Here is a 276,864-nt window from a genome sequence, read left to right on the forward strand (position 1 = left end):
AGTGCAACAAAAAAAGACAGACATTATTTTAATAAGTGTGCTTGTAAATCCAGGGACCGTAATTTCGCGCACAGACACACGCCCTCTCTGAAATCTCGACAGCATGTAAACAATGAGCCCACATGACAGTAGGCTGCACACACCCGACCTGCGCACAAGGGGACTCTTCTAAGGAGTCACGATCTGGACCTGCATGTCTTAAACAACTACAGCAACATTACAGTGTTTATTTTAAAAACACATCAAACCTCTGGGCACAGATCTCTCTACGGCCCCACCGTTAATTCCAGCAGAATATCTCTTGTCTTTAATGTTAAGACTGCCATCTGTCATCAGCCACTAAATCCAATCCGCCTTCTACCCTGCAACTCCAGTATAAGCCCACACGCCCACAAAGACTTGAGAGTACGTCTGGCTTTGATCAGGTATAAAATGATCGATAAGTGCGCGTGATTTGTGTCACTTTCACAATGGATGGCGTTGTTTATTTCAGAGTGTAACCAACGACGACATCTGGTGACGAGCTGCAACCACAAATGATGCCAGTGGCGCTGTGAACTGACTTTAACTGGAGACTTGCATGTGTTTTCGTGCTTTACAGTGGTGGACGAAGCATTCAAATCCTTCGCTTAAGTAAAAGTAATAATACAACAATGTAGGCTACAAATACTGCATTACAAGTAAAAGTCATGCATTTGAAAAACATACAGAAGTATAGATGTATTTTCAGCATCATTTACTTAAAATATCAAAAGTAAAAGTAATGTTGAATGACCTTCATAGTGCATTATGAAGATTATTTTCTACACTGGTGTATTCATGTGTAACTAGCATTTTACTGTTGCAACTGGTTGAGGTGCAGCTAATTTTAACTACACCATTGTTCAATCTCTAGCAGTGCAGGTCTGACTTTGCCTGGGTCCTAAAAACATAATTTTCTTAAAACAGGTGAATAAATCTGTTAGTGCAGAACAGTATTTCAACCTGTATCTTTAAACACAAAGGTAAAAGGCGCTTCTGCACTAGATTTATGAACAATGAAACTTATTAATTAATTAATTTGCATTAACAAAACATTTACAGTTATAGACTAAGATTTTTTCAAAGAAACAAATTCACTATGATTTAAAAGGTGGTCATATGTTTTCTGTATGAAAAATCTTAATGAGGAAAGAAGCAACAGCTTTTAAATAAATGTAGTTGAATAAAAAGTGCAAATTTTCCTTAGAAAGTACAATTATAAAGTAGCCTGAAATGGAAATAACAAGTATGTCAAAATGTTACTTAAACAATACTTGTACTATATAATGTACTATTATATTCCACCACTGGCTTAAATTAAAGACAGACATGTTTGCTGGAGCAGTAAAATACTCCACAAACAGCCTGATCCCTAATGGGAGTCAGAATGTTTCACCCGCTTTGTCTTCTGTAGTGAAATCAATATATCTCCAAATTTAGTGATTTTGATATTTCTTGATATTTCATGAAATGCTGAAAGAGAGAAAGTTCCCTTATTACCTAAAATTAAAAAAAACATCCTAACATTTAGGAGATGTTTTGACAGTTGCAGATTGCATTTGCAGTTGCATTTACAGATGCACATGACTATCTGTAACATATTGCAAATAAATAAGTACACAACACAACCAGGTTTTATTTTGACATGATCAATAATTCTTTATTTCACAAAAACATGCATTTAATGGACCTTGTTTCATATTGGAGGTGTTTGTGTGTGTGGTTGGGGGGTGGGGGGTGTAATTGTGTGTATGAGTGGGAGACATCGACAAAGATATAGAGTACAGCGATATAATAATAAAAAAGTACTCAATAATCCTGGCTGTACTTACTCACATGGGCCTCTCTGTACAGCCTTCCTGCTCCCATTTGATTCATCCCAAACACTGAACACACAGAGAAAGAGAGAGAACATTTAATTTTTATTTTCTCCAACCCTGTATTGATTGCTTTGATTTCCTGAGGCTGTCACTCAGTCTCTGATGTATTAGACTGGAGGCTTACCCGACTGCTGCGGTGCACAGCAGTCACGTCAGACCATGAAGAGCCATCACTGGGAGCGGTGCAAGACTCAAAGAAGAGAGCCACCACAGCATCACCGCTCCCCCTCCCTCTTCTTCAGGTTCCAGTTAACATGTGGAAAAAGGTTCCCCATCACATCGGAAACATCAAAGCGAGGCTCCGGATCCCTGAGGAGGAAAACAGGAGGAGGGAGGGGATGAAACAGAAAATAGGTTAAAAATCAAGGGAAAGAAGGTTTGTGCAACATTCAAGAAAGTAAACATTATTTCTCGGGCAGGATAAATGAATACAGAAAATATATTGGTTATTATGACGCACGCCAGTACTACTAGCGCAATAAACGACATCAACAATCTCCCTGGCAAAACGTGCAGAATCTGAAGGTCGACACAAATTTTTTTGTGCGCGCTCTATGGCTGCTCCTCGTCTCACAAAGCAGACTAATAAAGTCAAAGTGATCCTGGAAAGATCTACTGACATCTGGCGACGGTTGGCTCACCTGAGCTCACTGCACTATTTATTTCAGGAACGTTTATTATCCGTCTGATTGCCTCTTTCTGCCTCGTAATAATCATTTATTTCGCATAAAAACGTCGAATAAACTAAAAATGTGTTGAATGAACTTTTAGCTTCTCTTTTTCTTTTTCATTATTTCGTCTAAAATCGGATTTTGCTTAGTGGCAGGAGTGAAGCCAGGTCTAAATCGATACTCGTTTCCCTAAACAAAGGCTGTAATAATTGTCTTAATTACGGCCAATCTAACCCGAATGGATTAATCAGTTAGAATCTGATCCAGATGCACATTTCTTCTGAAGTAATTAAAGCTGAAATGTGAATGGAAAACACAAATCCCTGCGGCTGGTTTAAAGAGTTAAGGTTTATTATTGTTTTATTATGTTTTTTCACTACTCTCACAAAATCCAGATACATTAAAAGATTCACTTATAATTGGGTTACTGTGATCTAGTTAATTTAGTCTAACAAGAAACATCTATTTGTCTTTAAAGCATAACATAAAAAAATCATCGACTTTAAATCCAACAAGGGTCAAAATGGAGCAAAAGTCTAATAATAATTTTATTTTTCGCAAATAATTTAATCAAGTAAGGATTTTAACACGTTTTATAACTGCCTAATCAATCTTACTTTGTCTTTCAAACTTGTTCTCAGGTTGAAGCTCTGAGTGAAGACAGTTTGGCCTCAAATTAGGTGTCCCTCACATTCCCCTGTCAGAGCCTTCTACTGTGCCATGATGGAAACAAACATCTGTTTTCCAAAGGGAACTGGAAATGGAAACGTGTTACATCACCTGCACAGCAAACAACAGTGCCCTGGATGTGTGGAAGGATTTTAAATTGAACCAAATGGATAGTTTTAATGATCAACGTTTGCAGAGGCATTAGGCTTAAAGCCTTAAATACAAATATTTGGTGGATATGTAACAGCTTGCAAGAAAGGCTGATGGTAAACTACAATACATTTCAAAATACTACAGGTTCAAAAAGAACAGACTAATCTAAGGAATGCGTTACCTATGTATCAGTGGAGAATAAGTTCAGCTTAATAGACTCCACTGAAAATACCAGTCTAAGACAAACATCAATATCATGCTCAATTATTATTATTTTCTTAGGCCAAATTGAAACATATGCCAAACTGTTCGATAGTGCTACTAATAGCAAACCAAACCAAGCACATACTAAGATTGCCACACGAAACTCCTCTCTTCTACAGTTGACTTCACCAAGTAACCTATAGGGACATTTAGGGTCAGTTCAGTTAACCGTGAGCTGAGAAAGCACATGAAAACTTTGAAGATTTTATAAAATGACCAATTAAACAAACACAGATATTAAACAACAGGGACATCCACACAGTTTGAAGGAAGCGACCTTGGCATGGACATTCCTATTTTGTTTAATCTAATGTCTATAGCTAAAAAAAATAAATATCCAGAGCACAGACAATTTTCTTTTTAATGTGACCTTTAGAAACGGCTGCATCTTCTTTGGTGGAACAGCAAGTTCTCAAATGGTAGAAAGACATAATGGATGTTTTTTTAACTACTTCATATTTAAATACCATAAATGTACCTAAATTAGAGGAGCTTGGCCTGTTTTCTCCGATGTTGCATAGAAAACTTTGGTGGACCAACCTTTTTCGAGTATTATTTAAAAGCATAATGTAACCCGTATTCACTTAAATGAACTTCATAGAAAAATTAGGTATGCTAATTTCTCTGGTGATGGACAGAAGATAATGTTTTAGTTTAGGCACACTCAAATGTTATGTATAGATGATGACTAATAGTTTAGGGCAGTGGTGCAACAGTCAGAGGAAAGAAAAAGAAACCAACACACTTTTTTCAAACTCAGATTTTTATTAGTCAGTACAAGTAAAACGAAACTGAAGAAGAGTATCTTCATCCTCGCCCAAAATGCCCTTCTTCTGCGTCGGTGTTGGAGGCTGAAAAAAATAACTCACACCTCCTTCTCCCTTTAAATAGACTTGTGCCGCTCTCCTTGAAAGGAACTTAACGAGACGTAAAACTATCGCCGAGGGGATATTACGCACTACTGGAGAAAGCATCGCTTCACAAATATAACATTCGGAGTAGGAACAATGAAAAATCACTTGCCCAATTATTCTAACGAGATTTGTGGAAGGAACATAAATTCTATAACATTCACTCTGTTTTCATACCCAATGTGAAATTTAAATTGATGTTTTACCGAAAGCTACTAAGATACTGCTGATATGGAAGAGAAGCAGTCAAAACTGCTCGCTGAAAAACTAAATCACAGCAGAAACATTGCATCAACTACATTCTTTTGTTACTCTCTTAGCAAAAATAACTATCTTCCGATTCAACGTCTATGACCAGTAGACTGACACTTGACCGCATGCACACACGCATACCATGCACACACCCTGACCTATATTAAACTGATGCTAAATTACATATTTAATGCAATGCTTCATACTGGAGCAAATAACACAAAAAGTGAATTATATATATCCACCTCTTATTTTCTTTAATCTTCTGTCTTCACTGTTCAGCTCAGCAGCCCTCTCAGAGCCTCCGATTTCTTTTACATCTCCCAGTGGTGTCTCTTGTTCTCCTCAACCTTCTGAACATCCTTTATTCTTCTCCATTTACATTTTTCTTCTGGTAGCTGCTGAATTAATCTTTCAGCATAACCTTGTCTCCTGATGCACACCCTCAGTATCTGCACTTTTATCTTTCCACATTTTCCATTTCAGAAGCTTCTCATGGCAGGGTGTGGACCTCAACACTGAGGGACTAGCAAGTTACTGACCAGTCTTTAAAGTCCCGCCTCGTGCCTTCATGACTTCCACAGTGATTTAAAGAGCTCAAAGCTACATATCCAGTCAATACCGTGGGGGTGGGAAGGGTCTTTTGGGGGGGAACATTGGACCAGCATTTCCCCCTCCTCTTGGACTTGGACGTTTGCCTCTTAACCTTGGGTCGGGGCCGTGGAACCGAGGAAATGGTGCACGTGGGGGTCCCCTGGGGTGTGGGTGGTGTGCCAGGTGTGGAGGCCGATGTGGAGGCCGATGTGGAGGCCGTAGACCAGGATGACGGATTTCAAGATGAGGTGGGGGTCTCCTTGGAGTGTACTGTGGAGGCGGGGGGCTGTGCCGCTGGAAGCCATGGGCGTAGAAAGGGTCCTCTGAGGGTGAGAGAGGTGGAGTGGGCCGCCCTCGTCCTCTGGGGTAGTGGTGTGGCGGGCTGCCTGGCCGGTAATATGGATCATCTGGGTGGCCGTACGGGTTGTCTTGAAAGAAAGGATCATCACTGTGGCGGAGCTCATTGTGGTAACGCTCGGGGTCCTCCTGGTAACGCAGGTCATCTGGGAAAGGGTGCAAATCCTCAGGGTGAGGAGGGCGAGGTCGATCGAGGTCATACTGCGGATCATCGGGATGAAACATGGATTTGTGTTGATGGTCGTGGACCACCATCCCACTGATGACACTGTCAACTCTGGCCCCAATCACCTCCCCTCTGTCTGCACGGGGCTCTGTCTGATGCTCTGGAGGCATCATTGTACTGCTTGGCGTGGAAGGAGGGGCGTCAAACCTAAGAGGAGGAGGAGGAGGGAAGTTTGGGATGGGAGGGAGGGTGCTTCTGAAGAAACCAGGGGATGTGGTGGTGCCCTGCTGAGAGGCCAACTCTTGAGGTTGCTCTGCTTGGTATGGATAAAGTCCTGCCATCTTGGTTTCTCCAGCCCCTTCAGGCGCTGTCACATTGTAGCCTCTGGGTTGCTGAGAGTTCCCCTCTGGGTAAGTAACACCATACCATCCCCTTTCACTCACCCCCTGAAGGCCTTCAACTGTCTGTGTGATACTGGCACTGCCTGGGGCTCTTTCTCCAGGCACTGGACCTCCTGTTTGCGCAGAGATCTTTTGATAATGTGCAACAGGTGCCGTACACCCATGCTCTGACATCTCGTGTTGACCATATGGGTACGGCTGGTACACCTTCCCATTCTGAGCCACACCTGGCTGCAAGTGAGGTTGCTGTTGGGGATGGTTGGGGTTCTGCTGACTGCTGTTCTGGTATGCAGTTTCAACCATAGATGACTGATTTGTGTTGGTAATGAACGGGGCCACAACAGGTTTGTCCATGATCTCATCTTGAGTTGGGGTGCCTCCGCCCTCATCCCGCACCGGAGTCCCACCCTGGTTGTCTGTTCCAGCTACTGGGCTGAGGTTATCCCCTTCCAGCACTGGGGTTGTAGAAAAGCCCAGATCAAATGCACTGAAAGCAGAATTCCCCTGCAGGAAACGGTGGATTTTAGATTCTAAACTCTTTGAAGACAAGGACGGTTCTGGCTCAGTTGTCAAATCCATGTCTCTATGGATAGCCTGGACCAGGGCAGAAGCTGTGTTGGAAGTCTGAGGGGCTTGGGAGCTTGTGCTCTGCCTTACAGTGGAGCTGGGTGAAAAAGGCACAGGTGCGACAGAGGAGACAGACGGGCTCTGAGAGGGTATTGCTGATGCAGATGTGGATGAGGGAGAGGGAGGAATCTTGCCTGTACTGGAGAAGTCTGAGGAGATATTTGCAGCTGGGCTGCTCAGAAGAGAAGTGATGCCTACGTGAAGAAAGGGAGAATGCAGAAATGTATTTTAAGTGAGCTTGCAGCTTTTAACAGAATATCAAAGTTTGTAAGAAAAACAAAAACTAAGCAAAGGATTCCTTATTCTCACCCTCAAGGTTGCCTTGGCCCTGGACTTTAGAGAGAGCACCAAGGAGGTCTTCAGGACTCATGTCCACCTTGGAGAGGAGGTTCACCAGTGAACTGGCATCCTGAGAGGCCACAGCCACAGAGGCAGCAGGTGTGGTCTTCAATGAGGAGGCAGCAGGGGCAACCGCAGGAGGACTCTCCACAAACGGTCCTGTGAGACAAGAGAGGGAATCTCACTTTAACTGTAAACCACCATGACTTATCAGTTGTTGGGAGAACAAAACACTTGAATATTGTGTGAAATGATGTGTGATAACAAAGTTAGATTTGAATTCAAACATATTCAATTCTGTGTTGCAAAGATATTAGGGTTCCCACCACACACAAAGAAAGTTCTTTCATAGCAGACATCAAGAAACACCATTCAAACATCAGTGTTAAGATTTTTTTATCTTTGTAAATGACTTAATAAATACTCCCATTATATTCATACACCTGTATTCAGTGGGATGTTACAACATCAGAAGTGCATATCTATCATAGAAGCATTGTGTGTTTAAGATATCGCATTGATGCATGGCTGTGACGTTAAGACACCAACCAGCACTCACCTGTGTTCTTTATGACTGAGTTTAAACTGTTGAGGATGGAGCCAATTTTACCCAGGTCAACACTTTCCACAGCTGCTGCAGGAACAGCTACAGGAGTTGCTACAGTTACAGCTGCTATAGGGGTCGGGCTCTGTGTGACAGGCTGCTCTGTTGCCACTGATGGCTTCCTTTTTGCAGGGACTTGAGTGGACACCTCTGGGTGGGCAGGGCATTCGATCTGCTCCTCAACTGAGGGACAAATGGGGCAGTGAGAGAGTTTGGATGCAATTAGACATGCACTGTAAGGAAACAAGTCAAGTACATTTATTTCATATTTGTTGTTAAGCAGCACAATTCATTTTGTCATTGTTTTTCTACAAGTACAGATCATTTATGGGGCCAGAAAAGCTACTGCTAATAAACTAATGGAGGGGAATATGCTGCCAAAAACACAGAAATATAACTCCTGTGGAAAACACCATCATAATACACAGGTTACCCCCAGGGGCGTTTACAGAAACATTGGGGGCCAAGCCCAGCCCAGAAATCTTTCATGTTTTCATATATAAAGCACATCTACAAAGCAACACATCTAAAGTGCATCTATAAAGCAACAGTAAATGACCTCTACACAGTAACTATAAGCTGTTTCATTTTCATGTTGCTACCATGTTGCCATTTGTTAAACGGAACCTTATACCTACTTTAATAGCTACATCTTAATTATTAAATATCATAGGCCATAAATACATCCATCCACCCATCATCAACCGCTGAAGCCAATCCCAGCTGACACGGTACACCGTGGACAGGTTGCCAGTCATATCAATACATTTATAATTACTAGTGATATTTATTAACACTGATAATAGTAATTAGGGGGTCTGGGGGTCACACACACACACACACACACACACACACACACCTGAAGTAGCCTAAAGTCTTTTTAAATGTGCATTTGGCACCTTTTCACCTCAATGATGATGAAATTACCTTAATTAATTTGAGTTCAGTTAGAAATTCCTGGATTTTTGTAACTCCTGTGTTTCAGCAGGCTTTCTGCTCATGTTCAAAACTTTCTGCAAATTAACAGTCTCTCCCATATATCTATTCTCAGTGTTTCCCTTAAGATGGGAGTTGTAGCAGCAGAGGTGAAGCGGAAAAAAAATTGTGCGTGTAGTGCGTAATATGTCTGAATATAAACCCCCAACACAATCCACATTAGCTTAAAATTACAGTGTTTTCCCATAGTTTTATGTGAGCTTAGATGAATGTTTTGGTGGTAGTCATCATCAGAGGGGTGGGGGGGTTTGGGGCTCCTCCCCCAAGAAAATTTTACATTTTCCAATGAAAAAAATGTAATTCCACATCACATTAGGCCATTATTTTCACCATATCTCTGAACAAATAGATGGAAAAGCTAGAGCAGATAATAAATAAACAACGGCCAAAGATCAGTCTACTGGGGAGGAACTACAACCTTTAGATTTGGGGAAAGTAACTTGGTTGGTTATGATGCTCTCCACAGTGATTTTACATTTATGGCACAGGATGACATCACCCCCTAAAACCCTGTTAATATGACCTCAGAAGCATTATAGATACAACTGTTCATATTTGCCTTTTGTGTCTACATTTTAAAGCTTTTGACATTTATTTGTAGACATTAATATAAAAAATAGGCAACACGAGAAACCACCTCCCTTCTGAGGTGCATTTTATTTACACATTAAAATCAAAAATAGAAACATCTCCTCATTAGCTTAAAAGGACTAGTTTAATCACTAATTTGAGTTAAGTTACTAACATCAGCTCCTCCAGTCATTACCATCCTTTCTTTTCCTAACAATCACTTTTTCAGACTCACCTGAAAACTGAAAAATAATTTAGGTATTTACTTTTATGTACCTGTCTGTAGGCTACAGGACAGAGCTTATAGGCTACACCAGTTTATTAAGTTTGTAGCTGATGATCTCAAAATAGGACTAGTAGGTAGTGATAAAATACAGTTACTCTCTATAAATTGAGCTAATGTTCAGTTACAAATTTTAAATCGCATCGCCTCTCCTGAATGCATACAGGGGAAACACTGGTTCTCTGACATTTGCAGAATAATATTTTGAGACAAAAGTCGGAATATTATGAGAATTAAATCGTTATCTGATGAGAATGAAGTCATAACATTTTAACAAAATCGACCTGCCCCTCTGCTGTGCATTACTCTGTGTTATTGCTCTGCTGATATGGTAGCAGGCTACCACCTTCAGACTGTCTGACAGGGACTGTACTTCGCGCACTGCTCTTCATCAGAGGTAGAAAACCAAAACTGAAAACTAGGGCCGTCAAATGATTACTTTTTTCTTAATCGTGATTACTCGCTGAATTTTAATAGTTAATCGCGATTAATCGCGTGTTTTATCACATAATTAAAATTCTATTATTATTATTATTATTATTATCATCATTATATATCTTAACTGTTTTAAGTCTGTATTAACAATGATAATTCTTGCCAGTGTATCTTGATTGGAAATCAAATGAATGCAAAGAAAGTTAGTTTTTGAACTTGACTTTAAGATTTATTTGATTATTTCAAATCAAAAGATATGCAACGAGACTGAGGTAAAACAATCAATGTAAATGAAATATAATCTTCCTTAGGCTTCCTTTAAAAGATTCTACAGCAAAAGTGCATGTACAAAATGTACACACATTATTATAAAGTACTACAAAATACTCCATAGCTACATTATTTTTGAATTCGGTTGAAACCTATGAGACAGCACTTACTTTAAGTAGGAGTTTCAGTTTGACTGATTTCTCCATTTCATACAGGCTATGTATGCTTGCAACAATTGTCCCCTGCGACAAAAATGTATATAACTTGCACTCTCCAAAATAGTGCTTTGCCTCAGTCCGCTAGCATCAACCTGATTAGCTGTACTAGCTGTATGCTTAGCTCGTTGATGGTAACGTTAGCTTAAGCTCTTAAGTGCTTTGATGATATTTTAATTCCATTTCGCACAAGGTGCATACTGCTTTTGACTTGTCAACGGAGCCGTCTGGGACTGTGTTGTTGTTCATCTCCATGGCTGCAGCAGGAGGTAGGAAGTGTCTGTGGCAGCATGACAACAAGTAAGGGTGCATCGAAGGGTCAAAATAATAGCAGCCAAAGATCTTTTTAGCAAAGATTCTTTGGTAACAGCACCAGTGACGGTGTAAAATAAGAATATTTGTTTGCGCGATTAACACAATTAAAACGCATTATGATCAGTCATCGAGATTAACGCGTTAATGCTGACAGCCCTACACTTGTGATCAGGCAGAAATATCACCACAAATCCACACAAATGTTCACTTCAGCACCTCTGATAAAGTGCAGTTCACAGCCGCTTCAGAGGGAATTAAGCATCCTGGAGCAGAGAGACAGTAAAACAGTGCAAATGTGTCTCTGAGCTAGCGGGGACAGAGACAGCAGGACACAGTGCAACAGGTGTCCGGTGCGCTCCGATATGTCATGTTATTCTCTCGCTACTTCGCGGCGACTGTTAACCGTTTGTGTAGCAAATACATTGACTAGACGATGACTAACTTTAAATGTTTTGATTACGATTTTGCTAGGGATGATTCAGTAGTCACGGACAAGCCCTGAAGCTGTAAGCAATGCTCGCTCGCTCTCTCTCTAAATGCAGGCTGGCTGAGTAAAATGCAATATTATTTCAATAATCTTTATGACTATGTCATAAACACAGATTGCATATTAATATGGAGAATATTTTACGAGCTGTTGTTGAATTACATTCAGGGCTACAGTCAAAACTACCTGGCTACGCCGACGGTTACCCATCTATTAAATTAAGTCAGTTTGGTTTTTTTACAGCACCGTTTTAAAACAAGTACAAAACTTCATCAAATGCTGACGTTATAATGACAAATAATATTATACTGGTTATAAGCTATTTTGCTTGATGCTGAAATAATGTAGGGCTGAAACTATCAACTAATCTGCTGATTATTTTTGTTTTTATCTTTAAAATGTCAGAAAATGGAAAACAAAATGTCCAGTTTTAGTTCTACAATGTCCACAATAGAGCAGCAAAATAACTTGGTAAATCAAACATAAAAAACTTCACTTGCCTATTTTTATTATTTTAACACATTTTCTGTCTAATGCTGCCACAGAAAATCAGTAGGAATAATCACAAAAGTTAGATCAGAAAAGTTAGACATTAAGTCCGTAAACACTACACTCCTTACCTATAATACCACCGCTGTCCATTTCTTCCTCAGAGAGGTCCATGTCTTCCACTTCACGATTGTCATTCACCCCAAGAGTCTCCGTGGGCTTGGGGGATCCTCCTGGTGAGGACAAGGGGCTCGGGGCAGGTGGCTCTGCCTCATCATCCATAGCAGAGCCATCAAGATCTGGATCAGGGTGGGCTAATTCCAGACCATGAAAAGGGGACTCCGAGCCCGTTGGAGATGGCGCATCTGCAGAGGGTGAGGGGATGGGTGACTCGTCCAGGTCTGGTAAGGTGGCCTTCAGGGTGTCCAGCTTACGCTTTAGGTGGGACACCCGGTTAGCAAACGTCTGGTAGGCCTTGAGAGAAGAGGTAACGGAGTATCAGTAAATGAAAAGTAAAACAAAACATGGTCTACCGTCTCGCTTTTAGGACCAGCTTACAATTCACCCTGGCACTGGGTACTTTCCTGTGATTTCACAGGTAATATGAAGTTTAATCTATTGTACATATAGTACATGGTTTAAAGTGATTCTCTGCACGTTATGGGCAAGTAGAGTGACTAACAAAGAAGGACTTCAACTAAATACAGGTCGGGCTAAGAAACAATACCAGCTTAAGTTTACTAGGATCCATGTTTATAAATTACAACAATGTTAGCATTTTCAGGATGTGATTGTGTATTCATATTGAAGCTCTACAAAGCTACAGATAACTTGTGTTTCTTATGATTGACAACTAAAACTTATTCAGAAACAACTATGTGACTACAAATACATCTGCCACTCACATTAGCAACGATCTTGACCTCATTATACTGCGTCTCGTAGAAGATATCTGCGTTGCTGAGGGCCTCCATGACAGAAGGCCCCATTTTGCTTTGTTTGTCAAGGAACTTGACAAACTCCTGTAGTTGTGCACTTCCTTCCTCAAAGTCCTTGGAGAACTTCTTCCCTCCAGCTTTATCTGTAAGAATCCAGCATGTAAGGATGATTTTTGAAGCAATGTGAGAAAGACAAAAAGCACTGCTGATCTTGAAGTGTTTAGTAGAAGAGACAGTAGAAGACGACTAAAGCAAGCACCTTTGAGTTTCTTGAGGGCCTCAGTACTGCAGATGTCAACCCTCATAGCTGTCAGCTGCTTTTCTCTCAGGTCAATCTCCTCCACAGATCTCTTGTATTTGGTCAGTTCATCTATCAGTGCCTGGGGCTAAAGCAGAGGTAGCAGTCAGCCACAATGTCAGAGCAACACGATATTTGACTAGAGCATAACTACTCAGTCCTCCAGGATTTCGTGGGTATTTTTTGTGATTGTTGCGGCCTAAAATGCCTGATTTTGCGGTAGCTTTTCAAAATTTACGATGAAAGTTGCAATGTTCTTAGGCGCTTCTTTGCGATGAAATTGTGGGAATAAATGAAAACTGCAAAGGTAGATGTGATTTTTTTTAAACTTTAGAATTATAGTTGAATCATTACAACAGTCCCTCCAGGAATTCATGGGCCTAACTCTAACCATGCATTTTTAAACCAACTTGCCTCGATTTATTCAGCACTTGCAATTCATAGTTTTCAGTCACCAGTGACTTGGAGGGACAACAGACCAACACCGCGAGTCCCCCATAGCGACGCCACAAAAGCAGTCAAATTATATTTGGATCACCCTTCAACTTAAGAAAAAGAAAGATATGAACACAAACTGCAAGTGTTGGGCATAACCGATCCATATAACGTTACAGCATCCGCTGCCACACTTTTACCGTTAAAAACCGCCAGGTCCCTGCCGCCGCTCGATTGCGGTAATGTCTACTTTTACCTTCTGGGGAATCCCTCACCTAACACAGCCCAGGCTTGTCTCCTCCTCAATAAGTAAATCCGAAAGCACAACAACCATCCAAACTCAAAGTAACAATGTATCTCTTGCATATTGGTTGGTAGGCAGCGGAAAATAACGTCCTTTTTGCCCTTTCAAGGGAGCATTTTCCTTGGAATGCGACGTCATGTGAAAACTAGGAATTGACCCTTCGCTAAGCCACGCCCCCTTAGTTACTGTCGCTAAGTCCGACAAACTGTCAGAGTTGTCGGACTTTTATCACAGTGCTGCCATTGTCTATTACTGCACTCTCCGGAGAAATATTGTCAAATTTTTTGAAAAAGGAGCAGACAGTTCTGTAGTTGCATTGTGCATTTAAAGGTTTTATTCAAGCTGTCAAACTGATGTGAAGAAATAAAGACAGAAGCTAAAGCCTCACAGTTACCAATCACAGAGTAAAAGTGAACCACCTGACTATTGAGAAAGAGGACAAAGACATTAAGAATCAGCACTGTTCCTGTACAGCTGGATAACATTAGGTTCACTTTTACAATCATTAAAAAGCAGAACAGTAGGGCTATAACATTACATTCAGAAGTAAGTTAGCTAGTGTTAACTAACTAACATTACATTAGGAACAATCCACAGCCTATGTTTTGGAAAGAGAATAAATCGTACTGCTTCTTTCAACCTCTCTGGGTAGCTACTGTAACTATTACAAGTGCCCCAGGAACAGCATTTGACCATATCTTGACAGAAAAATACAGCAAAGGAATGCTAGAAAATGACGCTTTTTGCATTAGAGTCAATAGAGCGCAGCCATTAAAGTGTCAGAACTCAGTTAGAGAGAGTCTTAGACTGCACTGTGATTGGCCAGCTGTGTATTTGGGGCATGGCTTAGCGAAGGGTCAATTGACTGGGATGCAGAAGCCTCTGTCACAGTGATTTAACTTTAATGCGTTTCTTCCATTCTCCGCGTATGTTTTGTGGTGGTAAAGTTTTTGTCAATAGACGATTTCCTTTTATGTTCAACCTAAACACTGCTCATTTTGCATTTTACCCCTGCTTTCATAAAGAAGATCTGGATACTGTTTTTCACTGTGCTTTGCTGGGATTTTTGTAGGAAAATGTGAGACACTGGTATCACACATGGAAATGGATGCGATAGGTCAAATCAGAAAAGTTGCGGAGATTAGTCAAAATTGCGAGCAACATCGAGAAATCCCAGAGGGACTGATTACTTTTATTAGCTTCATTTGTAAAATAACGATGTTGCAGTTTAGTTAGAGTTTAGTTGAGCTTAACACTTTAATTTTGTGCTTACCACAAACTCAGCAACAACCTTGGACCGTAGATCTGCTTTAGACTCTACTGGAGCTTTAAAAAAAAAAGAGAGATAAGAATAAAACTTAGAATAGAGCAAAAATAATGACCATCCCCAACATTCAGTACTTGGATAACAAAATAGAACAAAATTTTTAAAAATTGTCAGACAAATGTATTTCCAGAAATTATTAACATTTGGTGTAGAGATTAGATATTATAGAAATGTCAAAAGAAAGTAATAGGAAACAAAATACGCCAACAAACTTACTTTTTGGCTCTTGTGGTACCTCAGGAGGGGACTCCTCTTTGACTAAGCTACTCCTAAGCTCAGTAATGAGTGTCCCTGAGTACACACCCCTGTCCTCCCAGATGGACAGTATCCTCTCCACTGATTTAATTACCTTAGGGTCACCTTCAAAGCTGGAGGAAGGAGAGGAAATGACAGAATAAGGCCAAGGGAGACAAGAGATTTATGTTTTCTGAAATGTGTTTTATTGATGTGTGAGGATGTTCTTAAATAAAAGACTAGGACAGAGAGGAGACAGTGAACGTGACTAACAAAAGCAAAAGACAAAGGCTGAGCTTGAAATGTAGGAGAGGAAATATAAGGCACCCAACAATAAACATGTTGTTGCAATCAGTGCATTCCAATATACTGTACATTATTTGACTAACTACTTACTTGACCAGCAAAAGGGCGTCACGGAGCACCTCAGCAAATGCCGTACGGTAGACAATGGCATTTTTCCTTTTACAGTTCTGAATGACATCGTTGGCCAGGTAAAAAAGGTTGAGCCTGTGTAGGGCATCAGCTGTTAAAGGAAAGAGAGACAGTAGCGTTAGTTTGACTGGAAGGCAGATTATCTACCGAGGAAGGAGTTGAGCCAAAACAATCTGAATAGAGGCTCAGTTTCGTCGGCAGTGCTGCAATGTACTGATAATTTTCATGATTAATAATTTAAGTACAATTTTGAGGTACCTGTTCTTTACTTGAGTATTTATATTGTTTAATGCTACATTCTGCTTCTACTCTACTATATTTACTTGATAACTTTAGTTACTAGTTAGGCTACGTTGCAGATTTAGATAAATAATAATATTATAACAAAATAGAAATCAACTACAATAATACATTATCATGTATTATTATAGGTAAAGCTGTCAGGTATTTAAAGACTTTAAAGTTAGCTGCATTAGTGATGTACACATTAATGTATACAAATTATAATCTAGAAATACAATAAATAATATTTAATAATTATTCTGAAATGCGCCCATTCTGCATAATACATATTTTACATTTGATACTTTAAGCATATTTTGATGCTAGTATTTCCGTACTTTTTCTTAAGTAAGATTTTTTGAATGTAGGCCTTTTACTTACAGAGTAACAGAGTATTAGTATACAGTAGTTTTGCTACTTTTACTCAAGTAAAAGATAGTAGTACTTCATCCACTACTGCACATTACAAATTTGCAAAGTATATATACATTTTGTAATTACAAGAAATGGAAAATGCAAACAAATCTTAGTATTTTTTGAGCCGTAAATCTAAAATGTTTGGTAATTTCACTTAATAAATAACAATAGCAATTCATTAAACTCTTTTATTAACTTAAAGACAGACACATATATGACAATGTAATAGCGGAGAGATTATTCAAAAAAGGAATGAAATAACAGCCTACTTAATTTTCACACACACAGGAATGAGTATAATTTTTTTATACCGGTGCCAACATGAGGCCCAAATTCTGGTACAGACACCAAATCAATATTTTTATTTATGCTTTACTGACTGAGTACACCTTTTCCTATAAAAACCTTTCTTTATTTCAACAAAAGAACCAAACTTCCCAGCGAGCAAAACTAAGAGTGAGACCAAGCACTCTGTGCCAACTTCAGGTTACTTGACACTTTTAGAAAAGTTTCTACGGGCCGAATTTAATCAGTACTTTTAAAATACTAAGGTTCAATAACCAGCCATACAAATGCAATGCACAAACACTGCAATGCAAAAAAAATGACACAGGAAACAGATGATCTTAAGCTAATTTAAACAGTTGTGCTGAAATGAGGGTTTGCTTAAATTCTCAAAGTGACAGAAAAAAGAAATTACAACCAAAACAACTTCATCAGAAAAGAGTTCACTTTCAAGTTACTGGAAGGCAAACTGACGGTTACATTTATGTATTACATTGACATTTGAAAGCTTAAATGTGTGATCTGTCCAGCAGAACAATGACAGAATTGTACTCCATACAAATACCTACTATAAACTGCATTTGAGCTAACTGAAACACAACTTGCAACACATTACTTTAAACACAAACAGCAAGCGGAGAGAAACACAGACAATAGTGAGCCAAGACCATCTCTTTGTTTGGGAGTAAAACCAAAGTCTACCAGCACAACCTTTGCATAAAATATCAATAATAACATTCTTCCAGCCATTAAAAAACAAAACATGGTTTTGAAACATCAAAAACACATAATTAATTTAACATATAAAAGAAAGTTTCCTGCATTAATGACAATAAATGCAAGTCTTCAGACTGTAATGGAAGAAAATGTAATTACACTAACAATGAGTTAATCAGTTGTTTATTTTAGTTTCTATGACAGAAACCACACAAATGTCCATAATTCAAAAACCAAGACCTCCTCAGGTAAGCATTACTGCATACGCAATAATCCCTTCTAAACAAAACTGAATGTAATTGTCTGTTAAGTATATTTTGGCTGCTATTGTAAGCAGCCATAGGTTAAATAAAAATAAATAAAACATTACAACTGGAACCATGAGCTGACAGTGTTTTGCCTGCTGATTAACTTAATTTTCCATCAATTAGGAAACGAGAGAGCAGCATAAAACAATGTTATAGCTAAAGGTTATCACTGAAATTTTGATATCTGTAAGATATATAAGCACTGAGCAAGGCCCTGAACCTCTAACTGCTCCCTGGGTGCTGCACAATGGCTGCCCACTGCTGATCGCTTTGGCTCCTAGTACGACAATGGTGACGTCTTTAAATGTGTTTGTCCAACCAATCCAAAGATATTTCATTTACAATGATATAAAACAAAGAAAAGCAGCATTGCCATATTTTTTAAAGAGCAGGAAACAACATATGTTCAGCATTTTTCCATAATAAATAACCTAAACAGAAATATTATTGAAATTGCAATATGGCCAAGTGCAATATTCAAATCTCTGAAGCTGCCATTTTTTGATGAAGATGAAATGTGTGACAAAAACAGCATTGTAATGAAGTACTGTAGTTCTGCGGCAATGCCACCGCCTACAAATGTTGTTCTCCAGAAGTAAGAAAACATGTTTGTTTGGTAAAGACCCCAACAAATGTCACATCATCAAGATTTTAATAGTTTTTTTCAGTGAAAATAAAAAAATTGAAAAATTCAGTGAAAAAAAAAAAATCATTCACACTTAATCATATCATATCTGTTAAAATAATGAATATGAATATATTCATTATTTTAGGCAATAAAGGCAATATGTTTTTTTTTTTACCATATTGTGCAGTCCTGTATTCAAGTGTTATCACTTGAATAAAGACCAGTGACAAATTTTACAATCAGCCTTTAGGACTGTATCTTGCTCTTTGCCCAGTTACAATAAGAAGCACACAAAGCTAAAATTACACAAAGTAAAAGTCGAGACCTCAACCCAACAGGGACAGCTCATGTGAAATGTCACACAATGTACAAAGCTGGGAAACGCTGTATATTGGTATTCTGCTATGAAACGCGTGGGATTTTTATAAAAAATTAATTTTACAGTAAGTTTTTTGAACAATATTCATAATGTCTTAGAAGAAGAAAAACAGCCTTTGGTAAATTTAAACCAGACACTTTGGCTGCTCTGCATGTGATACTCCTTTACATTCTGAAAATATTAAAAAACAATGTTCTAGTTTTCGTCCCAGATATGCAGTCATTCTTATGCATCTGTAATAGAAACATGCTAATATTTATAACTTTGCAACTAACTTTGTGACGAATTTATCAATCAATAGACTACAAAGAAAACACTGTTTTAAATGATGAGATTACCATGAGTAGGCTCAGAACAATACACTGGATAGAGCAGCACCATGAACAGGTCGAAGTGACCTGTTGGGGCCCTGGGAAACAAATTTGCGGTCAGGCCCCTGCTGCCTTCAAGTTTACTTCACAAAGTACAGTGCAGACATCATGTATAGTTGGCAGCTTTCATATATTATGCACAAAGACATATATATTTGAATTACCTCATTTAAAGGTGCATAATGTATGATGGGAGCACAATCTAAACTCAAATAATCAAAGGTGTTACATCAGACACACAAGACAATGTAATAATGTATGTCCCTGTTGATGCTATACTGTAGTGGTGCAAATTCCCAAAGAATTTTGCAAGTAGTCAAATTGCCAAAAGGTAACTGATCCACAATGAACCTGGGACTCTTAGGGGGCCTAGGAACTCATTCCCTAGCTGGTAATCCAGCTTTGAGTATCACTTGACAACTGCAATCAACAACACAAAATCAAATATCTCCTTAACTAGACTTTAGTAGCTACGTTAAGTTTGTCTGTCTATGGCGTTAAATTGTGGAACAAGCTAAACAATAATTTTAAAAAGATGTACAAAGAAATTATATTCAAGAAGTACAGAGATGAAGTGCAGTTCTAATAATCACCTGAGGGTCTATTAAATTATATGAAGTATGTGTTCAAATATTGTTGTGTATATAATAATACAGCTATTCTTGATTATTATTGTTGTAGATTTTTTACCTTGTAATGTATTATTGTTCATGGCATTTAGGGTATAAAGGGGTACGAGTAGAGAAGTTTTACTTCTTCCTACACCTTTTCACACATAAACAGAGTGGTTAAGTACAGGAAATTATGTTTTGTTGTTCATCTTTTACCACTATTGTATTTTTGTTTGGCTTTTCTTTTCTTTTTTACATGTACTAAATAATTATATCAATCAATCAATCCTGTCAGCACATGAGGCAGCATAATATTTTAAAATATAAAATTTAAAAATATCTTCTCAAGATTGACATAATCCCTCTTGAAAGCACCTCCATTTGTCGTTTTTTAGCATCCCAGCATCAGGTGCCGGAGGTACGCACGTTTTAACTAGTTTCCCGGTTTGTTAGTAACGTTAAGTTAGAAACATAAACTATATTATTTCATAGAAACCTGGGACACTAGGACTGTAGTCGCCTCTAACAGCTGAAGCACCAACTGTCAGTTTAACGGTCAACGTCAGGAAAGCTAACGTTACTTACATTTCTTCAAACACTTGATCCACTGCCGCACAATCAGGCTGTGGTACTTCTTGTTGTCGATGCACCACGTTGACAATCCTTGAATTGAATCCATCGTGTTCGTGACACTTTGAAACTTCTTGACCAAAGTGGACTCCAGGGAGCCGCCAGAAGCGGCCCCTGCTCCCGCTGCCATTACCGGAGGAGCTCGCGCTGTGCTCTACCATTCCAAGTTAGCCGTGGCTAGCACTTAGCTTAGCATGATAGCTTAACGCAGCACAGATATAATCGCCTTCAGCAGCCTCTCAGCTCCCACTGTTTTTACAAAATATTAAATGCTCGGTATGCTGCTTCAAATCACTATCTGCGTCTCCGTGTACTTCGGTATCACAGCTAAATTTATAGTTTATGTCATTTAACGTTTAAGGCGAAAACTTAGCGCCTTGCGACATCCAGGAGGTCTGTTTACTCGTCGCTGGCGGAAGATGAAGGACACTTCCGCAAACACGACGTAGTTATGGCGCCACCAAGTGCCACGGAAGATAATGTCTGTTAGCGACACATGCTGCGTGTTACTGGTAATGTAGGAAAGGTATTTATGGTATAGCTTCAGGACAGTGGTGGAATGATAATTCAGATCTTTTGCTTAAGTGGCAATACAACAATGTTAAATACAAAATACTCTCTTATTCAAACAGGCTTTTAGTTAGACGAGGGTTTTATGGCTTTCTAATGTATGTTTTTCCTATGTATTTCTATGTTTTTATTTATTATATCTCACTTTGTTGTATTGTATTGCACTTTATTGTGAAGCACTTCGCGACTTTTATCTGGTGCTATATAAATGAACGTTACTTAACTTACTTACTTACATACTGTATACATAATGTTCATAATTTTTATTGTTGTTTTTATTCTTATTATTATTTTTATTGTATATTATTTTTAATATAGGCTACCGCTATTATTTTTAATATACCGTCAACCCGCGTTGACCATCCATCCATCCATCGTCATGGATGGATGGATGGATTATTTGTAGCCTATATAGTGTTTATACAGTGTGTATATATTTTTAATCCTACCTAGAATGTAAATTGTATATTGATTGAATTTAGTGTGAATACAGTGTGTATATTATGTATACATGTATACTAATGCTAACTGATTCTACTTTTGTTGTATTTTGTTCTTTACATTCCTCTATATTAATAAAGATATAGCTTATCTTATACAAATACAAGTTTACCCAGGTAAAAGCACAGCAAAAAGTAAAAAAGTATCAAAAGTAAAAGCACATATCCTGCAGGATGGCCCCTTCTGAAGTGTTATATATCATAATATACAGATTACATTTTGTTTATGAATAGTGATGCATTAACAAGCTGTCAATTTTGACTATTTAAATACTAATACTAACGTTTATTTGTAGTAATGCATGTAAACTCTTTATCAGCAAAGTAACTATAACTGTCAAATAAATAAATAAATGTAGCTAATATTCCCCACTGAAATGTAGTGGAGTAGAAATAGAAGGTTTTTCCTAGAATGTTTCACCATAGTATATAGTTGTAGTAGTTTTACCCTTATAGTTATACCCTTTTAGTGTTTAATTGTGATTAATCAATTAAATGATCAGTTTATAGAAATCTATTATAAAGTGACTGATTAAATTTGCAATTAATTATTGCAGTCTAAAAATATTTGATCGTTTAAAATCTAAACTCCTGACAAAGCAGAAATCCAGCTGCTGCTCTGTGGGTTGGATTTCATTAAATGTTTATGTGGTATACTGCAAACACACCTTTTAAATTAAAGAAAATGGAATATGGAAGCTTAAAATGTTAAAGCAGGAAAAATGGTATTAATCTGACCGACTACAGACAAGCTTGTACTGTCGACTGTGTGTTTTATTCCAGAAATCAACAAATATACTGTGTTTTGACGAACCACATCATTCATTTAATATATAAAAATATGTGCATTTATCAATCAATCCTCAGCAATGACAGTTTCATTATAAGAAACAAAGAAATAGCCTTAAACAAAGGAAACTAAAATCAAGGAAGATACAACTGGGAAATCAAATTTTTCCTCTACTTTCAGCTTTTCACCTATTTCACAAATGAAAGACACTGTACTGTTATTTTAAAACAACCCTATACTACACTATTGTTCTCCACCACGTGGTTAGTTTCCATTTTAAATAACAAAACTCAGGGCCAATGCAGCAGCACACTTGGTTTACAATGACATATGCAAGTTTAGGGTTACCTTTATGTCTTATATATATGTAAGGCTGACTGGTGACAAACCACCAGAGATGAAACACCATTCAACATGAATGATATCTGATTTAAAAAGGGTGGTACAATGTGCAAATGCCATCAAAAATAACTGATGTGTTAGGGAACAGAAATGTTTGTTTCTCATATCTCCATGATATTCCCTCATTACATAATCAATAGTAAAGCACTTTGAGTGATTTTGTAACAGCAAGTCAGTGACACAAATCAATTTTAAATGGGATACAGAAGCTGCTCCCTCATAATGACATGTTACATTTGGGCATTCAAATAAAACACAATCAAATTATAAGCATAGTTGTAAAGGCTCAAGTACCTGTAAATCACCCATCTTGGCTCTATCAGTCTGCTGATGGAGTAAGGGTTTCCAAGTACTGATTCTCTTAAACACATCTTTAATAAATAATTACTATATAAATAACTTTTTAATGTTAACAAAGGTGAAAGGTAACAAACAGTTCCTCATCATCATCCAAAGTGCAGTTACATCTTTTGAACACTGGATCAAATATATTAGGCCTGATCTATAAGGTATAAAAAAATGTCTTTCTACACAAAACAAATTTATTCATTGGCAAGCAAAAACAGTAAATGGCATTAACATCCAGACACTAATTTTATAGTTCCTTAACTACCTCAATAATTATTGATCAATCAGGTTGTGGTATTTCCTGTGCAGTGTATTGTTCTTTTTACTTTTTTTTGTAAGTGCAACTACACCTTTCTTATTTACATAAAAACAAAGATGTTGTGTGTCTTAAATGCAAATAAATTAAGAAGTAGTGACTGTGAAGTAAGGTATTTGATAAGATAATGCAAAATGGTTTTGTTTGGCACATGTTGGCACTACCTACATGCCTTTTTTCCACCATATGTTACAATCAGCAGGCAAAATACAAATATAATCTTTTTAAATGCCATTTTAATCTGTGTTCATGATTGAAATGTTTTTTGTAACTGTGCCAGGGCTGCAACTAATTATTTTCATCACAAATGAAGTTGCTAGTTATTTTCTCGATTCATTGTTTAATTAAAAAATAAATAAATAAATAAAAATGACCATCACAAGTTGCAGGAGCACAAGGTAAAACCAAAAGGTAGTCAGTTTACTTTCATATGTGACAAAGAAAAGCAAAAATCCTCATATGTAAGAAGCTGGAACCAGAAGATTTACGGAATTGTTGTTTGAATGATTATTTAATGGACAAACAACAAATTGTTTCAGCTTTAAACTATAGCGGCAATGATCCTCAGTGTGTTTTCTCACCTTCTCAAAAGTGATATGTTATTTCTGTTTCTCACCAATGACGTGAAATCCAACACTGTTACTGTTGGGGTTTTGTTCAGTAATATGAAAAGATACAAAACAAAGCACAGACTGCTTAAGCGCATAACACATGTAAAGTTATTTTCAACAGTTTTTAACTTAGTAAATGTCAATGTATACAAAAGTGATACTCTCACATATATATAATGTAATATAGTGCAATAAGTCCGGTGTAATCAAAAACCACACTGGACAGTTAGGAGTTAACGAGAGTCTTCCTGCATTTCTCCTCCTCCTCCTCCTCTTCTGGTTTTACATGCCTCACAGCCATCACAGATTGGCTCTGCGTCTAACTTTATGCTTATGTAATCGGGTCCGCCCTCTGTCTTCACTCTCGCTGGCATGCTGTGGCACTTCCATGTGGTAGCAAAGTCAGCTAAGGCCAGCTAAGGTGAGTCAGTTGTAGTAATGGTGTCACTTGAGGACACTGAGCTGTCCTGTGCAGCTGGGCTGCAACAAGGGGAAGTGGAGGGCAAAGAAAGCTCAGGCTGCTTCCGATACTCATTTTCTCTCTTGCTACATAAATATAACGGCCTATCAGTGTCTGTAAATTTGTGTCCAGCTGTGCACCTGCCCCCAGTTGGCTCAGCTGTTTCTTCCGCTTGAGTTTTCTGTCTTTTCTGTGATCCAGGTAGACATGTGGAAATGATGTCAAGTGAATCAGCAGCCTGGCAGCTCCCATGTTTTCCATGTAGATGGTGCTTCTGCTCGATTGGGACTTTGCCAGAGTATTCAGGGTCTGACCAGCTCAGTTTTCTCTTCTGGAATGGGAAGGAAAAACCAAAAATAACAACCATGACAAACCAAGGTCTTAAAGGAAAGCTACATTTCATTACAACTTGAGTTCAGCTGAGTTCATTAAAAAATCAAACCGAAGATGTAATAAACCACAGTTTTCTCTTAACCAGAATATTGACAGCTATCAAATGTACAAGTCTGGGGAGTTTAAGCACAAAGACGCAGTATCATCTAGTGAATATCTTTAACTCTCCTTTAAACATGTTTTATATACTGTGGCTACTTCTTTACAGTAGTAATGTGTTAATATATTTCAGATGATGCTAGATAGATGCTTGGCTGTTAAAGAAATTGCTATTTTAATAAGCTTAGTAACACCTCTCAGTCATGAAGCACACAGTTTGATTAGCACACACTTAAAGCACTGTCATGCGGTAATAAAGGTAACATCCAGTATAAAGCTCACCTTAACTGGCATGTGGAGCTGATTTTGGCGCCAGTGTGGTGGTTGTCTGAGAGTGGTGGTCTGACTTGGTGCATCTGTGGACTGAAATGCCACCTGAGGGAACCACATTTTGAGCAACATCTCTATCTGCAGCAGGTTTTGGAGGTATTTCTCACTGCAAAAAGAAAAAAGAGTTAAGGCATCGATGACAATGGCACTGTCTCCATTTTCACTATTGTCATAATGTTACGTACGCTACGTGTGATGGTCTTACCCCATTTCAGGCCTCTGTAGTATTCCAAGAATCCTCTGCAATCTGTCTATGGCAACACTCTGCTGGAAGCTGGATAAACCTGCCGCAAATAAAATATACCATCCAAATGTCAGGGCAAATAGACACTTAGGGATTTAATTACAGGACAGAATGCAGTAAAACTTAAGATGAGATGATAACCATGTTTGATATTGCTCAACCACATACCTTTCTCAAATCGCCCCATCTTTAACCCCTGTAGAAGCTCAAGCAGAGGACGGATAAACCTGCACAAATCTGTACACTGAGAGAATAAGGAGAAAGACTAGTGTTATTACTATAACTGATCTAATATTTTGTTGACAAAAATACTGAAACAAAGGGATCAGTTTAATGGAGCTCACCTTCTGAGCGAAAGCCAGGTCCCCTGGTGTGGCTGAAGATGACCCTAGTGTGGCAGCTCCAGGAGAAGAGGCTGAGTCGCGATGCTTAGTTTCCCCCATGCAGTGTTCAGGCTGGTCGCCCTTAGACCTCAAGTGCAGCTGATCTGAATGAGCTGGGAAATCAAGGTAATTTCTAGAAAGTGTGATTCCTTCATCAACTGAGAGGGGATTCCTTATTCCACTGTCCCCGTCTCCCTCTGAGAAGACGTCTGCTTCATCCTCCGTCTGCTCACTCTCACTGAGGAGAAAGCTTGAGGTGGAGGGTAGTGAGTCATAAGATGGCCATTTGGAAGAACTGCCCAATGAATTCATCTGTGGAGACAGGGAGATAATAATGTCAACAGAACGTCAATGAGAACAACTTTTTGGGCACTGGGCGAAATCAAACACATAGGGTTGCAGTATTCAAATAGAAAGAAGTTGCACATACAGTTTCAGTATACTACATACTAAAGAAAATCTATTTGTGTCTTCCAATTGCACATATTAAAGCATTTATATAAAATTTCCTAAGTGACTTTCTGTGAAACAAGTAAATTTAATAAAATGTGATACTGGCTGAATAAAAGGTCAGAATACTTTTGAAGAAATATTTCAGTATGACTGCTTCTTAGAAGATACTTACACATAAGAAATGTAAAGATTATTAGTATTAGTAATTAGACATTAATTTATCATATCACTCAGTTACAAGTGTCTAATAAGTTTAGAAATTTTTTAATGCGGTCTTTTAAGGTCAATACAAGCTATTTCAAACACATTTTATCTGTTCTCATACAGTATAAAGATACTGACAGTACATCAACATGTCAATCAAGCCATATAACACATTCATTGGTGTGTTATATGGTGTGTTAAAACCTTTAGTTATTCATATAATAATCTAAATATTCAGCAAAATAACCCAAACACAATCCTTTAGTAAGAATCATGAAGTGCAAATTAGAATTGTACTAGTGGCCAAAAGCTGTGAGTAACCTTCTCAGCAAGAGCAATCGAGATGATCAACGTGGATACATTATCACATCGGAAGCCAGCACACAAAGGACCTGCTCTTCCTATACGACTATACGAGTCAACCATAGACTGCATATAAAGTCAACGCATGCAGTACCAGAAGGTATGTGTGGTGTGCATAAGTGGTGGGTGTGTGTACATGCGCTCTGTGCTCCAGCAGAAATTAGTTTGGTAATTTGAAGACAGATTTGTACATCTATTGTTGACAATGAGTACCTTGTATAACCAAAACATCAATATAAACCTTTAACCTGCAATCTGATTTGACATTAAACAAATCATGTTTTCAACATGTTTGACGTGACTGGCACGATTTCTACAGCCACGGCTACATTTTGCACATTTATTATGTGAAGACTGCTCTACATTGCTAGATTAATATAGTTGTTTAAAACGACACAAGCAAGACACATGCATAAAAGCAGAACGTGTGGCCGGTTGGTCCTGTAACGTTAGTAATGAAGTCTGGTGGTGCGAAATGTATATTGGAAGTTATGAACAACCATTGCTACCTATTCTATTTAATGTACAACTGTTTATAAGTCTGAAAAACAGCCAGCTTTCCCTGAAAAACAGAAAAAAGTCAGAGGAGAGAGTTCTTACCTTACAGTCGGAGCAGAAGCGTATTCACAAAAACGGTCAAACAAAAACAGAAATTCTTGAGAAAGCACGTTCACGCTACTTTACCACGTTTCACAAATTTATAATATTAGAGAACTAACTTCGACAAAGCTATCGGCTGTCTTTGTCAGTGCAGATGTGTACACGCCGCGGTTCCGTGTGTTACCCAGTACACGTTCAGTCCCACCCAGTCTCTTCAATCCCTGCTCGTGTTTCGTTTACTTAAGTCAGACGTACGACCTGTTCAAAAAGTACCCACATAGCGCAACGGACACTACACGTGCTGAACAGCTTCGGAGCAGCGATTGGCTGCAGACGTGTTCGATCTTTTCTCATTGGCTCAGAGGCTTGACCAATCAGCAGCATCCGTAGCACCGGTTGGCTGGTAAATGCGTAGATCCCACCTCACCTGCCATGGCAGCACGTGCGGGTGGTGTGGCTGGAGAACGAGAACAACAGCACGCGGCAGTTGGCATGTGCCTAAAATGTTGGTATGGAAATTAGGTTACATAGACAATACTTTTATGGAAAATAACAAGGCAGGCTGCTGTTTTTCAGTGTGTATATGTTTTTTATTTTATTTATTTACTTGCTTGTTTATGTTCAACTTTATATAACGTTGTCCTCCATTTCTGTAAAAAAAAAAAAAGACCCACATGAAGAGGCTATCTGAATATAAAAACACGTGCACAAAAGATTAAAGAGGATGAGATCTAGGTTTGTCACAAAATACAAAACAAAATATCACACACCATACCATTTAACAACACTTATATGGCAACATATTAAACATATGACCATCCATCTTCCAAATGATCTTAAGTCAAATAATCTTCATGTAAAAATTGCTATGCTTAAATGCAATGACCCCAGCAGAAAATCACTGCATGGCAGCACTTTTAAGGAACAGCAAATTTAGACAGATGATACTTTTTGTTGTGCAATTAACATCGGCTCCAGTTTCTTCATTGTTGATGTTGAAGTGAATGTAGATAAGACAAGCGAGATTATGAGCTATGGCATCATAGGCTTATTAGAGCTTTGAACACAGTCTTACATACCAGTAGTTACATAATATGATTACTATATGCTGAGGAGTCAATCAGTACTTTCGTTGCATGCAAAATTAAGAAATGTTAGATGCAGGAGGATGGGGCGAGCCATGCGATCAAACATCTTTGGAGACTGGTTTGACACTTAATTATAGTTCAAACAATAGTGATGAGTTGCCATTGTCATAATCATGAAATGACTTATTAAAGTTTGATAGATCTTCCTAAGGCTTATTTAGTTTACAAACAGTCTGTACTGTGTCTTTTTGCAAATCAAAAGATCAGAGATGTTCTTTTTATGGAAGATTGTTTGTGTCTTTCTTGTCAAGGGCTTTTCTGTATCTGTGAAAAGAGCATTGATGCATACTCCTGAAGTCTGCATAGCGACATTTAGTTCCAGTATTTTTTATTGCAACATAGATACAGTCACTATGCAAAATAGCATCGTCAAAAATTATCAGCTGATACTTTGTGCAGTGGTCAATGGGGAAAAGAAAAATCACAGGCAAACTAAAAGTATTCTCAAATATGCTGGAATACGGTTAGACTGGAGGGGAGCTTGTAATTGGTCTAAATCTGTTCTTCACACATTTTGAGAACAAGTAAGGATTAAAAAAATTGTGTGTCATGGCTTTATGTCTTCTACTGACGCTTTGTCTCAGTCCACCATGACCTCTGACCTCCGTGGTAATGAAGTCCTTCGAACGCCTGGTGTTGTCCCACCTTAAATCCATCACAGACCCACTCCTGGACCCCCTGCAGTTCACTACATCCTCCAGCACCTGGACTCCCCAGGAACCTACGCCAGGATCCTGTTTGTGGTTTTCAGCTCTGCTTTCAACACCATCATCCCGGCCCTGCTGTAAGACAAGCTCTCTCAGCTGAACGTGCCTGACTCCACCGGCAGGTGTTCCTGACAGACAGGAAGCAGCACGTGAAGCTAGGTTAACATGTCTCTGATTCCAGGATCATCAGCACCAGTTCCCCTCAAGGCTGCGTTCTTTCCCCCCCTTCTCTTCTCCCTGTACACCAACAGCTGTACCTCCAGTCACCAGTCCGTCAAGCTCCCCCCTTTCAAACAATATAAATGTCTCTGCAGATGTAAATACTATTTCATTTCATATCATGCACAAACCTGGCACATTGCACATATTTGTTGTTAATTGTTAATCTTTGTTGTTGTATATTTTTATATTGTGAATTTATATATTTCGTTGCAGTACGTCTGCACAACACAAACCCAGAATAATGCACACAAAAAAAAACTGAGCATGAGCAGCAGCCAAATTATTGTACTGTTGCGTGAGTTAAAGCTGAAGGATATGTTTATTAGAAGAAAGAGAACTGCTGTTCATTTACATTTATCTAGCACTTTTATCCAAAGAGACTTACAATTGCTATATATGTCAGAGGTCACACACCTCTGGAGCAACTGTGTGTCTTGCTCCGGGACACATTGGTGAATATGTCACAGTGGGGAGTTCAACCTGGGTCTTTCACACCGAAGGCATACATCTTATCTAGTGCACCACCACGTTTCTAGCCGGCCCTGCCCAGGTTTTTGATATGACCTATGACCCAATAAATTAATATCTAAGTAGTGACATGTTTGTAATTTTGCGCACCATGTGGTTGATGTTTGTCAGTGATAAGGGAGTGGCAGTGTGTGTGTTTGTCGAGTAGGAGCCAACAAAAACATTTGCACATTTCACAATCATATTACTGTGCACTGATGCTGACTGCACAACCTATGTATGTTACATAGACACTGCAAGTGAACAAGACTTAAAACCTCACCACCACACTAAAATCAACACAGCTTAAACTGTCCAATTACCTTTTTCCATTTTCCATATATGAAAAGCTGTTAAAAAATAGCCATTTTTGAGATATTTGTCTCTGCCACCACAATACGGGTGGGGGTGAAAGAAAATTCAGTTGTGGAGCTCACAGCATGGAAAATTACATAAAGAAATCAACAGCAACATCCATGTTACTCTGAATAATATGCAGAACACAGTCAACAGCTTTCATGGGGACTATTTCTTCATCAAAAAGTTCCAATGAAAACTGCTCACAGTGAGGTCTATGGATCATCAACAGTAACAAGCATGCTTTTTCAAAAATTTACTGTTTACGGTAATTCTTTTATGCTGTTCACAGACTAATTAAATACTATCCACCTCTATTATATTTGGGGTGGAGGCAGACACCTAAGGAGAAGCTTGAATCTGAGAAAAGTCAAAAACTTTCAGTGTAAAATATAGGTCATCTATCATACTGTTCCATTCAGTCCTCTCACCCACTGACAGAAACCACAGGACATGATATAAATGTGACCTGGTAACCTCGGACAAGTGAGCCTGGTGCGAGCGCTTAACATTCCCTGTGTGCGGGAACTGAGAGCAAGTTCACACTTTAAAGCCCCCTGTGGTGAAAGATGTCTGACAGGTGTGTCTCTCTTTTAGGAGTTTGCGGGAGGTGGTCGACATCGTCAGTGGACATTGACATCACATTGTGCAGTAGTGACCTTGAAGTCATTAACATCAAGCTGCTGCTGAGCTGAGACCCTGTTTCTAATCGAAATCGCAGTATGGCCAACTGCAAGATTGAAATTGCAGGGGCTGCAGTTTTTTTGATAAAGTAAAAAAGTAAAGCAAAAATTACCTTCTAAAATCCTAACTCAAATATCTATCAATAAATAAATTGCAATATGATTTTTTTCAGCACTCAGATTGTCCTATATACTATATTTGTGTGTTTACAGTAGTTATCAGTTTGTTTTTGTTGTTAAATAGAAGTTCACCAACTTACAACTTTCAGAAATTGTCACGCATTTATTAGGTTTTCATTAGTAAGGTTGTGTGGGAAGCGTCAAAACACAAAATGTCATCAACCAAGTATTCATTAACCGGCTCATTACAACCAAGAATGATGAATAGGTTTCCCTCTCAGTACAAGCACCACACTTTTCATGCCAAATTCTGTGCAGAAAAGGGAAAAAATGTCCAAAGTTGATTTGACAATGAATGTACTTCTACAAATGTTTTCTTCCTTTTACTGTGGTGACACAATGTGACAAGATGAAAGCTACTTTTCTCAGTAATTCCCAAAGTTCATTTAGATGTGACAGTGACATTGTAATGATTGCTTCTTCCACTTTGCTGGGCCCATCTCAACCAGTCCATTGATAACGTCCTGTTCCATCACACTCTATTTCACTAGCAGCCGAGCCAGGGATCCTCTCTATTTGTCCTGGAGATGAAGGCAATTTTTCTGGCCATTTCCGTGTGGTAGATCCGCCTGCAGTTCTCAAAGTTCTTCCGCTGTCGCTCTCGGCAGGGCTTCTCGAAGTAGCGCTTTTGCTTCACCGTTTCAATAATCCCATCCTGAGTAAGGACCCTGGAGTTTGTAGAGAAAATATGTAAACAGCGGGGACTTGGGTTGCATTCAAGGCACTCTATTCAACAGATTAGACACATTATAATAAAAGACAAGAAAGCAGTGAAACTACATACATCGACCTATGCTTAAATTACAATCCTTTCCAACCTAAAAAAAATGTTAATTATACATTTTCAAACTGTACCTAATATCCATTATGATAGACAATCACTGGACACAGAACATGTACCAGATTTGTTTTACATTATGGATAATGGAGTAGGTCACAAAAATTTCACAAAAATGTTGTCCTATATTGTAACTCATTTTATAAATTCCTGGTTCGGCAGAGAAAAACCAATAATTTTTCATGATTCATGAAATCTGTTCAGACTTTTTTGAGATGTCTTCTGACTAACAGGTCAGCAAAGAAACCCGAAAATGAATTTATGAGACTACATTTATTTCAAAATGCATCTTTTCAAAAGTCTGCTTTTATTACAGAATGACATTTTTCCCCCAGTGATGTCGCTTTTCATGACAGTGGCGTAGTCACTGCCTTCTCACTTTTCAGCCAATCACATGCTCCTTGCCTTATAAGCTAGCAAGCTCAACAGCTGCTAACAGAAATGGCAGATAAGGTTGCAAAGAGGGCCACAAAAATAATTACACTGATGTGTCAAGTTAGATTCAGTAAGACAGATATCAAGAGCATTATTAAACTGATATTGAAAGAAATGTGGCAAAAGCAATAGGAGGAAGAGAGGAAAGGAGAAACTTTTAGTAGTATAAAGGAGTATAAAGGATAGTGGGAGAAATTAGGTGTGCCAGACGGAACAGGAGAAATGAGACAACAATATCAAGACTTAGATTTGGACACCCTGGACTAACCAGTACAATATTTATAATAGGTAAACATAAAACAGGCAAATGCTACTACTGTGCGCAAGAAGAAACAGAGCATGTTATGTTACACTTTCAGAAATATGAGGAAGGAAGAAGGCATCTGAGTCAAAATCTCAGAAAGATAAATGGCCACTTTGATCTAACAAGATATTCTACAAAAGAAGTCAAGAAATGAGTGTTATTGCACCCTCTTTCGGTATCTTGGACTAACTCATTTGATTGGCAAGATGTTTTTTTTTTAATAATGCAAATTCTTGGCAGTCTGATCCATACTCCATACCAGTTGGTGGCAGTAACGCACCAATTCGCTGTTTGCTAACCACCTTTAAACCTCAAAGAAGACAAACTGCTACCAAAATTAGCCAGTAAGCACCTGTTAGCTAGAGCAACAACAATGTCAAAGTAATTTTGAATCGACTATCTAGTTGCTGCTGTAAATAAACACTGTACAGAGACAGAAACAAACATCAGGATTGTGAACTTGTTTTATTACTCAGCATCAAAGTGAAGAGACAGTGGCAGCAGCTAGCTCTTTAGTTAATTTGGTTTTCTCTGCAGCATCAACAAGATCAAAAAGACTTTCCGTGTGGTTGCTCAATCCAACAGGAGTCTGCTAACAATGCTAACAGAGACTCTTCACTTTGATGCTGAGTAATACCGGTAAGATCACAAGCTGGCATAGCTTAAGGAGACCAGATTCCTGAAATGAAATTCGGTGACATTTTTGGTTTGGTGGTCAGTATGTCCTGAAATATAACGTTATTGTATGAAATCTGTCAAATATAATTCTTCTGAATGAAATCAAGTAGTTCTGAAGCAAATACTACATTGTAGTCATTACATAGAGGCTGCAATCACTTTCTGGCAAGTAGAATACTGCATTTTATGTGTTGTTTTGGCCATTATAAAAAGGTACATGAAGAGGTTAAAAGTACTAGGTCAATTATAATCTGTCACATATAACCCTCATGAATATAAAATCTGATTTCAGGTCTGTTAACACCTTATACAGTCTATGATTAACACACAGTTAAACAGGCCACCAAAACCGGTGACTGTCTGGTCACCCTAGCATAGCTAGCTATGTAGCATCAACAGTCTTGTTAAGCTAAGCCCTAAAAGCTAAAGAGGTTAGGTAACTGTGTCAGTGTACAGTGTTTATTCACAGCAGCAGCGTGGAGTTGGCTGATTCACATTAATGTTGGCATTGTTGCTGCTGTAGCTAGCAAAATAGAACTGGCTAAATGTGGTAGCAGCTTGCTAGCTTAAGAGGCACGGCATGTGATTGGCTGAAGAGATAAGAGGGCAGTGGCAACACCACTGTCATGAAACCTGACATTATGAAATAAAACCAGACATGAAATGTGTTACTGGAAGAAAAGTCCATAATTATATATATAAACATGCATTTGAAAGTAATGTGTCAATAATGAAATAAAAATGATTCAACAAAATTCAGTTTTTATAAAAATTAATCATGAAATAACATCTCAGAACAATGAGCTGTGTTTTAATAATTTCTTCAGTTATTTCACTATTCCATTAGTTACTAGTAACTATTCCCTTCTTACTAGTTAGAATTAAAATGTTACTATCAACTAGACATTTTATGTCTACTAACCCGAAAGAAATGTACTAGTAAGAATTACATTTTACTAGTAACTATTTGAATAGTTACTAGTAACTAATAGGTACTAGTATCTAAACAATAGATACTAGTACAATGGAAATAGTTACAAGTAACTATTTCAGTAGTTACTAGTGACTATTGACTAGGTACTAGAATCTAAACAATAGATAGGCCCACCAGTAAAATGTTAATTGTTACTAGTAACTTCACGAATAGTTACTAGTAACTAATGAACAGATGATATCTGAACTGCAGAGCCCCATAGATTTCAATGGCAAAATGTGCAATTAGTTACTTTTAATTAAACAATAGTTACTAGTAACTAATGAAAATGCTACTAGTAACTCAAAATAATGTTCTAGTTTCTAATCAGTAAAACGGGAATATTTACTGGTAACAAATGGAAAAATACCATTAACTAATAAATTAGTACTAGTGGCTTTTAAATAGCGAGGAAATGTTGGGCTTGCCGTAGGTTGCCAGACTTAATAACCATAGACTGTGCTGACAAATAGTTTACTGCTAAATTATAGTGAATATGTTGCTGCAGACTTTAAACCTTGTGACGCTGACGTTCTGACCCCTGTATGTTTTTAACGGAGTCAGCTTCTAGCAGTGATACCACTGCGCAGCCGCAGCTCTGTGACATTGAGCGGAAGGCTAACGTTAACTTAGCCACCGTTAACTTATCATCCCCTGGAAAACAGAAACTATTAATGTTATATTTTATATTAAATACTTAGAATTTACCTGTTTAAAGTCTTGTACGCCGCATCAACGTTGCCGTCCTGAACCATCACTGTCCGCGCAATGAAGCGAAGGTGTCTCGCCATGATGAGACCGGTGCTTGCTCAATTGTCAACCGGCTGGAAACACAAAACTATTAAATTTTCCGGATACAAGAAAACCCATGAATCAACGCTAGGTGACGCTTTGCTCAACCATTCTCCTAAACGAATTTTGTCATGTGTTGGAGTTGACCCCACGCTACATTTCTTGTAATGTTTATGTTAATTTTTCAAAGCTACTTAAAATGGGGTGTTTGGTTTTTGTGATCTCTGCAACTCACATCAACATTTTAGTTATGGCAAAATCAAAAATGGATTACAGTAGCCCACGTCCAACCCATTTAGCACCCCTTGAAGACTAATTTTGTTTTATAATATAATCCTCTGAACTGCTAAAGCTTTTTGTTTTGTTTTATTTATTTAGTCATGCTTTGCTGATGTTCCTGTGTGTAAGTGTACTGTATATCCTATGCATATTAGGCCTATTACATATCACACTTTTTATTTAGTTAAATTAAGGGTAAACAAATTTAACTAGGGTAAACTTATTGTGCAAACCTTTCTCAAAGCCTTTTCATTTGTTATTTAACATTAAGTAATTTACAGACTCCTAACAGTGGGAACTCTCTCTAGTTTCTACATGTTTGAACCTCGTGGCCAGTACCCCATGGCCTCTAAATGAACAACTGTATGAATAAGCGAATAAACAGACATTACAAACAAACATCCAGGTCTCTACAGTCAAGGGTGTCACTTTGTGTTGAAAAGTGCTGGGGACATAAGGGCGCAGGTTAGGGGTGTGACAATACACTTAGCTGAGAAGATGACACACAATTTTGATTTCACAAGAACAAGATGAGACAATATTTTAACACTATTTTGAAGAGATCTGCAAAGCTGAAATATATGACATGTTTCTGGGGGAAACTTTTGAGCATCAAACACTTAAATTCCTGTATTCTGATGAAATTTCTGCATCATTTTATGGTGGAAATGTTTTTATTTATGTAAAGGAAAACACAAAATTCAGGTGGCAGGTGACAATTCAAAATCTAAAAATAAAACAGAATATTATGCAATAAGGCTCTCAGGCATTCTGTGTTCATGTGTGTATCATCCCTACTGAGTCAGCACACATGCAGGCATGATGTAGTCTTCCCTCCTCTTTTGTCATGTTCACAGAGAATGGAAAAGAAGAAGTTGTTAAAGTTACTGTTCGGTGTATGCACGGTTTTGGATCATTTTATCATCAGTAGCAAGATTTTTTTAAATCTTAAGTTACTTTTTTTGGACAATGCACATTTGTTTCTTCTATATATAAATTGCACTGCATTTTTGTTTTACTCATTTGGTAGACGCTTTTATACAAAGCGATTTACATTTGAGGAACAACATACAGGCATCAATAAAGCATCCATACCTTAAGAGATCTACAAGTGACAACAGATACTAAGAACAGCAATAAATACTAGTAAGAGCTATTAGCGTGTACAGCATCAATGGGATAAATACCTTGAGGAAGAACTAAGAGTTAACTAATAGTACCAGAGAATTGTAAGGAGATAGAAGAAGAAGAGCACAGGAAATGCATGTTAGAGGTTAGAGGTGTTATAAGAGGAAGTGTTCTCAGAAGAGATGAGTTTTCAAGAACTTCTTGAAGAAGAAAGTTACAGAGGGACGCCCCTGCTCTGATGGCATGAATAGCTAATATTTACTTATTGTGCAAACCTTTCTCAAAGCCTTTTCATTTGTTATTTAACATTTCTTCTTGCAAGCTATTTTTCAGAACATTTTTAACAAATGCTTTCATAAAGTGATGGGGACAAAATCAGCCATTTCAGAAAGTGTGCCCAGTGTAAATGACACGTAGGCTACAGCACAGGGAACCAAACACGAATTATTATAGTTGACATAAAGGGAGATAGCTTTCAGGGCAATCACAGATTTATGAAACTACATCCGTTGTCATAGCAGCGAGGACAGCAGTGTCCAGTGTTATCCTTTCATCAGGGCCATTCTCTTCTTCTTCTCATCCCTGAGTTGCTGTTGTCCTCTGGGTGCCTCAGTCTGAGGTCAGCTAGCGGTGAATGCTGGCCTAGAGTGCATGTCTAATTTGCATTTAAAGGTGTTTTTAAAGCTCCTTTCTCTGTATAAAACACCACTCGGGGTAAATTCCCATGTTGCTGTAACTCTATAGGGTACAGAAGCTTCATGGTGCCACGGGGAGGAATGCTGAGACAACCTGCACAGATAACATCGTGACTCCTTTTGTTGGTGAATGCACTGCATCATGTTTCCAGAGGCATCCATTCTGATCCAGACCTGATGAAGTATTCTTGTCAGTGTTTGTGTGTGTGTGTGTGTGTGTTTGTGTGAGAGAGAGAGAGGGAGAGAGAGGGAGAAAGAAAGAACAGAAAGAGAGTCTGTAACCTAAAGAAAATTAAGTTTGTACTTTCAGGATGCAAATACGTTTTATTCCACTTGGGGTGATGTTATCAAATACATCTCCCTGACAGTTTTTGAGTGGATTTTATTTTCAATTATTCTAACTTCCTTTATTTTAATCAATTTATTAGGGTTCCCAGCCCCAGTGGGCTGTTGTAATCGTTCTTGTTTTACTGCGGCCTAGACCGTAAGTGCTAGGGACACAAAACTCATAGGGTAGGTCCAACTCATGTTAATGACCTCAGGCGAAAAAATTCTACCTCTAGGGGGCGCTATAAGCAAGGTCAATGTGTTTGGAACTCCCGCCTACGAAGGCGCATATCAAAAACCTTATATCCACACGTTCGGGAGATCGAGCTGAATCTCATGGTACAGGCCACACCGATTTACTTTTTACTTTTTTTTTGCTAAATCACGAAAACTGTAAAACCTACTTTAATTTACTCCTCTGAAGCCGCAAGTCCGATCGACACCAAACTTGGCACGGATAATCTCTGGACCAAGCGGATCAAAATTTCTTGCGAAAAATGCTACAAATAGGAAATTATATCATATCTTTGCTTGCAGTTCTAGCTTAGATTTTTATCTTTGGTCCTCTACTCTGGTCAACATTGCATTGAATCTTTGCTTTGGAATGGCTGATCGACACCAAATTTGGAGAATTAATGTTGGACGCCCTCCTGAGGGCCAGGTCGAAATTTGGTGCAACTCGCCCCTAGGTGGTGCTATTTCATTCAAAGAAATTGTTCCTCTATAACCACAAGTCACATTGACATGAAACCAAAGTTCACCCAAATATGCCCATAGGTGGTGCACGGGCACGGCAGTGGTTAGCACTGTTGCCTCACAGCAAGAAGATTGTGGGTTCAAACCCCGGTTGCCCCGGCCTTTCTGTGTGGAGTTTGCATCTCCCTGTGTCTGCGTGGGTTCTCTCCGGGTGCTCTGGCTTCTTCCCACCATCCAAAGACACGTGGCCTAGGTTGATTGGTGACCCTAAATTGTCCTTAGGTATGAGTGTGAGTGTAGGTTCGTCTATATGTGGCCCTGCAATGGATTGGGTGTACCCTGCCTTTCTTTCGATGCCAGCTGGGATCGGCTCCAGCCCCACGACCCTGTACGCAAGATAAGCGATTGTCAATGGATGGGACATTTTGCCTCATAACTACGGCCCACTACATCGCACATTCATAAACCTTAAATCTATGCCTCTGTACAATGACGTTTTCACATCGATATATCGCGAAAACTGAAAACCCTATTTTAATTCACTCCTCCGAAAAAAGCCGCAAGTCCAATCGGAGAATTGGCACGGACCATCCATGTAACATCCGCCATTTTGTCAGTTGTGACCATGCAAATAAAGATCTTTGAATGAATCTTTATCCACCTACTAATTTATACTAATTGCCGTTGTTGTAATTATTATCTGTAGGCTCATCACTTCTTATAGCCATTTACATTACATTTATTCATTTTATCCAAAGTGACTTACTCTTGAGCAACTAGGGGTTAAGTGTCTTGCTCAGGGACACATTGGTGGATGGGTCACAGTATTGAACCTGGGTCTCTCACACCAAAGTCATGTGCCTTATCCGTTACCCCACCAACCCCCATTTTGTGACTGTTATTTGTAATTCGAGATATTACTTTTTTCTGCTATCTAGTACTTTGACGCTAACCAAGCTAGCCAATCTACAACTACGACTAACTTGTCTGCTATGTAGCAGAAGGGAGTTATAAAACTCAATTTCACTCTATAACTTCATATTATATTGTGACAACAAACCTACCTACCTACCAGCTGCTGGAAGCTAATGTGTTGCTAACATAACATTCTGTTTACTGTTGGATTAACAGCTATCTTACTTTTTTTACTGTTATTTTGTGGACTCAAAATAACAGTGATACTTTGTTTTTTCCTGGCATGAGGTAGCTTACAATGTACCCTAACTGATTTGACAGCAAGTCTATCGCCTAGTTATAGGCAACAAGTTATTTATTTAATTTATTATTATTATTATTATTATTTTTATTTTATTTTTTTTTACAATGGGCTGCCTCTGGTCTAACTTTTGTCTCTGCTCAATCTTTTTGTAATCACATTGTTGGTGCTACAGTAGGCTATATATTTCATATTAAGAAAGAAATATACTAAATATAATTTATTTGGGTAACTTGTGCCCGAATTGAATGATTTCAGCATCTATTCTTCAACATTTACCTCAGGATGTAAACAGTGTCTTATGTCTCTGTTACAAAAATAACATGTGGTGGTCTAAAGCTTTCCAAATTAGATAAAGACAAGGCAACATGAGTCAGTGTTGGGTAAATGAAACTGATGACCTACAGTATGTGCTATTTGATCATAATGAATGAGACTCTGTGTCCCCTCTCTCTTAAATTTTAATTGTAGAGTGAACATGGGGATGAAACTTGCCTCCAGCTGTATGTCTTATCTTTTGCTCTTTCATTAACAGCTTTACAGCCCCCCACTCTGGAGCAACATTAACCCTATATTTCACATTCCAGATCTTGGTAAACTTAACACGTCTTCAGGTTGGATTTTTTTTGGGGGGGGGGGGTTTAATGAAAAGTTTCATCCAATTTTCAGGCTATTTGTGTAGGCCTATCACTTATTGTCTGGACTTCTTGTCAAATAATTTGGACTAATATGACACCAACCTAAGAAATGAGTTAACACTTTCCCTTAATATCCGAGTGCAACATCAAAGGACTTACTGGAAGTGCATTTTCCAGCTCGTATCCAAATCTTTCACCATGCTGAAAGAGGTGGAGGCTACAGCCAGAATAAGGGGGAAAGTCCCTCCCAGCCACCAGCCCCTGTATTGGCTGGACCAGCATCACATCCAGACGAGCTGTCAGCCAATCAATGCAGCAGCCGATGCAGGCGGAGAAGACGGTTTTACAAATCGGTAAACGAGGGGGACAGACAAGAACCGGAGAATCTGCAGTCAGAGTCGCCGTCTAATCTGCAAAAGTAATCTCTGCAACTGCATCAAAATGGAGAAGAAAATCACAGATTTCGCAGGAAAATGGACAATGAAGTCTTCGGACAATTTCGAGGAACTTTTGAAAGCGCTGGGTAAGTAATGTTTTTGGGGCACTTAATGTAGGCCTACACGCATTAACATATTTAATTTGTTTACGGAAAATGGCAATAAAGCTGTTCAAAAATATAAAACGTTTTCCAAAGCAATACAGGGTTGCAGGTCGTTTTCCCTACCTTTAGATCAAAGTGCTTTTCATGCAAAAACTCCTCAAACTTTGATGCAAATTAAGAGTCAAGCAGCATATTGTTATCTGGTTGATCATCTACCATTTGGCTCCATTGTTAAAATGCAAAGAATAAGGAAGGGAAAAGGAAGCATCTCCTGCACAAAGACCTGTCAATCATGTTGTCAGTAGCATTATCAACTGGAAATCCACTTGGTTAGAGGTCAACTAGAGAACCAAAGTGGTTTGAAGTGGGCCACTGTGATTAAATTGGTGTGCCCCATTCCTGCCAACCCATGTTCCTGGGAACATTGGTCTTGTTAAACTATATGAGGCTGTATGGACTCCAGTTAAAAGAGAGAGCAGGAGAGAGGTCAGGTGAGGGCCAGCCAGTGGCATCCATTAAAAATCTGAAGACAAATAGCCTGTGGAGGAATGTTAGATTAGACTCATCTGAGGCAGGGTCCTCCTCATGCGGTTGTAATTAGAGCCAGTGTAAACGGAACTAAGCCTTGACATGGGCCCCAGCAGCCAGCCGGCTCTGAGACTGACTTTCCTTCACTTCCCTGGGCCTCTCAGACCTGATCTATGTCTGTCTGTGTGTGTGTGTGTGTGTGTGTGTGTGTGTGTGTTGCCTCCGTTAGTACCACTCAATGAGCAAACATGGTCTGACCTGAATCAAAGTGGGGTTGTCTTGATCTCTCTGAAGCCAGTCCAGCTCACATGAATAATGGCAAAAACTGAAGGGTCAAATGTTTACATTTATTAAACATCACATCACATCACATCTCTACTGACCCAGCACATAGATCCTGATATATTTATTCTGAGAATCAACCGGTAGTTGTACTGTGCACAACAGTAATGAGGCCATTTTCCCCTGCAGTTTATACTGTACGTCTCTGTTGAAAGTCCTGATATAAATGAATGCAAAACAACCACAAAGAGATCAAAAGACACTCAAAACACAACACAAACACAAAGAGATGTAAAACGCAGACAAAGGGATGCAAATCAACCACAAACACACAAAACTTAAAATTGACTACACAAAGAGACGCAAAGACACACAAAACACACCACAACAACCACAAACACACAAAACATCCACAAAGAGACTCCAAAACTGACTAAGCGACGCAAAACAACTACAAAGAAATTCAAAATAGCTAAAATTTCTTCTTATTTCTCTTTCAATCTACCAGTCTTGGTCCTATAGGAGTTGAGTGGATAGTGACTAAATATTACTTTGAGGGTGAAGTCTTTAACAGTGCCACAGTAATAATGGACCTACCAGGGGTTTTGCATGTTGTAACCAATTAAGCAACCATTTTCTGTAGCATACCATACAGAAAGTTCTTAGGTTGATTTCCTTGGTGTTCATTCAGTACAACAAAAAAACTAATCAGCCTGTTTTGAAAACTTTAGGCAACCAAAAAGCATAGCATTTATGTAGCTAACATTTGATGTAGGGAAATCAAACTCAGAAGACAAATAATAAACAGATATGGACATTGTGAAAAGGATGACATGGATTTGGATGTTACTTGTCTTGCTGTATGGCTGCTCAAATATCAGATGACATAGTTTCATTTAATGCCAAGCAAGGAAACATTCCCTGCTCGCAGCCGCTTTACCACGCTGTGATAATGTAACGCTGTCAAAAAACGAAAGGTGCTGGATGGTTAACTTTGATGGATTACCTAAAGCAAACACAATATCTCACATTTTCATGCCGTACTGAATGAACTCAAACCAACAAACTCAAACTTTTAATATGCTCTAGATGAAATAAGGTTATTTGGGCTATGAACATCCAAAACCACCGGTATGCTGCTTTTGTTGCAACCAACACAAGTGATGCTTTCACCACAGCTCTCAGTTTGATATTAGATCTGTTTGTCTTTGGTCAGGTGTGAATGTGTTCCTGAGGAAGATTGCAGTGGCGGCGGCCTCCAGCCCAGCAGTGGAAATCACCCAGCAGGGAGAGAGTCTGTCCATCAAGACATCCACAAGCGTCCGCACCACCCATATCTCCTTCACTGTGGGTCAGTCCTTCAATGAGACGACGGTGGATGGCCGCCCCTGCACGGTACACATCCATAAACTTCCCTTATAACATTCCTGTATAATGTCAATACATGCATACCAGCATTTGGCCAAGGACAGCCTAACCAGAGCTCTGCACAGAAGAAACATGTGGAAATAATTTCAGTGCAACTCTAGGGCCAGCCCCAGTGATAATACATGGATCTGTTCTTCATTTCTTCATGCCGAGTGAGTGGTGAAGGACATAGATCCTGACAGGCCATAAAAATATGCAGTGATCAGCACGCTGAGCTCCAGTTATGAAGCCCAAACTTTGCAGTTAAATGATGTCAGTTATTAATTTTCTTCTTATATGAATCCCTACAGAGCTTTCCTAAGTGGGAAACAGACAGCAAGATCAGCTGCGAACAGACTTTACAGAAAGGTGATGGGCCCAAGACATCGTGGACCCGAGAGCTGACCAACGATGGAGAACTTGTACTGGTAATTATTTTGTGCACAGCGCCAATACACAACTTTACAGAGAGTATCAGATTAAAAGACACTAAAAGTAAGATGACTGTCTAGTGTGAGAGCTTTACAGTATTAAAACCACCCTTTGTGAAGTGGTTGACTCAGAAACATTTACTATTGCTTTATATCAATCATTTATAAGCCATAATTAAGAACAACCTTTAGGTTGCCAGGTAGTAAAACAAGAGTCTATCATCATTTTAGCAGCTCTGTGAAGCTAAATCCTAAATGCTCACATTGACAATACTAACATGCTGATGTTTAGCAGATAAAATGTTTACCATGGTCACCATTGTAGTTTAGTGCATTAGCATGCTAATTTCTGAAAATTAGCACAACATACAAAGGACAGCCATCATTAGTTTTGCAGGTAATTGGTGATATGGTCACCTGATAACAGCTCTACATAAAAGGTTAAGGGGTCACAAGATAAATGCTGTGTTCACATCATATTTGTAGACCATAATTACAAACACAGCCATGTTGGGGAAAAACAGCCTAATTGAAATTTTGAGTTGGAGATATCTGGAAATTTTGACAGCAATTTGGTGAAAAGAACTACAGAAGTGTCTCCAAATCACTGGCAAGATGGCTGAAAAGCTACTATTGTTGGCAGTTACATCTAAATGAAAACCAATATCAACTCTAATACAATCAATTAACCTAATGTAAAAGAGATGTACACAGTTTCACTAATATATATTTGTGACACTGCAAAATAGCAAACTGGGCTACGGAAATGATACTGTAAGTTGGGGTAAACATCTTGGAATAATGCAGGGACACTGCCACGTCAGAACAATGGGAGGTTTACCTTTTTCCCCATTTCACAAATTTAGCATTATTACATTTTACTAAAAAAAACACAACAAGCTTCTTGCTTGTACACATTCTCATGGTGCTGGAGGAAAAGTCCAGGATCACTTAAGTCATTAGGATTCATCTTCTGGGCACCATGAATATCTGCACCAACATTAGTTAGAACTTAAACCCTTTATAATGGTTGCCTTATTAGGAAGTGGTTTAACTCTGTCCTTTTGTTGCTGTTTTCTTTCAGACTATGACTGCTGGGGATGTTGTCTGCACCAGAGTTTATGAGAGAGAGTGAGGAAGTTTTTTTTTAAGACTGTCATACAATACTCATGTTTTGTGCCTCATGCATGGTTTACATTTACTCGCCTTGTTTTCTTCTTTGTCCTCCTCGCAGCCAGTCACATGTTGATAAGATCTCGCTCAAACAGTGCACTGTGTAGAAAAGGCTTCGGTTTACATGAACGTATGTTGGAAAAGTTGCTTTTATAACACAAAAGCTGAAATTATTCTTTATGTATCAAATATAAATGTCACACATTCCTTTTTTTTAAAATCTGTATTGCAGTGTATAAATCACTTTTCAAGATGTTAATAAACTGTTTTATATGAATTTACTGTTTGATGATTCCTTTTGGATTCTTTATGTTGCCTCCTCCCTGCTCCTCCCACTCCCTTGTCGACCGTTTGCATATCACTTTACATCACAATCTGCCACTCATATTCTCCTGATTATTCATTCCCCTGCCATCTTTCCATTTGCAATCCAGTACTGTGTCCTCAGTGTGCTCTTTGTCATCATAGCTCACTCTAATATGGAGCCAATTAGTTTAAAAACTCCCAAAGACAATTCCTATTATCTGAACTCTGCTTTGAGAGACATTTGGCAAAAACAACAGGGAAGCAGGGAGTGGAAAGGAAAACGAGTGAGGGAAAGAGAGAGGGTGACCATGAGAAAAGTATTTCATAGCATCAGAAGAGGTTATACTTCATGTGCTCCCCTTTCCAGCTGTACCTACTTACAGAATGAGCTCAGTAAAAATTCCCCCACCCCTTTGCTCTGGCTTTGCACCCAGGTACAAACTGTTTAGTGGCTTCCTCTTATACTGTGCAGGGAGGCTTCCAGCTGTTGCCTCTCAAAACCCACTTTTTTAACATAATGAATGCAAAAAAAATATACAAACAGACTTAAAATGCAGAGAGAAAGCACCATTAGCTGATAATGATAGATTTAACAGTATTCAGATTCCCTAAAGTCTATCTTTGTACTCAGCTAAAACTCAACTGCGTGGTTCAGTCTGAGGCTGGCTTCACCTTGCTGTTAAAAAACGGACATTTGGGGTCGCTCCGGCACTTCCTGAGGAGAGTACTGCAGGCAGTGATGGTTTTTCCAGGTTTTCAAACAGTGTGCAGACAAGCACCCCTCTGAAGTTCTTCCCAGTTTATACACACAGTGCTGAGCAAGCAGAGGGAGGACTGGGCCTCCTCCCAGATGAATTTTCTCACTAACCTCTGTGTCTCTTTGCAACAGCGATGGAGGAAGTACTCAATACGATGTAAAAATACTTTTCGTTTCTGCTACCTGTAAGCCTTGTATATTGCTGTTGTTTGGATTAAAGTCCCTGAACTGCATCTCTGCTCTGGTGTCTTGCGTCTGGGCTCACACTCCTGCTCTGCGCTCACCGCAATCGTGACACTTCATGTGTTTTGATAATGGAAAATCTTAATCTGTAAAGTAACGAGTAACAGCTGTAAAAGAAATGCAATCTAATGTAATACTGTAAAAGGGCAAAACCTGCCCCTGAAATTTTGTGGAATAGAAGTATAAAGTAGCATAAAATGGATGTACTCAAGTAAAGTACCTTAAAATTATACCTAAGTACAGTATTTGGTTAAATGTATTTAGGTACGTTCCACTACTAATCTGAATGTTCTGAAACATCGTGCTTGCTTGAAAGAAGGAGAGTGACGAGATCATGTGTTACCAAGTATGCGTGTCTTACACAACTTCCCTCATTATGTGGGTGCTCTTATGTCTCACGGGCAGAAAGTATGTTTTCAGTGGCCTCAGTGAAACCCATGTTATTGTGTAAGTGCTCATCAATGACCGCAGCGCTTTAACTGAACTCTGTAGGGGATGGAAAGTTCCCTGCTATTTGCTCAATCAGAAAATTGCCATTTGCACACACACATCCAAATACACTAGATGCCAGATTAAATGGCCCCTTTGACTGATGGTCGTTAGCCTCACAGGAGCAGTCTAAACCAAACCCAGACCCTCCTTGTTAGCCGGGTCACTTTCCACACTCAACTGTTATGCCAGTTCATTCCTCAGGCTGTGATGTCATGGAGCATTGCATTGCTCAACTGGCTGAGGAATGCTGTGGTTTTAAGACCGGGAAGCACCCAAGTCCAGCGTCTGAATCGGGGCCATCTGGAGCAAACATGACAGGGCAATTAGAGGAAATGATGAGTCACAGGAGTCAACTGACAAGCACAGATGCTGCTGGAAGAGGGCATAGAGACAAACAAAGCCAAGCCTGTGAGCAGGTCCAGACAGTTAAGCTAAAGAGGCTTTCATCACTTCATCAATTTTTAATCACTAATCTATTTAGGCTGTAATAATGAGTGCTCATTATTTTCTATACATGCCACATCCATTTCCACCCTAGCATCGACATGTGAGCTCTGTTTCATCATGGTTCTCCATAAAGAATCATATTAAACTCAATGGTTGATAAGTGATTGCTTTGAGTCTTAACTCCAAAACAGAAGACTTTGACCTCCAATTACCTATAGAACTGTTATTATGGACATTAACTGGGCTTTAACTAAGGATTGTTTTCATCATCAATGAATTTGCTGATTATTTACTCAATTCACTAATTGTTTTGCTTCTAACATTTCAGAAATTAACAAAACTGCCCATTACAGTTTCCGTTAGCCCATGGTGTCCCTGGCCACAGGTGTGAGATCTCAGCAGTTTAACTTTAAGATTTATGCAGCACAAACATATTCTTCCCATATTATCTTCTTTCCTATCACATTAAATCATCCACAATTCCTGCTCAAGTTTATCATGTTCAGTCTCACTGTCCCACTTGTGGACAGTCGTTACAAATTCATGCTGTGCAGTCATACATGGTTAACACCCGGATAGCTATATTTTAAATTCCAGAGGAGAACCCAGTGTTTCCAGAGATACCAAATTTGTCAGGTTGAATTTTGGAGAAATGGATTTAAAATGATGCAGAAGCCATCTAAAATATTTCCATTTGATGAAATGGTGCAGCTATAAAACAATATATGGAGCCCTGGTTTGAATATTTCATTCAGTGTAAACATCACTCAGCTTTAATGAAGAGCTGGAACAAGCTGATAAAGAGCATATATGCGATACTGACAGTAAAGCCACTTTAGGAGAAATTAAAGAATTCTGCATACTATAGCCATTACCTCGTGTCTCCTTAAGGGGTCCTGACTCCCACTGAAATATTATATTTCCAGAACGCCCAACCCCAATTCACATATATATTTATTGTTATTGAATATGTGCCTTTTCATGCATAAATCACCAATTCATATGTGTGAACAACTAAGTGATATGGGTGAATATTAACAGGGAATATACAGTGTATATATAAACAGCACTGTGTGTGTACTGTATGTGTGCATGTGAGACAGTCTGACCTATGTGATGAAATCATATGACTGCCATCACCCATGTGACCGCATGTGATGTGTAGGGAGAAGAGAACAGAAAGAAGTCAGGCTGGATTGTCCAAGGGCATTACACCATGACAAAACTTGTAACCTTCTTGCTTGCAGTGTTAGGTATGGAAAGTACATAGAAAAACCTAGAAAGAGGTCCTTTAAGGATACACCCTTCATACAACCAAACAAACAAATCAGAGCTGAGCGTATCACAGTGCCACAATATGAACTATCAAATAACTCTTGTGGGTAAAGCAACAACTTCCATGAAAATGACATTTCTGGAGCAACAATGATTTTAAGATGAATTTTGATTTTAAAAAGCTAATTGTTTATTTTGCCTTACCTGAGTTGCTGTACCCTACCAGTTACCTGAGGTTCAAATGCCACATTTCTCCTGACAATCCATCACCTGAGGGAATTATTCCTTCAAGGCACAAGAGTGACATCTACTGGAAGAGAAGGATATAATGTGTCTTTATTCTACAGCAAAAGGTTGCTTGGTTTTGTTATCATTTAGAGTTTGGCGTCCAAATTAAGATTTATGGATTTAGTATTAACCTAAATGATTCGATTTATTCTTTTATTATTACATAATTATATTATTATGCAGGGCAAAAATGTTGTTGTCATTGTATGCTTGAAGCAAACGATTAATTTGTGTCAATGACAAATCGGTGCACCTTTTGCCAGTAAATTAATCAACTGCTATATCTAATATCAACTACTAATTTTTAATTTAGCAATACAATGTTTTGGAGGGTAATTTTGTTTGTAAAAAGGGCTCACTTACTACGTGTTTAAAGGAAAAAACAAATATTACAACATTTTTATAAAAAGGGACAGTTATGATATCTATCACAGTCTTTCCGAACTTGAGTCGTAGCCTCTGTTTTGTAGACCGTATCTCTTATCACCTCTAAAATAATTTCCCTGTTTTACATCTAATTTGTGTTTGCAGGTTTAAAAAGGAAAAAATCAGTGTTTTTATGACAGATTAAGCTCAGTAGTGTGGGCCTAAACCTGAAAAGAGGAACTAACTGACATGTGTAACGTCTGTTCATTTGTTAGTTGGTGAAGTACGTGATTATATTGGCTAATGATTAACCTTCTGATTGGCTGAGATACAGAGGGCAGTCAAACGTCTGATAAAGACACACCTGCCCCCACCTGACATGTAATGCTTTACAAAACATGTTTATTTTATTTAGATGTACTTGTACCATATATAATTAGCCATCAGTTACCAATGATTTCCAATGATGATTTCTCATCTCATAGAGATGACACATAATGTAGCAACCTATTTATCTGTCTTATGGGTAACACAATAATTTAATTCAGAAGGTCTTTTAATGACTTCTGCTGAATATTACAACAACACTGTCACCCCAAACAAATTTGCTATTGTAATGAGTGCCATTCTCAATGGTGTAATAATGGTATTTAACACTGAACCACCTCGTCTTTATTGCTCTTTGTCTGATGATGACACCATGGTAGGAAAGATGTGTGTTTTTTATTTAGTCCATCAACCTGGAACAGAAGAATCACATCTCTCTTTCAGAGACATTGTACCACTCCACATGTAATGGACCTTGCATTCAAGATACTGATTACAAACAAACCCAGAAATGTATTTTGGAAATTACATATATGTTGTCCATCAAAACATCATTTGCAAAAATTATTGCTCTTTCTGGGACTTGATAGTGATACAAATCCACATATTATATAGAGCTATACATTTAACTTCCAGAAAGTTTTGTCCAGTCATATTCTTTGTAACATTTTTGTTCATTTGAACTATTTAATACTGTATAGATGCAATATATACCGATTTGTTTTTATGATGTCTGCAATTTAGAATAGAAACAGTGTTAGGCCTATATCATACATTATGGGTGAAAAAACGTTTATCGGGTAAATAAAAAACTTTATTTATTTTCTATTTGACTATTTTTTTTAAATGTCTTTTTATATTTCCCTATTTAGCTTTTTTAGTGTTTTATGTAAAGCACTTTTAATTGCCTCGTTGCTGCAATGTGTTGTACAAATAAACTTGCCTTGACTTATCATCTTAGCAAAAATTTCACATCCACAAAAGTAAATTTTATAACAAAAAAATAAATGAATGTGAAAAATGTTAATTGTCTAAACTTTTTTCTTCTTTTATATTTTTTAACCCTTCTACCCCTGGCGCTATTATTGTTTTTTATAAATCTGTAATCGTAAAAAAACAATATAATATTCTTTACTATTAAAGTATTATACCTTATAATTATACCTTATTTTAAATAATTCTAAATATTATTATCCATTTTATTTTACACTTTTTTTGGCATGACCATAGGACAGGACAGGACACCTGCTCGGCCACGCCCACTCGTGTTCCCACGTGCTTCTCTGCCGCAGCAGTAGTCACATGACCGAGTCTTCGGCTGGTTACTTCCTGTTCCAAGGTTGTTTTCTCTGCGGGAGAAAATAGCGGTTCTGTGAACCAACGTAGTTGTAATCCAGATCCTGGCAGTCAGACCTGGAGGGGAGAAACACCGGGCAATACAACCATCGACCGGTGCGTCACGTCAAACCGTGTTCACCTGTTAGCTAACGTTACCTAACGTTAAACTGCGGTGAGATGAACATCAGAGGGGCGGGTAGCTAGTTGACTGGATAAAGCGACTAAACAGCCCGCCCTTTCGAGTTAGAAAGTAAAACAAACGCAGCAGTTTGTTTGCCAGAAGCTCCTGCTTTTTTCTCCCCGTGACTAACATTAGCAGGAAGTGGTGGCCACTTGACGTTAGCTAGCTCTGTGCTCCCAAACAACCAGCCGTCATTATGTCAAAATACACCAGCTTTCCAGAGGCGGTGGACGACCACAACCCTTTCCAGGTGGGTGATAATATGTAACATGAAGCCAATATTAGCCTGTGTCAGTGCAGTCTGCCATGGTGTGTTTGATGGATCAAAGCCATTCATGTTGGCTCTGTGAGGGTGTTGCTCATGTGACATGTGGCCTCTCCTCCCTCTCTGCACACTTGTAGTTCTTACAATGGATACTAATTAATAAAAGCCTCTCAGTTTTGTTAAAGCAGGATTAATGTTCCAGCAGACTATGTCAAACGTGTTACTGTTCTGATTAAATAACCCTTTGTTTTGTCTGCTAGGACCCTGCAGTGACTCAACACAGCAGCAACACAGGATACGCCACTCTGGACCTTTATAACCCATTTGATAACACGACTGGGGTGAGCAATATGTCTTCACCTCCTGAGATAAAAGGGGTGTATTGTTGATAATGTACTGTATAGATAATATAATACACAAGTCATTCCTGGGATTGGCTTGTCTTATTTTCTTCTGCGAGCGACACAATAGGGATTTGCTGCTCTGCTTCTATAAACCCTCTCTTACCCCCACTGCCTATATATTTAGTACAGTTTTAATAAGATGGAATAGCACCTGGCTTAGTGTGTTGTGTTGTAATTTGAATTAATTCAAGTTAATTTATTATGGAGTAAATTATTGATCCGATAAATTATTGGTGAAAAATAAAAAGTGATGTCAGTTAGATTTGGTTAGATCAGAGCTATGGAATATCTAATTATAAATCTTACTGTACATGACATCTTAACCTCTCTTACCATCAGGTGTGTAAAAATTAGGGCTGCAGCTAATGGTGATTTTAGTATTTGAAGCTTCTATAGGTTATTTCAACGATTCATTGATGCGTCGTTTAAGAAGTAGGCTACTTTTGCTTGGTGGCGGCAGCGGTGCCCCCCCAGTAACAGGATCAACTGCACGGTTATAGGTGATAGATATTTATTGGTCCTTTTGGAAATTTATGGTGTGTCATACAGAAAACATCAGACTAACAACCAGACAACTGCTTTACAAACACAAACATCACCTGAGTGCTATATAAGTTATACTAAAGGCGGGTGCAGACTAAACGACTTTCAGCGTCGCATGGCCGTGCCGTTCACAATACACAACTGTGACGGGAGTCTTGAAGTCGCTGTGGCGTTCACTCTATGTGACTGATCGGTGACATGGGGTCACACACTACATGAGCTGAAAGCGGCTCTGTCACTCGACGCTGGTCTCTAAACCACAGTTTGTCAGGAAAAGACACGTGAAATGTAAAACAGGAAATGAGCGATCCTGCACACGAAACAGCTATTTGTTATTATAAAGATAGCAATTATAAAGACAAAGAATATGGATGATAGGATGAATTAGTACATGCAGGTAGCAGGGGTTGTTTGAGCTACAGAGAGAGCTGGAGGGGAGTTAAAAGGTGCAGCTTCTTTGTCCCTCGCTATTTTCTCTCTCTCTTCTTCCACTTTGCAAACAGCGCCATGATACACAGCTATAAATGTCCATGCGAAACAATGTGCTATATAGTTATATAGATTAAACGAAGCAAAGAATTTGCGTCGATGCATTTTAGTAATCGATTTAATCAGTGAATCATTTCAGTCCTAGTAAAAAATTGCAGGTTATTAACTTTGTTTTAATTTACAGAAATGTAAATCAGTATCATTTATAATTATGCAACATGCCGCAGAAATGTAGCCAGATGTTGTTCTTCTATTCCATATTTATATATTTCTACATTTATTTATGTCCACTGTATGTTTGTCTACGTGTAGCACCTAATCACCACAGCAAATTCCTCGTATGTGTAAAACACTACTTGGCAATAAAGCTCCTTCTGATTCTGATGATCAGACTGAATTGCCATTAAGTTTGATGTTTAATCCAAAAATTGGTAGCTTTTCTGTTCTGTTCTATTTAGATGTCTATTTTGTTTAGTTTCCATCAACCTGCATTCAGAGATGGCTGCACAATAAGGGAGATTATCTGTTGTAACAAAGAATAAATAAACACGCGGTTTAAAAGGGCGATAAAAAATTAATTAACAAATTTTAATAAGAAACTGACTGTGTTTAAATTCTTAACTATATTGTATTGGAATGGATGAATAAATGACAGATGATGGTGGCAATTCAGTTGTCTGGAAACAGGCTAGACAATTTTCTTCACTGCCGTTAAAATTGGATAACAAAGCTGCAGCGGCCTTAACGCCCGTATTATATCAGATCTTATGCTCAAGCGGTGCAAAAGACTTCTAGGGCCCTGAGCCGGTTGCCTGCTTCCCCTGTTTGTTATCCAGCCTTGAGAATGAGGACTGGATTATACACAAATTGTATCTTGTCATGAAAGCTACAATTTGTGTACAAATATATGCATTTCTATGTTCATACACCTCTGTTGCATGCCATAGAGATATTTGTTGCTTGGAAACAGCTTGGGTCTACATGCACTTCCCCTCCACTGTTGGTATTAGCAAATACTGCAGCAACATGAACTAAACTTAGACTTTTTTAGGATGTTTGAAACTGAACTAGACTCTGTAGATCTCTGTGATTGTGAAACTGAGTGCATGAGCACACGCCTCATTCCCACTCCCACACTTTTTCACAGTTAATTTGGGGACACACCTTTGTGAAACACTTTTTTGACATAATACAGACTCACTCTACTGGTACTGTCCTTTAATAGCTACAGTATAATGTTTTTTTATGTGAAGCTGCTCATATCGTCAGTGGATTTAAAAAAATGAAAACCAGTTACAGTGTCATACTGATTTATGATGTTTTTTACTAAATATGTTCCAGCCTCCACCACCATATGAAGCCACCTCTCCCTCAGCTCCATCTGCACCTGCGCAGACCCCACCCAGCAGGACAACACCTACCGAGCCTCGTAACTATGGCTCCTATAGCTCCCAGGTATACGTGCTGCAGAGTAAAGACACTTGTTGAAGTTTGATGCACAAAGTAGGCTACTACTGTACTTGCACAGTTATTGGATCTTAGTATTTTAGAGTAGAAAGTCTGTCCATCTGTGTCATAGAAAGTGTTTAATGGATATGAGAATGAATTAACCCATTCAGTTTATCAGTAATTAAATGGGTGATGAATCCTCAAAAACAAATCCCTCAAATCACTAACAGGACAACAATCTGTTTAAATGATTTATTGATGCAAGCAGTTTTATGGGCAACCTTAGTGATTGACTCATTCAAACGAAAACCATACCTAAACTTAACCATTGTTCTTACTAGAGCCCGACCAATAAATTGTCATGATGATATTATCAGCCAATATGAGCTTATTGTTGATAAATCAACATCTATGTTTATAACAGCCGATAAATGACAATTGTTAAAGAAATGAAGAGATGGATGACAGATCCTTCAGTCATGTTATGAGTGTTGTCTTTGCATAGTTTCTCCACCAGAGGGCACTCTAAAACTCCCCTGTTGGCAACTCAAGTTTGGAGCCACAAATCCAAAAAGGCAGCAGTCAGCTGACATAATCAGCTGTACATTCCTTCAAAGTACTAGTCATCACAATGAAAAAAGGTTATTTTTAAGCTGCTTTATGTCATGTTGTCTTGGTGAGGTCTCAAAACTACACATAACAAATGTTAGGGATAATCTTTGTTTGTGTTATGATTTTCTGAAAAGAAGAAAAAAAAGAATATCGACCAAGATATCAAATTTTAAAATCCTTACATTTTACAATCAGTATATGCCTTTTAAGATCCCATATTGGTCTGGCTCTAGTTCCTTCATTCTGACCTATAACTACTCATCACTTAAAACATCACCTAGATGTCAGTTCTGATTAAAATTAAATTAAATTATTAAATTCTCCCCTTGAAAGTATCTCCTCTGTGAATCTCTTATTATACCAGGTCGTTTACATATTCTTTTATATTATTCATGACGTAAACACAAGCAATCTCTTTTGACGTGCAGTTCTGATGCATCATTTAACTTGTGTCTTACTGTGTTAGACTGCAGTGAATGCTACCACAGCAGAGCTCCTGAAGAAGCAGGAGGAGCTGGAGAAGAAAGCCCGTGAGCTGGAGAGGAGAGAGAGGGAGCTGGAGTCACACAGCCTGGGACCTGGAGCCAGTAAGAGAGGGAGGATAAGAGGGGAGGGAGGAAGTAGATACCTAAATGTATTATTGATTTAATAAACTATTGATGACATTTTCCCACTGCTTTCTGCCTCAGCCCGTCAAAATAACTGGCCGCCGCTGCCTTCATTCTGCCCTGTGGGCCCCTGTTTCTACCAGGACATCAATGTGGAGATCACTCAGCGCTTCCAGCGCACCGTCACCATCATGTACTACTTCTGGATGTGTAAGTTCCTGTGACTCCTACTACTGTAGGTGCTGTTATGTGAAATCCCAGGATCTAGGTCATAATCAACCAGCAACCTCCGAGGTTGAAAAATTAAGCCAACACGAAAGTGCCAAAAACTGTAGTTCATCACAGTGGTACGGGAGGTGAATTATATTACAATTATATTAACGCTTAAAGTTATGCATAATTAAAGACATGGCTGCTTTGAGTGACAGGCGGGAGCCCTCTAAGGTGGCTAGCCGCTAGGTGGTTCCACAGCCAGGCTTCATTCGGCCCGCCTCAGCTCCACCACTTTGCCCATCTTTGGATTAGCCAGAGTCAGACACTGCCAAGATGGCGACGGCTGAAGCCGCCGGGAGCCACACATGTCACAGACACGTATGTCCGTGTTTTATACAGTCTATGGTCATAATGTAACATAATTAATAAGGGGTTTGGTTGGTGTGGCGGCAGGGGACAGTGGTACTGTATATGTGATTGGGGTTAAACTACAGTGACTCTAAAATCTCTACCACTCAAGGTTTGTCAGTGGAAGGCAGTGATATTGTAACTGAGAGAATCCCTTAAGAAACTGAACCTAGAGCTAAATCATGCCTGTGTGACTTATGCTGTACTGTCTGGAGTACAAGCTGGAATGTTTGTACAGAGATTCTGACACTTTACTGCTAGATAGAGGACTTTGTCAGGAACCAACACAAACCAGTTGAAGGTTCAGCTGTCTTCACAAGAGCTTGTTCAAATGGATGAAAATTACCAAGTTGTTTTTATTGACCCAAAGGACATGCACTGGAACAGTGTGTTTGTTTTTGAGTTCACATGCATGTTCGCAAATTTGCGAACATGCATGATATAAAATGAACCTTGATACAGATTTTGAAAATGACAGACAAAGAGGGAGAGAGACGGAAAGAGGAAGAGAATCTTACGCAGACTATGAGACAGAAAGTACTAAGAGAAGAGCCGGCGAGCTTAACAAATTAAACTAAACAGAAATCATACAACATTTTCTGCTATGGTATATGTTTAAGTTCTATATTATTATTAATATTTTACTTCTGTCTTGACAACGAATATAGTTACCATTTAATTTTAATATATTTGCTTCACATAATGCCAAATCTGTCATAAAGCAAAGTGGCAGAGAGGTCACTTGCCTCTGTGTCCAAAGTAAAGTCATAATTACAGATTTGAGCATCAAATTGCATCAGCCAGAGGCCTTTTATTTAAAGTGGGGAAGGGTGGCTTGGATTTGTGTTTGAGTCCACAGCTCTGGAACGGACTCGGACTGCAGTGCTTTCCTCTTGTACAACCACTCCCATTCATCCTTCTGTGCCGTATCTCCCTTTTCTCCTATTTTATCAATGTTCAGTCTGCACTTGCACGCTGCTCTTCAACCTGATCTCGTCCCTGGCCATGTTCTGTGTGGACAGCACCGGTGGTGTTGGGCTGGGCCTCGCCATCCTCTGGGCACTCCTCTTCACCCCCTGCTCCTTCATCTGTTGGTACCGGCCTGTGTACAAAGCCTTCAGGTGTGCGCCACCGTCTTGATGGAAAAGACCAAAATATGTGTTGACTAAAATGTGTAAATTTTGTCCATGCTCCATTTGCTCTTTTGGTTTTGAGGCCTTTAAAGATGTTGTATGTATTTGCAGTAGGAAAACATTTTCACGTATTTTAACATTTATCTGACACTTTTATCCAAAGCGACTTACAATTGCTATATATGTCAGAGTTCACACGCCTCTGGAGCAATGAGGGGTTAAGTGTCTCGCTCAGGGACACAATGGTGGATCGAATGGTGGAATTGAGCTGTTGCTTTGTTTTGCTCAGTAGAAATGTTTTTCTCTCTTCTCTAGGAGTGACAGCTCCTTCAATTTCTTTGTCTTCTTCTTCGTTTTCTTTGCCCAAGTGGTCACCAACGTCATCATGACCATTGGTATCCCTGGATGGGGTTTCAGGTATGACTATTAAACAAACGCACATGCCTCCTTCCCATTCATGCATTCATGGTCATTTTTCATGTTAAAAACTATGTAACTGTGTATGGTTATTGCTATTTCAGTCACATACCTAATTTCAGTGGTGGAAGTAATTATTCTAAGTCAACGTCTGTGCGTAAGTAAAAATTTGTTGTACTTCACATGATGATTTCGATTCTGTGCAACTTTCTACTCCACTACATTTGTCGGACTGCTTAAGTTACTTTACAGATTACAATTTTTCATACCCCTCCTGCCCTTGCTACGTGGTTCTCACCGAACTGCGATGCTCATAGTATATGATGTATTGTTGAAGATTAAATTACCGGCAGTAGGTGAAATAGTTAAATTAGCATATTTCTAAACATCTACAGCAGTCAAATTCAACATACACTTTCAGGGATGTGATTGTTCCGGATTAATCCGGAATTCTGCATTTTGAACTGAAAATGTGATGCACGTGAATCATGCAGATCTGTAAAAAAAAAAGAAAAAAAGAAAGAGGGTACAGGACCTGGCCTAGTGAAATGGAAAGGATCTAGGTTGACATGTGTAAAGTTTTCTTCCTTTCTTAGTATCAAGGATGTTTGTTTATGCTCAGCTGCCAATTCCACACCTGCCAGTGTGTACCACAGGCGCTCTCGCGCATCAGTGGTATGTAACGTGTTGGGCAGTAATAGGCCTTCTGCAAAATTACTTTTCCCAGTAAAGAGTAATGTAACGGATTACTATTACCAAAACAGTTGTATTATTACAGTTACTAATCCAAGTAACGGTGCGCTACTGAACGCACCATCCCTGACGTGAATGCGCGATCGCGCTGCAGCTCAGCGGCACCGGACCTTATGTTGTTAAAGTCAGCTATTAGAAGCCAAGAAGCTAAAGGACAACTGGAGAACAGGGAGAGAGATATTTTCGACAGCTGTAAGTAACGTCATTGCCATTACTGTGTCACAGTCTAAGATGCAAAGAATATTGTCGTTCGTTGTGATCTTTGTGCGACCAGCAAAAAGTTTTCAACCGCGAAGAGTTTTACATTTATACTTAGGCTAATTGAAGCATCAGCTAAAGCAACACAGCAACGTGAAACTCAGAGAAACTCCGTCCGCTGCTGCCAGTGATGCTTGGACTCATCGGGAGAGAGTGGCGTTATGATAGGCTATCACCCAGCAGTGGGCCTAAGTAGAGTAGCTAATATTACTTTTTTAAGGAGTAGGTCTATAGCCTATGCTAAGTAACTAGTAGGTAATATTATTTCTGAGTAACTTGCCCAACACTGAGTTGACAATAAGGAACAGATAAATTGGGAATGTTTTGATAATTGCTTGTTAGAGGCTAATGTTTTCTTTGACTTTGTTGTCTTTTGATCACTCATGTAGCCTATACACTTTACTGTGTGAATGGTTGCTCTTTAAGTCTTCCTTATATTAAAGGTTTTGGCACGCTATTAATTAATTTCTTGTGAATGGTTGTGACAAGGTTTAGGCTATATAAGGCCTTTTCACAGGGGTCGCTCTGCGCTCCTCGTCAACAGACAGGCAAACAAGCGCTCCGAGGTAACCATGGCAACGGCTTCTGTGTGACTGGCGCGATCCCGTTAAACTGTCGCGGTCGTTCTCGCTGCCAGAGTTGAAATGCCAAACTTTTTCCTACAGTTTCCAACAGATAGAGACTGATCAGCTGTTTGAGTTTCCTGAAGAATATAAGTGTTTCTTTAACAGTCAGGCCACCAGGTCTTAAACAGGCAACAACCTTTGCTGCTGTCTCTTATTCATTAAAAATCATCTATTAAGTTCAACTGAACTAATTTGAAAGTTAGTAGTTACATTATTTAGTTGTAGACTCAATTATTTCATGTTGCAAATTTAGCTGTTGAAGTTTAGTAAAAATGAATACAAATTAATAATTATTATAGAGAGGTTGCAATGGCACAGTGGATTAGGCCCTTGTCTTTGATTCCCACTGCAACACATCCATTAAATAACTTAGTGTCATGGGTCCTGCTTTACCTTCCATGTTAGAGCCGCCGCCAGTTTAATCAGGGTGTCGGGTGGTGTCAGTATATTTTCCTGCTTTTTTGCCCTTTGCCAATCACATGTCTGACACATGAATATGGATCCAGACACATCATATGTAGTAAGGCCATAATTACTCATGATTACCTTTACTTTTGATACTTTAATATAAGTTGCTGATAATACAAAAAAATAATTATAAACCAATAAATTACAACTTTTACTTATGGAAGGTTCTGAATGCAAGACTTGTTCTTGTAGTGGATTATTTTCCTTGTGTGGTAATGAGTATTTTTACTTAAGTAAAGGATCTGAATACTTATTTCACAATTTCCTTATTTGAATGCAGACTTTCTCACTGACAATGTTTGTCATGAAAAAAAGCTCTTTGCACTCCGGATGAAATTTTCCAGGCTACACTTTGCAAATGCTATACAACTTGCTTACTATCTGAATATGGCAGTGGACTTTTTCTTGCATCAGATGGCTAATTTTGTTAATTCTGCTTAACTAAGTGTGCATTGTGTTTATTTGAGTACAATGCTGACAGAACAAAGATAAGTGCATAATTAATAACAGGTGTACATGTCATTGTTTGGATAACATATTCACGCACAGATTGCGTTTTATGTCTAGGTGACATTTTTCCCCCTTGCGTTTATTTGTCTCTTTCCCTCAGCGGGTGGATTGTGAGCTTGGCTGCTCTGAAGTCCAGTGTCCCCGTTGGTGCGATCATGATGATGAATGCTGTCCTCTTTACTGCCCAAACCGCCATGGGGGTTGTCATGTTGAAGAAGGTGACAACTGAATATATTTGTTTACATACAGGAAAGATTTAACAGTAGTGACTCAAATTAAGGCTGTTTTTTTTTTGACAAGGTGTCAGTCACACTTTCCATGTATGGACTAATTAACTGCGTACTCAAGAGTATTATCAGGAAAACAGAAACCCCATAGAGTAGAAGCACAAGTAGGGCTTGGCAATAAAACAATAACAATAATTATCTTGTTATAATTTTCCACAATAACAATATAACAAATGTTCAATAAAGGTTTGATTTTATTCATTTGAATCACAAATGAATTAGCACTTAGTTTTTCTATTAAGATATTTATTTTGTTGAGAAAAAGGGATTGAATTTTTTTAAATTTCGTTTTACTCATGCATATTTGTTGAAAAAAGATTTTTATCATAATTGAGTTTTTTTTAAACTCGAAAGAAATAGTGATTTCACATTTATTGTGATAATTATCGAGAATGATCAGAAACCTGAATAAGGTGTTTACTTGCCAAATTATCCTATATATAGCTGGATTACTCCAGCTATCAGATCCAGGTGTCTTACAGCTGACATGAACTTGTAATTAAGTGCGTCCTACGTCAATATGTGACGTACATCTACTCATGTTCACAGTGCAGCAGTAAAGATGAACTTAACCTTTTGAAAGAACAGTGTTTTAGTCTGGCAGGTTAACTGAAGCACTGGTTAAGACTGACAACTAACCTGGATCAGGCTAGACTGGACGAATGAGTTTTCATCGCAACTTTGGTCAGACCTATTTAAACTTCCTTCATGAAACACAAAATCCGGAAAATGAGCCTGACTTACTGAAATAAGCCTGGTTTAACTGGTAATCTGGCTTTATGAAACACCCCTAGGTGAGACTAGGATATGATGTTGAACACGCATTGTTAACACAAAGTCCCTTTATGGTTCTCGACAATCTAGAAGAAATTAAAATTAATTGAATAAATTATGTATTTGAAATGCAGACATTTGCACAAAAAGGCAGAAAAATAATCATAGTTTTTTGTCAATATAAAGTTCTCCATTTAAATCCACTCAATAAGTGAAGGACTAGAATATTCAAGTCAAATAATACTTGAATGTTAATGTGCACTGTGCTTGTAAATAAATGAATTGAGGTTACAAATTAATGGTAGACAATTGAGAGACACTGTGACACGATCTAATAGCTAAATAACCCTGAAATATGTCAAAGGAAAAGAGAAGAATCAAAAATGTCGAGCTGTATTTGCACTTTCTACCTGGTCTGTGCAAGTCCTTGCACCTGCTTGTGCCCAGGCGGTGCACCTGCCATGGAGCAGTCAGTAGATAACAAACAGTCCGAAGAATGGCCAGGATATCAGGTTCTACGTATCATTTTCACCCTTACAATGTGCATGATATTATGATGTATCAGGTGTCAGCGCGCTCTGCTCTTCCCCGTCTTACAGGTCCACAGTCTGTACAGGCAGACCGATGCCAGCTTTCAGAAGGCCCAGGCCGAGTTCGCCACCGGAGTCATGTCCAATCAGGCCGTACGCCAGGCCGCTACCAGCGCTGCCACCAGTGCTGCCACCAGCGCTGCCCAGGGGGCCTTCACTGCACCTCGATAGAGAGGGACGAGAGGGGTTGGGAGGTTAAGAAGTGGAGCAGGATGAGGATGAGGGCCCATTCAGCTTAATAGAGGATCTGTCAGTATTTATTTCCCCACAGGTGATTAGAATTTGACTGGGGGTTGAAACTGAGTCTGTGTAATTACTGCTGAGCAACTGAACTTCAGGCCATGTGCATGAGACCGAGGTGGGGTTTAATTTCTGAAGGTGTATAGGACAAGTTAGCTACATTGCCAAACCAGGACCTAACAAACCACCAAATTTTGAGTAAAGAAGCAGAAACATGGTGTGCGATGTGAAAAAGAATAAGATAATGAAGCTGTATCAAATTTAGCGCAGTTGTACCAAGTGTCAGTGGATGCAGGGTTGTTGTTTTTTTTATGAAAAGACAAGCTGTGTGCCAAGCAGTTGTAGCCTCGATATTTTTACCTGGATGTACATTGTGTTTATGAGGAGCCATGTTTGAGACAAAGCGTAGGAGCTGAACACTTCAATGTTGCCATTCTAACATTTGATCCATAACTGAGTGGCTCAACTTTTGGTCAATGCTATTTTTTGTTTTTGTTGCTTAAGTGTAAACTAACAAGTTGTTTTGTTATTATTTTCAAATGAGAATGCCTATTTACCGTATTGCCAAAAGATTATGAACATGTGTTGTTTGGGTTACACTATATCTGTCACTGTTCTGTTGGTATTGCTTGTTGTTCTTAATGATTATTACAGGTCACTGTCTTGGTTTTAATAAAAATGTATTGTCATGCAATAGGACTACTGCAGTTATTATTGCCTTAATTTAGTGACAAGATAATAGGTTGCAGGAACAGAAAACCTACTTTTTTGATCTGAGATTAGATAAGATTGTAATATTGTGTGTATATATTTTAATTGAGTCAGTACTTTCACTTTAAGCATGTTTAATATCTTTACATACAGACTGTTTAATAGCGCTTTATGGTTACTGGTATTGCGTTACCAGAAACCACTTTGGTCGAGTTCTGCACTGAAACTAGAGACGCATTTGCGTTTTTGTAAAAAGAGAAGATCCCCCTTAAACATTTTTTTATTCTCTGGCGACACCCACCATACTTGAAGGAAACTGCATCCGTGATGTCACCCTGACGAGTTGTTGCTTTTCGAGCTTTGGAGTTTCTTTTAGCAACTTGATTTTTGCAGCGGTGACCAGAAGCGAGTCAGATCTTGATGCCGCAGGTCAACTTGATTACAGGCTCTCATTTATTTATTTAACAGTTTTTGTCGATCTCGTCTAAAAACCTTTACTGTATAAAGTTTATTTATAAAAATGACAACGTGCCTGCTCATTAATGATTGTAATGTGCCATCTGCAGCCGGTATTCTGACAGGTCCTGGGCACCAAACCCTCCTTCACTGCTTTGACCCGCCGGACAAACGTCTGAGACTTTTATGGGCTGCCACACAGACGTCAGGCGCTGCGCTTCACCGTGAAGATGGCGGAGGCTGCGGAGACACCACAACACCGTTTTTTCTGTCACTGCTGTAAACGTGAAACTAACCCCAAACTCCCGGTGAGTCAGTTTGAAGCGTGTTTATTATTCCACACGTGCCGGTCTGGAAATCATCCACGCGGCCAGGAGGAAGGAATTAAGACCTTTAGACTATTTGTTTATTTTTTTTATAAAGTTAACTCTAATTAGTTACTAAAATTATAATCACTGGGACAACTAATGCTCACACATAAGAGTCTGTTGGTGGTGGTTTATGTGCGTACAGCATGCACCAAGATCTTACATTAGAGAGAGAGAGAGTGAGAGAAATCTGGCGATTCACGATGCCATATTTAGAAGCACCACTGTTAGCGACTTTGTGTCCAGTTGTCTTCTGTCAACTGTGTGTGAGAGACGTGAGAGACGTAAGAGGGGCTGGCTGGGTGTCACCACATGCGCCAGCAGCATATGGTTTCCTAAACTGTTCCATGCCACAAAGCCGCAAACAGGTGCCTTTAACCCCCTGCAGCCCGATTTGTTTTGTCCCCTTTCTGTCTTAGTGAAGTCCATCTGAAAGGAATAACCGTTTAACTTTTATTGGAAATTAATTTCACCCGGTAATTTCGGAGCGCTTTTTTTGGCACGATTACGCACCGATATTGTTGGAGCAAAAGCGCACCTGTGTAGGTCTATGTGAAAAAGAGAGATATTGTATTAATCTGGACTATATTTATAAGAAAAAAAACTTGATGTAGAGAGACAGGAAGCATTGGATCAAAGGGATTATATGTGACAAGTCCCCAGCCAGAATCTAACCGGGGACATTTTATGAATAATGTGCCTAACCTCTAAGCCACAAGGATGCCCCAATTTTGTGTACTTTTGTTCATGGGGATGCGATTTGGTTTGGGCCAGAACAGCAGAATGCAATAATATTTTCGACTATAGAGTGCTTCAAACTTTGTGGCAAGGGTTTGGGAAAGGTAACTGTGGTCACTGGTCATGACAGTGACCTGGGGCATCCTTGTGCTGTAGTGGTTAAGATGCATACAATATAACCACTATACCTGGTTTGAGCATTTGTTGCGAGTCATACCCATCTCTAACTCCCCTCTTTTCTTTCTGTATTTACACTATCTAGTCACTATCTAATGAAATAAATCAAAACATCCTAACATGACATTGACCACATTCACAAAGCCAGAAAGACATTTTTTCATGTGAGACAGCTTGAATGGCCTGCACAGAGCAATGACCTCAGCCCCATCCAACAACCTTTGGGGTGAACTGGAACATCGACTGTGGGCCGGGTGGCAACCTCACTAACATGATTGTGGCTGAATGAGAGCAAATCTCTGCAGCCAGGTCCAAAAAGTCTTGTCAAAAGCCTTCCTAGAAGAACGGAGGTGACAGGTGTGTAAAATGGATATAATTAGAAGTTCAAAGATGTATTGCACCGTTCAAGAAGTTACATTGTCATTTTAATAGTAAGTCCAGTAAGACCTCAGCAGCCTCCCAGTCCAGCAGATTAATGGCCAAAGTTTTGAAATGAGATAAGAATTTTCTCTGTCCACGTTCTTTTGGTCGAGTAGTGTATTTTATTTTTCTGTTCAAGGATTTCGTCTGCCCCAGATGTGACTCTGGCTTCATTGAGGAGGTGACAGAAGACTCCAGGTACAGCTCAGTTTTGGTGTTTGAATGTACTGTTCTTTATACTGTAAATTGAGAGTATTACCTCTCTGTTTTATACAATTTTAAAACATGTATTAAAATGTATGATGGTTGCTGTTGGCAAGTCTGAAAATGTTAATTATTTGAAAAGTCAACATTTTGTAAATACAAACTTTTCATTAGACAATTATCAAGAGTGTCAGGCTCTGTGTTTTTCATTTTTCACCACTGATATTAAATCTGTTTTTTATGTTACTGTCTAGTCTCCTCCAGGACAGCACATCAGTGGCCAGTGAAGATTCAGACTTGTTATTCTCAGAAGTATGTCCTTGCAAATGGCATTTTAATTAGAACACTCCTCTTTCTCTGAGGCTCTGTTTGACACGTTGCTCCTCTGGTCTCTCTCCAAGTTATGGCAGCTGTTGTTTATGGAGCGCTCCGCTCTGCTGTCGCATCCACCCTCCTCAGAGTCCGACCCGGATGACAGTGACCAGGTATCTGCAGGTCAGAGCCAACCTTCTCCGGAGCCGCTAGTTGCTGCTGAGGGCAGAGATCCAGACTCTCCTTCCCACCCTGAACAAGAGAGTTCATCCAGGCCTGAACAAAGGCCTGCAGTGGAAGGGTGTGTGGACATGGTACACAGAAACATCACCAGTGTGTGCTGAATAAAATATTTCTTTCAATTTATGTCTTAAGATGTACAGTACAAGGAACTAAAAGGCAGACATAAAACCAACAACCACAAACGTGCAGTTTAATACATAAACAGCTGTGTTTTTGCACAGAGCCTCATTTATAATTTTGTTTTGAACAGAAACAACAAAAAATCATTTACATAGTACCTACAGGTTTATGAGTTTCTACAAGTTTGAAACTTTTTTATAATGTAAACACACAATTACATGGGATTAATTAGCTTCAAAGGCTGATTAAACTTGGTAAAGCTTTAGATTACAGTCCACAAATTAAAGTATATAAAGTAGATGCAGGCTATCAATAAAAAATGTAGTTACCTACTTGTAACAGGGCAATATAAGGGGAGAGGACAAGAGGTTAGGGAGTAAGGCCATAACAACTTTGTGGTTAAGAGGGACTTTAAAAAAATTTGTGTAAGAAAAGACACTAAGAATTACCTACATATTTAATATTTACTAGGTATAGTAATATTATTACTGGATAACAAGACAAGATAAAATGGTTAAAATAGGGAAACCATAATTATTTTAACGTAAGTTATGACACTTAACACAAGTTAATTTTAATAAATTTTAGAATATAAAGTACATTATAAATGTAGTGTACGTTATTGTTGCTGCTGGAGAACTAAACATTAAGCTAAGCCTGGGGAAGAGTCATGTTATTACAGAATCACCAGTGTTCACGTCCTGTTATATCATCAGATTAGAAACAGTTAAGGAGCCAAAATATTTTCACTCACAAACAATCTTTTTTGCGGGTTTATTTGATAACAAACAGTATTAAAAATTAGTGTGGCGTGCTATTCATTTATAAAAAATTACATGTCATTTTGATCTTTTACTCAAGCATGTTGCTGTGGTAAAGGCTGTTAGTCTTTTAACAATAGTACTCCACTATCAGGACAAAGCATGTGGGATAAAGCTCCCGCACTACAGAAAGTCTGTATGTAGAGTATATGGGTTGTAACCTAAAGCGTATCCTTAACCTGTATTACAAATATCTATATATATCTATATATATCTATAAAGATTACCAATCAATATTTACCCACAGTGTGTGGAAGGATTCAAATTTATACATTTCTGGTTGTAAGAACATGTTTCTGTTTGAACAGGATGGCTTTCCCCCGTACTTTAGAAGTGTTGTTACTTGATACTGATGTGGTTATACAGTTATTACATTATATATTCCTCAAGCTTCCATACTTAAGGATCCCTATGAAATAATTTGATACAAACCATTATTCGTCATCTTGCTTACAAGTGCAGTCATGGGAATCTCAGTATCAAACTTACTAGTGTGCTGTAACACTTCTAATCTGTTGTGCGCCTAGAAAACAGCTGCATGCATCACAAAGGAAATCATAAAGGCATGGCATGAAGTGAAACTGTTGAATATACAGTATAAGTATGTGTTTTGAAAGCACACTAAAGCAGACATCTTTGCTGTCTGTTTCTGCCTTCTTAAGGATCGTGCAGCAGTTCTTGGCCGGCCTGTTTGCCAACAACGGAAACCCGGGCTCTGCACCAGCTGCACTGTAAAGCTTTTTAATTTTTGATTTGCATCATTTACTTTTGATTTAATTTCATCTTGTGTGACAGCCTCCCTCTCTCTCTGTTCCTGTCTCTCTCCTGCTCACTTTCTGTTTGTCTCACAGATCAAGCATGCTACAGTTGTATGCAAACCCTGGAGATTATGCGTGGGGTCAGGGAGGTCTGGACACTGTCATCACAGAGGTCAGTGATATCAGAGGGAGTGATTTCTAAGCATTGTTGTCTCATTATTAGTTTTAGCATTGTTTCCCCTCTCTTTTGACCTTTTATGATGAAACACAAATGAATAAACACCTTTTACATCTCCTATTCCATTCTTCTTCCTTGTCCACACCCACAAAATCTGTTACCATCATACGTTTTTTATGCTTTTATCTGTTTGTTAGAACTCCCTTGTTTTACTGCCTCTGTCTCCCTCTCTTCCCCACATTTCTCCACCTCTCCATACTCTTTGTTTCTTCTTCACCTAGTTGTTAGGACAGTTGGAGAACACAGGTCCCCCTCCTGCAGAAAAGGACATGATCTCATCTCTGCCAACAGTATGCATCTCTCAAGAACAAACAGGTAGCAATCCCAGCATGGCAGACTGCACAACACGTCTCATATTAGGCGATTGGTTTGAAACGGGAATCTTCTTTCCTTTTCCCTCAGTGTTTCCATTCCTCTTTATATCCTCCTCTATCTTCCCTTTCCTCCTATTAGTTGAGTTGATCTCTCTTTCCCTCCATTTATTTTTCATTCCCTTCTCCTCTTTACTTCCATCTTTCCTTTCCTTCTCCAATCATTTACCCCCCCAATATCTTTCTTTCACTCCTTTTCCTCCTTCAATCGTTCATTTCTCCTTCTTTTCTCTCCTTTCTTTCTTTTCCTCTTATTTGTCCTTCCCACGTCCTATGTTTTTCTTTTCCTATGTTTCTTTTTCTTCTCTTATCCTTCCTTTTATTTGCCTCCTTCTCTTTCCTTTCCTCCTCCATCTTTCCTTCCCTTGTCCTATCTCCCTTTACCTGCCCTCCTCCTATCTTTTGTTTCCTTCTATTATCCTTCACTTCATCCCTGTACTTTTCCTTTCCTCCACCGTTCTTTCCTTCTCTCTTCCTATCTCCCTTCACCTGCCCTCCTCCTATCTTTTGTTTCCTTCTATTATGCATCCGTTCATGTGCCCACTTTTCCTTTCCTCCTGCCTTTTTCCCCTTCTCTTTCTATTTCCTTTTACCTGCCATCCTCTTTCTTTTTCTTCTATTATCCTTCCTTCCCTCCTCCTCTCTTTGCTTCCCTTTCCTCCCTCAGCCTTTCCTTAACACCCCATAACTTTATTTCTGTCTTGCTATCTTTTCTTTCCTCCTCCTGTCACTCATCTCTCTTAACTTTCCCAACCCTTTCTTTCCTCTTGCTATCACTCCTTCCCTCCTCCTATCTTTGCTTTCCTCCTCCTTATTATAAAGAGGAGCTTTTATCCATGAATGCCATATTTATGAGTATTAAATCATTAAAAAATGTTTTTTGGCATGAATGTAGACACTTCTAGAAAGTAATGTCTCACACAGTTCATGAACGTGGTGCTCCTGATTAATAAAGGTCTGCTAAACAACAAAGCAAGCTATATTGACCAAGGATATACACCAGAGAAAGGTGTCAATCACAGCATGATGTATTGACCATTTATAAAAATCTATGGTAAAAGTGTTATGTAAGCTGCTAGATCTTTATTCACACATCATTAAAGTGGGTTAGCTACATGAAATGACAGAAAAATGTATCACTGTGTTACACTGGAATGGCCTATAGACCTGTCTTACACATTTAAGGTGTAATGAATCATCAAAAATAGAATGACTGGGTTTTCTGAATCTACTTCTCTGTGTGTCTCTTTCTCACACACACTCATACCTTCTGTTTCTGTTTTCTCTCCCAGATTGCAGACTGGAGTGTACAGTTTGTCGGGAGGAGTATTCATTAGGCGAGTCTGTCAGGAAGCTCCCCTGCCTCCATTACTTCCACAGTGAATGTATAGTGCCTTGGCTGGAGCTGGTAAGAATGAGGATTGGATGTGGTCAGTGGGCTGAGGGGTTGGAAGGGATGTTAGATTTGTCATGAAGTTTTTTAACAGTGTGTCACACATCCTGAGTTGAGGGGCTGTGACGACAACACAGAAACTTTTTTGTTACCAAAAAGTTAACTCATGTTTTTCTGCTGTAGTCCACTGACTTTTTACGTGCAGCTTAATACGTCTTTCTCTCCCTCTCACAGCACGATACCTGCCCAGTATGCCGAAAAAGCCTTGCTGGCGTCGACAACAGCCTCCCGCCCACGTCAGAACCCCCAGAAGCCCGCTCCATCAGGACCGAGCAACAGGAGAGGCAGGCGATCTGAGAAGCAACTCGACCTTCTTTACTGTTTTCATGAGACACGCTTCTCTCCTCAGACCACCACACTGACTGCTTTTAAATAAAATATACATTACTCTCACTTGATTCACGCATTTCTGCTAAGGAACTTGATGTTTTTTTACTTCAACATCTTTAAGCTACCCTACAAACAAAAAAGGACGCTGCAGTTTGCTGAAAAGATGTGGAGGTGATGTGTCCTTCTTGCTACACCGCCCTCTGAGGTGGATTTCTGTATGACTGACTTTGATGTCATGAACTAATCATCACTGAGCTGCCAGTGCGTCAAAATGATGGGGAGTTGTGAAGTAACACTTTTGCATTAGGGCTCTTAGTAATGATGCAGTATATTTTGTGGACCTTTTTCCACCTAATCGGATTCATCATTGATCTCCTCTATATTTAAACCTGTTATTAAAGTTTAACCCCTGATACTCAACCTGTGCACCTTCTTTCATTTCTGAGGCAGATATTTATTCACAGCCATACTACAGACTTTTTATTGGTCTACCAATCAGTTAACATGGCAGCTTTGTTTTACTGAGTTGAGTGCCTATTTTCTGTTCACCTTTTGTGGTGAGCGCTGTTGTAACTGCTTAGTAGATGACAGGTATTTTTTGTCAGATCTTAGACATCAGTATAGTACAACAGAAAAGTGTACTTGAATATGGCAGTATATGTAGAATACAGTCGAATATACCCCATTCCAATAAAATATAGTCTGATTAAACAGGATAGTGCAGTATATCATTGAATCGACAGGAATATAAAATACACCTCTGTTTCAATACAGTACACAGTAGGTAGCCTTTACAGTACTATATAATTGTTGGCTATGGAGCAGTGGCATAGAACAATACACACAGTGGTCAAACAAGTCAGTTAATCAGGCTAGTAGATGACAGAAAATGAATCGCCACCAATTTTGGTAATTAATTAACAGTAAGTCATTTATTAAGCAAAAGTGCCTTTGTGCTTTTTATCATTGTAAATTAAACATTTTTGGACTGTTGGTCAGACAAAACAAGCAAGCTGAAGACATGACATCACCTTGCACCTTGGTACTTGGATGTATTTACTATTTCTGACACTTTATAGACTAATTAATTAATCTGGGGGGAAGAAATCATCAACAGGTTAATCAGTGATGAAAATAAGCAGTTGCAGCCCTAGTAGAATAGAACAGGTGACTCTACTATAATACAGCACAACCTATAGAATATATTTTACAGCTAACAAAAGCCAAGGATTAGATAAAAGACAAGATATACCTTTATTAATCCCCTGTAGGGGAAATTCAGGTTGACATAGCAGCACAGATGAATGTATGTAAATGCAACAACAGAGTAGAGTAGAATTTTTTTTGTTTTCAGACTCATCAATGAATCATTTAGTTATGGCCTATAATTTGGTTAAATAAAGTATAGCCTAGTGGAAAATGCCCATCTCTATTTCCCAATGTTTAATTAAATTTTTATTACTAACAGTCTAAAACCCAAACATATTTGATTTACAACCATAAAAACAAACAGAGAAAAGCAGCAAATCCACTCATTTAAGAAGCTGGAACCAGAAATGGTTGGTATTTTTGCCAAATAAACTACTCATTAAAATGATGTCCGATTAATTTAACATCAATGAACTGATGGATTAGTCGACTAATCATTTCGGCTGGAACAGAAAAGTTAAGCTAACATCTTTATGGAGCATACTTATTTACTTATAGGCCGAAACGGCTCCCGTTGCCTGCTGCAGTGTGTACTGTTTCTATAATGTAACGTTATGTTGACACTCTCTCTGTAGCAGACCAGGCACCGCCAGTTTGACAGTTGACGGTTTCATACAGTAAACACACTCTGAACCAGCCCGAAAACACGGCAACCGAAAGTAGTTAAATAATGAAACACAGACATTTTTGTCAATGACCAGGGACCGCAGGAACCGCTTACGACCGACATTTGCTCTCCTCTGCTCTCCTTTTCTCCCCTCTCTCCCTTCCGCCCTCCTCTGCCCGTCCTCCCTCCCTCCCTCCCTCCCTGGGACCGAGAATGCCCGTGTTGTACTGACACAGTAGCGATACGGGCTGATCAGACATGGAGGCCCGATTAATGAGAGAGGCCCGTGCTGACACATCCAGGCCTAGCTAACGGCGTGGCGGAGTGGATTTCGGAGCATCTCGGGAGATATTACGGATACCAGTTGCTGTAAGGAAAAAGGATTTTAGCACCGAGGAAGAAGAAATAGAGGGAGATCCATTTCGGGTCTCTGTTGATTCAACGCAGCCGCCATTTTGTTGACAGTTAGTGTTTTTTTAATAACCTACACGGAGCTGCGTCTGTTATTTCATGCCGCTGGAATATAATTCGCCACATTTTTTGCGTCTGAATTTCAGTCGATTTAATTATGCGTTTGTCTTTGGATCAGCGTGAGAATTTTTTTTTTTCTGGTTTAGCTGAGTTGCTAGTGCATCGTTAGCCGTCGTAGCTGAGATGTAGTAACACGAGTGCCTACGAGAATGTGACGGAGATGTAAGATTATGTACATCACTTGTCCAGGGTTGTGTCATTTTCACTCGGTATACACAAATTGCTTAAATGCTTTAGGCGTTTTCTACTCATGTGCAGCCTACACACAGTTAAAAGTTAAAGCTGTGCATGGCGAAATTAGCCTAAATCGCCTCAAACAGCCTGCTGATATATGGCTAGTTAGCCAGTGCCATTGATACAAAATGTAGCGCAGGCTGTCTATTATTGGAGGACTGGTAAGTTAGCTCCTAGCTTGTTAGAAAATAAACACAAACCTTTCACAATGCATTGGCTAAATTAAGCTCCAGGTGACAACGCTATTACTTTACCGCCCTGCCTGTTATTATCCTAAATATTATAGAAATACATTTCTTTTTGGAAAGGGGGGATGCTGTGCATGCTGGCAGTCGGCTTACACCATGGCAACTTTGTGCTTTGGAGGAGGCAAGGTTAACAATCAATTTTTTGTAGGTGGTCAAGAGCTGTGTGCATTGATTTATAAATTGAGATATATGGCTGCGCTCAAGATAATTACCTTGTCATAACCTATTTGACACATCTGAAAACCGCACAAACATTCGTTATGCAATTGTATCTTGAATACAAATACTCATTTCAGATTGACGTACATGCCATAGAGCTATATCTTAAAAACATCATAGTAACCCAAAGCTGACATTTTTCATGTTTTTGGTTTTGGCAATTCAGCACTCGGAAGATACAATATGTGACCATCATGTTGATACACACGAAGGGAGGACACAGAGCCAAATAATGTGAACACCGTTTCTGGACAATTACAGTGGTGAGTGAATAATAAATATATGTGTTGATTTGTTGTTGCTGTTGACATAACAGTGTAGATTCACTGGATCAGATTGCTCATTGTTATTGTCAGTGCCATCAGCGGATTTTAAAAGTACAGTGTTTAACGTTACGCACGAGCAGATGTTTGCAAAATTATTTCTCGACTGCGTGCATTGCAGTGTCACCCTAACGGCTTTGAGAAACTGCAAGAGCATGTCTTTGAGGCCGGATTTCCTTTCGATCGAGACAGTAATGACGAGTATGACTAAACAGGGATGTGTTTACTGAGAGAATCAGAGTACTTGCAGGTAAAATTAAGGCTCAGGAGTTACCCCGTTGAGGGGCAGTGTTGACTGTACAGAAACTGAAAGCAGAGAACGTTATTTGGTTTGTTCAGCCCTCCGCAGGTCAACCTCGTTTTTTGCATAGCACGAGGCAAAGTGTAACTTGAAAAATCGTCGACACACATTTTATGCACTGAATTGTTAGGCAGTTATGAACTGGAATGAACTTCCCTGGGTTGTTACAGACTGAGGATGCTTGCATGGTACTGGCCTGACCGACACCTGTCATTGCCGCCTCAGCTGCAGTTCGTTTAAGTCTTCGGGGTTTAAACATTATCATCCGCTTACTTTTAAGGCCATGGTGTGTTACAAGTATGTTTGAGCACTTCCACCGTTAGATGACACAAAGTAATGGTAGTACTAAAGGAATTTGGCTGCTTTACCCCCCCCCCCCGAGCTCTGTACTAATGCCGATGAAGTAAAAGTCCTGGAAATGACACACCGCTCTGAGGGCAGACGGCAGCCCTTGTGTGAATGATGTTGGGGGTGGGTGGGTTGGATACTACTGCTATGGCCAAAGGGAAATCAGCAGTTATGAACAACGTGTGCAAAAGTGAGGAGGGAGTGAAAGGAGGGAGGGAGGGAGTAAAGGGAAAGAAGAGGAGGGGGCGCGGGAAGTTGTTTACTACGTTCCTGCCTGCGCTGCCATTTCTTAGGCCTGATATTGATTATTGATTCTCTGTTTTTCATTTTAATTTCTTGCATTTTTAAGTGTATTTATTGGTCTTTCTACCTTAACCCCTAGTTATTACTCTGAAAGTAAAAGAGTAAAACAGACAGGCATGACTGATATCTGTCTTTAAAACCAGTAGTGCTTTTATTCTGTTGTTTTGCATTATGACTGTAAAAAAACGAAAATGACTGTAGTGTACCTCAATGCTAAATATGAAAATGATATGCTTTAGTGTTAAAGCTTATCAAGCACGAATTAGAAAGCGATTCGGCCCAGTATCAGATCGTTTACATGAGACAAAGTGCCAGTAAATGACCTGGCTTAGCTTGTTAGAGGTGAGAGGAATGTTTTGACTCTCCAGGAGTCTTTTCTCTAGACTTTTGTCAGTAGTCTCTCACAGAGTTGGGTACTATAGGGGCTTATTTGTGGCATAGCTGCTGTCAAGCAGCGGAAGCAGCTAGTATCTGTGTGAGCATTTAGTATAAAAGAATGAGGAGAACATTTGTCACTGAGAGAGGACACAGGGAACAGAGTTGGGGGGGTGGTGGTGGGTGAAATGTGTTTTTGATTAAAGTAAGGAACACAGTAACTTTAGTTTGTGTGCTGTTAATACTGCTTTCCAAGTTTGCGAAATAAGATTCAGGAAGAGGATGGGAAAGCTTAAAGAAAACAACGAAAGAACACAGAGATTGATGGAGTGTTAAAGAAAAGAGGGAGGTGTGATTTGAGAGTGGTATGTGTAGCGAGGGGGAGTCTGAACTTTTTAGGCGAAATGGAGTGAGTAATTGAAGTAAACACAGAAAAGAGGGCGTGGGGGAACTACAGGCCAGACTCCAAAAATCGGGCTGTGTGGTTCAACACAAAAATCTCTACTACTGTTTTCCACAGTCATAACCTAAAACAAACATAGTCTAAGACTCGGTGTAGGGTAGATGCCTTTTTTTCTCTTGCTGTGACAGATGTGATGACTTGTATGACTTTCCTGAGGCTCCATTAAGTGGCTCCTTTAGTGCTCTCCACTAATGTAGGGTGCAGAGAAACCGCCGGCAGGTTGACGCTCTATCACTCACTCTCAGTTGCTGCTGGCGAAGGCTGGGAAAGGCGGCCGGATCTTCTGTCTAGTCCCAGAGGGCCCAATGTGCTGAGGTCACAGTTCTGAATTGCCTCCAAATGACTTCACCCAGAGAAAGCACCTGCTTGGGGGCGAATCCGCATTAAATCACTCAGTGGCCACGGGGAGCTTTAGACAACTTCATTGAATTGGGCTGTCCTCTAAGGAGCACAATTAAGAAACATGCTGCTCTCTGCTGCTGCTGTGCTAACACAGGGTTTGAGCAGTATGCCATTATCACAGGCACACGTTTTCAATGTGGCTAATAAGGGAACTTAAGGGATTGCTCATTTGGCATCTTATCCTGTAACACCTAGGAAGGCTGTGGCAGCACTGTGGGATTAACCGTTCATTCTGGACTTTGTAGTTATCAGGTGGACAATTCAAAGTCCTTGAGCTTAAGGTTACATTTCTCAGGTAGAAGAGCCTTGGCTGTGTAAATGGGTCACAGATTGTTATAGGCTGTGAGGACGGACACACCATAAAAAGTCACCCAGACAGGATGAAGGACAGCCTCTAACCAAATAGATGATAAAAATTGTTGCCCTCCGTCTGCTTTCCAGCATCATTCATCAAAAGACATTTTTATACTTCTCAGTTGCAGGGCACTGTTTAAAAGTGTCAATGTTTGCTTGATGTCCTGTGTTGCTGTGACTAATGTTGAATTTGTTTCTTCCCCCTCCAACCTCCCTTTCCTTCTCTCTCCCTGCTATACCTTTCTTTACTGCTACAGTTGAAGGACGGAGAAAGAGGGCTGGACAGCTGAGGAAGGGAGAGAAGCCACCTAAAACCAAGGAGAGCTTCACCCTCACCGTTATCCCCCTCCCCCTTTTCCCCCTTCACCCCCATCCCACCCCCTTACAAAAACTCTACCTGGTATCCACAATATCCCCTCCCTAGTAAACCTGCACGCCCCCTAAAGTTCTGATGGATCTGAAGATTCAGGGGGGAACCGCAACTCCACCCCCTCTTCTCTCAGGTGCCCCCACAGGGGAGCGAGAGAAGGAGGGAGGGGGTGGAAAGAAAGAAGAGGAGGAGGAGAAGAAGAGAGACAGAGAGAAGGAGGGAGCTGCCGCTGTCTCGTCTGGTACAGGAGGTGCAGGGCCAAGTGGCCCAGGAGGTGCCAGCGGTGACCAGTCTCATTTCTCCATCAAGGAGAGCAGCCTGTCCGAGGGCAATGTCAAACTTAAGATTGGACTTCAAGCAAAACGAACAAAGAAGCCCCCTAAGATCTTGGAGAATTATGTGTGCCGACCAGCCTTCAGGGCCACTGTGAGGCATACAGGGCGTGGAGGAGGCAGTGCTCGTGGAAACCGTGCAGGGGCTACAGGTGATGGGCCAGGCAGTCAGACCCAGAGTCCTTCACATGGTAGGGAAAAAGAGAAGGAGAAGGGTCCCAGTGTCAACAGACCAGCCCCATCATCTTCAGCAACCACCTCTGCTAAAGCTCCTACACCACCTCCTCCTGCTCCTTCTACCGCCAGCACTATCATCCTGTCACCCTCCCAAGTGAATGGGAGTGCTCCAGCAAAAAGGGTAAGGAGGGAAAACATTGTCAGTTTATGTATTTTGATTCATAAATGGATTCACACTCTGCCAAAAGTGAACATTCAGCATTGACAGTGTTCAACATCAGGGCTGGAAGATTTCACAATCACGATTAATTGAACATTTGATCTCGATTACGATTATTGAACGATTATTTTGTTTTTGAATGTTTTTTGTTGTGGTTTTTAACAAGGTTTGTGCTGTAAATATGCTCAGCTATTAAAGCTGGGTTTATTTATTCACAGATTTCACAAATCCGTTATCTAAATGTTAAGTAATATGGTAATGATGACATGCAATTACAGACATAGTTCCCATATATTCGGTACATCGCCGCTGCTGAATTATGACTGCTGCTACTAAACTTTCACTCAATTATTTAATACAATGCGGATCAAATGTTTTTCACCCGCACACTGTGAGAGCATGTTAAATCACGCTTTGCTAGCTTCCTCTCCTCATTCATCAAAGGACATCTGTGAGACTGGTGCTTTTATAAGGGCAGCAGAGTTAAAGTTAGCGTGCCTATGTGTTTGCGTAGCGAGTGAGTAAACAAGCAAATGAGAGAGAGTGAGCGGCAGAAAGTGACGCTAAAAGCGAGTGAGTAATAAGTTGTCAGTCTGGCAGTAACTGCACAGTATAGGTCACAGTGTGTCCTTCATTAAAAGTCTGTCTGTTGTTTCCACAACTGCTGGAAAGTGAAGGCGGTTAGCGCAAATAACCAAAATTACTGACATGGGGAAATTACGTCTGTTAGAGGCTCTAACTTTCAGTTTCGATTACTTTTCAATTAATTGTCAAGCCTTATCACCAAATAATTATTTTTACATTCTTTTGTACATTTACCATACTTCCTTAAAATGTTGTTATTCAATCGTCAGCAAGGAAGTGATCCACAACAAGTTTACCCTAGTAATCACCGTGTTATTGCGCAGATAAAGAGCAGAGTATAAATTGTTCTTTAGTTTTCTTTGTGTTCTCTGTTGGCCTGTCTCTATTCATCATGTACCGCCCCCTCCAATCTCCCTCCGTCTGTGTCGTCTATCTTCTGTCTCTGCCTGGCCATGTCCTCTCCACCCCCCTTTACTGCGTGACCCCTCTCTCTAGCTCTCTGTCTCTGTCCCCAACCTGACCCTGAAAAGTGTTATTGAGTTGAGTGTAACTTCCCCCACGGGTATGCCGGGGAAGCAGCATTGGGCCGAAAATCGCATCAATGAATTGCAGTTTGTAAAGGGGTATAGAAACCTATTTTCTGATTGATAGGAGCAACTCGTTAGGTTCAGTGACATTAACACCAGAGTTGCTCTTGATTTTGCCACATTCCTCTCAATGTTGTCATTAGATGTCAGCGTATGACTTCAGTTGTAGTAGTAACTTTGTACATACATCCAGTTGGGCTGCACCCACCGATTTGCTTTTAAATTAACTAATCTAAGGATTATTGTTTTGAGAAGTTGATTAATCTATTGATTGATTTATCCAAAATAAATATCAAAAACATGTCTCATTAATATTTCATTCAATCATCATCCTGAAAAAGACACACATAAAGCACATTAGATTAATGATAATAGTGGCATATTTTAAAATTAGTCTAATTTCCTAGTCACTGCTGTGTTACGATATTAATATTAATATTAATAACAGACGCTGTTTGTCAGATGCCTGATCAGCAAAATACTGGACCTCAAATTCAAAAGGATTACTGTGATGATTTAGTTTAATCACTGTATTTCAACCCTTTTCCTGAACTGGAGAATCAGCATGTTTTCTTAAAGCTGGGGTAGGCCATTTATTTCATAAGCATTTGTTTGTAATGTCACCACCCCAGAAGCACCAGCCCTACCATCCATGTTATTTAGAAACTGGGTAGTGTATTTCTTAAATGTAATAATTATTCCTTAGTACCAGTTCTCATTAACCACCTGCCATCTTTTTTTTGCAGGGTTCACCAAAGTTGGATTGCAAGTCTGATACAAAGCTAGACACGAAAGCAGCCACAACCACATCTGAGAGGCCCCTTAACCTTCACCGCGCTCCACCAGACAGCAAAACGCATCCTTCTGGGAAGAAAACACCAACTCCACAACCCAACCCCAGGACATCTTCCCCTTCTCCACCACTACCTGCATCAAAAGAACCCAGCTTTGAAGGTGTTAAACCTTCTCAGTACACCTTCAGCACTGAAAGTCAAAGGGACAAGGACAAGGGGGTTCAAAATTGGGGAGCACCCACAGTCACCGAGAAATTAGCTCAACTCATAGCGACTTGCCCACCATCAAAGACCCCTAAGCCGGCGAAGCCCTTAAAGATTGACCCCGCTCCTCCTGTCCCAAGCTCAGGCTTTATGGCCCCCACAGCCAAGCAACGGGACAGGGCTATGGCCAATAGGAACACATATTCAAGAATGGTACACCTTTCTCCGCCACCTCCTGTATCACGACCTCCTGGTCGTCCCTATGGTTCTAGGAATAAAGACAATGTATGGAAAATTCACCTATCCTGACACCACTGAGGAAGGAGGACACAGAAGGGGCTGGGAAAGCTAGTAGCAACAGCGCCAATAACATCAGCAGCAACAGCAGTAGTCGCAGCAGCAGCCCAGCACTCACGTATGGCAATAACCGCCTGTCAGCCATGTCAAAGGACATCAACAATGACAACAACAGTAGCATTTCAAAGCCACAGTCACGTCCAGCTCACTGCTTACCCCACACCACCTCTTCACCATCTTGTCCCATTTCATCCTCCTCCACCATCACAGCTGAGCAGAGGACAGTGAGTGCAGTGAGTCATCTGGGCTCCCCTGCTCCCTCACAAGGACACCATGCACGAGATAGTCCTGCCTTGGCAGAGGAAAGCAGTGCAAGTGAGATTGAGCAGGAGAGGGATAGCCCCAGAGACTTAACCAAGTGCCCTCCTCCAGTAGGAACAGGAAAGCCAGATGGAAAAGACAAGGGGGCTGGTAATCAGTCACTGCGGGGGAAGAGCTCTAGTCCAAGTAAGCGCAGTCCCAACCGGGATAGTAGCCGACCCGGTCGGACTAGCAGTCCTCCTGAGCCTGTAAGACAAAGGGCACCTTCTTCACCAGAGCTGGATGGTGAAGAAAGCCCACAAACGCCTCTTAGAGATGATTCCCCTGATTCATCCCTAGATTCTCCTGCAGAGCAGGACAGCAAACCCCTTAAAAAACGCAGGGGAAGGAAACCCCGCTGGACCCGTGTAATGAACAAGACTCAGTGTCAAAGAGCAGGCCAGGACAGTCCCTTCGACCAGAGCAAAACCACCATGCCTTTATCTTCAAGCTTGGAAATGCCATTGCCACCAGTGAAAAGACCTGTAGGCAGGCCTCCTAACCCAAATAAGGTGAAACCCAATCCTGTGCCACAAAATCCAGCATCACAGCTCTTCCCAACCCAGCCTAAAAAAAGAGGAAGGCCGAAGTCAAAAATGCCAAGGCTTGACGCCTCGACCCGTGGGTGCCTACCTAACAAGCTGGCTCCCTCCAAGGTCTTTTCATCTTTATTGAAGTCCAAAGAAGAGCAGGACCCCCCTGTTCTTCACCCAGAGGTAGACCTGAACCCTCCTAAACCAATACCTCGAAAACGTGGACGCCCCAAGCGCCTTCCTCCTACCTTACCCCAGGAGGGTCAACCTCCCACGTTGGCTCCAGAGGCAGGGGACATGGGAGACAAACGGTTCCGCAGCAAAGGAAATGGGCAGCTTATCATGAAAACTATTATAGGCAAGATCAATAAGATGAAAAGCATGAAACGGAAGCGTATTCTCAGTCAAATCTTGTTAGGCCCTAGAACAGAAGACATCCCTAAAGGCTCCACCAGTAGTGTGGTTGGCTCTGCGGAAGCTGCAACACAATCATTGTCCTCTCTGGCTGCTTCTTTTGGGGGAAAACTAGGGCCTCAAATTAATGTCAGTAAAAAGGGCACAATATACATGGGTAAAAGGAGAGGCCGTAAACCAAAAGCAATGACTAATGCCACAGCTACAGCTCCACCAGAACCCTTCCTATCCCCAAATACCACTTCCCCTCTCCATCACCATCAATCACAACACCACCAGCTCTCCTCTTCAGAGGTCTTTCCCTCCCCCTCCCTCTCACAGTCTAGTGGAGGCCTAAGTCCCATCAGCGATGCCAGTTTTGTGGAGCCAGGCTCAGTGCACTTTGTAGGTCACTCTCACTATTCTAACCCCCATCATAGCCACAACACGTTTTCCTTCCTCCTCCAACCTTTTCAGCCCCTAATCCTCGCAACCCAGGGCTGGGCCCAATGTCATCATCTATGGCCACAGCAGCTTCCCAGAAAAAGTCATCCTGCCGTGGATACCATCAGCACCACCATTATAGGCAGCACTTCCATTATCATAAGCTTTCGCCTCCCAGGCCGCTCCATCCCACCTCCCCTGCACCCCTCAGTGAGCTAAAAGAAGCCACTCCGTCACCAGTGAGTGAGTCACACAGTGAGGAGACAGTGCCCAGTGACAGTGGTATAGGAACAGACAATAACAGTACTTCTGATCGTGGTGAGAAAGCTGGAGGGGCGGGTGGCTTGGGTGGAATTGGAATGCCACCCGGGATGGGCAGTGGATTATTAATGCCAGGTGTCATCGGTTCAGCTATGGGTCCAGGGGTGGGCCTTAATTCCAGAGGCAGGCGGCGACACTCCACTGTGCTTATGGAACATCCCTCACCCTCTCCATCACCCCACGGGGCAAGGTCATCACCTGACCCCAGGAGATCTCACCCAGCAGCTCCTGCCTCCTCATTATTGGGACACAAAGAGAAACATAAGCACAAGTGTAAACGCCGCAGCCATGGGTGTCCTGGCTATGACAAGCTAAAAAGACAGAAAAGGAAACGCAAGAAGAAGTATTTACAGCTGCGCTCCCGGCGGCATGACCCAGACTTTCTTGCTGAGCTGGACGAGATTGTTGTGAGACTGAGTGAAATTCGGATAGCACACCGCACCACAGGGCACCGGCTTGGCAGTGGAATAGGCATGGCTGCAGGAACGAGTAGAGGGCCAGGAGTGGGGGGCAGGGCCAGTGGTGGCATAGGAGGCACAAGTGGCCCTCCTCCACATCATTATGTTCACAGGGACCTCCTGCCTACAATCTTCAGGGTTAACTTCGGTAGCTACTACTCCCATCCTGCATACTCCTGTGACCCATTGCACTATGTTCGTAAACCAGACATGAAGAAGAAACGGGGACGGCCTCCCAAACTGAGGGAGTCCATGTCTGAAGTTCCCTTTGTACCTGGGCTTGGATTTCCACTCTCCAGTGGAGGCTTCTACCACCCCTCCTATGGTGTTCCCTACTCTTCTGGGCCCCTGGGGTTGGGCTATTACAGAGGCTATCCTCCTGCTAGTACTCTGTATCCCCACCCACACCACCAGTCACCCCACACAGCTCCTTCCCACCACTCTCACCACTCACCGTCTTTCCCCCCTCCTCCCCCCACATCTTACATGCATCATCACCACCCATCACATCTCCTGCTGAACCCCTCCAAATTTCACAAGAAAAAACATAAGCTACTTAGGCAGGATTACCTGGGAGGAGGAAGGTCCCCTGTTCTCTACCCACCCATGTCCTCTGAGCTTTCCTTCAACTGGCACCACAAACACAAACACAGACATAAACACAGGGAGCGCTGTGCTGAGGAGGACAGGGAGGAAGCAGCAAGAGGAGGATCAGGGAGTCGGGCTAGCGCAGGGATTTCTGACAGTGGAGCATCAGGGAAAGGAGAGCGCGTTGGTAGTTTAGGAATGGCAGAGTCTTTACAGCGATGCCGCTTTGGACGAGACTCCTCCAGCATCAGTGCCAGCAAGCAAGCTGCTGCCTCTTCTGCTAACTCCCCTTCTTCATCATCATCCTCATCTGCAGAAAGGTACAAGCGCAAAGAGAGCTCCATGTCCTGTCTTGGCCCCTCCAGGCTGGCACTGGGTAGCAGCTCAAAAGGCCACCACCCAGTGGAGTCCTGGTTCAGGATGGGCAGCTCTAAGGCAGACTACTCTAAGCTTTCACGGAGCCATGTGGCACCTGGCCAGGGTCCTTTCTCAGATGGACGGGCTGAAGACCCAGCAGGCTGCTCAGACAGTGAGGATGAGGAGCCTCTCACTCCTATGGAGGATGTAGAGCCTGGAACCCATGATTCTCCAAACCTCACAAATTTGTTTGCATCTGCTCTCACCCGCACTACACTGAAGGGGGGCAGGAGCAGAAAGACTGAGGTAGTCACAGAGAGCTCCAGCTTCTCCCGCATGGAACGGCCAATGAGGAAGGACCGCTCAACATCAGCAGAAAGAAGAGAGTTAGGTAAGTCTAATTTAGTTGAGCTAAATGTAATGAGTGGGCTGCAGCTGAGCACCCACCGATAAACTCATATACAGGTAACAACAGCATCTGCATAGTTAATTTAAAATAAAGAAAAGACTTTATAATAAACAGTAACATTAGCAGCAATGAGGTATTTGTATGTATTTGTTCTTTGACATTTCATTCAAAGCATTGAATTCCATATTGTTCATGTAGCCCTGTAAGCTTTGGAGTTTGCTGGCACAGAACACAGACCCATATTAAACTTGGCATTATTATGAAGGTTAATGGAGTCAATTGTGCACCAAATTCATTTTCCAAAAATAGTTCGGATGCAGTTGTGTCAAGAATCCTGTGGCTGAATGTATTTGGGTGATGTATAATGAGCTTTATGACTTGGCACAGCTATGGTGCATTTGGAACAGTGTGCAATCAATTAGATCCAGCACTGATTCCAGGACTATGTTTTTGGGCAATAACCCTTTCAGACATTGCCATATGGCACAGCAAGTGGGCTCTCAAAACTTGGTCTCTGCTCTCTGAAAATCCGTCACAGTGCTGAGAAATTGTGTAGTGGTTACAACTGGAGAACCATCCATTACTCAGTTGTGGTTAGATCAAACATCACTTGAAAATGATCTGTTCTGAATCTGTAGCCCTCTCAGCTCTCCCCCATCTGTACAAAGAAAATACAAAGTAGACTGGGCCACTTATTTTAGTGAAAAAGTCCCCTTGAAAGACACACTGACATCCCCTGTGCATACACTCTCTGACATTTGGTAGCTCTTACTAGTGGTTATGGGCTTTGTAAAAAAAAAAAAGCTTTCGTAATGACTTAAACTGGCCCCTTTGTGAGTGTGGATGGCCGCAGTTGGCCACAGTTCATATAGCATTCCTGCTGGAGCAAAATGGGTGGAGTGTTTTGTTAACAAGCTATATTTAGTAGACATTTCCCTCAAAAGCCCACAATGTGATGCCTACACCCAGTACCTGGGCTGATCTAATGTTGCTGATGGTCATAAAGCCATGGTCTTGCTTTATAAGTGCGACTCCAAATGCCCCCTGACTAAGAATGATGTTCTTTGTGTGTGTGTGTTTGTGTTTGTGTGTGTGTGAGAGCAGTGGTAGGGTAGGTGTTTGTATTTGAATATTACCCAATTCATATGTGCATGTTAGTAAGTGAGATGGGAAGCTGTAAGGTCCCAGTTTAGGCAGCATGGTGCAGTTCAAACCAGGCCAGGGTAATCCTGGATTAGAGCTCAGGCTTTGGGGTCAACCAGCGGTCGCAGACTGCACCGTGAAGGTAGAGGAGGCAGAGGGTGGGGCTTTGCTGGCACACAAGAAAGTGGGGAGTGATGGAGGTAGATAGATGCATACTGACAAGAGAGTATGGGTAGAGAGTGATGTGGAAAAAAAGACTGTAAATGTAGCCAAGGATAAGGTGTAGCATAAAAGAGCAGGTGTGAATGTATATGTTTCCATCCAAATGTTTAGATTTTAAGTGAATTTCCAAGTCAGAAAAACAAAACAATAATAAATGTTTGTTCCCATTAACTACATAACTTAAGCCATGTACAACCTGCGTGTCCATACACTGGCTGACTCCATGCATGATAACCCATCATGACCACATGTTCACACAACACATGGGACTGGGGCAGGGGCCAGACAGTGATTAAATCTGTTGTTCACTCTGATAAGCTCGCTAATCAGTTGTCCCCCTCTGACTCTGTCTTACCCGGTGACTTGGGTTACATGTGTGGCCTTCTTGATCTCACAGTGGCCAGTTTGTGTGGGTCGCTGATCATGGGGCAGCCTTCTTTAACTGAGCGTGGACTTGTTTGACACACAATGATGGTGTTAATAGACATATTACAAGTATAGCAGTATTTGTTACGATTCAGTCTGTTATAGTTGCGCTTGCTTGCTTGCATTTTTAATATTGTTTTAAATCTGTGGCATTCTGACAATTCATATAGAATAAATTGAATGAAGTAATTTAAGTTTAAAGTTGTGGAGGAATAGGTTAGGTAAAGGGTCAAAGTTCTTAGAAGACCAGGGGGAGTATGAGTATGAATTTAAATTTCTGTAAGTTGTAATTAATAACCAAAAGTGAAAGACTATTTTGTCATTCAGAAAATGTTTGGCATGAATAGTAAAAAAATCACATGTCCCTTTATCTTACCAAACTGTATACTTTTGTCCATTAGTTCACAAAGTTAAGACATTCACAGGGCAGTATAATCACAGCTGACTGTCTCAACTGTTGCCACTTACAAACCCTAAGAATTGTTAAAAATGTGTGCTGTGTGCTTTGATAATTAGTGCTACATATGCAGCAATAATTTTCTGTGTCTTTGACAAGGTTCATCAGGTATCCAGACAAGAGGTGTTGCCCTCTCGACCCCTGAAGGGCCTGATGAATCCCTGCACCATCGACAGCAGCAGCACCATCACCAACCTTCTCTGTTTCACTCCCACGGCTCTGCTTCCTCCTCCTGCCTCTCCCCCACTCAGGACTGTTGCCTGGATGCCTCCCTGCCCCACCACTCCCATCGGGTACAGCCATCCAAACACAGCCTGCACCACGTCAATAAAATCCTGCGTGCCAAAAAGCTGCAGAGACAGGCTCGTACAGGAAACAATGTGGTAAAGAAGAGGGGCCCCGGACGTCCCAGGAAGTACCCGTTACCCTCCCCGCCACCATCTCCACCACCAGTGGCTGAATTGAATCAGACTCGGCACAGGGATAGAGGAGGAGAACGGCCAGCCGGGGGCAGAGGGTGGGAGGGGGACACTGTGACAGATGCTATTGAGTCGGTAGTCCAAGGCCAGCATAGAAAAGGTCAGAAGAGGAAGCACTGGGACAGAGAAGGGGATGAAGAAGAAGAGGAGGAAGAAGAGGACAGGGTGGTAGAAGAGACTGAGGAACGATTGCCGGACAGAGAGGAGAACCTGGGCAACCTGGTAGCAAGGTCCAAATCTGGGACAGGAAGAAGCTGGCTTACCCAGGACGAGCTCCAGCACTTTCGTGGGTAAGCAAATTTCCATTACATTGTTGCATATTAACCATTACTGACAAAGATTTACAGTGAGTACTAGGGCTAAAGTTTTGCTAAAGTTCAATATTACCTATCAGTCTATTTTTGACGGAAGCCACATCAAGCAGCACAGAGCAGATAAACCAGGCAGGAAGTCAGTCACAGAACAGCATAGAGAATCCAGTTGATTTTCAAAATAAAACACCCATTGCAGACTCCCGATCATACATCAACAATAAACACAGTTAAAACAGACAAAAAACCCCCAATTTAACTAGATAGCTACTTAACCATGGTAGTATCATGAAAGACAAAGACAACTGAACAAATAAGCAAAATCTGAACAAGTCAGCAAAATCAGACAGGCAAAATGCTCTTATTCTGAAATGCTCCATGTGGATATGTAACGTTAGCCTGCAGAGAGAGGAACAGAGCAGGCTCACAGAGCGCTGTTATCTGTTGTTGAAGCACACAAAATCACAAATCAACAAAACGTCAACAACGTGTAGGCTAAATGGTCCGCTGCTGAAACACTTCAGTGTGAGTTCACGCCGGACAAAACCGCAGCACAGCTGCTGCCTGTGTCAATTCGGCTGGTGCCCTTATCCCACGTTTTCCTCTAGTTTTGTTTGTTAAGTACACGCCCTGTGCCCAGTCTGATTGGTGAGTAGGACCGTAACAGGAGAAGCATGGAGCTTGTGATTGACGAGCAGATCTGTCTCACAAGGATGACAATGGAATGAATTTGTAACTTAATGGCTGTTTAAAACGGGTCAGATGTGCTGTGCATTTTAATTGCCGTCTTCACGAATCATTATCTTTCAAATCGCGATTTCGATTTGAAAACGATTAATTTTTCAGCCCTAGTGAGTAAATGCTGATGTAAAAAGCAACATTTAGTAAGTCCAGTCTTCACTAGAAACCAAGTCATGGTTCTATTTTTAGCTCAATGGAAAGCAAGCCAGATGGCCACTGCTCCCCAGAACAACCAGACACCGTCACCAGGGAACAAGCTCCGCCCATACCCATAACCAGCCAAAGGGAGAAGAGACCAGCCAGACCTCCAAAGAAGAAGTTCCAAAAGGCGGGCCTTTACTCGGATGTGTACAAGACTGAAGAGTGAGTCCAAAGAAATCTTACAATAAAATGTTACTTTTTTCCCTTCTAATAGTTCATTTTAGATATATCAAGATATCATAACAGTTGTTTTTTTTTTTTTAACCATTTCTATGTCACACCTTGCAGTCCCCGGAGTCAGCTTCTGCAGCTAAAGAAAGAGAAGCTAGAATACATACCTGGGGAACATGACTATGGATTGTTTCCAGCTCCTATACATGTTGGTGAGTCTCAAATTAGAGCACTTTTTTGCACGGTGCCTCCTATTTTTAAAACGCAGGATTTAAGCAGGTATTAACAAAATTAACTGTCCCGTCTTTTAAAATACTTGACAAATCTAAGTTAATTATGTTTTCTGGTGCTGTAAAAAGTTGGTTTTATATGCAGAATTCAAACATTGGCCTATCTCATGAAGTTTGGTTAGTCACTTTTGCTGAGTAAAAGCCATGACTACTCTTTTGACCTTCAGATTCAAAGGGCTTCTGATATAACTCATCAAAGCTATCCAGATAACTCAGTAAACCTGCTTCTAGGAACAGGACACTTCTTTTTTCATTAACCACAGGCCTGCATTTTCAGCGATGATAAGATGAAAAACACAGAGGGTCAATCTAATTATGAATATAACTAGGATTTATGCATATTGTCAAAAATGACTTCCTCTCCCCTGCTTTTTTTTTTTTTTTTTTTAGGAAAGTATCTGAGACAGAAGCGCATTGATTTCCAGTTGCCTTACGACATCTTATGGCTGTGGAAACACGATCAGGTGATCAATCATGTTGAGCACTAAGTGTTTTTAGGGTTTTCTGTTCACTGTAAATTTATGACGGATAGTTTCAAAAGGTAAAGCCCCAGTGAAGGCTCACATTTGTTTATGTCGTTAAACCTCTTTTACATTTATCATTCTGTTTTTGTGTTTCAGCTTTACAAGAGGCCTGATGTCCCCCTTTATAAAAAGATCAGATCAAGTGAGTATCCGGCTTTGTTTCAGGGACCCAGTCAGAATGTAATTCGTGGCCTGATTAAATCATGTGCTTGCATTTCTTTGTTTTGGTTGCCTTGGTTGCTTTAACTGTTTTAGTTCTTGTGATCAATTACATGCATTGTTTGCAAAACAGGAATTAAAATATTTGATGCTCTCACTGCTGTTCACACTTCATGATAGTGTCAGTAAATGTAAAATGGTAATTTCCCCATTTGCTTCACAGATGTCTATGTGGATGTGAAGCCTCTTTCTGGTTATGAAACAACTACATGCAACTGTAGACCACGCGAGGATTCGACTGAAAAATGCTGCCTGGATGATTGCCTGAATAGGTAAAGATAAATCCCGGCATATAATGGCGGCTTTTAACACTTGGATCTTATTATTGTTCAAAATACAGTACTCTGGTTTAGTCATGTTTGTCTAGGAACGTTGTTGTAAAGTTGTTTGTTAAGTAAACAAAACGTGTGAATAGAGGGTCATTATAGTGTTGAGACAAAAGAATAGCAGCCTCATTTTCCTGCTTCCCCAGGATGAGTTTTGCTGAGTGCTCTCCCAGCACCTGCCCATGTGGTGATCTGTGTGACAACCAACACATCCAGAGACATGAGTGGGTCCAGTGTCTAGAGCGATTCCGTGCTGAGGGCAAGGGTTGGGGTATCCGTACCAAGGAGTCACTTCGCTCTGGACAGTTTATCATCGAGTACCTGGGAGAAGTGGTTAGCGAACAGGAGTTCAGGTGAGACAATCGTGGTCACGTATTATTCAAGAAATTGTTATTGGGTGTTTATTCTGCATCTGTCTTTCTGCCACTTCCTCAGTTCAGGACTTGATTTCTTTTGACATGGAAATTAATGAAAACCTCTCTTTGAATCTCCCACCCCCTCTCTCGTACCATCTTTCAGGAGCCGTATGATGGAGCAGTACTTCTCCCACAGTGGCCATTACTGTCTGAATCTGGATAGTGGCATGGTGATTGACAGCTACCGAATGGGCAATGAGGCGCGCTTCATAAACCACAGCTGTGAACCCAACTGTGAGATGCAGAAGTGGTGGGTATCATGGCAGCTTTAAACCCGTACCGTCCTAATGTCCTTGTGGTGGTTTTATGTTTTCACCAGAGCCCAGATTTGGCTAAGCCTGTTGATGCACAAGCATGAGCAGTTGCCACAAGTTGTTAAGGACGGATAATTGAGCCAGACTTAAACTGCATCACTGACTTTGATGACAAAGAAAGCTTACCTCTTTCACTCGCACTATGGTAACGGTAGTGTTAACTTACATTAGGAGTACAATAAGAGTATGGTTTACCATTTAAAGGGGCCATGTGGTTTTGTTGTAATAAAACAAAAATGATGTTTACATTGATTGTTAATCACCACAACGGACGGTGTACCCTTGAGTTCTAACAAGTGTTTCAAGTGCATTTCTTTTCTCATAAAACATTTGCAAAGCCTCTAACTGAATTCACATTTATCGCTTTTGTAGTCAGATAACATCAATGTGTTTATTTTAAATGTATTGTTAAAGGGAAGAAAAAAGTATCTGGGGAAATATCAGAAAAGCTGGAATGGCATGTTCCTATCTGTGTTTGATTGACAGCAGCTGGCAGGCTGCCAAAGTGCTAGTGTTACACCCTAGGGCATGAGAGACAAAGTAAAAAAACAAACAAAACATGCCCACATGTCAGTACATGGGCAGACGGCGTGACCAAAAAAACATTTGCAGGTGCATTTACATGCTGTTTAATGTGCTGCTTGTAATCTGTCTAGCCTGCAAACTGACTTTAGCTGTGAACTTTTTATTCCGGTGAATATTTGTTTGGCCGCTTGTTCAACAAGCTAAGTGCAGGAAATGACGTTGTTCATGTTATGTTTTGTTCATGTAAGTTAAATAAGAAGGAGACTTGTATGGGTTGTTGTTTTGTTGTGGCTCTTGTGTTGTGTAGCAGGCTGCTGTCTGGCTTAGTGTGACCGTCTGCTCAGCCTATGATGGAACACTGAAATGTGAGATTTGATTGGCTGTGTCAATCTACATAGGTGGATACCGAAACTGTATTCTGTCGAATTGATGCAAAACCAGTGGGTGCCATCATGAAACAGATAACTTTAAAATATAAATTTCTCCCATTTGTTTTTAGATTTCTTCTAAAAGAATAAATGAATTACAGAGCCGAAAAATGCAATTTATTTTTAGGTGGATGTATTTTAAATGTATTTTTAATACATTTATTAGCTTGCAGTCTTCCTCCCTATCTTTGTTGGCACATTGCGGCATATCTTGGCATGTTACCACCACCTGTAGATCAGTGGAATAGTCAGTGTATCGCGTCGTCCGCATGTGTGTCCTTGGTGAGTGCATGAGACAAACAAGACGGGGAACCATTAAGGACTGTCTGGTACCAAGGCCTTGCACCACGCCAAAAGACTATATGAAAGAGGCAGACAGTGTTAAACAAGAGATGCTGAGAATCTTGCTGATTGTTGTGAGAGGAGAGTGGGAGAAGCTGATGGAAAATGTTCCAGCTTGATAATTCAGTATTTTGTTTTCCAAAAGCTTCCGTCATTTATGGTTAACGAACTGGAAAATACTAGCCCATTACCTAAATAGTTTCAGTTAATTGCTATCTGTTTGTGTGCCTGATGATTCGTGTGAGCTGGGTAATTTCGTTCTCACTCTGTAAGAGGCAAACTGAGTATAGTGAAAGTACCAGAAATAAGATGAGATATTCAGCATAGAAATAATACTTTTGGTACTCTATGATCCAAGTAGAGACAAGGCCAGCCAAGCCACAAAAAGCCCTGCTACAGATATTTTATTCTTGACTCCATACTCTTGATATCAGAAAACAAGGGTTACATTATAAGTAACGACATGTTATAATGAATCTTGTGGCTATATATCACTGTGTGTACTTTAATTCATGTTTTTTGAAGTTGTGTGAATTTATTTCAGCTACACAGTTAAACCACTTAATCCAAAGGTACGGATAAGTAGTCTAGTTTAGTGGTATTGTGTTGTCCTAGTTTTCGTATCTTACACAAGCACTAAAAGGGACACGTGTAGCAGGTGCACTTCATTGTAAACTAGAAGGCTCTGCCTCAAAACCCCAACCTTATTAATGTGGTTGTGTGGTGGTAATCTGATGAGATCACCTCAGTCAGTCTGCCAGTGTTCAGAGACCTAAATGGCTTAAAGGCCTTGCACCACGCCAAAACAATTCACTGGTTTCCTGAGGGATTGTTCTCACAGCATGGCTAAATCCACTGCAATTGGAGAGACCTGGCTGAGCAGGCCTCCCTGTGCCTGACTTTTATAAGTGCAACCTACTTGGATTTTTCTTCAGAAGTGGTTTGCCTGTGTATGGGAAATCTGCAACATGTGTCACAACAGTTTAACTCTCAGAGGGATTGATTGTGGACAGCTAATGAACTAAGAGAGTGGACTATCAAACGGTACCCTCTGCCCTCCAGCATAGACCAGCTCATAATCTAGGGCACTTGTCGGTGTATGTGTGTGTGTGTGTAATGTAGAGTGGCCGGGCTGAAATAAAAACCTCCACAAGGATGGAGGATTTTCAGCACAAAGCCTGACGAGTCATCCATCTTGTCACAGAAGAGAGATTACATGCAGCCTGGCCTTAGATACAGCTGTAGTGCCTGAAGACAATGCGCTGAACCAGCTTTTTACCCCTATAGAAGGCATAAATTATCAAGTGGCTGGCAAACAGAATAGTGTGCTTTATTCTTAGAATAATGGTGAAACGCTGGAGCAGTGCTTCGTTTTGGAGAGGGGTAAAATACGGAGGACAACTTATTGAGCGGTTGCCAAATCGAGCAGATGAAAACGGGGGCAGTCCTGTTCTCTTTTTGTTCTGATTTTTAAAATGCCTCAATGTAATTGTCATTGTAACAGAGCTGGTTTAACATAATTTAAAGTCAAGACAGAAACCTGACTGCAAACTTGACTAAAGTGGTAGTTTATTATTTACTTACACCCCTGTTACACAAAGCTGACTGTTTGTTTCAGATGTTGTTAAGAAAAAGACCCATCTCAAGCTCACAGCTGGCCCATGGAAGCACCAGTAATTGGCTAACAGGAAAGCTTGACCTGAAAATTATATGATTTTCCATTACTTTAGTTCAGAGATGAATTGATAACTATTTTTAATGCGTTCTAGTGCAAGTCAATATGATATCATCTTGAACATTTATCAGTAAACCACTCCTCTAAACGTAGACAGTAAGATCCAGTAACCTTCTGAGGCCATGTGCTCTAAATTATCTTTCCTAAAATCCTTCAACTTTCTTGTCCTTTAACTTAAAGTAAATGTGAATGCTTTACACACTCACTCGACTCCACTGTGGCTTCTGTGTCTAAGGTCGGTGAATGGGGTGTACAGAATTGGTCTCTTCGCTCTCAAGGAGATCACCAGCGGCACTGAGCTCACCTATGACTACAACTTCCATTCCTTCAATACAGAAGAGCAGGTGAGGCACCACTGACCATCTTTGACCTCTGCATGGAATAACACTTTGATATTTTTCCATTTCATGTTCAGAGCTATCATCACAGCTGCACAACTCATCGCTCTTTTTGCGCTTTCTTTTCTCTGCTCTACAGCAAGTGTGTAAGTGTGGCTCCGAGAGTTGCCGGGGTATCATTGGCGGGAAGAGCCAGCGTATTAACGGTCTTCCTCCGAAGGCAGGAGGGACTCGGCGTCTGGGTCGACTCAAGGAGAAGAGGAAGTCCAAACACCAGCTCAAGAAACGAGTGAGTCATCAATGTACATAAAAATACGGACTACTTGTGTTGGTATCAATTTACTGGTACTCATCATATAATACTTTAGTTGGAGAAAAGCAATCATTTTATAGCAAAAAACGTTGAAGTTTCCATTTCTGGAGAAAGTACACTTCAGAAAATAAGTGTTGTTGAAAGTTTTTTGTCTTAAAACACTGGAAAAGACAATATTTTGATTGAGATTTAGCCTATTGTTATCTAGCAGAAGCTAATTGCCTGGTATATAAAAGATTTCTCTAAATGTGGCAGTGTCTTATTAAATATCAAGTGCTGTGTCTATGTAGGGCATGAATGTGTCTATGTCTCAGAGGTACTCATTTTGGGACACAAGGTGTCTAAAAGTAACTCAGAATACCTTGAAGGGTATACTTTTGTAGTAGGGCTGAATAGTATGACCTAAAATAAAAAAAAGGATTATGTTTAATATTTATATAAAATATACACATTTAGAAGAAGTTGGCAATGAAACAGGAGTAACATGTAAGTTCATAAGCTGAGGGGTGTTCTCCATTAAGATAACGCTTTAATACAACTTTCTTTATCTTCAGGAGGAAGAGTCAAGTGACAGCAACAAGTTTTACCCCCATCTCATGAAGCCCATGTCCAACAGAGAGAGGTAAACACTCACACAAACTGACACATAAGCAACACATAAGAGCAACTGATGAAGCATGTTTGGTGCACACGAGCATGATCACACTGTATTCCATTTGTTTCCTGCAAATTGTGGACTGGAGCTGATTACACATAATAATACCGAATATAATATTATAACAAACAAATAAAAAAATGTTATCAGCCCACATGTATTGGCTGATACCAGATTGCATTTTTATACCGATGCAAAACAGGTTCCAGTTTTCACATATGGCTTCCTCTAGGGAATTTTGTTCTTTTGCTCATATTTCAGGTGTATTAAGTGACACACTTGTTGCCAAAGGGGTTTAAAAAAAAAAAATGCATATTTCACTGATGGTAGATAGAATGCTGACACATTTCTGCATCTCTAATCAGATGTTTTAATGCAACCTATGACTTTATGTTGCAATATTTGTCTAAAACAACATATCTGAATTTATAATAAGTTAAATAAATTCCTCTAAATTTCAGTACTTTCTTAACTGAATTGTGTAGTGGTATTTAAGATTTCAAATTGAAAGAATCTTCCACTAGAGAGGAAAGTACATTTGACATACGAAGTATTAGATGTGAGTTTGTGTTGGCCATCTTCACATTTCTGTCCTTTTCCCCTCTTTCAACAGGAACTTTGTGCTGAAGCACAGAGTGTTTCTCCTGAGGAACTGGGAGAAGATGCGGGAGAAACAAGAGCTGCTGAAGAGAGAGGGTGAGAGAGAGAGGGACGCCAGCAGCCTGTCCATATATACACGCTGGGGGGGAGTCATCCGTGACGACGGCAACATTAAGTCAGGTGAGTGTATAAGCTTAGAGGCGTGGAAAGAAAGTGATATAAATTTAAGAAAGCAAGAAAATCTGAGAGGAATTTTGTGGGAAAAAAACTGTTTTAGTGTCATGTTAGTTAAGGCAACACTGTCATGTACATGTATTTTGTGAATTTATATTTCTCGCTTTGAACAAACTTGCTGAGTAAAATTGTGTAAAAACTTGAAACATCATGCTTGCGCCCTGTTTCCAGATGTGTTCCTGACGCAGTTCTCGGCCCTGCAGACATCGCGGTCGGTACGCACGCGGAGACTCGCCGCTGCTGAGGAAAACACAGAAGTCACACGCACTGCTCGCCTCGCACACATCTTCAAGGAGATTTGTGACATGATCACCAGCTACAAGGGTTAGTGTCTATATTGAGAAATATATAGTGTGTGTGTGTGTAGTAGTAGAACATGTAACCTACTATTGTACTATTCTGTACAGTACATTCTCATTAGTATGACCTCTAGCCTGATCTGAGGTCTGATCAGGGCTTTAAAACACATCTGTCAGTGCCTCTATGTTAATATCTAATATCACTGAAAGATAAGGCTCTATGATTGAGAAATGATGACAGGAATGTTATTCTTTTATCTTTCCTCAGATTCAGCTGGCCAGACACTTGCTGCTCCGCTGGTGAACCTCCCATCCAGGAAGAGGTACAAGTGTGCAAAAGGGAAAACCCTACATTTTGTCTGGTTCATTGATTATGTTTTACTAGTGTCACTAGCAGAGTTACTGTGTATCTCGTCTATCAGTGTACAGCACCCACATTGTGCAACTGTTTCATGTTGTGCCACATTTCAGCCGTGACAGCCTGTGCTTTGGTTCTTCTCCAGTATTGATAGTAATCGCTTTGTGTCTAAACAATAACAGCTGATTATTCTTTTTTGGCTACATGGGATTAACACTGTCTTGGTCGGTGGGTGTTGTTTCCACTCGGCCGCCCTTATAATCTGTAGACTCATGGATTTATAAGCACCAAATGTTTTGAAATATTGGTGATTTTATGGATGCTCAGACAGTTTTAAAATTAATGTTTCAAATGTTTTTAAACCAGAAAAGCCAAGACTAATCCTGCTGTTCTTGTGTGCCATTAGGAACAGCCAGTACTATGAGAAAGTGTCTGACCCTCTGGACCTGAGCACCATCGAGAAGCAGATCCTCACCGGCCACTACAAGACTGTTGAAGCGTTCGATACTGACATGCTCAAAGTGTTCCGCAATGCTGAGGTAGGAAGGTGTCAGTTGCTAACATTAATGCCCCCTTGCTATTTAGAATGAGAACTGCAGAAAGAGCATTTGTGTCCGCTTACATTCATAATTGAATAGTTCTGTCAGTTGAGCAGCCTGTTGCTGTGAGAAGAACTGAGTATTTTAAAGGATGGGTAATAGGTTACCAAAACTGAACAACAGCGCTTTGCGACTGTAAAGTACCAGGAAATATGGAACCTGAGGTACTGAAGTCTGGATCTTAACTAGGAATTAAAAGACCCTATTAAGCATTCCTGTTTGCATTTTCACTGCGTCTGATCCAGAAGTCCAATGACAGATTGCCACTCCCTCTCCCTCACTCACTTGCTAGCTCTCTCAGCTCTCAGTTTATTTGCATGCTCTCTCTTTCTATCCCTTTCTTTTTTAATGGTAATAAATGACAACAGCAAATGTCCACCTCTTGTCCTGATAATGATACTAGTCGCACCCAGAACTTTATTGTTTTGTAAGCTGACAGGAGTTGTAGTTGCCATGGCATCTATGTTTGACCAGTCAGCGACATTAACCCTTGCAAGCATCGCCTACCGCCGGAGCAGAGACCTTTTTGTAGACTTGGAACTATCGTACATGACATAAATTTAGTCCCTGGTTCCTCTGTAAAATGTTGATCTAAAACACAAGTTTAGATCCTGGGTTCTTCGTCCCCTGACAAGGTTCCTACTGTGGAAATGTCCTATTAACTGGTGCTGATGGATAAACCCACTGCCAAGAGACTCAGATCTGATTTTGAATTCATTTCTGCCAACATTATAACATCAGTCAAATGAATCATCATGAAAATCTGTTTATCAAACTAAATGTTTAATCGGTGTTATAGATCTTCCCTACCTGTCAGATTTATGTCAACAATCATTAGATAGACCATTATGATGATTAGCATCTGCAGCATTTAATGATAAACACTGATAATAAGAACACTTGTGAGTCTCCAGAGATTGATCCCAGATGTGGAGAGCCCAGTCAATATCAGAAAGCCTCATCAAAATGATCATTTAAGCCATTATTGTGCGGCTCGAACACATTTTTCCTCCCACTCAGTCAGTTCCTTTCTTTGCTCCTGTCTCACACACAAACACCTCCCAAATGGGATATAACTCCATGACTGCTGATCTTTTGCACGCACGTTGCAGGCCCTTTTGATTTACATCTGTATAGCTAAGCAGTTTAAACAAGTGCCACTTGAAACCTCTCAGAGGAGCTTAGTCTTGCAGTCAGAGAAGTTTGAAGTGGATGTCTGAATTACATTCAGCCTTTGGTGAATGACCCTTTTTGCCAGGCTGAAAAAGCGTGAGGGGAATGTGGTTTATTGTTACACTGACACCTGTGGGTTGTAGCATTCTGAAATTCTGTCAGCTGAATGCATCTTTCTGCCAGTGACCTTTGTTCTGTGGGAAATTGCCAGTAAACCTTCAGACAGATCAGCTCAGAGGCTCGTCTGAGTGACTGAATGATGAGGGTATAATTCTGGGGTCAAATGAGCATTCTTCTGCCTTTATATATGATTTATGTCATCTCTTTATGCTGTTTGTGAGGTCTGTTTGTCCTTGTACCGTGCGTCAGCACACCGTCAATAACAGATTCACTAAAATGATTTCCTGTTAATGTACTGTTTTCGTCAAGAAAATAAAGCAGCTGCATTTACAACTTGTCTCGTGTTCCCACCAGAAATACTACGGCAGGAAGTCATCAGTAGGCAGGGACGTCTGTCGGCTGCGGAAAGCGTACTACAGCGCTCGTCATGAAGCTGCTGTCCAGATTGATGAGATCGTGGGCGAGACCGCCAGTGAGGCCGACAGCTCGGATTCACTGGAACGTGACCATGGCCACCACCACGGTGGAGCTCATGACAAGGACGACGACGTCATCCGTTGCATCTGTGGAATGTACAAGGATGAAGGCCTGATGATCCAGTGTGAAAAGTGCATGGTAAGAAGCAAGGTGTCAAACATGTGTACCTGGAAAAAAAGCAAGTGAAAAATCTCAATTTTTAGTAGCTAGAAAGAAAGATGCATTTCTTTTTAGCTCACTGGCTGATAGGTTACATCTGTTTTAGAGAGAGCTTTCTCTTGAGACTTCACCTAACTAAGGAGTACTTTGTCAAGAAGGTTTGCCAAAGGAGAGTGTGCAGTCAGTCAGTTATTTTTAGACAAAGAAAACAAGGAGGGTAACAAATATTGTTGGAGCTTAAGTTCTGAAACAACCACAGTTGTGAATCAAGGAAATTGTTAGAAATGTTATATAGACTCAGAACGTCGCTGTTCTTTTAAAAATGAGCCACTGCTAATACCAGCTGGAGAATAATCGATGAAACTATACATTTGTGCTTGTACAAAATTTTTTTTCCGTCACTCTAGGTATGGCAGCACTTTGACTGCATGCGGCTGGAGACCGAGGTGGAGCACTACCTGTGTGAGCAGTGTGACCCTCGGCCAGTAGACAGGGTATGTCTCTCCCCTCTATACAGCCATGAACGTTGAACTTAATGTTGTGTCCAAAACAGTTTTCATTCTCACGACAGACACCAACTTCTTCCATCTAATCTCAACCATATATGTGTTATTGTTGTTATAGGAAGTTCCCATGATACCCCAGCCTAGCTATGCCCAGGCTGGCTCTGTCTATTACATCTGCCTGCTTAGAGATGACCTGCTGCTACATCAAGGTATAGAAACAGTAGAAACCAGCAATCATATGCTTGTAAATGCTTGTAAATGTCCAGTTTATGCACTTTGAGAGCAACTTTACACCCCCTAAAAATCTTGTTTTTCCAGTTTAACTTCTCGTCTTGCTGCAGTGATGTACATGTCATCACTGTTGATGTGGTCAAAGGAGCAAGAGAGCACACCTCTGACCACATCATACTACACCCAGAGATGTTGGGAGTGAACAGACGTGAAACAGGCTTGAAACTGTCAGCCAGTGAGGGCAGAGAAACACTGATTATCAGCCTTTTGTTAGAGGTGCCCTGTGGAGTTAAGTTTATATTGAGTGTTACCCACCAAAACACATTGTGTGTATCGTTGAGGACAAATATGTTTGCATTTCCTTCCTCATGAAACATTTGCAAAGCAGAAGTTATTTCCAGCAGTATTTACATGAATGTTAACTAGCTTGCAGTCTTCTTCATTCACTTTTCTAGCACATTACAGTCACCTTTGGTGCAGTGGAATACTGTGAAACCATTGCCAGGACACACAAAATGGGTACCCACTCATAATAAAACTGCTCCACGGCACTGCCTGAGGTCAGACACTCCAGACTTAAATGTATTGTATCACAGGGTTAGTGTCTCTAATGCAAGTTTGCTATGCGTTATTGTTGCCTTTAAACGTTTTGACTTCCCAAAATTCTGGCAAAGTTTTATTGTACTCAGATGTTATACTCTCCCTGTCAGGTGACTTTTGTATCAAGCAGTCAATTTCTTCACCGTCGCAGACAAGTAACCTGTCAGCATCTGTGTCTTGTGTGCAGGGGACTGCGTGTATCTGATGAGAGACAGCAGACGCACACCTGAGGGTCAGCCTGTCAGACAGTCTTACCGTCTCTTGTCTCACATCAACCGAGACAAACTCGACATCTTCCGAATTGAGAAGCTCTGGAAGAATGAAAAGTAAGTTCTTTAGATGTAGTATTTTGAACAACTAGCATGATGTTTAACATACTGTAGATACCTGCCAGTGAGAAGAGTTATATGTATGTTGTAGTAACTGCTTGTGGATTATTACATTGTTTAATTTGCTGGCCTTTTCTGTATACAATCAAAAAGGGGTGAGAGGTTTGCCTTTGGCCACCACTACTTCCGGCCTCACGAGACGCATCATTCTCCATCACGGCGTTTCTACCAGAATGAGTTATTCCGCATGCCGCTTTACGAGATCATCCCCCTGGAGGCAGTGGTGGGAACCTGCTGTGTCCTTGATCTCTACACTTACTGCAAGGGTGAGGGGAGACACACGTGTGCAAACTTACACATGCCTGTTTAGATTTTTCCCGTACTGAATTAGTAATTATTTCAATAACTGCTGCTGAGGTATGCTTGTTGCTTGCTTGAGTGAAGCTCAGGGAGCCCTAGAAAATGCATATGTGCTTGTCCGCTGCCAAGTGTGAATGTTTGTAAATATGAATGTGAAGCAAGACAGTGCAGATAAACGTCTAATACAAAGCGTATTTCTTCTTACAGGACGGCCAAAGAGTGTAAAAGAGCAGGATGTGTACATCTGTGATTACCGCTTGGACAAGTCGGCTCACCTGTTCTACAAGATCCATCGCAACCGCTACCCAGTATGCACCAAGCCATATGCCTTCAACCACTTTCCCAAGCGGCTGGCACCCAAAAGGGACTTCTCGGTGAGAGTGGTGGGGGTCCTGACAGGATGGGGCTGCTGCTCTGGGATCTATTACTGATTTATAAACACTGAAAGATATTTTAAGAGCGGAGGTAATATTACAACCCTGGGCACATTTTGCCTCTTCACCATATCTCGCTGAGAGTGTTTACGAACTCTCAGCGAGACACAAAAAGTACAGCACAATCACAAAAAGTGAAAGTGGGCACAACCAGAAACAAATAAGAGAAACCTCACCTGCTCTTTGTTACTTGTTTGACAACTATATATTTGTATGTGGCTAATTATGCCCAATGTAAATTGTAACAGGGAAAGTGAACTAAAAAGTGATTTCCTTGTCAGTTCTTAGCTTTTAGCTTAATGTTTTTAACTTCTGTTTAGTTTTGTGTGTTTTTGCCTCAATGGAGGACCACATGGATAAGTTTCACTGCATTGAATTATATCAAGTCTGTGTCAGGTAAATTAAGATGACTTCCCAAAGCTTTCTAAACTGTGTTGCACTGATGTTATTGTCTAACTGTTGAACCATCTGAAACCGGTATATAAAACCATGAAAAGTATTTGCAAACACTTGACTAGGGTCTGATTGTGACATTTTTGCAGCCTCACTACGTTCCTGACAACTACAAGAGGAACGGGGGTCGTTCTGCCTGGAAGAGCGAACGACCCAAAGGAGCCGGGGGCTGCGAGGACGACGCCTCTTCTTGCGACCGGGGTGATGATTTCCCACCTGAGACTGAAGATGCGAGAGGAGTGGAGGACGACTTGGACTTGGCTCCGGAGGATCCTGAACTTCTTTCAGCCAAGGCCAGAAGAGCGGAACTGGAAGGGGAGGGAGACGAGGATGAAGATGAAGAGGAGGACGAAGAGGAGGGGCAGGACGCCGAGGAGCGCAAGGAGCTGGAGGAGTGCTCAGAGAGGATAGGAGAGATGCTTGAACTCCCGTCGTCCTCTGCCTCTTCGCCACTACACCACCCAGTGTTGGGCAGAAGAGAGGCCCAGAGGGAGCGCCTCAACAAAATTCTGCTGGATCTGCTGCACCGAACTCCCAACAAGAATGGTGAGGGACCGGGAACAAAGCAGGGGGGTAGGTCAACCGATACATTAGGGTTAAAGTTTCATATCACTTTCTGTGACGCATCATTTCAACATGTTATGATGATAACATGATAATCCTTTTTTTGTACTATTTCTGAATGTTCAAAGCTGGAGCAAGACACACTGTCCATTAGAAGGAGTGGGGGGATAAAGGCGAAGCAAACTACAGCTCAGATTTGGCTGTCATTCATATTTATGTTAAATTCTTGTTAGCATTCATCTGATGCTACATCATCAGATGGGAACCTCAGTTTTGCTTTGTCTCAGTCCCTTCCTCCCATGCAGTGTCTGTTGTTTCATAGCTGACAATATTATCAAAAAGTATCTAAATCCACACCAGCTTCTAACATTCAGTGGCTAACCTCAGTGTTTAAAGGATAAGTCTGGTGATGTGCTGTATTTTTCCTAAAGACCCAACAATGAATTGATCCTGCTAACGATTGTTGTCTGTGTAGCCAAAACCTGATACAGCTTATTCCTCTGTTCCATAGCCCTCCATTGTTGGTCCTTCATTACAATAAACATAGGCATCATTTATTTTGAGTCAATCCCAAATACACCGTTCTGCTCCCACAAGCTAGAGCACCAGAGAGTATAATCCACCACTGAAAATCGTCCCCAGCAGGACTGTTCACCGATGTTTGCTAAAAACCACAGTGGCCAGCTGTTTAAAGGAATTACCAAGCTTTTTTTATCTAAATTACTTTATTTTTATTTTTATTAATAGGTTTGGAGCTGAGTGCCACAGGGTCTTTCCCTTGGATTTGTTGCCAGCCTTATCCTGCAGCTGCTTCACAGTAAAATTCTTCCAAAGGCACCACATGCCCTGTAGTCAAGTGTAAAGCATCTGCAGGAAGCGCCTACTGATAAAGCAAGATATAAAGAAACAGATCAAATTTGACTTTTTAGTTGTGGTTTTAGTAATAAGAACAAGAATAAAGCAGCGTACCAAAACTTGGAATGCCGTGGAGTCTGTCTTGCGAAGGATAGACTCAAATTTGCAGCCTAGAATGACACCTGAACACACCTGTTAAAGTCTGATAGGGTATCGGAGAGCTACAGACATTTTTGGACACTTCCCAGGCTCGCTGTTATAAAGGAGGATGCCAACTCTGTCAGATTTTTTGAGCTTAAAGCATCATTAACAGAAGAGATTCCTTTGCCTTCCTTTACCTTTGCTGTTTCTTTAACCCTGTGAGTCAGCTGTTTCTGTCTAAGCTCCTAACCCCCCCCCCCTCTCTCTGTTCGTCCGACAGCCATAGATGTGACTTATCTTCTGGAGGAGGGCGCAGGGCGGCGGCTACGGCGGCGGACGCTCGGATTTGGTGATTTCGTGGGCAGAAAATAACATTATTAGGTGACTGTCAAGCACACTGCCTTTCACTTTTGTGAGCTAGGGCAGAAAATGGAGAGACAGCAAGAAGGGAAATGAGCATTGTTGGTTATCCAACCATTAAAGACCACAATGCGTCCCTGGGGGCCTCTTCCAGTTTACCTCTTCCAAGACTGTCATCTCAACTCTGAGAGGGTGGAGGGGGTTTGGAAGCGCTGACTCCATGAAAATTTCAGCTTTTCAAGTGTTCTCAAGGAGCACGAAGAAAGCTGACCCAGACACCTTGCTTATTTAAGTAGTTTGATGCAAAACAAAACGTAAAAAAAAGAACATAGGAGAAATACCCCGTGCACTTAAATTCATTGAATATTACAGACATGGGTAGATGAATTCCACTAGCAAGCATCAGAAATGAAACAGTGGTACTGAATAAGGATGGATGAGAGGGAGGGAGTCCTTTCAGTCAATGGCGATGTGAATGCTGGAGAATTGTTCCCCCTAGTGGCACCTAGTTGTAATGACAAAGTATAAGATGATGAGAGAAGATCTGCGCAGGGACCGTGGGGGAAAATGGAATAGGAGAAATGTAAGTTGAGCAGTGTGCTCAGATGCTGCTCATTAGAAAGCGAGAATGATTGTGGGTGGTGAACTGCACTTTTGGTACCATGGATATTGTGAAGCTCTGTGTAATGTATCTATAATGAAAACACACTAACACTCACAGTATTGGATGATGCAGTCTGGGAAAAAAAAAAAGCGAGTTAAAAAGTCTATTATCTTTTTCCTGTTATACTGTAGTAACTCATTTAGTGACAGAAGAGGCTGAGGGTGTGTTTGTTTTTAGAGTAAAGGGAGGGGAGGGAAGATTGAGTGTGCGCTTATGTCAGTCCAAGTGTCTTGTTGAGGTTATAATTTTAAATTTTTCTTGTGAGGCAGTCAGCTTCGCCCCTCTTTTTTGAAGTAACATGATTCACCAGCTTAACTAAATCAGGCGTGCGCGGGGACAACGGCTTTAACTGTAACGCCTTACACAGCCGTGCCCTCCGACTGCCTTGTGTGCGAGTGTGTGCGTGCGTGCACACTTATTGTGTGTCTGTACTCTGCCAGATTTCTTGAAGATATACCTTTTTAAAAAAAATGGAAAAAAAATTAAGGGCTCGATGGCAATTAACAGTTTTAAGAAAACTATGGAAAACAATACTTAACATGAAATGTATCGTGATGGTCATATTTTCTTATATTCTGTGAGACGGGTGGGGCGATGTATACTGTATATTGGGAGGGGAAGGGACTTAAGATCTTTTTTTGTTCCTGTTTGCCATGGAGAATGTTTTAAAAAGAAATTGTGATATTTGATGAGTTTTGTTTTTTTCCCCCCAATTGCCTCTGCTAAAAAGGGACAGCCTGCAATGTCCCAGTGCGGTTAACTGACAGAAAGGTGACGGGGATGAGACACTGACGGAGGGAGAGAGACGGAACAGGAAGCTGTACAGTGCCAAGTTATGTAAATATACAAACTTTACATTGAGGAGTGTCTCCAAAAGCAATATCTTGAAAATGGATTTTGTTTATTATTGTACTGTACAGGACTCAGCCCTAAATGTATTATGATTATTATAATAATGATAATATTATAATTTCTTCCGTTTGTATTACCATAAATGAAGACACATAAGCTCGGAGGAAAATGATTTTTTAATGTCCATAAAATCTCACCTTAATTGTCCCGACGACATCAAAACTTAAGCTGAGTTTTTCGTTGCCTATAATAAATTAATTTCATCTATGTACTGCATGAGCGAGAAGAATGTCAAACGGACAAAGAAGGCATTGGGACGTGACAGTGACTCAGCAACGACACCTTTGTCACTGAATTTTTGTTAATAATATTACTTTTAAGGAGAAATGTACTCCTTGTTTTTGCTGCAAAGTGTTGAACACTAAAAAAACAAACCAACATAAAAATGTTATGATATTTTTAAACGCTGACAGACACAAAAGTAAAACTGTCGGCCCAATGTCATGTTATTATTTTTGATTTTCTTTCAAATAGGAAATGGTTCAGTTTTGTGATAGCGGTCATTGTATGATGCTTGTACTTGTATTTGTGTGTTTTGTGTGATTCGTTTAGTTATTTTTAGACAATCACAAAATAAGATGCAAGCATTGTAAATGGCAGACTGGTGGACATTTTGTGATGTGTACAGTTTGTCAAAAAACTTCTTCCACTCGTTAAAAGTTTGTAATTATGATTCTTAAGTCATGAAAAATGCTGTTGGTTTTTACTTTTTTTGTTTTATATTTGTTTTTTGTTTGTTTGTTTGTTTTTTAATAAAAAGCACTACATTATTGTGAATACACTTTGAGTTGTCGGGCTTTTAATATTCTTTAGATAGATGCAAAAATGTTGCTACATGTCCAACTTCCCTGTTGGCGCTCTGCTAGTTTATCACTGATCTGGTTTAAGTTATAACATGTATATATCTTCTTTGAACTGTTAAAGACATGAAATTAAGGTTTGACCGAAGACAGTGAGCTCTGCAAACATTATGCAGGAATGGAAAGAGTCCTGCTAATGTGATACTGTTGGTAAAGAGAAGAAAGGAATTCTCAAAGGATAATCACACTGAACATAGTTTTCACTATGACTACAATTGAAGTGTGGACTGCATTTTAGAGAGGCTTATCTATCACAGCAGCTATGAAGCTCCCAAGGTAAAAGAAGTGTTTCAGGCACAAACACCTTTTGAGACACAATACAGTTTAATGGATGATGAATTGATAATTTAGCTCATATAGCCTCTGTACCAGTACCAGAAGCAAGACGTAGAAGCAGAGTGAAGTCATATTCCTATCTTTTCATATTGTGTGCTTGTGATTACTGTTACGGCTGCTCTACTGAAAGGTCAGGGCCGTATTAAATGAAAATCTAATCTCCATGATGAGGAATGAGTAAACCTCCCCCTTCACAATCACCCAACTCCTTTTGCTGCTCCTGCTCTGTTTTGAGCATGGAAAAATAAAAATGTCCCAGTTTTAGTCTTAGTGCTACCTTACAGATGGTACAAACAATAAAAAAATACCCTCAATTCAAACCACAATGGACAATCAACATAAATTTAAAAAACTGATTCAAGTGAGCCATGTCATCCACGGATATATATAGTCTTATAATGTCTAGGCTGAAAGGAATAGTTTTATAGGGAATGTGTGCTTTCTCATGGTTCTGCCCTTTTAACTAACTCTCGCGATATTACAGAAGTTAGAAATGAATGCGGTAAATGACATGCTACTATGGATGTTGATATTCTCAGCACTATTATTTGCGTAAAAGCCATATAACTACTAAAAATAATTTCCAACAAATCTTCACTAACGATCATTTTCAAATATACCAAGAGCGAAAGGTATCAAGCTCCAAGTACCAGAAGTCTCGCGATGAACCCATGTGAGGTAGGAGCGAGAGTTGGTTATCATAGTAACGCCAAAGACGCCCTGGGGTTCATTTTGCGGCTTTAGCTCATTTATCTGATGATTTAACTTGCTATATTTCGATTTATAGACGCAACAATGTCTAGAAAGAGACAAAAAGAGAAAACAGAAAAGGCGAATACTGAGGAAGAGGCCTCGAAAAATGCAAGTTTAATGATAAGTGAGTCTTTCATCAGCAGCTCGGGAACGTACGACTGTTATAGACGTTAGCGTTATAGTTTGCTGTGAAAACTTTTTAGTCTGTAAATTATAAAATGTAGACTTTCAATGATATAGTAATACACAAGTAGTGTTGTATTTATATATTTGAAAACAGCTTTAAATATCACCTCTTAAATATTTGAAGAAGTATTAAGAGCAACTTAGTTAATAGGCTAACGTTACCACACTATAAAAATATGCCATTATGAGTCCAGCATTCAATATTAATTTATGTAGCCAACAAAACAAATTGTATGAGCAGCAAAATGTATTTAACACAGTATCAAAAGTAAAAGTACTCAGTGGGTCCCAATAAGAATATTTCCCTTTCAAATGTAGTGAAGCAGAAATACTCAAGTACCTCAAAATTGTACTTCATTGCAATGCATAGTAAATGTCGTTACTTTCCAACTGGAAATAAGTAATAATTTAAAAAAAATAATATTTAGATAAGTCATTTTACATTACTACATGAATAATCATCCTAAGATGGCATGAGCCATACTCAACAGCTTTACTCACATCATTATAACAGCAGACTGGACCGAACTATAACCCTGCATGTGCTGGGCAGATGCAGGGAAACAGGAAAACACTGGATTGTATTTAAAGAATCTTAATAGATATCAGGAATGAAGTACCATTTTCAATCACTAGCTTTTTTGTAACAAGTGTATATGAGAACTTCCACTTTTGTAGTTTATGTAAGTGGTTTATAAAAAGAGGTACTGCTCTGTGGGAATCAACTGGCCTATCTGTTGTTTTTAGGACAGACTCCAAATGACAAATTGCCTGCTCAGACCTTTGGTAAGTTACATTATCAGACTGTCTTTGGTAACAGATGAGCGTTGTATGTCCAATGACTTAAACCTACTATCCCACAGATGAATATCAGTGTTCAGGCAATGTGGAGATTGACTTCCCTGGTCTTTGTGCTCTTCTGGACATGAAGGATATCCCAGCTGTCATCACCAAACAACCAGCCTCCTCCACTGCTGAAACTGAAGGAGGAGACACGGGTAAACAATCTGAACAGCTTTGCAGAGAACAAAGGGACAGGCAGAGACATACTATTATCTTGTTGTATGCTGAATAAGATACTTGTTTATTTTCTATTATTGATTTTTCAGAGACAGGACTTGTTAAATGCAGCTGATGTCTTAAACTCAGAGGCCTTTAGTTGTATTATCATTGACGTAATTCTGTAATAATTATAGTTTGAAGGTACTTTCATTGAATCTCATCTGATTTTCTGAACATAAAGACATTGAATGAGTAATTTAGAAATATAAACCAAAGAAAATCTGATGACCTAGGAACATTCTGTACCCTGGAAATACTTTACTGTTCTCTAGATCATTGTATACGAAGTCTGAATGTGCAGTAATTGTCCTTTTTATAATCTCAACTTTAGTTCTCTTATAATTATCATAATTCTACCTTCAGAAGACACCCAGTCACAGACAAATGCTGCACCTTTGTGGTCTAAACCATGCCTCCAAGTGGAGCTGGAGACCGAAGACCCCCTCAGCACAAAGAGCCTGAAAGCTTCTGGTAGGAACAAAATACCACAGAGAAATATTTACAGCCATATTTGTCTCTGGTTTGACATTTTTTTCTTTTTACGTTCTCATTTGACTTCCTGAGCCATCTGCAACCATCAGGTTGGTAATGTCATTCGGTATTTCTGCTGAATGTTGGCAATGTTGATAATAATATTTGTCTCATATATACACAGGATGGAAGGTAGATGAGCAGATTGCCAGAGTGCTACAGAAGATGCTTCCCTCCTTGAACAAGCTACAAAACCTTCAGTGAGTAATACAGTTTTTTACAACTGCTTACACACAAAATCTTTACATGTCACACAATTTTTGAAACCTCTCACTCAAAGAGCAAATCCTCTTCTAAAATCTCCAAAACCATTAGCTATTTCTCAGCCTTTCTCTCAGTTTTCAATTGCATAAAACACTTTTGTCAATTCTCTACCTAAACATCTAAAAGGAAGTGACCTGCTTTCCTTTTCCAAACACAACTAATGAAAATGCTACGCTTATTCACCAGGTCACACAGCCACTCCTCACATGTGGAAACTGCTTTACTGATCGCTTACCTGCTTTAGTATACAGGAGACCTATACATAGGTCAAAGGTCAGATTATCTGTTTTGAACAATGGATGCCAACAATGGACAGAGAGCTAGGGGGGAGGAAGGGGACGACAACAAGGACAAGTTCAAGGAGGAAGAGTTGGAAGAGGTGGAGGAGGACGAGGGCAAAGACTTACTATTATGAAAAAAGTGTTTGCCATCTGATGCAAGTGCTTTATTTTGGGATGTGTTTATGGCATTTTGAAGGACATATGAGGCATTTTGCATTTTGGAATTGTGTGTAGAGTTTTGAAAAAAAGAGACAGTTTTGAAAACGTGTGTAAGCAGTTGTAAAAACCTGTCGACAGAGTGCGGTGCACTCTTGTTATAGGGAACTGGGACTGCTGTCACTGTTTTGTTGTTGTTTGTGTAATCTTGTCCACTGTGTTCCAGGTTTTGGCAGGCGGGACTGACAGATCGAATGGTAATCTCCCTCATGAACACAACATCACTGTGCTCCAACCTCAGGTAAGCGGATTCTACTGTCATTCACACTGTGAGTCTGTTTTGTGGCTCCTTGCACCACAGTGGGTCTAATTCAACCTGGGTTGAAGAATGGGAAACTAAAGATCAAGTTGGAAAATGTTGTAGAGTTACAGAGGACAACACCACTGTATATTAATATCATTCAAATGCTGAAGGTTATTGATCCTTCCCCTAGTCTTTGTTTTATGTTAGTGCTGTGACATTGGAGGGCAACGCTCTTCCAGAGCAGAGCTACCACCTTCTTCTCTCTGAAGACAGCAAGTGAGTGCCCAAGCAGTGGGAATGTCTCACATAGTGTTACAGAAATTGTTCAAATAAACCTTAATTTGCACTCTCACACTCTTGTGTGTTGTGTGTTTTTTGGTCAAGCCTCACACACTTGTCCCTGCGAAATAACCGGATAGGAGATGAAGTTGCTCGTGTAATTGGGACGGCTCTCTCAACGACCAGATCTGCCAATAAGAGCCTCATGTCACTCAACCTGGCATTCAATTCTATTGGTGATGCAGGTGCTTCACATATCGCACAGGTATAACCCAGAACTGATTGCATATTTCTGCCTATACGTTCCCCTCATGGCCACTGAGGTGTCCTGTTTTGTCTCTCAGGGCTGCGGTTGAATCGTGCATTGCTCTTTCTCTCACTCTCCAACAATCAGATTGGAGACTCCGGAGCTGCTCATCTAGCTGCGGTATCCATTTACATTAAATACTTTATCCTGGGAGATAATGCATTTAAATCAGTGGTTAAGTTGTTTTAAATTATATTCTGCTTATTGCATTATATAATTATGTAATTTAATAAGCCTCCATGGCTTAACCACTTCCATTTTCAGATACTAGGCGAGTTTGCTCTAACTCATGAAGAAGTTGTGGAGAGGAGAAAGCTGCTTCTGGAAAGAAAGCAGTCACCTTTTAGGGGCGATGCTGACCAGTCGCCTGCTGGCCATCTTACCTCAGGTCCCAGTAGCACTTCACTGAGCAAAGGCACCTCCAAAAAAAAGGTCACATGCAAAAGTGAAACTATAGTGTAACTGCAATGTCATCTGTGGTTTGTAAATCCTGTGGCAGGTAATCTTGAGATATTTTTACAACAGGAAGCATCAAAAAAAGACGAGAAACCAGCTGCCAACACAGAGAACCCAAAGTCTAACAAGAAATGTAATTGCTTCTGTTACAAAAACAAACTTGTTTTTTTTATCCTCTACTAGCAGGAGGGGTTATGTTTTTATTGTTTTCTATTTAAATCTCTCCTAGCCTCTGATATAAAGGTGCCTCAAAGTAAAGGTGGAAAGCTGGGAGGCAAGGAGAAACCACTATCTGCACAGGAGGTACCAGAACAATGCCTACTAATTCTGTGTACCATGTGGATATAAACATGCAGATATTGCTTTAAATCATTTAGTTGACTTTACTTTTTTTTCCTGCAGGATAAATCAATTACTACCCCGAATGAGGTTTGTTTGATGCATTTTTCTGTTCTGAGTGATTAATAAGATTTGAACATAAGCTGCCACGTGCTTGTTTACTTCTCTCCTTCTCCACCTGCAGGAAGAGGCGGTGGAAATAGTGAACCCCCTGCTGGACCAGTCAGTGCAGCACAGGGATGGTGAGATTTTTCTGCCTGGGAACAGGACTCTCACCTCCCTTAACCTTGCAGGTCAGTAACTGTGGCCTGTGTTCATCTCAGCTTGACAGAAAAATCAAACCCAGAAACCTTCCACACTAAGGTATTTCCAGCACAGTTAGGTTATGATTGATCAATTTTGGAGTGAGTTTCTCAGAATCAATGTGCAAATGTTTTTTTTACTTTTTTACTGTATGCTTAGAGAAGTGCTCTGTATATAATCTTACCTTTTTATTGTCATTTGTTTAGAAAAAAGATACAAACGAAATTAAATTCGGAGTTATTTGTTATTTATAGGTCGCATTAAATTAATAAAATCAGTATTTATTCACTGGTCACTAATTAGCAGCTACTTCCTCAGGACTCTGCACAAAATAAAAAAACTAAACCTTATAAGGACTATTAAAGATGTATATAACATGGTTATATTGTGTGTGTTTGTATAGGAAACAGAATTACAGAGAAGTCGCTGCCTCTGTTCCTGAAGTCACTAGAGATGCAGGGTGAGGGAGGAGGCCTGCTGCGTCTCTGTCTGCAGGTGTGCTTCACTTACAGTTGATTCTGGCCAACTGTGTGTGTGTGTGTGTGTGTGTGTGTGTGTGAGAGAGAGAGAGAGACTGCTTATTTTCATATCAGCATAAATCTGTTTACAGAGTCACATTATGGGGACTCTTGGGGACAAAACGCATAAAAAATGTAAATCAGTACAAGTGAAAACCTGGTTTAAGGTTAGGGTATGGTTAGCATTAGGCAAGTAGTAGTTAGGGTAATTATCCAGGAAATGAACATCAACATAATTTCCTTTGAAGTGATGCCAATTCACACACTGTGTGAATTGGCATCTGGATACAATTAACTTTAGTTCATAACATAAATTTAATAAGAGGTTAATTGTTAAAGCTAGAAAAATTACATTTGTGTACTTTTGATTAAATTATTTAACAGTTGCAGAGGAATATGAATATTTGTATGATAATTTCTGATCTCATTTTCAGAGAAACCACTTCCCACCAGAGTGTGAGTGCTATGTGAAGATAAAGGAACTGATGACACTCACAGATCCAGTCGAAAAAAATAGCTCTGAGCAGACAGAAGAGGAAGGACATGGGGCATAGTGCTGAGAGAACTGGCACCTACTTCTGCAGACTTCTACTGTAACTTTTGATTTGAGATATAACAATAAAAGTTCATATACATTGGCTTATATATTTTGTCCACTGTTTTTATAAAGCATGAGATGAACAAATGGAAACACTAATAGTCTTGTGGTCCAATAAAAGGCAGTTTCTGAACAGTAGGGCAGTGTAGCACATTAGATCCAGATGCTTTGCCCAGGACAGCTAATCAGACCATAACAGATCAGTTTTACTGCTTTGATTTCTCATGGTCAGAATTTACACCAAGGACAAAGACTGAGAACAGCCAAATACCAAGTACTAAATCTAGATGCACCATTGCTCTCATATCTCACAGTTGTAAGCCAGTGTGACAGGAAACACTCAAGGATTTATCTACCACAGACTTCACCAGTTTTTGAAATTTAGTTGGTGTTTTAAGCGTCTGTGTCAAGAGTCTTCTCCTTAAGAAAACAAGGAAGGAATTGTAGCACAGAGAGAGAGCTTCATTTGTCTATTTCAGGCTGCTGAAGCCTATTATTAACTTCAGGTGAACTGTAGAAACGATTTTTCCATTGAACTATATTTTGTCCCCTACCTCTATCAATGGAGTTGCTTCAATGCCGTTATGGACAGGGGAAAGAATTATATTGAACCAGAACTCTGTCTGTATTAAGAGAGACTTAAAAATATCGGAACGTATCTTTGTGGTTAATCTCTGTTACATATGGTATCTGATACTGAGGGTAAGGTTTGGCAGCTTCTTGGGGCCCTGAAGTGCCACCAGGGGGCCCTTAAAAGAAATTAAAATACTGGCATGATCTCTTAGGTTCCACAGTTTATTGTTTGTTTTCATTTACAAGCATACAAATATACTCTTAAAGAGGATATAGCCTAATAATTTGGAGTGTGATAATACATTTGGGATTGTCATAACAAAATCAAAGAGTGAAGGCTATCTTAAAGTTATAATATTCTGTATTCCAAATGTACTTTCTTATTTATAGTTTTCATAGAAACATAAGTTTTATTTTTGTCAAAATAGTAATTGTGCATATTTGGACATTGGGTAGAAAATATGTAAAAGTTTGCGTGGTCGAGGGAGCAGGGTGGAGTTTGGACCTCACCAAAATGGCCGCCACGTCGTGTAAAATTCGTCACGTCCGGCTCGTGCTCAAAGGAACAACCGATATGAACCCCTCGCTTCCGGTAATGCCTCCTTTTCGGCAGCGGCTATTTCCTCGCCAACATGCCAGTGAGTATCGAGAGGCCATTAGAAAATGACATTTTCACCCTTTAATCGAGTGTTGCAGAGCCGCCACGCAGCTCATTATTTACCTAAGACATTAGCGATTCGACAGTTGTCAGTTTTAGATGCTTTCGTTGAGTTTTGGTCCCAGTTTTACACAAATAAGTGTGCATTTGAGCGCATTGTGACACAAGATGGCGGCGCACACACCGCAAACATGGAGCCAGTTCAACGGAGGATCTGAACGGTCTGATAGCCCAGAGAACATAATATTAACAGCCGCGGTTTGGTTTTGATCTGTGTTAAATGCTGACTATGTTACTTTACCACTGATTCCCGATTATTTGAAGAATCACGCGCGATTGATCGAAATGCGTAGCCTGCGTTACCTAATCCATGTAGGCCAGCCGAGTAGCCTTATCGTACAAACGCAGCACTCATTTAGCAGATCAAAACGATGTCACCAGTTAACCTGTGTGCTTTTAAGCAAGGTGCTATATTTAAATGACCACGATCTGAGTTCTATCATGTCACTGGGACAGCCGGTGCGTTATCCTCAATATTGGTTGTAATTGATCAATCAGATGGTATCTTTCTGATCACTAACCTCATGTCCCCCCTTTTTTTAAAATAATAATAATAATAATCCAGCTCGCAAAAGACTTGTTGCACCCATCCCCTGAGGAGGAAAAGAGGAGGCACAAGAAGAAGCGTCTTGTTCAGAGTCCCAACTCTTACTTCATGGATGTGAAATGTCCAGGTACTGGTTTTCTACATCAAAATGTACCTACGTTCTGTCACTTGGCATAGTTTGTTTATTCACCTCACCTCAGCTGAACTTGGTAACAGTGGGTTTTCATGTCAAGAGCTGTAACCACCAGTGTCTTGTCTCTTTTTCTAGGATGCTACAAGATCACGACAGTGTTCAGCCACGCTCAGACAGTCGTGCTGTGCGTGGGCTGTTCAACAGTCCTGTGTCAGCCCACTGGAGGCAAAGCACGTCTCACAGAGGGTCAGTATTAACCTACAATATGGTGCTGCATGTTTGTCTGTTTTTTCTTGAGTCAGGCCACATGCACGCCATTTCTCAGTAACTGAAATGTGGTATATCTTATAGGAATCCAAAATGTTTGTTCACTAATGTGTGCAATATTTAGTTATTGATGCGAGGGTCCTTCTTGGACAGCAAGTTACTGATGTTTGAGGACCATCCTTGTACATAATCCTTCTCACTGAGAGCTTTCAAGAATTGGTTGAAAACTGGATACAGTTTTGTAGCATGAGCTCAAAATATTTTTTGCCTTATCTGTAGATGACTGAAATTTCATTCATCATATGAATGAATATGCAGCACATTACCAAATGCTACAACTTAGTGCATGACAGCCAGTTAGGACCCTGTTTAGAGCCATTTTACACTTTTGTGTTCACAATCTTACACCAGCCATTTATTTAACATAGCTTAAATTGACCTGATTGTTGGTGTTTAGATGGTGCTTCATACGTGAAAGGGATTATTGTTGTTATGCATGAATTTGTTCATGTGACACATTTTGAAGCCGCACTGCCAAGTGACTGGACTTCCTCTATCGTGGTCTTCCAATCTCATTCCAGTGCTAGATTGACCTCAGTTTGCAGAAGGGTTGAGCTAGACCACTGGCTCCCCCCTTTCGAAGGCTGAGAACAAAAATATATACTGTATAGTAAATTTCTGATACTACTGGTATTGTTAGTATTATGTACCTTGTTTAATCCCCATAATTTTAGTCAGTTTTGCTGTCGATGCTTCCACTTCTGAGCCTGATGTTGCATTAGTGCCACTTCTTTCCTCGCACAATAAATGTAAAGTAAGGTGGTAGAGGGAGATGTTGACCTAAATCAGTCACATGGTGGAAAACGATGACTTGTATAAGCACTGTGTAGAACAATAGATGTGTGCACTGCCTGCAGTATTTCTGTACAATAAGGCTTCTCTTTTGTCAGCATCAGTCTGACTGTCATTGTCTCCTCTGGCAGGGTGCTCATTCAGGAGGAAGCAGCACTAGCTGTTGTTCCCTGGAGCTGAAGGGGAGAGGAGGGGATGGACCGGTTGATATCAGCTCTAATGCCCCAGAGACGGCGGCAGACCCTGCGGTCTGATCTGAGACGAGACTTGAAGACGGACTGGACAGCAGATGGACTGGACAGCAGATGAATTTCCACTGTTCATGTCGACAGATCGGTTGTTGCTGTAACTCCACCCTCCAACCCTGTCTCTCTTAATAAAATATTGTTTTGGCTAGTGGACTGGTTAGTGTGTGGTTATTTTCCTGTTTCGAGGAAAGGATTGTGTAAGGATCCATCATACATAAAACAAAGGCAATAGTCATCATTTTTATTAGAAAGTACTACAGGATATCTGCATGTAGGTTTACATCTTTATATTATAATAAAACTATTTAAATGCAGTTTTTATTGTCAGAAAATTGCAGTTCTCACAGGGATAACGACTGACATTGGGAGTGATGATGGTAAGGGCTTACAATTATATTCATTATCAATGTGATTAGATAATCAATCAGTTATCAGATGGTCTGTAAGACGTGGGGGGGGGGGAATGCCCATCACAATATCTTAAAACAGGTTATTTTTTCTGGCAGTCCAAAACCCCAACAAAACTGAATATTTGGCATTTCTGCTTGACAAAAATCCTTAAACAATTGGTCGTAATAGTTAAAGATGGGACAAATAAAAAAACTGAATAAATGTGGAGAAACATCAAATGCTGTACACCAGGCTTCCCTGAACGATTTGGTGAGTGTGAATTTTTTTTATTTTTTAGTCACCAGATTTCAACCTAGTTTTACACCTATAAGAAAAGAAAGACTGCTCTCTAATAACATCTACATAAACTTTCATCTTTAAATCTATTTAGTGACTGTCTGTGATATGTCCATTTGTTACGTCTAGCAATGCTTGTTTGCTGTACTCTGGTCTCTTACAAAATATATCTTGATCTCAATGAGAATACCTGATTACATAAAGGTTGTATACATTATATAAATAAGGGAATATCTTGTGGAGGAATAGTGTTCATGATGAGTGCTCATGATAACGTGACTCAATACTGAGACACTTCACCCATCTGTATTTTCTCAGTCGACTAATCATTGCAGCTCTGGTATAATCAAATGTTCACAAATCATTGGCATGTTGTTATTTTCTGTCACTACAGGAGAGATACAAAAATCCTTCATATGAAGTGAATAATGACTAATTTCTACTTTTTGGTTTTATGGTATTTTCTCTACACAAAGCCGTTTCTATTAATACAATTTTACATACTTCTGGACAGCCTACACCTTGTAATTAACACCTATCTGTCCAACTCTGTAAGAAAAATGTCCCAAAATGATCATTTCAGCTGCATTATAGACAGAAATCTCCAGGAGTACCTGAGAAGCCTTTATTTCTCCCCATCACCTCCCTCAGCCTCTCTCTACCTGTCTACACTCGCACTCGCAGTCTCTGTCTTCACCTCCCTCTCCCTGAGCAGGTGGCGGATGGAGGAGTTCTGCGTGGATAGGGTGTTGGAGAGGAGCGGCATCAGGCTCTTGAAGCCCTCCCTCAGCTCTTCCACATGCTTCTCCAGTATGTGAATGTGTGTGTCCAGTTCCCCCCTGCAGCCTTGCACCTCCGACAGCACGTCATACATCATGTTCTGCATCTGTGTTGGTGGTCAGTGCCAACAGTGGTGCGTGAAGGTCCATGCAGAGAAAGAAAGGGCATCAGGGAAAATTAGATGAAACTTTTTGAGGCTCTGACAAGATGCAATATGAAATGATGCATTCACTTGCCTCTCTCACCTTGCAGAGGTCCACAAGTGTGTTGCCCTGGTCTGCAAGTATCCTCTTCTCTATCTTCACTCGCCGCAGCCTGGGAACAACATAATTTAGTTGTAGGTGCTAAAGGAGGTTTATATGACATTACCATATACACAAAGTGATACAAAGAGAAGTTTCACCCACATTACCAATATGGAACCCTTAAACACAACACACTGTCAACTGTTCACTATGTATAGAGACTTTGTTTTGCTAGAAGTGGATCAGGTTAACGGTGTCAGGTTCCTGGGATTCAGCATCACAGAGAATCTGTCTTGGTCAACTCACATCTCCATGTTGGTAAAGAAAGCTCAGAAACCCTTGTTTGACACTTAAAGGTTCAGTGTGTAAGATTTAGTGGCATCTAGCTGTGAGGTTGTGAATTGCAACGAACTTTCCAGTCTACCGCTGACTACACAGTTACACTTTCAAAGTGCGCAGGACAGCTACGGTGGCTTACACAGCACAAAAGGTGTCTATTCTGAGACAGCAGAGAGTAGCCAGTCAGGAAAATAGGTTTCTTTAAGTATATTTATTATGAAATTATATTTACTTAATTATTCAGTAAAACCATATGTTAATGATACTTGGCCACTGACAGATAACACTGACAGTGTGTAACAGGGACGTGCACAGGGGGGTTGCTCTGGTTGCCCGGGCAACTGCCCGTTTGCCTTTCCTGACTCAAGTTGCCCTTCCGACTCGCCCTTCCGAGAAAAAAAAATAAAATAAAAAAATAATCGCTATCGCAAAGCCTCATTCACTTCCATTCGGGCACCGAAAGTGAAAGTCAGTAGGGGAAGGGCAAACTCTGTTTAAGTGGCTGCACTGCTGCAGCGCTGCCTGCACGTCAGTCGATTCTGATCCCTACCGGAATTCCTGTTTCCTTCCTTTATGCAATCATACTACAACAAATCATGCGTAGTTTTGCCCAGTTACCATACGTGATACGTACCAACAGAAGTGAATACGAGCTAGAAGCGCAACTGAATGTACGGGAAGCCAAAAGGTTAAAAAAGGATTGTATTTTTTTCCGAAATCTAAGCGTTTTTTTTATTTAATATTTTATTAGAAGCGAGTTTTCCCCATCTGTCAATTCAATCTAGATTATTTATTTTCAAATAAAAAAAAAAAAGGAAAAAAAAAAATAATGATTAAAAAAAACAATAAACAATAATATAAGGAACTCTTTTTCTCATATGTATTTTGGTGACATTTATATTGTTAATACATTTTGGATACTGTGTTTAGTGCCTTTTTTCAGGTCAGAGCAACTGCCCTTCAAAATTCCTGTGCACGTCCCTGGTGTGTAACATTGTCACTGTTTCTCCACCACAGCATTATAAACCCCATAATAGATAAAGTTTATACAAACATTGACAAGGGAAACATGTTTACTTCTCTGTGATTATGTATCCTCGCCAAAACTGCCCACCAGCAATAATATCTGGCCCACAGCCAGATTTTGGTGCTTTGATAGCGGCAAAAAATAAAAATGAATAAATTCTTTGATAGCGGTGCTGAAATAGATCTCAGTCATGACAGCAACAGTTGCAACAGCCTGCCTGACACGCCTCTGAAGTAGCAGTCAGAGAACATGATTGCCCTAAATGTCCTCTGCCTGGAGATACTGGGGAAATGAAAAAGCATCTGTAGGTTAAGGATGCAGATCAAACACTGAAACACAAACACTGCAGCACATGCTGTAATGTGAGCTTAAGAAAGTCGCTGCAGAATCCATTTGTGGAAGAGAGAAAAAAAAATAATCCCGAGGTGGGATTAAACACACAACCCTTAAGGTGTGAGTCCTGCACTTTACCAGCTGAGCTAACCACACACCATGTCAATGGAAGTTAGTATTATGTGACCCCTGCTGTTCGGTGCATTCCAGTTGACATGGGAATTATTACTTCTTCTTCTTCATACGTACGTTTTCAACGTAGTGTTGAGTGTCTACACAGCCTGAAATCTACCAGAAGTAGAACAAGAAGAACTTAGTGACGAAATGCAATGAAACATGATGACACAACATTGCGACGTTCATGGAAGGGGGGACCCGCGGTTATGTAGATAAAAATGACTCATTCTGAGGTAATAAAAACACAACGGTTTATTATGTAAGATCTATATACACCACTGAAAACATAGTTATGTATCTTATATTGCACTTCTGTCGATAGATCTTCAGAAATATTACACACTGAACCTTTAAGCAAAATTCCTGTGCCACGTTTTTATTAGGAGCAATAGAGTATCCTGACGGGAAACATCACAAATTGGCATGGGATGTGCACGGCCCAAGACCAGAGGGCTCGAAGATTATTGGTACCATCTACCAAGCATCAGTGATATTGTTGAGATGAGGTACCTACGCAGAGCCCAAAGGATACAAAAAGACAGAACCCAGCCCAGCCACAGCCTGTTCACCCTGCTGCCGTCTGGCAAGAGAAACAAAAGTATCCACTGTTTTACCACCAGAGTTCAAAGCAGCTTCTTTCCCCAGGAAGTGAGACTCCTCAATTCATCCTTAGCTCTCCACCATGTTCAGTTTTATTTTCCAATTTTTGTAGGGAACCACAAATGTAATCTCATTATGTAACCCAGTGTTGTAAAATGACAAATAAATCTACCTTGTACCTTAATACACACTTATTTTCAAATGTCATTTAATTTTTTTTGACAAACACAAACTAATTTCCCATCATCTCCATTGTATTGGGTATCGTGCTGAATTAAAGCAAGCCTATGTAACTATAATGGCCACATAAGGAACAATTACGGAATGATGCTGAAAGTTAAAGAGTAAAATCTAATTTTAGCTACTGGTCATACCAGACCAACGATTTGTATGGGCTGTTATTGAATTATTGCAAAAAACTGAATTTGAATAGCATAATTTGAATTCATATTGTTTAACTTGAATAATTGTATTGAAAAACGGAATCTGAATAGCATAATATGAAATTGAATTTTAGATTTGAAACTGAATTGCAACAAACTTGAAACTGAATGTAATAATATGAATAGAAATTTAGTTGCAATTGAAACTGTATTTTAGCCTCGCTAAAAATTACACTCTTTATGTACTTTCAATGTCAGTTCTCTCAATTCAAATTTGCTTCTCTCAATTCAATTTCAATCCACAAGATTCAGTTTCAAGGTCAAAGACACTTCAGGGTCCTTCAGGAAGGGCAATCGAGTGCAGATCAAGCCTGTATTCTTTACAACAGCCATATATATAATACCCATAAGGTAGTCCCACCCTAAAGCATATCCTGTTTTATCGGCTATTTTCATCTATTTTCATATAATGAACATTATACTGATTTGAAAAGGACTCAGATCTGATGATTTAATTCATAAACTCATTAGGAAAGTGTTTACATACCTAATAAATCAAGTGGGAATCTTATTTTGCCATTATTTTAGATGGAAATGGGTTGATTGCTCTTCCCTGAAGTGTCTTTGACTTTGAAACTGAATCATGTGGATTGATATTGAAATGAGAAAAGTGAATTTGAATTAAAAGAACTGAAATTGAAAGTATATAAAGAGTTGAATTTTTAGTGAGGTTTAAATACAGTTTAAGTCGCAACTGAATTCAGTTTCATATTATTACATTCAGTTTCAAGTTTATTGGAATTCAGTTTCAAACTACTAAATTCAATTTCAAATTATGGTATTCAGATTCAGTTTTTCAATACAATTATTTAATTTAAACAATACAAATTCAAATTATGCTATTCAAATTCAGTTTTTTATGCAATTATTCAAGTGGAGCAATTCAGATCTAAATTATTCAAATTCAAATCCAGATTCTACTGACAGAAATATCAGCCCATAGAGATTTGTATCAAATCAGATTCTAAGCAGGTTTTTAGTTTACACACTGGAAAAGGGACAAAAAAGTATTCAAACCATTCAGCATGCAGACCAAATAAAGTCGATTTTTGAGTGTGTTGTGGATGGACACTATTTTCCCACAATGCATTGCACAAAGGAAATGGAAGGGCTGCTCACAGCAGGAAAAAATGTGGGTGGTGGTGAAACAGCAACACAAAATCTTGGACAACCAAACTAAAAAAGTATTAAATCTTAGGAAAAACACGTTGATGTCTTTTTGTGAATTTTAATCTGCGGTCATTTTCCAAAGTTTGAAACACATTTGACATCAAATGTATTGTATAATTTCCTTTTAGTATAAAATGGTAAACTATGTTGATATGTTTATATAGTAAAGTACATAATGCATATGTGATGCCCTGTGGGATCATGAGTGGGTGTGCGCTCTCTCTCTCTCTCTCTCTCTCTCTCTCTCTCTCTCTCTCTCTCTCTGTCTCTCTCTCCCTTGTAGCTCAAGAACTGATTATGTTAACTGAAAGCACCTGAGCCCCCTCTGTGTCTTGAGTGTAGGCTATTTGTAACCTTGTTCTCTCATTGTGCAGAAGGCTGCTGTCAAGACCAGGTCAGACCTTCCTGCGGCTGGCTCCCCGGTTTCTCCTTTAGTTTGGTTTTGGACTCTTACTTTGTGGTATTTATCTTGTTTTTGCATACTACAACACCTGCACACATATACACTCATGCAACCAACATCCTGCCCAGACACTACTGAAACAGACTACATCCCTCATACTTTGGTTATATTAGTTTGAAATACCCTTTTAAGTTTGCTTAACCTTGGTTTAAATAAACATATTTTGTTAAATGTTTACCATGGTGCGGCTCCCTTTTATTGTGGCCTTTAAGCCAGGTCATAACAGCATATAAGTGGTATGAAGTATGGATTTGGGACCTTTTCATTTGTATAAGAAATAATGTGTTATTTCTTACAATAAGTTATATAGTCTCACTTTGCATTGCTACATACTATACCTCTACAGGGGTAGATATGTTGTGATTTGGGTGGAATGGCACTGGTCATTAAATTTCATGAATTTATGGCACAAATTTTATCTTTAGTTTAGATTATTGCCCAGATTTGATAAAAAAAAAAAAAACACAATTTCCAATGCATTTAGTCATTTTCTGTTGAAAATGGGTATTGGGGTTGGCGATAATGTTTGGATCATTTAAAGTAAAATAATAAATGAATCAAAAATCGCTTGGAGAGAAGAGTGGGGTGTTCATGTTTATTTTGACATACTGGCACTGCATAACCAGGATGTAAAACCATCCATCCATTCATCGTCAAGCGCTTATCCTGTGTACAGAGTCACAGGGGGGTGGAGCCAATCCCAGCTGACATCGGGCAAAAGGTGGGGTACACCCTGGACAGGTCACCAGTCCATTGCAGGGCCACACATAGACAAACAACCACTCACACCTAAAGGCAATTTTAGAGACACCACTTAACCTAGCCTGCATGTCTTCAGATGGTGAGAGGAAGCCAGAGAATCCACACAGATACAGGGAGAACATGCAAACTCCATACAGAAACCTGGGTTTGAACCTACAACCTTCTTGCTGTGAGGCAACAGTGCTAACCGCTGCACCACCGTGCAGAACGATGCCATCTAATATGAAAATAAAAGTACTAATGTGAGAAAGCTTCCTTGTACTGTAACCTGTGCAGAAGCAGCTTTGCATGAGGGTTAAGTGTCTTACTGGTGGATGGCCAGAAGCAGCTTTCTCTGGTGCATTCGGACTCTGGTGTGGTCTCTTTCTCTTGACAGCTTAGTATGTTTGTAGATAAGCCAAGTCTCTCTCAGCACATTTGCTGCAGCAATTTTTATCTAGAGAAAGGATGTAGAAAATCCCTCTGGAGCATTATTACATGTTTGTGCACATAATGCAAAAGCACTGTTATGGACTGCACATGCTGAATAACACCAACATGAAGTATGTAACCCAGTGTCCTACAGTCATTTTGTCTTACACTCAACTTTTTCTTAAAACAAGAGAAAAGAAATCTGTTTCTGGGGTGAGATAGTTAGTGTCTAGTGTCGGCTGTTCTTAGGCTTTTTCTATAAATGTTTACAGTCATACGATCAATACAGTATCAACAACATAACATGCTGCTGGAATATTCTGTAAAGAATTTGTATGAATTTGTACTGAAGATTGTTTTTACAGTACACACAAATATGTTGTATCTGATGTGTGCTGGCATAAAAACTGCACTTTGTAAGCTGTCATGGTGTACAATACAACAAAAACAAAATGAAAACTCGCTGACAACAAGTCGTAGTCTGTGCAGAATCTCTCTTACTTTTAGGCCTATTTATTTAACATTAATATACAAAATGAAGCCACACTGAGGTAGATACTAGTATTTACCCTCTTGGAGATGTGGGAGTCCATCATGAAGTTGTGAACATGTTTCTCTGCTCTGGTCAACTCCAGCTTCCTGGCAACCACCGCCACCACCAGGACTGTGCAGCCTGCTCCCTGTGAGAGTCACAATTTAGACATTTTTATTAGTCAGAATCTGAACTAATCTGACTTCCACATGTTGTATAGGAAACTATGAAATCTTCTGTCCCACCATTATCCCAGTGAGGAGACAGATGCTGCGACCACAGTAGGTATGAGGCACCACGTCTCCATAACCGATGGATAAGAAGGTGACAGAGACCATCCACAAGGCCTCCATGTAGTTGCTGCTCAGGTCTCTGTAGTTGTGGTGTCTGAAGGAATGAGAAAGGACTCATATTTTCTCTCTGGCACAGTGTTGGGAATGTATAGCCATCAGATAAATCAATGTTATATTGATATTGGGTCTTTTCAGGTCTTAAATTGTGCTTTACTGAACTTTCCTCTCCCCCACTCCTAGTTTCTGCTGTATTAAAAACACCAATATTCATCCAAAAAACTCTTACATTATCAACATCAATTCAAGATTATGTAATATTTGATCGTGTGTCATCCAGCAAGTACAGATATAGCACAGCAGAGTGAAAATATGGTTGGTTGCTGCAGTAAAGTAATTCTACTGTAGATGTCTGACAACATTTGGATGATAATTAAATATTAAATATATAGGCCTTGAGCACGCTGGATTCAGCGGTAGACCAACATATCATCACATACCTCTCACAAACATGTAAGCCCCACGCTGCCACAATCCACAGAGAGACGCTGAAAATCATCAGCACAGTCCCGGGGTAGGTGGTCATCAGCGTTTTCCCCACAAACCGGGTGTTGAAGTGTATCTGAAGATCACAAATGGGATGCATTTACACCATCATCATTTTGACAGTAGGGTCCTACTTAGCCAGACTATTTAGGATAGCACCTGTCAGATTATGATTATATAATGCAGTGGAGATGAGGGATAAGAAAACTTGTTCTCAATCTGGCTTGATACATGGATAGTAGGTTTGGCATTGCAGAGTGGAGACAAAGGTCATTTTCGTCACTCTTAAATAGCATTTATAAGGGAAGGGATTAGCCGGGTGGATATTATCAACTGTGGAAATGAAAACACAAGCAAAGGGGAGCAAGCAAGGGGCATAATCAGCATGTGAAACCACTGGGATTCATGGGAGCAAAACTGTGATAGTCAGACCTCAAGATTCAAACCTCTACAGACCCCTCGGCCCACCTATAAGACATAAACAGATGAGCGTGAAATGTTCATAGAGGATGTCCAGCCCAAATCACTGTCCAAAATATAGACTAATATTCAATTTAAAATCCTATCAAAATTGACATTGCAAAGCCTCAAATTTCACTCTTCTCTTTAATTCAAAGGTGTAATGATCATCACAGTACTATCCAAGCCAGTTAAGCCCAAAGCCAGGGGATTCTGAGGGGAGCACACAGGTGACCTCCGACCTTGTTGAGTGCTCCAATACTGCGAGATGCGGTGTCAGTAAAGAGGCGGCTGTGTAGCATCATGGCCCGGCCCAGCAGGTAGAGCCGCAGGAACATGGGCAGAGCCAGGATGATTTCCAGCTCTGTCTCTGACAGCGACAGGCGACCCGGGGTGTGCTGGAAGGTCTGCTGGAAGTACGCAACCAGACCCACTGGATAGGGGTGAATGGCCACTGCTGCCAACTCCAGGGCTACCAGAGCCAGACGGTCGGTTGTCATTGCAATCCGCCAATCCTCTGCACCAATATCGTGAACGTAGAGCTACCAGAGAGGTGGAAAGAGCTTATTGTAGCTAAAATCAGCATCTAATCTGGGGATAAAAGATGATTAAATGGGAAATGGCACCGATATTACACAACATATTCTGTATAGAGGTGTTGGGGGTTCTACATATGTCAAAAAAGGTCTATATAGCCTTTTGTGGCTCCAGAGAAAGCTGCGCAAAGTTTGATAAATTGCCTCAAGTGATGTCACTTATGTCAGTGTCATTTGGGGCTGAAGACTACAGATTTGAAAAAGAAAATAAATCTGTGGGTGTGGAGTAATCAAGAAAAGAGTTTACCAGACCTATGTAGTCTGCTCCCCGTTTCTGCTAGAGGCTAGCATCGAGGCTACATTCACTGCTACTAGAATACAACAGCCTAATCTCTGACTCAGCCCTTGGCGGTCGAGGTACATTGTGGGTAATTTAAGTGCCAGGTTTTGACAAGAAAGAAGAACTAGTGGAATAAAAAAATATTCTGGTTTTGCTGCATTCATTCTGATACCCTTTTTGTACTGCCCTTCGTGGGTCAGTGGGTCTGACAATGTTAAAAGACTGCAATGCTAAATCAGTAGAGTAAACAGTGGTGGAAAATGAAGCACATTTATGTACTATGTTTGAGTACAATTTTCAGGTATTTGACTTCAGTATTTCAATTGGGTACAGCTTTATACTTTTGCTCCAATACATTTCAGAAGGGAAATGTACTTTATCTGATAGCTGGAGTTACTAGTTACTTACAGATTACAGATTTTACAAACAAAAAATATGATGAATTTATAAAATATGAAACTGTGGTACAGATTCAACCATTCAACACCAACAGTAAATGCAGTAGTTAAAATGTTTTTCACAATCCTTAAAAAGCAGCTTACACAGTTTGTGTGATTATGAACAGCCAAGTTACCTGCACCTCACAGCAGTGGTACGCTATGATGAGGCCCAACAGGATAATTGTAGAGAAACTGATGATGGATTTGAGTGTGAGGGAGTAGATAGAGCTCTGTGGGAGACACACACACACACACACACACACACACACACACACACACACACACACACACACACACACACACACAAACATCATTGTCAGCTGATGGCTGATTGTCATTACAATGCTCCATCTATGAAATGGCACCAAATGATCTTGTGTAGTCTTTTAATCTTCCATACATTTAGATAATCCACTTGCTTGATACAATGACCACTGACCACTGTATCCGGCAGTTTGCAGTTGGCAGGAGCTCAATTCTTATATTGACAGATTTTCTAATACTGTGTGATTATAAAGGTCATGACCGCGTTTGTGGGGACGGTGAAGTAAAAAAACGCAAATAAATAACAAAATAACAAATGGAGTAAAAGGTGTGCTATTTAATTATACAAAATGTGATTTCTCAGGCAGTAAAGCTTTGAAAAATCTAGCGATAGGCTCTTTCCTGAAAAGCTAATAACTGCACTTGCCCGCATATGATTTCTTTTCTTTAAAAATCTTTTTTTAACTCTTGCAAAACATTTACAGCCCCTATTTCCATTCACATTTCTCAAAGGATTTCTCAGGGTCTCAGTCTGGGTTTCCCCTACTTCTGACCTTGCTGTAGACGCTCCAGGAGAGCTCTGTCTCCGTCACCATCAGGACCACCCCGAATATCCCAACCGCCAGGGCGCAGTCGTTCAGCCGCTGCCTCCTCAAAAACAGAGCCCTCCTGTGTACCAGTCGCCAGCCGATGTTGTGGGTCTTCCAGTATGGGTCGTCCTTGGCGTCCACTTTTTTTGGGCTGGGATGGGAACCGGAACTGGAACTGGGAATGGGGCTCGGACTGGGATGCTCGGCTCCTGGCAGCAGGCCTTTGGCCTCAGACAAGTCCTGGTGATACTGGGACTTATCATTTTGTGGCCGTAAGTCATCATCTTTACTGGTGATGATGATCTCTGGGAGACTCTGGCGATCGTGCATTTCCAAAGAAACGTTGGCTGACTTGCGGCGCCCTCTGCCCTCCTTGATGTCTATGTGTGACCTGCGGGGGCTCTTAAAGGGTGACTCGCAGGGAGACACAGGGATGTCAGTGAAAGAGGTAACTTTCTCCTGAAGTCTGTGAGCTCCTGCGTTTCTGGCTTTGCACTGGTGATTATGCTCCTTGCGTGCTGGATTTTGTCTACTCCCCCCAGACCTTTTCTCACATTTCTTATCTTTGCCTTTGTCTCCCCTCCTGTTGGAGTGTGGTGAAGGTGTCACATAAAGGTGGCCGTTGTATAAAGGTGTGGTGGCCATGGCCTGGGTTCTGTCCAGCCACACGGTGTGATCAGCTGATGTTTGGATGTTTTGGTGTATCCCACATTGCGGAGAGCAGGCCTGAGGTGGAGGGACCATGCGTGGTGGGAGGAGTGGCCGCTGGTCCTCCACCTCATCTCCATCCACCACTGACAAGCTCATAGACGGGGAGTGCTCCATGGTGAGAGGGTTTATGAGTGAATCTTTTTGAGAGGTTTGAACACAGAAGGCGTGGGAGAGACAGATGGCGATATGAGACAAGACATTTAAACAGCATTGTTAAGGAAAACTACAACTACGGGAAAGATTCACTCATTAGTAATCATCAGACAATATTTTAAGTTTTTCCTACCTGTTAAGTTTGCTCATGCTCATTTTTATTTAGAATATTTTTTTCTATTTAGCTGTCAGTGATATGATTTGAAAATGATGCAAAATCTTTTTACTTCATATATTTGCCCAATAACAAAGGTTTGTTTTAATACACAGTAATCAAGGTTTAGTCACCAACTTCAATGGAGTGCAAACTTAAAAAAAACTTTTAATTCTTACCTTTTCACTCAAGGTTTAGTATTTATATATTCAGTCTTCTTATGGTCCTGAAGGTCACAACTGCCTGAATCACAAAGACACCCTCCTAGTAAAATCCTGATGCAACTTGGACTCAAATGTGCCACTTTCATTAAGAAGACATTCAAAACATATGAAAAAAAACAGTAAAAAGTAAATCAAGCTGCAACGCCAATCAGCTCCGGTGTGATCAGATCAAAATATTCCGAATGTCCTCGCTCTGCATGTATGAACTTTCCAGCAATCCATTTGCAGCTTCAGCAACACGGAGCCCCTCCCATAGATTCAAGCAGACGTTATGTTATGTTATGAACTTGTCCTGCATGTGACGACATACGAAGTAAATACCCATGGATATCTTTTGCTTTTTCAGGCCCTTGTTTGGCCGTATTTGATTCTCCACCACCAGGGCATCTTCCTTAAAGCTGGAGGGGCTTAATGACCGCAAAGACTCTAAGTTGCAGATGTTGCATGGAGCGAAAGCAAAGAATGAGTCATCTGTCATCTGAGTTTTTTTAGCCGGGGATTGGCAGATTTCCTCCTCCCTATATGTGTGCGTGTGTGTGTGTGTGTGTGTGTGGGGGGGGTGTATTTGCTTATACATGGGTCCCCTGGTGTCATAGCCTGATAAGAAATGCTGTTATATCACTTTTCATTTATAACTTTATCAATCAGTGTCATTATTACCATGGGAAAATTCCAAGTGGGATATAAATATTGTTTTTAAATAAATCTAACCTTCAAAAGAGAATAATGGTCCTCAATATCAATTCAGCAGATTAGTATTGCAGATTAATCAAGTGAGCTTGTGAGCTTATGAAATAGCAAATATGTCACCCCTTAACCGAACAATATGCATAGAGCTTGGTGGAGTATTAAGCATTAAAGTCATAACAATGACATTCAGCATCATTTATTCATCTAAATCCTTGTGACAGATGGGTCTACAGATAATAGAGCTCCCTCCAAATGGAAAGACCTAAGGAGCAAAGGGTGGCAGAGCACATCCGGATAGTAGCAGGATAAAGAAAGGCATTATCTAATCTGAAGACAACATGTATTTAAAGATAGACAGAGGGAGAAGGGGGGATTGACTGTGCACAGGTGGGAGAGGAACAACATGGTGGTAGTCGAATCAGAGAGTCAGATTTTAACTTCCTCAGACATCCCTCCAGATGTGTAGATGAATTATGCTAAAATTTCTTTGTGCTACTCTGAGACATAGCCAGATGCCGCTGTCTGGATGTTTTGACAGTGTGCAGGCACAGAGACAAAAACGGCCTGCCCCTCAGTGCATGACTGTCAACACCAAATGTGGACACTCTCTCTCATCCTTGCAGAGAACTTTCCTAAAATATGCCTATTTAGTTTAAATAGTCATCAAAACTGGAGCAGGACTCGCTCTGCTGTGGTGATGGAGAGTGTGAACGTTCTTAAATGATGTTGTCCTTTTAATAATAAGATGCTGAAAGGATGTATGTACATCTGCAAGGCTTCAAATTAAAGCAAGCCTGTAGCCAAGTGCTTGTAAATCCTGGCTGCTGTAGCTGGTAGCTAAGCATGTCAATCTGTCTTGTCTCTGTGGCCTGTTGCCAGCGTGTCTTCAATTAGTCTCTTTTATTGCAAATCATCCTTTGGCTACTAAGAAAGTGAAATTAAACTTGGATATTGTGAGTCCACTAATTGCTGTGGCTGAATCTTTAGTGAGTGCCAGTTCATCTTCAGGATATTAATTGCTTCAGTCTGATCTGTGGGGATGCATTGGTCAAAAGATAAAGAAGTCCCATAAGGATGCAAACAGCAGTAAGTAAATTTTGTGTTTTAAAGGTCAAATGTTACAACAAGGGGCTAAAGGAATAGTTTGACATTTTTGCTCATTTGCTCTCTTGCCGAGAGTTAGTTCCCATCTGTCTTTATCACCAGTTTGTGCTCCTCATGCATAACCATTACATTTGAGTCACAAAGCTAAGCACTATTTTGAATGAAAATACAACATAATAGAAAGTACCATCAATATAGAAAAGAATATACAATTATAACTGATTATAAATGTGTTATATTTTGGTTCACGTTGTAGAAATTAAGCAAAGACATTCAAGCAACCATCTTTGTTTGGATTAGAAAACAGAGTCGCAATTTGGGAAACAGGTTAAAAATGTTTTTCAGCTGTGCAGCAAACAGGATTTTTTTCATCCACATGGCTAGAAGAATAAGAATTCTGGAAACAGCACAAAAACCAAGACCTTTTGGGTTTTTCAAAGATTTTCTTTTTTTTGTTTAAGAAAAACAGATGTTTAGCTCTGTGACTCACATGTAATGAAAATACACGAGTAGCACTTAGGCAAGTAGGGCTAACATGTCTGTCAAAGACGAAGTTTCAATTTCTCACATGCAGCAAGGTGCAGACCAATGTCAGCTTCAAAGCAAAAAATAAAAAAGAATCTTAAGAATTTAAATCTGTGGGGTAATCTTTTAAGATTTCACACCATAAAACTTTATTGGATAACAGTCCAGCTTTTGTCTAACTACTCTAGGGCTTGCTGCTGGGGCAGGATAGAAATGTCTATTAGAAGAGAACGTCAGCTACTCCACTCCATTCAAGACAAAAAAAAGGCCACTTTGACAAATCAGACGTCACAGGCGAGTGGATGTATGTGCTTGGTTTTGTCGATAACACCCTATTAGGTGGAGGGGACGTGTCAGCGCGGGAGAGGGCCTAATCCAATCAGCAGAGTAATTAAAAACACACAGCACAGCAGCCCTGATGGCTGATGGCTGCACTGTCTGGGGCGGCATTCAGCATTTAGCACAGAGAGGGATGAGCTGTAGTCATGCCAGGTCAGACTGACGGCCACCAGTACGGCTGTGCAATCACAATCAGGATCAACAAAATTACTATGCAGAGAGTGGCACTACTACAACCATACCATTGTCCACATGATGTTCAAAATCCCCATTCTCCTCCTCCAACTATCATCATCACTGATATGGCTTTAATCCACTCTCTGCTCAGTGTTTTCATTCATCTTTCTTTCATTCTTTCTTTCTAATTAGCCTTCTCTTTATAGCATTGGCCCTCGTCATCTTCTCCATTATATCTTATATAGTTCAGTTTCTTCCTTGTTAATTAACACCATCGTCTCCTCCCCTCAAAAGACACAACTCCTGCCAGTGTTGCTGAGCTCCAGCCAGAATGCAGTTGGAAAACAAACCACCAGATGTCACCCACGCCTCAGTGCCTCCAATTTGTATTTTTATGAAGCGTAATGAATTTTGTTTTTGGCACTGTGTCACACTGGTATTTGGTGCATAAGAGCAGAAGGATCGTCCCCCATCACCCCCCCCCCCGTTTTTTATTCACGAGATGAACTCAAAGTCAATTTTGCGCACATTAAAGCAGCAATATTGCAGGTATGCAGCAGCAACAGGATGCTTCTCCTCTGATAAAACATTGCTGAGGCACATTGTGTGTCCTCGCTCCACGCTTGGCGCAGTTTTGTCTGGTTTAACCGGTGACTTAGTCATCCTTCTATTCGCCTCCGAGGGCCACTCTCCATCCTCTGTGCGCAGCCGAGCATGAATCTGTAGCTCTGGATGTGTGACAGTCTGCCTAGGAGAGGGGTAATTCCGAAGGGCAGCAGAAGTAATAGGGTAATCTATTATACAGTCTAACTCTTTCTTCCTGCTCTCTTGCTCCCCCCTCCCCTGCTCACTCTCCCTTTCTCTCAGTCTTACGTTTCTCGCTGCCTCTGTCCTTGCATCAGCATTTCGTGAGGACAAATGAGAAGTAGAGTTTAACTATGCACATTCCCGTTGCCCTCCTGCAGAGCCCAGCACTTTCTCAATTAAACTGGAGTCCATCTGCCCCTATGATTCAAAGCTCACCCCCTGCTGAGTGGGGGAAGCTCTCTCTCTCTCTCTCTCACACACACACACACACACACACACAGAGTAGAGCTGGGCATGGTCATAACCTGTGTTATGTGTAACCAGCTGCCATGTATTTTTGACATATGTCACCAGCCATTAACACAAACAGTGGGAGATATGCAAAGGGAATGAAAGACAGGGAAATCTTATTAATGTTTTAAACAGTAATTCATCTTTTACAGCATTCCTTTTCACATTTTGCCGTTAAAATGCAGAGAAGTGATTTTTGTTTTCAGTTTGTTTTTAACAATGTGCCTGTTTTTTGTGTCGTTCAGTGCAGAGAAGTGTTTTAAATATGCGCAATTTGAGCACAAAAACAGGCACCTGAGTAGTTGTAAACCCAATTCTTTCCCCCTATCCTTTTGCCTTTTTTTGCCTGTTTATTTGCACTAATTGAGCATATTTAAAACACTTCTTTGCACTGAATGCCTCCCCTTCTTTTTGGGAAGCCTATGTTTCCACCTTTCTGTATGGATTCCTCTTCCATTGGTAAGGTCAACTCATAGACCAATTAAAACCTTGCCTTTCTCCACCCCTTGCTCTATCTTCAACCCTCTCACCCACATCACTGACATTTCTCTCTCCCGTGCTCTCCATTTTAGTCCCACCTCCCAGAGAGACAGAGAGACAGGGAGACAGAGAGCACACAGCCACCATCTCCTCCTCCTCCTCTTGCACTCCCTCTCTCAGCTCCTGTGTCTTCCAGCACACGCTCACACGCCTTCCCTCTGATGCCGACTGGATGCAGACAGGGGGATTTCCAGCAGCTTCCTGAGTCTGTCCTCCCTCTCCTCCCTCCCCTCCTCCTCCTTCAGCATCCGGAGCTTCTCCTCTTCTGCCTCCTCTTTACTCCCGCTCCTCACCACCAGGATGTGGCACTCGGTGGCTTTGCTCCTCTCTGGATTCTCTGCTTTGATCCACGGTGAGCCTGCCCGTCTCCCTCTCTCTTTCTGTCTTTCGTTCTATTTCTCAGGAATCAGAATTGCAGCAGCGGCACTTTAGTCTCAAAGTGCAGTTTTACAGGAATTCAGGAATTGGAGTCGGTGGTGTTGATGCTTGATCCGTGAAGTATACACGAGAATAAGAATTTAAAGTAGGAAAATAAAAACTCCAGGAGAAGAAAAGTGAGAATCTGGCTCACCTGTTTGCTTACTTGTTTACATCTCAGGGCGTTTTCACAACTGTGTTCTTATTTTTCTGGATACTGAGTTGACCTAGAGGTTGGATGCCTCTGCATGAGGTGTTTTAACAGGCAGATTGACATCTAGTGTGTGCAGCAAGGCAGACAGAGAGTGTGTGGAAGAATCTGGGCAGTCACAATATTTCATCGTTTTTTTTCTCCTCATTCCACAAGCCGACTCTGTGTGCATGTCAGGGGATCTTACCCCCACAGATCTGAAGTACACGTATAGATCGGCTCTTCCATCTTGGCTCCCTGTTTGGTTGTGGATGTAATATTGCAGATGGGGCTCCAAGCAGCAGAAGTCGTGGCTGAATAGACAGGCTGACAGTGGATGACAGGGCTGAGAGGAGAGCAGGTGAACTTTCCCTACAGGCAGAAGAAGCAAAATGTTTTTCTGTTTGTGTTTTTCAAGAAGTCCAGCAAATAAAAGACTGTATTGCTGCAGACAAACACTAGATTTAAGGAAACGTCGAGGGATTTTCTCTTTGCTTGGACTGAAACCATCTTTTAATACTATGATTGCATGTGCGTTTCTGCCACTGCTCAACTCCTTGAACCCTGATAGATATTCCCTATAAATACGCTTCAAAGCCAGAGGCAAACCCATTTTCCCATACTGTTGCATGTCTCATATTTCTATATCTGTTTTTCTAGCACTTTATTAAGGTTATACAACACCAGATTGAGTGAAATGTTAAAATCCAAGACCCCATTTTTTTAATTGCTTCACTTTCTCATAGACGAGAGAAATCCAAATGTTTTAAGCATCATTTTGTAATTAATTCCCTGTATGTAAGCATCGTGTAAATGGTGGACTTGAAAATGTTGGGATCTCAACTAGTATGTTAAATAAAATCTATGAGTTTGGATAAAGATTGGCTGTGTTATGATGGACCCACTGATGGGAGAGGAAACATAGACGAAGCTCCTGGAACACAACATCTTTTGTATTTTAAATTGGTCTGCGCATTTGTGTCTCACAATATAGTCTGTTTACACTCCCTCTAAATCCATTCAATCTGTTTTCCTAGTCCATAACATCTCTATTCAAAATTTCCTGTATTACCTCTTACGTTACACATGCACACATACGTTAGTGCAGATTATACCCTGAAATGCTTTCTCAGTAAATCTAATTAGATTTTTTGTTTACTGAATGTTCTGCATGGTCTCTCTAAATCTTTCTCCTGTTTGATGATTTCCTTCTCTGTGTTATCCAACAATATTAATGTTAAATATTTCAATCTGACACCCATATTTTATTTGCAAAGCTTAAATCATAAAAGTTAAGATAAGTGTGCCTAATGGTGATAAAAGATCTGTTTGTATTTCTGCTAATTTAATCATTAAATCTCCCTTTTCACCTCCCTTTCCTTTTCTTTTTTAGTCTTGTTCTTCTGGATAAAGAAGATAAGAAAAGTTCAGTTCCTGAGGGCTAAATCTACTCATCTTTTTTTTCAGCATCACTCCCTGCCTGACTGTACTTCACTGTACAAAGTCTCCCCAAAGTCTCATTTGATTCCCTTGTGAGATTTTTATTAAACACAGACTTCGTCTGTCATTAAGGGCTTTACAGGTGACTTTACCAAGAGGTAGCTCCCATCTGTCTGTATCCCAGTTTGTGCTCCTCATGAATAACGATTACATTCGAGTCACAAAGCTAAGCATTATTTTGTACGAAAATACAAAACAATTGAAAGTACCATCAATATAGAAAATAATACAACTATAACTGATAATAAATGTGTTATATTTTGGTTCACGTTGTAGAAATTAAGCAAAGACATCCCAGCAACCATCTTTGTTTGGATTAGGAAATGGAGTTGCAATTTGGGAAACAGATTAAATTAAATTAAATTTTTAAAGGAACTTTAACAAACAGAGGTTTTCTTATGGTGTGGAGTGTGGCTTATTTTCACAGGTGAAGATTTTACCAGATTTGAATTCTCTCACATTTTTCTGCCTCTTCAGTGTCGCTGCAGGGTCCTCACCAGAGGAACCTGCTGAAGAACCTCCTGAAGGACTACAACCCGATGGAGCGGCCAGTGGCCAACGACTCCCACCCTCTCACCGTTGTCTTCTCCCTCAGTTTGATACAGATCATGGATGTGGTAGGTGTCTGCAGCTGCTGTTGTTCTCAACCTCAGTGGCCACAGGTTTGCGGTCATCTGACACTGTATGGAGTCTGACAAAATATATTTTTAATGTTAAAATATATGATGTTTGCAATCTGTTTGGTGACGCTTTTTTCAATAAGCACCAAGTAAGGCATTAAATTAGTTTATGTTTGAAACTGTAATATTAATAAATAATAATAATTTTTAATAAGGATGCAAAATAATATACCTCTCTTTGCCTGGTAAGCAAATTGACAGCAAATTATTTCTAAGAAAAGACGTGCTAAAAATGTTTAACTGTTTTGCAGGATGAGAAGAACCAGGTGCTAACCACTAACATATGGCTACGTATGGTAAGGACCCCTGAGGGACTCTGAATGCTTGGGGTGTGGTGATAATGAATTTGCTGTTCTTTAACATGTAAATTAAGGTTATGACCTATACTCTGTGAATCCTATGATAACATCTTTAAAAATTCACCTTTTTGACAGTAAAGAAAAAAGTAATCTTTTGCTTTAAGTATATTATATGACTTCTATTGGATCTAAACTGACTGCAGAGGGATTTGGGAGATAAAGCAGCTTGTCCCTATGGTCCACTGGGATACAGACTGTATCTTTTCTGTTTTTAAGGGTTGGTTCGATCACTATCTCCAGTGGAACCAGAGCGAACATCCCGGAGTCAAAAACCTCCGCTTCACCACAGATCAGGTCTGGACACCAGATGTCCTGCTCTACAACAGGTAAAACACACATAAACACCTTAACACACACCTCATACATACACAAATTATATTTCAAAAAGTAGTGTCACTTCCCCCTGTCCTTCCTCAGTGCAGATGACGACTTTGACTCCACCTTTAAGACCAATGTTCTGGTGAACTCCAGTGGCTATGCTGAGTATCTGCCTCCAGGTGAGTCTCTCCTGTTTTTTTTCTCTCATTCATGCTATAACTCTTGTTAATCCCTTCATCTACCTAACTATCACTTCCAGCATCTCATTCAGTGATCTCTGCATGTCTCTCCCCTGTTTGTGCTCTTGACATTAATATTTTATCAGTATAAAAGAGCAACTCTGGTTTCTCACTGGTTACAGATACCCAGCGCTGTGAGTAAAACCTATAAATAGGAGGCGCTCGCTTCCTCCGTTTCCTGTCTTAACTCAAATGCAAGACCTGTGCAAGCCTGTGAAAGCAAGAGCTCCCCTGGGTTTCCACAGGTCTTTACTTTGTAGTTTCCTCAGTCATTTCTTTTTACATCAGATTACAGCAGGCTGTGACTGAATCCCTGGTGTTAGCGGCGGGTTCAGTTGAAACGGCCTTCTGAAACAAAGGTCGAGGACTGTGAGCTCAGAAAGCCACCCTATCAGTTCTATTCAGCGGGCATGTTTATTAATAGGCTGCTGCTGAATGTAAATACAGCTCCTTAATGTGGCGATTTGGATCTGAGCCAATTAGGGTGCCGAGGAGGAGAGGTTTTTTACCACCAAACATGATGAGACAGAGAGCAGAGAGATGGACTGAATGGAAAAATTAAGAGAAAGAGCAGAAAAAGGAAAACAATGAGCAGCAAACCAGCTTTTTCTGACTCACTCACACAAGCCTGGTTGCAATTTCTGAGGCTTTTTGGGCTGTTATTGTCAGTAAATAACAGGCAACAGGTCTGTGGGTGGCAGGCATGGAGCAGGAGCTTGACACACAGTAAATAATTCAAAGGCGGAGGATCCCAAGCGTCTGCTGCACACCATCATTTGAAGAAAACCTCTCGTAGCTGTAGAGGTAAGGGTGTTGTTATGCTTGGGTTTAATGGTAAAACAGGAGATAAGATGTAACAGGTTTTAAGCTCATATTCTGATTGTGTGACATTTGCAAAAAGGGAATTTTGTCTCCGGGTCTTGTATTGCCTTCCTTGGGAAGCGATTTTCAGAATGATGGAGGTTTTTTTTGAGAGCTGTGTTGCGAGATAGCGAGAGAGAGAGAGAGAGAGAGCGAGAGAGAGTGATAGATTGTTTCAAGCTGTTTAAAAATCCAGGTGTCTTTTTTGTGAGTGTTGCTGCCAGGTTACTAGATATCTTTGAGTGGCAGGTTATAAAAATATTCTGTGCATGAAGGTGCACAGAACAGTGGTCTGCAAAGGCAGATCGAGCTACTTTTACATAATCAGTAATTTTTAACAGGAGTAATTATAAAGACATCATGCCCATGAAGCAAAGACAATCACTTGCAAGAACTTGGTGTCAGTAACTGGATTTGAGATAGCAGGGAGTGTATAAAATAGAAAAGTTATAGCTAGTACTTAATTTAGTGTCATTTTTGTGGTCAACCTCTGCTTTGAAACCAGCACACAACCTGCTAACCTCCTTCTCCAAACTCTGCTTTCATGCCATTCTGATGCATGATGGTAGACTCATAAAGAATATCTTTGAGGGGTGTAAGGCCTCATTGGTATTTTTGTTCTGTGTGCGTTTGAACGTCTCAACTGGCCTGATTCATTTATTTCAGTAATTACTTTAAGGGCTGGAGTTGGCCAGCGACCACTGCGAGGATCACTGTGATTCTTCATTTGGGGGTGGAGACCGGCGTGCAAGTGTGTCTCTATGATTTTGTGCTTGCATTTGCCTTTGCATATGCGTGTGAGTGTGCATTTATTTTGCATAATAAAAGTGGTAATCTGATTAGGGCTACTGTGGACAATCTCATATTTCAGTGTCACTGTTGATGTTTCCTTCTATCGCTGAGGCTTAGCTAACAGCTGTGTCTGCAGTGTGCAGAAGCAACATTTCTTTGCCGAGCAGAATGTCTGAAGCCTGTGAGTGACAATACTGCTGCCAGGTTTTTTAATAGACATTTCTTTGATGGGAGGTTGTTTCTAATGTAGTCATTGCTTTCTCTTCTCCAGCCTCCAAACTCAATTTCAAAATAGAACTCTCAGAAGACTTGTGCAATGTTAATAAAAATCCAATTCCAGTGTGCTCTCTTGGTTGTGACGCAGCATTTTCCACACCATTTCTATCTAAAAAATGGAAGATGGTTGAGTTAAGAACTCAGTCTTTAGAGCTGGCTGGATACGAATGAATGAGTCTTTCTGACCAGCAGCTTTATATTCAGGACAGGCTTTCTGCACAAGTGGTCCTCCAATACATCTTTCCCTTGTCATCTCTGTGCAGCACTCTGCAGGGGTCCGTGTTGTCATTTAGTAAACTGATTGTGGAGCTTTAACTCTCTGTCTCTTGTTCTTTTGTCTGCTTTTGTCTCAGGAATCTTTATGAGCACATGCAACGTGGACGTCCGCTGGTTCCCTTTTGACATCCAGAGGTGTGAGCTGAAGTTCGGCTCTTGGACGTACGACGGCTGGCTGCTGGACCTCCAGATGAACGACGCTGACATCTCAGGCTACATGCCCAATGGAGAATGGGACTTGGTTGGTAAGTAAGGTGCATTGCATCCTCATTAAAAACATCCAGTCACAGAGCATTAGAGTGAATTTCTCTCTGTCCCTGGTCTTGCAGGAGTTCCTGGCACCAGAAGTGAGGCCTTCTATGATTGTTGTAAGGAGCCTTACCCGGATGTGACGTTTGTTGTAACAATAAGGCGACGAACACTCTACTATGCCCTGAACCTGCTCATCCCCTGTGTGTTGCTGTCTTCAATGACCCTACTCATCTTTGTGCTACCAGCAGACTCTGGGGAGAAAATCTCACTGGGTGAGTGGATCAAAAAGAGCAATGATGGAGGAAATAGATGGACGTAAGGCAGTTGCAGTGGGGAAAAAAGACACCTGAAGTGGGGAAAGAGGGCTTGTTAGTGTCATGTCTCGGTTTTTATCTTTGGGAACGTGCTCACAGAGAGGTGCAGAACAGTGTGAGCTTCAGTGCAAGTGCATCAGTTTTTGTCTATCTTGCCTTCATCACGACGGTGTCTGAGGTTGTTCCCACTTTACTTCTATAAAGTCCACTGGACTATAAGAGAGTGAGAATTCTAGATCATCAAGCTTTTTACAAAATACCTTACTCTTAAAGGTACTTTGTGGAGTTTCTGACCAGTAGTAGCACTGTGTTTTTTTTGAGTGTGTCTCTGTTTCGTTTGCTCTCATGTACGCGCACAAACACATACAACATGTGAGTGATGTGATACACATTCCTATCACTGGTTTTACACTATCCCACCGATCTACATGTGGAGGCAACATGCCAAGATATGCAGAAACGCACCGACAAAGGCAGAAAAGAAAAGACTGCTAGTAGGGCTGACCCCGAATAGTCGAAGATTCGATGCTTCGATGGGCGGAGCTTGATTCGACTGTCAATCTCACAGTCAAAGCTTCACAGCGATAGAAGGATCATGCCATTTTGGTGATATGGGGGTGCCCAACGTCTTTACATAGAACTACCAGTTTTCTCCCAATAATATAATATACAGCCAATATACATTTCAATGTTTAATGCTGTAAATAAACATGTAAAAAGAATAAAGAGCCTCAGTTTAGCTGGAAATTTACAGTGAGTGATAGAGACTGCAGCTCTGCAGCTTCTCAAGATTAGCTACTGTGTGTACCCGCGCCCCCCCCCCCCCCCACAATCACCGCACACAAGAATACACATGATTGGACTATCACTCGACTATAGGCAGGACATGACGTTTCTGATTCGACTATGTAAATCCTTTGTGCTAGGTTAAAAACATAGATGTAAACAATACATGTTTCAAACTGCTTTGCAAATTTTCTGAGGAAGGAAATGCACTCACACAACACAAAATTCTGTATCCAGAAAGAGTAAATATGGTAGTCCGTTAAGTTAAATGACTGACCAATTCACTGTATAAACTGAAACTGAAAACGACCTCAGACACCGCCCTTAAAAGGCTGTTGAAAAGGCAACCAACCTACCCACCAGTGTCCATGACCAAATCAAATATCCAACTTGGGTGCTCTCATGCTTCAAGCTGTGAATGTACAAGTACTGTATACAGTATAACTGTCTAGATCTGAGTGTTCACAACATGCAACCTCCCTAGAGTAAAGGCAAATGAAGGGTTGTGACTGAAGACTATGGGGTGGGTTGAAAGAGGCAAAGGGGGTACGGGTGAGGAGCTGAGAGGGGAGAGGGATTATAGAGTGAAATAGAAAGATGGGAAATGCGAGGAGGAGGAACAAAGATGGATGGGTGTGGGAAGGGTAAAGAAAAGGGAACAGACAGGAGAAGAATGTGAAAAGGATGAGCACAAAAGAGAGAGGGAGGACTGATAAGGAGGAAAAGGTGAGAGACAACCATATCACACTATAATAGGTTGGATGAGAGAGAGGAAGCTGTGCTCCGATCAAACAGCAGCTGCAAATAAATTATAATATCTGTTTCAACCTGTTTAGAGCACAAGAGGGATGATAGTTATGATAGAGAGTTAAGACACCGGACAACACACACTCCAGGTTATCTGACCGATTAATCGAATAGTTGATCGACAGAAAAATAATTGCCAACTTTTTTGATATGATTATTTGTTTCAGCAATTTTTAAAGCAAAAATGGCAAATTCTCTGGTTCCATCTTCTCAGATGCCAGGATTTGATGCTCATTTCTATTTTATATTATTGTAAATGGAATATCTTTGGGTTTCAGACTGTTGGTCAGACAAAAAAAATCTATTTGAATATGTCACCTTGGGCTCTGTGATATTATAATGGCATTTCTCACTATTTTCTGACATTTATAGATAAAAATGATTGATTGATCATTCGAGAAAATGGTCAGCACATTAATCGAATCAAAATAATCAATTATTGCAGCCCTATTTCTGAAATTACTTTTACAACTAATACTTAATTAAATGAAATGGATAAAATGAGGAAACCCCTTGCAAATGACAATGTAATACAAAATGTACTTTGGTGTTTAATTTTTACCTCTTACCTCTTTATGATGCGGTAGGCAATTTATTACAGAAGCGTTTTTAGTTTTGTTGAAATTCTCTTTACGACCCGGTAGCAACCAATAAATCAAATGCTCTGATAGAAAAAAAAAAAGCAGGTATCTGCAGCTGTCGCAGGACTGTAATAAGCAGGACCAATCATTTGGTCTACCTACCCACTTACATGCCTACCTGCGCTCAATCTGCCCGTGTACTCAGTACGCATTAAAAATGTGTTTTGGTGAGTGGCTTTGGAAAGAGGCCTGAAGGGAGGTGGGATTTCAGTTGGATAAATCTAGTTGCTAGTTCTCCAACATCATCTCCTACCTCAGCTTGAAGCTTTTATTAAACTCCTCTTTTTTCTTTCTTTTTACAAAATTAACCAAAACTGACAAAGAGGAAGATCTTGGGTAGATAATAATGAGAATGAACATGAAACCACCTAAAAAGGAATCAGGCTTGAATTCAAATGAAACACTATTACCAAGCTTGTTTGCATTTATTGTCTTTGTACCAGTCTGATCACTCATCAAATGTACCAAAAACATTTAGATGCTTATGCTTTTTCGTAAATACTATTTGACCCATGTCTGAGTGGGAGTGCAACTTAGAGGGAAGCCGCTACAGCATTGTCATAGCATATCCTTAACCTCAATACAGGATGCATTACGCAGCATTTCTCTAGAGAATAAATGCCAAGCCTTACACACAAGGCCAATTAACCTATTGATGTAATTAAGGCCAGAGAATTGATTTGGGGGAGAGAGCTTAGACACTGCCTTCCAGGAAAAGATTCTGTCACTCGGCTTGATGGAGGAGATATGGGGACCAAGTGGCTGGGCTTTTAGGGTTAGAGGAGCATGCTTTTAAAAAGAACAAGTGTCATTTCTGAGAAAGAAACAATATAAAATAAGCATTTTTAATTTTCCTAATATCCTTAAAGGCCATTCATATTTTATCTCTAGGCTAAGGAGTTTAATTAAATGCTTCTGAATGGGGACATATATGCCAGCAAAGCACTCCTTAAATTCTTTCTGTTGGAGATGTGAGACAGATAGTGTGTAGGTGGATAAATGAAGATGGAGATGAGTTTCAGTGCAGGAGCGCATGGTGTGTGTGTTCACGTGCACGCAAGCGGAGTTTGGACAACTTAAAAAATGGTTATTTGCTGTGCGGAAATGCTTTTTGCTGTAGAGGTACAGAATGTCATAAATTAATTCACTGTATGACTGTATGAGCATTAGCTGGTCATTTACATAAATCAAACCTGATCTCAGTGTGACCATTTATCAAAATACCAAAGTACCACTACTCAGGGGAGGAGACTAAGCCACAATGTTGATTGCATAACAAAATGTACTTCCAGCATTATGTTCTCATATCTATCTATCTATCTATCTATCTATCTATCTATCTATCTATCTATCTATCTATCTATCTATCTATCTATCTATCTATCTATCTATCTAACTATCTATCTAACTATCTATCTATCTATCTACAGGTATCACCGTCTTGCTGTCTCTTACTGTTTTCATGTTGCTGGTTGCAGAGATCATGCCAGCCACATCTGACTCCGTCCCTCTTATAGGTACGTGAGAGAGGTAGTGTTTGTGTGTGTTGTTTTCACATCGTCCTTAATGATCAAGAGTCGTTTAACAGGACTTTTTACTGGTCGTCGATGTGAAATCAAGACATTTACTCGTTAGAGATACTGCATGAAGTTCCCATCTGACAGTGACAATCAATATTTAGTCTCTCGTGTTCAATTTTTCAGTAGTAATTCCTAGCGGTGTACAGCAGGAAGTGGCTTCTAGTAGAGCTCTGGGGGTTCAAAGTCAAGTCAGGTTTATTTCTTTTCAACAAGACTAAGAGGGTACAGCCATGTCAGCAACTCTGTGAGGCTGTCCTTAGGCAAAGTGGTGCTTTGGGTAAATGATAAAGTCAGCATGCTAACGTACTCAATGTAACAATGCGGACAAGTGAATGTTTAGCAGGTATATTATTATGTTTATCAACCTAGTTAAGTGTGTTATCAAGCTAACATGTGCTAATCATTGCTAAACACAAAGTACAGCTGAGTATGGTAGCCATTAGTTTTGCAGCTATTTGTAAACCAAAATACTGGATGAACTGAGACTTTGATAGTTCTAGATGAAAAGTTCTAAAGTTATTAAATTCATCCTGAGGGGAACAGGAATGTCTGCACCAAATTTCATGGTAAAAGTTGTTGACACAATTCACTCAAAGCCACAAATTTCAACCTCACTGCACAGAAAAAGCCAGTAGATCCCCAAAGTTAGGTTTTATCTTCTGGGGACCACAAGTGTCTGTACAAGATTTCATAGTAATCCATCAAAGAGTGAAAAATCCCTGGTTTGACAAATATACAGTCTTTATAGTCTGTCCAGGATATCACATCCTCAATCCCAAAACTCTCAATTTGGATGAGTAAAGACTACACAAAATAAATGAAAAAATACAACATATTACTACACAATGGTAGAGCTAAAAATGCCTAAACCCCCCCCAGAACAACAGAATTTATTTTATCCATCTGCTCGCCTTAAAACTTAACTGGCTAAATTGATTGCAGGCATACTGCCGGGAATTATGTTTAGTGAACTAAGACTGCAGCCAGAGACAGATGCATGGCCATCTTTGCCTAAAGACACAAATCCAGGTCATTAAAAACATCAGGGGAAAATAAATGTAGAGTCATAATCACCAGAGCGCTGCCTTCAGCATAATTCTTTATTAAAAAATACGTACACAATGTGGCTACTAGCAGGTAGTAGTGTTGGTAGCAGGTCCCAAGTGTGCATGAAGATATGTAACAAATGATGGGTTCATTTAGAATAAAGCAGAGAAGAAACAGGGAGAATATAATCCTTCCTTCAAGTCATGTTATTCTTCAGTATTTTTTGGTGAAATAAATAAAAGAACTTCTCTCACTGACCTTGCAGTGCTAGATACTACGTGTTCAGAGGATACTGGTGAATAAGATGAATAATAACACGCGTGTTTTTATGGTTACCTTGCAGGAAATAGTTGGAAGCAGTAGGAGGAAATTACAATGTGTATAAATTGACTGTAAAATGAAATATAACACTGCTCCATACTCTACTCTGCCCAGGTCAATACTTTGCCAGTATAATGATCATCGTTGGGATGTCAGTCATCGCCACCGTAGTGGTTCTGCAGTATCATCACCATGATCCAAATGGAGGAAACATGCCCAAATGGGTGAGGCTGAGCTCAAACTCCTCATCATAACCTATTTACATACATCATGCTTTCTGGCTTGTTAAATCCTGTAAATGGCTGGTCTCCCTATTTCAGATGTGATATACTGCTTTTATTCATCTCTATTTCAGCATTAGCATCACTCCTCGGCTCTGCCATTTTCAGTAACATGTTATCCATCTGTCAGTCCTATACCTGTGCTCCTCTGCCAGTTTCCTTTCTCTTTTCATTCTCCGACTTCCTCGCCTGTGACTCATCCGGCAGTGTCAGTCTGCCTGAGCGTGTTCATCAAATGCATCGCCACAGACTTCAACTGGAGTGCGTTTCAAAGTGCTCAGGATATGTGGGTGGATTCGATTTGACTCACTCCCTCTTCTCACTTTTATTGCCTTCTGCTGAATGCAAAAAAAAATGTATCAAGCCTTTTTACAAAAGTTTTGTTCTCATGTGAATATATCAAAAATGTGAAATGTGGAAAAAAGGCCCAAAATAAAGGCATTAACATTTAAACATGATATTCAGTTGGTAAAAAAAAAAAAAACTGGTCTTGCCAAACATTTTCTTCTTATTACTTCTTATTTTTGTAATATTAATAAACAAATGAAATATAGGATGGCATTTCTTTGGCATTCTAAGATGTATTTGAACATTGACAGGTCTACATTTATCGATTTATGTACAAATAGCTTGGCTGCATGAGAAGGCAGATGCTGTATATCGATACATTGCAAGGACGTTCTGATGATGAATGGCCTATTAGGACAGTCCAATGGCCAATTAACAAGCTAATTGATGTGGTTCAGATGAGTGCATCGAACCAGCACAGCTCATAATTGCAGCCTGGGCAAAAACAACATCAGCACCAGCAACAACAACAGGGACTGTTACCTGGCCAGTAAACACACTCGCTGCAGACTAATTGAGCAGTCATCTGGACATTAGCTTCTCATTAGATGCCAGACATCTGGACTATGCCCTTTTAGGGGACAGTAGTCCTTCTCCAAGGGAGTTTTTTGTTTGATGTTAAGGAAGAGGAGAGGAAACAAGGAGATGAGGGAAGAGGAAACAAGGAGAGCAGAGGGAAAATAGAGTAGAATAGAGCAAGGTTTAACTTTGCACCAACGTGCAAGTAGCCAATGTTGCAGATTACTTTAACGTTATTGCAGGCTCATTACACAGTAACTGGACGGTCCATCTCAATGATCAAGTTTAAATTGAATGCTGCCTTTGTAAGTATCCTGCTGGAAATAAAGCTAACAATCTTCTTTGCCTCAGGCGCTTTAACTGGGTGTCCCTGGCAATGATCTCGTACTACTACTTATACAAACGCAGCTGCGTTTTGAAACAAGACGCAAGGTTGGATACAGCACCAACGTCAATGCGCGACAAATGAGGCTATTTGGCCCAGCTTAAGTAGTGTTATGTGAAGGTCAAAATGTGTGGGTGGTTTTCAATGCTTTACAGCTTTCTCATATTTTCTTTTGCTTCCTCGTAGGCTTTTGTGCTCTTTTCGCTCTGTTGCTCTGCTATTTCCTGTCCTCCAGCTTCTCTCTTTTTTTCTCCACAGGTGCAGCTTGTCTTACTGCAGTGGGTAGCATGGTTCTTGCGTATGAAGAGGCCAGGAGAGAATGACGACCCAGAGCGGCCCCCGTGTGCCCCCCACTTGCGGCGCTGCTCTTCTGGCTCCCACAGTGGGAGCATCCCGAACCCTCCGGACCCCACCCTCCATCCGCTGCACCCACAGAACTTGGCTCCTCTCCAGACAGGGTCCTTCCACGCGGGGCACCCTCACCTCCACGCCCAGTCCAGCGCAAACAACAACGGGAACCTTCTTTACATGGGCTTCCAAAACATGGAGGACCCTTCAATGCTCTCAGAGTCTCTCCAGAGGAATAACATCTCCACAGGGCCTCCGCGAGTAGCAGGGAGCCCACCTCCGCACCTGCCATCTCAATTCTGCAGCTCCCCAACACCACCAACACCCAACATAGATACTGTAGGCTGCCCCAGCACTGTCTCCAGTGGTGGGGGCTTTGGAGGTGGACCTGGAGGGCTTGGAGGGTGCTCGACTGCAGGGATAGGAGACCCCCAGCTACAGGCTATCTTGGAGGAGGTGCGTTACATGGCAGACCGTTTCCGGGAGCAGGACGAAGCTGAGAGCATGGCCGACCAGTGGAAATTTGCAGGCGCTGTAATCGACCGCCTGTGTCTGATGGCGTTCAGCGTTTTCAATATCATATGCACCATATCTATCCTCATGTCAGCTCCCAACTTTGTGGAGGCTATTTCAAAGGACTTCGTTTGAAAGCAAAGACGAAAAAAAGAGGAGAAGTGTGAAAGAAAGGATGAAGGGAATTAAGTATAAGATGAAGGAAGGAGTGGGCCTGGATCCAAAGAAACACAATTTCCAGCAGACTGTAGGCTCTGTGATTTGTGATTACGAGGGACTATGAAATAACAAAACAAAAAATAATGGTTTTCTTTGCAATACATTCTGTTTTGTAGCTGAAATATAGACGAAAACAGATGAGGAAGGGGGTACAGAGTGAACTTAAAATGAGATTAGGGTGAGGAGGGTGCTTTATCAGATTCTTGACAAGGTGAAATGGATTCTTCTGGTTAAATCAAAGACTTTCCCCCAGAATTAGGAGAAAGATGGAGGAGATTATCAGCCCAATGCAACCTCAAGTAAGAACGATCTTAAAGCAAGGGAGAGATTGAGATAGTAAGAGGAGAAAAGAGACAGGCATTAGATAGGGATAGATAAATAAGACAGACATTTGGCTGTTCTGTTTTCTCAAGAAGGGAAAACAGTCCTTCACTCCCACATGTTGAGAAAAGACTGAAATCATTTAAAGTGAAGTGAGGAAGAGAGGGGCAGGGAGAAGAGACAGAAACTTTTACAAGGACGGTTGCAAAGGAATGAGACTACATCCCTCGTGACATTGGTAGAGTTCTTCTGAGTAAGCCGGTTGATGCTGGGATAAACAAAAGTGGGCTGAAGATCAGGAATGCTGCAGCAGAGAGGAACAGAAGAGGATCTCATCTATTATTCAGTCATATCCATCTAATGACCGTCAAATTGAAAGACCTTGGATAATCTTTAAGAGTAATAAGCTTTTAAAAGATGAAGTCCCCTCTCTTCTCGCAACCCACTTTAAATTACCAGGGCCTTATCTCTTTGAGACGATTGCCAATCTGCAACAATCAGCAGAGATCAAAAGCTCCTCAGCAGAGGGCACAGTGTGCAGCACTTATCATGACCGGGAATCTGAATTAACAGCAACAATGCAATGGCCAGCAGATGCACCACAGTGGAGGCTTGAACCAGTAATAACTCATGAAGCAGTTCCCTAACTGCATCTGGCAGGTCCTAATAGGCCAACGGACCTCACTGGATTTCATATTAAAGGTTTAAAAACGGAAATGGGTTTGAAATTAGTTCTTTAAAAGAACCCCAAAATAATAATAATAATAATTCAAAATCTCAAAATTTATATGAAGCAACATCCCATCACATTTCTGTCAGATGTCCTTATAGCTTCATGAGTGATTTCACATCCACCTGAAAGGAGAGATTGGATTTTAATAGAGCTGTATTCTCATGAAAGTCACTTTAGTTAATAAAGTGGTGATTTAAAAGGTATTTAAAGTACCACTTTCAGCCAGAGAGCATTTGGAGAAAATGGTAACCAATAAACAAATAACGCTAGTTTGGGTTTGAGGGAAGTGAACCTTTTACTTACTGAGAGTCAGACAACAATAAATGTCTCTCTCTGCTAGCAGTTTGAATGTACGCTGAATGCAGGGTTAGCCTAGCTTAGCTTAATTCATAGATGTCCATGTCTCAAATGTTAACATTTTCCAAGGATGGCTGTCGGACCTGACCAGAGCACAAACTGTGTTACGCATAAGCAATTTACAATTAACAATTGTAACAATCTCCCAATTTACTTCTTTTGCCTTTACTATAGCCAAAAGCATTCCTGTTTTAATATATTGTGCAAAGCAGCAACGAATGCAGTATATAGTGCCCTTCAAAATTCACACAGATCTGCAAACAATCCCACAATGCAATATGTCATGAGAAAATTACATTATACAAAATTACACCTGCCAGAGATGACGCACTATAGAGTAAACTAGTGTCTATTATGAGGGGAATAGTGAATGAGTTAGTGAGGGAGTGATTTTGGATGCAGCCCAGGATTATAAGAGACAGATGAATCATTCAAAACAGCTAGAAGTAACACGAATCCAGCGCAAGTGTACCTGTAAAAACTCTCTACAGTTCAGCATAGGTAATTGTTTCCCAAGATAGTGTCACATTCTCTTCAATATTAGTTTCCTTGTGGATGCAGCTATGGTGCGCAGAAACTGATAATGTGTATATATATATATACATAGGAACATTACCGGTGAATTAAACTGATTCACTGGATTAATAAAGCAAAGTAAACTAAGCTCACTATTCAACCATACATTCAAACTGCAAGCAGAGACATAAAGAAGTTCCTCAGCTTGTCTTTTTAAAACCAAAACCCTTTAACGGATAAGGCTGGAGTCACTCTATATGTTTAAAATTGTCAAGAAATCACATGAAAAAAAACCCAACCTACAATACATTACGTCTCTCAATAGTTTTCTACAGTGTCTGCTGCCCCATGCCCATTTGTTCCTAGTGAAAAACTAATCCTTAAAAATGGACCAAAAGTTTCAAAACAGCTGGGTACTGTCGTTTTTAGCAGAAGTAAATACTGCTTTTGTTGTGGACTATTTTCAGCTATTAATACACTCAAGCGAGTAGGAGGAAAGTGTATGTAGGATTGACTCTAAATAAACTAGTGTCCATTTTTTATTGTAATGAAAGAATAGTTCAGCCAGTGCAACAGTGTGGCTCAGTGAGGTTTTTTAAATAGTTTTATTAAAACAGTGGAGGTCTGCAGCAGAGAGGATTAGCCTATATCAGCATAGGATAAATGTATTGTTGGTATTTTCATGGCATTTGATGACAATAAGAAAAATATAGAATATCAATATCCTCTTTAAGAAATCCATTAACGGTTTGCTTTAAAGATCTGATAGGAAGAATACTGTACGTTTACTACATTCCTGACCTACACTGTCTCTAGTGGCTAAACACATCCTCTCACTGTGTAGAGACAGCTGTGCAAGTATCTCTATGCCTCTCTTCATCTTTAAAGTCAAGTCTCCTAGCAGGCGGAAAGTAAACTTCCTGCTGAGGGTGGGGGTGGGAGAGGGTTTTGCAGAAGGAGGCTCTCCATCCAGCACATACTGATACTCACATCTGTACAGAGCACTTCTCAGCCTGAAAATAAAGAATTCTCTCTTTTTTTCTACCACCTTTGGTCTGCTCCCTATCTCTCTGAGTTGACAGTGGCTGGCACGACACCCAAAAAGAAGAGAAAAATGACGAGGAGCGAGGGGATGCAAGGGGGGAGAGAAAGTGCTGACGCGCAGTGAGGGCTGGACAGGGCCTTAATTGATCACTCGTTCAGGAAGGAGAGGAGAGGGAGGGTGGGGGGGTTGGGAGGAAGAGGAGGGGAGCGTTAATGGAGGAAAGAGGGGGGCATACTGGGTAATTCATCGGATTTATGAGGGACAGAGGCAGCAGAGATGGGTGCTCAGACAAGCATAACTCAGTCAGAGACATCAAATGAAAGGCCACTGCAGTATATCATATCACAAGGGAAAATATGTAGTACAGAAATAAACAGAAATTAGAGACATATTTTTATGCAAGTATGCATGTCCATCAAGCGGGAAGTTTTTGTGGTTGATGTGCGGCCTTCACTGTGTCACTCAGTCAGTGTGTCAGACTGAGTAAAGAGTCAGGGGTGTATTTATAGTAGTGTGCCGGTCCTCATTCAGCCCAGGCAAGGCTCCCTGTTCTCTCTGAGGTTGAAAAATGTGCAGCGCTTGCAATCTAGTGGCACTTAGATTTACTGCGTTCACTCAGATGGAATAAAAGAAGAGAGAGAACGTGTGTGCGTGTGAACACTGCGTGGGTATGTGTGTCCATGGGGAAGATGAGCATTGGGGGTTTGCATATGCATAGGATCAATCAGTTGTTGTTGTTTTTTTCTCCCCCAACTCTCATTTAATAAGAGCACGTTGGCCTAAAGCTTTCTCCCAGGCCCTCAGACATTTTACCAGATGCCTGAAGTAAGCCTCACTGGAGACACATTAGGCCTCACACAGCTCTACCACTGCGTTAATGGGGTGGGTGATATGTAAGCGAAAAGAATGCAAGACATACAAATGAATAAGAAAGTAGTTAACCTCAAAAAAAGACTAAACACAGCCAGAGATATTCCATGAGAGAATCCCACATCGCATGAAAACACAGTAATACATAATGTACATTAACCATTTGCACAACACACTACATACATGTTGAAACACACATTCAAATGCACACACCCATGTGCATGCACACCTGTTCTCTTTAGGGGCCCAGTGTGCTGTGCTGCATGATCGCATTCCAACATCTTGCAGCTGAGGCCGATCAATGCCTTTTAATTACCAAGGGCCCAAAGCGTTGGTCGATACAGCTGACGAGAAGCAGAGAGTAGGGGGAGAGAAGGAGAGAAAGAGAGAGAGAGAGAGAGATGCTCCAGAGGGTGATTGATGCTCACTCCTCCCAGCCAGCCTACCTACAGATGTGTCGTTAGGCTTGATTAATCCTGCCAAGCCACATTCGGTCACTTTACAGACCGCTGTTTAACCAGCACGGGCCGCCGCAGTCGCAAGGTTAAGTGGACACGAGGTGTCCGCCCTGAGCAACAAAGGCTTCTTAACCAATAAGTCAAGGGTGCCTGGTTGCTCTCTACAATACTGGCTATTAGACTGTTACACTCTGATGCTAAGCTGACTGAGTTCTGATTTCTTACTTGACTGGTAAACCTTATATAGACCTATAAGCAAAAGTGGCAAAAGTGTAAATTGTAATTCTAAGTTACAAATTTTCCAACCTGAGGGAATCACTGAATGTTGGTCAGTTGTATTGTGAATAATGAACATCTGTTCAGATGGGGGGGGTAGCAGAAAACAATATAGTAGAAATAAAAGAACAATCAAAGTTAAAACAGCAGAGGCTGAGATACCCTTACTTTTACTCTCTAGTATGCCAATCAAAAACATTTTCCACAGGACAGGAACAGGAGGGTTTTTTAGTAGACCCACTCTTCTTTTGAAATGCTTCACCTCAAATTTGTAAAGCATGCTTTCTCTTAAAAATGTTGTTGTTTCCAAGTCCAAGCTGAGACATCAGCACAGTTATTTCTACAGACTTGGGAAAACTCCCTCCAGAGCCACAGAACACATTAAACAACTGTTTTCACAGGCTGAGCAGAATTCCCCGCGGCGAGTAAACTAACCTTCATGTGTACAATTGTTGGGCTGCCCCTTTAAACAGTCCTAATTCCACTGGTAGAATGAATGAGAACAGTTATTTATGCTCATGTGATGAAACAGACTTGGAATCATTATGAAGCCTTTTGCAGACACTTATTATTTTAGACACCTGTTATATCTCTCACCAGTATAGAACTACAGTAAATTATACCAAAAACCTGTAAGAAAAGAAAAGAAGAAACTGCAGAAATGTTTTTTTGTGCTGATGCTACTTTTAAACTAATAATACATATACAATTTAAATCTCAAGACACACAACTGCAGTTTTTGAGACATATTTATACACGTCTGTTGCCCATCACCGGAGAATGTTGCAATTCAGTGCAACTCCAATGGTTTTACTAAAACGAGGACAAACAAACAGGGATACCAGGATTTCTATGCATGAAGGGTGCTAGGAGTCCTGATTTGAAACAGTTATGCATTTTAATTATACATTACATAATTGTACTTTTTTTTTTTGTTATATAATGTTATTTGATATTCCAGATCCATCCTTCTATTCTCAGAACCAGACACCAAAAAGCAATTTGCTTGGCACAGGAGATAAACACACAAGAAAAGACAAAAAATAAATCCAACAGCTGCTTCTGGGTAAAACTGAGATTGGCGTGTTGGAGAGACTCCCACACTATTTTCACTGGTGCCTCAACACAAGTAGACATTAAGCGGACTTAACACATTTTCCCTCAGGTGTGACCACTGGGTAAGCAGCCACTCTGTGGGTCTGAGGACATTATTCCAACCAGACAGTTAAAATCGGCCAACTGTTTAGAAGAAGTGTTTTATTATGTGACAAGAGGGTTCACATTCCTCCTCCTCCCCACTGCAAGTGAAAATATTCAACCTGTGGCTGTTGATCCATCGAAGGTCTTAATTCTGCAATATTCCCTGTGAAGTTGTGTGGCACTATAAAGTAGCAGCATAATGTAGAAAAACTAGTATATAGCACAAGTACTTCTAACTTGTACTCAAATACAGCACTTCAGGAAATGTAGCCTACTTAAGGACTGTCCTACACCAACAATGAGCACTGATTTGCTGATCAAAAGACATTTAGATGTCTAGCCAGGTAAAATTTGGACAAACATTTTTGTCAGCATTTTAATTACTATATTTCAATGTGTCGTCAGTGTTAATGACAAACTTACTGAAGTGCAATGCTGTTTAAGCAGTAGTTCCATGTAACCTCTTCATCTAAAAGCTCTCACTTTTCATCCAAGTTAGGCCCAGTTTGAACGTTGATGTCTGGACATATTACCTGCAAATCACCAAATCAGTGCTTACTGGAGTCTTCTCTTAATATAAGTTGAGTGTTACAGTTCAGACAGTGCTAATTCTCGGGGTTAGAGGTAGCATTGCTATGGTTATTATGGTTGCTAAATAACAGCACAGATGGACAGCAAAGTTTATACAGTCTTATTAAGGATTAATAATAAGTCAACAATCACACCTGATAGATGATGAGTAGGGAGTTTAAATTCTACCCTCTCTCAGTGACATGAGAAAAATAGCAAGTGAGGGCAGGTGGTGAAGTCAGGGTGGCAGCCTGCAGTCAGCATATAGAGCCCACATGAGACAGCTCTAATGAGATGAGGATTTTCACCTCAGCAGTGCCAATGCTAACAACATTTTATGGGCTTGGTTCCACGGTGTGCATTAAAGAGCCCTGTATTTTTGGTTTGAATAATACCTCACCTCAGCTTCCCACTACCTTCTCACGGCGTGCAATGGCTCCTGTTGAGCACAGTGAAGAACAAAGATCTGTGCAGCACGTGACCGTCAAAATGTCACTGTGCCCGTTGCTCTGTAAGAATAATGTGCCTGTGGACCTTTTTATTAGGGGCCGTGTTCCCTGACATGGGACCTATTATGTACTGTACAGCACTTCTCCCTTTCCTGCAGACCTGGGGCTGTTTTCAAGCAGGAAATGTGCATTTTTAAGAGTGGACAGTAAACTATGACAACTGAAGCAAAGCACGCCTGTTCATATTTAAGATATCTACTGATCAAGCACAGTCTTTCTTTGATCTTTTTGGTAATTTGTTTGGCTCCAAAAAAGTGGTGTATTGTGCTTTTCTATTCATCTTAAACCTCTTTAGGCTACTGACATAAGGAAATGGGATATGCTACTGAAATGTTCCCTGCCAACAAACTGTCACATCTGTTCCTTCTCACGATCAGCCCACCTCACGTCTCTTCCGGCGGGCTGTACACTGCAGTTACAAGTCTGGAGAAAAACAAAAATTGCTGTCAAATCAGCTTCAGCCCCTTAACTCAGTCATCCTGTTCCAAAGAATGTTGCTCTGAACTTAACATTCACCACCAGTGATTCAATTTGAACCATATTTACATAAATGCTCCGCACACATGCACATTTACAGGCCAAATTACTTCAAACGTGAGGCGGTTTAACTGAGCCTCGAGACTGAATGAAGGGCATGAATGAAACTCTGCCATCACTGTGCTTGGCAGCTCCCAAAAGAAACACCCATTAAAAGCAATTTATTCAGCATGGCTGTAACATTTTGACCAATTCAAATCTAAAGACATTAAAAGCGTATTAGGTGAGCTGGTCTTTTTGCTTCTGGAGGTGAATTGGTCCCAGATGAGCATTGCTGTTGCTTTATCTTCTTGTCTTTATAGGAGACCGGCTTGACATCGGCCAAGTCCCACTGGAAAGGAAGAATCCATACATTGATAAACACAAACCGAGTGCTTTATCATTTAACAGCTGGTAAAAAAGCCCCCTGGTTAGTTAATACAAATTACTGCCAACATAAAGAAAATGAGTCCATGCTTCATTTCATATCCCAGAGAGAGTAAATAAATGCAGACTGAACAGATTTTTTCCCCCAATATATAACTTTATTTAAAATATTGTTATTACTCTACACAACATTTTCAAATCTTTTTTCTGTTTTCTTAAATTGGTTAGTAAACCTTCGTGTGTGTGTTTTTTTTAAAGATATAAAACTCTCCATTTTGTAGCCTAGTTCTGCATCAGGTGTTAACAGATGTCATTAGGCACTGCCTCTCTTTTTGACAGCTTGTTTCATTGTGTAGTTTGCTAATCCTCCGTACAGCCGTCGCCCGCGCACAAAATGAATCATCAACGGTGGCTCTATCACTGTACACTATCATTTCTCCAATATTTATAATTTCTGTTTAAATAAATAAAAGTTTTGAGTTGGAGAAACAACAGTGCATTTTGTCCAAGGGATATTCTTTTTCTTTTTAAAACAGCTATTTACAAGTTATGCTGACGACAGACAAACAAGGCTTAGGTTTTTAATTAATGTCACAGCTTACTTTCCATGGAAAAGCCCCGGATTTCAAAGCAAAACATAAATGAATTACACAAAGGCTAACACTTTTTAAAACAGCATGTCCTCCCTTCATGTTAGTCATAGGTATAGGACACATCAGCTGAACCCAGAAAGCCAGCAGCTAATGCCCTCCGAGCCGGACTCATGTTCCAGAGGTCGACATACATCAAGTCTACACAAAAGCGCTGATGATGAGACAAACGTGGCGACTGACTGAACCAACAGTGTCAAAGCAAAGAGACTGACTTAATAAATGCCACTTTGAACACTGGAGTATGAAATGCTGTAGAATTTGAACGGAAAAGATCTTATACAATGTCTGCCACTGAAAACTGATGTATTACTATAGCACCAGTAACATTTAGATTAGCATCTCAGTGGTGGTTGTGATGAACACAAACTTACCTCACGCTCATTTATTTTTTATTCTACTGCCACTATATGTTTGCTCTAACATCCAACATTCTTTTTATCCATTACATCCTGTGTGAAATCCAATACTCGTTTTTGAAAATAATCATTCACTTAACAAGCCAAAGCTGCCCAGCATCTCAAACGCAAACGCAGGTGGCCCCACAGCACAGCGTACTGACAAACAAACACGAGCCAACCGTACAAAGACGTGCTTCTTAACATTGCTGTCATCTCTCTGCGTTCACCTAAAAACTGTTACTATCACAATTATTTCACCGACGGCCGAAATGGACACCGACTGACATTATGCACACCTGCCTGTGACTGAGTGATGGCACCTGGCGCAGACAGGATAAACCAAAACACAAAAATATATTTAAAAAATAACAAAAAAACACAGCAGCTTTCTAAAAGCCTATTCAGAGAAGCATGAGCCACAGGGACAGAGAACAAACATCAAACAGTAAAAAACACTGCTTCGAATACATTACTGGGAAGAGTGAGTCAGTTGGCTGACAGGAATAAAAGGAACAGAGGCTGCACTGAGCGTGTTGAGCCAACGTGATGCTGCCACAGCAACCACATACCCCTGTGATGATGGGGAGACCAACCTAGAGAGAGTAAGAACAGGGGACAGAAAAGCACACGCACGCACGCACGCACGCACGCACACACGCACGGTTGAACAGCTCCAATTCTTATGTCATCCATCTCTAAATTGGCTATTACTTTGCCTGTCAAAATGACCATCTCGCAGTCGGCACTTTCTTTCTCAATCCAGCTACCTGTGGGATGTGTGGGATGTGTGTGTGTGTGTGTGTGTGTGTGTGTGTGTGTGTGTGTGTGTGTAAAAGACACAACATGCTACTACAGTATAATATGTATTGCTATAGGCTGTTGTGTAACTGAGGCCTGTCCTCACAGGCAACAACTGGACGTCAAATAAAATATCTTGCACTTTACAATTTTGTCAAAGCATAAACACAGAGTAGCAGGTATGTGTGCGTGTGTTATGCTGAAAAAGAATTTGAGCGGCTGTAAATGTTTGCTAGACAATAGGAGACGCCTCCCATTTGTCTCCATCTGTCTGGCGTCTCTGCTGTCATACAGAAACAAAACCCCATCTTCATTTGCTGGCTCTCACACAGACAGCTCATCAGATACATCCAATCAGAGCCTAAAAGCTTATCAGCAATGTCAATGTTAAACATAGGACATGCACACACGAAAACAGCACGTACACACACATAAGCATGCTCCAAGGTAACTGACTGAAAGCAAATTATGACTCAACCTAGGCATGAATTAAACATTTTATTGAACTAAAAGCTAAGCTCAACTGTAAAAAAACAAAAAGTGAAATTTTAACTTGTGCTCTAAAAGTCAGTTTGAATAAAAAATAAACCAACATCACTCTCAGTTTCAGATTGGTCGCTGCCAGAATGCGAGTGAAGCACAAGATTGAGTCAGTAATGAGTCGGCCGAGGTTAAACTACTAGACCTTAGTGGGAAAAAAAACCCAAACTCTATTGCATTCAGGTATAATCACTACATTTAAGCACACTTTCTCCATTCAAAAGCATTTTTTTGTCAGCATGTTAACCTGCTTTCTACACACTTAAAATGAGACAAAAATGTTTTAAACGCCTACAGAGGAAAAAAAACACAATCTGTGTACATTGTAAAACTGTGATATGTCATGTGCAAACGCACACAACTAATACTGTACTCATTTAGGTGCAGTAAGAGGCAGACATTGCTGCCTGCATTGCTATACTGATGGTTGTGGTTGCAGTCACTCAACTTTACGCACCATCTATTCTTTCTACAACGCACGCACATACACGCACACCCACCATCTGTCCTCCTGACGTGGGTAATGGGCAAACTGCAGAGGAGTGATACTTTTGGGTGAGTTACAGAGCCCGAGGGATCACTCTTTAAGCTCTCAGAAGATTTCTATTTCTGCTTAAAAACCTACAACTAAACCTGTCTTTACACTTTGCTGCTCTCTGGTGCCTGTTCACAAAACTGCAACTCAACAGACAGGAAAACTTCCTGCCCTTGTGTTCACAATCTGTCAGACAGATTCCCCATATAGCGCAAAAAGATCAACGCTTTGGCCCATCAACCTTTTGTTCAAGAGTATTGTCCCTGCACACAGCTGATAATCAGAAAGCCCCTTCCTCTAAACTTCCAAGCTCTGGAAAATTACCACAATAAAACACTTGCGAGAGGGGGGGATGAATACACATACTGACATTAATGGCAGAAATACACATACTGACATTAATGGCAGACTGCCAACAGACCAGAAGACAAGGTGAAAAATGGAGATTTGTTAAAGCAGCTTATACGCAATTCAGTTGTTTCATTGTGTTAGATCAAGAAACCAATTATTTTAGCACTTATATTAATCTATATTTTATCAGACAATTGTTAAACATCAGACAATTGTTAAACATAATTATGAGCACATCCTGTCACATCTGTTTTCAGTTAGTTATATTTGTGTCGCCTATGTTTTCTAAAAAGACAGAAGACTTCTGACCTTACAGGCAGAAAACATAATTTTTGTGTTAACGTCCTTCATCAGTGTAAAGCATGATCTTGCTTCTCGCTTTATCACCAACTGTTAAAGAAATCCCCCCTTTTTTTCTGTATCCCTCCCTTCTAATTTTCATCTCCATCCTCTCAGCTCAGTTCAGCAGACAAGGGCCACGCTGAAGGCTCCTGGGCAGAGCAGACTGTGTTTGGGGAACCAACCGTCACAATCCTATTTCACACGTAAGCTCCCCCGTCAAGTAGCGAATCATCGAGGTGCGCAAGTGGTGTCGCAGCGCTGTGGTGACCCTGACCAGTCACGTACTGTGTGGGGGGGCAAGAATTTGCTCATGTCCTGCCCCACGTCACAGGGCGGATGCATGGAGGAAAACAACAGGCACGCTATGGAGATCTAGTAAATGACATGAAAGTTGACTTTTGTTTATTCTCCTTCGTTGCTCTTCTTGCTGTGTGTATCCCTGGGGTCGGTTAAGTGTGACCATTCCAATTTCGCAAATTGGTCACTTCCAGTTTGTTTATCGGGGCATGGATTGCCTCAGTCTGTCACTCTGTTCCGTGTCTGTCGATGGGCGCTCTCTGGGGTGGTTGTGATGATGCAAGTGGACCAGTTCTAGTTTGAGTGAAGACAAATCCTTTTAGGAAGTTGCAATCTCACCCCCAAGGTGGCGCCATCCCTTCTGCTGTGTTTCCAGAGGAGGCAAATACTCTGTAACACAGAGAGACAGTTCAGGGAACAAGTCTGAATGACGGGCTTCTTTTTCTGTGCATGTCATGTGACTTACGAAAATGCTGCCACAATACAACACAGATCAGTCAGCGTCTCAACAATAGTGCCAGTAAGAAACTACCATGAATTTATCTGTCATTCAAGTAGTGATTGTGATTCTACAAGTGCTTGCTGAAGCCCTTGCCTTATATCCGGGATGTCCTCTCAGTCCTCAGCTGCTCTTTATGTGTCTTTGTTCCTGTAACTCTGAGGGTTTCAAACTTATCCTCATGCCTTGCAGGTGCTCATCCGCATACTTGTATTCTTGGCCTTGCGCTGTCTCATGCGGCAAATAGTTCTCTCTAATGTGTGGTTCCTGCTCTGATAGTGAGTAACATTTCTATACTGAATACTTCTCTGTATACACAAATGCATCAGTACATGTCTTTTCACAGTAACCCGTTTTTTTCTGGCGCTGCACAAGAGATAATAAACAATATCGTATCTGAGAGCACATTTTTTAAGGCCATGTAAAACGTTCACATATATATTTGCCTTCCACAGAAATACAAGAAGCACAATTCTTTTGTTTAGGTACATGTTTTTAATGTAAAGGTCTGTTTCCCATGCCAGTAAAGCCCCACTGAATTGAGGTAGCATACTTGAAATTCTCTCCCTGCCCTTGCCCTTTCAGATTTTGTCAGATAGGGCATAATTTCATGGTGCTTGCTGTCATTCAAAGCACCAAACAGCTATGTATCTGAATACATATTTCTTTATGATTTGCCCTAGATAAAATTTAGCCTTTTACCCTTCAGTGCTGGTGCTTTGTTTTATCAACTGTGTTAACAATAAGAATATAACCAACGCTAAAAACAAAATGCAAAAAGAAAGAAAAAAAAGCTGCTTACCGTTGTTGCTGCAGTTTTTGTTGTCTTTGTCAGATGCCTCTTCCTCAACCTAATGACAAAGAAATCAATACCCAGCAAATACAAAATTGACTTTATACAAAAGCCTGAAGAAAACATCTTAGTAGCTTATTGTATTTGTAAAGAAAAATGTAATAATGAATGTAGCAATAAGCCAAATTTAGTTTTTCAAACTTGGCATGGAGTCATGTGCTTCCCAGAATGAAAGAGGAAAGGAGTGGTCCTTACCTGTTTCCTCCACTTCAGCTCACAAAAGACCCGTTCAAAGCACTCGTGCATGTAGTTAAACTGCGAGGGAAAAAAAAGCAGAGAGAAAAGTTATTCAGCTTTTCAGTGCAGCACAATCAGCCTGCAAAGTGACAAGTTACATTTTTAATCAGTTGTCTTTGCTTCTTCTTCTTACGGCTTTGTTTACATGTCAAGTAAAATGTGTTGTAATGTATGTATTATGAAGGTGTTAGTGGAGTTTTGCAACCATGTGTTTAAAAAAAAAAAAATCACAACATCTGTCATTTTTAAACCGCAAATTGTAACCATGTAAATAAATAAATACATATACACAGTAAAAAAAAAAAAAAAAAAGAAACTTTAAAACAACAGTGCAGGTGTGTGCACACTTACGTATGGTGTGAAGATCTTTACCCAGCGAGGTTTCTTCTCTCCTCTGGTGTATTCAAAGCAGAAAGCCATCCCCTCCTCATCGGTGTCCCAGCGCTGCATCTCCGCCCACTCAAAAGCTATCACCTGGTTCTGAGGGAGAGCGTTTACAGTAGGCTAGCCTTGTGAATAAGTCACATAAATCTTTTCTTACCATTGGTTTGATTCACAAATCAGTATCTGGTATTTATGAAAATGTATACATTGCATACACACACACACACACACACACACACACACATATATATATATTCAAAAATGTAAGACTATATAATATAGTCTTACATTTTATATGGTAAACAAAAAAAAGTTGCTTAAAGAGGGATAAGTTGGCTCCTCTGCTTGTACTGGATTTTGATACTTTTTAATCAAACCAGCTCAGACAAACACTCACCTCCAGCGTGCCGTCCTCAGTACAAGCGTGCAGCTTGAAGTGATGGATGCTGATAGCTGTGATGACATGTCCCTTCCTCCTGGAGTCACAGGAGCAGTGGGGGAACGACACCTCATTGTAGCCCTCACATGTCCGCAGTAGACTCAGGTACTAATACAAAGTATTATACAGCACACATCAGTCACTAATACTGTAAGTAACCAGGTTTTGGAAATCTAAATACAATTATTGACATCTCTTTCCTTAGTTCAGTTACTCTAAAATCCCAGTTAGCAAGCAGTTTGGGCTGTGTTCGGACCAAATGAAATGACTGGCCGTGCAGATTAGTCCTGCGACAGCCACAGATCCAATTTTTTGTCTTCATTTTTGTGTCAGAGCATTTGATTCATTGCAGTAATGTTATGATACAAGCTTCAGCTATGAGTTATAATTTCTCGTTCTTTTCCACGACATTGTGAAATCTCTTTCACAGTCATGTCTTTAGCAGGCAAATGTGGACTAGGAGTAAGGGTGTATGGTAACCAAATATTTTGGTTTCTCCATCTGGTTCTTTTCAGTGCCTGATACTGATGATGCAAACCAGGTGTCCTGTTTGCATGCATTCCACTTTCAGTTATTATTCTACAGACATGAATATAAAAGAATGGCTTTATTGGTTTGCACCATAGAGGGATGTATTCTGAAGTGTGAAAGGGTCTCTGACTTTTCTGTCTATTTTTATTTGGTAACATTTTGGTGATGGCTCTGGTCAGCAGGCAAAAAGTGTAGCCATCCCAATCCCCTCCCCAAACAAAGAGTGTTCTGTGGGACTGACCGTGGCCATCTTGCGCTGCTCTGCCAGCTTCTGCAGCTGGTAGGATTTGTCCTCTGTTTTTATGAATCCCTTCTTCACATCTTCCAATGCCTGGGCAGACAGGGGGTGAGGTGGACGGGGGGTTGTGGTGGCATGAAGAGAAACAACACTATTTAACATTTGAGGTCACAGCACAAAAAAGATAATCCATTAGAAACAGATAACAAGAAGATATTCTGCTTCAAGCAAACAAGTTCAACTGTAGCAATAACCTTGTGTACATTTTAAAGTGGCTATAACAATTTATCAAACTACATTGTGCAAGGGGTCACCTAAAGAGAAGTATCATCCGAATATGCAGCTCCCCTTGGCTTTACGGAGCTTTATAGCAAGTTTCAGCTCTTTGTTTATCCATCCACCTTGCAACTTTACTGTTTTGATTCATTCTCACTACTCTCACAGCGTCGTTTTTGGCCACAGCAGGTTGCTGTTTTCAGTGAAAAAACTTCTAAAAACCCACTGTTCCCTACCTGCTCAGCACCAAACAGGAGATACACAGTTAGAGACTAGCTGGAGAAAATGCTAGAGAATTTGTCAGTTTAAGAGCCAGATGTTTTCCTCAGGAGTTGGTAGAGGCCAAAAACAGAATAAAAAGAGAGTGAATATATGTCTGGCTGAATGTGTAAAAGCAACTGTTTGCTTAAAAGGTTCACCAGTTCAACTTAAAAGGTGATGATTTGTCAATACAGTGTTACACTTGCTTCTGTTGCCGCCAAGTGACCCAAAGAAAATCAGGTTTTCATTATTGCAAGTTTTAGTATTCTGGACAGGTTGGTTTTCAGAGCGCAACCTCCTAGATCTGTTGATGTGCAGACTTTACTAGTAGAAATTGCTTTAATGACTCACTGCTGAACCTCATATGCCTAAAATGCTTCAGGTGATGACCTTTATTGGTCAGCGGACAGCCTGTAGGCTGCTGCTGCTATTTTTTAGTACATTTACATCAGAGGATTATATTTTCCAGTTGACATTTTACACTTCAAATATTGTGGAAAACTTCTCTGGATTCCTGTTAAGTTCATAACATACTTATTTGCAAACAGACTCCCAGCTGACAAAAAATCAGCTACCACAAAGACTGGATTAGCTTGTTTTAATGTCAAAGTTTTGGGGAAATTAGCCTTACAGGAGAAAACTTTAAAATTGTTATATTTTTGGTCAAACGAGTTTGGCAATCATAAGATATCATATTGTCTTGAATTTCTAGGAAAGTTGGATAGGTAAAAGGTGCACATTCACTTGGAAGGGTGAACCTGAATGTGTTTACACTGGGGCTGCCCCCTTGTGGTCGACAAACTTTTCATTAGTCTGGTAGTCGCAGAAAAATCAACTAAAACCTCAAACTCCAGGCAGGGACAGGAGAGGCATCAAGTGGAAGAGGAGCGAGACTGTAGCGAGTTCATTTGACAGTAACATTACACCATCCATCGTGTTGATATGTGTGCAAGTATTTTTTTTGTAAAGTTGGAAGTTATTGATTCCCGTGTTTTGAACGAGACTTGTGTGACGTTATACTGTGTCGAAATATATTAACAAAATGTTCAGTCTCCTTGCTGGGTGTTCCGACACATTCACAATAATTACAGTTTATGTGTGTATGTTGTATCGCTGTAGAGTTTAACAGACTGCTCACTTTGTGCTTGCGTTTGTAAAATATATATTTTAAAGGCTCATTATTACGGTTTGTATTTCTCTGTAATGTAGCACAGTGTAAACAATGTTACTTTCTCATCCCTGGAACCCTTTTATGGACCAACTATATATTTGAATAAGTACAACTGTGCGATGACTAGTAGACTTATGGCTTAAACAAATGACTAGAAAATCTTTAGTTGGAGGAAGCCCTAGTTTACACCAACTGTGGATACATTCAAAAGCCACACTAAAACCTAATTTTTAACTGTAGGAACAATTAACTAGTTGGACTGGAAGATTCGGAGACCAGTAGTAGTTAAGAGTAAACAAATGGGAGTCATACAGTACACTTCCCTGATTATGGCAGAAAGGATCCATGACCAAAAAAAGCTGACACCTCCAACATGTATAAACTCAGAAAGGAGTATATAAACTGTTGGCAGACTGTCAAAAACTCCCAGAAGATGAAATTTTGTGCTGAGTTCCCTTAAGTCTATGAGAAGCGGGATTCAATTATTGTTATTACCTGGTGAAAGCAGTAGTGCAGTGCCAGCGGGTTGTCTCTTAGCAACTCCTCCTCCTGGAAGCTGAACAACCATTTGCGGAGCGCCAAGCAAGTCCCCGGCACTGCCGATGTGTAATTCTGCACATAAAGCTTGTGGGGAAACTCATTAGGCGCCAGTTTCCGCACTGCAACAAACAATAGAAAGAAGGAGTGGGATGAGGAGGGGTATGAACAGCAGGGGAGAGGGTGTCTGTTTAGTCATCAAAAAAATTCTAGCCTGTACCAAATAACCTGCAATTGCTGTTCAAAACTGCACACAAACCCCTTGGCCCAATGAATTAAACTCACTTGTGGGCAGATACAGCCCTTTATTTAGACAACCAGTGGTCATGTGATGATGCAGTCACCAAGAGAGGGTTTTTAAATTAAATACATTAGAGAATGTGAATTTCCCTGTGAAACAACCATAAACATCAAATGCATATCCTGTTCTTACCAAAAGAGTGGTTGATGACTTCAAAAAGGGCAAAGTAGCTCGCCATAATACTGTCCATTCCAACCTTCAACACTAATGCCTACAGGAAGAGCAAAACAGAGTCAGTTGCGTAAGAAAAACATTGTTTTAAAATTTCTAATATCCATCTATACTCTTTTTAAATGTGAGTCTGCATTTTTATTTCAGTATAAAAATATGTTCTACACCTGGAATGGATCATGTATTTACCAGTAGACATGGTTTGACTTTGCAATCCTCATTGTCATAATTCTAGCTAGGAACTGAATGCAAAGGCCAACTCAGATGTCCAAACAATGGGGCAATAAACTGTACAATATAGCTGTATGATAGCATCATCCCAGCAGGTGTCATGTGTTCCTACCTGGTACACCTGGTCTGTGGTGCTGTTCTTGCGGACTCTGACAGAGATGGTGGTCTTGTCTGGCAGGGCTATCCGCAGCTCTACATCTGTCACTCCATTGTAGTTCTGCGAAGCGAAGCAACACATAATGAGAACAGCTGCTGAGCTGCATTAACTCATGTCTGGATTAACAAGGGAGTGTGTCAGCTTGTATGAGGCGTTTGTTCTGAATTACTGTTAAGTACTTCTGGATTTAAAAAAAACAAACAAGACATAACTAAACCAAAACTTCCATCTGTCAGAAGTCCTTATCCTCCCCTCAAGTGCCGGATTAATTCCATTGTTTTGCATTTGTTTCTGCTGCTGTCCTTCCTCTCACTAGACAGGCAACATAATTAGCTATTTGACTCTCCAGTTTAAACTCCATACTGGCAGACATGACGGGCTGTCAGCTACTTTAACCCAAAACTGCTGATGCTTGTTTTTGGAAAAATTTTTATTTTTTTTTTACACTGAAAGACTGAGTAAGGTTAAATACATATAGGTTTAAATTCCCCCACATCCTCTTGAATAGGCTCAGAATAAGATAAATACATCCCTAATACCATTAGAAAAGCTCAATATTGATCTAACTTTGGAAAGTCCAGTAGACAATATAATAAACAAGGTACTGCGGTGCTGTGCAGACAACCTGTTTTCCAAGACGGAGAAGGTTTTGTAGACAAAACTTTCCGCACTCAAAGCTATGACATTTGAAAACAGAAACACCAATCACACATAAATAGCCACATCAACATCTAGTAAAGTCAATATCAGAACAATAAATGAAACGCATACCTCATCTGATTCAGAGAGAAACTCCTGCATGATGTCACTCTCCCCGATCACCCGCACAGAGCAAACTAGAGAGAAACAAGACAAAGAGAAAGACCGGAGGTCAAAGTTAATCAAATAAACAAAAGGTCTGCTAAATGTCACTTTGCCTGTATCCTGTGCTGTATTTTCAGTGTACAGTGGAAAATTTATCACAGCCAGTGCTTGGACAATTTTTCATCCTAACAACATGATTTCTGTATGCATACATAACATTTTTGGTATGTATGGATTTATTGTGGATTTTAATGATGAAATAACTTACATACTTGAACGTCAGCCTTTTAAAATGGAGTGGTTAGTCTTCCCAAACAACATATGGATTGGTAACAGAAAAGCCTTTTGTCTTTTACCCATGTTGAAAATCAACACACAAGTGGGTTTATACGCCAGTGACTTTTCCAAATCAGCCTACCTCGCTCGAGATATTCCTCCAGGCCTCTGCGACGAGCATCCAGCTGCTGTTCAGACAGGGAGAACGGCCATTTACCGGGAAGCTTCGGGAAGTTGAAGTTGGAAAACTCCCTCTTCAGGTTCTGGTGCAGGATAGCAAACTCCCGGTAGCGCTTTGAGCACAGCTGTCTGCCTGACATGTACACGTTGTACACCTATGGTCAGGAGAGACGGACCATAGCATGTAAGAGTTAGAATACCGCGAATACCACGAGAGTCTGTTTCAAGGAAGAAAAGGTAAGGTAATATGTCAGCCACTTACCACAAACCTCTCGGAGTGCTGCTCTACATGTTTGTATGTGGGAATGGAAATGGGCACTGCCTGCTTGTCACTGTAGTCATAGTTGGGTTGAACATCCTCTCCTCCTTCCAATCCATCAGCCTCCTGAGGTGGAACAGACAGCACAGCCAGAACCAGCTCCTTCTCCCCCGCCCGGATCAGGTCCACCACCTGCTTATGGGTGGCACCTTCCACACTCACCCCATTACTGGAGGGAAAGTGAGGGCAAGAGAAAGGCGGAGGAAGAAGTGATGGAGAGACAGAAAGAAAGTCAGCAAAGAGCTTTGAAACCCTTTCATCCCACTGTTTTTCACACGCTCAATTTATGTTTCAGCATGGCAGATGACTCCTATCACTCCACACAGAGGGAACAGATCAGGGCTTGACTGGACCTTTACCATGCTGCATTAGTGTGAAATTAGTGTAGGAATGTACTAATACTGCTTTTTTAAGTATTCTAACATGCATCTTCAGTGGAAATAATGTTAGGGATGCACAGATCTAACCATTTCTCTCCTGACACCAATTCCAATAATTCAACTCAGGGTCTCTCCCAAAATCAAATACCAATCTGACACTAGAGCTCTCATTTCCCCACATTTAAAATCATCCACTGAATAGTCATTTTTATGTAAGGTAACATGAGGCCACGAATAGCTGTAGCACTAAAGACTGAGTCAGCCCACTGTGACTGAACGAATGCAACAGATGGCAAAAACACACATTTTATAGTGACTGAAAAAGAAACTTTATTTAATTTGGATTGGTCCAGTTTTGGTGCACAGCTCCATCCAGGGATCCCTAAACAAAATAACCCATCTCAGATCTGCACTGCATGATTACAAAATATGTTACTAATGGTGCAAATATGCATTCTGTTAATTTTCCTATTAGGGCGTGTGATTATGTCAGTGCATTTTGTCCTCCATTGATAAACATGATGCAGGAAGCGCTGACTAACCAGGTCAGACCTAATGTCTCCCTTTCCTTTGGTGCTGTGAGACACCTCCCTTCTTGGCTTTGCTGAGGCCAGATGGCACCAGCATCAGGTGTCCCTGCTAATCTTCCTATGAGAAACAGCAGGACAGACACAGGAGAGGAGGGAGCAAGCAAGACCGCAAGCATAGGTCTGTCCCACAGACTGTATGTAAAGATGGATGATGTGTCTCAACTTCTTCAAACTGCACAAAAATGGAGCCAAAATATCCTGAGTACAGGTGCTGCCTTCTTGCGCTGGTGACGTCATTTGGAGCCAGAGTCTGCATAGTAATGATCTGGGTTGGAGCCAGGGTTTCAAGATCCCCTCCATACACCTGCTTGACTGTCGATCATGATGTGAAACCCCCTTTTTATAGCACAACATAACTAATTAAAATCAAATTTATCAGATAATGAACACTCTAATAAACATTCATGTGATAAGATCTACCTAAATGACATAAACCATCTTTGGGAAAATGGATACGACGTGTACTTTCGCTATCACGAAGAGGGCAGGGTATATGACCCATACTGCAGCCAGCAACAAGGGGGTGATTGAGATTTTATGGCTTCACTTTTGGGGAGCTGTCTTGTCATCCATCTTTAAATACAGTGTCTATGGTCTGTCCGCTGTATACCATGTCTCCATTATTGTTTATAAAAGTATATCTGTATAGTACAGTGCATCAAAGTGGGAACACTTTAAACAGATAAAGAGGGAGCAGTGGAAAAAGGTCAACAATAGGAGATGGGAGAGCAGGTCTATTGTAGGAATAGACAGTGACATGATGACATTCGTCTGAGCTGTCCAACTGAAACAACTACAAAAATTGTGGGTAGGAGGAGACCAAAAAGGTGAAGTTAAAAGGGTTTTGGTCTCAACACTACTTTGACCCCATCATGTGTTTAAACACAAAACCGAAACAAAGCAATACTAGAGAAATGTCTCAGTTGATGATCAGCAACAAAGTGGGTTGACAGGATGTGAATTAGGCAGACTAATATTAACACTGAAGCAGGGCTGCAACTATTTTGTCATCAGCTAATCTCATCATTAATTAATGTAGTGTAGTGAGTATGTTTTGTTGAAATATGTAGTCTATGAAAAACAATTTAAAGTGCTGTCTAACAAGCAGAGAAAATAAAAAACAAAATAGATAACAAGAGATAAGAAAGCAGCTCTTCACATTGCGTTGGCCGAAATCTAATTATTTTATCAATCACTAATGGATAGGATATTAATCCACTAATAGCTTACCACTAAGGTCAAGCCTTACAAAACCTCATGCCATTATCAGTCTCCTGCACATATACAAGAGCACAGCAAGTTAATGGCATTCAGTTTAATGTGACAATAAAAAAATCTGATGCTCTACACAAGCTTAACCAGGCAGTAGTCAGTAAAGAAATTCCACACGTTAGCTGGTTATCACTAATGAAACGATGGTATGACATACTTAACTGCATGTTTTGCAACATTAGTCAAGCTGGTTAATAAGTCACATGATAAGCACTGATCCAGTCATATGACCAGAGAAACACTTGACAGTAAAATGGAGAAAACACAGGTTGTTTTGATGCCTCAGCAAAGAGAAGTAAACCAATGTTCCTTGTTTTCTGTTTCTCTTCTCCCTTATTCTAAGTTTAGCCTTCAGGCTAGGCTACTGCTCAAACCCTGATGATACAGCCACAAATACACAGACTTCTACAAAACATATACAGAATAACTGTAGCAATTATGCATAATTATTCACAATTATTATATAGTTCCCTTTATTGTCCAGCATTTGCCCTTTGACTGGGGAAAGGCTTACAACCATGGGAGAATCACTGATAGTTTGGTTTACCTTTGGACACTGACGTTATTAGAAATCAACCTGTTTACAAATATGAACTGGGGACTCTCTTAAAATTGACTATTATATATCTGCTAAAGGTTAAAGGCTTAAGCTTTTTCATCAAAATCTCCTTTAGGTCAAGACTGACAGTTCATTTGCCCCCCACCTAGCAAGACAGAAAGAGTTTGACCAAACAGAAACCACATCTACAAGATTTCTCCATGATAAAGCCATGTATATTAAAACCACTCCAGTACACCGATGAGGGCAAAAACAATAGACAGCACTTTCAATTGTCCCATGTGAACAGCCTGCCTGTTGTGAAGCTGTCACCTCAAGACAAGAAACGCGCGCGCGCGCGCGCACACACACACACACACACACACACATAATGTTGTTGAATAATTTGACTGACAACATTGTCACCCACTGTCTTTGGGCAGTGTCAAAATACACATCCCTACTATTATTCCTCTGAAAATGTAATGCCATCAAAGCTGGCAGTTCAATTGTGTCCTCACAACCACACTGAAGCAGTGACTGCGTAAAAGGCTAGCTAAACAAGATGTTAGCTACCTGGCTCGCTAGCTAGCTACAGCTAATCAACATGCACAGCCTGTTGTCCAACTTATGTAAGCAGGTTAGCTTTCTAGTTAACTCACTAGCATTAGCTTGATTTAGCTAATGCTAACGTTACATCACCAAATGTTTAATTAGCTACGAATGCCCGTAAACTTAACAAATAACTAGTCAGCTAACTTAATAGTCAAAAGACTACTGTTGTTGTCATAACAGACAGGTGATGTTAAACCTTAAATATGGCCAATGTTACATGCTTGAAATTGGATCAACACATGCTAAACTGGGTAGCTAGCTGTACATGCTAACTACCAGGCTTAATTGATCGGGTAGGAGCAGACTTACACTTCCAGGATCCTGTCACCCTTTGCTATCCCAGCTCGGTCTGCCGCACCTCCGGGCAAAACAGCGCTGACATGCTGAAGAGGAGCGTAGAGTTCCCCGTTGATGCTCCGAAGCTGTCCCCCTTCGCTAACTTGACCGCGAACATTGAAACCGTATCCCGACTCCGACTTGACGATCCTCACCGTCCGTGGACCTGACGTTACGATAGCTGTGTTTTGGCCCGCGGACGGACCGACGACTGGACCGTTACGGGATACTGAAGGAAGATCTGACCGAGTTTCATCACCTCCTACATCCGCCATCTTCTCCAAAGACCCTAGCCCCCTTTCCAGTCGGTGTCTTCCAGCAAATTCAAAACAACACTTGAGCTCTGTCCCTCAGTAACGTTAGCTCCACAGACCGTCTGTTGTTGATAACCCGCCCCTCTGTGGCGTCACGAAACACGGCCACACAACGTGACCTCCAGGAGGCGTTACCGAAAGTAACAAATATATATATAAATAAATAAAAACAAAACAAAACAAAACAACAACAACAAAAATATATATATATACACTGCTCAAAAAAATAAAGGGAACACTTAAACAACACAATGTAACTCCAAGTCAATCACACTCCTGTGGAATCAAACTGTCCACTCAGGAAGCAACACTGATTGACAATCAATTTCATATGCTGTTGTGTAAATGGAATAGACAACAGATGGAAATTATAGGCAATTAGCAAGACATCCCCAATAAAGGAGTGGTTCTGCAGGTGGTGACCAGAGACCACTTCTCAGTTCCTATGCTTCCTGGCTGATGTTTTGGTCACTTTTGAATGCTGGCGGTACTTTCACTCTAGTGGTAGCATGAGACGGAGTCTACAACCCACACAAGTGGCTCAGGTAGTGCAGCTCATCCAGGATGGCACATCAATGCGAGCTGTGGCAAGAAGGTTTGCTGTGTCTGTCAGCGTAGTGTCCAGAGCATGGAGGCGCTACCAGGAGACAGGCCAGTACATCAGGAGACGTGGAGGAGGCCGTAGGAGGGCAACAACCCAGCAGCAGGACCGCTACCTCCGCCTTTGTGCGAGGAGGAGCAGGAGGAGGACTGCCACAGCCCTGCAAAATGACCTCCAGCAGGCCACAAATGTTCATGTGTCTGCTCAAACGGTCAGAAACAGACTCCATGAGGGTGGTATGAGGGCCCGGCGTCCACAGGTGGGGGTTGTGCTTACAGCCCAACACCGTGCAGGACGTTTGGTATTTGCCAGAGAACACCAAGATTGGCAAATTCGCCACTGGCGCCCTGTGCTCTTCACAGATGAAAGCAGGTTCACACTGAGCACATGTGACAGACGTGACAGAGTCTGGAGACGCCGTGGAGAACGTTCTGCTGCCTGCAACATCCTCCAGCATGACCGGTTTGGCGGTGGGTCAGTAATGGTGTGGGGTGGCATTTCTTTGGGGGGCCACACAGCCCTCCATGTGCTCGCCAGAGGTAGCCTGACTGCCATTAGGTACCGGGATGAGATCCTCAGACCCCTTGTGAGACCATATGCTGGTGCGGTCGGCCCTGGGTTCCTCCTAATGCAAGGCAATGCTAGACCTCATGTGGCTGGAGTGTGTGAGCAGTTCCTGCAAGAGGAAGGCATTGATGCTATGGACTGGCCCGCCCGTTCCCCAGACCTGAATCCAATTGAGCACATCTGGGACATCATGTCTCGCTCCATCCACCAACGCCACGTTGCACCACAGACTGTCCAGGAGTTGGCGGATGCTTTAGTCCAGGTCTGGGAGGAGATCCCTCAGGACCTCATCAGGAGCATGCCCAGGTGTTGTAGGGAGGTCATACAGGCACGTGGAGGCCACACACACTACTGAGCCTCATTTTGACTCGTTTTAAGGACATGACATCAAAGTTGATTGGCCTGTAGTGTGGTTTTCCACTTTGGTTTTGAGTGTGACTCCAAATCCAGACCTCCATGGGTTGATAAATTTGATTTCCATTGATAATTTTTGTGTGATTTTGTTGTCAGCACATTCAACTATGTAAAGAAAGCAGTATTTAATGAGATTATTTCATTCATTCAGATCTAGGATGTGTTATTTTAGTTTTATTTTGGTATTTTTTTGAGAAGTGTGTGTGTGTGTGTGTGTGTGTGTGTGTGTGTGTGTGTGTGTGTGTGAGTATGTATATATTCCTTTTAAAATAAGGTCTGAAGTACAGACAGTTATGTAAACTCTTAAGGGTCAAAAACAGTAGCCAGTCATCTTCATGGGGCTGTTAACCCTCTACCTAAAGTATTTCGAAACAATACAGAAAAAAGCAGAATCCCTTTAAAGCAAGCTAGTAAGTAACATTCATCCATCTAAAATGTTTTTTTTCCCCAAATGCCAAACACTGATAAGTGTGCTTTGTTTTATGTTGTCTTGTGTAATCCATCTAAACAGGGACTGGCATGCGAAATAGAAGTACAGATTGCTAATTTTAAAGAAACTGCAAGGACAAAAGTGTCCAGTAAAAGAAACACATATAAATCAGTGATAGGAAATCTTTTTACTAATAGTTCCAATGCCACCATGGAAAATATTTGATTTGAAGCTAAAGTCTTACTTACTTACTAACTTGAAACCTATAGTATGAGCAGAACATACCTACTGATGGAGGTATATCACAATAAAAAGTATTAATTTGTCTACAATGTTAAAGCACACTTGCATAGTTGCATGTGGTGATCCATATATAGTTAGTTAGTATAGTAGAGTTTAACTATGCTGTTCATCCACTTTTTATATCCCCTCATCATGGCAGCCTGTTCTGACATGCACGGGATGAGAGGCAGGGTAACCAGGCCAGTCTCTCACAAGGCTAACACATAAAGACCACTGCAACTGTGCAAAGAAACTGGGGCACCCACAGGAAAGCCACACACAGAAGACCATGCAGACCTCCATAAAGAAGCCCCACCAAAGCCTTCCTGTGGCCACAATTACAGAAAAATTTAATATAATGATTACACAGCATCTAAGGTTTGTTAAAGTAGCAATCATTAGTCACCATAAACTACTGGTCATGCCAGACCAAGTAAGGGTTGTGTTATTTTTTGAAAGTAACTCAGTCTTGCTTTAAATATGTTTTGAATGTGTTTTAAATGTGCTCTGTTATTTCCACCTCTACAAGCAACATCAGTGACATCCTTCCTGTCACAACCTGCAATTCTTCCTGTACTGAAGATTTAAGGTCTGAAAGCTTAGTGCCAACAAAACATAACCACAGCTAGTGTTTTGGGCATCAGAAATATCATAAGCTTACTTAGGCTATGGTGCTTACATGTCTGTAAAACTATCCTACATTGTCACACTTGTTCCTTGCAGTAACACACAAAGTGTTTCAAAGAAAAAAAACTTTATTTCATTTTGTGTTACAAATAATTTTTTCAGACTTCATGGTAATTTAGTAAATAGTAGTAAATATGTATTCCTTTTCAGAATAGTGGTCATGGGATACTCTTGTCTTTCACAGGAAGGCAACTCTCTATGCTGGCCCCAAGGTGGCGCTTGGATCCTTATTTTTTGGCAGTGAAGTACTCGTGGCACATCACAGTGAGGCAGAAGACCATTCTGCCAAACTCTTCGAAGTCCACACTGTTGTCCTGGTTTTTGTCCAGTTCCTTGAAGATGTGGTCCACTGCTGCCTTGTCAGAGGCTTTCTGTAGGTTAGATAAGTGATAGTGAACATGTTGACTGGCTACACAACTTTCAGACATACACACTAAACAGGGAAGATTGTTACTGGGCATGTGCACAACCAGAAAGTACCACTGGCTGTGATTATGCACAAATTCTAACAAGAGCATTCACCATCCTCTTTATACAATGTACCACAACACACATGTAGAGTAAGCCAGTGTGCATCCAGTTGTTTGTGCAGGACTGAGATAGAGAGACGTCCGAGGTCACTCACCCCCAGCAGACATCCTAGTTCATTCTGAAGCAGCTCTTTCAGCTCTGCTTTACTCAGGGTGTTCTTGTCCCCCTCCTTCCCAGCGTATTTACTGAAAGCTTTGATGAGGAGCTCCATAGCATGCTGAATGTCAGACATGATGATAGCTGGTTTAAAAGCACAGAAAGAAAAAAAGAGTTAAAGGGTGACACATGGAATTTTACCTCAGGTCCCTGCGTTGGCTGCACAGTCATCAGAGTGTTTATGCATTATGATGGCATGAGTTCAGATTGGCCTAGTATTTCCCCTATATGTCTTGAGAGCATTAGCTGAAGAAGCTACTTAAGATTGATGCTCTCATTTAATGCTGCTATGACTGGTGTGCAGTGTAGCGGATCATGTGATATTGTGGTCAAATTGGGAATGTTAACAAAGGACAGCACTTGAGGAACAGTTCCATGCAAAGGAAAGGGACTAGGCATCTGAGTGTGTGCCTGAGAGGAGTGCGGACACTGTTTTGGTAAAACTGGGCTCAAAATGATCATTTTTCCTTAAAATCTGAAGTTATACAGTAAGTCTGTTTCACAATTGTGCCAGTGTTGGCCAATAGTTTTCTTCCTCCAGCTACAGTTTAAGTGGCCACCGTAATTTGTTTATGTAATGTATACTAGCAAAATATATAGGCTACATAAAGGAATGCATACTAATGTCATTAATTAAGAGCTCTTGAGCAGCAAGCAGTGGCTGGTATCATTGCTTTTGTCAGCTTAATCTCTCCAGGTAATCAAGTTTTCAAGTATTTGAAAAGTTTCAGTCTGGTTTCAGGAAGTACCTGAAGGTACTGCCCTAGAATGGTTTTCATCCTACTTGTCAAATAGGAAGTTTTGCGTGTCTGTAAACAACTATGTCTCTTCGTTCTGTCCAGTTAAATATGGTGTGCCTCAGGGGTCGGTCTTAGGACCCATTTTGTTTTCCTTGTATCTGCTTCCCCTTGGACATATTATCCATAAACTGTTATTTATTTATTTCATATTTATGCTGATGACACACAAATATACTTGCCCGTCAGATCCACAGACCCTGGAATGCTGACTTCACTTAACAACTGCCTTTGTGAAGTTAAAAAATGGATGTCAAATAATTTTGTCCAGCTGAACTCAGACAAAACAGAAATCCTGGTCATTGGGTCCCAGCAGATGGCAAATCAAATACTGCCATCTGCTGGTTCCCTAGTAAATCACATTAAGCCTGTTGCAAAGAACCTTGGTGTTTGGTTTGATAGTAATTTAAATTTCGAGCAGCACACCACAAAGCTTGTTCAATCATGTTTTTATCAACTTAGAAATATAGCAAAAATTCGATCTATGTTAACTTTTAAGGACACTGAAACCATTTTACACGCCTTCATCTCATCACGCCTGGATTATTGCAACAGCCTTTTCACTTTTCAACCCAAAAATCTATTGATCGACTCCAGACTGTCCAGAACTCAGCTGCCAGGCTTTTAACCAGAACAAAGAAATATGACCACATTACTCCTATTTTAGCTTCATTACACTGGCTCCCAGTATGTTTTAGAATTGACTGAAGTCTGTTCTTCTAACTGTGCGTGTCTGACATTTTGTTTTTTTCCACTGGCTCCATGAACCCAGGAGGGTCAATTCTGGTTGCATTCTGACTCACATGATGCAGCTCCCTCTCTGGGGTGTGGTAAGCATAGGCAACTGTGGCATCAGAGGGTTTGTAAACAGATGGGAATTGTGGAGGAAGAGAGCATAAAACTATTCTGATGTTAGATTTGGGTTTAATTAAAGGGACGATTGAAAGCTTGATGCTAACTTCTGAATGTACAATGCATCAGTAAAAGGAAATTCAAGGCTTAAGTTAAGCCAAATAACTGGCATCGGAGCAAAATGAGCAATGTCTGTTGCAACTTTAAGTTTCACAAGCAGTGAAGAGAAGTCATGGTTGGCTCCATACCACAAAATGCACACAGAGCTGGTAACTTTGCAGTGGTATTTTACAGAAATACAACGCACTGTTGCATTCAAAAGAATTTCCTATTTAGCATTTTTTTTCAAAGTCAGTAACTGTAATCACTAAACAAACAAAGCAACATTGTTTAGATTTTCTACTCACCAAAGCTGATTTGAATTGATTTAAGGAGATGAAAGAGAGTGAAAGTCAGTCTTAGACGTGCTGTAGTGCTGGAGAAATGGATGCAATGGATGCTTTATACATCACCACACCCTTTGTCCCTCCCTCTATAATGCGCCTTTCATCTCCAACCACTCCTACTTCTCCCCTCGTGTCTTGTAACTTTTTTCATGTCCCAAGTTAATGTATTGTTGCTTAGAGAATCAACAATGCAGATGATTATTTGTGCTGGTTGTTAGGGAGTCTGTTATGAACCACTTCATGTCTACAGTATTTTACAGTATGATGAGTATAGTGCATGTTTGCATTCAAGAAGGATTTTCAAACTTCTAAAAGTTAGCATAATTTATGCCAACATTATTTCATATGATATGATCTCAAGCTAGGGGCTTTCTGTGTGGAGTTTGCATGTTCTCCCTGTGTCTGCGTGGGTTCTCTCCGGGTGCTCCGGCTTCCTCCCACTGTCCAAAGACATGCAGACTAGGTTAATTGGTGACCCTAAAATTGTCCTTAGGTGTGAGTGTGAGCATGAGTGGTTGTTTGTCTATGTGTGGCCCTGCGAAGGACTGGCGACCTGTCCAGGGTGTACCCCGCCTTTCCCCCGATGCCAGCTGGGATTGGCTCCAGCCCCCCGCAACCCTGTACGCAGGATAAGCGGTTGATGATGGATGGATGGATGGATGGATGATCTCAAGATTGCATTTAAACCTGCAATCATTGCCCTTAAGATGTAGACAGCGACATGCATAGGATGTTTAGCAGTGTGCTGTATCTTTAAGACTGTTTTTCAGAGCAGTAATTGGAAGTTTTGTACTTCATGCTTGTTACAGTATAATTTAAGCCAGCTTAGTCATGTAACTGTCTTTTTTTCCACGCACTCTGATGCAATGTATAAAAGGAGTTTGGGATTTTATGTTTGCTTTTAGTGAGATCGTTTTTTTTCCAGATAGAAATTAAGGAAGTCATTTAAGAAATGCGTTTTGGGGAAACGTCCAGGACTGTATTTATTTGCATATTTCTTGTCCATTGAAGAATGAAGATGGTGTTTTATATGCTGATGAAGTGGAGGATACAGCACTTACTTTGTGAATTGAATCACCTTTTTGTAATAATGTAGTCACATACAGCTGCTCCATTTAGAGGCCCGTTTTGTTAATCCTTTAAAATAAAAGCCACAATTTGTGTAACACACTTAACGTAGACCCATGCAAAAACAAATCTCTGAAGAATCATGATGGGTCAAGAGACAAAGGCTGGAACTGCTTTGAGAAGTTCAGGTTTATCATACTATTTATGGCTCTTTGCAACAAATCCCAAATACATTTTGATAATTGTTCTGACTGGAAAAATCAGAGACCAAAGCAATGAATAGTTACGTTGTGTTTTAAGCTAAATGTGGATCAGAGGGCACCTTATTGTACTAACTAATTTTGTGTGTATAACTGACTTTTTTCTATTTTTATTTAATTGTTTGAGATGCACATGATCCTAAAATGAAAACTCTGGGCACCATGACTCATTGTTGATTGTTATGTCCTTGAGTGGGCCCTCTCTTTTTTGTGGAAGCTGTGATTCATAGGCATTTCCCTGAAGCTTGTGAGATGTGAGTCATACTGCAGAGACCAAAAATTTGAGACATGAAAATTAGCACTGTGGCAACTGTGTGTATGTTTGTTTCTATATGTGTGTGGTCTGTTATGTGACTATGAGTTAGATATCAAAAGGCCTGCTCCTGTCTCTCCTCTTTGGTCCGGGTGTAATTGTTTTGGTCTCTAATTAACAACAAGTCCAGTAAAGTACAGATCATAGGTTAGAAGTCAATGTCAGTGTCACCAACATTCGTGTATTCTGCAACTAAGTTTCTTCCACATGTATTTTTGTTTTTAGATTAGACTGTACTTTTTTACTGTGTGGAAAACATTATCAACATCTTTTTCTTTTCCCATCTTAGTCACTCAGATCTACCAAATTAGGGAGGGAGTAGGGATGGAGACCACATTCTGTATTATATTCAGCTGTGATTGATATTAAACTACTTGCAGTACAGCTGGAAGCAGTTTTCATAAGGCATCAATACACCAATATTATGATTACAATTATACTCTTATGCCATCTAGTGGTCAGTACAGTACACTGAACAGTAACCACATTTTTAATGCTCACTCGCAGCTGTGTCTTTCTCAAAACAACATGATGGCCCAACCAAACCTCAATGCACCACCAAAAGCACTTTTTAATTTAATATTAGCTACAACTTTATATCCACCCCTCAAAGATCTGGGCCAAGCCAAGATGGGATCCCATGAAGAAAACAGTGTCCACCCTGACTTTGAAGTTTTTTTGTTGTTTTACTGTTGCATGGTTGGTTAAAAAAAATACAACATTGGGCATATCCTTAATATAACTAGCAACATGTCAACAAACACAGACATGAGGTGCATTTTTTATGAGCTACATCATCAGCTATAACAAGATCACAATTGTTTGATTCCCATGTCAATGGCTGCAAACCAGATGAAGAAAGCATAGGTGTCATTTACACTGGGGACGCTGTGGACTTGTCCCCACCACATTTTGAAATAGCTGATTTTGTCCCTCTCACTTTTTGAAAGCATTTGTTACAAATGTTTTGAAAAATATGTTGCACCAAGAAATGTTAACTAACAAATGAAAATGCTTTGAGAACGGTTTATTTGCACAATAAAAAAACATGCAATGCAATTTAAATATAGAAGAAACAAATGTGCATTGTCTAAAAAAAGTAACTTAAGCTAAAAAAGCAGCTAATTACTGCATTATATTCTGTTATAATTTTATATTTATGAATTGTCACCTAGGGCGGCACGGTGATGCAGTGGTTAGCACTGTCGCCTCACAGGAAGAAGATCGTGGGTTCAAACCCTGGTGACCCTAAATTGTCCTTAGGTGTAAGTGTGATCATGAGTGGTTGTTTGTCTATGTGTGGCCCTGCGATGGACTGGCAACCTGTCCAGGGTGTACCCCGCCTTTCGCCCAATGTCAGCTGGGATTGGCTCCAGCCCCCGCGATCTTGTATGCAGGATAAGCGGTTGACGATGGATGGATGAATTGTCACCTGCCAGCTGAATGTTTTGTTTCTCTTTATATAAAGGAAGACATTTCCACCATAAATTTGAGCAGAAAATGTCTCCAGAATGCAGGAAATTAAGTGTTTAATGCTCAAAATCTTTAGGGGGAAGATCCCCAGACCTCCCTCATATATTTAAGCATTTCATATTTCTTCAAAATAGTGTTGAAAATCTTCTCATCTTGTTTTTGACCATCATCAAGTCTCATGACACACTTGTATCATCACACCTCTAATCAGAGCCTTTATGTCCCCACCACGTCACAAAGTGACGCCCTTGGTTGAAGGGGTTGGTTGGTCCAGAACATTGGAGTTATTGTTTTACAAATGGAATGGTCCACAGAGAGGGGCTGTTCTGCCTGTGTGTGTCCAAGGAAGGTGTGTTACACATTAGTGAATGCTTTCTCTTCTCTGAAGTCACACCTTCACTGTGTAACATCTGAGAAATCTTAAAACTGTGAGAATATGTAAGATTATTTCAGTTGAGGTTGTAACAAGGTTCATGATCTCAGTATTAGTAATTTGCCTTACTAATAAGGGAACAAGCTTTGGCCTTTTCATTGATCTCACAGATTTGGTCTCTTGCTTCTTGCTTGGAGAGAGTTATTCTTCACAAGTAATGATTGTATTGTTTTAGGCCACATGATAAACGTACAACATGTCTATTTATATATGCAGCAACAGCTCTTTTTAACAGAAAATACATCAGATGCACAAAAGGGATATTGAGAAAACATTCATCAAAATAGGAATTCATGGCTCTAAACTTGGCTGTGGGTCACATGGGCGTGGGGCTTGTGTAGACTGAGTGGTGAAGACAAACTTAGTCACACACACACACACACACACACACACACACACACACACACACACACACACACACACACACACACACACACACACACGTCACGTGTGTCATAACCTAGCAACTTGAGTGTTTGCCCTGTAACCATAAACACTGGTAGGCCACAAGATGAAGCCCTGCCCAACCCAAGGAAGTGTGTGCAGAGCTAAACAGTCTCATGAGAATTATTTGCCCTGAGTGTAGCCTTCTAGGCAGGCCTTCCTCAGGCAGTAAACGTTCTGCCCACTTCACTGGGAATGGCAGACCCTGAGCGCATCTGTGGCTTCAACCCTAAATTACAAAAATGACTTCTCTTTAAGACATTTGATTTGTAGAGCCTGTCAGTGCCAGCACATAGCCTGAGAATTAATGTTGCCTGTGAGACTGATTTCAGAGCCAGAAAAGTCTCTTTTCTGAGTCTCTTTTCTGTTCAGGGAGAGTCAGAAGGAGGGAGTTATCCTGTCCGTCTCTGGTGTTATCCAACTTTCACCAGACATGAAACACAATGAAAAGAAATTTGTGGAAAACAATTGCGTACTGATCTGCTGTGTCCTGTGACTCAGGCCCTCCACATTTTTTTACAGTGCCCATGGGCTCTCTTGCTTAATCAAATCAAACTGACTAATATGCAACAAACTTTATTCAGTTATAAAGCACCCTATCACCCAATTTATCTGTTCATGTCAGAAAGAGACTTGCAACATGAGCTTCACAGAGAGGTGTGTTCATCACTGGAACATTCTGCAGATTCCACAGTGAAGCGATAAGCAGGACTTATAAGAGAGAGAGAGAGGTTTGTCTGCCCTTTCACACCCATGAAAGCATGAATTACAGGTGGGGATTACATCAGCATACCTAATGTCACTGGTAAAGTTGCAGGGAAGTAGTAAGTATCGCTTCAAGGATGTAGAATTAGCACAAGCCAATGGCTGGGAAATAGCTATGATTTGGGGCTTTGTGTCCATTTGTAACATTTATACAATAAAAGCTCAGTGGCAGAGGTGTTTTTACATTTAAATGAGAGATATGTGATAACTTCCAGGCAAACACATGTGCCTAAATATACAGTAACTCACACACATGCACGCACGCACACACACACACACACACACATACAAAATAACTACTAGACACAACAGGTTGGAATTTCTTCAATGTTTTTATTGGACAAAATTATCTTTACAAAAAAATTGACTGCATTTTGGTTTCTTCTGGTCCACTGTTGTCTTTTTACATCTTTCCCGTCTTCTTCAAGTGCATCTGATAGCACTGCTCACAGGCAATGGAAAGTCCAACAACCAGAGAAACAAACTCTTCAAAGTCCACCTGGCCATCACCGTTGGTGTCCAGGTCCTTCATGATTTTGTCTACTGCAGCAGGGTCCTTCTGAGACTGAGTTAAAGCAAATCAACAACAAAAAAAAACTTAGGTTATACTTTATTATGTGCTAAATGATATAATAATGAACACCTGTGCTTAAATTCTGGATACTGTGATTATGCACTTTACATGTTGGTCCCTTCTCACCTTGAGGAAGTTAGACAGCTCGTTCTCCATCAACTCTCTGAGCTCTCTCCGGCTGAGTGTGCTGCTCTTGCCGTCCCTAGAGGCGTAACGGTGGAACACCGTGATGAGTGACTCCATGGCTCTTTCCAGTTCTGAAGGCATGATTGCTGAAGTATGTGTAGGCTGAAATGTTTAAATAGAGAAGACATTGTTGAATATGACCACTGACAACATACAATTTAGCTTCATTGGGTGATTGTAAAACAAGACCTCAGAAAACTTTCATGAAAAAATGGAAAAGACTGAATGAAAAAACTTGATATTAAACTTATCAAAAGACTCATGAACAGAACATGTTCTACTGATGACCTCATTTAAGGATTTGAAGGGTGCTGGATTGACATATCAACATTCTGCCACCTCCAGTGAGAGGATTTTCAAGAGAAAGTATATCTCGTGTGAGATGAAGGTCAGACATATAGCAAAAGAGGATAGTTATCGCATTGTAGGAGGACATGATGTAGCCCAATAAAGGGGAATCAATGCTCTTTCCACTGATGAGTAATAATCATGAGAAGGGAGAGCGTGTCTGTTATTAGGTTTTTAGAGCAAGACAGTTAAAAAAATCACAAAAGTCACACTATTCTGAACAGTTGATGTAGAGTTGCAACAGCTGAAAAAGGAGAAGTGGGAGGGGTTGAGAGGGAATGGAAAACTTCAGCTGAATGAGGAAAGATATGTAAGGAGGCCCAAAATTGTGGGATTCAATGCAACCGATGAGAGAGGACACTAGAAGCAGAGCACATGTATGTACATGTCCAAAGTCCAACCACACCCTTCATAGTAGGCTATAGCCTACCTATGTAGGCTAAATGAATTCAACTTTTTTTAACAATACAACAAAGCATACAGTGGAATGCAGTGTGATCAATTGGAGAAAATAAATGCTGTAGTTTTTCAGCAAGCACTGGCTGTATTTAAAAAAAAAATATATAACTCTTTATATATTTCTTTAACAGAGTTAGTCTTTGTGGGAGTTCAAAACTTAGAGAAAAGGAGTCAATACCTAGGACAATACAGGATAATACAGACATGGCAAAAGATCTAAATAGAAAAACTTCTTAACAGCAGAAGAAATTACACAAATTGTGTGAAATAGACTTTTAGTCTTTTTTTAATGCTCACGTGCTTCCCTTCAGGAAAACTTTTTACTGATTGGCAGCTGAAAGTAAATAATCGGAAACTATCATTTCCACACCAAACGGGTTGTACCTGCGGGCTGATAGGGTTTCTGAAAGTCCTAACAGAGCCACCCCAGTGCGAGCAAGAGCAGTATAGTTAGTTCTTACCGTGCAGGGCTGTGACGCGGTCTGCAGCAGAGAGGCTGGGAATGTTCAGAGGTCGGAATAAGAGAGACAGAGGTTTTATAGTCAGGCACCGCCCTGCCTGTTGTGCAGTGTGAGTCAAGCCGAGAAACAGACAATGGACCCTGTCGACTGAGTGCGGTTGCACAGACGGTAATGGGCGGTAACACCATTGTAATCATTAGGCTTGGAAGTTGCTGGACTAACTTTTTACTTCTTCAATAATAACATTACAGTCGAGTTGTTAAACAAGTAAATAAATCTACAAATAGCCTATATATGTTTTACTGTTACACCAATAACGGTAGAAGTAACAATTATGATATTATGAATTATGATTGTTGTTACTGTGTACATAGAGCCTAGACTTACCTTAATTAATCATGTGTAGGCTGTAGAGGAGAAAATGCGACTATAACATAATTAGGCTAATAATCAACTAGTCACGTCATATATTAAATGTTTTGTGTGCTAAGCCTATAAGTAGCTAAGTGTCATTTATGGTGCAAGCCAAGACCAGTCACTTCAGCCATTTCTTGAGTGTTTGTAGACTTACCTTGTAGCCAAATGCTGAATGATGTCGTTACAACAAAGAAGAAAAGTAAATAAAGGATTTATTGCAAACAAAGAAGAGAGCCTGCTGGACTAGGCCTACTGACTACAAAATATGATGGAGATAATGAATGAAGCTCACTGTTGTCAGCAGCAAAGCCAATCAGTTGACCACACACACTAAAAGATAAATTCAGTAAACAAGATATAGGCTATATTCCTTCAGTGACTGAGATACTTGTAATACATGCAGTCTAGTGATTGGATTTAGGCTAAATCAGCAAAAATCACTGTTAACATTTCTGTTAATGTAGAAACGTGCATAGTGTGCTATAATGCTCTCTTCCATAACGTTGCTTATTATGGGTGGTTTAATAGCTCTATTTCATAGAATCAGCAAACAAACAAATTCCATTTCAGCACATCCTCCTCTTATTTGAAAATGCTTTATTAAAGCTCTTTGGACTGGTTGCTTTAATAAATGAATTGTGGGCCCTCATGGGCGAAACATGGCATTACAAACTGACACTGCGTCTCCTGAGGAACTGAGTGCGTTAAAATAGCTAAACATGCACATTATAATATGAAAGCTGCCTTTGTTCTTCATTAAGAAGGTCTTCTTCCGCTTATGTTGAATGATTAAATTAATCATATCCTCATCCTTTGCTCATGAACAGACTGAGCATATCAAAGATTAAAAATGTACTGCTACTTAGGCTAAGAAAAAGTAGCAAAACTGCAATATACAAACACTCCACAACAAATGAAAGTCCTGCATCCAAAACCTTCCTGAAGTAAAAGTACAAAAGTAGCCTATTATCAGTACTTTAAACATCATCATCCAATGTACTTTTTATGAGGAATGGGCCCTGTCAGTGTTATGTTATTATGTACTATAATATTGGATTGCTATTATTACTGATGCACTAATGTACAAATAGATGATGATCAAAATCGAGCTAATTATAATGATCATCATATTTTTGTAGTGATAAGGGGACATTACATAAAATCTTAATCTTAAAAGTAAGTAACTAAAGCTGTCAGATAAATGTGGTAAATTAATTTTCATTTCATTTCATTTCATTTCATTTAATTAATAAATTGCTATGACGTTAGAAGACGCAGACACAGTGGATTTTACAAGAACTGATCAGGTAAAGCAACACTGAACACACTTCTTAGGGAGGGATGAGAGCCTCAGCTGTGAAGGAAAGGAGTGCGCTGGATTTATAAAACAAAACGAGTGTCGTTTTGAAACAGCACCCGGCGCTATAATCGTTTTATCTTAATTAACTTGTTTTTATAATTGGTGGAAGCAGCTTCACGCAACAGCTGCAGCAGTCTCTCTACACTGTTTCGACCTGACCTTTCTTTTCTCCGTGAGGTGGAGGAATTTAGAAAATTGCGTGGTTAAACGCTATAATATGTGGGGTTTATCAATGGTAATAAATGATTCTAAGTATTTATTTTATTAACGTTTAGATTCTTTAATATTTCAATACACTTAGTAGAAGTAGCCTACCATTCCATGACATTCAGTAAATATAGCATAACGCCGTTTGATCAAGTTTTTTATATCATAATTTATATTCGGGCATGGGGAGTGTTAAGTCCAAGTGAAGTCACGAGTCATTGCTTTTCAAGTCAAAGTCGAGTCGCAAGTCTTCTTTGATTTTGTCAAGTTGAGTCTAAAGTCATCATTTTTGTGACTCCAGTCTGACTCGAGTCCAAGTCATGTGACTCGAATCCACACCTCTGCTTATTTCCTTTTTAACTGAGCTCTTTTAGTAAACATGCATGCAAGCCACTTATTATAACACAACTCTCTATTTGACTCTGTGTGTGTATGTGTAAAATGACTCCCTAACTTGTGTGTTTTGCAAATGATTGAACAGACACCTGAACGGTCTTTGCGCGCCATCTTGTGGACTTAAATTGTAATGCACTTGAACTGTTAGCTTCTATTTTAGCTAAACATCATGGCTAATGGACAAGTTAGTGGTAAATGCAATGTACATGTCATATTATTATGCAACTTTGTACTTATACTGTACACACAAAGATTTTTGGTTCTTCAGTGGTTCTTCAGCGGTTCTTCAGCGTTCAGTTCTTTGGAGTGGTTGAGGTGCTATATAGCACCGCTACCATGTAAACCAGCTCAGCCCAGTATGGTTCCCCTTCGAGGGAACTCGAACACGCACCTCTCTCCCCGCCTGAAGTGCCTGCTTCATAGTTTAAGCTAATGATGAGTGTGTACAGGTGTGCTTTATACTCCTCCGGTTATTCCGTCACACCTTACCTTTCTAGCAACAGTGATTTCAGTGATTTCATTCACGTTCAGACCTGCTACGCCTAGAAGCGTTCCCATAGTGCCGTAACTGACGCAGTGTCTCGTTCCCCTTCTCGGGGAACCAGGGTTACATACGTAACCCGAGACGTTCTTCAGCGGTTCTTTTGAGTGGTTGAGGTGCTATATAGCACCGCTACCATGTAAAGAACCAGCTCAGCCCCTGTATGGTTCTTAAGAGGTTTTATAAACGCTCTTTTTAGTATTTTGAAGAAACAACAACACTTAAAGAATGTATATTTCCTGATGATAACATAGTATTTACAGAGACCACCATTAAGGACTTGCCATTAAAGTGTGTTTTTGACCGGGAACTACATTTGACCAGAGCACGCAGAGCAGGCACTACATAAAAAGAGAGCACGTAGCCCGGCGGCAACCCTGCGCGCGGTGCAGCTCAGGTTCACGCTGGCAGTGCGCGAGCGCGAGAGTGGCCAGAAATCTAGAAACAGAACTGTGACGTTGGACCGTTACAGTCGTCTGTCCTGTTAACCAAAACCAGAACGGCCGGTCCTAATGACACTCGTTTTGTCTTATAAATCCAGCGCACCCCTTTTGTTTACAGGGTGGCTCCTGCCCCTCCATAAAAGTCCAGACTCCCTCTCAGCCAGGCTGAGCTTGATCCAACATGACGGGGTTTAGAACTGCTATAGCTTGCTAGTTACCATTATTGGCTTAAGCCTATGGCATTTTACACTGCCCTGTACAACATAAGCGGGTATAGTTAATGGATGGATGGATATTATTTTTATACTAAACCAGGTGTGTTCAGTGTTGCTTTACCTGGTCGATGCTTGTAAAATATCCATTGTGTAATAACATACTAAAACTCTCATTAATTAAAAATATGAAATGGTATTAAATTTGGTGAAGAACACATCATGACTAATAAATGTGAAATAAGATGGTTAATGCTATTGTCCTCTCTTCCCCAGAGCCATGCTTAGACCAGCACTCCTGGCATCTGAATACCTAAGGTGGTGCGTTAAGGCTTCAGGTAAGGTCATCCTATGCAGTGTGACCACATTTGGCTCACATTGGATGGCCAGTTTATCACAGAAGAGAGCGAGGACATCTTGATGGCACTAGGCCTCCTGTGCATATATTTTGTTTGGAAACCAGCATCCTAAAGGACTGAAGAAGACACTGACCTTTTTGGAGTGTGTTGTATTGAAATTAAGGATGCAGTCGGACTTCCTGTCACAGTAAAAAGAGTATACAACTTAATCTGTGAGTGGACTGTAGGACTCAATATTCTCTCTTTCTGGATGGCCAGTTGAAGAGAACACAGACTCTTCCACTGAACTGGGCCTCTTCCAGTTTCTCTTTTTGAAATCCTGAAGGACTTACAAACATGTTATTGTGCTGTTGACAATGAACGATACTACAGGACTGTATTAGCAAGTTCCAGTAATTTATAAAAGGGGAGTATATTGTGATGTTGTGTATACATTTATCTATTTGTTTTTTTTCCTGACTTGTCAACTCTGAATTTACTTTCTGTTGAAATAATACATTAAAAGATTTTAAAAGGGTAATTTTGTTTCTCAGTAAGTATTTAGTACAGGATTTGGAATTTTTTGTACCACGTTTTGGTAACAAATGATTATCATAACACTTTTAAAATTATGAAGTTGTCATTTAAAAGCATATTGACTTTTCTCTGGTAGTATCTGGCATGACTTAAGGGCCCCACTAGCTCAAAATGTATTTATAGCATCTAATGGTTCTAAATAGCCCCATTTGACAAATGTGCTATAAAGGTGTTTTAAAAATGGGTGCTATATAGCACCATTTTTGTTTGAGCATATGGAACCTAATGGTTCTACATAGTACCATCTGACAAAGGTGCCTTATAGAACCTTTAAAGATAGATGCTATATAGCACCGAAACTGGTTCCCCTATGATTACGAGCCAATGAACCACTATTAGTGCTATTTAGCACCAATTTTTTTTAGTGTGTACCAAAAGGGAAATGTACTTTTAACTCCACAACATTTTCTGAGAGTGACAGGTACTTTGTATTAAATTTGAACAAGGTTAATTTCTTACACAAAGCACATGATCAGTTTAAATAACATTTATGCATTTTTAAAGTTTAAACAACCCAACAGTATATCAAGTAGTTAGAATCAGCCCAACCTCAACTAACTACAACATTAAAATTATGCTTACATGTTAATGTAATGTAATGTAATGTAATGTAATGTTAATGAATTTTCAATAATCCAGTCATATCATTTATAAATTAACACTTTGAAATGGATCTTTGTGCATAATGAGTACTTTTACAAACATTACATTTTGCTCAAAATACTTCTGTGCTTTTACTTAAGTATGATTTTGAAAGCAGGACTTACTACTTTTTACTCAATAAATCTCAGTATTCCAACACAGACTGGTGTCAGGAGTCTTGTGAGTCTTCATGAGGGTGCTTATTTGGGCTACACAGTGCATGTTCCTTGCCTAACCAGATTCATTCCATACACCATACCCAAAAAGTACCTAAGAATAACAACCTTTGCATGATGTTCCTTGTTTGGTTAAGTCAGATCAGTTCTGTTTGTGTCACAGCCAATCAAATCCAACTGCACAAATGTTTGAAGGTGTTTTGTTGGACTACATCTGACTGGCATGTTTTAACTGTTCCCCAGATGTTTGCACTTCATGCCCTCACAGAGAGCTTCCTTCATTGAGTTTCTACATGCTGTGTAGCTCTGGGACTGCAGGAGAGCATAATTTAACATAGAATATTGCAATGTGTCTCACAAATTGCTTTTGTTTTATATGTCTGCTGTGTCATGATTGGATTGATCTTGTACACCAAATTACAGTCGTAGCGATGAGTTGTGCTCAATGTCTATTGTGCATCAAACCATAAAAAAAAAAACAGAATAATTTTGAATAACTGTAACCTCACTCTGGATGTAGATTCTTGTCAATGTAATTTTATGTAGGCTACATACAGTTTGACTGCCTATCTTTGCACTCTAATCTCCTAATTTGGAAAAACATTTATCTACAGCTGAATTGACAAACACAATTTAAAATGTAAATCTAAATCACAAAAACTTGCTGGACAGGATACTTTCAGCACCAGGGTGTGGCAGAGCAGGGGAGTGTCTACGACATGCTCCTGTAGTTAAAAGTCACAGGCTGTCTTCTTATCTAATCTTTTGAATACCGGTAGGAACACGGTGGAGCAAAATGAGCATAAGTGCATACAGGCGATGCCTTTTCAGTAAACTTTATATCTGTTTTGCTGAGATAAAATAGCTTGGACAGTGTCTCTTTAAGAATTAAACTCAAAGTTTAATATTTGAAGAGCTGTTGCTGATTGTATGTTAAACTGCTACCAGCAGGGGTTTAGATAAATACCCTTTAATTGCATGGTTTCTGATTAGAGGTACTTGCTTCAGTGAGGCTGCTTAACCTTTTGACAAGTGTGTAAAAATCTTTAAGAGAAATGCTCAATATTTGAATACAGATCTTTTTAGAATTATGCTGGTGGTCAGTCTGCATTCCTGTTCTCTTTCCTCTTCCTCCTGATATAATAAGATATATAATATTAGGATGATGATGATGATGATCATGTTTACTGTTATTTATATCATTATTATCTATTTAGATCCTCTATGCTCTAAAAATGAGCAGTCTCGAGTCCTTAACTGGTTTGGAAACGATGAAATGAAGTGTCTTCATGTCACGCCAAGGGTAAAATAATAAACTGACCAAAGCAGAATTTTTAAATGTACTGAAGGAGGAATGTCTTGGGTTACGTATGTAACCCTTGTTCCCCGAGAAGGGGAACGAGACACTGCGTCGGTGACGACACTATGGGAACGCCTCTGGGCGTGGCAGGGCTGAAATCATGAATGAAACTACTCCAATCCTATTGGTGTTGGTAGAACGGTAGCGTGTGATGGCGTAACTGGAGGCGTATATAAACACGCCTCCAGTTACGCCAAGCTCTTTTTGTTATGAAGCAAGGCACTCCAGACGGGGCAAGGTGTGGCGGGCCGATGCTGTGTCTCGTTCCCCTTCTCGGGGAACAAGGGTTACATAGGTAACCCGAGACGTTCCCCTTTGAGGGAACTCGAACTGCGTCGGTGACGACACTATGGGAACGTGTCACGGTTTGGTGTGGGTGAGGCAGGTTGGAGGACCCAAATGCAGGACGCAAGGCAGGAGGAGGTACAGTACAAAGGGTTTTAATGAATAAACCAAAAGCGAGCACACTTACAGGTGAGTGGCTGAATACAGAGTCCAAAAACTAAGGTAGTGCAAACAGAGATCCAAAGGGAGCAGGGTAACAGGGAGACACGACCGGGAGACACGACAAGCTGGCAGACAAAAGGAGACCTCACAGCAACTCCGGGAGACAGCATACAATGACCCGACAAAGACAAGACAGAAACACCAGGTATATATACACAGGGACTAACGAGCAGGGCGGGAGCAACACAGGTGAAAGACATGAAGCTAACGAGGCACAGGCAGGGAGAAAGAGAGGAGGGGAAAACAGAGACAGACATGCAGAGGGATAACTGGGGTAACAGACATGGCAAGGGTTACCAAACACTAGACGACAGACAAGACAGACCCCCAAAACCCATCATACTATAAGGCAGATACTAAACTCAAAAGTGCAACACAAAGAATGGCTGACCGGCAGAGCGTGACAGAACGAGAATACCCACTATGCCACGCCGAAGCCTCTGCCTGCCCCCCAGCGTGCAGTAACCCGTAAGCACGACTAAGAGGAGAGTGCACGGGTGCAGAAGGAAGGTCCAGACTGTAAAACCGGATGAAAGTGTGAGGAGTGGCCCAGCCAGCTGCCTCACACAAATCCTGGAGCGAAGCCCCTGCGAGGAGGGCCCTAGAGGCCGCCATGCCTCGAGTAGAGTGCGCCCTTACGGCCATAGGTGAAGGTAACCCGCGCACCTGATAGGCCAGGGAATAGTCTGAAAAATCCAGTTACTAATCGTGTGTTTGGAAGCGGGGAGCCCAGCCTTGGGCACCAGGTGGCAAACACATTCCACTTCAGGCCGTACATCCTTCTCGTGGACGGGACTCTGGAGCTGAGTAGCGCCTCGACTGCTTCTGCCGTCAGGCCCGCCTCCAGGAACTGCGCCCCCTCAGGTGCCAGACCCACAGCTGCCACAGGGTGGGGTGCGGGTGAAAGACCCGGCCTCCCGCCTGGGACAGCAGGTCTTTCCTCAGAGGGACCTGTCAGGGCGGGCCCTCCAGGAGTGATATTATGTCCGAGAACCACACTCGGGCCGGCCAAAACGGGGCTACTAATAGTAGGCTGACACCGTCCTGTGGACAGTGCGTAATCTCTCGAGATGCAAAACAGGTCCACGTCTGTGGGGCCGAACCTTTCGCACAATAACTCCACCAACTCGGGGTGGAGTCTGCATTCCCCAGGCCTCAGCCCCTGTCTCGACAGCAGGTCTGCTCCCTGATTCTGGGTCCCAGGGATATACATCGCTCTGAGAAACAGCAGTCTCTGCTGGGACCACAGGAGGATCTGATGTGCCAGCTTGCATAATGGGCGCGAGCGCAGACCCACCTGGTGATTCAAATAGGCCACCACTGCTGTATTGTCGGTCCTGACAAGGACGTGGTGACCGCGGAGGGCGGGCAGAAAACCCCTCAGAGCTATGAAAACCAACAACATTTCCAGGCAATTTATGTGCCAAGAGAAATGATGCTCCTGCCAGAAGCCTCTTGCAACACGGGACCCTGGGACAGGAACCACGGTTTCCTCCATACTGACAGGGAACGAAGGCACCTGCTCGTAACCCGTATCAGACGGAGCGGAAAAATGGACTCGACGCGTGCAGGAGACAGGTGGGCCCGCATAGTCGTTGAGTCCCACACCACCCCTAGGAACGTAGTCCGTTGGGCGGGCGTCAGCACGCTCTTCTTCGCGTTGAGCCGCAGCCCCAAACGCTGAAGGTGGGCGAGGATGACATCTCGATGCCGAACCGCTAGCTCTCGAGACTGGGCCAGAATGAGCCAGTCGTCGATGTAGTTCAATATGCGGATGCCCTGGAGCCTCATCGGGGCCAGAGCTACATCCATACACTTGATTAACATCGGTGCTCTGCTCCGCGTGCCCCGCAGTCCAGACCACCCCGTTCTGGGGGGGGGGGCCCGGAACTGCAGCCTGTAGGCATCCACTACGGTGCACAGGACCCACGGGGAAATGTTCGCAAGGCTCCGCCATGCCTCCGCCCTTGGGGTGTTATGCGTAGGTCCCTGGTGGCACCCTGAAGCGGAGGACCGCCAGGGAAAACTCGCCGGTGACCGAAGGTGTGTGAGCCCGATCGTCTTCTGGCTGCAACCCCTCGAGGCGGGCCCCCTACTCGAAACCTCAGGACCTCTTTCCCCGGGCCCGCCGAGACTGAATGATAGTCCTCAGATCCGTCGTCTCGGGGGGCTGTGGGCGAGAGCGCTGCCTTGCGTCCCAGATTGGTTGAGGGGGATGACGGGAAGCAACGCTTTGCTTCTGGCTCTGGCGGTAGGAGCTAGACGAGGGCTGAGCTTGTCTCTCTTTAGCCGTCAGACCGGCGGCTTGAGGGATGACGCTAAGGTGGGAGAAAGGTAGCTCGCTAATGCCTCCTCAACCTGAGGCATCGCTCCGTAGACGCGCTGCTTAATCTCTGTCACATTGCTGTAATCCAGCAGAGGGAAAAATAGTCAGTCGTGCAGAGAAGGGTTTATTCCATGATTCCAGGAAAGAATGGCAAGGACCGGTGCGGGGGCGGCACGCGGTGCCACAGAAAACGCCCATTTAGTTTACTGCCGGCCCGCCTTTAGTTCGTCATAGCGAACTAAAGGCGGAGACTGATGACATCGGCCCAGCTCCCGAAAGTCATCCTCCATGACGCACGTCTAACTTGTCAGAATCAGACCGTGCGAGCCTCTCCGGACTCATACCTCGAGCGGGAGAAGCCGAGAAGCGGGCTCCTGAACGGGGAAGAGAGATGTCGGAGCCAGTATACGAGGAACGGGAAAAAGCCTCGGCAGTCCCAATGCCCTCGGAGATGTCACGCTGGGAGCCCCATAACCGAAGCTGCCGCGTCGCCTTAGCGACCGCAGGGCCCGAGCCACAGGGAGAGCACATCCGGCCGTCTTCGGGAAAAGAGAGCCGCACGGGACCTCAGCACCCTCAGGGGCAGGGCCTCGCAATGGCCGCATGCAGCCCCCTCGAGAGCTGCCTGGGTATGCGGCATCCCCAGACAAGCCACACACAGGGCATGAGTGTCCCCAGCTGTGATGTAGCACGGGAATGGGAAACAAACTGCCTGAACTTCTCACCAGCCATCTCCTCTGCCAGACTTCCTTCCAGGTAAGAAATTTCCTCTCGTGGTTGTACTTCTTTTGTAGTCTCAAACATGCCAGAATGCCTGCTGAACAGAAAAAAGCTAATGTGTCCAGTGTGCCGGCGTGCTTATATACGCCTCCAGTTACGCCGTCACACGCTACCGTTCTAGCAACGGCAATAGGATTGGAGTAGTTTCATTCATGATTTCAGCCCTGCCACACCCAGAGGCGTTCCCATAGTGTCGTCACCGACGCAGTTCGAGTTCCCTCGAAGGGGAACTGCCGGCTTTGGCATCGGTAAGGAAATCATTGTGCTCTGTAACACTGCATCACTGCAAGAAACTACAATAACTAATGACGGGTTTGTCTTGACGTCACATGGTTCAGAGATGTCACTAAGAAAATGCAAAAGGAAAGTGCAAGGCATAGTATAGACATAGACCTGAGGCATTTCTGCAAAGTTTAGCACTAGAATTAATTAAATATGCACATCCATTATAAAAGTTTACATGTTTAGTTTGAGGATTATGAAACTTAAATCATTTAAAGTATTTTGGGCATTTAAAATATGGATTTGAGAAAGAAAAACAGTTGTAGTCAAAGTACTCTTTATATCGGTATTGTACTAAAGCCTTTATTTACTTTACTTACTACAATTTGACAGAGCGACAGTGGGTGAATATTTTACATTATTCCATTTTTTAATTATAGAGAGCAACAGATGACTTAATGACATAACCACATAAACTTATGTTTGTGTTCCATCCATGCAGGAAGACTGTGAAGAAGAGATATTCAACTGTGTGGACCTGGACGAGGATGGGTTTGTGGATTTTAAAGAGTTCGCCCTACTGGTTGCCTTGTATGCATGGGGTAACTTTGAGACCCTCCTACAGGCCATCAATGGAAGAAAAAGCATCAAAATAATAATGCCTGTAATTAATGTGTATGTATAATGTAAACACTATTGAAGGGAAATTAACACACTACCGTCTGACCTGCGGTTTCACATCACAATAATAAAAGTGATTTTGTTCCAATCTTACTTGCTTGTTTAGTTTTTTTGTTAATTAGGACTGTGGAGGAAACTTACATAGAACATTTAAGACTGACCGCTTTAATACCGTATAATTTAATTTAATATCTTTTTCACAGTCATATCAGTATGAGTGTAACGTGTGATGGAAACCCAGCAGGGATGACAAGGCCAGAATTATTTTTTTATATCACATTTTTCAGTACTTTCCAGTAGTATGTAATAACAATGACTAATTATTTAATTATTTAAACAAATGCAACCTCGTTATGAATAAGTCATAAATGTATAGATAGATTAATTAACCAATGAAAACTGATTAATAAATGAAGGTTCAAGGCAAGAGAACATCTTTAAGAATTTTGCAATTTAAATTTAAGACCTTGTTATACCTGAGCCCCCTTCTCTTGTTGAGAAAACAAAATGAATGCCGATGATTTTTAAGACTGACCTGCGATCCTGCATAAAAAGGGGCAACAAAATAATAAATCTAAGCATAAGGGAAATTGTTTGGATTTTTGTATTACAAAATTGCTTTTCAGTAACAACTAACTTGATGATCTTTTCAGTATCAACTAACTTGATGACCTTTAACTAAAAGAACAGAAGTTGAACCGTTTTCATCCACAAATCAACTTTTGTTCTTGCCATGAAACAATAGCAACAGCATTAGTGAGTGTGATGCCATGTCAGCTTGTCCTAACAGGCAAGAGTATGTTGACATTGTAAATAGTGGGAATGATAAAAAGTGTTAGGAGAATGTAGAGCAGTAAAGTCAAAGTCAGGGGAGATCCCAACACCGTACAGGTTTGTTCCATGACATGCATTTAGGTCTCATTCTGTCCACTATGGATTATGTCCCCATTATCACTAGTCCCCACCTCAGGGAGAAGTGGGTGTGAGGATGTCAGAACTGACATTATGGGCACATAATTAAACAAAACAAAGTAACTACATTTAAGTAGTACACTCAAGAGCATTTTTAAAGAAGCCTCTACTTGATTCGAGTATTCCCATTTTCTGTGTAACTACTTAATACTGTGACTCTAGCCTACATTTAGAAGGATAAATTATACTTTTTATTCCACTATGAATATTTTACCTCTTTAGTCACTCCTTACATTGCAGATAAAGATTTTACATATAGGCCTAAACCACTGTTACAGATTCAACAAGCAACATGCCTGTTAAAGAAGTAGTTAAAAGTAGCCTCATGTCCACCAGCTATTAGCGTATTAGCTATCAGCGTATTAGTCAAGTAAAATAATACTTATAAGTACTTTTACAGAAATAAAGAAACAAGACATCCCAGTGACATTCTGGTTTAACAGTTAAACCCAAGGCATAGACCAACATAGTGGCCAAAACGTTTACCATCTACACAGCCTATAGATGTTGGTCCTTGATTAGAGATCCACATTTACTTTATAATGGAGGGTTTAGACCTCCTTTCCCCTCTTATGACATCAAGCTTCCAACCTGCTGTGAGCCACATCATTGGAAGGCATCCGGAGTGGGATGGGAAGGGTGGGGGGCAGGATGTCTGGGTGAGGAATAAAAGCCACAGACATCTGTTAGTGTGGATATACATTGACGTTAACGACACATTTAGAAATCGGTTTCTTCCTTGTTTAAAATACCCAGAAGGTGATGGTTATCAGCCCTTTTTTGCGTGCGTAAAAATGTCCACATCGAGAGTCTTTTGAAAAATAATTTTTAAAAAAACGAAGAATTTATAACGGTAAACCAGCAACAATTTTATTATCAAGAAGGCTGCACATATTTGATAATTTAATATGTACTGTGTGGCGTGTGGTCTAGACACATCGCGATTTATATCCAGATGATGAAAACAGGAGGTCGCTATTTTCTTAAAATGGCAGAGATGGATTTAAAAACAGCCACATCAACGATGGAAGCACTGGTCCGTATCAGCGTGAGTATAGCATATGTCTGTGTTTGTATTGTTGCTGGTTGTAGGTTATAAACAGATTAGCGAATTTTATTTTTGTAATGTATGACTGTATTTTTAACTGGAGAACCAAATTACGGTCTGGATGGCACGTCTCCGTGTTTCACCTGCCGACCATTTCTGTATGGGCCGGCAAATGTTTTCCAGATCAAATTGCAATTGAAATAAAAAGAAATAGCCTACATCTCTTATAGCCTATTGGCAATCCTCAATCTGTAGAAAACAAATTGTAGAATGTTAGTCATGTTTCTTTGATGCTCCAGACTAACCCTCGTCTAATGGTGGTCCTGAAATGTCTCGGTAGCCTCATTAGACTCGAGCAAAATTGCTCTTCAGATCCGGAAGCAAATATTCTCTTTCTTTGATTAGATACATGTGTGTTTAAAACATGACCAAATGAAAAAACAATGTGGGTGCAGACTGAGATGGCACGTTTCTTTTTGGGGGCTCGCGGGATGGTCGTTTCCATAGAAACGTGATGCAGGACCTTCGGTTGATGCTGAGGGCTAGGGATTAAAAGTGTGTGGGTGCTGCTTGCAGCGTCGACCAACATAGGCCCTATAAGTCATTTGCAGAGATGGTTACAATAAAGCATTGCGGACTGACCAGAGGTTTGTGCACATATTATAGGCCTAGCACATAGGCCTACCACTTTAAACAGTTGTGGTAAAAAAATCTTTCGATGCTGTCGAATCAGTTAGTCCTTTCCTCCAGACCCCATCTTACCGGCTCGCGATGCGACGCCTCAAACCCCTCCCCTCTTTTCAAGAGACAGCGCTCCCTTGATGCTGGAAATATACACGTAGTCTGCTGCCATGGCGCCTAGATTCCAGGTGAAGGTAAGGATGCGCTATCGCATCGCCCGTTTTACGCCTTCACCACGCCGGTCTCAGCATTAGCAGTGCGCACTATTCATGTGAGGTTGTTACAACAGGCCCACATTATGGCTTGGTGTGTATAGCCGGCTGGAATAGCCTGAAATTGCGACAGGGTAAATTGCTATTGGAGGAGAAAGGCAGGCCGGACTTGACATTGAGACTGGCGTGTACTAAGGGAGAAAGTAGGTTATTTTAATGAACTCCAGTGCAGTGCTTCAGTATGGGTTTTTGCAGCAGCCTATTTCTGTCTCACCTGGGAAACGTGTCTGCAGCTGTTTTGTTCTATTTGACTATTTAAACTGGGGATATTGGTTCTTTCATCAATCACCATATGCTGCTGTAGGCCTTTAATATTGTGTGACTTCTCAGCCTTCATGCAGGAATTTATGATTACCTGATTAATCCCTTCTGATTCTGCATCCACACACCCCCAGAAACAATTAGTGGTTTATGGTGTGCTGTGTTGAACTGTCCCGACGCTGCATCACATCACATCCCGGTGACAAAATCCCCAACCCCCCTATGCAGCACAGTCAGTCAGTTTGTCTTGTCCTGGTTTTTGAAGTTAACTCATAATGTCAGTGATGCAGATGTACTGTCGCTGGCCCTGCAGCAGTTTGGGCAGGAGGTTGAGGCTGTGTGTCAAGGGCATCCATGAAGCAAAAGAAAGCAGGCCATCCTGAGCAAAATGACTGATTACTGACTGTAATATCTCCTGTGCTGCAATAACATATCCCGACTGAACACAAACACTGATTAATAATCACACATAGCAGTTCAGGGAAATGGATAAAGGAACAGATCCCTTTAAGTATCTCATAATTTATGAAGCAGGGTAGTCTTGTGGTTAGACAGACAATAGCTGTAAATTCACAGGTTTCTGCAACAGCCAGTGTGTCCTTTTGTGTCAAATCCATGTCCTTCAGCAGTACCATGACACACTAACTGCTCCATAGGTGCAGCTTTTTCACCCCACCACACACACACACACTTCTGACCACTGTGGTAAAGTAGACTGCAGGTAGCAGTGAGGTATACTTGTGTAGCACTCCTCTATATACAAATAAACAAATCCAATAATCTAAAGATTATGTGGTGAAACCAATTACATTACCTGATGATCAGTATGTAGACTACTCCTTAGTGTGTTGAGTAGAAAATATGTCAAAAATGCAGAAAAATACTGGACCATCTCAGTGTTAGAAAAACATACTGGCTAAAGAGCTCATGTTCATATGTAGGGCTGCTATATAAGGGATGCACTCTGTGCAGCGGTTAAATATTTAATGCCTGGTCTTTATCCATATTTAACAAGAATGATGAAGATGTCGCCTGTTTGGGACAGCTTTTCACATTTCCCTGTCGCTCTCTCAGGTCAGTCTCTTTATGTCCTACGACACTATGCATACTCCGTGGTACACCTGCAAGTAGGGCTGGGTATGAAACCTCAATACTTTTTGGTACTGCATGAAATCTGTCCATAATGCCGGGGATTGAAAACTGTCAAGTACAGTGCGTGGTCAGATGATTTGAAACTACCTTCATATTTTACTTTATTTAAATCCGCTTAATTGTGCACATTTTTCTGTTTGTTAAATTCTCTTACATGTTGTCCTGAAGGTGTAATAACACAAACTAATTCTGGCTTAGAAAAAGTCAACCAATTTTTCAGCAAGAATGATGAAATAATGTTCAGCAAACTTTGCAGATTATAACCCCACATTCCTTTGCCTCTGACAGTCTAACATGAAGAGCCTGGAGCGTGAGCTGCATTGTCCTGTGTGTAAGGACATAGTCAAACAGCCTGTGGTCCTGCCATGCCAGCACAGTATCTGCCTCATGTGTGCCTCGGAGGTTTTAGTGGCAAACGGCTACCCTCTTCCAGAACTTCCCCCAGAGCCAAACTCCCCAGCCTCCACACCCAACACCCGCTCACCCCGTCAGGCCCGCAGGCCTACACCTAAGGCTGAGCAGCGACCTATTGACCGCGTGCTGCGGGCAGGTTTGAAATACCTCTTTATATCAATTTAATCTGTTTAGGGTAAGAGAAAAGAATATCTATGTTGTGTGTGGATAAAAGATTCTTCTTTAAGGATTATACAGAGGCTTTTGCTTTGGATTGCATTTTGACATGCAGTGAAAAGAAAACAGACCTTCAACCTTTCCACTGATTTGATGTCAGACAATGATCAATATGCAATATTAATGTTGGCATAAGAGATCATGTCATTGTCACGTCATTTTCTGTTTCCCTCCGCTCATAACTGCCTTTTCTTTTTGGCTCAAGGTCCTCACCCACCTTCGCCATCCATGCCCCGTTCTCCGGGATATGGGACCTATCCAGGGCGACGCCGTAAGGAGGGCCCACCCCTGGTGATGATGTTCCCCTGTGGCCCCTGCGGCCGAGATGTGGAGCTGGGAGAGAAGGGCCTTACTGACTGTCTGCGCAACCTCACCTTAGAGCGTATAGTGGAGAGGTACAGGCACATATGGACACACTCTTCAACCAAAACAATGAAAAAAATGCAAAGATATGCATAAAATACCTACCCAATGATATTGTCCTTCAGTTCTCATGATGCTTGGAACTAAACGTACATGAATAGATGACTTGGGCCTGAAAAACAGAAGGTGTGGTCCAATTCTGAAAATAATTATTCAGCAGCTGCTGAGCTATTGCAGAATCCTGCAGAGCATGCACTGCAACACACTGTAGCTACCATGGCTGACTATTTGCTTCCATCGGCTAGCAGCTTTAAAACCTATTCAATACTGTATGTGTCACTCTCTCATAGTTTGCCATTTCATTTTTGCAACCTTTCATTTGACTTTGGTTAGACTTTTTAATGTTCACAATTGTTTAATGTTTTTGATGACATCTTTATTTAGTTTATTTATGTCTTGATACAAAGTTAAAGTTAAAGTTAACAGAACAAGCCATGTGACTAAAGGCTAAAGCAAACTTTCTATTGTTCCTTTCCTTGCTGCTGTCCCTCCACACCACCACCAGGTACAGACACACAGTAAGTCTGGGCAGTGTGGCTGTGATGTGCCAGTTCTGTAAGCCTCCTCAAGCTCTGGAGGCCACCAAGGGCTGCGCTGACTGCAGGTCCAATTTCTGTAATGAGTGCTTCAAGCTGTATCACCCATGGGGGACACCACGGGCACAACATGAACATATTCAACCCACACTCAACTTCAGACCAAAGGTAAGACATTGGGACATTAAACACATCTATGTATTTAATTACAAGATATCATAAACATCCTTTTCATACCACTTTTGAAAACCTTTGGTACAACTTCTTAACACTGCACCCGTAATAAGGAAGTCATAACTGATAGCTTAATTAATGGTTAATAGATCCTTAACTTATGCTTTATAGATCATTTATAAGCCAACCATAAAACATTTTTAGGGGTTGCTAGGTTGTGAAAAATATCTCCTTGATTGGTGTTGTGATTCTTTCTGTGTGTTAATAATGCACTTATAAATGTTGGTTAAATACTAATAAATACTCATGGTTTCCTCACTTTCTAATAAGCCAGTAATCCTGCAGTAATAAAAGGTAGGAAGTTATTAATAAAGGGTATATATTTATATTCGTTTAGTTGTAAGTGGTTAATAAATGGATTTGGTCCAGTTTCTCCACAGAACTTGGAGGGTATTCCTGATGAATTAATGAGCTAGCTAAAAATATAAAGCAACACACTGAAAGGAGGATGATTTTTCACAAGCAAACTAATGGCTTATAAGTTATTTAACTGAATCGGCAAAGCTTTAGAAATTATGTATAAAGCACAAAAAACACATTAGTTAAAACTAGTAAAGCCTCTATGAAGGCTGCAGTATTGGAGAGTGGTATCAGCCTTGATTGTAAAACTGTATAATACCCTTACATTTGCTCAGACTTCTGTTGGATAAAGAGTTTCCTTCCTTTGCCTAAACAGAAGACACTGAGATGCTTCATATCCTCATACTGATGAACTCTTTCTCCCTTGAGGTAAAATATGCTTCAGATAAATAAGTTCAGATTTAATTTGGCTCCTGTCCTCAGGTTCTGACCTGTCCGGAGCATGACCAGGAGAAACTACAGTTCTATTGTAGGTCTTGTCAGCGGCTGCTCTGCCCTCTCTGCAAACTGCGGCGTGTCCACACTGGACACAAAATCCTGCCAGTGGCCCACGCATACCAAGCCCTGAAGGTACGACTCTGAAACTGACATGGTCTGGACTGGGTATCTCTAAATGTCCAGCAAAATTGAAGGTTTGATATATATGATAGTTCTGAAAAACATACATTAACATTTCATATGAATTATGTCAACACTTCTTTTCTCAAACTTTATAGTTTAATTATTGAGTGAAAGAATTTTGAAATTTGAAAATTTAAGGCTGTGTGTAACAGTTAAGCTGTCTGGTGTGTTTTTGCTGTTTATTTGACAGGAGAAGATTACGAAGGAGATGAACTACATTCTGTCCAACCAGGACACAGTTCTGGGTCAGATTACCCAGCTGGAGAGTTCCATCACTCAGACTGAGGTGATTAATACTTTGGGCTGACAAAATGTTGCTGTACATGGAATTAACAGCAGTCAGTTGCTAAATAACTAAAAAAACTGTCAAGGTTGCTGATCATTTTTACCAGCTGCTTTGACAGGCAGCCAATTTGTGTTTGGCCTAATATATTATTGTTGAATTTTGACAAAAAAAATTGTCCGTAACTCTATGTTTTTAACAACCCCCTAATTATTCTTAATAAGTATATAAACAATGAATGAATTGTTTATAACACACTATGATGTAATTGTAAGAAGATAATGACATTTTAAGATCTTTATTATTGTATTCAACTGTATATCAACTGGATGTAACTCCTCCTGTGAATTATCCATAATTGGTGTATAAAAAATTCATGATTGATACTCATATTTAATGATATATGATAACACACATAAACAAGCCCTTACGGTGTTTTATAAAATCTTCATTACATGTTTTTACACACAAATAATTTGTAGGCCAGTTTAATAGTAAAAATGCTTGAATCTCTATATTCCTCCTGGAGCTTTCAGCTGCATTCATGTTTGCTCAGTTGCCATGACAGTGAAATTAAACAAATACTGTATACATTTAATTAATACATATATTAATGAAATACTTTATACTTTACTTTATTTTACTAAATATTAATATCAAAATGAAGAGATACTTGACATTATATAATTGTATTATATTCAGTCTATTTATACGCCAGTTGTGGAAGCATCACAGGAGGAGTTACAGACAACTTGTTGACAAAAATTAAAGACATCTGCTTATTTCAGTGTTCAGTAATGATGTATTAATTGTTTATATACTGCTTATACATGCTAAAATCAAATGTCACTGGCCTAGGGAGAGACATCATCAGAAGTATTACTATTGTTGTCAAAGTTGTTCCTGTTGCATATAAAAAATATTAATCCAACAGGTGATACCATAAACAAAACACAGAGATGGTTTTAAGCTGGTGGTTTTCTAATATTACCTTTATAAACCATACTAACTTAATTCCAAAAAGAAATAAAATATTCCACCTTAGTTTCAAAATTTGTGTTAATATTCACACAATAGTGTCTGCTTGTACTTTATTTTAGGAGCAAGGTTTGCATAGTAAATGTGTTTATGAAGTTAAACTTCTGATCACTTTTTTTTTTAAAGATTTAGTCCATGTAGATGAAGAAATTAGTATCAACCAGCTGACACACTGTTATTAATCAGTGCACAGCAGTAATCTGTCCACTGTAACATCCATGTTTGGATTCTGCCACATGTGAAGGCATGCATGTCCTTGTTTTCATTATTTGAATCTGCCTTTGTCTCAACCCAGCCGGTCGAGGCAGTCGGCCGCCCAGCCTGAGTCTAGGTTCTGCTTGATGTTTCTGCCTGTTTAAAGGCAGTTCTTACTTGTCATTGTCGACAAGTGCTTGCTCATACTGGGAATTGTTGAGTCTCTGTAAATAATTTTAAAGGAGTATGGTCCAGACCTATTCTATATGAAAATTGCAATTAAGTCTTATAAAGTGGCACTATATAAATAAAATTGAACTGAATTGAATTTTGTGTAATTTGAGCACTTTGTACATTGTAGTATAACTGGGTGTTTCCCACTGTTAAAACTTCTCCGTCTGTGTTATTTATCACCAGGTAAACAGTGTGTCAGCCAGAGAGCAGCTGGCTCAGAGCATCAGGGATCTGACGGCTGCTCTGGCCGAGCGCCACGCTTCTCTCACCCAGGCTCTGGAGACAGCGCGGCAGAAACGAGGCGAGGCGCTGGCTGCTCAAGTAGCAGAGAGACGGGGACTGATGGAACACGCAGGGCTCATGGCTTTTACCCAGGAGCTGCTGAAAGAAACAGACCAGCCCTGCTTTGTGCAGGCTGCTCGCCAGACTCATAACAGGTTTTCAATTTCTTTATCTGATCACTCTCTGTCTTGATTAAACAGATCTTAGACTTAATTTGTTTATTTTCCTTTATTATTAGAACAGGCACAACTTTCACCTAAAGTTTGGGACAAGTAAACTTACAGTATGAGAGAGTTATAACTTGATTATCTCTTGGCAAGTTGAACTATGTGAAAGAAGAGATGCTACTATTTGCTATATTTTTTTTTCCTTAATTGTCTTGTCCATTACGATGAACATAAATACTTACTAGTGCACCAAATGTGTATTAATCCGTGGCTGAAAATTGTCCCCAAGAAATTGCAGTACCCAGCTGATGAAATTACTTGATTGTTTTTAAAAATAAAACATTATTTTTGTAACCCGTGTTTAGAATTGAATGGGCTGAGTGACTGAATGATCATACCTCCCTCAATCAATCTGACCTCCTCCCACCGCCTATCCTGATGCAAACATCATGTAAACACTGTTCCTCCTTCATTCCTTTAACACTGCTTTCCCTGTTTTTCACTGCATCAGGCTGAGCAAAGCAATTGAGAATCTCCAGCATTTCACTTTGGCTGCTGATCCATCCTTCAGACACTTCCAGCTGGATGTCTCCAAAGAACTCAAACTCCTGACAGAGTTGAACTTCATCCAGGGTGAGAAGGGGAGTGATGAGTGGAAGGGGGAGAAAGGACAAGGGTGGGGATGGAGATAGTGGAAGAGAACATGATAAGGAATGAAAGTAGGAAGCGAAGAGGAGAAGGAGAAGAAAACTTACAAGAAGCTTTTTGATAACTATGATGTCTAATGAAGCAGAGATGCCGTGAAATATAGTAAGTGAACTTAGACATTTGAAGATGGTAGTACAACTATGACATGTTAAACTTCTGTAAACTCTATATTAAAAACATTTTCTTCACAGCTCCCCTGGCTCCAGTGATTGATACCCAGCGCACCTTGGCCTACGACCAGCTCTTCCTGTGTTGGCGGCTGCCCCAAGACTCTGCACCCGCCTGGCACTTCTCTGTTGAGTATCGGCGTCGGGGTGTGGTACCAGGAGGAGCGTCTAGAGGCGGAATCAGAGGAGGATTGGCTGCCGCCCGCTGGGGCTGGCAGCGGTTGGACGAAGTGAGTGAGAGCAGCGCTGTGATTGACAGGTTGGAGATGGACAGCGTGTATGTGCTGCGGGTGAGAGGCTGCAACAAGGCGGGCTACGGGGAGTACAGCGAGGAGGTGTACCTGCACACCCCACCTGCACCAGGTGAGTGCAGGCACACAACTGTTTGGTCGTCCTCATTAACAAGTAAACAGAGATACTTCGACTTTGCGACAAAGAGAGGTGTATAAAAACCCACTTAACATCCCAGTTAATGAGGTGTTAATTATACGTCATGGTTTGTAGGAAAACAAACAGACTGTGATTCATGCGTATGAATCATACATGCAATACATGAAACATTTATTTGCAAAGGAGAAGCAGAAATGTTCTTATACAGATTTAATGGGGTGAAAATTTGTTAAAAACACCAGCTGGGACAACATTTTGGGATTTAGGGACACTACAACAAGTCAGGGAGTAGATCTTTGAAATAAACGTGATTTAAAGGTGCTGGTAGGGCGTGTTTGAGCATTGCAATGATCAAACAATCATCGTACCACAACATAAATCTAAACATTCTCCATCTGGAGATGAACCTTGGCAACTTGACAGTCCACTGTACAGCAGTTAACATTTACAATTACACATCTGAGGCTTCACATTGTCTGCAACAAGGTACCTCTCATGTCCACATTATCTGGCCATATGCATTTACAACGGACTGTCGATGACTGTAAAAACGGTTGTCTACTCTGATGAATCCTGGTATCAAATGCGGCATAATAACATGATGTGATGGGCCATGCATGGTCACAACAATGGAGGTGTATTCCCAGAACAAAGCATTTCATGATTTCAATATTGTTTTTAATATTAGGAAAGACATCCAAAATTATGAAAATAAGACATAAATAGCAGTTAACTGGGATAATCCTTTAACTTGGTGCTAAAAACAATGTCAGAGGGATCATCCCCCACCTTCATAAAGTGTCCAGAATGTGTCCCTTTTATACATTTTATACAAGAGTGTTTCCACTATTTTTGTATAATGACTTATAGCCACTTAAATCAGTGACAAGTGTATGACGGGTACAAACAAATCTCATTATATCCGCATAGCAAGCTGTAGTTGCTGTCATATAGGGGCCATTCATCTCTTCACACCTACTATTATTTATCAGGCACAATAAAAGCATTACGTTGGTTGCCATGGTGAGCAGTTAATAATTCATTCTTTTTCCTTTCTGCCCATTTCCCATCTTCTTTTTCCAATTTTTTCCCACCTCTTCCTCCACTTTGAACACATCCTCACTCTCTTACTCTTTATTTCTTCATCTTTCCGTCACATGTTGTTTCCATTTCACAGCTTTGTACTTGTCATCCTCTTCCGCGCTACTTCCACGCTGCCAACCTACATGCCTCCTACGGAACGTAAGAAGTGCACATATCTAAATCATATCTTTTGACACCCATACAACATCTCTTCTCTTCTTTCTCTTTGTGGCCATCCCGTGCATCCTCTGTTCTTCCATCCCCATCTAGACACCCACTCACCCCTCTGCCTCCCACTCTATCTAACGAGATCTGTCTGACTGCTGATGAGGTTTGCAGTTTGTTAAGACATGAGGCTTAACAACATGGATCGGGTTCAGATCCAGGGCTTTTTAACGGTGAATTGGTGAATTCCTTGTGTACCCCGTAGGCTGTTTTTCCTTGCTGTTATTGCATATGCTCCCTCTGTAAATTGTACACCCTCTGGAAAAATCTGCACTCCCCAGATCTTCTTTGTGATGCCTTCAGTACTTTACTCCCAGAGTCATCAATTTATAGCTCAGTGTCCTTTTCTCTTCCAGTGCTGGTGGGAGGAGTTGCATGCCTGCTCTCTGTTCCTCTCCCCTTAGTCTCTCCTCCCAGTTGTTCTGTATTCTCCTTATTTCTCGTCTCCTTGCTGCTTTCTGACAGTAAATCTGTACCACTGTCCCTCTGTTGCCTCCCATGCTTCTCCTGCTGCTTCTAAAACCCCAATATGTCATTTTTGAATGCACCTGTCTCTTTGTCTTCCCTCTACCCTCACGTATACATCTTCTCCCCTCCTTTCTCTTCGTTTTTTCCTCCCCTTTCCTTTTCTCTGCTGTTTCCGCTCTCCTCATCTCCTCCTAGTGCTCAACTTCTACCTGGACTCTCGCTGGGGTCTCCATGCTGACCGGTTGGTGGTCAGTAAAGAGCAGCGTTGTGCTCGCAGCGTCCCTGGTCTCTCTCTGCTGCAGGCCGCTGACAACGCCCTCACTTCCTGTCACCTGACCTCGGATCTCCTGGTGGGGGATGTGGCTATTACACAGGGACGGCACTATTGGGCATGCTCAGTGGAGCCTGGGTCATACCTAGTGAAGGTAAGTAAATTCTAGAAGTGAATTTAATTTTGTGTACTGAATACTTTATACTATTAGTGAATACTGCCCAGTATGTGGAATGAAGAATGCCACGATCAGACATTTGCTTGGTTTCAAATCTTGAGCTTTTCTCAATACCAATCAACATTTTTTAAGAAATAAAAAATCTTTATTTAACACTCCAAAACTCAGCTGATCTGCCTCATCAGGACTATATGGGTGTGGTTTGATCAGATTTGATTGAAGCAACAACCTTTTTTCAATTAAGCCTGCAGCTCACTTCAAATTAGCAGAAGAAGAGAAGAGAAGAGGAGCACAGAGAACAACACAAACACTGAAATCACATCAAGAAGACAGTTATGTTTGGACATAGAGAAATAAATCACCTTATAGTCAGCCTTTGGCCTTCAAATAATGTCCCCAAACTGGGTTGTTTCTAAAGGAAGTTTGCAAACAGTTATGGGATAGTTTTGAGATTGTACTTCATACTGTATACATACACATACTTTAATATGCATATCTTAATACCCATAGATGCATCGTAACACTCCACATTCTCACATTTGCGTTTGTATTACTATTAGCAGTGTGAAATATCTGGACATAGTGATTACAGATTGCAGGCTTATGAGCACAAATATTTTTCAGGGTGTATACATTCACAAGAAAATCAACATCAACTCGCAAGCTTGGATTTCTGCTTCTCTTAAGATAATCGTAAATGAAAAAAGAGAAAGCTAGATCAATTGGTTAAGAGAAACCAAGTGAAATACTTACTTACTTACTTCCACTTATACTTACATTTTTGTTCCTTTTTTTCCAGGTTGGAGTTGGTCTAGAATCTAAACTGCAGGAGTGGTTTCACCTTCCACAAGACATGGCCAGTCCCCGGTGAGTAGCTGGATTTTGAAATGGAAATGAATTCACAAAATTAAAAGAAATAGTAGTGTGTAATCAGAGCTGGAAAACAACTACACACATTAACTCAAGTACTCTACTACTAACCCTTTGGAATGGGCTTGACCTTCAGGTTGGGAACCACTACAGTATCTAAAGTAGTTAAAACTAGCTCCATCGTGACCAGCCACAACAGGAAAACAGTGCTAACACATTGATGCATCAGTGTTACCAACTGAATAATGTCTTATTTAAAAATATATCAGTGACAGGGGACAAGTTTTGCTTTTACTTTTGATACTTTATACATTTGGCTGATACCACATTTGTACTTGACTTAAACTTGTACTGGAGCATTTTTACATCATTGTTTTGGTACTTTTCAGTCATTCTCATTTTTCAAACTGCACTCTCTCTCCAGCTACGACCCAGACAGTGGACATGACAGCGGAGCAGAGGATGCCCTGGACTCTGCTCCACCATTCTGCTTCCTCACTATGGGGATGGGTAAGATCTACCTGCCGCAGCACAGTTACCACCAACACCACAGTAATCATGGGAACGGTGTCGCGACCCCATCAGCAACGGCCCTTCCTCACCCACAGGCCTCACCTACCCGCTGCCACCCCGGCTTGGTGTGTGCCTAGACTTTGAGAAGGGTCGTGTCACCTTCTACGATGCCCACTCTCTGCGACCTTTGTGGGAAGGTCATGTAGATTGTTCTGGCCCCGTGTGCCCGGCTTTCTGTTTTATTGGTGGAGGGGCGCTGCAGCTGCAGGAGCTGGTAGCCAATCGCAATGCAGATCAGACTCCAGTGAGAAGGGTTACCATCCAACCTCGTGTCTCTAATTTAAATAACAACTGACAGCTGATCTGAAGTCATATGGTTAATTGGAATGTAATTGGTAATTGTGAAGTATTTACTCAGCTAGAGCGAAAAGTTAGACATCTCAGCGATTTTGTTTTGTATTTAATTTTCTTTGTATAAGAGAAATGTTTCTATAGCAAAAAATATGCAATGTAATTAAGTTTTTTACATTTTTGTTATATGCAGTTTTGCAAGACCTATTGCTTAAGTAGTGTCTGGTATATCCAGCACTTAATATGTAATTATATCTTTGATGCTTGCACTTGTAGCCAGCCTATATTGCATATGTATATAAAGCTAATGTAGATACAGCGCCATACAACGCCATCCTTCCTGTAGAAGCTTTATCTCTGTCATTTCATGTCCTTAATGTAAAAAGCTTTAGCTTATGTTTTAGAGATATAAACCATATGCGAGTACAAAAGATTTCTTTCCAGTTATACAACCATTATGATCCCAACCAAAGTTATTGTTTTTCTGGGGTGTAAATGTGGTAAATTAGAGGTACAGAGGAACAATGAGGCAGTGCTGTAATTAGAAGCTCCAATTATACCTCTGCTGCACAGCACAGATTAGTTGCTGCACAGCTAATCACTAGTTTCCGCAGTTCGGGTTGTGCATTGCTAGTCTGTATTTCAAATACATGTGTCTGATGACTGTGTGTGTGTGTGTGTGTGTGTGTGTGTGTGTGTGTGTGTGTGCATGTGTGTGTTTACTTCCCTATGTGCATGGGTACGTGTGTGGTTTGACTGATAACAGCATTGATTCATTGGCTGGTGCTAAAAAGTTGTTTTCTCGTAAACAATACTTTTTCCCCCACCAACCTTGCTTGATTGTAAGTTAATGAGCAGTGCTTCTTATAAAATGATTACCAGATTAAATCCATGTAAACTTCACCTGCTGGCAGAATGTTTGCAAAAGAAAATGGATTAAAGAAAATAAACACTGAATAAATTCAAATTGTTTAAATTACAAAAACACCTTCTGTTTCCTTTTGTTGTAATTTCTGCTGGAATACAGCTTCATCCAGCTTTACAAATTTTCATAATTACCTACTTCACTGTTAGGGATGAATCTTTACTGGGATGAAACTACTGTTGTTTCACCACTAGGGTGCAGCAAGACATATGAGAACCCCAGAGACAGCACTAGCCTCCATCTAACTGCAGCCTTTGTAATGATCCAAATATATTTGGAAAGATTAATAATTGGACTCATTTTCCATACCAAGTCCTTCGTTATAGGATATTGGCAAACAAATGTGCTGTTAAAAATTGGAAACTGGAAAACGTGACATGCTTTTCCAAATCTCCTCCTAAAACTGAACAGATATGCTTTTAAGGTTCTTAAAAGTGTATATCACCTGCCTTTTTTTGTTATTACATTTCCAACTAACAATATAGTTCCTGGCTTTACTCTTTTATCCATAACCATATATGCATTACCACATTCGTCAGTGATATTCATGATAATAAATTTCTAGTATAACAGCAAACAAACCTTTACACATGCTGGCTGATCTGGACAACCATCATAAATAGACATTTTATGCCAAGTTTTGAAGTCTACAGAATAGCATTTACTGCCAAACGGTCTCTTACATTTATGTATAGTCTTGTGCGCATGGGAGCCAGTAAATCAAACTTTATTGTTTACGCACATGCAATAAAAAGTTCACATAATAACAAACATAAAATACTTTAGTCCTACATGACCTTCTGATATCCTGAATATATCATGAGTTCAGTGTTGTAAAGTGCAAAGGACGCCACCTCTTGGTTAATCACAGTTTAAAATATGAAACAGACTCGGCAGACCCCCTCAAATAACTCCAAATGCAGACATTTTTGGCCTTTCCTGATAGGAAATAATATCGTTAGGGAATTTTACACGTATCAAAAATTATGCCTGACTTTGACATTCTTGCTCAAAGAAACACTTTGGGTAGGAATAATGAATAGTGATGAGCATCTGCTTTTGATAGAGATATTAACAGACCACATGTGCAGGTACTTAGCATTCCTTATGTAAATGTAATGTAAATCGCTGGAGTTTACCTTTTATGAGCTTTATATGAAAATCCACATGTGTATTTAATTGGACCCACATTCAAGGAGAAACTGTAGAGGGATTTGGGTTTGCCTCAACCACAAAGGGAAAATAAAACAGTAGAGAAAAAAAGAGAAATTGAGAAAAAAAAATAAGGAAGCGGACAGCCAAGATTCTTTTTTAACATCCTAATACACACAGATAAAAATACTGCCTCCAAAGGGAGGTTTAGCTCTGATCCCCCATGATATAGAAGAAGTGGAATGTACTGTAAAGCATGAACACAGCACCATACTGCCCTCCACCCACCCTCTTGTGCTTGCTGCACCTCTCTTCTTTAGTCCAAATCTGTAACAGATTGGGTTTAGTCTGACTGGAGGTATGCAGCCACAACACCACATGTAGGGGTCTACATAATCCCTCCACTGAGTATTAAGCACACAGCATGGGCATTCTTTTAAAGACCTGGCAGGAATTACCAATACATAATCTCCTTGATCATCATTTAGTATAGTTTAGCAGGAGAGGATGGGGGAGGGCATCCTCTGAAGGATCTCAGAGTTGCATATACATTGAGAGACAGTGTGCGGTGCCATCTGGAGAACACATAGGACAGAGCCTGCTGGAATCCTCAAACCCAACTGTCTTGAACAACTTGAAGCTAACCCACATGTTCAAAAGACCTGATTTGTTTACTGAACCTGCTTTGTGGTTTATATAGCCTGAAGTGGAATACTTGTTTATGGGGAACCTGCTTAATACAATTCCGCAGAGTCAAAACCATTATCAGGTATTTCTGTGATGGAGACCTGCTGTAGGAATTAAGTAGGCAGGGGGTGAAATAAAAACACAATGTGTTTGTCCTGCAAGCTAAATTTCCCAAAGCCACATTTCATAGCAGTGGAATTTCCATTTGATTAAAGAAGTAGATCAATTATTAATCTTCATAAGCACACACCTCTACATTACAATCACAAGAGGTGACAACTCTAATTTCACTGATCACCCACTGTCTCTCCATATGTAACAGATTATTTACTGAAAGGACTGAGTCACACTCTCATCATTCATGTCTTTTACTCAGTTTTCTCTGCCTTTAGATTCAATAACGTTGCCTTGATATTATTCTTCCAGACGTGGCCACTGCTGAAAAATTTAAGGTTCTCTTCCTTGTCTATCCATCCACCCATGAGACTGAAAATCATGAATAATATACAACTTCCTGCTTTTATCACATTGATAATCTGAATAGAGGTAGAAGGAAAAAAATCAATCAGCTAAACGTTGGCTAAGAGGATTTGAGGGGCATAGCGGGGCCATCTTCTCCTACTATAATAAATGAGGGGTGACAGTAATGCTAGACAGAGCCCATATGGCCACATACTGTAACCTAGTGCACTGCAATTGTGAGAGAAGACACAGGGCTAAATCAGTTTAACATTTACACTCCAGTGGCATATCCTTCTCTATTGGATTTGTGCACTGCACTTTGTTTTCTCTGTTTAATGATGCAATGAGTATTATGTAATGATTGTGTAGTTTACTGCATAATTCAATCTGCATACAGTGCAGTATTGGACAATTAGATTGACCCAGACATCAAACGCTACATTACAGGAGAGTTCGCTTAATTGCTTTCTTAGATGAGAAGATTGATACCACATTCATGTATCATGCATCGTTTCCCAAAATGTAACATGAAAATGTAAAAATAACAGTGTATCAAATGAAAACAATCAATTATTATTATTAATCATTATCTGAATTTGCAGCATCCCACTTAAGGTGCTTTATAGCGAGTTATAGCACCAAACAGCAGACAGACCCAGTTAGCGACTAGCTGGTGAATATGGAGCATTTAGAAGTTAAAGAGACAGATTTTTCCTGAGGAGTTGGAAGAGACTAAAAACAGAGCTAAAAGAGAGTGACTATTGGACTTAAATTTGTCAAGTAGCCAAAAAAACAACCCCTAAAAAGTTCGCCATATAAACTTAAAAGGTGATGATATGTCATGTTGTGTTCAGTATAATAAAAATAAATAATAAAATAATAAAATATAATAACAGTTATTGCAGATTTAAAGTTACAGTTACAGTCTAAAGGAAAAAATGTGGGGATCCTATCCTTTGGAAATTATTTCATTCTGAACCCAAAGTAACAATTCACTGGTTTGAACCATTAAAATCCTTTGTGTGAAGTGCACTGGGCTATATTACATAGCTGTTGGCCCTTAGCTGTAACTTTAAGGCTGGCGTAACTTCAGATATATGTCTTTATGCCTGTAACTTAACAACTAGGATATTATTGTTTCCATAAAACCGAGGTGTGGAATAGCATTTTAGCGAGACTAATGATGCAAAATTCTTTGTAACAAATCGTGTGAGCAGGTGTGGAACCATTGCATGTCTGGTTAGAAACCAAGAGTTTTGATTGAGCTTTATGTATTATGTGACATATCCATTCAGAAAAGTCTTATTTTGAGTGGTTTTCCACCATGGTCAAACATGCTGAGTCGGTCCTCAATAGCCCCATGCACTGTTAAAATTCCAGGTCTCTGAAAAGTGAAAGGCAAGTCAAATCAGTATGTCAACAGGGGATCTGTAAACCACACATTTCCTGAACGGCTCTGTCAAGACCAGCTGTGCATACATCATAGCCTGCATGATCTGTGTGTACAGTTAAAGAGGGAAATAAAACACAGACGGAGGGAAATACAGACATAAAGAAAGAAACAGACATGTAACAACGGACACCAACAGACGGACACAGAATATGAGGCAGACGAGGGGGTGTCGGTGTTTGATCTGTGAAAAACAGTCTGGCCATCACTCTGAATCTGACAACTCCATAATCACTATCTGTAACCATGTCAAAGCTTCACAGCAGCCCACCCTGGCCTCCACGTCTGTCCCTCCTCACCTTCCAGATGCTCACCCAGTGAAGGGGTCAAAGGTTGGCAGGTGCCTGAGGGAGCAGCAAGGAGCCTCAGGGTCAGATTTCTGAGAGGTCAAGCAATCTCAGTCTTTTGGTGGAAGGAGCCGGGTCGAGGCGGTGGGACAAAATGGCTTGTGTCCAGAGCATGACGTAGACGGGACCACAAAGCATCTCACCTAATCATCTCCATTTATAGGCAATGACAGACAGCTACATCTGTCTGGAACGGCTGCAATCAGCTTTCAGGGTATTACCCACTGCCCACCACAAAGCCAAAATGCGTGAATCCTTGACATCCTTTTACATTTTCAACATAAAGCCAATGACAGTCACAATGGAGTCAACAAATGTACAGTGCATTTGTGTGATTTCAGTTCCAAAGCTGCACCTTTAAAGTGAAAGTGATTGATTATATGTGACATACTGCACTATAGCTTGTTTAAATGCAAACTGCACTGTAATTTGTTTGTAGAATCAATGAACAGCATATTGATGTGTGCCCAGATGACTGAACCCATGTGATATCTCTGATCATGCAAAGCAACCAGAATTCAGCCCTGAATACCGGACCTAATCTGGTGGAGCGAGAAAGGACATAATGAGAGACCAAAGGAAATATCTTGTATGCAGGCAGTGATGCTTGCATCCATCGACTGGATGTAATGAGTTTATGTGTGTAACTTTGTGTTCAGTTTGGCATGTTTGGCTATCTAATACATGCCCCAGTTTCTCCAGAGGCCCTTCATTATATCAGTGAAACGAGTCCATAAAGTCTGCAATGTCTACCCTGAAATCAATGTGGTACTAGCAAGAGATATGTTGTCTGCCTGGTGGTTTACGGCTGTATTTGACTAGCTATCAGATTTAATTCACCTACACAGTAGCTAATTCTCCTCAAGACACTGTGCAACTGATCTTTCAAAGGAAAACGATACAGTGTGCAGATAAAACTGCTTGACAGAATCACCCTCTTCCTCCTATTATCATCCATCATGTAAACCCAATATGTTGTCAGTTTATTTCAGTCTAGACATGTAGCCCTACATCATCTGCCCCTTGCTGAGAACACAGCACTGACCCACATTAATACATTTATAATCAATACCTCCTCAGGTCCTGTGCGTGGACTCGCCTATCAGATGTTGAAGGAAATTGTGCAGTCCAATTTAAAATGGCCCAGGGGGAACTTTCATAACTATGTGCCAATTAGTTCCACTGTCAATAATGGTAATGCTAAAGGACATTGTGTTCTGGGGTGAGATGAGAGGATAGATAGAGGGAGGAGGGAGACATCATCAAGCTTACGCCCGTTGTTCATTGTTAATGGCTGTTACACTGACAAGAAGCATTTGATCAGACACACACACATATTGTGGGCCGTGGATGTGGTTGAGGGGGTTGTGTTATGGGGCAGAATTACACAACCCATGAAGATAATAAGTAATGACGTCTTATAAAGGTCAACAAACAAAGCACTAGTGGGACAAATAGAGGCCATGTGATGAGATTCATTAGGACAGCATTGAGAGTGTCTAGAGAGAGAAAGAGGGGGTGAGTGTGCAAAGGAATGCGCTCCACTCCACTGTTTCACCATAGCCGTCACAGCAGCAGCTGAAACAGGTGTGTCTTTACTCGGGGCACCGAGGGCAAGACAAGTGCTATTCTCACATGGTTCAGACTGGTCACACTTGACCACACTCTGACCTAACACCCACTTAAGTAGCCCAAGACTTCATTAAGAAGGCCCTAAGTGGCGTTGGGGTCTCACAACTATTATCCTGGCAATTTAGTACGAACTATCCTAGTCACTAAATGATCTTGGCTCAAGGATATTTATGAGCAGTCTGCTTATCAACGTCAAATCTTTCAGTGGCCCTGCTTTGAATTCAGGGACCCCTGATGAGCTGTGTCATGGGGCTCTCCACCCTGATGTATCTACTTTGATTTGTGGTCACCTCGCCTGTCTGAGGAGCCTCTTCTAAAACTTGCAAAGTCATCCACTCTGCATCACTCAATACGGTCTGTCCAGGCACAGAAAGAATTTGCAAGGGGCATGTGCCATTTCAAGTTGGAAGTACAATGGAGTATTGAGAGCTACTCTCCTTCAAGGAGATGACACAATCTTAACCCTGGATTGGGAGAGTGAACAACTTTCTGGGCTATCCCTTGCCAAAGCTTGAGACTGTCAGACTTATGTCACAAACATCAACACTTAAGTTCTGACTTGTTTCAGATTTAACTGCCTGAAGACCTGACTTGAGAAAGCAGACATTTATGTGGTAAAAGCAGCTACACATATCTAATTATGCATAGGCTAATATGAAGCCTATTCTCAGCTATGTGAAAATACACACAAAATACATATTGAAATATTTTTCTGATTAAGGTCAAAGTAAGAAATATGCTATGCTGTTGCAAAATACTTTTTCATCAACAATGTCTAGTATAAACAGATTTGGACAAGGTCTACGAGTTTTGAGAGGTCGCCTCATTGCTTAAACCACTTCTCATAGTTTGCTGATTGGCCAGGAATTTAGCTGCAGGCTCAATCAATTGATTTGATTCTTTCCAGAACCAACATGTCATAGTAAAACTTGAGCATGTAAAATTTTGACTGGTTTGGCCAGGCTCACCTCCCCTTGCTTGAGGTAAGTATCAGTTCTTGCTCTTCCACCAGCAATATCCCTGGAACCTAGACATTGTGAGACACTTTTAGTCACTGTTTCCTTTTCCCAAACACATCTACACACACACACACACACACACACATCTAATGACAACATAACACACAGCTATGGTCTCCAGCTCAGGAAACAGAGGGTTCCTGTTTTTGAGTCCAAGCACTATTGTTATCTTAAACAGCATTTTGACAGTACTCTCTCTCTCTCTCTCTCCTTCAGTCTGTTTTTCTCTGCCTCTCAAAACTCTTGCTTTACACACTTCAGATATTACACAATTATTATCTAGCCAAATCTTGATCCCTATATAGCTCTATAATGGCACACATTCTTATCTGGACCTTTCATTCTACTAATATTGACAAAGCCAGTGAGATAGAGTCAACACAACTCTCCATTACCACTTTTGCTGTTTTATCTATGCCTCTTATCTTTGCTCTCTGGATGGAGTCACGCAGCCACTCCTATTTCTGCACTTGAGGATCAAGTATCTCCTTTGCCATCGCTCTGTCTCTGCCAATCCCTCTCACACTGTCTTCATGCTTTTTTCCTCATTGTTTCTACCTACACTGCTATACTCACTCCTCATTGTGGGAACCAAGGTGCATGCAGTCTATTGCACAGCTGAAGGTGTTAGGGGGATTGAAGGAAAGTCTGGATAAGCAACAGCTGGATTTAATACACCATTAAGGTCATTGGTTGTTCAAGCTGCACCTGCAAATCCCCTGATTTCACCCCCCTGTCTAAACCTCTCTCCCCTGTCTGCTCCCTTCCCTCCCTCCTCTCCTCTTTTGCTCTGTTGCCCTCTCCTCTTTCGTCCACATACACTTTCTTTTCATTCCTGGCCCTCTCAGCTTTCTCTCTCTCGCCCTGTCAGCTATGAACCCCCCCCCCTATTTTCTGGTTCTTTATCAAAAGTAACTGCTGCCACTGCTTCACCCCTTCTAACACTATTCCCTGCATCCCTCTTTTTGTCATCTCACTCTGCATGTATCTATCACTATGTCTCTCTCTCGTTCTCTCTTGTTTCAATGTCCCTCCCGTTTGCAGGCTGTTGTGTTGTGTCTGCCAGGCCTTCTCGGCTGGAGCGCAGGTTTCCTGAGTACTGGAACGGAACAGGAGCTGGCAGAGAGATACACTGAGAAAAGCCAGCTCGACTGTTCCCACTGAGCGTCCCACACGCTCACACTGCTGCTCATACCGATGCAACACAGGCAAGACACAGCACATGATATGATGTATGTAATGATGCAGCATGTCATGGGTAATCCTAACTGGATTCAGTTTATTCTATCAATGCAATGGAGTAACCTGACCTTCACAGTCTGACATTTATTAAGTCACATCTAATTATGTTTGTATTGTATTATATTTGGATGCACACAGGGTCTAATTTAGAAAGAACATTATTTGATTTGATTCTGATTTTATTTTATTTTATTTTTATTTTTACTTGAGTCTCCGTCTTTTAATTTAGCACATATGTCACAGAGACAAATTTGCATTTATTTGTGTTAGATTATTATAGGGCTATCAGTAATTTATCAAGCAAAAGTAGGCAATACATTCACTGGTTTCAACTCTTCAAATGTTAGGATCTGGTGCTTTTCTCTGTTTTAAATCATTGCGAATTGAATATACTTGAGTTTTGGATTTTTGTGAATGAGACTTTAAGGAATAAATTATCAAATTATCAAAGTCTTAATAAAACATGGACAACATATTAATCAGCAACGAAAGTAAGAATTAGTTTCAGCTCCTTGTGCTGCGGCTCCTTGTTAGGTAAATCAAGCGCAATAAACATGGACAGACATTCAGGCTATAGCGTATATCATGGTTGTTTTACAAAGCCACTAAGCCATCCACAAGATAAAGCAAACTTGGAAAGAGAATTGTTGATTTCAGGATTTAAAGATTTACACTTTCAGCAAACAGACATAAACCATGACTCCATAAACAGAAGAAACAGGCTTTAGCACTCTGGCAGACACGCAGATCGTCACTTACACTATTAACACTAGTGCAGACAAACATAAACACCGCCGTCCTAAGAATAACTCTCCATTTTCCCCCAAAGAATGATGTTTATTTCTCAGTGGCTCTTTAGTGTGTCCCTCTGCCCAGTTAACTGAATGATGTTTACAAGTCTCACTCCTCCTGATTTTGCCCTGGAGAGGTTTGTGCCCTCTGCACCTGGACAGTTCACCCCCCTGAATTAACAGACGTGCCCCATAACACCTATAGAGACACTGACATCAAACACCAGTATGCTCCCTGCGGCCCCTGATGAAAATGTTGTTGGATTCCTCGCTTTGGAATAACATTAGTATTTAAAGATAGCTTTCAGCTCATGCTAATGGTAATCTAATTTTCAAAATGGCCTCTCTAAATTAAGAGGAAGACACAGAGAAACAGTTGGAGGTCTAATGTGTGTTAAAAGCCTGACGGGGACCTCATTAAAGACTCAGTTGAAACAAATTGTTTTCTCACTCTCAACTGACAGGGCATTGGTATTGTTAATACATCTGACAACAGTCTAGGACAGTCTTTTAATGAAAAACACAGACAGCAACAACATTGAGATTTATTGAGAAGTGTAAAAAAAACCCGGGGGAAATGTAGTAATTCTTCTTTCTGACCGCTGTCTTCTGACTCCTCTCTTACAAATTAGTGGATGAACGACAACAAGGAAATAAATATAGAATATAATATGAATTCAGTACACCTTTACATCAAGGATGTATTAATAATAAAATATTTAATATGAAAAACATATATAGGCCTAATAAATGTTTCAAAAAATTGAGAGTTAGGACTAAATCTTCATAATGATAAAATGTAGTTTTAAAAAAACGTTTTGCTTGTGAATAAATAATTCTGCAAATAGCAATAAATTCACAAAAAATTAACGAAACAACAACTAATAATTCAGTTGATTTGTTGGAATTTCTATTGTAACATTACATTAACTACATTTCCCACAAGGCATCACGGCTTGCTACGTCATAAATCTGCGCAGGGCTGAGGTGGCATTTGAAAGGAGGTAAATACGTCGGATTATTTCTTATAAAACTGTTTATTGAACGAAATTCTATTTAAACGAATGAATAATTTAATTGGCCTTGTTTCTTTTGTACGACTGTTTTATTCATGTCGTCTAACGGCAGTTTGTTTTCGTCTGTTGTAACAGTTAACTTTAGCTAGGTGGCTAACACCGTGCTACTTTGGCGTGCTAAAGCTAAGCTAATTGGACAAGTGGCTTTTTAACCGTTCGTCTCTCCGCCAGGTTGTTTTCTGGCTGCTCACCTGAAGTCCCCGCGGCACCTCTCATCATGACGAAACTTCTGGAGTGGCTATTTGGTGTGTCGGTGGTGGGCGCAGTCTGGGCTTTGGTCACTTTCGACCTGTTGGAATTGAGCCTGCCGCAGACTTACAGAGAGGTTGCCTGGCCGATGCCTCTGTATCTGCTGATTTCATTTGGATGCTATTCCCTGGGGATGGTGGGATACAGAGTGGCCACCTTCAATGACTGTGACGAGGCAGCGCAAGAGCTACAGGAGCAGATAAAAGAAGCCAAAGAGGACTTGAGGAAAAAAGGCTTAAAGATGTAGATCATTAGAAGGACTATGTAGAAACATTTGAGAGACTGAAAGGGATGCACGGACCACTTTCACACACAACTAAGTGTCTGCACTTGTGATACTGGAGTCACTTATAAAGTGAAATGTGTTGGATGAGCCTGAACTCTATACTGACACCCTCATTTTTGTTTCCAGCAGACATGATCCGAACATCAATCATAAGAACCCGTTATCCAGCAGTCTTTTTCGGTATCATGTCTTTCAGATTAGATATTGATCAGATGTGCTTCAGGAAATTAGAAATTAATGGCATAATGGATGATTGTCTGGGTTACGCATTCTTGACAACAGAGCAGTTTGTACCTTGTTATCATTCTCATCCTCTATCATTTAAAGACCTCTTTTATAAAGTAACTTAATGATATTCACCATCGGTTTCTGTTCGAATCAGTTTGTAGCAGGTGGGTTTTACTGATTGACACACTTTAAACCAGCAGCTAAATGGAGAACACACATGGAGTTTTCTTTGTTGGTAAACTACACACAGTTTAATTGCCCTGAGAACCACTGGCATCTGTAACTGGTCACTGAAATGCCAACAAATAAAACCCAAATGTTACACTGGTTTCCATCAGATGCTTACAATCTGTGTCAGCTCCAAAATAGTACTGCACAGTATGGACCTTGCTTTATGTGTGTGGCTAGAGATTGTAGCTCGTCAGTATAGATGGACTAGATTTTATCTGTAAAGAATTGTACATTCCCTTGTCCAATTTCAGTCTTGTGCCCCAGGGCTGTTGCTGGAGTTAATTAAACTGGAGTCTTTTTTTCTTGAGTTTTTCTGCGTGTGTGTGTGTGTGGGGGGGAGGGGGTTGGGGGTTCCGATAGGGCCAGGAGGTATGCAAGTATGTGCATGAGTGCTTGCATATATGATACATTCCTCCACCCAGTATAACCCACATGGCCTGAGGGCTTTATATGAACTTCTCAATAGTTCCCTCTGTGCGAGAGACAGATCTCTTTTGTCCCATTTTGTAGTTAACAACATGAAATATACATTATACTGCACTTTCCTTTTTTCCCTCGCAGAGGTTTGCTCTCATACACCAAGGATGTAGTTCTGAAGTAATCTGATGTTGGCAACTACAATACTTTTGTGTGAGCCTTTAAAAGGCTGCCTGTGCTCATTTTCTGAGAGTCCCTGCTGTGCATAAACAAAGCATAGCCTGGCTAAAGGCATCATTATAGGGTTTCAAAAGCTCCCCATAACTTTAGAACAAATGCAAAAGAGTTGACAGTTCTCCGTGTGCAAGCTCTGCCTGTTGTGCAGTTTGGCTGCAGCCCCATCATGCCTTGCAACATCACCCCCCATGAATGTCTGCAAGCTGTTGCAAGAGCAGACTGGATGAAAGGCAACCTGTTATTTACCAGAAAATCTTCTACATTGGCAATTACACCAAAGGCTTCCCTTGGTAGGCAGTTATGTTCTCACTCATAGCCACATGTGAACTAGTTAATCACTTTTCTTTGTCATCATTCTCCCCAAATCTAACTTTGAAGACATCCATCTGTTCAGTCGTTTTCTGCAGGCTGTCAGAAAAAAATAGTATAAATCAGATTAGGCCCAACATTTCACAGGCCATATACAGTGCAGGCATTTTTGTGCCTTTCCTTTTAATCCCTTATTTCAGACGCAGACATAACCCTTAGCATTTACATGATAGCAAGTGTAAGTAAGGGCAATCTGATATACAGACAGATGTATGAAGAGCTGTCCAATCACAACAACCTCAAGCTTTATTTTGTTTTAATAAATTTGGATGCATTTCATTTGCAGAAAATGAGAGATGACCACCATCACCACTGCTGCTGTAAGGTAAGTGAGAGGCAATATTCGCAAGACAGGATGCGCCTGAAAGAGTACAGTAACTTGAAGCACTGCGTAAATCCCATAATAATGATTGCGTAGTAATTCTATATCTCTGCCTGTTAGTCTGAACTCATCCTTAGCAAATATTTTATTTGTTCATGTGTTTTTTCTTGACAAGGAGCTTTTGTAAATAACTGTGGGACTTAAACATTCACACAGTCCTTCACTCATTATATACTTCACTGCAGCAGGTAAAAAATGATACAGAACTGAAATAATACAAAACCAAAGCTGAGATCCATTTGTTTTTCAAATTGAAGATACGACGTTTGTTACGAATGATCTAAATTATTTATTCAGTCACGGTAAGTAAAATGTTATAACACATCTTAGTGGTAACTTCAAAATCCTTTTGCTTTGGTTTTTGCGCATGTATTGTTTTTTTTTCTTGGTTTTGGGATATGAGAGCCACTTACAAGCTAATAATTGCTCTGTCTATCTTCAACAGGGGTCAATTTTGACAGTCAGGGAGGCTGAGGAAAATGACAAGCTTGCACAGAATGTTCTACTTCATCTTTTGTTCCAAAGTGGCAAGGTGAGAGGCATCAGATAAATTGGGAGAGGAGCTGAAAAACACGAGAAAAACTTAAGTGGGATAGAAACAGTGAAAGGGGCAGGTCACAGGGTTGTGCCAGCAGAATGGCACCCACTGAGACGTCGAAACACTATAAAAAAAACATTTCTAGAGACACTCTGTGACACTGCTGGGAGCAAATCCATCTCGACAGGCTGAGAACCAAACTGAAAAATGATAGGTTATCATTTTTCTGCACAGAAAATACTTTTTTTTCCCCACCCACACATTTCACAGCAAAACCTCAAAACCATCTAGAGACGGACAGAAAGAGAGATGGAGCTGGTAATCGAGGCCCAGAACTGAAAGCGATGGAGATTTGATACAGAAAAGGGTGAAAAACATTAATGACAGAATGAGAGACTGACATGAGGATGCATAAAAACAGGAGATAGATACAAAGATAGTGAATGAATCAAAGGGGCAGAACAAATAAAGTGTGGAAGTGAAAATGAATGAAAAAAGGAAAGTGACCAAGTGATACGGACAGGAAACCAAAGCATGAGCTGGAACAAGACAGATGACCCTGGCAGTGGCGACAGCCAAGAGTGTGTGACAGGACTTTTCGGGAAGAGGAGACCACACCCCGACCGCTGGCGATGGCAGGGGACCAAAGTGTGCACTGATTGGTCCAGAGGCTCCAACTTATTCTGTCCAACCAAGGTGTTTCCTTCCCATCAGCCCCATCTGGCCCTGCTGTCATCTCAAGCTTTTACAGGCACTAAAGCAGAAGCTTCTAAACAAGCTGCTATTAAAATGACATTTAATCCGAACATGCAGTGCGTCATCACTGCATTAAAAATAATGTAAAAAGTCACTCATGGGTCAGCATATTGTTCTGTCGCTGCTCATAAACAGCTGCTTTGATATTTACAGGACACCGGATTCTCATTCTAGGGCAGCATGGAAGCTTATAAATGCTTCAAATAGATACAATAATGTTAGGTAACCTCCCTGAGGCCCTGTAAGATAGACACTCCTGGCTCTTCTGAGTAGTAACATACGCTAGCAGGCAGACAGGGACTGGTCGTCAAGTGTCCTGCTGATAGTGAGGCCTGACTGAGTCCGGATATGCAGAGATAGACCAGCTGGCCATGCCAACAACCTACTCTGAATTGTTGATTTTTCTTGCTGTGCCTCACAGCTTCCTGGTTTTTAGTGTCACACACTGTGTCAGCTCTCGAAATGTCATGGGATCACTATAGTTTTTATAATTCATTCTGAGGGATTCCAACTTTCATTGCAATACAACCAACTGTTGTTGAGAAATTTCTCTCAAATCCGCAAATGTCAACCTCATGGTGGCGCTAGAGGACAAGACAGGGGATCACCAAAGTCACAATGATTCATCCTCTGGGAACCTAGAATGGCTGAACAAAATCTGGTGTCAATAAATCCAGAAGCAGTTGAGATATAGATCACAAGATAAGTGAACATTTTGACCTGCTGGTGTGCTAGACAAAAAATATGATGTCCATCTAGACCAAAGACGGACCTACCAACAGACAGACATTGGCATACTTGCTGCCATCAGAATCAGCTTTATTGCCAGGTATGTGTACACATACATGCATGGCTAGGAAACCTGGAGGTTTATTTAACAACATTTAACGCTGTTCTGAAACAATTTCCAGAATCCTTAAAGGCTCTTCAATGTGCTGCACGATGTTTTTTTCACCCGTCAGATTTTTATGTCTATACTGATGTTACATTGTATTGTTTTATATTTTTTACAAAATTGTATCTTTGATACAATTTTGAGATATATCAAAGTGGATGCTTAGCTCTGTGACTTCCATGTTATGGTAAAACATAAGAGGCACAAACTGGATCTGGGTTTAATATACACTGTACCATACCATGTTTCTTCTGTTAGGCCTGTAAAACATTGCCCTCAGGATGTTTGTTCTGGTTGTCTCCTGACTGCCCTTAACATTTACTACAGCGCTAAAGGTTTCACACTTGCTTTTGACAATTACTCAAGCTGGTACGCTGAACAAGTGAGTAAATAAAAACAATTGTCTTGTTTCAACAAGCTACTGCTCAGTGGAGCCTCTTTTAGGGGTCGGGCGGTTAAGGGGCCTTTCCACCAACCGTAATTTACGGGCCATCGCTTTGAAAACATTGAGGCAGTGGCACCAGTTTTTGGTGCTACAGCTGTTTTTACTGTCACGGCTGTAAAGCTCCCCTGGGAAGGGAGAGACAAGAGAAGGAGAATGAGAACAATGGCTTGTCATGCAACTTGCAGATGAGCAAAGAATCATGGTTGGAGAAAAGAGGAGGTGTGGGTGTGTGTGTGTGTGTGTGTGTATGTTGGGAGGGGGTATTATAGCTTAGGGTGGAGGCTTGCCAGAAGGTTGAGATAAAGGTAGCAGAAGGATTGCACCTGTGTATTTAGTCTTCAAAAGGCAACCCTAATGGTAACAATAAACACAGCCCTCTCCTGCTTTTTCCATTATCTCTCTATTGTAGCTTTGTCTCGTCTCTGGCCATCATGGCCTTGATTCTATTCAATTCCTGTCACATTAGTGTGTGTGAGTCATTATCTGTGTTATTGGCTCCTTCTGTGAAGATCTCGCCGGTGTAATCAAAAGGAGAAAAAGGGATGGGTTTCCTGAAAGCTTAGTTCCTAGGGAAAATGTGATGTTTCATTTAGGATGACGCTGTGTTGGTTCTTTCTTGGGGTAGATAATTGAACCTTTACTTAAAGTCATGTGTAAACAAGACTAAGAGAACAGCCACGCTAGCAGCTGTGTGAGGTTGCACTTTCGCACAGTGTTGGGGTGAGCTATAAATGCTAAAGCTAGCACGGAAACATACTCAGAATTGCAATGTTAACATATTGATGTTTAGATATAATGTTTACCATGTTCCACATCTTAGTTTAGCGTGTTAGCATGCTAACATTTGCTATTTAGTACTTAACACAAAGTACTGGGGTTGATTGTATTATCATTAGTTTTTCACATTTTTGTCATAAGCCAAAGGATTTCGCACATTTTGGACAAGTAAACAAGTTAAGGGAAAAGTTAAGGGTTGACACAGTGATTATAATTTTTCTTGAGTGGGACAATGCGTGTAACAAATGTAATGGCAATTGGGGGGGGTATAAGGCTACTATGCCAACCCACTCCAAACATGAACCACAGGAGATAAAAATAAAGTTCACTCACAGAGACATTTCACTCAGAACCACATGGTGGCGCTAGTAGAAAATGTCAGATGATCACTAAAGTCATTCGGATTAATCCTCTGGTAACCATGAATGTTCTTAATAATTCTGTGCCAGTCCATTCAATAGTTGGTGAGATATTCTGTCTGGACCAAAGTGGTGGACTCACCAACCAACCAGTGCAACAGACGAACATTGCCACCCCTAGAGCCATGCAAGCCATACCATGCCAGCATTACTAAAAATAATCACAACAAAGCGGTTCTGGTTTTCCAAAAATATCTTTTTATTTCACATGAAATTTTCACATTTAGCATATTTATCAAACAGGTCTTTTATATAATCTTCTATGTATATATATACACACACACACACATATATATATATATAATATATATATATACACAGACACACACACACACACATATTATACACTTCTCTTACTTACACATGTACAAAATTAGGTAACAAGAATCCAGATAAAAAAAGACTGACTTGAATGGTCATACACTGTTGTGCTTTGTTGATCAAGCCAGCCTGTCAGGTGAAGATGTGCTTGGCAACTCTGTTTGATGCCGTGTCTAGTCTGTAGTGAACTGGTGACTATAACATTTTTGAAATCATCCAAAACTGGGATAATTATTCAGAAAGTCTAAATAGCTGATTACTTCACTTTGTGTTTAGAAATAAATGCTTGTTTAAAGTTGGTTTAAGTAAAGCACCATGATACACAGGGTTGGGTCCTGTAGTAATAAAGATTTGATATTTGACAGTTTTACCAATACAGGGGCAAGATCCAGCAAACAGAGAAGTCCAGCCTCTCTGTGGTACACGCAACATCTCAGTGTTTGCTTTTGGCAGAAAAACGTTTTGTCTTATCGCTCTCTTTCAAATAAATCGCTCCCTTGCTTGCGCACATTTTCTTACTCTCACTTCAACTCACACAGTTTCCCTTTCACACAAGTACTAACACTACCAGGAGAGAGAGAAAAAGCTCTCCGCATTGCAAACAGTAAACATTTGTTTTTGTGAGCACATGGTATATACAGTAAAACCTCTCAGCTGCAAATGTTATAAATTATCTTCACAGAATGTACACATAACATAACTCAATGTAGTGGGTTTTCATGTTGTATTTCATGTCATCCGATGTCAATGTGTGTGTGCGCGTTTGTGTGTAACACTGCTGTGGAGTGTATGTGTGTGTGTGTGTGTGTGTGTGTGTGTGTGTGTGTGTGTGTACTGTGCAGTATTAGTGCTACAGTATATAAGCACATGGTCGAGTTTGCAAAGGAATGGTAGTCATGAGAACAGCCCCAGTCAATGCTACATTTAGACAAAAGTAATCACTTGGGACATCAATGCCACTCAATACCATTACAATAACAATACAACAAACAGTACACAATACTCAAGGGTGGCATAGTGTACATGTTGGAGAGATGACGGATCTTTGGCTCAAAAGGTAAGCGATTTCGTTTCCACTGAATATGGATTTATTCAAATTAAGTGTATTTCAATATAATTCAGACGGAGTTGGTGTCTTTGCTCTTGATTGTTCTTCGTCCACTTCAGGTTCCTCTTCAACTTCTTCATATTTTCTTATAGGGTTATCATCCAAAGAGATTAACTTTTTTGAGAGAGCCCTAAAAAATTCAAATCAAGCTTGAGAGCTTAGTCTTTCCAAGACAACATCCTTTCTTTTTGAAAAATTAGACAAAGCACACATACCTTGTCTCAAATCCTCAGAATTACTCAGCACACGTAATGCAAGTGAGTCAATCTGTACTTTACAAGCTTCAAAAGTCTCTCCCTGTGGCCAGCACTGGGCATGGAAAACTGTCTTTTTGAGTCAGTGGTTTCAACCCCACGGACTGTCTTCATTGTAGTCCCTGAAAAACAACGTCTGCCAACAGCAGTCCTTTCATGTACTCTCAGTGCAACAATAGCAATAATAAAAATGGGACTAGCAATGAGAGGATTGAGAGGGATGTAGCTGCTACTGCAGAGTTTATCCGTACGCTCTTCTGGACATCTGGCAGTACACCTGGGTCATCTGCTTGAAGATGGGAGATAAAGAAGACACATTGAGTACCGCATATTTATACCCCAGCTGAATGTACCTGGATTGTTTTATGGTCAGGGATAATTAGAAAGGACACAGGGTTGATCAACATACCTGCAGGCGGTCTGCTGGATGGGTTGTGAACACCACCCCCAGCTCCAACTGCAGCCCCACCTGTGCCTCCTTTAGCAACTCTGGCCTCTTGAGAGCCTGAAAGAAAAGGACAAATGCCATCAATTAATCTGCTTGGGTCTTGCAATAGCCTAACATGACAATCAGAGGTGATTGTGCTGCTCTTCTTACAGCCAGGAGGGCAGTTAAACTCACCATCAGCAGCTATGACATCCACCCTGAGCCTGAGGCACTCCGGTCCATGGTGGTGCAAAGGTTTGGCTGCCGGGAAGAGGGAAGAAACAACACAGACGTTAACACTAAATAATGCACTGATCCTTCAATGGCCCCTTAATTCACCTTTATGCATGCATGCGTGTGCACACACACACACACACACACACACACACTTGGCAAAGGAAAGAGCTTTAGGACACCATCTGTGACGAGGCGAAGTGTGTCTTGTCCTGCAGTTTATCTAATTACAGCCATGGTCAGGGTGACAATACTGCTTGCTCTTTGCGGTTACATTCTAGCAGGGTAAGTATTGCATAAACTTGGCAAACTGAGCCGACACCCTAGTTAATGCCCATGTTAAGCTTCATAGAGCTGGCCACCAAGCTCCAGCATATCACGGTTAGTAGAAAAACATAGCAAAACTTTAGCCACCTTGCCTCTCTTCCTTCTGAAGGTTGAGATTTTTAGCCATGCAAGCGGTGAGCTCTAGGATTAGTAATGATGACTGGTCGGTCTGTCTAACACCAGACTGAAATATCTCAACAACTCTAAGTTGGATTGCAACTCTAACTCTAAATACACATTCATGGTTCCCACATGATGAATCCTAATGACTTTGGTGATGACCTGACTTTTCATCTAGCACAACCATCAGGTTGACCTCTGGTTTTGTATGAAATTTCTCGACAGCTATTGGATGAATTGCTATCTAGTCAACATTAAGTAAAAATCTGAATGCATGCAACACTTTTACAGTACATTCCCATCAACCTCAGCCCTACTTTGTGTTTAGCGTTAATTAGCAGATGTTAGCATGCTAAACTAAGATGTTGAACATGGAAAACGTTAGCATGTAAAAATTGTCATTTTATTTTCTAGGTTATATAAGCTCAATAAGCTCAAAGCACTGCTGTGCCTAAGTTCTGCCTCACAGAGATACTCGCATGGCTGTAGAATCTTGGTGAGAATATTGGAAAATAAGACTAACTGGCAAACACAGTTAGAAATCTGAGAGAAAGCTATAATAACACTTACAGATATAATAGTAGCTTTCTCCTTGGCGGAACTCCTTTCCCAGAGTAAACGGTGTAAAACGCTGGAACTTTTCAGAGAACTTCTCGGGGGCGTGGGGAGCAAACGGATGGCCACACTCCCAGCGCATCTGGTCGTACGATTGGGGCTTGCAGGATTCATAGTCCTCGTGCTCCACCATGTAGAGGACGTATCGCTCGGCATCCACCAATGGCACCTCTCCCTGAGGGTAATGGGGGCAGACGATGTCCAGGTAGTCATTGAGCTTTACCTCCACGGTGTAGTCGTTCCATTTAAACCTGCGAGGTGGAAGAGGCAGAGGATGATGGTTATGCAAGTGGCAGGAGACTAATAACTGTGGTGACAGCATCAGAGCGGTAATAAATATAAAACCTCAAAACCTGTGATTATATATTGATCGGCTACACGGCAATGTACAACAGGGAAATCAGAGGAAAGACTGAGGGGCCTGGGAATGTGAGATAGACAACAAGAGAAAGAGTGTATTTGTGAGTATGGATGTGTGTGTGTGTGTGTGTGTGTGTGTTGGAGTGGAATGAAGAGGGAAAATGCAATAAGGGAAAGAGTGATCTGCAGAGAACATGTGCATAAATATGGATGAACGTGAGGAGAGTGTTGCAAGTTAGCACTGAGTGCACATTGATCCCATGTCCCCCAGGAGCTGAATGATGTTTACAGAGAAACATTAGCAGTCAGTTAGCCTGTCAAGACAGGAGATGAGTATTGACATCTGCGGGGCCTCACACACACACACACACACACACACACACACACACAATTCTCCGCTATAGAAGCAGAAACACACCTGAGTTTACTCAATATAGAGATTAAAAGGTCAAATGTTTCAACCCATTTATTAGTCACAGAGACAGGCAGACACATATGAGTCTGATGACGTTCTATAACGGTCTCCCACAACACTGCCCTCTCATTACAAATGCAGAGAGACAACGAATATTGTTGTTACACATTCATGCCAATAAAGCTAATTTGAATTGAAGAGACAACTCACTGTCTGCCTCTCCGCCGTCCCTCCCCTCACTCCTCCACCCTCTCTATGATGGTCTTTAAGTAAACTAAACTTCTTCCCACTTCTCTTGGACCTGGGTCAAAGAGCACCTGCAGAAAACATTTTAGCATCTTAGCCTGCTAATTCAATTATAACAGAAAGTTTAGACTAGTTTAATAACAGTTTAGCATGCTATGAGGCAGTTTAAATTGGCCTTATCTCAACTGTCCATGATTCCTTCCCCTCATGGCTTTTCTTTCAGAGATATTGAGTTTATCTCCAGGGAATTGTCTCTAAAAGGTATTTCAGCTTTGTTCCCCCTTCCCCCTGACTGAGTGACTGCTCCAGGGGCGGCTCACAGCTAATGCTCTCTTCTCAGCCAAAGCCATCTATCACCAGCTTGCAGCGGTAGTCGTCCGCTAGCAACAAACTCATACAAACTCACACACACACTTCCCAGTAATTCCCATCTATCAACAACCTAAAAGCAGCAGCTACCTACTGTTTGTAACCCCCCCCCCCCAACACACACACACACACACACACACACACCCCTCCTCCCCCGGTACTGAGCTTCCAAGCGATCCCTATCAGTTTTCCATCTCCTACTGTTCTGGATCACCAGGGGTTCCTGAGAATGGCTGAAATTTGACAGACTTAAATATTTTCACAACACACAAAGAGAATGTGTGTCTAATATAGGGTTTTGTTGCTTTTGCAATGAATACATGGATGGTCCATCAGGCTTTCAGCAACCCAAAAATGGGCCAGCTAGCCAGTGTGAGTTATGAGTTCTCAAAAGCCCTCAGGGTGCTAACTGGACACCTTTAGCACAGAAAACCTCCCCACTAAAAGGCATTTCTCTCAAGTAAAATTTTCTTTGAGAATTCTGTTGCTTTCTCATAACCCCCCCCCAAATGTCACAAGTAGCATTTGGGGAGTTTTATTTGTGTGACAAGGTCCATATGTGTGACTAACGATCAAAGTGCACAGGGACAGGCCCCCGTCGCTCATTAGCTGGTGTTGTTGTTTGTGGCCAGGGGTCTCCCTGGTACCCCATGGTAAAAGTACAGACACTGTGGCTCCAAACACCAGGCCCTGACTCCTGCTCCCCCTCTGTCTCCCTCCCCCGATCCTTTGCCCCTCTCTGCCTGACTGCATTCCCTCAATACTGATGACCAGATTAACCAGCAACAACATTACAACAGCAACATGGGCCCGTTAGAAAACAAGCACCTTTTTAGTATACTGATGAAACTTCCATCTAACTGTGCTGATAATAATGTGCTCCAGCCAACTTTTGGGGGAAAGAGCAATAATTATCATTTTGCCATGGTCCAGACAGCTTAGTGCTTATCTGCAGTTTGCCTGCCACGCTCTGTTTACCAGATTGGTGCTAAAGTGTTTTTTCCCCCTGCCACTTTCAATTCCAGTTGAATCGATAACACTATTGAACAAACACTGTTGTCTGCTTTTGCCTGACAGAGTTATCATCCCCCTGCAAACACTGAAAACACACACAAACTGACTCCCCACACCCAAATCCCTCCCCCACTTTGAGCCCCGATTACAAACCGGTTGTGGTATGTTCCCAATGTGTTCAGCTAAAGGGGGTCGATTGGGGTGCAATTAAAACACAAAAAAGGGTATTAAAGTTGCCCCGGAGGGGGGTAATTATGCCCTCCTGCTCCTCACTTCCCAGCCCCTTTAGGCTGAGAGTTTGGGGATAGACAGAGGGCATGAATAGGCGTGGGCAGGGAGGGTCAAAGGGCTTGAGTTGGAAATGGCTTTTGAAGTTTCTCTCAGTAAGAGCATCTATGCGAGTGCTACAGTTGCTTTATCAATGCCACCGTTTCATACAGTGTCTATTCACAATGTGCCCATGCTGATGAAATACATCACTTAGAGAGAACAGTGGCTGAATACACACCCGGGGAGGCTGGCTAGCCCTTTTTATTAGTGGCAAATAGTTTTAATTATCCTGCTGCCTTTTGTTCCCCTCTAACGCCTCGGCATTGAGACGTTCCACATCATCAGCTTAATTAACTGATTGGAGTAACGCTCCTCAAAGAGAGCTCAGGCCTCTGTGTGAAAAGGTTTAGCTAACAAAGTCAAATCATGCCACCTTCACTTTAGCAGGAAAACACTTTCTGTTACCCCCAGAGTGTGTCCCTAGTTATTTTCATTTTCCAAACACCCTCCATCTATCCATAGGCTGTCTTGATTTATTCAAATTGTTTATCCTAGACTCTCTATTCTAATGACATTGACGCTTAGAGCTTCAGCAGAAGTAACGGTGAGGAGGAATTGTTGTATTCTCTACTTAAGTATGATTTGTGGAGCAGATATGCAGCGAGGATTGTGTGCATGTGTTACTGTCTCAGTCCGAGACATTTAAATGCATGATTGTTTTAGTTGGAGCAGGCTTGTGTGTGATGTAGAGCTCTGAGGAATCTAGGAGTGAGGAATCTGGGAGTGTGTTTCAGTCATGATAAGGTGGATAATAAATGCTAATAATAAACAAAGATGATAGCAGTGAGGGAATGTCAAGTGGTCAAATGGGTGTGTGTGTGTGAGTGCACAATCTGCTGAAAAATAGACTGCAGACTGTTCTCGGCCACTCTTCCTCCTCTCCTACGGAGGAATTCCTGATTTATTGGAGTCTCTTCAGGAGCAGGAGTCTAATCTTTCCTCTTTAATCTCTTTAGCTAGCATTTTGCTTTCTTCTCCACCTCGACCCCGTCCTTTCATCCATCCATCACCCTCTCATCTCTGCACTCTGTCGCCCTGTGGAATGCTGGACCTCTGAGGCGAAAGGGCTGCAATGTGGATCAAAGGTCGGACAATCGCCAAGTCAGCACTGGAGAATTTTATACACAAACAGTCAGCATATGGACTGCTATGATGGGAATCACTCTTTGAAGATCAATTCAGATCTATTTTAAAAAGGTCTATAAAGCCCAGCGTAGGACTAACTACACGTTTATGACCACTACATATGAAAACAGGAGCTCTATTCTACTTAACACGTGCTGACTCTGAGAGGCCAGCCAGTCACCCTAACCACATAAACATGATTACTTTCCTCCTGGGTTTAACACACGCCATTAATGTTACCGAAAAAGGTGACTGACCTACGTCACAGATGAGTGAACGGGAATGTGGGGACCACCTAATCGGCTCGTCCAAGCCTGGATTATTGGGTGGAGCGGACGCTGAACTCGGGTGCATTCATCAGCACCAGACCCTGCTTAATACAGGGGCTTAGAGTGGACAGGGAGGCCCAGAGCAGGGGCTGAAGGCTGGGGACAGAGTAAGGGGTGAGACAGGCAGGGCGGAGTGTTTGTACCCCACCTCTATTGTTCTCACACAGAGAAGGGATATACTCTTTTACACTGCCATTTGAGTTCAAAAGACACAGACACACACACACACACATTCACATTCAGTTAGTGTGTCCATGGTTGCAGTGGGGAGAGTGAGAGGTGTTAACAGAATAATGACAGACATTGGACACAAGGGAACTATTTCTTTCAAGATATATATGTGAAAGCTACATGACTCCATAAGCGAGGTGGGACACCAGAGAGAGGCGACGCCTTTTTGAGGTGCAGCATGAGCTTAGTTAAGCTGGACTGTTTCCCGTTTTTGCGCAAACTGTTTTTGTTTCATCTGTCCATGTATTCATCCATCAGTGTCAGGCGCCCCCTCCCACTCTCTGTCCGTCTTTCACCGCTCAATAAGCAAACCAGATCCTCATGTCAACTCTGTCCCTCCCCCACCCCAGACCTGATGAACCAATCCCAACCTGATGGAATTCCAAATATGCAACTTTTTGACCCACTGTTTGCAAAACCAAGCACAATGCGACGTGGGTATGCTTGCGTCGTCATAGAAACAAATATGGTCCTATTCTTTTGGCTAACACTTTTTAACATAATATTCCAGCCTTCATTCTTTGCACCGTGTGACTTTTTGTCATCCATCTCAATCTGCTTTCTCCTGTCTGTCATTCAACCTTTGTCTGTCCGGATCATTGGTCATTCTGCCATCGTTCCTGGCTGAACTAGCGGAGTTCTTTTGCCACCCAGCAAAGCGAGAACGATTTAAGTCCAGCAGAGAAATAATTGGCCGATTCCACTGCAGTAAGGAGGCTTAGATGAATACATATGCTCTTTCCAACTGTCTCACGCTGTCCCCCAAGCCATTTGTATCTTATAACAGGGCCAGAACAGAAAGGTCACCGCTGACATCACATTTCTCAGGAGGCAAAAATTTGGATTGATTTACATAAGGTAAAACTTTCATTAACATGTTTTTCCCCATGCAAACACAGTCAGAGCTTATGGCTTAATGAATTCCAAAGGAAATTTACAATTTGTGACAGTTATCAAATAGATTTTTAAAATACAGCAGTAGTAGTACTAATGGTACATACACATTGTAGTAATAATGGTAATAATACAACTGGCCTCTAGGGTGTGGCAGTATTTGCTGTGGGGACATGTTTACTCACTAACCCCAGACATCCAACAAACAGGGGAAAAAAGGAAAGAGGAAAAACAGAAGTAACACAATGATGCTTATTTACAAAACAAAAACAATGGTTCATTTTCATAGATAATATCTCACTCTTGCTGGCAGATTGACTTGATAAACAAGTCTGGAGGACACACACATACACTTTGTATCTCACACACACCATGAGAAAGAAAGAGGCGTCTCCATAATAATCGTACCATAATCATAAATCTGTGTGAGTTTTTCCTTCTTCTATTATGTATGTGTGGGCTGGAACAGCTGTATAGCAGCACAGAGAGGACGATCAGAGTGAAATGGAGCAAGGGAAGTCTGCTGAGAAGATAAGGAAGAGGCATAAGGATGGGTTTGGTGGGGGTCACTGGTGGGGTTGACCAGAGTGACACTGATCAGTGGAGAATCCCAAATAGAGACAGAGATTTGACAGCAGGCCAGGCAGGGAGGCGCATCCCAAATCATCCTTAAGACGTGACAGTTGAGCACACCACTCAAAAACAATTAATCACTATTAAATCACTGCTAATCTACTTAATCTTAGAGTTAAAAAGGTATTCATTCTTTATATGAGCCTGGGAAATTCAATCAACTCCAGAGTCCAGACTTTTACAGTCTTGCGTGTGTTAGTGTGTGAGAACTGTATTGTTTGTTGTGCAGACAGGATACGCCGTTTTCCCGGGAAAAGTCGTAGCCAGGAAGTGCAGCATTTCATAGGGAAACACACAGCAGACAGCGTGTAGACTTTGGAAACGCCGACAGCACGCCTGTGGGAAGTTAAAACCTTTGACCTGCTTCTCTATCTAGCGCAGTCAATAAAACAAGCCCTCCTGTCTCTGACACCACAACACACATGGGAGTGTTGAACAGGAGGACAATCAGCTCATCAGTGTAGTCACCGAATTAAAGTCTTCTTACAGACGATTACAGACTGTAAAGACAGAAAGCATCAACACAGTTCAGTGATCATTGAGCCTATGAGATGCGATTACCATCCGTTTGACAATCTCTCAGAGTATTTTCCCCAGATTGAATTCACCAGACAGATTACAAGGCCAGATTAGGGGTGGTGGGAGGGGACAGACAACGTGAGAGAAAAATGGAGATGGCCTTTGGAATTTACTAAAGAGAAGGCCGACCCATGAGGTGGTGGGGGGGGGTTCAAAGAGAAGGCTGGATTAAGAAGTGACGGGGAAACCTGGACATATTTCAAGGAAAGTAGCTTCGGTTCAGATTACTTGGAAATCGTAGAAATCCCTTATCTATTGTGTCTACCTAATGCCCACACCAGTCGATATGATGACCCAATCTTATTTTTAATCTCTCAAACACGTACATTTGCACAGGCATGCAAGGTAAACAGACACATTAAACTACTTCCATATGTACACATTCATTCCCCCCCCCATTTAAAATCCTGTTCTTTCATGGTTTGAGTATTCAGACCGGCTCTACCACTTCCACTGCCTCAGCAAGACACTCAAGAGCCGAGAAGCATACATGGACAGACAAGTGAAAAAGACCAGGAAGAAACAGGTTTGCTGGGAAGACTGGAGTGGCTTTTCATAGAGAGGCAGAAGAAGGAAGCTATAAGAAAAGCTGGGGGGGAAAGCGTGAAGGAAAGGGCAAAGTGCCTTGTGACGGATCGCCATGGGTGCCAAGAACGATAAAAAAATTCCACACCTCTTAGCATGCTTCCCTCCTTCCCCCCTTCTCTGAGAGCAAGAGATGGAGCTGAGGAAATAATAGACTGAAAAGGGACAGCTTGTAAAGTTGAGATAAAAGCTGGTGAAGGAGCGAAGGGGACCGAAAAGACAGGAGGGGGATGAATGAAAGTTTCCCAGAGACAGAGCCACAGCAGTGTGAAGAGGGGCTGGCCTGAGTGGCAGCCAGTATTCAGGGACCACCGCTGTGACAGAATGACTGACAGATTGATAGAGGCTGTGCCACTTCATCACATAGTGAACTCTGACCTCTAATCAGTCACACCAGTTACTATACTCTTTCTGTGGCTCACCGTGAAGACCATTCCCCAATTTGTATGGGAAACATCACAAAACACCCATACTGACTGAATAAATAACAAAAAAAAATCCTTCATGTGGGTAAAACATACCTTAAATAACTCCTTCATTTGAGCCAACACAGTAGAAAAATCAGATTCAATTAAAAAGGTATTAAACCACTGCGCCAGCAATGGTAAGCTCAAACAATCTGGAAGCCTATTTTGCGGTTTTACCAAAAATCAAAGCGCTCATTAGAAAGACATAGCAAAACAAGGACTTCAGAGTTAGAGCTGATTAGCTCAAAAATGTGCTATCATAACAGAAAAGGTGATGATGATTATGTTAAAATAAACAGCAGATCAAAGCGCTGTGTGCGAGAGGGCTATGAAACAGTTAACAGTTAACAGACTCAGAACTGGAGACCACAGAACCAAGTTGAAAAAGGGAACCTGGCCAAGAAGAGGGGGCGGGGTGCTTGGGAGAGGGAGAGACAGGTACAAAGAAGCAGAGGAGGAGGAGGAGGCGTGGGTGGTGGTGGTGGTGGTCTACTCATACTCAGCAGGGAAAGAGCGAAAAGGGAGGAAGAAGCCGTAAATGAGCAGATTGTTACCTCACATTGGGAGACTAGAGGGCTCCTGGGACGATGTTAATATCAATCACAACTCACACTCACTTTGTGGCACATGCGTGTATGTATGACTGGGTTAATGTGTATGAGAGTGTATGAGTCACTCGAATCTGGCAATCTTGTACATGCAGGTGCTCACACATAGACGCAGGCTTTTGCACAGACACTCCCTTCACTAAAGACACGCACACAAACACACACTGGCATGCCGGGACTCAAGCTGACTGGGCACACTGACGAGCCTCTTTCTGGGAATCAACCCGTGCTGGTGATTAAGTTGTTGCTAATCAGACACAAAGGTTTCAAATATACTAACAAGTAAAAAGGTCAGAAAGTGTTGAAACACTGTCGGGAATGGATTTCACTCATGCTGAAACAAAATAGTTGTTAAAGCACAGGCAGATACGAGCTTGGACGTCAACAGGCAACTGTGTATGTCTATGTATGAGTGTGTATGTGTTGCTAAATCCCTCAACAAACACGCTGAGGAAAAGGGAAATGAGCCTGTACCACAAGGACCTCAGTGATCAATCTGAGATCAATTTGATAAATGGCAGCTTTCTGACCAATGGGACCGAACAATAAACTGGGGCCAAAAAAAAGAAGAAGAAAAAACATCTCTTCAGGGAAAAGATGGACGTCAACACACTGTATCGAGTAACAGGTCAAAGGGGGGAGCAGATTGCTGAGAATGATGAAACGCATCAAATGAAGGCATCTCACAAACTCTGCTTTTTCTGGGAAAACAGGATTAAGAGTTGCCAAAGGGAGAGATTTAGCACAGTCATCCGGAAAAAAATAGCAAGTGCAAAACGACGGATTACCAGTATATATACAGGAATGATCACTGTCGTTCCACATAAGGGACACGACAAAAACGCCTTCCCATCTGGGACTTCATTCTGATTTTCAGTGACAGGCATTGTCGCCATAATTATGGCCTTTCTGAAAACAGAAAATGCTGTAGTTTTAACCACAGCGCAGATCAGGGGGGAAAGTGTGCTCGAATGTAATCTTGTTTGAGAATATCTGAATATCTGGGTGTTTGCAACCAAGACATGTGTTTGTACACCAGAAAGAGTTTGAGCCAAACACTGATTGATGTAGATGACGTCGGTTTGGTGTGATTGAGTGTCCTGGTTTTTGATTGACTTATTGTCTGCCAGGAGTCTCTGTTCGTGCTTGCCTGTCCGAGTGTGAGGTGTGTGTATGTAGAAGTTTTTCGTGGTGTGTAAACTTAACCCTCCAAAGTACCCCAAGCCATTTCACCCCAGCCATCATCAACCATAATTCTAATTGACCCCCCACTTATTCCAAATGGCCCCTAACCCTGACAATTTCAGCTCCAATTTCTCCTCCCTGAGCAATCCATCTCTCTCCCACAGTGTGACCTACTGGGCAGGCCTCAAGTTACCTCCTCCGTCTCTGTCATACACCATTATTACTCGTCTTACCACCTGAAATATGAACACCCCTATGTCCCCCTGACAGCCACCTAAACCCCATGTGATATCTCTTGATTTAGGAGGTACAGCAACCTCCCACTCCACACAAAGGTTAGGACTGTCTGTCAGATGGGGAGGATATTGCAACAGACATTTCGACATGGTGTGCTGTGAGTCAGACCTGTAAAACCAACACAAAAAAATATAACCCTTGCCAAGGAAAATAGGATTTCAGCTGAGGAATGAAGACAACACCAAAATAACAGAAAGGAACAGAACTTTTGAGGCACTGACTTTTAACAGTGTAATTAAACTGAGTACTACACTACTGAATTACTGCCACACTCCTGCAAATAAATCAACTCAGAAAAATGTAGAAAAGACATTCAGGTGCATATAAAAAGCCAAAATAAGGAGATGTATTTTCAGTAGTACTCATAGATCATACCTGATCAAGTCCTGAATGAAAAACTGAGCTCAACAGAAAAATATAACCATATCCTTGCATTTCTCTGTTAAAGAAACCCATATATTTACAAATTTAAAAAGGAACCATCTTCCCTGAAAAGGATGAGCTTTTTAGCTCCCTCACTGTCTGTTTTTAGAGATACACAGATGACATAACCTGATGTAACTAATCCTGCAGAATAGATTGCGAAACGCATTAAATCTGAACAGGTTAGACAAAGTATTACAGGTAAACAGCGCCATAATAACAGGTTCGAGCACAGAGAGGGAGGGGGAGGGAGAGATACTCCCAACTGTCCTGCATTATCATGACAACAGCAGCGAGTCGCCCACACCACAAATTCATCACAAGCTCACTGAATATGCATGAGTTGCAACTACTCAAATGCATCTTAATATGGCCCATAATGGTATAATCTGCACTGACAATAACGTTAAAAGTTTATATTTTAGGTGCCAAGCAATGTTGTTTTTGTATTTATAAATACAGAAGTGTGTGCACGGGTGGGTTCAAGACCACTGGTTTAACAAAGGAAAAATTAAAACATATTTACTTTGGGTTCGTGCTGTTCCAGTAGACGCTGTGCCGCTCCGCTGAAGCAAACCAGGCGCAGACGCTCACAGCGAAGCCCACAATCCAAACCAAATCCATGGTGGAGAGGACTGGACGCGTGCTGAGGAGAAACACAACACACAACTCAGGTAGGTTGTGCAAAAAATACTAAGTTTACCGAGAAGAGCTCGTCCGCGCACCTGTACACTGCACGTTTTAAAAAAAAACACTATTTACGCATGCAGCGGAAAAAAAGCAGAAAATAAGCAAGTAGATTCGTTCAGGAACAAAACCCCGCAGAGGGATCAGCTTAACTCGACAAATCCGTAGTGAATGAAAGCTTGAGCTGCGTGGACGCTGGTTTTTGTGAAACGCCCACAGCAGTGAGCCCCGCCTTCTGTCCCAAAGGAGACCAATCAGAGGGCTGTCCGAGAGACGCGAGCTTTCATTGTATGTTTACTTGCTGTACACACTATTAAAACTCAAGCGTGTACTGTCTGTCTGGATAAACCAACAACATTTAAAAATATTTTCCATGTCGGAATTTTGCTGTATCATATCCACAGGCACTTGTTGGATATATGTTTACAGTAACCTTATCATACATCAGGGTATTTTTTAAAACAATAAAATGTTACATTTAGCTGATTTTATAGTGTACTTTCAATTTTATAGTACCCTATACTTTTAAAACATTTGTTATAGCTAAGAAATATAGAAACATGGAAAGTCAAGCTCTGACAACAGCTACAGTTATAAACAATAAGAGAGCTCATTGCCGTTATTATTTCATAGGTAGGTTATAAACAAGTGTTGTAAAACAGGAAATCACTCATCATTTATTGATATAAAATGTTTTCAATTTTACATGCTTGCATGAAAAGCATTTTCATTGCACTTGCAACAAATCAGTTCTATCTGCATTGGACTGGAAGAGGAGAGATAAATACATGACCACCTAACAATAGGCTATAAGTCAATCTAATACCAAAACACAAAATACAGCCTTAAAAATGGCCATAGATTTAATTAAACAGTGGTCTGACACACTGTAAAGCTGAACACTGCAAACTGCAAAACATTATTTTATTGTATTTGCTGCAAGGCTGCTGCATTACGTTGTACAGTTGTTCCAGTTATTTTGTTTTTATCCTGAGCCCTTATCTATCACTGAAGTGCACCACCCTACCTTGGGTAGTGCCTGGGCAACATCTAGATGTGTTTGCACAGTGATTTCTTGAACTGAATTGGTGTTTTTAACTTGCATGTTTTCTCTGACTCTTTTGTGTAAGGACAGTGGCCATGATCACTATCTTGCATTTATTCTAAGTGTGTGATGAGTTTTGGATCCTTTGAAATCACGAATGAAACGTAAAGTACACTTAGATAGTCAAACACAAAGATTGTTCCTCCAACTGGAAGCATATAACCTCTATGCTGTCAGATACATTGCAAATCCTGATTCTCATTTTCTTTTCCATTGACATGGATAATCTGGACCACGAGCTGCTTGTTCAGCCTGGAGAGCCATATTGCCAGAGGGGGTGTTCAAGCCTGCTTCTGCTTGACATGGCATTTTATTTGCTATGCTTGCATAGCAGAATAACAGCATCCAAAGGTATCATGGCAAACAACAGAAACGAAAAGTAAGTATAAAAAACAACAACAGCAACAATTCGGTATAATATATTCAAACAGTGAACTGCACAGAGTTTGGAGGATTGACTGCATTTTCAGGACATAGATAAGATTCATTAATCAGATAACTCCGCAGAGATTTGGCCCATATTTAAGTAAGCAGTGAAGAAATGCAGAGAGCACAGGATATACTCCTGATGTAATGAGATTGTAACACTTAATCTGAAAGGTATCCTTTCCACAGAATAAAAAATAATGAAATACATTTAGGCATTCTTGCAGCTCTTTGCAGCCCTGAGATGGACCCTTTAACATTTTATGTTTCTGCTTAAATTCATCTAATCTAGATAAGGTTTTCCATGAAAGAATTTGAGAAAAGGAAGGAAAATTTGAAAAAGCTGTTGCTGTCCAGTATGGCCTGAGATATTTAAACTGTCAGGTAGACCGTTGAATGCAAACCAACAATTTATCTCACAGTTTAATTGTCACAGTGCAGTTACATGCATCTGGTGCTCCAAGCAGATTAAAGCAACTACTAATCTCATCTATTTGCATCTCCTGTTAACCCAGGTCCAACTCTGTGCTGTGTTGTCCTATTCTTAAATAATCACCTCTGTGAGACACCCACACTATTTCGTCAGGCGGTTTACATAAAGCCTTTATTTTTATTATTTACTTCATGCAGAAAAAGATCCAGACTCAAGAGGAATGCTTTGTATATTACAGAAAATATATTCTATGTTCAGTGTTTCTGAGTATTCACAGTTCATGCAATCTGCATTTAAACATGCCGTCCAAACTCACACTTTTAGATCTCACAGTGCAAATACAGAAACGCACATATACATGGTAATTGTGTGCTATTCAGTGTCAAGCAGGTCATCCGAAAGAATGTGTTTTGTATTCATGAAGAGCGCTCATCCCGGTGGATCAATTTTTTAGAGTCCAATTGTTTTTCTGGCTCAGTGGGAAGATAAGAGGGTGAGAGGGACTGCCAGCATAATTGTCATTTGCATTGCATTCGAAAATTGTTGTGGAAAAAGCTTTCACCACGCCATAGACATTTATGTCAAAACTCTATCAGGAGCCAAATGAGTAGACCTTTAATTTCATACCATCCTGAAATACTGAATGAGTAAATAAGAAAACTGCAGCTCAGCACTGATATATATATATATACACACACACATATATATATATATATATATATATATATATATATATATATATATATATTATTATTATTATTATTATTTTTTTACAGCAGACAGACACACATACACACACATGGATCTCTGCAGGCTTGCATGCCCACATAGACACAAACACAGACGCACATACACACATAAACACAACCCTATTCACCTCAAATCCTTACAGAATTTGCACTGAGCCTGTTCTGCGGCATGAAAATAAGATATAGGAAATGATAGGGAAAACCGTTTCATGTAGGCATGGGAACTTGACTGTCCATAATTTGTTTGCATTCTGTGACATCATCTAATTACCATAATTAGATGACATCATAGACATGCACTTTCTGTGATCCTGAAAAGATGAATTAAAAACACGGATGATTTTAACTTTGTTTAACATTTTCTCAGATCTCTAATCTGCTATGTGTGCTCTTCCAGTGAAGTTCAATAGCCTGGGCAGGTTTTAACAGATTTTCAGTGAGTTGCCTTCCTGTCCTTGGCTGAAATGCGTTGCCACTTTCTTCCTTCTTGTTCTCCAGCTTGCCATTAAAGGAGAAGTTTAATGACTGTCATCATGTTCCCATCCCCGATAACACCCTACCCTCTATTTACATAAGTGAAGTGCTGGTGTGAACTGCGGAGTAGCCCAGCAGCGTTCAGTCCAGTGTGTGTCTCATTTCATTTACATCTTTGGTTTGTGTAGTCCAATGTTAGTGAGTGCAGTTCCTCTGCAGGAGTTGTTCCTGAACCATGAGATCTTTCTTTGCAAACAATGGAAGTGAAGTGTTTCCTGTAATTTGCATTGCAGAGGTCTACCTCCTCTCATTAAAGAGAGACTATGTAAAGATAGCAAAACAATCCTTCTCTCAATAGTTGGTCTGTGAAGAACAAGTTTGTTCATGGTCTTGTTTTTGCTTTCTCTGGTACAAATGTTCATTTTCCTTCAACTTACCTGAGGCAATAGAAAGCAAAGTTAAGATTAGGTGGAGCAATTTTAAAGCAAAACAAAGGTAATCAGTGAGTAACCTTAACATTACAGCAGAGATGAAGTGGCAAGTGCTGGTTCTTAATTAACTGTGTAATTATCAAGAGGTAAATAAAAAGGTGGTTGATTATGCGTAGCCATATCCAATGATCAGTTTGTCAGCTGAAAGACTGGAGGTCAGGTAAAGACTATTAAAATGACATTGCGGTGAGCGGCCTTGCTGAAAGCCAGGCAGCCGATGCACATTCGGGAAAGCACACACACTCAGACGCACCCACACACACAGACACACAAATATGTACGCCTGCATACCCACCATACAAGCCAAACTGAGAGACAAAACGCAGCTGAGAAGGAGGCGGATGAGGAGGAGGAGGATTGAGGGGAAATGCAAACTCAATGTTAGATAACGAGAGTGTAAGACCAAGAATGAAAGCAAAAGTGAGGAGGCGTGCGAGATGAGAGTGAAGAGCTTAAAAAAGATGTAGTTAAGAAGAACAATATGCAAAGATGCAGGAGAAATAAAGCAAAGGAGGGGTATACCATAAGGCAACAATAAACCTGTTTTTACCGATAAATTATGCAGGGAAACCTTTGGGTTAGTAATTAGCAAACATGTTACCTTTACTGACCTGTAATTATGATTCCCTCCCTTTGGGCAAATTGAAATCTTAGAGGAGCGATGCATCATTTCCCTAAGACTGTCAAAATCTAGTAAGTGGTGTCTGAGATACTGCTGGTGACTTACAGACAAACAAATGAACAACGCAGTGCCCTCTCTTGGGAAATGCAGTGTCATTTAGGAAAGGCTGGGTAGCAGCAACGAACAGAGGGAGCCCACTTCCTCCATGCTTTACAGTTTCATCCATCCATCCATCGTCAACCGCTTATCCTGTGTACAGGGTCGCGGGGCTTACAGTTTCAAGCAGTGCAAAAACATTCAAAACATGTTAGACAGAAACCTACAGGAAGTTTAATGACGAGGAATAGATATGAGGGAGGAAGGTCTAAAATAAAGGTGAAAAGAGACTTAATGTGTAAACATAAATATATTTGAGGCGAAAGTGAGTGCAGAGGAGAAGCGGAAGGAGGGACGGATGCCAAATGAATAAGAGGGGGCCGGTGAGAGAGTGAGAAAGATAGAAATAGACAGGAAACAAACAAGAAGGACAGAGGGAGAGAGGAGAGGCACAAGATGCAATAAGATGTTCAGATGAGGAGCACAAAGATAGGAAAAGCAAGATACGAGAGTGAGGCTGGAAAGATGGAACAAAATAATAAAGAGGAGAATTATGAGTGTGATTTCAAAAAGCAGATTATTACTGTATTTACTGGAGGACATATGGAGCGGAAGAGAGGCATTCTAAAAAAAATAGCTGAGAGATCAGAAAGAAAGGATTTGAAAGATGCATAAAAAGTATACTTTTCAAGCAAAGACTTTTAAGGAGGCAGTGAGAAAGACCAAGATATACTGAAATAAAGATTTGTAGTGGGGAGAGAGAGAGAGAAAAAAAGATGGAGAAGAGTGTGACTTAAGGAAGGGAGGCTTTGGGAGATGCACACAAAAGGTTTAATCTACAAAACAAAAGCCAAAAATTTTAGGCAGAGAAAATTTTGAAGCTAAGTGGTGGTGGTGGTGGGAGGGGGGCATCGAAGTGGGCAGGTGGAAGAGAGTGAGAAAAACAGAAACTGAATAGTGGAATGCAAAAGTACTTTTTAGAGAGATACAGACAGATGCAGAGAGACAAAGAGGGAGAGATTGACACTCAAATGTAAATAGGGAGAAGGAGAGTAGACTGGATGAAAAAGCAGCACACTGGTGGATTCCTCAAAAGCCCCTTCAATATGTATGAGGGCAGGCCCATGCACTCCGGCAGCCACAAACAAGTGACAGAACAGAAAGGAGAGGAGAGCAGCAACGCAGGTTGTATTGAAAAGAAAGAGCTCTTCTCCTGTCAGCAGACTGTACAGTGTGTCCAGGGAGTCTGAGTCCAGAGAAAGGGGACCACCCAGAGGCTCTGTTTACCATCCCCTGCTTTTCCTTGACACAACACAACAGCCTGGCAGTGTATAGGAGGCTCAGCGTGAATAACCTGCCCACTAAATTACAACGGTACACCAAAGTACAATTACATCATTACAACACATACAAGACTGGAGTGAAAGGGAAACCAAAATCATATCAATTGGTAAACAGCCCAGCACCACATTACACTTCTACAATGGGATTTTAAACACAAAGCTCTAACAATCTCTCAGGGGCCAGCTGAGCACCTTTCTCCAGAGGAAATAGGTAGGAGGGAAGCTGAAAACTAATGACAAGGTTTGCAGAGCTATGTTTTTTTGGAATAAGCTGTTGGCTAGATGCACCTGATCCCAACATATCCAGATTTGAGAGAGAACCACATGTACTCATGCTGTCAATCCCAAGGATGCTGAAGCTGTCCATGTTTTGCTCATTACCCCCTGACATATGTTGAAATGAAAGTGACATGCTCTGCCTTCCCCTGAAGAGCAGCGATCTGTGTAAAGTGCCCAGACCTTCCCTGCATTGAGAAGCCCTAGGGAGCCCTGAGGGAGGGAAGAGACATCGGCAGTTGGCATGCCCAGAATAGTGCGATCCTGACTGTCACTCTGACAGCAACAGGAAGTGACACCATCGCTAACAAGAGGTTATACTTTACATGCACGTTCGCTCAACAGCTACGGTGGCATTGCTGCTGACTCCTGCTGATAGATGGGAAGTAGTACTGATGCAAAAAGCAACTCTGAAGTTGCTTTTTGCAACTCATTTTGCTGATAGTGTAGCAAAAAAAAAAATTAATAAAATAAAATAAAATACACGCATTGATAGAGCGTTACATAACTGAAGATGGTTCAGGGCTTTGCTGTTGAAACACAGCAATAGATGGTGTGAAAAATATGCAGTGCAGAGGTCTGGATGTATACACACTGAGAGACAGTGTGATAAATAGATGGCTCGGGGCTTTTCAGCTGAAACAAGATAGTGTGAAAAAAGAAAGCTGCTGGTCCAAAGTCTAGAGGAGCACAGAGATAGTGGTAAATCCAACTGACACGAATGCTGTGCCTGTGTGCATGCTGAGGATGTGTTTACGTAAGTCTGTTTATGAATGAGCAAAGAGTATGCTTATGTGGTCCAGGGCTCTGAAAGGAGGAACTGTCTCTGTCTCTGTGTAAGTGTGCCATGCTAAAAAATCTCCTTAATAGCAATTACTCCACCCTCCATTCAAAGTGGCACATGCTACCACTCTGCCTTATTACTTGAGGAAATAAGTGAAAGACTTTTACAGCCTCTGACCTCGCTTCCTTTTTTCCATTTGAACAGACCTCCTTCTGCCACGGCACACTCCACTACTCAAACCTCTCTCTTTCTTAAGAAAATACGGAATAAGGAGCAAGGAAATGAATTTTATTGTCCCATTTTCCCTCCTTCTGCTTGTTGACAACCACACTCACCCTCAGCGGCTTCTGCTCTCCTATTACTTAAAGAGAGGAAGGGAAAATGAATTTTACAGCCTTTGGTCCTATCTGTCGCCTCAGACATCCCCCTGCCTCCCAGCTGAAGTGACACACTTCACCACTCTCCCTCTTTCTCATTACTTAACACAAAGATTGGAAATGAATTTTACTGCCCATGCCCTTTCTTCTCCCCTCAGCACCATCCTATAGTTACTCATCCACATTGCTCTTATTGTCTCTCTCCATTGCAGCCTTAAAGAAGGAGAAAATCAATTTTACAGCACCCTCCCCCCATAAAGTGGCACACTTCAGGTTTTTCTTGTTTCTTCCCTTTCTACTTCTTAAACAAAACTAGGGGCCAAAATCAATTTTTGGCCTCTGCTTCCATTTTACAGCCCCAGGCCTTCTCCAAAGGAGCAGCACACTTCATCCCTCTGCTTCTGCAGCACTGCCCTCTCTGAAAGTCTCACGATGCATTAGCATACAGGTGGTGTCTATTGTCCCCTTCTGAGGCACACTTCTGCTCTGTATATTGCCCATGTGTCCACTTTGAACGCCTGCCAGTGGAGATATTGTGAAGGAGCCGAGGGTATTAAAAGGTCACTTAAGATAACTGGCCCTTCTGTTGCCACACCTCCTCCGACACGTCCCATAGATAAGGTGAAACCACTAGTCTGGCGCTGAGCTTCCCATTCCCTGCGACCCCATTTCTGTTTGAGTCCATTCAGCAGTGCGCAGAGTGAGTAGGGTTACTGAGTTTATCTGGCTTTTTGATCTTTTTAATACAATGTTAAATGTTTGAGCTTAAAATGTGAGCACTCACGTTCGACCTTCCACAGAATATTTATATTTATATTAAGAAATATTAATATGATTATGGGTATTATTTGCATTTGATAGACTCATAGAGAGCATTTTCTACCAGGCAGGTCACAGGGAGCACTGGCTTCAAAACAAATCTTTTGAGTCCTTTCCTCCCCCAAGACGTGCACTATACCGCAACCTCTTTTACATGACTACATGCATATCTGCTGTCCAGATGCTACCCAGCCCCCCATCATCCCTGACTCCACTGCACCTCCCTCCTCCAGCTGCTTTGCTCCACTTGTGGCTGCTGCTCCAGCACCCTATTCATTAACAGCTTCTTAATGCTCCCAGATGGGACGACTGTAATTTATGGTGGCCTCAGTGTGTTTACGCTTATGTGTATGTGAGCGTGTGTGTGTGTGTGTGTGTGTGTATATGTGTGTGTGTGTGTGTGTGAGTAGGTGTGTTTATCCATAAAATCTATGCATAGCAAGGAGATTTGTTTATATGTGTAACTGTTTGCAACCAATGCAAAAAAACGTTGTCTTAATTAGATTGCACATATGATTGTTTGGATCCATTTTCCATTTTCCACACAACATTTGCACTCGCTCAGGAGTAAACTGTGAGCATATGCAAATATGTTTGTGCTGATTTCCCTCTTCGTCCTTTGTTTGACTCAGACAGGAGCACGTATCGCTGGAGGGCAGAGTGAGGACAACGATTAAGGCACATATTTCAGGTTTTTGCTGTGCTCTTTCAACCAGGGGTTTCTCTCCAAAACTGACCTCAGCTGGAGCGATACAGTTTTTCCATTTCGTTTTCCCCCCGCTATGTACCGCTTTGCACTTTGCCACTGAATTAAGATGTCATGAGCTTGTGTGGGAAGTCCCCACGTCCATGCAAAACATTAACATGTGTGTTAATGTGTAAATGTTTGGATGCTCACATGCGCGTGAATCTGACTGACGCTCCATGCCCAAAACCTCCCTCAGATTGCGGAGAATCGATTTCCAGCTTCTCTCCTGGAGGGTGAGGAAGGGTGGAGGTGGTGGTGATGATGGTGGTGGTGGGTGGGAGTTACAGAAGTTACTGTAGAGTTGCTGGCTGCCTGCTTTGCCAAGGAAAGCCTGTTTCCTAGAAATGGGGAGACAAACACACACAACGCTTGTACAAACAAACACACGGACAGTTCTTTTTGCCTAAACACAGCTCCGCACATACTGTAAAAGCCCACCCGCATTTGGTTACAGTGTAATGTACACATACACACCCACAGAAACACATAAACACAAAGCATGTACACAACAACACACTCATAATGATACACAGACATGACAAACTGCTGTGCAAAGAGGGAACTTTCCTCTCCTTGACTCATTGACTCTTTGACCATGTTGCATTTCCTGCACCTCTCTCTGCTGCCAATCCAACAGAACTCCACACACAGTAAAAATAACCCCTTCGAGGGCCAGTCAGCACTTGCTGGGGCCCTGCTCTGAAAACATAGGGTGCCCACATTGCCTGTTAGCAGCACCCTTTCTATTTGTGGAGATGTGAGCGTTGGGTAACAGTCAGGCTCCAGTTGTGGGAACGACAGCCTCAGAATGCGGCAAAGCATTGTGGGAAGGGATCTTTGGGGGGTTGCGGGGTCTAACTGTTGCACCTTTGAGCACTTAGTCCTAATTACTCCATTTGTGCTCAACATTGCTAATGGTTCGCAGACGTGACACACATGTGAAGACACAGTGAAGAGGCAGAGATGATGGAGTGGTAGATGGGGACACTCCAATATTCTGCCCGCTCAAGCTGCAGAGCAAGAAAAACAGATGGAAATGAGCACCAGCACACTCCAGCAGACGTGTAAATATACGTATACACACACAGATGTGCATACAGGTTCAGGGGCATGAACACAAAGGCACAAAGGCTGGAAGGAAAACAAACACAGACGGCAGGATTTTTGGTAGCGTCCGTGCTCGCTTTAGCACGCATGGATAAGCTGTCACATCCAAACACACACACAAACACACACAGACACATGCATACAGGCCAAGTATGTCCTCATCGCCAGCATGCGTAGATAAGTATATGTGTGTGCGAGTGTGTCCTCTCGGAGTCAACCACAATGCACAGCTGGCAAGGAGAGAGAGACCCGAGTGTGTCAGTGTGGTCAGGTCAGGGGCCCCGTCTCTCTCTACTTTCTCTACTGTCCAAGTTCTCTCTGCCTTTTCCTCCTCTTGTCCTCCCTTGTTTTTAACATTGCCTTCCTCTCTCTTGGTCACATTTTGGCATGTTCATCCGTCTGTCTGCACGGTTTGTCCAGACGCTGGCCCTTCCCAGGTTTCTTCCAATGCAAATATACAAACACATGCAGATGGAAATTTAAGAGAAAGACAAAGAGAGGCAGGAAAGTAAGAGAAGCCTTCCTAGAACTGCAGAGGCACATGTGTTTAGAAATGTGAGATATATACATTTTTGACAACTCTAAGCGCATCATCATATTGTCTGTATTTGCAAGTTGTACAGTTGTTGCCAGCTTAGTTCACACGGTCGCAAACATCACCAATCCACCCTCTACCGGACATGTCTCTCGTGTGAGTGCTGACCACATTACAAATGCTAAAACAAAACACTCACTATGTGATACCAAACATAAAAGACCACAAAACACTGAAAACCAACTTATGTAAATACAGTCAAAATGGCTTGGTTTATCTTTAACAGAAAAATACATGTGGGTGTCACTAGGAAAAAAACACACAAATGGACTCTCCTGGAATATCAGTGGAAAGTCCATGTGCAGTCTTCTTAGAAAACAATCAGTATGCTTTTAGGAAGAATAGCCAGAGAAAATTCTGTACATATTTTATGGATGAGGCATCAATTAATAGCCTTTTTCCTAGAATGTGTTTTTGGATAGAGGATCCTCCAGGCCTTCCTGGATTTGATTTATTCTTTAAACCCTTTAAAAACTTTATTGACATATTACAGAGAAGATCAGATTAAAAGTACTCAGCACCGCCTGTGGCAGGGAGTTAGCCAAAGAAAAATACGATCGAAATGTTTCAAAATCCGGTTCAATTCATCTGTCGATATTGATTTTGTGAGAGTGCTGGGTGTGACTGTAGCTAACAGTTACTTGCAGCAGGATAGGACCAGGACACAAGCAACTGACAGGACATTTGAGATCAGTTTGGAAGTGATGCATTTGTATGTGTTTTGTGGAAAAATTAAGGCAGTTTTGTTCCTTTGCCAAGAATATTCTCTTTCTTTGTGACAGTTCTGAAATTCAACCAGTTAAACAGTTTGCAGCAAAGAGATATTTGAAACTTTATTGATATAAGCAAAAGCGTTTTTAAAAAGGGGCTGATAATAAATCATGTGTCTCTATGTAATGTAGACAAAGTGTGTGTGCGTACAGGCCTGTGTATGAACATGTGTGCACATTTCGTGTGATTAAATGTTGCTTTGTCTGCATGCGCGCACATTTAATGGGCGTGTTAATGGCCTGCAGCACCTTTGCAGGTGGAACAAACACACCTGAGCACATTCAGCTTGTTGATAACAATCTTTCATCAAGGGCTATTCACAATTGTTTTCAAAAGAGCAGAGAAAAATGTGATGAGGAGATCTCTGGATCAAATGTAATTAGCCTGGACATTTGGCCCAAAGCTGCATGAAAGCCACTAAAAAATCCTGACAGTCAGTGTGCACTCTTAAAATGATTTATTCACATCCAAGCATGGTTCAGGGCTTGCCAAAAATGTCTTTATTTCTGGATTGAAGAATGAAATGACCTTGGGAACTGAAATAATTGGTTGTGTATGGGGTACTTGTATTTGCTGAAGAACAAAATGCCACTGCATTCACAGACAGCAAAAATTATGTGGTCAAATCTACATGAAGAGAATTATGTCCCACATGGAAATAAAGTGTCCTCAGTAACAATTAGGGTAGATGTCACCCCTATTAAATCTACAATGTGACCTAAATGACTAACAGAAAGCCAATATGATGTAGCTTACCCACTGCACCCCCTCACCAATTTTGGTGTCATGGCAAAAGAACAATCATCATAGAAATGGAGAACCGAAAAAACATTTTGGCTGATGATGCCCCACGCATTTTGCAAAACAATGCCATCAAATCCATCTCCATGACTAGTTATGACAACCCCCCCCCCCCCCAAATATACACACACTCCCCGGCCAAGTGTGCCCTCCAGCTTGTTTACTGCTGGTGAGAAATTCAATCTCACATCAAATCAAACAAAACAAATGAAGCCAAATCTGGCTCATCTTTGTGGTGTAGCCCTGCTGCTCTACCTTTAGGTTATTTGCTTTACCTAATGAAGGTTGAAAATCACAGATGTGTTGAATGTCTTTCAAAATCTGGAAACACCATGAAGGACAGAGATAGAGCCATGGCAGGAAAGTTCAGGGAATACATAATGACACATTGCTGGTGGTGATACTGGTTTTCTCTGATGAGCTGACTCATCTCAGCAGTGACTAGCACTTCAGGCTGCTTTTTTAGAAACCATAGAGAAGATCTTTGTGGTAATAACACTCACTCCGAGCCAATAAAATCACAAATGTGTTTAAGCAAGTGAATACTATCCCACAGGAAGGAAGGCTTTCCTTAGTGGTTGAAGTCACTGATTAATGAAATAGGGCATCTGAGCAGCAACCTGAACTGCATGATGATCATAGCTCGAGGCAGACACGGTCCAGATTATCATTTCAAATATTCCTCTAGCATTTGTGTTAAAGATGTGGTTTGACATTTAAGGAAATAAACTGCGTGCTTTCTTGGTGAGAGTTAGATGATAAGATTGATACCACTCTCATGTGTCCAGTAAATATGAAACAGCAGCCTGTGAGCTTAACATAGACTGGACTCGGGAAACATCTAGCCTGACTCTGTCCACACGTAACAAAATCTGCCTACTAACACGTTAAATTCTCTAGTCCACCAATATGTTATGTCTCGTATGTTTGATCTGTAGAAAGACTTAGTTGTTACCTGTGGACAGAGCCATGCTAGCCATTTCCAGTCTTCGTGCTACGCTAAGCTAAGACTGCTGGCTGTAGCTTCATATTGCGCAGACGTAGGAGTGGTATCACTCTTCTCATCTCTTGGCCAAAAATGGAATAAACAACATTTCTAAATTTACATAAACTACTGTATATCTTTAACCTTTTTTCAGCACAAGATGAAATATAATTTTGCTGATTTAGGAATTGAAGCTTTCTCTAGAGATGCGCTCCAGAGTTTCTGCTAAATGCCTAAAATCTAAAAATGTAAATTATTTCCATCCTTGAGCAAGTCTTTTGTTTTTACAGTCAAAATCACACTTAGGTTAAGTCATCAAGTAGGATCATAGGGTGATAATCCTGGAGTAAAAATTATTGTTTGTTAATAAGGGCAGTGTACACTTAATGCCACAATAACCACATTGGCTGGCCTGAGGGCCATCAGCAATAGGCCAACGTGACCGACTTTCAATCAACAGCAGACCTACTTCTTCCGCTTGACCTGCTGTGAAGTGCGGAGGGCTGTTGGCCTTGCCACAGTCGCAGTGAGCTTTGTTCCCTGTTTTTATTCTCTGTCCAAACCAGTGAATAGATGTTAATGCATAATAAGTCAGACAAGTTGAAAATAAATAAAAGGTTGTACACGAGAGAGAGCACAACAATGAAAATGTTACTGCCAGTAGGCTATGTGAAGCCAACGCATATAATGGAAAAAGACAAGCAGGCTGTATATTCATCTTAACGAATGTGTGTATTCACATTTATGGCACGCATGAGGACATTTAATTTCAGGTTATCTCAAGGATGTAGATCTACAAGATTGGCATGATGAAGTTAATAGTAACCCTCAGTTACGGTTACTCTAGGTTGTTTAAGACTGATTTTGTTGTGGAAAAAATTCTCTTTTTGTTTAGCCCTATGAAGAGAACTAACTGTCTAAATTTATTTTCAAAAAAGAGATATTTGGGTGATTATGTTCCAGGGAAATAAGATTTTATGTATGACAGGATATCAAGGTTACAAGTTAGAGAGAGAAACATAGTAGCTGAATGATTGTATGGAACTGGCAGTTTTATTATTCAGCACTAAGAGCATTTTTCTTCATTTGTATATTTGTTCATTAATTTTTTTTACATTTTTTAATTTATTGAAATACTGGGCAACAAGTGGTGCTTTCTACTCACTTTACTTCTGACTCCTTTGTTATCCCTATGCCTCTTTGAGGGGTCATTGTGGAATAAAGAAAAGTCTAGAAGTTTAAAAGAATTCACATTGCAGAGTCAAACCCCAAAGCAGTTGGGAGCAAAGCTTACCACTGTTTTGCTGCTTTGCCTTAATTACACAGTTGCCTCATTAACCTGTAACCGATCTCTGTTAAACAATAATACCTTGCTCAAGGGCACATTAGCAGTAGTTACTGAAATCAAAATGAGACGTTTTGATCATCATTAAGACTTTCCCAGCAAAATTGAAACTCAGAATCGTGCTATTGTAACATCCACTTGCTATGATAATGACGTAAAGCTGCATGTAAAACAGATATGGAAGGGCTTGACATATAAGATGATTTATTTTTTCAGTGTTGTATGATTAATAACACTTTGTTTATACTTCTCTCCAATCAGTGATGTTAGTGTTTTTTAGTCAGCATGTCAGATCCTATCGAGTTTTTCCACAACATCTGTGTCCAGTTATGCTGAATGCATATTTAAAAAGTATATGTTCAATAGACGGCTGCTGGAAGCCACACGTCTGTGCATCGTCTGCATAACTGACATGCAGCTGAAATTGTCTTGACGAGGACATAACCTCCACAGAGACGGATATCTAGCGCTCACTGTGTGCGGTACTTTGCAGGCCAGTGTAGAAGTGTTAAACGCAATGTCATAAATCAGCTATGACACTACAGCAACAGTACTGCTGTTGCTGATGAGATTATTGGTTTCAGCTGTTTTAGGAAGTACCAGAAGTATTAGTTAGTAAGTGTCCTTACAGAGACATTTGTGTCAGTAAAGAACAACAATAACCACAGCAAAAAAAGTCAAAGAAAATAGGGGAATAATGAAGAATAAACCGACACTGGAAAGTATAAGGCTGGAAATACGGTTCTCTGACAATCCACGCAAACGTCTCTGTGGGTTTATGAAGTGATGGGTGTAATGGAGAGGACTGCAGAGGAGCCAACACGTTCACCTCCCAAATCTCAACAACACATGCAGACTAGCATCAAGCATAGCGTTTGGTTGATCTCCTGATGGGAGCCGAAAAAGACAAAGTAAACATTAAAGGAATAGTTTCACCTTTTGGGAAATATACTTTTATGGTTCCGTGATGAAAGCTAGATGAAAATGATTGATACTACTCTCATTTCTTCACACTACATACAAAGCCACAGCCAACCCAGCAGCTAGCTTAGCTTAGCATGCTCTACCTTCCAGCACCGCTTAAGATCACTAATTAACAAGATATATTTCATTTGTTTAATTCATACATTCATACCAAGAGAAGTCATTATTTTAGGGAAGCTGGTAGTGGTTAGGTTAACATAATGACCTAGCCTAGCTCTGTTCAAAAATAACAAAAACCACCTACCAGCACATTTAAAGCTCACTAATTAACAAGTTATAAATCATTTGTTTAGTCTGTTCAAAACCCAATGTATAAAAATGATTTGTGGGGAATTCCTAGAGTCAAGTCACTGTGACCAACCAAGAAATGGTCCCCAGTAAAACATGCCGTTTTGAGCTTTGGTTTTTGATTAAATTAGTGAGCTTTAGAGGGGCTGGTTGGCAGATTTTGTTTCCAGGCTAGCTGTTTCCCAATTTCCAGTCTTTGTGCTATAAGCTAAGCTAACCAGCTTCTCCTGTAGCTTCATATTTACCATACAGGCATGAGAGTTGCATCAATCTTCCCATCTAACTCCCGGCAAGAAAGTGAATAAGCTTATTTCTCAAAATATTGAAATATTACTCACAGTAACCATACACTGTTTTGTTTCTGCATATGTACATTTGTAATCCTTATCCATGTGGTTGTATGTATACTTATAAGTGCAGTGGTGCATGAATTGCTTATATGTACGCCTGTATATACCTGGCATGAATATGTGTGAGATATGATGACTGTCCTGGGGAGTGTGTTGTTGTTGTGCGTTTTGCGTGCTGCTAAAGAGTTTATGTTATTCCGTCCCTCCTCTCTCCCTCGTTTACTGGCTATTCTGGGAAAATCCAAATTACAGTCTTTCAGCGTGTGGTTGGCTTGTGTGGTTCCAAATTTGTACTTAACCTACCCCTCCTGCTCCGTCCCTCTCCCTCTGCCTTCCTTAACTTCCCCCATCTCTCTATACCTCCCTTGCTCCAATGACATTAATCTTTCTGTCTCCATACTTTGCATTGATTCCACTTATACTTATGTATTATATATGTATATACTTATATACAAATATACTTTGGATGGGCCTTATTTGTTGCACACAATGCAAGTAGCACACAGTACCACAACTGTCAGGATGACCTTGAAGTCCCCAGACACATGAGATCTTCCATGCTCCTCTCTGTCTTTTCTCTTTTCCTTCTCACACTCAGATTTTTCATCTCCTCCCTCCACATTTCTTGTTTTCTCTCCTTGTTGTTTTGTCTCAGTGCCTGTTGCTGTGCGGATGGAAGTCCTGTGCACATCCATGTGTCCTCTAAAAACATATCCTCCCTGTGGCTTTACTAGCCACTCAGTTTCAGGGCTTCCTGTCTCCCCCTCTAGCCCGCCTGTAATTACCATTGTAACCTATGGATCGGCAACCCTCTCTCCATTCACAAAATGGGTATTTTTTATCTGACTGTGAGCGATGAAGGTTTTCATTTTTTCAGATGATGTTTATTTATATATGGATTTATGCAAATGCTCATTTAGTGGGTCTCTTACATAACTGCTCAGTTCTATTACTTATACCTGTCAAATCTACTCTGGCTTTTTCAATGACCCTGCACACACACATTCGTCTGTGACATATCAGACATGTAACGGGTGCAGTCAGTGGCTTAAAATGACAGAATGAAAATGTAAACTTTACAGACACTGCACCTCTGAAATGGCTCATTGCTTTGGCACACTAATGTACCCTGGGAGACTTTTGGCAGTGCTTTGTAATCATCCCTGAATATTTAAAATAAAATAAAAAGTTCACTTTTTATTATGACCTTAAATGCCATGACGTACCAGGCTGTTTTGAGCTCCCTCTGATGAGGATGTGCAAAGCAATTTGTTAGTTTTATCTCACAGATGTGGTCAACATTTAAGCTTTTAAAAGTCAAAATGAGAGTGCTGGAGTTGTCAAACTTACTTTTTACAGTATCTGAAAGGGCATCTTCATCATGTGTTGACACAGACCAGTTTGTCTCTTCCACTTCTCCTATTTTACATTTAATGTGAGTGTGTTTATGTAGTCAGACATAAGCATTAATGCGTGACGCCTCAGTTCAAGCTATTGCACTTTGACATGAAACATTCCGGACAGGCTCAGTACAGATTATGTTATGATGACCACCTCCACTGCAATGCACCACATCACTAGGCTTTTTTCTAAAATAGTACACAGAATCAGTTTGACATATTCTCATCATTAGAGTGACTATTTTTAGATGATTACTTTTAAGGGCAGATTAATGGACATCTTGGTAAAAATGATCTCAATGGGTGAAGTATCTCATTAAATCTTAGGGGTAAATGCTTTAATATCTCTCTCAGCTCAAGTCTGGCCTCTTGCTTTTTAGTGAGGGTGAAAGGCGACTGGATCATTAGCTGTCGGAAGTGACCAGCTGCCTCACTCTTTCCTTGTCCTTCTATGGCCTGTGGCCCCAATCCATGTCTTCCTGTGGTACTTGGCTACTGTTTACCAGTTTTGACTGCTTTCTGCTTTTGCGTTTTCCCTGTGTGCACTTATGTAGCAAGCTGGTGAAAAACGCATGACCATGATGAGTGCTCACCACTCACCCCTCTAATCCTGTGAAGGAAAAAGGGGAGGGGCTGCCTCAAGGCCAAGCCCTGCTAGTATGACCGAACGCTGTGTGACATTCTCAGCAGCATCCCCTCTGGCTCTGCATGACAGCGACAGTGGCCACTTTTTTTGCCTTCCCTTCCTCCTCCTTGTTTTTCTCGTCCTTCCCTGGTTTTCAGAGCAAAAAAGGGCATGTTTGGTTCAGTCGCATGGTTACACACAACAAATAAATAAATCTGAATAATTACGTAAACAGTGTTTCGCTGAACTGCAGCCAAGAGTATTGCGAGTCAAGCACTGATGTTAGCTCTCATTAAGGGTGGCGCAAAGCTCTCCTCAAAGTTCAGAAAAATGGAAAAACATTCAGGGTCATGCAATGCAACGCGGATGTGTGCTGGGTTTGACTGCACAGTGTGTGATCTAACAGGCTGGAAACAACTGGAGAGACAAGAGCTTCTGTTTGCCTGATAGCTAATCTCAGATCAGCAGATGAGGGAAGCAAGTGAAAACCTTTTTTTTTTTCATCCATTTTAAAATACTCCACTCCAATCTAGTTATTCTTTTGTTCTTTTCTTTTTTCTAACTGATGGCTTTTTAGTCCAGCTTCTAAAAATCTCACACACTTGCTCACCCTTCCGGGAAGGCTCTCTTCCATCACAACCCTTTCTTTCCTGCCTTTAACCCTCTCGTATTCTCCCTGCATTTCTCCTTCCCATCTCCTTTGCCTTTCCACAATTCTATCACTGCCTTTCTCTCCCCTTTCTCCCTCTTTCCCTCTCTGCTTCCCTGCTTTGGTTTTGTGAAAGGGGGCTTTATCAGCAGGCCTGAATGGTGCAGGTCCACTGGAAGCACGGACAATGGGCCCATCATCAGAAGGAAGCAGAGCCCATGAAAGAGGAACAAAGCGCCTCTGCCCAAGAGAGGCCCCACTCTGCACCTCACACCACCACAGCAACAGCCTCCACTGGCCCTGCATGCTGTATGTGTGTGCAGGGGAAAGAAATGTGTGTGTTCATGCCTGTATAAGCAGGCAGGTGCTGCCCTTTGGGATTTCTGCATTACGGCTCTGCCCCTATAAAATGGCTTGGCTTTCAGCTATCATTCTTAAGCAGGCTGCATTCTCCTGCTGGCAAAACGCATCCATTATTGTCGAACTCTAACTTTCTGCATGGCCTCCTGTGCATCCTCACCTCTATGCATCATGAATTTGTGTTTGTTAAGCCCTTAGGGAAGGGTTAGTGGGAACTTGCTCTCCTGTTTTTCGTTGTAACATGACAATACATGCAGCAGTCATGAATATGCATGCTCACTTACTGGCTCAGGGGAAACAGGAGACTCTTTAAAAATAAACATGTTTGTGCAGGGAAAGCTGTTTGTGTGAGTGGAATGAGAGACGTCCTGTCTGTTGAACAGGTTTTTCAGAAGAAAGTGACTGGACATGACAGAGTTGACAAAGAGCTCATCTGATCCTCCATTTGTCATTGCTGTTGAAGAGGTGTAGGCTAACTCCCATGTGCTGTGCAGCTTCTGGAAACAACATGATCTGAATTTGATTATTAATTAATTGAATAGCTCTTTTAATAGGATTAATAGGATTCACACTAAATTCTGCCGCTCTTACGGAGGTCCTTTAAAGGTTCAGTGTGTAATATTTATGGAGGATCTATTCACAGAAATGCAATACTATCCATCCATCCATCCATCCCACGACCTACTTGCTGTGAGGCGACAGCGCTAACCACTGTATCACCGCGCCACCCGCAATACTATCCATATGGACTAAAAAGCCATAAATGCAATAAATCCATACTATGTTTTCAGTGGTGTATAAAGACCTTAAATAATGAACAGTTATGTTTTTATTCCCTTAGAATAAGCCAGACGTCGCCATGTTGCTTCGCCATGTTTCTACAGTAGCACAAATGGTCAAACGGCTCTACAGAGAGTGTTTCGTCACTACATTGAATACGTACAAAGAAGTTAGTAGTCAACTGGTTTATTAGAAGTAAGAAAACAAGAGAAATTTGAACAAACAGAGGCCCAAACCTATTATTTAGCACAAGAGCCGACAGAGCGTGTCAGCCACCATAGTTTCACCTGTGCGATTGGAAAGGGAGGGGTGAGCGCTGCATTCATGGGTTGTCAGAATAATATGAATCTTTTTTCCTCCTTAAATCGTTATTGCAAAAAGATAAATAAAGTGGGACATAAAGAAGTATACAGAACTTTGATTAGTGCAAAATCGCATATACATATTTTGCAAACATGTAACATGGTTGTAACGGTTAGTTTACTGTCCATGTAGAGGGACCTCGATGTCTGCGTGTTGTTTATACGCTCCGATAATGCTAATCCAAAACATCTGTGTAGTAGCATCCATGTTGATTCCACATTCCGACTTAAGAGCACATGAACACACACTGAAGTCGGAAAAACAACTTCACAACTCATGAATGGGACAATCCGAGGAGCATGTGAATGCACCATGAGCCACTGATTGCAATTCGCAACACTCACCACTAGATGCCACTAAAACTTACACACTGAACCTTTAACATACACAAAAAACTCAAAACAAGTCTGAACATCAACAGTAAAAAAAGAGAGAGCAATGTAACATGTAGAAAAACATAGTATGAGGTAGAGAGAAAAATATTGAACAAGACTAAGGGTCTACGGCATTGCTAGCAGCTTTTGTGACGCATGTATTGTATGGACAGTCTGTACAGAGCTAGCTAAATGCTAATGTCAGCATGCTAACATGGTCACAGTAACAATACTCATATGCTCATTGTAAGCAGGTATAATGTGTATTATGTTCACCAAACACAAAAGTAAAGCTGAGGCTGGTGAAAATGTAATCAGTTTTGCAGGTTTAAGTCCAACGTATTAGTAGGTCTTCTATTTCCAGAGTTTTCAACTAAAGCAGATGACCCTCATCATTGAGATGGATCTGGATTTTAGTATTCCCAAGGTCAAACATTTTAAGCCTACATGAACAATTATGTTGATGAACAACTGAGCAAGCATGTCAATAGATCCATCTCCACGACAACCCGGGACACTACAGCCACAGATGAAAAAGAAAAAGCAAGTACATAGACCTTGAGCTGGAATTGTTTTAGTTTCAAGAAGAGATAATTGACCCTTTTTTTAGCATTCTGGTGGTGTTCAATACATAAACAAATGAATCACTGAATCCACAAGCTGAACTGAGAATACTGAATCACCACTGAATCAGTAGCTTTCTGCATTGAAGCCCTTCACCGGTGACAATAATTGCAAGATGATAAATTCACAGAAACAATCACAGCTGGTTGCTGAGCTTAAAGCAGGGCGTATGTGGACCCAGTTTTGTCATAACCTGAAACAGAAATTCAACAACCACTTCGATCCGAGGCTGAGCTGAAGGTAGTCAGAAAACAAATGTTCTGCTAAAAAACAGATTACTGACAAGTAGTTTGTGACAGGAAGTCAGGATTGGAATGAATTTTGTCAGTGTGACATGGGTAGTGCAGCATTAATCTAATAAAACTTAACTAAATGCAGCTAACTGCAGATACTATTATACCATCACGATGTGGTCAGTTAACAGTGTCATCAGTTTGTGAACCCAATCCTTTAAAACTGTCATTATTTTATTTTTATGCACATATCATATTATGAAAGTAGGTATGTCACTGAAGCAGGACATGTCTTATTCTGGGACAGAATCACCATCAACAAATGCTGCAGATTTTTACAGCCCTGATTCCAAAAGGTGCATTATAGCCTTGTATGTATTTCTCTGAGCTCTAGAGAAGTGGAATTTGCCTATGAAATAACTGTAGCTGTTACTGCTAGTGTGGAGTCTTTCCAGTCTATTGATATTGTGCAATAGTATTTAATATTTGGGGGGATTAAGGTCAAATTCATCAGTTGACCTCAACTCAGCTGAGCTGAGAACATTCAATAATGTCCATTAAGCCAGGAAAGACCTCTTATGACCTGCTGTGAATTATACACTTCATCCAGATGTTATGAGTGCCTGTAAGGTCTCTCCCTTTCACTCTAATTATGTGTGAGTTTTGTGTTTGTGCCTACTTGCTTGTGCATGGGATCTCCACCGTATATATTAGTTTATCATTTCTGTGATCCCAAAAGGTCTATCTGAGCCTGGCAGTTGTGGTGTGATGGTGGATAATAAGGCACTGACCCCGACCAGAGGTCTTTCTATTTTTGAATGTAGACAGGATACAGGGAGCATATTATGCCGCCCACAGAACAGCACACATGCAATCAACCTCTGACCCCGGGCCATTTCAAATCATTATCTCCGAGCTTAAGAGCAGGGGCTAATCCCTGCTGTGTTTACCACACAACTGGCACAACAGCTGGATGGTCTGTTTGCAGCCTCTCCTGGACATCTTGGTATGCTGATACATATGGATACATCTGATGATGATGTGATCTCATTTGAATTTCCTCCACTGGGCTTCAAGGAGGATTTAGTGCACATACAGTAAGCTATGTTCATCTCAGGAGATATGAGGGGCTCAGCCCAGTCTGGTGCTCTAAATCATCCCATTTCAATTGGCAAATTTCACTGTCCAGTGAAAAATTGTATTAGTGAAGGATTTACCGGAGTATCCATGTTGGCCAGTGGGGTAGTCTGTATTATGAAGCTTTGATTGACCTTCATTACTGGGAATCTGCTATTAATGGATTGGAGATGTTGCTGCAGCAGAGTCTGTTGTCTGGAGCAGCAGTGTAAAGGTGTGTGGAGAGCTGAGTCATTGCCAAGTAACACCCGAAAGTGACCCAGCTAAATTAATTCACGTGTCATAATGTAAATAGGTGGTGCTGGAAGCTCTGAGACACAGCTAATACAGTAGCTTCTTCCATTTTGGACTCTTCACTTCACTCTGTTCCAATCCATACAAAGTCAGAAATAAAGAGATGTTTTGCAGTTTGTCAGAGGGCTCAAAATCACGAGGGAACATTCACCTAAGTTAAAGAAATAGTTCAAAATTATGAGGAAATATAGTTTTTCACTTTCTTGCTGAGAATTAGATGAGAAGATCAATACCAATGTCATATCTGTGTGCTAAATATGAAGCTACCGCCAGACAGTTACCCAGTTAGCATAGTGTAGCATAAAAACTGGAAATGGGGTTCAGACATGTTTAATGACCAAGCTTTAATAACACCAAACCACGGTACCTGGGTTAAAGTAACAATGATAGCAAATCTCCTCCCATTAAAGTTCTCTTTTTGAGAACACTGTAGCTGCAAAAAGGGGAAAGCTTTCTGGGGCCCAGCTGCTAGGGGGGCCCATGCAGTCCAGCACTAATGATATTCATCGTAAATATAAGCAAAGATAACCAAATTGTATTTTGAACCAAAATACTCACCATTACTTATTAAAATTACAAAAAAATACAATTTATTTAATGTTTCTTTGGTAAAATATAGCCCATTTCATAATGAAAACCCCCTCTCCTGAAAATGGTATGAGTAATGCTTGTTGTACGCAATGACAGAACATCAAAAGTGAACATCATGCGGCAGGCCATGTCTGTGTTTATGTAGGAGATAGAGAGAGAGCACAGCATGCGTTGACTTGAGTAAAGCAGATTTACAGAGGGCCCATTTACTGGACCTTTTCAGGGGCCTTTTCATTTCTTTGGGCAGGTCTGTGTAGCTGTAGGGGATGTTTTTCTTAATGTCAATTATTTGTTGTTCTTTGCCTTTTATCTTCAAGTTTAGGCACAACAAACAAGTATATAACAACACAAAGAGGATTTTAAAAAATTTAAAGAAACATCGGTTGTCTTTGGTACTAGTGTTTGTCATAGCCAATGAACTTGTAGCTATTAGAAAATTTCTAGTTATGAAATTGTGAATACCTTGTCAGTGAGTATGCATCAACACGATAAACAAAGCCCCAATTGAAGGCATCATCTGCTCCCTCAGTGGGTGGAGGCAAGAGTATGACAAGTTTGCCTCAATAACACAAATAAGAGTACAATTAAAGGAGGGGTATTTGTAAAAATTGCTTTACCACTACCAGTGATCACCCTAATTAAGTGAAAATGATCTAATATGAATAAGACTAATAACTTGTAGAAAATATCTACAGAAAGCCTGTGTCATTTCCAGTCCCGAACAGGGATTGTGTAACAGCTCTGCCAGGACAGGTGAACCATGTAACCATGTTCTGACTTGTTTTCATTCTGTTGAATAAGTACTGCCTTGAGCATGTATCCACATGCACACACACACATGCACATCCACATTTGCACTCAACTCACTCAAACAAGCCCCCGCTGACACAGACACATCTCACATGTCGGTTTTTTTTACTCATCCTTCATCTACCTCCTTTGCTCTTTCAATGTCTATTTATAGATTTAAAGCACAACAAACTGCTGCAGATGTGTGTGTAAGTTTTACCTTCATTTGATCCCACTCAGTGAAATCAAGGGTATTTCATAACACAACATGAGGGCCTAAGAGGGCTTGGCACTATGCATATCTGGGCAGAGGTCATGACTGCGGACTTCCAACATATAGGCTAGTTGGATATGGATAAAGCACTTTTAATCACTGCTTCTCCACATCTAGGTTTTTCATTAAAAACTGCTCTCAAACTCTTGTTAATCGGGTATAGTTGGGGATAGCAGCATAAGGCGGTAGGGGGATAAACTGAGGCTGTGCCTGCAGTCATCAGTGTCTGTCAGTATCGACTCTCGTGCCCATTCTGGGACCTCCCACAGTGGGAGTGAGGTTTGTTCTGGGTCATTTAAGGGGAAATGAACATGAAAAGTCCCATGCTCTCTATTAACAGTCTCTTTTATTTAAATTGCATGGAAATGTAATGGATAAGAAATACTTGAAAATCATCATCATCCTTCATATAAAAGTGAAATAAGATATGCTGGATCCATTAGAGATTGCCATCCAGAGATTGCCAAAAGTGCAAACTCCCATTTTAACAACAATTAATCTTGAAAATTACTTTTGAGATCTCAGTTTTTCTGGATAGAAGTTGCCAATGCTTTCAAAGTTTTCACAATGGCTGCTGGTGGAACAAGTGAAAGCGGTGAAGAAAAAGGGAAAGGGAAAGAAAACACACACATGCACAAGTAGTAACATCCTTCGTGACAGGAAACAAAGATGTTTATGGGAAGGGCTGCCTTCATTTTGACAACTTATGTAAGACACAAGCTGTTAATCATCTCTTCCGTCATTTAATTTGTCTAATCATATGAAGGTGTCACAATTAATTTGACAGCTTTGACATGTTGATGTTATTGAATGAGTTAATAGAAATTTCCAGTGAGCAAATCAAAGACTGAGCCTTTGTAGGTGAAAAACATTTGCTAAATGACTTTTTACAGTTAAACAAATCAGGTTCTCAGAAACATTATTCCACATGAGAGATGGCTTTAAAATGCTGCCTCAACACTTGCATACCGTATACACATTCTTTTGAGAGGGCACTCACAATGCAGCATTGTTAACTAGTGGATATGCAAACAGAGAAATAAAGATAAATTAAATCTGAAATCTGATAGCTGTATCAATGCTGCAATGGGAGGGATTGGGATTACAACCCATTTTAATGGTTATTAATATGAATCTGACACTAAAACCTGTTATGACCTCCAACCCTGCGGAGATGCAAGCCTGTTTTACTGATAAGCTTTTTGATCAGTGTGTTGAGCATTTAATGTGCCAAATAGAGCATTTAAGTGGGCTATTCTTTGCACAGTACTGTACCTTTAATAAAATATTATAAAATCTAAAATTTATACTGTATATGCAATACATTTGTTGTCAAAGTATAACAGAGATTTATAAAAAAATCTTAATATTTATTATTATCTGACCTGCCTTGAGGCCATAAAATCATCTGCTTGCGTCTCATTGTTCTAATTCAACATTATGGACACTTTTAGAGTTGAAGGAAAAAGACTGCAGGCTGGTAGCTGTAGCTTTGCTATTGTTCACAATGAAATTACATTTAAGATGGCTACAGAAGGGAATGGTAGCCCACAGGATGACCCTCCCACCCACAAAACCCCCGACTGGACAGACTTTGTCCTTATTGATGCACCATTCAACACGTCAACCCATTCTATCTCCTTTAGTTTGTTACATTTCCTGCGAAATGTTGGAGTGGATCCATTGTTCAAAAGTGTAAACCAGTGGGATATCAGTTAAGGAGAGGTTGGGGGGAGTGATTGTTAAATGTTTGCGTTGATTTTATTGGTTAATTGTTTTATATAAAGCCCTCTGGCACAGTACGCAGAAACAGAGTTTGGAGGGGTTGTACCCTTTTTATATACAGTCTATGGTTGTACCATATGAAATGTACCACATGTGCCACAGTTTTACATGAAGGGTTTAAAGTAAAAGTTGTTCTTCACTTCAGTCCCAGCCTCAGTGTTCACTGAAACTCATAGATATAAAGGCAGGGGTTTGATTAGGCACAGGCACAGCTTTTTAAAGTCTAGACCTCTGCTGGCTTCCAACCAACAGTCATGCTGTATTGAGGAAAAAACATTAATTTGTAAGGACGACATGCAATGCACTCCGTGAACACTGCGAAACACTACATGTATAGATGTTGCCAGTCCTACTTTACAAAAAATGTTATTGGCTACTCATTGTAAAAAAAAGCTATACTTATGAAAAGACTGTTACTTTTCGATTATATAGCTGATTAATAAAAAAAACTTTTAATGTGTGTATTTCCAACACATTCAAGTTCTAGAAATGGGTTGTCAGTCTGTTCTTTCACTTCATTTGAAAGCTTCACCAGTCTGTGTCAACATCACATCTATCACTGTGGCCATTAACACTCTGCAGCCTGCTGGTGTAATGTGGCACTCACACAAGTCTTATGTGCTGTGAACGGGTATTTGGCTTCAGCCTCAAAGATTATTTATGCTCCAGAATAAGAAATAGTTTTCTGTTTAAGCCACTGCATAGCTCTCAATGATGGCACGATGACAACTGACAACTTATAAACACAGATTGTTTGTGAAATCCTAAATGTTTTCATGAAATCGGTATCCATATTTCCGTTTCTTTTTGAATGTGTATTTGTAAGTCACACAATATGTCGGCCTAAGTTTCCATCAAAGGCTGCAAAAAATAGAACTGAAAACTGAAAAAACTAAACTGAAAGGCATTTGCAAAATTAGTTTGTCAATATGACATTTGGGAAAACGTTCCCCGTGGGAGATGAGTCAAGATACCTTATGACGTCTGAAGCAGTCAGTTGAACTAAGTGGATTTGACACATGCTTAAACAAGGTACAAAATACAGTTATGAAATGCAGCAAGCTTTACCTTTTAATAAAATGCCCCTTCATATAAGTTATTCGTCATCAGACTGAAAAGTTTAGTAGACAAAACTACTGTGTCATTCAACTAAAAATCCCCCATTAAATATAACATGCTACATGATCTTAAGCAATTTAATTCATATTCATTTGTAAAATCTTATGCTTGTATTGGACATCAGAGTTTATGTTTTTACCATTGGCTCTAGATATGGCAGTGTTGGTTGGTCCATCACTATGGCTCAGAATGAATGATCTTAAAAACTTCTGCATTGGATTAGCAGGACATTTTGTACAGACATTCATGGTCCATAGAGTATACAGCCAACTGGCAATTCTTTTTTGATTTTGTGAAAGGTCTTGACAAATAGGCCCTATATGGTGGATTGCTATGAAATTTGGAACAACTGTCCATGGTGCCCAGATGATGAATACTAATGACTTTGGTGATCCCCTGACTTTTCACCTACCACTAGGTCTTTATTTATTTTATTTATTAACACTTCTAGTTCATGGCCAAATGCCTACAAAACAAATGACGTCCATCAGCCTAAGCTGTCCCTTTTGTGTTTAGTGCTAAGTAATTAGCAGATGTTAGCCTGTTGACATGCTAAACTAAGATGGTGAACATGGTACACATTATACCTACTAATCATCAGCATGTTAGCATTGTCATTGTAAGCATGTTAGCATGCTATGGTTAGCATTTAGCTCAAAGTCTAAGCTTCACAGAGTAGGATGACCAGATGTTTCCGACTGTAAAAGGTGTTAATAGAACTGAAATCATATTTTACATGGCCAGAAAAACTTGACAGCAGAGCATACAGGTGTCGTGCCGAAAAGTGAACGTCTAAAACTGATTGCCGCCCGCAGGAGTGCGCGCAGCACGTAACATTATCGCCCAGTCTCTTTACAACTACAGCTGCTTTTGGATCAAACAGACATAATGTGCAAATAAACATCACTTTATGTCCGTGATAATAGGTATGTCTTTGTGAAACTTTTAATGGAATATCACAATTGTGGCCAAATAAGTGTTTGCAGTTTATAGCGTAACCTTTACAGGCGTGACATTTATGTGATTATAGGCAATTATTGAAGCCTGTTGTTGCAGATGGAAAATGTGTTTGGTAGGCCTATGTCTAATATGCTTGTTTATATTTGGAAAACGGAATGTAGCCCATAATAATATGACTTACTGCTGAGCTACATATAAAATAAAGACATGATCTCTTTTGCAATTATCCTTATTACTCTACATTATTTTACTTGTTTTGTACCAACCAATCCAGTCATTTTTACCTGTTGAAATACCTTTAAATGACCAATACAACCCATAACATGCAGTATTCCACTTGCCAGAAAGTGACTGCAGCCTGTACTTATTGACTGAAAGGTAGATTCTGCCTCAAAATGACTTCTGATTTCATTGAGAAGAGTTATATTTGACAGATTATTAAACCAAATTTGTCCCCATTTTTTAATTTCATATATAATAACATTATATTTTTTAAGATATACTGACCACCAAATCAAAAATGTCTCTGGTTTTCATTTCAGAAATCTGGTCACCTTATCACAGAGGTGCGAGCATGGCTGTAGATGCTTGTTTACCTTTCAATCCAAATTAGTTGAATGAGTATTGTTTTTTTAATGCTGGCATTAGTTTAGTAAAACAATTACCAACATTTAACATATAACATATAACATATCAATATTAAACATTTGGCAACTTGCATTTGAACTAAAAGACGGTCTCCTGTTGTCTGAAGCTCGAGGTGTCATGAAGTGATGTCGGTCTTCTGTTCTGAACTTTGAAAGAGAACAGTTTTTTGAGTCACGAATCAAAAGTGAGAAACCCAAGATCCTGGTAATAAAACAAGACATCTTTAGATCAGATTTTATTTTTAAGATTTGTTTACACACCAGACAAGATGCACTCTCTTTGCAGCTTTCTGTACTATCAGTTTCTTTTGATATTTATTTGTGTCAGTTTGCAACATCCTGATCGTTCAGCCTGACATAAATACTCACAACATCTTTTTTGGGGACAAGCATTAGCTATTCCTGGGCTTAAGTTTTGACCAGATGCCCGAAGTGTGGGCAAATGTACATGTCTACACACACACACACACACACACACACACACACATACACACACACAGGGCACAAAGTCTACTGCTGTTTTTGTGTGTCCCCAGCTGTTGAGTGCTGTGCAGATGTAGCAACCAGAAATGAGGGATTACAGCTAAATCTGGAGGGAAAGAGGAAGTGGAGGAGGGTGGGGGTGATTAGGGGAACAGTGTGGAGACTGGAGGGAAGGTACGACTGTCTGAAATGAAGACAAGGGTTAAGAGGGGTTAGAGGAAATGCAACCTGATGATAGAAAGATTTGACTCAAATGATGAGAGGCCACAGGCAGAGCGCAGGGCTTGCTATTCAGTAAATCTGAGAAAATGTGAGAAAGCAAAAGAACACAGGAAGGAAGAAGAGATGAGAGGCAGATTTTTTTTAACAAGTGAAAGCTGGGGGGATGAAAAGAGAAAAGCTATCCCATTGTGGGAATTTGTGAGGCTGTCGCACAGTCCGTTTTTTTCACTTGATTACAAATTCATTGATTTTCTGAAGGAAGAAGCTGCAGTTAAAGCATCTGAAATCTCACATCCATGAATATACTCACACACACACATGCACGGCTGGGGATGTTTTTCGCTAAGGAACAGTTCAGCTTTCAGAAGAGTTCAAATGTGTTTTCTATAATTCATAAGAAGCTTTAGCCTCTTAAATTGGAATGGTTTACATTAGAAAAAGGGGGGAAAAAAAGGTTATATGATTCTGACTTCACTGATATGATTAGAAATGTAAATACATATTAAGAACCTCAAGTAGGGAAATACATTCTTCATCCTTTTGCAGCCTGATATCTATGTCTATTGCTTTTAGCCCAGGGTTGCAGTCAAATCCTGCACCCTTTAATTAATATTCAAAACATTTTCACACACATGCTGTTGCTGGTAGTGCTAGAGGCTGCTGCAGAAGGCAAATGTGGTCTGTTTGATATTCTGCGATAACTTTCCTCCACTTGTCAACACATTAGTCAACTGATCTGGAGAGGATTGGCAAGAGCCCAAATTAATGTGCGCAAAAGCAAAGTCCTCTAGCAAGCTTAATGCCGTTCTAATTAAGATGCACATTCACATTTTCCTGCCTCTCTTAACAACATGTCCAAGAATGTCCGCCTCATAAAACCTTAAATTAGTGGGCTGTCACTGTAAAATTAGAAATTTTGATTTAATTTTGACTCTTCAATAAATGAAAGTTTTGCCTGGATCAAGAAAGCTACATTGTTCTGGCTTTCAGATTTTAACACAACTCTTGTTGCTCTGACGGTCAATTATCAGCTTAAAGGGGACTTTTAATGAGATTGCATGCCAACTCCACAGATCCCCCACACCCTGGGTGCTGCACGTATCAGATCAGCAGCTGTGAAACATAATAAAGTGAACACTGACATATCCCATTTGTTACCTGCCTTGATAGCTTTCTTACGTCAGCAGTGGACTATCACGTCACCCTCCCCTATCCTGCCAAATATTTTTGTTGCAGGAGCTGGCATCATATTTCCTTGGGGATTAGGTCATTTTACCTCATCTTATCTCAAACCCCCACCTGGGCAGTTTTCGTCTACAGAGGAAAAGTCAAAAAAAAAGTGTCAAGTCAAAAACAAAATCCTGGGAAGATTTGAAGAGGTCCCATTAAGATACTTTCAGACCAGGGGAAATGCATCTGAGAGAACACCTGCAACCAGGTTCATAATGCAGCTATGTAATGAGATCATTAGGCTTCACTCTGCTATGACAGTTACAGTCACTTTCTTCACTCCAGTTGAATCAGGGCTGGTTTGTATTTGATTAAGGGGAAATGTGCAATGATTGAATATAACTGAGTACATTTACTATGTGGTGGATGAAGTATTCAGATCCTTTACCTTTTAAGTAAAAGTACTAATACCACTCTGTAAAAATTACTCTGTTACATGTAAAAGCTGTTACGATGGTGTGGTGTGGGGACAGAGAGGACCCAAACGCAACGCTCAAAGGGAAGGAGGTTTATTGAAGGAAAAAGGGGGTGAGGGACTGGAGTGGAGGGAGAGGTGGATGCTGGGGAGACACGGGCACGGGGAACCAAGGAGACTGGGACCAGAGAGCGGGGGCGAGGAAGTGAGGAGGCAAGGGAGAACAGGGAGGATGCCGTGGGGGAAGTCCGGAGAGGAGAGGACCGGAGGGTGAGCCCAGCCAACAGAACGGAGGACGAGGGTGAGTGAACTGGGAGGGAAACAGACAGAAAGTCAGGGTTAGTGACACTGTGGGGACAAAGCACAGGGAAATAAACAAGTTACTGAATGCGTGCGTAAGCTTGAGAGGTCAAGTGGCACCAGATTTGGAGCAACGACAATCAAGCAAGGATGGAGTGGAGAGCCGGGGTAGAAATACTGTGGGAGATGAGGCTGATCACTGGCAGGTGTGGCAGGCAGAGGAGGTGGCTGACGAGGTGCAGGTATGGGTCGTTGGCTGGGCTCAGGAGAGGAGGGAGAGAGAGAGAAAGCACACACAGGGGAGGAGACATGGGGAGGCAGGCAGAGAACAGAGAAAACCAGGGAAAAAACAGAACCACAGACAAAAAGGGAGAAAAAAACAGGTCACTCACCGTCAGCCGGGCTGCCCCCACAACAAAAAGCTCTGCATTAAAAATGCAAAGAAATGAAAAGAAAAAGTATGTAAGTAGAATCAGGAAAATGTTGTTAAAGTACTCAATGCAGGAAAATTTCCCCTGTGACTGTATTATCACTCATGCATTCATGTGAAAGCAGGATTTTACTGTTTAAGCTAATTTTGAACTATTTTGTATCGGACTGCAGCTAATAATAATTTTCATTATGAATTCACCTGCTGATTATTTTATTCATCAAGCGATTGTTTGTAAAAAAAATTCATAAAAAGTGGTGAAAAATGCCATCACAATTACCCATAGCCCAGTGACGACTTCATAATGCTTATTTCCAACCAACAGTCCAAACCTCAACATTATTAACACTTCATTCAAACTATTAAAATAATTAATTAGGTGAAGCTGGAACCATGAAATGTTTTTGCTTAAAAAATGACGATTCGAATAGTTTGCTGCATTTCCTCAACAATTGCACCTGAAGAAATAGTTTTGGGTTTTGAGAAATAATTATTTGCTTTCTTGCTGAGAGTTAGACAAGAAGATTGATACTACTCTCATGTTTATATGCTATATGTGAAGTTACTGCTAGCACCCAGTTAGCTTAGCTTATCATCAAAAGGGAAGTCCTCATTCCAAAAGTAAAATAGAATTTGCCTACCAGCACTCTAAAGCTCACTGATTACCACGTAATGAGAAAAAAAGATGACAAGCCGCAGTTTTGCAGGGTATTATGTTCCAATTTTTCTGTCAGAGTGCAGTGACTACCTGTAGTCTAACCCCTACAACTTGTTGCTTTTACATTTTAAAAAATTTAACAAATCAGATAAAATGTTTTAATTACTATAGCTTCAGATGTGCTAGTTGGACAGAGCCAGGGTAGCAGTTTACCTGTTTCTGCTATTTGCTAAACTAAGCTAAGCGAAGATAATATTCACATTTAACAGATATGAGAGTGGTATCAATTGACTCATCTAACTGTCAGCAAGAATGTACAAAAGCTTATTTCTCAAAATATCCAATTATTACATTAAGGTCAAATAACTTTACTTGAATATGTTGAAACTTTACTCCACTACAAAATAGGGAATTTTGACAGCTGTTTTACAGTGTGGTATTGCTACTTTTACTTAACCTCTTGGAAACAGACCCCTATTTCCAGGAAAAGTGCCTAAAATAGCTGTTGCGATAACCACAAAATTGAAATACCGCGCTATTAGTTTTTAATTTTAATAGCAATATCATCATCAAAACCATCATCCTGTAGATTATAATGCAACTGAATATCTTCTAATACACCTGGAATACAACTAGGGATGGGGATTGAGACCCGGTTCCAAAAATACCTGATTCCAAAATTTCTCAAAACCCAAAAATCAATAAGGTTGGAGCTTATCGATACTGCTATCAAGACTTGCGGGTCCTATGATGTAACGTTATGTCTCGAGTGTCAATTTGGTTTTATTTTGCAACCCAATGGATAAGAAAATCATCAGGCTGCAGTCTCTGCCTGCTCTCTGTCGGCTCCTACACACACACGCGCAGCAGAGCGAGAGGCTGCGGCGTCGCGGTGGAATATGGTGAGGGTTAAATTAGCTCCAAACTACTGTGACGTTAGTTGATGACAGCTACTCTCGTTACTGTAAGTACGTGCAATAAAACCTTCGCAAGTAAAAAGACAATACTTTATCAATACACCTGTCTCTAAGGTAACGTAACGTTAATGTAGAAATGGTTAATTTAATCATCTCTGTCATCATTATCTCATCCTGTATGTTTTATACAAGCTAGCTAACACTGTGCTCCAGACACTGTCTTATCTGGAGCACAGACTGGTCTGTAGTCTTAAAAACCCAGCTGCTGCCTGAGACAAACCAGCCGCTTCTCCTTCTACCTGGTAACGTTACCTGCAGCCAGCGAGAGAGGAGGAGGGACTGATACAGACTGATGTTGTTCTTTCTAAACGTCACTCACTACTTGTGATGTCACATAGTTATTGAGTTACTTTGCTGTTGTAAACATTAATGTTGCTGCTCTAGAAACAACATTTAGCTATATTTAAAATATCAAATTAAAAACAACCAGGCAGTTAATTTGTACACTTCAATATATGTTTATTTATTGCAAGTGATATGTCATCTCAATATATAACGTTATCGCACATTGAATATTTTCCTCATACCGTGCAGGCCTACCTCATTGGGTATGGTCTTACCAAATAACCATCACTAAATAATAGTAAAGTATCGATAAAGAATCAGATCATTAAGCAGTCTCAATAAGGATATCAATAAAAATTAACGATCCCCATCCCTAAATACAACTGTAAATCTGATAAAAAACTAATATACAACAGTTATTACACAATTTTTCAAAAATACACCAGGCGAATGTCTGATGTTGGTGCATTATTATATTATCATTATTATCTGTGAGTTAGGTGATTTGAGTGATATGAGTACACAGCTGATCAGAGCTAGAGCTGGAGGATGAGATGAGAGATATCTAGATGGCAATAACTGCAGCCATGTATAGTGTTTACAGAGCGATTTATGTTGTGATATAAGCTCTTTTAGACGCTTGGTGTTTGATGTGTGTTTGGTATGGATAAAAATGGTTTGTTTGAGATTCTGGCTGAGCTTCCTAGCTTCACAGAGGTGTGCCGCATGGATAGGGTGAAAAAATACTAGGGTCAGACATGGATTTCTCACTTGTATTTTGCGCAAAATTGATTGTCCTTCCCCGTACCGGGCGAGTCGGTGCTTGAAGGATCTGAATGCTCTCTCCACCACTGGAGATGTGCGAGGACAGAGTAATGTTTAAGTCTGTCTATGTAAATATCAACTTAAGCAGGGCTTTGCTCCAGAAAAAAAGGTATTGTGCTACTACATTGTAGAATAAATGAGGCAAGTTGGCAAAAAACAAGATAAGATCCTTTTATTCCCTAAACTTAACTGTAGGCTACATTTTAGGGAAAGATGGACAAACGTTGGGGACAACAGCACAACATTAACAGCAATATTTCAACAAATCCAGTGAGCTGGTCGTACAGAACAATGACCACCACCCTTGCACATTTTTGCACTTTTCTGTTTTCCCATGATAATACCGTTAGGTAAGGTAAAATAATTATTCTGTAAAATTAACAGAATGTAACTTTTTTTCATAAAGCTTTTGAAATTTAGACAATCAGAGAGGCCCTAACAATTTTTTTTATTATTTGGATTTTCACATTTATTCAATGATTCATTTATATGTACATTTTATTTCCTAAATGAAGTTCTAAATGCAGTTTTAAATCCTCCTCCCCAGGAAAATTTATAAACCATTCAAAAACAAGATGGTTCATCTCAAGGGGTTTATCCTATTTAATAAACTTGTTTCATCAAAATGTGGTGGGAAAATATTGAAGCCTTTATTGATGTATTTATTTGTTTGCCTAAAAGTAAACAAATTATATGAAGTCTAAAATATACTGGAATCAGTTTATAAAATATGCAAGTGTTTGCCTACTTTTAAGTGTAGAATGCAAACTCCCCCGGTTGCTAAAACCCCAAGTCTTCAGAAGAAATACTGAGGACAAGACCTTCAATAGTAGGTACGGCTCTGCGTACAATACTTTATTGTACTGACAGAATTACATGTGAACTGTAAAAAAATATTGGCTGTGCCCAATATTAAAGAAAGCAACATAAGCACAGATTAATAGAAGGATAAACTTAGATTTCCACATAAACCAGAAATAGTTGACATTCTAATACAGGAAATCTGTTACATGGAAAAAAGGTTTATTCTTGTCTTAATCTGTGATGACTGATTTACAAACTAATATAATCCTGAAGGGTTGAGAGAAATAGTACCATAGGTCAGCTCATCCTTTCAACAATTACATAAGAAACAATATTCTACAGGTTACTTTTGTTTTGCCCTATGTTGCCTTTGACCTTATTTAAAACCTGATTTATTTTTTGTAACTTTCGTCTACTGATTCATGATGTTGTTTATGCTGGATGTCCCTGAGCAGTCTCACTGGCACCATTACACATGAATCAAACTTTGGCCACAGTGATGGCACACTAAACTCCCTGATTGAGTTTGGGGAGATATTAAATGTTAATCCTATTAAACTTCTGCAGCTTACATGTATGCAGACCTGCTTCAATGAATCAAGTGTAATCTATTTAGGGGGCGCAGGCCACATAATACACAAACCAACTCAGTGCTGTCATCATTGTTTTTCTGAATAAAAGTTTTATCTTATCTTAAACATACTTCCAGTAAATCTATTTATATAATGTTTTTCAGATGTCCTGTATGCATCTCACTGGCAGTTTCTCCAGCAGAAAAACAGAACGAGAGAAAGCTTTGGCGACACCTATGGGTGGAAAGTAGACTAGGTGGTTGCACTGATTTAAATGTCAAATAGAAGTGTAGAATATTTTCATCATTATCTGTCTAGCAACTGGTAGAGATGTTTTCCATCCCATCATACTTTTGTATTGAAAGTGGAGCTAGAAACCTGACACAAGAGAGCACATGAAACTGAACCCTTACTGGTTATACTTCCGAAAAAGGTCAAAGATAATAAAAAGGTAGTAAAGGCAGGTAATGATTTAACATGAGCATAGGCATAAAGGCACTGAATGGCATAAAGAAGGAAGAGGCATAGCAGCAACTGCAAAGCATTTCAATTAAAAAATAAATATCAGAAATACAAGCAGAGCAGCAAAGAAAGTAGAATATGAAATAGAAACATTTTGTGTAAATGGCAGTGATATATGTTTTCATGTTCACTCTGTTTAATGTGTAGTTGATGGACACGTGGCAAAAAAATTAAAATGCCTCCCAGGGAAGCAGTAGCTCAGGTGGTTGCTCAGACTGGTCATAATTGGTGTTCACATCCTGCCTCCCTCTGTTGAAAATTTAGCAACCACTGATATGTGTGTTCTGTATGTGGGTGGGGATTTTGGGCAAATGCATCTGCCAAATTAATTTCTTGTGCTATTAACTTAATAAACCTAGATTTTGCCATTTACATCATTTTCTGTTAAGATGCATTTGAATTCAATTTTATGACTCCCAAACTTGAAATGGAGTTTCCAAGGAGCACTTGAACGCAGTCTCCCTGATTGCCTCATTGATGTCCTGTGCTATCGCAAGTTCTCTGAGGAGGAGGCATCTGTTTCATTGTTTGGGCCAGACGGTGCAGCTTGTCAGGGGAATTCTTCTTGACGGCACAGGCCTGCCCATGCTACAGATGGCTTATCTCACAGTAAATGATTCAGAAAACGATAATATGCCTCCAAACGGAGAAGAGGTCATCCCTTTTTGCTAATGGAATGTCTTCCTTAGAGTCTGGGCAGAGCATTTGTTAGACATCTCTTTCATGGTGGAAACTTGAGGCTCTGTGTCAGCTGCTCGGGGAAAGGTAGGCATTTTTAATCCACTGGCAACATTCCTGATC

At 40.7% G+C, this 276,864-nt stretch overlaps 17 protein-coding genes and 1 non-coding gene across 22 annotated transcripts; 10 read left to right on the forward strand and 8 right to left on the reverse strand.

Annotated features, from left to right (window-relative positions):
- Nucleotides 1-1,654: 1,654 nt before the first annotated feature.
- Nucleotides 1,655-20,987, reverse strand: rprd2a (regulation of nuclear pre-mRNA domain containing 2a). Of its 2 annotated transcripts, XR_005445006.1 has the most exons (12): nucleotides 20,524-20,987; nucleotides 15,902-16,031; nucleotides 15,488-15,639; nucleotides 15,218-15,270; nucleotides 13,167-13,293; nucleotides 12,875-13,050; nucleotides 12,101-12,443; nucleotides 7,865-8,092; nucleotides 7,276-7,464; nucleotides 5,067-7,160; nucleotides 2,026-2,210; nucleotides 1,655-1,907 (listed from the first exon to the last, which is right to left on the reverse strand). XR_005445006.1 is itself a non-coding variant. In XM_038723951.1 (10 exons), the coding sequence occupies exons 1-10, from the start codon at nucleotides 20,696-20,698 to the stop codon at nucleotides 5,437-5,439; spliced, it is 3,297 nt and encodes a 1,098-aa protein (XP_038579879.1). In that variant the 5' UTR covers nucleotides 20,699-20,987; the 3' UTR covers nucleotides 4,401-5,436. The 2 variants fall into 2 exon arrangements, 1 of the variants encoding a protein (XP_038579879.1); XM_038723951.1 differs by lacking the exons at nucleotides 1,655-1,907; nucleotides 2,026-2,210 and having other exon boundaries at nucleotides 4,401-7,160.
- Nucleotides 20,988-22,394: 1,407 nt separating this feature from the next.
- ciarta (circadian associated repressor of transcription a) lies at nucleotides 22,395-27,879 on the reverse strand. The gene is made up of 6 exons (XM_038723952.1): nucleotides 27,635-27,879; nucleotides 25,976-26,326; nucleotides 25,800-25,875; nucleotides 25,593-25,671; nucleotides 25,340-25,493; nucleotides 22,395-24,896 (listed from the first exon to the last, which is right to left on the reverse strand). Exons 2-6 carry the CDS (start codon nucleotides 26,324-26,326, stop codon nucleotides 24,522-24,524), a joined length of 1,035 nt encoding a protein of 344 aa, XP_038579880.1. The 5' UTR covers nucleotides 27,635-27,879; the 3' UTR covers nucleotides 22,395-24,521.
- A 3,642-nt stretch (nucleotides 27,880-31,521) lies between these two features.
- On the reverse strand, nucleotides 31,522-35,517 carry mrps21 (mitochondrial ribosomal protein S21). The gene is made up of 2 exons (XM_038723953.1): nucleotides 35,375-35,517; nucleotides 31,522-32,106 (listed from the first exon to the last, which is right to left on the reverse strand). Exons 1-2 carry the CDS (start codon nucleotides 35,455-35,457, stop codon nucleotides 31,926-31,928), a joined length of 264 nt encoding a protein of 87 aa, XP_038579881.1. The 5' UTR covers nucleotides 35,458-35,517; the 3' UTR covers nucleotides 31,522-31,925.
- Nucleotides 35,518-40,748: 5,231 nt separating this feature from the next.
- On the forward strand, nucleotides 40,749-45,080 carry crabp2b (cellular retinoic acid binding protein 2, b). Of its 2 annotated transcripts, XM_038725888.1 has the most exons (5): nucleotides 40,749-40,960; nucleotides 43,005-43,183; nucleotides 43,507-43,623; nucleotides 44,711-44,757; nucleotides 44,861-45,080. In XM_038725888.1, exons 1-5 carry the CDS (start codon nucleotides 40,879-40,881, stop codon nucleotides 44,904-44,906), a joined length of 471 nt encoding a protein of 156 aa, XP_038581816.1. In that variant the 5' UTR covers nucleotides 40,749-40,878; the 3' UTR covers nucleotides 44,907-45,080. The 2 variants fall into 2 exon arrangements, with proteins under 2 accessions (XP_038581816.1, XP_038581817.1); XM_038725889.1 differs by having other exon boundaries at nucleotides 40,754-40,960; nucleotides 44,711-45,080.
- A 5,527-nt stretch (nucleotides 45,081-50,607) lies between these two features.
- On the forward strand, nucleotides 50,608-62,565 carry scamp3 (secretory carrier membrane protein 3). Its single transcript, XM_038724687.1, has 9 exons — nucleotides 50,608-51,069; nucleotides 51,345-51,425; nucleotides 53,862-53,975; nucleotides 55,048-55,168; nucleotides 55,271-55,399; nucleotides 56,772-56,931; nucleotides 57,259-57,360; nucleotides 60,076-60,193; nucleotides 61,636-62,565. Exons 1-9 carry the CDS (start codon nucleotides 51,016-51,018, stop codon nucleotides 61,795-61,797), a joined length of 1,041 nt encoding a protein of 346 aa, XP_038580615.1. The 5' UTR covers nucleotides 50,608-51,015; the 3' UTR covers nucleotides 61,798-62,565.
- Nucleotides 62,566-62,859: 294 nt separating this feature from the next.
- Nucleotides 62,860-70,006, forward strand: si:ch211-81a5.1 (E3 ubiquitin-protein ligase RNF115). 2 transcript variants are annotated; one of them, XM_038724690.1, is made up of 10 exons: nucleotides 62,860-63,006; nucleotides 63,144-63,341; nucleotides 64,876-64,934; nucleotides 65,195-65,252; nucleotides 65,342-65,566; nucleotides 67,099-67,167; nucleotides 67,288-67,366; nucleotides 67,654-67,747; nucleotides 69,096-69,211; nucleotides 69,431-70,006. In XM_038724690.1, the coding sequence occupies exons 2-9, from the start codon at nucleotides 63,264-63,266 to the stop codon at nucleotides 69,184-69,186; spliced, it is 753 nt and encodes a 250-aa protein (XP_038580618.1). In that variant the 5' UTR covers nucleotides 62,860-63,006; nucleotides 63,144-63,263; the 3' UTR covers nucleotides 69,187-69,211; nucleotides 69,431-70,006. The 2 variants fall into 2 exon arrangements, with proteins under 2 accessions (XP_038580618.1, XP_038580616.1); XM_038724688.1 differs by having other exon boundaries at nucleotides 65,342-65,553.
- Nucleotides 70,007-71,602: 1,596 nt separating this feature from the next.
- Nucleotides 71,603-104,717, forward strand: ash1l (ash1 (absent, small, or homeotic)-like (Drosophila)). The gene is given in 29 exon segments (XM_038725902.1): nucleotides 71,603-71,771; nucleotides 72,801-72,897; nucleotides 75,761-76,563; nucleotides 78,521-79,066; nucleotides 79,069-80,809; nucleotides 80,812-82,914; nucleotides 85,280-85,949; nucleotides 86,901-87,074; nucleotides 87,201-87,295; nucleotides 87,764-87,837; nucleotides 87,994-88,039; nucleotides 88,280-88,388; nucleotides 88,589-88,795; nucleotides 88,962-89,108; nucleotides 92,438-92,546; nucleotides 92,680-92,829; nucleotides 93,408-93,475; nucleotides 94,122-94,288; nucleotides 94,514-94,666; nucleotides 94,910-94,964; nucleotides 95,406-95,538; nucleotides 97,246-97,506; nucleotides 97,935-98,021; nucleotides 98,152-98,242; nucleotides 99,052-99,190; nucleotides 99,347-99,519; nucleotides 99,761-99,927; nucleotides 100,530-100,986; nucleotides 102,281-104,717. Coding segments are annotated over 27 exon segments (8,823 nt in total). The 5' UTR covers nucleotides 71,603-71,771; nucleotides 72,801-72,897; nucleotides 75,761-75,954; the 3' UTR covers nucleotides 102,373-104,717.
- A 1,118-nt stretch (nucleotides 104,718-105,835) lies between these two features.
- lrrc71 (leucine rich repeat containing 71) lies at nucleotides 105,836-111,516 on the forward strand. The gene is made up of 16 exons (XM_038725937.1): nucleotides 105,836-106,009; nucleotides 106,819-106,857; nucleotides 106,935-107,069; nucleotides 107,497-107,604; nucleotides 107,789-107,864; nucleotides 108,592-108,666; nucleotides 108,877-108,945; nucleotides 109,054-109,212; nucleotides 109,291-109,375; nucleotides 109,520-109,687; nucleotides 109,781-109,844; nucleotides 109,941-110,014; nucleotides 110,114-110,140; nucleotides 110,235-110,343; nucleotides 110,757-110,848; nucleotides 111,306-111,516. The coding sequence occupies exons 1-16, from the start codon at nucleotides 105,928-105,930 to the stop codon at nucleotides 111,423-111,425; spliced, it is 1,482 nt and encodes a 493-aa protein (XP_038581865.1). The 5' UTR covers nucleotides 105,836-105,927; the 3' UTR covers nucleotides 111,426-111,516.
- Nucleotides 111,517-112,607: 1,091 nt separating this feature from the next.
- On the forward strand, nucleotides 112,608-114,955 carry rps27.1 (ribosomal protein S27). The gene is made up of 4 exons (XM_038725315.1): nucleotides 112,608-112,680; nucleotides 113,326-113,434; nucleotides 113,576-113,686; nucleotides 114,691-114,955. Exons 1-4 carry the CDS (start codon nucleotides 112,675-112,677, stop codon nucleotides 114,717-114,719), a joined length of 255 nt encoding a protein of 84 aa, XP_038581243.1. The 5' UTR covers nucleotides 112,608-112,674; the 3' UTR covers nucleotides 114,720-114,955.
- Nucleotides 114,234-114,363, forward strand: LOC119908213. Its single transcript, XR_005445240.1, has one exon. It is a non-coding gene; the product is annotated as a small nucleolar RNA SNORA35 (small nucleolar RNA).
- Nucleotides 114,763-127,066, reverse strand: LOC119907589 (small conductance calcium-activated potassium channel protein 1-like). The gene is made up of 9 exons (XM_038725314.1): nucleotides 126,206-127,066; nucleotides 125,522-125,617; nucleotides 124,314-124,613; nucleotides 123,567-123,688; nucleotides 123,022-123,163; nucleotides 122,814-122,924; nucleotides 122,142-122,269; nucleotides 116,520-116,589; nucleotides 114,763-116,380 (listed from the first exon to the last, which is right to left on the reverse strand). Exons 1-9 carry the CDS (start codon nucleotides 127,064-127,066, stop codon nucleotides 116,153-116,155), a joined length of 2,058 nt encoding a protein of 685 aa, XP_038581242.1. The 3' UTR covers nucleotides 114,763-116,152.
- A 4,969-nt stretch (nucleotides 127,067-132,035) lies between these two features.
- Nucleotides 132,036-146,338, forward strand: chrna11 (cholinergic receptor, nicotinic, alpha 11). Its single transcript, XM_038725908.1, has 10 exons — nucleotides 132,036-132,308; nucleotides 134,541-134,680; nucleotides 134,995-135,039; nucleotides 135,319-135,428; nucleotides 135,520-135,599; nucleotides 137,942-138,109; nucleotides 138,194-138,388; nucleotides 142,095-142,181; nucleotides 143,727-143,836; nucleotides 145,404-146,338. The coding sequence occupies exons 1-10, from the start codon at nucleotides 132,257-132,259 to the stop codon at nucleotides 146,139-146,141; spliced, it is 1,725 nt and encodes a 574-aa protein (XP_038581836.1). The 5' UTR covers nucleotides 132,036-132,256; the 3' UTR covers nucleotides 146,142-146,338.
- A 7,904-nt stretch (nucleotides 146,339-154,242) lies between these two features.
- Nucleotides 154,243-169,896, reverse strand: snx27a (sorting nexin 27a). The gene is made up of 13 exons (XM_038724768.1): nucleotides 169,467-169,896; nucleotides 165,706-165,931; nucleotides 165,406-165,598; nucleotides 164,955-165,019; nucleotides 164,139-164,243; nucleotides 163,757-163,835; nucleotides 163,282-163,445; nucleotides 161,082-161,171; nucleotides 160,268-160,417; nucleotides 159,838-159,966; nucleotides 159,445-159,504; nucleotides 159,199-159,247; nucleotides 154,243-158,287 (listed from the first exon to the last, which is right to left on the reverse strand). Exons 1-13 carry the CDS (start codon nucleotides 169,766-169,768, stop codon nucleotides 158,217-158,219), a joined length of 1,683 nt encoding a protein of 560 aa, XP_038580696.1. The 5' UTR covers nucleotides 169,769-169,896; the 3' UTR covers nucleotides 154,243-158,216.
- Nucleotides 169,897-172,838: 2,942 nt separating this feature from the next.
- LOC119906657 (ictacalcin-like) lies at nucleotides 172,839-175,649 on the reverse strand. Its single transcript, XM_038723950.1, has 3 exons — nucleotides 175,532-175,649; nucleotides 173,414-173,559; nucleotides 172,839-173,159 (listed from the first exon to the last, which is right to left on the reverse strand). Exons 2-3 carry the CDS (start codon nucleotides 173,549-173,551, stop codon nucleotides 173,016-173,018), a joined length of 282 nt encoding a protein of 93 aa, XP_038579878.1. The 5' UTR covers nucleotides 173,552-173,559; nucleotides 175,532-175,649; the 3' UTR covers nucleotides 172,839-173,015.
- Nucleotides 175,650-180,639: 4,990 nt separating this feature from the next.
- Nucleotides 180,640-182,503, reverse strand: s100a10a (S100 calcium binding protein A10a). Its single transcript, XM_038725769.1, has 3 exons — nucleotides 182,355-182,503; nucleotides 181,027-181,188; nucleotides 180,640-180,891 (listed from the first exon to the last, which is right to left on the reverse strand). The coding sequence occupies exons 2-3, from the start codon at nucleotides 181,165-181,167 to the stop codon at nucleotides 180,730-180,732; spliced, it is 303 nt and encodes a 100-aa protein (XP_038581697.1). The 5' UTR covers nucleotides 181,168-181,188; nucleotides 182,355-182,503; the 3' UTR covers nucleotides 180,640-180,729.
- A 12,726-nt stretch (nucleotides 182,504-195,229) lies between these two features.
- LOC119907455 (tripartite motif-containing protein 46-like) lies at nucleotides 195,230-209,148 on the forward strand. The gene is given in 13 exon segments (XM_038725221.1): nucleotides 195,230-195,579; nucleotides 198,234-198,495; nucleotides 198,781-198,970; nucleotides 199,504-199,702; nucleotides 200,552-200,698; nucleotides 200,940-201,035; nucleotides 202,683-202,936; nucleotides 203,460-203,581; nucleotides 203,848-204,186; nucleotides 206,185-206,414; nucleotides 207,238-207,305; nucleotides 207,733-207,875; nucleotides 207,878-209,148. Coding segments are annotated over 13 exon segments (2,442 nt in total). The 5' UTR covers nucleotides 195,230-195,486; the 3' UTR covers nucleotides 208,177-209,148.
- Nucleotides 209,149-218,833: 9,685 nt separating this feature from the next.
- On the forward strand, nucleotides 218,834-220,256 carry dpm3 (dolichyl-phosphate mannosyltransferase subunit 3, regulatory). The gene is made up of 2 exons (XM_038725222.1): nucleotides 218,834-218,883; nucleotides 219,127-220,256. The coding sequence occupies exon 2, from the start codon at nucleotides 219,173-219,175 to the stop codon at nucleotides 219,449-219,451; it is 279 nt and encodes a 92-aa protein (XP_038581150.1). The 5' UTR covers nucleotides 218,834-218,883; nucleotides 219,127-219,172; the 3' UTR covers nucleotides 219,452-220,256.
- A 5,103-nt stretch (nucleotides 220,257-225,359) lies between these two features.
- Nucleotides 225,360-239,539, reverse strand: efna1a (ephrin-A1a). 2 transcript variants are annotated; one of them, XM_038725220.1, is made up of 5 exons: nucleotides 239,207-239,539; nucleotides 228,546-228,841; nucleotides 227,490-227,555; nucleotides 227,277-227,372; nucleotides 225,360-227,153 (listed from the first exon to the last, which is right to left on the reverse strand). In XM_038725220.1, exons 1-5 carry the CDS (start codon nucleotides 239,302-239,304, stop codon nucleotides 227,032-227,034), a joined length of 678 nt encoding a protein of 225 aa, XP_038581148.1. In that variant the 5' UTR covers nucleotides 239,305-239,539; the 3' UTR covers nucleotides 225,360-227,031. The 2 variants fall into 2 exon arrangements, with proteins under 2 accessions (XP_038581148.1, XP_038581147.1); XM_038725219.1 differs by having other exon boundaries at nucleotides 225,360-227,156.
- Between the last annotated feature and the right edge of the window lie 37,325 nt (nucleotides 239,540-276,864).

The sequence above is a fragment of the Micropterus salmoides genome, unplaced genomic scaffold (assembly GCF_014851395.1).
Source record: "Micropterus salmoides isolate LMB-PRFRI ecotype aquatic unplaced genomic scaffold, ASM1485139v1 Ms_hic_scaffold_17, whole genome shotgun sequence".
NCBI lineage: Eukaryota > Metazoa > Chordata > Actinopteri > Centrarchiformes > Centrarchidae > Micropterus > Micropterus salmoides.

Coding starts and splice junctions, on each gene's coding strand:
- LOC119906657 (XM_038723950.1), bottom strand. CDS start 173,551: ATGTCTGACATTCAGCATGCTATGGAGCTCCTCATCAAAGCTTTCAGT. Junction 173,160..173,413: donor AACTAGGATGTCTGCTGGGG/GTGAGTGACCTC, acceptor TCTAACCTACAG/AAAGCCTCTGACAAGGCAGC.
- mrps21 (XM_038723953.1), bottom strand. CDS start 35,457: ATGGCGAGACACCTTCGCTTCATTGCGCGGACAGTGATGGTTCAGGAC. Junction 32,107..35,374: donor GCGTACAAGACTTTAAACAG/GTAAATTCTAAG, acceptor TACAAACTCCAG/GGTCCTTACTCAGGATGGGA.
- rps27.1 (XM_038725315.1), top strand. Junction 113,435..113,575: donor CATGGATGTGAAATGTCCAG/GTACTGGTTTTC, acceptor CTCTTTTTCTAG/GATGCTACAAGATCACGACA. Junction 113,687..114,690: donor CAAAGCACGTCTCACAGAGG/GTCAGTATTAAC, acceptor CTCCTCTGGCAG/GGTGCTCATTCAGGAGGAAG.
- crabp2b (XM_038725888.1), top strand. CDS start 40,879: ATGGAGAAGAAAATCACAGATTTCGCAGGAAAATGGACAATGAAGTCT. Junction 43,184..43,506: donor TGGATGGCCGCCCCTGCACG/GTACACATCCAT, acceptor GAATCCCTACAG/AGCTTTCCTAAGTGGGAAAC. Junction 44,758..44,860: donor ACCAGAGTTTATGAGAGAGA/GTGAGGAAGTTT, acceptor TCCTCCTCGCAG/CCAGTCACATGTTGATAAGA.
- dpm3 (XM_038725222.1), top strand. CDS start 219,173: ATGACGAAACTTCTGGAGTGGCTATTTGGTGTGTCGGTGGTGGGCGCA.
- scamp3 (XM_038724687.1), top strand. CDS start 51,016: ATGTCAAAATACACCAGCTTTCCAGAGGCGGTGGACGACCACAACCCT. Junction 51,070..51,344: donor ACGACCACAACCCTTTCCAG/GTGGGTGATAAT, acceptor TTTGTCTGCTAG/GACCCTGCAGTGACTCAACA. Junction 55,169..55,270: donor CAGCCTGGGACCTGGAGCCA/GTAAGAGAGGGA, acceptor TTTCTGCCTCAG/CCCGTCAAAATAACTGGCCG.
- si:ch211-81a5.1 (XM_038724688.1), top strand. CDS start 63,264: ATGGCGGAGGCTGCGGAGACACCACAACACCGTTTTTTCTGTCACTGC. Junction 65,554..67,098: donor CAAAGGCCTGCAGTGGAAGG/GTGTGTGGACAT, acceptor TGCCTTCTTAAG/GATCGTGCAGCAGTTCTTGG. Junction 67,367..67,653: donor TGGACACTGTCATCACAGAG/GTCAGTGATATC, acceptor TTCTTCACCTAG/TTGTTAGGACAGTTGGAGAA.
- ciarta (XM_038723952.1), bottom strand. CDS start 26,326: ATGAATTCATTGGGCAGTTCTTCCAAATGGCCATCTTATGACTCACTA. Junction 25,672..25,799: donor GATGGGGCGATTTGAGAAAG/GTATGTGGTTGA, acceptor TATTTGCGGCAG/GTTTATCCAGCTTCCAGCAG. Junction 24,897..25,339: donor AGCTCCACATGCCAGTTAAG/GTGAGCTTTATA, acceptor TTCCCATTCCAG/AAGAGAAAACTGAGCTGGTC.
- rprd2a (XM_038723951.1), bottom strand. CDS start 20,698: ATGGCAGCGGGAGCAGGGGCCGCTTCTGGCGGCTCCCTGGAGTCCACT. Junction 13,051..13,166: donor GGCCCTCAAGAAACTCAAAG/GTGCTTGCTTTA, acceptor GGATTCTTACAG/ATAAAGCTGGAGGGAAGAAG. Junction 12,444..12,874: donor AGGTCAAGATCGTTGCTAAT/GTGAGTGGCAGA, acceptor TCTTCTCTCAAG/GCCTACCAGACGTTTGCTAA.
- LOC119907589 (XM_038725314.1), bottom strand. CDS start 127,066: ATGGAGCACTCCCCGTCTATGAGCTTGTCAGTGGTGGATGGAGATGAG. Junction 125,618..126,205: donor CCTGGAGCGTCTACAGCAAG/GTCAGAAGTAGG, acceptor TGTCTCCCACAG/AGCTCTATCTACTCCCTCAC. Junction 123,689..124,313: donor GTATTGGAGCACTCAACAAG/GTCGGAGGTCAC, acceptor TGTGATCTTCAG/ATACACTTCAACACCCGGTT.
- s100a10a (XM_038725769.1), bottom strand. CDS start 181,167: ATGCCTTCAGAACTGGAAAGAGCCATGGAGTCACTCATCACGGTGTTC. Junction 180,892..181,026: donor AGCTGTCTAACTTCCTCAAG/GTGAGAAGGGAC, acceptor GCTTTAACTCAG/TCTCAGAAGGACCCTGCTGC.
- snx27a (XM_038724768.1), bottom strand. CDS start 169,768: ATGGCGGATGTAGGAGGTGATGAAACTCGGTCAGATCTTCCTTCAGTA. Junction 160,418..161,081: donor AGCAGCGCAAGATGGCCACG/GTCAGTCCCACA, acceptor ACTTTGTATTAG/TACCTGAGTCTACTGCGGAC. Junction 159,248..159,444: donor AGCTGAAGTGGAGGAAACAG/GTAAGGACCACT, acceptor CTTTGTCATTAG/GTTGAGGAAGAGGCATCTGA.
- chrna11 (XM_038725908.1), top strand. CDS start 132,257: ATGTGGCACTCGGTGGCTTTGCTCCTCTCTGGATTCTCTGCTTTGATC. Junction 132,309..134,540: donor ATTCTCTGCTTTGATCCACG/GTGAGCCTGCCC, acceptor CTGCCTCTTCAG/TGTCGCTGCAGGGTCCTCAC. Junction 143,837..145,403: donor GAGGAAACATGCCCAAATGG/GTGAGGCTGAGC, acceptor TTTTCTCCACAG/GTGCAGCTTGTCTTACTGCA.
- efna1a (XM_038725219.1), bottom strand. CDS start 239,304: ATGGATTTGGTTTGGATTGTGGGCTTCGCTGTGAGCGTCTGCGCCTGG. Junction 227,556..228,545: donor AGAAAGCTACTATTATATCT/GTAAGTGTTATT, acceptor TCTTCCCGGCAG/CCAAACCTTTGCACCACCAT. Junction 227,157..227,276: donor ATCCAGCAGACCGCCTGCAG/GTATGTTGATCA, acceptor CCCATCTTCAAG/CAGATGACCCAGGTGTACTG.
- lrrc71 (XM_038725937.1), top strand. CDS start 105,928: ATGTCTAGAAAGAGACAAAAAGAGAAAACAGAAAAGGCGAATACTGAG. Junction 106,010..106,818: donor AAATGCAAGTTTAATGATAA/GTGAGTCTTTCA, acceptor TGTTGTTTTTAG/GACAGACTCCAAATGACAAA. Junction 110,849..111,305: donor TGCTGCGTCTCTGTCTGCAG/GTGTGCTTCACT, acceptor TCTCATTTTCAG/AGAAACCACTTCCCACCAGA.